Below are 242,417 nucleotides of genomic sequence, written 5' to 3'. Positions count from 1 at the left end.
CATTTGAAGGGGCTTTACCATGGAAAGCCAAACTAAAAGTAAAACAAGCTTCCGTGAAATAGCCTCAGAAGAAAATGAGGAACTCTGGCCTCCCCATCGGCCAGGGCACCCTCATATAAACATTATACTTGGACTTGAGAAAATTAGAAGCTTCCTTACCCTGAAGAAAGACCAAACCCTTTGCCAAATGGAATAAAAGAAAGATCTGTCCTAGCCCACCCCCCACTAACAACAGCAAAAGTGGAATGTGTTAATGTTAAGGAACAATCAGGATTAGAGAAAGCTATAGAATAAGCCTGTGAAAGTGGGGAAGATGTAGAAGGTTGGGGAATTTGCCCAGTCATAGAAACCATGGATCCACAAACGCCTGGTGGGGTATGGAGAGAGAGCATATCCCTATCCTATGGAAACATATTAAAGACCTAAAGGCTGCTATAGCTCAATACGGTCCTACTGCTCCTTTTGTACTAACTCAAATTGAGCAATTGTCCCTGATGTTTATTCTCTGCCCTAATGATTGGAAGACTATCGCTCACGCCTGCTTGACTCCTGGACAAGCTGTTGCATGGCGAGCTGAATTTGCAGAGCAAGCTAAACAGGAAGCAATGAGACATGGGAACGGGACTCCATGAGTATATGCAGCACTGACAGGGGCAGGGCAATATGAAACCACTGGTGCCCAATTGCTGTATTTGCCTGCAGAACAGGGACTGCTAGTTGATGGTGCTAGAAGGGCATGGACTAAAGTGATAGGAGAACAAGGTGATAGGAAAAGTATGGCACAGGTAAAGCAAAATCCAAAAGCCCTTCCCAGATTTTATTGCCCACATGCAGGAAGCTGTGGCCAGATGCGTGGGACCAGTAGAAGGCGTAGAAAAGGTACTCAAGATGATGTTGAAGGAAAATGCCAATCATGAGTGTAAGAAGGTGATGATTGACCTTCCTGCAAATGCGGGGCTAGAGGATATGTTAAACAGATGTGAAAAGGTGGGGTCTGATGTTTATCAAGCTGAGTTACTTGCCAGAGCAATTCATGCTAATAAAAATGAGGATGAGAGATGTTATGAGTGTGGCCAACCAGGGCACATAAAAAGGGATTGTAAGCAAACACGACCTGTGGTCACTTGTTTCAAATGTGGTAAGAATGGACATTATGCCAAACAGTGTAGAACCAGTAGGAAACAAGGAAATGGGGTGAGGGGTTCCTCGTGGGCCCCGTATCTACACAAAACAGGACAAAAGCCTGAGGTTTATCCAGCCCAGACCCTGGAAGGAGAATACAGGCAATTATGGGATTGCAAAACCCCACAGAACCCCTATACAACCTAGGCAAATATCAAGGGCCTCCTCATGCTAGAAGTCCCCATTAACCCTCTTCCTTCCTCTGCATTGATTCTGTGTCAAGCTGATTATGTTCCTGGCATAGTCCACCCTTACATTCTCCCGACGGGGTCGTCCTCCATCATATTCACCAATCCCCATGATGAACCTGCTTATATAGATAACAATTACTTTGTTGTCGCTTTATCCTCGATCCCAGAACAACCTGTTGGGGCACTGAGTCAAGTAATTGAACCAGGAAAGCCCTTTGCTACGATTTTACTGGATGGATGGCCTTTCTGAAGCTTATTAGACACCAGGGCTGATCAAACAGTGATCACTGATTCCTGTTGGCCCCCTGACTGGCTCCTAGAGCCAGTTTCAACCCATATATATATGGCATAGGTGGCACACAAAGTGCCATGCAATCAATAAAATTGGTAGAATGGAAGTTGGATGATAGAATTGGCCGATTGAAACCCCTGGTGGTACCTGGCCTTACAGTAAACTTATGGGACAGATATATAATGAAACATTTAAATTTGAGGCTTACAAATGAGTATTTTTAATGGGGGCCACTGAAAAGCTGAGAAGCACATGCCCTCCTCTGACCTAGAAAACCAATACACTTGTCTGGAGGGAACAGTGGCCCCTGACTCCCGAGAAGCTTCTCGCTTTACATGATCTAGTCCGTGAGCAATTAGCCTGTGGTCACATGGAGCTGACCTTTTCCCCTTGGAACTCCCCTGTGTTTGTCATTAAAAAGAAACTGGGAAAGTGGAGAATGCGAACAGATCTAAGAAGAGTAAATGCTGTCCTTGAGCCTATGTGTGCCTTACAACCTGGCTTCCCATCACCTACTGCTATTCCTCAAGGATATGAAATATGGATAGTAGATAGCCAAGATTGTTTCTTTAGTATTCCCTTGCATGAACAAGATAGGGAGAAATTTGCTTTTTCAGTGCCCCAGGTCAATAATAAAGCCCCCGTGTTAAGATATCAGTGGAGAGTCCTCCCACAAGGCATGGCTAACAGTCCCACATTATGTCAATGGTATGTCTCACAGGCATTAGAGGGCCCAAAAAGTAAATGGCCAGAAACCTACATCTGCCATTACATGGATGACATCTTAGTAGCTCATCCTTCTCAAGTCACTTTGAGAGAAATAAGTAAAGCTGTTGTAACTGAATTACAGCAATTAGGCTTGCATATTGCACCTAGGGTTTACGCTGACTGATATTAAAGTAACCCAACAACTGCTGACAATTCAATGGGATACATACAATAAAGTAGCCACCTTAAATGATTTTCAGAAATTAGTAGGTTCCAGTCAATGGATCAGAGCACGCACCCCTAATTCTGCTACTTTCATGAAACCCCTCTATGAATTACTGAAGGGGGATTCTTCCCTGACCTCCCCTGGAATATGAACACCTGAGACTAAAATAAGGTGTGCCAAGATATATTGTCCTTATGTACCAGCCTGTCAACATACCGGGTAGATCAGAACATTCCCATAGCCCTTACTTTGATGAAAAATGAAACATCGTTTGTTGCCATACATCAAGGACTTAAGAGTCCTTGGGGGGACCAGAACATCTCAAATCATCCTCCTGTATTTGCAGAAAGCAAGCAGTGTATTCCATGAGGCAGCAAAGAGAACAGCCATGGTGTTTGGCCACTTGCTCATTGCTTATGTGGATTTAACAAAAGAAGAAGTAAACAAGTGAGCTCAACAAGACTTCACGTGGGCCACTCTAACTCAATGGGTAAAGGTGGCGCAAGGCACCTCCCCATTATTAACTAAAATTGTGTGGGAAAATTGGGCTGTAACACCCGCTCTCCAAAGATAGTATAACAGCAACCAGTCCGAGGGCCTAACATATTTAAGGACTCAACTAAGGAACATAGAGCAGCCATAGTCCACAGTGAGTCTAAAGAAGTCACCATCTTAGACATCCCCTATGACAGTACAAAAAAAAAAAAAAGAGCTCTATCCTATAGTTCATGCTCTCTTATTATATCCCCAGGCTATTAATATCATCTCTGAAAGCACCTATGCTGTCCAAGCTATGCAAAAATTGGAGAATGCCATCATTCTAGATCAGAAGTCTGCTATAGGCGCCTTACTCTTACGTGCTCAACAGACCCTCTTTGCATGCGGAGAACCAGTTTACTTTTTGCACGTTCACTCTCATACAGATGGACTTGGCTCCGTATTTGATGGTAACAGGTTAGCTAATGCTACTGTCTCCCCTTCTAACACCCTTTCTGCATACCTTTGTTCTCCGGAAGAATAAGCTAAAGCAGCTCCCTCCTCATTACATCTCTCAGCTCACTCCTTACGCTGCCTGTATAGCTACTAAAGAACAAGCTAGACAAATATTCAAACAATGCTTGCATTATATTCCCTTCACACCCTCCCCCAGTTCTGGAGTGAATCCCCGAGGATCCTTGCCCAGTGAAATATGGCAAATGGATGTTACACACCTTAATGGCAGCCGTATTCATATATGTCAATCATTTAAAGTTCTTACTGGCCACTGTACAATGAGGCGAACAAGTCTGCCATGTCAAAAATCATTTATATCGTTGTTTTTCCATAGCTGGGACCCCTTTAGAAATTAAAACTGATAATGGTCCGGCTTATACTTCCTGTACATTACAGGACTGGATGAAAGAGATTGGGATTGTGCATATTACTGCTATCCCCTAAAATCCCACTGGGCAAGCCATTGTGGAATGTGCTAACCACATCTTGAAGGTTATCCTTGCAAAACAAGAAAGGGGAGGGGGGAGATTAACTCAAAGATATCTGGACAGGGCCCTATACACATGTAATTTTCTTCAGTTCTCACCTGTTGATGACTTGTCCCCTGCCATGAGACACTTTGTCTCAGTTAAACACACCTTATGCATGCTGCCAGGCACAAATATAGATGACCCTAACAGACCATGCTGGGTCATGTATAAGAATCCTGAAGGGATTTGGTCAGGTGCATACTTTGTATCTCTACAGAAACTAGAGAACTGCGAGTGCCAACCAGATGCACTTGAAAAGTGGCCAATAACAGGAAAGAGGAGGAAAAGACGCAGTCGGCAGGGACGAGGCCACCCCAAGTTGAAAGGAAACCTGACAACTCTCCTGAGACTGCTGACAAGTCTGACCCTACTCCCCACCATGGGGAGGGACCAGCACTGGGCATTACTCCATAGCCTGAGCTTGTGGACTGGGGTGAAGCCCTCCCATCCCTATACACACAGGGCAATATGTCTGCATGACTAAAAAATGACTTTCTTGTGACACCACCCGGGTGATTTGGAAAAGCATTAGTACAGAATTTTAATTTTTCTGGACTGTCTGCTGGGATTCCTTTTTATGTCACTAAAGCATCACATGGTTTGGGGTACTGTGTGCCTTTGGTTAATAGCACCCTCAGACACTGGTTTAAGTTGGGACATTCTTCTGTTGAAGAAGTTGTTCAGTTATTAAGCCCAAATACTGTGCCATGCACAGATCACATGCCAATCCACTGCCGGTGAATCTCCGTGTCCTGTGCTACATCTAGTTTGGGGACCTATTCCACCTATGGGACATTGTCACCAGGACAATTGGACATGTTTCAGGAGCAATAATAAGACAGCCCACAACATTTTTGAGTATTTTCGTGACAATCCCCTTAGTCTTCAGGTGCAGCATATGCATATATATATATATATATTATTATTATTATTATTTATAGCTTTTTATTGACAGAACATACACATGGGTACTTTTTCAACATTGACCCTTGCAAACACTTCTGTTCCAACTTTTCCCCTCCTTCCCCCATCCCTCCCCTAGATAGTAGGCTAGCACACTGAGCAGATCTGGGCGGGGGCAGTCTCTGCAGGTGGAGAATTTGCAGGAAGGACTCTACCACAGGTTGGCTGCTCTGCTTTGGTTGTGAAGCAGTAGATCAGAAGAGAAGTTACACAAACGCCAAAGGGAGAGTGTGTCCCAAAACGCCAGAGTTTAACAGGACCAGGCCATACCCACCCAGCACCAGAACTGACTCAGCACAAACCACAGCACAGCTGTGCAGCCACATTCTACAGCACGGGGTTTTTGCCCAGGGCAGTCACACTTCTACACAGCCTGGAGGGACGGGGGGAGGGGGAGGCTGCCGGGGCAGCTACACTTCTACACACAGAGGGGAGAGGAAGAGGAGGGGCTCTACCAGGGGCAGTGACACTTCCACTGTGGGGCTCTTCCCAGGACACTTCCACAGCTCAGCTGCTCTTTGCAGCCCATTTGCAGGACAGCTACTGTCCATCTGTCCCTTTGCTGTAGAGGAAGCTGTTAACCTTCTTCTCCTGAAGGCAAACCCTAAGGGCTTTTAAAAAAAAGATGACTAAAAAAGCCAAGCAAAATCTAACTATTGATAGCTTCTACACAGAAAGAGAGCAGGTTTCCAACCCCAAAGAGACTAATAGCAGTCTCCAGACAAAACCCCAAAGGGGGATGTAACCTGATCCCCATAACACAAGGCTCTCCTAGAAGAAATTATAAAAGATCTTAAAAGAGAGCTACAAGAAAAATGGGGAAAGGAAAGAGAAGCTCTGCAAGAAAGTATGGAAAAGGCATATAACATTAAAAGAAAAATTTGATAAAGTAGAAAAAGAAAACAACTTCCTGAAATGTGAATTGGAAAAAGTAAAAAACTCCCAGGGAAACAGAATTTGTGGATTGGAAAAGATTTAAAAACTCTCAGGAAAGTAAGATTTGTGAATTGGAAAAAGAAAATAACTCAGTAAAAAAAAAATTAGTGAAATGGAAAACAATTCCGTAGAGCAGAACAACTCATTTAAAAACTCAATTAGACATATACAAAAAGAAGTTAAACAAAAGCTAATGAAGAAAATAACTCATTAAAAATCAGAACTGAACAAATAGAAATGAATGATTCATTGGGACATCAAGAATCAGTCAAGCAAAACCAAAAAAAAAATGGAAAAATAGAAAAAATTTTTAAATATCTACTTGGAAAAAATAACAAACCTGGAAAATAGATCTAGGAGAGATAATCTGAGGATTATTGGACTTCCTGAAAATTATGATGAATAAAAGAGCCTAGACATTATTTTACAGGAAATCATCAAAGACAACTACGCAGATGTAATAGAATCAGAAGGTAAAACATGCATTTAAAGAGTTCATCAAATACCTTCTGAAAGAGACTCTAAAATAAAAACTCCAAGGAATATTGTGGCTAAATTTCAGAATTATCAGAATAAAGAAAAAATATTACAAGCAGCCAGAAAAACACAATTCAAATACTGAGGAGCCATAATAAGGATTACTCAGGATCTAGCTGCCTCCACATTAAAGAATCAAAGGGCCTGGAATCTGATATTCCGAAAGGCAAAAGAACTTGGAATGCAGCCAAGAATAAACTACCCAGCCAAGCTGAGCATTTTCTTCCAGGGAAGAAGATGGACATTTAATGAAACAGGTGAATTCCATTTATTTATAATGAAAAACAGAGTTAAACAAAAAATTTGACCTTCAACTATAGGATTCAAGAGAAGCAGAAAAAGGTAAGAAGAACTTTTGAGAACAGTATTTCTGTTATTGATATACATAAAGAATACATATATAATTTGATTTTACTGTTATAATATAAAAAAGGGAAGTAGAAGTAGAAAGGGAATATTATCAGAAGAGGGGGAAAGGGGAAAGAGGCAAAGGAAACCTATCATATCTGAGGAAATTTAGGGAGGGGGAGGAACATTGTGTGAATCTTACTCTCATCAGATTTGGCTCAAAGAGAAAATATTAGACATATTTGGTTTACAGAGAAACTTAAAAAGTGGGAGAGGAAAAGGGAAAAGAAAAAGAGTAATAAGGGAAAGGTATAAGAAAGGGGAAGGGACTCAAAGGGTTATAATAGTGGGAGATCTCAACCTTGCACTCTCAGAATTAGATAAATCAAACCACAAAACAAATAAAAAAGAAGTTAAAGAGGTAAATAGAATATTTTTCTTTAAATTCATTTATTAAATGAGAAAGTTTTAAGATGAAAAAAGAACATGTTAACTTTAAAAACAAGTATGAATCTTTGGGTACCAAGTGTAGGCATTTTTGTTAGTGTACAAATGATAACATTCACTTGTAAAAACTTAATTAAAGAGCTTTTTTATTATTATAACTTTTTATTGATGCATGGGTAATTTTTTACAACATTATCCATTGCACTCACTTCTGTTCCGACTTTTCCCTTCTCTGCCTCCACCCCCTTCCTTAGATGGCAGGCATTCTTATACATGTTAAATATGTTATAGTATATCCTAAATACAATATATGTGTGCAGAACCATACAGTTCTCTTGTTGCACAAGAAGAATTGGATTCAGAAGGTAGAAATAACCCAGGAAGAAAAACAAAAATGCAAATAGACCACATTCATTTCCGAGTGTTCTTTCTTTGGGTGTAGCTGCTTCTGACCATCATTGATTAATTGGAATTTAATTAGATCTTCTCTTTGTTGAAGAAATCCACTTCCATCAGAATACATCCTCATACAGTATAACAATACTGTTGTTGAAGTATATAATGATGTCCTGCTTCTGCTCATTTCACTCAGCATCAGTTCATGTAAGTCTCTCCAGGCCTCTCTGTATTCATTCTGCTGGTCATTTCTTACAGAACAATAATATTCTATAACATTCTACCACAATGGTAAATAGAATATTAGAAAAGTTAGGTATGATAGATCTTTGGAGAAAACTGAATGGCGACAGAAAGGAGTACACTTTCTTCTCAGCAGTTCATGGAACCTATACAAAAATTGACTATATATTGGGACATAAAGACCTCAAAATTAAATACAGAAAGGCAGAAAGAGTAAATGTATTCTTTTCAGATCACGATGCAATAAAAACTACATTCAACAAAAAGTTAGGGGTAAATAGACCAAAAAGTAATTGGAAACTAAATAATCTCATCCTAAAGAATGAATGGGTGAAACAACAAATCATAGACACAATTAATAATTTCACCCAAGAGAATGAAAACAATGAGACAACATACCAAAATTTGTGGGATGCAGCCAAAGTGGTAATAAGGGGAAATTTTATATCTTTAGAGGCTTACTTGAATAAAATAAAGAAAGAGAAGATCAATGACTTGGGCTTGCAACTCTAGAAAAAAAAAGCAAGTTAAAAACCCCCAATCAAATACTAAACTTGAAATTCTAAAATTAAAAGGAGAAATTGATAAAATTAAAAGTAGAAAACACTATTGAATTAATAAATAAAATTAAGAGTTGGTTTTATGAAAAAACCAACCAAATAGATAAACCTTTGGTAAATTTAATTAGAAAAAGGAAAGAGCAAAATCAAATTGTTAGTCTTAAAAATGCAAAGGGAGAATTTTCCACCAATGAAGAGGAAATGAGAGCAATAATTAGGAGCTACTTTGCCCAACTTTATGCCAATAAATTTTATAATCTAAGTGAAATGGATGACTACCTTCAAAAAGATAGGCTGCCCAGGAGGAAGTAAATTGCTTAAATAGTCCTATTTTAGAAAAAGAAATAGAACAAGCTATTAATCAACTCCCTAAGAAAAAATCCCCAGGACCAGATGTATTTACATATGAATTCTACCAAACATTTAAAGAACAATTAACTCCAATGCTATATAAATTATTTGAAAAAATGAGGAATGAAGGGCTCCTACCAAATTCCTTTTATGACACAGACATGGTACTGATACCTAAACCAGGTAGGGCAAAATCAGAGAAAGAAAATTATAGATCAATCTCTCTATTGAATATTGATGCAAAAATCTTAAATAAAATATTAGCAAAAAGATTACAGAAAATCATCCCCAGGATAATACACCATGACCAAGTAGGATTTATACCAGGAATGCAGGGCTGGTTCAATATTAAGAAAACTATTAGTATAAGCGACTATATCAATAACCAAATTAACAAAAACCATATGATCATCTCAATAGATGCACAAAAAGCTCACTAAAATCCAACATCCATTCCTATTAAAAACACTTGAGAGTATAGGAATAAAAGGACTTTTCCTTTAAAATAGTCAGTAGCATCTATTTAAAACCATCAGTAAGCATCATATGTAATGGTGATAAACTGGAACCATTCCCATTAAGATCAGGAGTGAAACAAGGTTGCCCACCATCACCATTACTATTTAATATTGTATTAGAAATGTTAGCATCAGCAATAAGAGTTGAGAAAGAGATTAAAGGAATTAGAGTAAGTAAGGAGGACACCAAATTATCACTCTTTGCAGATTATATGATGGAATACTTAGAGAACCCCAGAGATTCTACTAAACATCTATTAGAAATAATCCACACTTTTAGCAAAGTTGCAGGATACAAAATAAACCCATATAAATCATCAGCATTTTTATATATCACTAACAAAATCCAATAGTTAGAGTTACAACGAGAAATTCCATTTAAAGTAACTGCCGATAGTTTAAAATATTTGGGAATCTATCTGCCAAGGGAAAATCAGGAATTATATATATGAGCAAAACTACAACACACTTTCCACTCAAATAAAGTCCAATCTAACCAACTGGAAAAATATTAAGTGCTCTTGGATAAGTCAAGCGAATATCATAAAGATGACAATACTACCTAAACTAATCTATTTATTTAGTGCTATACCAGACTCCCCAAAATCTATTTTAATGACCTAGAAAAAATAACAACAAAATTCATCTGGAAGGTCAAGACTTTCAAGGGAACTAATGAAAAAAATCAAATGAAGATGGTCTAGCTGTACCAGATCTAAAACTACATTATAAAGTAGCAGTCACCAAAACCATTTGGTATTGGCTAAGAAACAGACTAGTCGATCCATGGAATAGGTTAAGTTCACAGGACAAAATAGTCAAAAACTTTAATAATCTAGTGTTTGACAAACCCAAAGACTCCAGCTTTTGGGACAAAAATTGACATTTGACAAAAACTGCTGGGAAAATTGGAAATTAGTATGGCAGAAATTAGGCATTGTCCCATACTTAACACCGGACATCAAGATAAGGTCAAAATGGGTTCATGATCTAGGCATAAAGAATGAGATTATAAATAAATTAGAAAAACATAGGATAGTTTACCTCTCAGCCTTGTGGAGGAGGAAGGAATTTGTGACCAAAGAAGAACTAGAGATCATTATTGATCACAAAATAGAAAATTTTGATTATATCAAATTAAAAAGCTTTTGTACAAACAAAACTAATGCAGACAAGATTAAAAGGGAAACAATAAACTGGGAAAACATCTTTACCATCAAAAGTTTTGATAAAGGCCTTATTTCCAAACTATATAGAGAATTGACTTTTATTTATAAGAAATCAAACCATTCTCCAATTGATAAATGGTCAAAGTATATGAAGAGACAATTTTCAGATGAAGAAATGGAAACAATTTCTAGCCATATGAAAAGATGCTCCAAGTCATTATTAATCAGAGAAATGCAAATTAAGACAACTCTGAGATACCACTACACACCTCTCAGATTGGCTAGAATGACAGAAATGCTGAATGTTGGAGGGGATGTGGGAAAACTGGGACACTCATACAATGCTGATGGAATTGTGAATACATCCACCCATTCTGGAGAGCAATTTGGAACTATGTTCAAAAAGTTCTCAAACTGTGCATACCCTTTGATCCAGCAGTGTTACTACTGGGTTTATATCCCAGAGAGATTTTAAAGAAGGGAAAGGGACCTGTATGTGCCAAAATGTTTGTGGCAGCCCTCTTTGTAGTGTCAAGAAACTGGAAACAGAGTGGATGCCCATCAATTGGAGTATCACTGAATAAATTGTGGTATATGAATGTTATAGAATATTATTGTTGTGTAAGAAATGACCAGCAGTAGGATTTCAGAAAGACCTGGAGAGACTTACATGAACTGATGCTGAATGAAGTGTGCAGGTCCAGGAGATTATTATATACTTCAACAACAATACTATATGATGATCAATTCTGATGGATGTGGCCCTCTTCAACAATGAGATGAACCAAATCAGTTCCATTTGTTCAATAATGAATAGAATCAGCTACACTCAGCGAAAGAACTCTGTGAACCACTACATAGCATTTCCAATCCCTCTGTATTTGTCTGCTTGCATTTTTGATTTCCTTCTCGGGTTAATTTTACCTTATTTCAAAGTCCAGTTCTTCTTGTGCAGCAAAATAACTGTGTGGATATGTACACATATATTATATTTAACATTAACATATTTAACATGTATTGGTCTACCTGCCATCTGGGGGAGGAGGTGGTGGGAAGGAGGGGAAAAGCTGGAACAGAAGGTTTTGCAAGCGTCAATGCTGAAAAATACCCATGCATATATCTTGCAAATAAAAATCTATAATTAAAAAAACCCTATGTATAGAGAGAAAAAAGAAAGAAAGGGGAGATGTTGGGACCCAGAGGTCTGGCACCCCATTCTGAAGTTTGTGCTGACTTGAGTACAGGGAAGTATTACATGCAGTTCCCTTGACAAACATGAGACCCAGAACATGCTGAGGTTGCTATAACCCACGATCGGGTCAAACAGTCACAGTGATGCAAAATATGTATTGTCTCCTTGCTTTCTCCCCATTGTTTGAGAAGGCAAGCAATATGATTCCCAGTATATGTATGAAGTCATGGAAAACATTTTTATATTGACCAATCATGTTGCAAAAAATTATAAGAAAAAGTGAAAAACAATATCCTTCAATATGCCCTCAAGAGTTCATCAGTTCTCTCCCTGGAAGTGCATAACATTGTTCATCATGAGTCCTTTGGGATTGTTTTGGATCATTGTATTGATCAGAATAGGTAAGTCTTTCCCTATTATCATCATTACAATATTGTTATTACCTCATACAATGTTCTCCTAGTTCTATTCATTTCACTTTACAACAGTTCACGTAAATCTTCCCACATTTTTTGAAACCATCTTCTTCATCATTTCTTATAGCATAATAGTATTCTATCACAACTCTATACTTGGCTTGTTTAGCCATTTCCCAATTGATGGGCATTCTCTCAATCTCCAGTTCTTTATCCCCATAAAAAAGAGCTGCCAAAATATTTTTTGTACAAGTTCCTTTCCCTTTTCCTTTGATCTCTTTGGGATACAAACATAGTAGTGGTAGAAAAATATACTTTCTATACAATTTATAGAGAAAAACAACCTGAAAGACTTAAGAACTTTGATCATTATAATGATGAACCATGAGTCCAAAAGGATAAAGGTGAAATATACCACCCACTTCTTCTCAAAGAGGTGACAAATTTAAAATGAAAAAGGAGAGTTACATTTTTGGACACTGTTGAGGTGGGAATTTGTTTTCCGGACTACACAGCTGTGTAGTGAAAGATTTGTTTTGTGAATTTCCTTGTTTTTTATTTGCTCAGTTGGGGGATGTGTATAGTAGAAAAGAGAGCTTATTTTAAAATACTTTTTAATTAAAAATACAAATAAATAACATAAATGCAAATTAAATTTGCAAAAATGCAATTTTTAAAAAAGAAAACCTATGGACAACTACAAGATCTAATATGTGACCATTTTTATATGTGTCTGAGGTAAAATTAAGGTCATAAGACTTAAGAAGGTTGAGGAATTGAGGGGTATGGAGTTTGAGGGAGCATCTATATGGATATTAAAATGCCCAAGTATAAGGACAGGAATTAAAGAGGAGAGAAAGATGGTGACTTGTAAAGAGCTGAGACTCTGAACAGGTACACTGGAATCAGACAATTAGCCTTAAGTGCTCATTTCCTATTGAACAATACACTATTAGCATATGCTTGGAAAATGGCCCTTCTCACTATTCTGTGCTGGCTTGATCTTTTGGTGTATACAGATAATTGAAGGAGGGATTAGGCGGTGGAGTAAGACAAGCCAGAGTCACTTTGGAGGAGGACAAGGAGGAGAGTGGAGGTCAGTGGTGAGCCTCCTGGAGTTTCGTCCATCTCCTTTACTTCTTCCCCTAAAGACCAAAGGCTTTTGCTGATCCTGACTCTGGCTGATTCTGAGCTCAACAGGGAGCTGACCTGGGCTTCACAGTGAGCCAAATACTGACTTCCTTGGAAAAGGTGGGGATGGTATACTACAGCTACTACAGTGATTGGATGGAAAGTTTGAATTGACTGGATTTCAAAAGAAGGAAAGGTACTGAATGAAAGAGACAAGGGGAGATTCTGGAAGCGACAATGTGGGAGCAAGGACTATTCATTGGGATTCTCTCTCTCCAAAATCTGTGTTGTGTGTGGTAGCAGGAGATATGAGTAAAGGTACAGCCAATGCCAGAGAAGATAGCTAAGGATATAGTGTCTTCAGAGGGGAGTTAGATTTAAGTAAGGCTAATTGGGTTTTTTTTAAAAAAAGTGGAAAAAGAAAGAGGTTTAGGATGAAGGGGAGTCTTGTTCACTATGGAACAGGAATTCTAGAGGGCACAGTGGAAAGTAGAGGTAGGATTTTAGGACATAGAGTTGAGAGAACATGAAGAAGGGGTAAGTGTAATGTCTGGACTAGCTTTCTAGTAGATTTCTGGACAAGCTTTGATCTTAGGTGGAGAAGTGATGAAGGCAGAAGAGCCACCATGAGGATGGTCAAGGTTGGAGTCTGGAGTCTTTATTGTCTCCTTCACAGTCTGAGTCTGTGTGTCTGTGTGACCCAGTGTCCGTCTGAGCCAGTCTCCTCCAGCAGTCTGCCAGTCTGCCAGTCTCAACCAATCTCAGTTTGAGTCTGACTTTGTCCCCAGTTCTCTCAGCTCTTAAATACCCTACTACAATTACATCATTTCTGTAATGTAATGACATTACAGTCATTACAGACTAGACCAGGGATTCTCCAAATAAATATACATTATTTATAGTATGAGCCAATCTAGAGTGATTATATCATTGTATCATACTAGATATATGTGAACTAGAGAACCATTATCTCATTAATTCCATTGAATTAACACCTTGTTTCAAGTATACTTCTCCAGAGTTCCAGCCCTCTACAGGTAAGGAATATTTTTCTCCTAACAACAACAAAATAATTTAATTATTAGAGGCACAGGAAGAGAAATAAGAAAAGTCATAATGGTAATTGTGAATGGCAGGTGCAGAGAGAAGCTCAAAGACTTCAAGGGGTGTTGAAGAAAGAACTGGGCCACACCTAAGGGCTTGTTCCTTCACTTGAAAGGCTGACAAAGGGAGGTCAGGCTTGGGGGGAGGCATTAGGTCGTAAAGCATTGGGGAAGGAGGAGGTTGGTGATCCTCCACTGAAAAGGATCTAGTTGGCAACTGAGCCTGGGCCTACAGAGTTGAAATGGCCCTGATTGTCTTCAGGATGTCTATTAGGGGAAGAGGTCATGACAAACTAACATATTAATTGAGAATCATAATCTTATCAGAAAGAGGAAAGTCTGTTCCATCCCCATCCTCTGGTGTTTGCTGCAGTCAAAATGTGACGCACAGTGAAAAGTTATAGACAATTTACCAATTTTGTTTACCGATTTACCAGCAGCAGTTTACCATTTTTATGCTAACTCATGCCATGAAAATTCCAGGTAGAGTTGTGCTTCTCAGTGCTTGCAAGCAGCTAGATAGCACTGCAGTAGATAAAGTGCTGTGCCTGGAGTCAGGAAGACCTGAGTTCAAATCCAGACCTCAGCCTTTTACTAGTTGTATGAACTTTGGGCAAGTCACTTAACCCTGTTTGCTTTAATTTCTTCATCTGTAAAATGGAGAAGGAAATACCAAACCACATAGTATCTTTGCTGAGAAAACCCCAAATGGGATCATGAAGACTCAGAAATAACTGAATAATTATATGCAAACAACGTCAACATCAGCCCCCTCTAAGAACAAACGGTCAATCTGAGTCTTTGAGGTCCCAGGAAGTATCTTTCCTACTGATGCTCACGACAAGGTTCTTTATCTGCTCAGGTAAATACTGTTTGTCTATGGTTCTCTGCATGTCTCTGCCCAATTAGCGCCACCCTCAAGTGAAGAGGGGAAGAGTCTTAAGCACACAATTTAGAAGTCTGTCCCATTCTCAGCTCAGGAGCAGGTTCATGGCTGGGCCCTTTGGTTGATTTCTTGTAGTTTTTAGCCATGGGCATTCATCATTTTTATCACATGATTTGATTGGTACTTATTTCATAAGCTATTAATGAAGCTATTTTTCTTTTTCTTTTTTCTTTTTTTACACAGATGGGATTTATTTTTTTATTATAGCTTTTTATTTACAAGATATATGCATGGGTGATTTTTCAGCATTGACAATTGCAAAACCTTTTGTTCCAATTTTTCCCCTCCTTCCCCCCACCCCCTCCCCTAGATGCCAGGTTGACCAATATATGTTAAATATGTTAAAGTACAAGTTAAATACAATATATGTATACATGTCCCTACAGTTATTTTGCTGTACAAAAAGAATCGGACTTATTTTTCTATTACTGGTCTGTGCTATCCAAGGGACTACAATATTGTTTATAATATACCATACGAGTACTTATCATTATTGAAAAACAACTTACTCATAACAACTTAATTACAAATGGAGGCCTAAAACAAAATGGAATTAGTTACGCTAAACCAACAAATCTATTACTCTGATCTTATTAAGGTGGTCAGTCTATAAACATTCATTAAGCACTTGCCACGTGCCAGGTACAGTGCTAAGTGCTGGGAATACAAAAAGCATCAGAAGATAGTCCCTACCCTTATCCTCAGGAAGCTTACAACTTAATGGGAATGAAAGAAGCAAATGGATATGTCCAACAAACTATATACAAGATAAATAGGAAATCATTTAAAAAGAGAAGACACTGGGGTTTGCAAGGGGTCAGGAAAGATTTCCTATAGAAGATAAAATTTTCCTTAGGATAAAGAAATCCAGGGAAGCCAATAGGCAGATATGAGGAGGGAAGGTATTCCAAGCAAGAGATACGGCCGGAGAAAATGGCCAAACCTGAAAGACGGAATGTTTCGTTCATAGAGCAGCCAGAAGGCCAGTGTCACTGGATTGAGGAGCACGTGGGGAGGAATAAGGATAGAGAAGACTGGAAAGGGAAGAGGGGGTTCAATTATAAGGGACTTTTATAATGTTCAGGCTAGCTTTCTTTCATAGTCTGACCCAGTCTCCTCCAGATTGCCTGCCAGTCTGTCAGTCTCAACCAGTCTCCCCATGAGCCTGACTTTGTCCCCAGTTTAAATACCCTATTACAATTATATCATTACAGTATACTGTAATTACAGTTATATCATTATACAATTATTATATTGTCCCGAGTTTAAATACCCTATTATAATTACATCATTACAGTATACTGAGTATGTGTGAACTAGAGAACTATTGCATCACCATGCTAAGTACTAAGTATATGTAAACTAGAGAACCATCATCTCATCAATTCCACTGAGTTAACACCTTGTTTCAAGTATACTTCTCCAGATTTCCGGCCCTCTACAGGCTTTGAATGCCAAGCAGAGGATTTAGTATTTGATTCTGGGGGTAAGAGGGAGCCACTGAAGTTTATGGAGGAGAGGGGTTGCATGATTTGACCTGTACTTTATAGTTTTCTTTTCCACATTGTGACTTTTTCCATTGTAGCTTTAATATACATGGGTTGGCAGAAGTCATTAAATGGGAATTTGGGGGAGAGTTTTGCACAAGTCACAGATGACATACAAAAAAGCCTGCAGATTACATAGAAAAAGTTTAGAAATGTGTAAGATATATGCATAGCATTGTATATACAACATATTTTGTCTTATACCATAATTGGACTTTTTCTCTGATATGAAGGGAGAGCCAGAATTTTTTATGTGGATTTTCCAGGTCATGGTACTGTGTCTATAACCCTAATAACTGGAGTAGTCAACTGGAGGAAAGATTGGATTGGGGAGAGACTTGAGGCAGGCAGATCCTCTAACAAGCTATTGCACTCTTATATACTTCTTCTTGGGGCATCTAGATGGCACGGCAGTGGATAGAGCACTGAGCCTGAAATCAGGAGAACATGAGTTCAAATCCAGCCTCAGACACTTAACACTGGCTGTGTGACCCTGGGCAACTCACTTAACCCCAAATGCTTTGCAAAAAAATTTTTTTAAATGAAAACTTATTCTTACTACACAAGATTATTGCTATCTTGGTTCAGTTGATAAAAGTCTTCCCACGTTCCTTTGAGGTCCTCAGAGTCATTGTTTCTTGCATCATCATAATATTTTGTTACAATCACAAGGCAGCAGAGCATCATAGATAACAGGTTGGCTTTGGAGTCAGGAAGACCTGGTTTCATGTCTGACATATCAGCTACATGATCCTGGGCAAGGACCATAGGCTCTGCAAGGAGGTTCGAAAAAGATGCTGATTTGCATTGTTGAAGGAGTTTCCTCATTTGGGAGTTCCCCGTACCAGTGAAATACTATATCCAGTCCCTATCCCACCCCTGTATCTATATACCTAAATTGGTTCGGCCATTCCCCAGAGGATGAATATCTATTTTGTTTCCACCTTTTTTTTTTTTTTTTTGCTATCACAGCCATAAGTCTGTGTATTTATGAGAGCCTTTTATCTTTCAAGCAAGTTTTTCCTAAATGCATCATGTAAAGATAAAAGGTTACAAAAACACAAGAAAATGAAAATGAGGTCCCCAATTTGGGACAAGGTTTCTATTGTTCCCTCTTAGAGACGGTAGCTGTCAGAAGAGACTCCAAATGAAAGCAATTTTTTCTTCCATATGGTTGAAATAGCTTATAAAGAAACTCTTTGCTTTTCTTCAGTCCGAACCTGTGTGTCTCCTTTCTGGATATTGAAGGGTAAGTGCCTCAAAGAAGCTGACTTCTCTATAGTCATCCAAGGCCTAGGACCTCACACCCTCTCCTGGGATCATCAGACAAGACCAGGGACTCTCTATCTGTCCTCCTACTCCCACTAAATCCTCCATCTGCACCCTAAATTCGAAAGTCTTTTCTGAGACCACACCCACTTCCCTGCAGCTTCACTATGTACCCTGAGGGAGAAAATATATTCACCATAAAAGTGAGCCCCTGTTGAGGGCTAGAGGTTGAATATTCAATCATACCTCGATCTACTATAATCAGAAAGGTGAGCCCCCACCCATATCCATTTATTGCTCAAGGATTGATATATAAATATAAATATATAAATTGAAATATAAATTGATATATTGATATATAAATATAAATTAACACTGCAATTGTGAAGGGAAGTGTGTGAAAATGCCACCCCATGGTTCCATTGGGTATCCTCTTATAATGAGGCTTATTCCCCATATGTGCCATGGGGTGTCATAGTCTGGGTTAAAAGGAAGTAAAATAGACACCTCTAGCCTCTTCTCCCCACACCCTTCTATAAGGAAGACCTTATTTCTTGCCAAAAAGAAGCAGGAAGTTGGGGCCAGAGGCTGCTGCTTCTGTTCTCTTCAGAGAGCAGGAGTACTGGCCTAGAATTCTATCCATCTGCCTGCTTCTTTAAATATTATGAATCTAGAGGATGTCATTTTTAGGTTCATTCTAAACTATTGATTGCTGTTCTTTATTGGGGAAACAGGACCTCAAGCTTTACATCCAAGGCTTGACTCTTTCTTATCAAATGTCAGTCCACACAAACACATATAGCGCTAGGCAATAAAATCCATTTATCCAAATCAGTAGCAAGACAGGAACCAGACAAAGTACACAAAGAAGAATATATACCAGACGAGAAAGGGTGAAAGAGTTCTCCTATCCAGAGGAAAGTGACTTAGCTCAACCAAGAAAGAGAGTCTCAAATCTCACCAAATGGGAAACTCCTCTAAGTCTTCAGTGTAACAAGCTAGGGATAGGGACATGATGGAGACTGCCAGCTCCTCTCACATCTTCCTGAAGTCTTTTCCGTCAGCATCCTGAAGTGTGGTGGGTCTCGTCCATCTTCTCTCACCACCAGACATGACTGCAGAACCCAAAGAGAAGTGAAGACCTTTCCCAACTCCGCCTCACCCCTCAGGCAGGTAAGGGGAAGGATCTCTATCAATGAGAAAAGAGTCCCATACCAATGGGCTTTGGGACTACACTGACACTCTAATTGTAACATTGGTTGGCCAGGCCCAAACTCCTTTTCTCAGACACACTCTCACCTCCCCATGTCATTTCCCTTCCTCTTTTATCCCTGTCACTCTCTACCCTACTGTTCCTTGTGCCTTTTGAAATTTACCAGTGTTGTTGTTAATAAACTATCATCGATATTAAACTTGTGTCTACTTTTTATTTAAATCCCCCCCATTGAATTTAAACTCCTTTGAGGGCAGGGTCTGTTTCATTTTTGCCTTTAGAATCTTAGCACCTGGTATGAAGTCAGTGTTTAATAAATAATTGTTGAATCAAATTAGGAAGGTACCATTTTTCAGAGACCGAGGCTTTCTTCCAATGGCCAAAACGTTCTTTTCTCCTTGGGAGCAGCATTATATAGAAGCCTATATCTAAGAGCCTAAAGGGACCTGAGAAGTCATATAGTTTAACTCCCTCACTTGACAGAAGAGGAAATCAAGGCAGACAAATGCCAGTGACTTCTCTAAGATCATTAAGGTACTAAGTGGTGTTGCAGCAGATAGAGCACTGAGACTGAATTACAGACCTGTGTTCAAATCCCCAGCCTCAGACACTTACTAGGTCTGTGACTCTGGACACGTCCTTTAACCTCTGTCTGCCTCAGTTTTCTCATCTGTAAAATGGAGGACATTAATAGCACTTCCCTCACAGAGTTGTGACAATGAGATGAAATAATAGTTATAAAATGCTTTTTATGTGGATTTTCCAAATCCTGGTTCTGTGTCTAGAACCTCAGTAATGGAAAGGGGATAACTGGAATAGTCAACTGGAGGAAGGATTGGGGTGGGGGGAGACTTCTTCAAGCATGATATACATGTTAGCTGCTATTGGTAAGTGGCGGAACCAGAATTCAGACCAAGAGCTTCTGAGTCCACATCCAAGCCTATTTTAGTCAGGATAAGAAATATTGAAAATAACCCATCTTCAGAATTCAGAGTATGAAATGTCACTGGGGGAAAATAGAGTCTAACATGGTATAAGGCTCCTGAGTCTTAAAAATTCATTTTTTTGGATCTGCCTTCTGTTATGCCACAGTTCTCTTTTATTGTTTTGACTCAGTTTCCCTAATTATCCTGACTCAGTCCTGCCTCAGTTTCCCTGCTTCTCAGTGCTGCAAAACCTCCCCTCCCTCTTTATCAGAATACTAGATAGAACATCAGAATGCCTCTCCCCATCCCAAGCTATTAGAAAATCAGATACCATCTTATCAAGATGCCTCTCCCCATGTCCAGGGTGCCTCCCCCTGATTATGTCATCCCCTCTCCAGAAGCTCACCCCACCCTGTCAGAGTCCCGTTTCCCCCTATCAGTACCCTGATTCCGCCCCTGCCTCAGTCTACCCCCTGCATCTGAGCCACGTATATATAGGTCATTGAGAACTCTGATTGTTTGCTGGATTCTTGAAGCCAATAGTCTCATTCAGCCCTGGGACCAAACATGGATCCATTGGTCCCAGTAAATCTCTCCATTTAATAAATTATTAAATACTCTCTAATCTCTATCTTGCCTCAGTTTCTCCAGCATTACACTACATCTGTGAGAACTGAAAAAAAACAAAAACTGCTCAACCATCAGAGGTGTGTAAAGGGTTTCAAAAGGGGAGAAATGTCATTAATGCAACTAAAACAAATGTGGACAAACCTAGAAACTTGATGTTTCTCCAGTTTGATTTTATTTTGCAGATGAGCATTCTTCTTTATGTGTAAGTGGATACCACATGGTGTATATATATATATATATATATATATATATATTATATATATATGTATATATATATATAATATATATGTATGTATATATGATATATATGTATGTATCTATATATAATGTATATATAATATATATGTATCTATATATAATATATATGTATGTATATAATATATATGTATGTATATATAATATATATGCATGTATATGTATATAATATATATGTATGTATATGTATATAATATATATGTATGTATATGCATATATATACACACACATATATATGTATATGTATATGTGTATACACACATACACATATCTCTTATCTCTTTAGGGCACTAGCTCCCCCCCAAAAAAAAATTGCAAAAATTCAACATGGAGGAATAATTTCTGCTCCAATCCTGTGATATTGGGCAAATCATTTTACTTCTCAGTTTCCCTCTCTGCAAAATAAAGGGAGTTATCTTCAGAAAGGGCCTCTGAAGTCCCTTTCCAGCTCTATTGTTGCTGTTCAGTTGTTCTCATTCTCCTCATGACCATTAGAGTTTTCCTTGCAAAGATACAGGAGTGGTTTACATTCCCTTCTGTGGTGTCATCCCATTTTGTAGATAAGGAACTTAGGTGACTTGCCCAGGGTCACACAGCTAATAAGTGTCTGAGGCTGAATTTGAACTCAAGTCCTCCTGACTCCAGGCCATTGCCCCGCCTCGCTGCTCTTAATCTGATATTATGTTCCAGTGAGGGAGAGATATATTTGAAATAGTTAACATTTAAAAGAAAAGTGATCTGTTCATTGATTTTCCTAAAATTCAGAGGTAAGGCAACTTATGATTCCTGAACCCTTTGAGAGGTGATTTATGGTGTAAAAAGATGCTTGGTTAAGCTCTAGATTCAAATCTTGGCTCTACTAGTTAACAAGTTGGGTGACTGAACAAGTCACCCGTTCTCAGTTTTCCTGTCTGTAAAATGTGGGAGTTGAATGAACTTCATGGTCTCCAAGGTCCCCCCTTTATCTATGATCTCATGAGTAATGTTGCATTTAAAATCAAACATATTTGGATAAAAGAGCAAAATTATCTCCCTCTTTTAATAGAAGCTATTTTAAGATTTAAAAATTAAATTAATTAAATTTAAATTTAAAATTGGAGTTTGGTCCCTTTGTAATAAAGGGAAGCAATTCTAGCTATTAAATGGCATATTGAAAGGGGAGCCAGGAAACGAGTGTTCTGTTGTTCTTGTGGTCTCTGGAGACCTCACCAGCTATCTTGTCAGAATATCTGAATTCAAATTCTGGCTTTGATGTGTACCATCCGTGTGACTTTGTCAAGTCAGTTTCTCTCCCTGGGCCTCAGTTTCTCACTCTGTAAAATGAAAAAAAAAAGGGCTTAATGGCCTCTGAGTGTCCTTCCAGCTCTAGATCTGGGATTCTATATAGGATCTTGGGCTAGTCACTTCCTTTCTCTGGACCTCAGTTTCCTCATTTGTGAAATAATGAGATTATACTAGATAGCTTCTGGGGTCTCTTTCAACCCTAAATTTATAGTCTTTTTCTGTTTTACAACCTTCCTCACGAAGACAAAGAATATCTTGATTTCAACCTACTTTTCCAGATGTATTATACATTACTCCTGTTCATCAAAGCACAGCACTCTTGCTCTGTCTTTTTACAGACTGCCTCCCTTTCCCAGAAGGTACTACTTCTAACTTTAGAATCTCAAGTTTCTCTATTGGGAAGGCAGAGCCAAGATGGTGGAGTAAAGGCAGAAACTCGCCTAATCCCTCCCCCAAACTGCTCCAAATTCCTCTAAATAATGAATGTATACAAATTTTAGAGTGTCAGAATACCCACATCTTTTGACAGAGTAGAATATTCTCCAGGGGGCAGCTAGGTGGCACAGAGAATAGAGCACTAGCCCTGAAGTCAGGAGGACCTGAGTTCAAATCTGGCCTCAGACATTTAATACTTCCTAGTTGTGTGACTGTGGGCAAGTCACTTAACCCCAATTGCCTCAGGAAAAAAAAAAGAAAGAAAAAAGAAAAGAAAAGAAAGAAAGAAAAAGTAGAATATTCTCCAACCGAAGCCAACTTAGAAAATCAGCAGAAAATCCCAGTGCAATCCATGTCAGTGCAGCCCCAGCCAGGACTCTGTTGCTTTAGCACACTAGAACTTACTGCTTCAGTGGGGCAGGGACACTCCTACCAGCTCCAGGGCAAAAAAAGTGCTTGTAGTCGGGTCCCTAGAAGGATCTCTGAAAACAACTGCACAAAATCCCTGAAGCCTGGGACAGTGTATCTTTCACCCTGGAAATAGCCCTACTTTAACAAGGGAAATAGCCTACCCTTTAACAAAGGGTAAAAAGTCAAAAAATAGGCTGGGAAAATGAGTGTACAATAGAAAAAGATTTGATCATAGAAAGTTATTATGATAACAAGGAAGATCAAAACACACACTCAGAAGATAATACCCAAATCAAAGTTCCTATATCCAAAGCCTCCAAGAAAAATAAGAATTGGTCTCAGGTCACGGAAGAGCTCAAAAGGGATTTTGAAAATCAAGTAACAGAGATAGAAGGAAAATGAGGAAAAGAATTGAGAGTGGTGCAAAAGGAAATACAAAAAGCTGATGGGAGGTGGGGGGAGTCAAGATGGCAGAAAATAGACAGGTTCTTTGAGCTCTTCCTGGCTTTCCTCAGATCAACACCAGCTCAAGCCTCTGAACAGATTTTTAGAATGACAGAACTCACAAATACTTGGAGTATAAAAAATTTCCAGCAGAAGATATTTTGTAAGAACTTCAGGAAAGGTCTGTCTCAACTGGGAGGAGATGGGAGAGGTGACCTGGCACAGTGCAGGAAGACCCAGGGTGGAGAAGCTTCCCTGTGCTGGGGAATTTAGTGGGAGGCTCATAGCCAAAATACACCAGCATTTGCTACTCTGTCCTTGTTCAGAAGCCAATGCATTAGACTAGTTTGTGAGACCTCCATCCAACTAAAGAAGGCAGATAGTGAGCCCCTGAACCTCATAATAATACTTGGCTACACCCACCCAGCATGTAAAGGAAGTCAGAAGCATTGGCCCCAGGGCAGCATGAAGCCATTGTTGCCTGTAAAGGAAGCTTGGGACAATCTACCCCATGCCCTAGGAGCAGACATCAATCTTTAAAAATGAGCAAAAAAGCAAAAAGAGCTCTGACCATAGATAGCCTATATAGAGACAAGGAAGAACAGAACTCAAACCTTAAGAACAATAAAAACAAAACATCTCCGGATGAAGTCTCAAAGGGTGATATAAATTGGTCTCCATCTCACAAAGCTCTCTTGGAAGAATTCAAAAAGTGTCTTACAAGAGAATTAGAAGGAAAATGAGGAAAGGAAATGAGAACTCTGGAAAAGGAAACACAAAAATTGTCTGAAGAAAATCACTCTTTAAAGAATAGTTTTGGCAAAATGGAAAAAGAAAACAACTTCTTGCAAAGCAGAATTTGTGAAATGGGAAAAAATCCAATGAACAAAATAACTAATTTAAAAGTTGAATTGGCCAAATGCAAAAGGAGATAAAAAAATCTAACTGAAGAAAATAATTCACTAAAAATTAGAATTGAACAAATGGAAGTGAATGATTCAATGAGACTTAAAGAATCAATCAAACAAAACCAAAAAAATAAAAAAATAGAAGAAAATGTAAAACACTTCATTGGAAAAACAATTGACCTGGAAAATAGATTCAGTTGAGAAACAATCTAAGAATTATGGACTATCTGAGAGCCATGATGAAAAAAAAAGAGCCTAGAGAACATCTTTTTTTTTCAACTTTTAAAAATTCTATAGCTTTATTATATATTTAAAAGAAATATCAAGTTGAATACAACAGCTCTGTAGTATCATTTACAATCATCATTTTTTGTGTTCAACAATGTTATATAAATGCTTATTTTAATTCTCAAATTTAGACTAAAATAAATAAAATTTTTTAAAATAGCCTTTTATTTACAGGTTATATGCATGGGTAACTTTACAGCATTAACAATTGCCAAACCTCTTGTTCCAATTTTTCACTAGAGAACATCTTTCAAGAAATCATCAAAAAACCTGCCTTGATGTTCTAGAACCAAAGGGTAAAATAGCCATTGAAGGAATCCACTGATCACCTCCTGAAAGAGACCCCAAAATATAACTCCAATGAATATTGTAGCTAAATTCCATAATTATCAGATCAAGGAGAAAATTCTACAAGCAGATGGAAAGAAACAATTCAAATATTGAGGAGCCACAATCAGGATTACTCAGGACCTAGAAGCTTCCACTTTAAAGTATCGAAGAGCGCAGAGGGTGCAGAATATGATATTCGAGAGTTCAAAGGAGCTTGGATTGCAGCCAAGAAGCAACTAGCCAGCAAAATTAAGCATTATCTTTCAGGGGAAAAGATGAATACTCAATGAAGTAGGAGATTTTCATCTATTTTTGATGAAAAGACCAGAGCTGAACGGAAAATTTGATCTTCAAATACAGAACTCAAGAAAAGCATAAAAAAGTAAAAAGGAAAGGAAAAAACCTATGTTTTTTAAAGATTAAAATGTTTACATCCCTATATGGGAAGATGACATGTTTAACGCTTGAGAACTATCTTTGTCAAAGGTATATATACTAAGAAGGTGATTTGACATTACTATGATGATATCAAAAAGAAACTGAGGGTAGAAAAGGGATTGAACTGGAAGAAGAGGAGAGATAAAATGGGGTAAATTACATCACATAAAGAGGCAAATAATGACCTATTACAGTTGAAGGAAAAAAGGGAAGGGGATGAGCATTGTATTAACCTCAATCTCACCAAATTTGGCACAAAGAGAGAATATCATACATGTTTAGTTTAATAAAGAATCTTGTCTCTTCATATAGGGAAGTAGGAGGAGAAAGGGAAAAGAAAAAGGGGTGGTAATAGAAGGGAGAACAGAAGTAGAAGGGAAAAGAGATAAGAAAAGGTGGGCTGGGGGCAGTTAGATGGCGCAGTGGATAGAGCACCAGACCTGAAGTCAGGAGGACTTGAGTTCAAATTTGGTCTCAGATACTTAATACTTCCTAACTGTGTGACCCTGGGCAAGTCACTTAACCCCAGTTGCCTCAGAAAGAAAGAAAAAAGAAAGAAAGAAAAGAAAGAGTTAGTAATTTTAACTGTGGATTTGAATGGGATGAACTCTCCCATAAAACAGAAGCAGATAGCAGACTGGATTAAAAGGCAGAATCCTACAATATGTTGTTTACAAGAAACATTTAAAACAGAATGATACATACAGAGTAAAGGTAAAAGCCTGGAGCAGAATCTGTTATGCTTCAGCTGAAGTTAAAAAAAAAAAAAGGCAGGGATAGCAATCCTGATGTCAAGTCAAGCAAAAGCAAAAATAGATCTAATTAAAAGAGATAAAAAAGGAAACTACATCTTGCTAAAGGGTACCATAGATAATGAAGTAATATCAATACTAAACATATATGCATCAATGGTATAGAATCCAAGTTCTTAGAGAAGTTAAGAGAGCTGCAAGAAAAAATAGAGAGCAAAACTATAGTAGTGAGGGACCTCAACCTTGCTCTATCAGAACTAGATAAATCAAACCACAAAACAAACAAAAAAGGAGTTAAGGAAATAAATAGAATGCTACACCAAAAAATTGACCATGTATTGGGACACAAAAACCTCAAAATCAAATGCAGAAAGGAAGAAACAGTAAATGCATTTTTTACGGGTCATGATGCAATAAAAATTACATATTATAAAGGGCCAAGAAAAAAATGGACCAAAAATTAATTGGAAACTAAAGAACTAGTGGGTGAAACAACAAATCATATAAACAATAAATAATTCTTCCAAGAGAATGACAATAATGAGACAACATACCAAAATTTATGGGATGCAGCCAAAGCAGTTCTTAGGGGAAATTTTATATGTCTAGATGCTTACTTGAATAAAATAGAGAAAGAGAAGATCAATGAATTAGGTTGCAACTAAAAAAACTAAATAAGGAACAAATTAACCCCCCCAATTAAATACCAAATTTGAAATTCTGAAAATAAAAGGAGAGATTAATAAAACTGAAAGTAAGAAAACTATTGAACTAATAAAACTAAGAGTTGATTTTATGAAAAAAACCAACACAATAGATAAACCTTTAGTTAATTTGATTAGAAAAAGGAAAGAAGAAAATCCAATTGCTAGTATCAAAAATGAAATGGGTGAATTTCCATCAATGAAGAGGAAATCAGAGCAATAATTATGAGCTATTTTGCTCAACTATATGCCAAGAAATCTGATAATCTTAGTGAAATGAAGACTTATAAAATATAGCTTGCACAGATTAACAGAGGAGAAAGTGAATTATTTAAATAGTCCCATTTTAGAAAAAGAAATTGAACAAGCTATTAACTCCCTAAGAAAACACATCTCCAGGGCCAGATGGATTTACATGTAAATTCTACCAAACATTTAAAGAACAGTGAATTCCACCACTATGCAACTATTTGGAAATACAGGGAAATAAGGAGTTCTACCAAATTCCTTTTAAGACACAAATATAGTGTTAATCCCTAACCCCGGTAGGGTTGAAACAGAGAAAGAAAATTATATACATATTTCCCTAATGAATATTGATGCAAAGTGATTAAATATAATATTAGCAAAAAGATTACAGCAATGCATTTTTGGTTTTCTTCCCAGGTTATTTTTACCTTCTTTCTAAATCCGATTTTTCTTGTGTTGCAAGACAACTATATAAATATGTATACATATATTGTATTTAACATCTACTTCCCTTAATATCTCTTTGGGATATAAGCCCAGTAGTAACACTGCTGGATCAAAGGGTATGCACAATTTGATAACTTTTTGAGAATAGTTCCAAACTGCTCTACAGAATGGCTGGATCCATTCACAACTCCACCAATAATACATCAGTGTCCCTGTTTTCCCACATCCCCTCCAACATTCATCATTACCTTTTCCTGTCATTTTAGCCAATCTAACAGGTGTGTGGTGGGTATCTAGAACACCTTTTCATATGACTACAAATAGTTTCAATTTCTTCATCTGAAAATTGTCTGTTCATATCCTCTGACCATTTATCAATTGGAGAATGGCTTGAATTCTTATAAATTTAAGTCAATTTGAGGGTTATTTTTTTAGGGTGGGAGATGTATGTTTTCTTTCACAACATGACTTTTATGGAAATGTTTTGCATAACTTCGAAAGGTGGTTTCCTAATGGGGCTGGAGGTGGGGATAAGGGAGAGAATATATAACTCAAAAGTTTTAAAGGTAAATGTAAGAAACTTTTAAATCTAACTGGGGAAAATATTAAATAATTTTTTAAAAAAGACTCTCAAGATTCCCCTCCCCCAAATTATCTTGTTTAACAGTCTCACCAGAATACTTCCCAAACTTGTACAATAGATTGGGTCTTCAGAGATAGTTTCCGATCTAGAGGTTTTATTAACCCTATGGGATTACACTCATAATTCTATAGTTAGATGTGGTGACTCATCAGTGTGCTTCTCTTGTGGCCAACACCCAAAGCCCATTGGTTAGGGGATTCTCTCCTCTTTGGTGGAAATAGATTATTCAATGCCCTGCATTTATGTGAGGGGTAGACCAGAGCTGGGGGAGGGAGAGGAAAAAAAGAATGTTGATTGTCTGATTTTTCTTGTGTGGCATGATATTTGTGGAAATATGCAGGGAAGAATTGCAAATGTTTAACATATGTTGAATTATTTGCCATCTAGGGGAGGGGATGGGGAAAGAGAGGGAAAAAATTTAGAACACAAGATTTTGTAAAAGTTAATGCTGAAAATTATCCATGCATATATTTTGAAAATAAAAAGCTTTAAGTTAAAAAATAAAGAAATGCAAAAAAAGAATATCGATCATATCCTTAATCTTAGCTTGTCACAGTAAAGATTTCAGGGAATTTTTCTCTTTGGGTGAAATTATAGACTCTGTCTCTCTCAGTTGAGGTTACTCCCAAAATGAGAACTCATTCAATCTGTATTGTATGGTGTATATTCATATATGTATATGTATATATATATATATATATATATATATATACACACACACATATATATATGCTTTCTCTGATTTCTGTTTTGTTATTGATCTGCATGAATAAATTTCTTTTTGCTATATGTGTTCATTGTGGAACTTGTTCATTAGTGGAAAAGAAATCAAGCTCAAGCTTTTTATCTTGGATTCCTTGCTTTTTCCCCCCTTATTAATTTAAAAAAAACTGATGTGTTTTAACTTCTTTATTATAGCTTTTTATAAACAAAACATATGCATGGGTAATTTTTCAACATTGACTCTTGCAAAAAGTTCTGTTTCAGCTTTTCCCCTCCTTCCCTCCACCCCCTCCCCTAGATGGCAGGTAGTCCATATATGTTAAATATGTTAAAGTATATGTTAAATACAATATATGTATACATATTTATACAATTATCTTGTTGCACAAGAAAGATCAGATTTAGAAAGAAGGTAAAAATAACCTGAGAAGAAAAAACAAACATGCAAGCAAACAATAACAAAAAGAGTGGAAATGTTGTGTTGTGGTCCACACTCAGTTCCTAGTGTTCTTCCTCTGGCTGTAGCTGGTTCTGTTCATTACAGATCAATTGGAACAGATTTGGATCCTCTCATTGTTGAAGAGAACCACGTCCATCAGAATTAATCATCATGTAGTATTGTTGTTGAAATGTATAATGATCTCCTGGTTCTGCTCATTTCACTTAGCATTAGTTCATGTAAATCTCTCCAGGTCTTTCTGTATTCATCCTGCTGGTCATTTCTTATGGAACAATAATATTCCATAACATTCATATACCACAATTTATTCAGCCATTCTCCAATTTGTGGGCATCCCTTCAATTTCTAGTTTCTAGCCACTACAAAAAGGACTGCCACAAACATTTTTGCACATACGGTTCCCTTTCCCTTCTTTAAGATCTCTTTGGGATATGAGCCCAGTAGTAACACTGCTGGATCAAAGGGTATGCACAGTTTGATAACTTTTTGAGTATAGTTGCAAATTGCTCTCCAGAATGGTTGGATCTGTTCACAACTCCACCAATAATACATCAGTGTCCCAGTTTTCCCACATGCCCTCCAACATTCAGCATTATCTTTTCCTGTCATCCTAGCCAATCTGAGAGGTGTGTAGTGGTATCTCAGAGTTGTCTTAATTTGCCTTTCTCTGATCGACAATAATTTGGAACACCTTTTCATATGACTAGAAATGGTTTCAATTTCTTCATCTGAAAATTGTCTGTTCATATACTTTGACCATTTATCAATTGAAGAATGGCTTGATTTCTTATAAATTAGAGTCAGTTCTCTATATATTTTGGAGATGAGGCCTTTATCAGAACCTTTAGCTGTAAAAATGTTTTCCCAGTTTATTGCTTCCCTTCTAATCTTGTCTGGATTAGTTTTCTTTGTAATTTGTTTTTAATTTGATATAATCAAAATTTTCTATTTTGTGATCAATAATGACCTCTAGTTCTTCTTTGGTCACTAATTCCTCCTTCCTCCACAGGTCTGAGAGGTAAATGATTCTATGTTCTTCTAATTTATTTATAATCTCATTCTTTATGCCTAGACCATGAACCCATTTTGATCTTATCTTGGTGTATGGTATTAAGTGTGGATCAATATCTAGTTTCTGCCATATTAATTTCTAATTTTCCCAGCAATTTTTGTCAGATAATGAATTCTTATGCCAAAAGCTGGGGTCTTTGGGTTTGTCAAACACTGGCTATAATTATTAACTATTTTGTCCTATGAACCTAACCTATTCCACTAGGTTTATTTCTTAGCCAATACCAAATGGTTTTGGTGACTGCTGCTTTATAATATAGTTTTAAATCAGGTACAGCTAATCCACCTTCACTCGATTTTTTTTTTCATTAATTCCCTTGAAATTCTTGACCTTTTGTTCTTCCAGATAAATTTTGTTGTTATTTTTTCTAGGTCATTAAAATAGTTTCTTGGGAGTCTGATTAGTACAGCACTAAAAAAAATAGATTAGGGAGTATTGTCATCTTTATTATATTTGCTCAACTTATCCAAGAGCACTTAATATTTTTCCATTTGTTTAGATCTGACTTTATTTGTGTGGAAAGTGTTTTGTAGTTTTGCTCATATAGTTCCTGATTTTCCCTTGGTAGATAGATTCCCAAATATTTTATACTATCTACAGTTATTTTAAATGGAATTTCTCTTTGTATCTCTTGCTGTTAGATTTTGTTAGTGATATATAAAAATGCTGATGATTTATGTGGATTTATTTTGTGTCCTGCAACTTTGCTAAAGTTGTGGATTATTTCTTTATATACATACACACATATATATATGTATATGTATATATATATATATATATCTTTTTATTCACAAGATATATGCATGGGCAATTTTTCAGTATTGACAATTGCCAAACCTTTTGTTCCAATTTTCCCCTCCTTCCCCCCACCCCATCCCCCAGATGGCAAGTTGGCCAATACATGTTAAATATGTTAAAGTATAAATTAAGTACAATATAAGTATACATGGCCAAACCGTTATTTTGCTGTACAAAAAGAATCAGACTGTGAAACATTGTACAATTAGCTTGTGAAGGAAATCAAAAATGCAGATGGGCATAAATATAGGGATTGGGAATTGAATGTAATGGTTTTTAGTCATCTCCCAGAGTTCTTTCTCTGGGCGTAGCTGGTTCAGTTCATTACTGCTCCATTGGAAATGATTTGGTTGATCTCATTGCTGAGGATGGCCAGGTCCATCAGAACTGGTCATCATATACTAGTGTTGTTGAAGTATATAATGATCTCCTGGTCCTGCTCATTTCACTCAGCATCAGTTCGTGTAAGTCTCTCCAGGACTTTCTGAAATCATCCTGTTGATCATTTTTTACAGAACAATAATATTCCATAATATTCATATAGTATGGATTATTTCTAATAGCTTTTTAGTAGAACCTCTGGGGTTTTCTAAATATACTTGTTTTAACTTTACATTTACAGATTACTTTTACTTCACGAGAGGTCTTTTCGAACAAATTAAAACAACTACGTGAAACAAAACAATAATCATATCTGAAAGTCTATGTAACGTTTCCCACCCATAACATCCCCTTCTCCTCTAAAAGCAAGAACAGATCTTTTTTCTCTTTCTTCCACTCTTCACTCCCCTGAGAAAAAAAGAAAAGAAAAACAAATTTCATATCACAAATATGCCTTATTAAGCAAAACAAATTCCCTCAGTAGCTGTATACAAAAATGTATGTGTCTCATTCTGTAACTAAATCCATTATCTCTCTATAATGGATTGTACATTTCATCATTTGTCCATTAGAATCATGAATGGGCATTGTATTGATTATATTACTTATAGTTTTCAAAGTTGTGCATTACATGTCGCTCTTTTGTAATTTCTCATCTTTTCACAAAGATAAGTTTTTATTAATGTTTTTTTGTTTCCATCACATTAATTTTCAAATTTCCCCCAAATTGAACCTTTATTGTACCACTGGAAAATAGTTAAGTAAAAACAAAACAAAACAAAACAAAAAAACCCCACTGGGTGTATCTGACACTGTACTCTTTTTTCAAACATTTAAAATATTATTTATTTTTAACATTATTTTTTTAAATTTTGCATTCCAAATTCTCACTTTTCTTTTGGCCCCTCCCTCAGCCATTGAGAAAGCAAAAATATGATATCAATTATACATATGAAATCATGCAAAACATATTTCTATATTAGTCATGTTTCCCAAAAAGGCAAGAAAAATAAAGTGCCTTTTCTCTATTATTAGATAATTAGTTTAACCTGAATCTTAAAGTAATTATTTCCTCTAGACTACTTAGGAAAGCAGAATGGCCAAGTCTCTGGCTTCAATGTTCTGCTTCCTCTCCTGGCAGTAATGAAAGTCTCTCTTGGAGAAGGATTGGGGGTGGCGATATCTATTCTTTTCTCTCTGCCTGTCTCACACAGCACTGCTTGTTCCTCGAGTTAATGATCAGCTAAGGACTTCTGACTGTGATGGCTGACTAAACAGACTTGGGCTGTCCAGGTTTCCCACCCCTGTTCTAGCAAAAACCTGAAATTTGCCCCAGACTGAATAATGATCAAGAAATCCAGTGAGAAACTCTAGTGACTTTTTTCACTCCAGAACAACACAAAAAGTCAATTGGAAGCTGAAAGGCAACAAGAAGGGAGCCTTCGGCAAAGACAGACAAAGAAGCCACCAAAAGTCCTGGAATGGATGAATCAGGACTCTGTGTCTGAAGGCGGGAGAGTAGAGGGCTCTCCCCCAAAAGTTTTATAGAGGTTGGAAACTGATTTGTGAAAGCCCCTGTGGGGTGCCAGTGACTAGTGTGGGGCAGCATTACTTAAACCAGAACAACCTAGACACCTAGATGCTCCAGGATGGATCCCAAATGCTCTGAACCCCAAAGATTCAGGGAGAAGTAACCCTGAGAAGTTAAGATCAGTACAGAAATCCAGGTGATTCAGTGTCATGCCAAGAAGGACTGACCCCCACTCCCAAAATGTAACAGGAGGCAGAACCTGACCCGGGCACAAAGTTCCAATTCAGGAACTTAAGCTGTGTAGAGGGTACTGACCAGTATAAAAATTTAATGTAAACCTAGGAATGGCCAAAACTCCAGAACTTTTACAATTTCAAGCAGAGACTCAAAAGAAAAAATGACTTTTCCATCATTAATATCTAATTTTCCATATATTAATGTCCAAAAGAAATGAAATAAGAGCTGAAAATGTTTAATAAAACAGAAGGCAGGGGAGAACTGGCTTTGTTCTGAGATCTTGAGGAGAGGAAGTTGAGGGTAAGATAAAAGGAGGAAGATAAAACTGTAAAAAGGAGGAAGGGAATAGAACTCACTATTTCCCGTATTTGAGGTGGGCAAGAAGGAAGAATATATAAACCTGGAGGAAGGCAGGGGTGGAGTGGAGTGAATGCTAGATAACACTATTTTGTGATGCAGACAAAGGAAGAGTAAGCACACATATGGAGTTTAGTCTGAAAATTGATCAAACTCAACTGAGAAAAGCTGGAAGATAAAGAAGTTAGTAGGGGGGATATTACTAGAGAATAAAGCCAACTTCCTGTTCCTGAAGGATTGGGTTAAAAAGGAGAGAGACAAAATAACAAAAGAACCAGAATCTAAGAGTGTGCCTTAGATAGCTTCTTGGACAATTGGAGAATGGCTAAACAAATTGTAATGTGTGAATGGAATGAAATTTTATTGCATTATGAGAAATGACAAAAGAAATGATTTCAGAGAATTCTGGGCAGCAGAAATTTAATAGAGAATGAAGTGGGCAGAACCAGGACAAAGACAATGCCATTGTAAAAAAAAAAAAATCTGCCTTGAAAGACTTAAAAACTCCCTGCAATAACTAGCCATGTCTGATTTCTCATCAGGGAAGGAAGGTTTTGGGTGGGGACAGGGTTAGCAATAGTGATACTAAAAAAGAAGGCTATTCAAACTTTTTTTTTTAAAAAAAAAGACACAGAAGAGAACAGAAGGAAGCATAGACAAACAGGACGATTTTGACAATGGGTGGATTTCAGTTTTTTAAAAACAAGTTGTGGTGTCTCCCAGAGGAGAGCAACTCAGAGTTTCCCTCCCATTGCCCCCAAAGTTCAAGGGGAAGACTATTTGCATCAGCATGAAGTAAAGATTCGTGGTTTCCTATAACATTTCTTTTTGTATGTGTTCTGCCACGTGTATGGAAATGTCCAGAATCTTTTTAAAAAGGTAATTAATTCTTAGTAAAGTGATGACTCAAATGGGATAGCCAGAGAAGTATTTACAAAATATTTTATCAGTAATCTTGAGGCACATTCTTCCAGAAATCTACCCAAAGGCCATGAGAAGAGAGCACTCAAACTCAAATCAGGACTCACGAGGGGATCCTGGTTCACTAGTGGGACTGGCAGAGAGAGCATGAAGTACTCATTAATAAATTAAATGACTACCTGAGGCAAACAGGTGGCGATCAGCTCAGCTTTACAATTGTACTCCTTGTGGAAGTCTTGTGTAACCCTATGTTACTGTATCCAATTGGAAAGCCAAGTTAGGCCAAACCTCCGAAATTAAATTTCCCCTAGAAATCCGTCCATGGCCCACACCATCTTTGCTCAACCCATGTAGAGTTAGTGGGCTCACAATGTTCTGCCTCGAGGCGACTGTCTCCTCACCCCTCTCCCACATCTTATTGTGTCTTTCTCCTTTTTATAGCTAATTGACTTTCCGTGTGTTTTATGGATCTAGCCTGTCAGCTAAGGGTATATTTCAACCTCATGGGGGGATTCCCTTTGTCCTGGTTCATTGGGAGTTCCAGTAGGGAACTCGTCTTTTTCATTGTTCATTAGCCCCTTTCCTTGCTAAATGTATGCTCTCCCCACTTTATTTCATATTTACTCTTCCTGGTGCCTATGGCATCACTTCCTTCATTTTGTCTGTAATCTCTTCCCTAAATAAACCTGCCTTTTGCCAAAGAGAGTGGCCATTGTGAATGCTTCACATGACAGGAGTCCAACATTTGGTACCAATCGCTCTCCTCCAATCTTAACATGTTATGCTGAACCCCAAACACATCACAAGCCACCTCACAACTCATGGAAGTCATATCTTATGTCTTAGAATCCTCATGCTGGGTTCCCTGCTTTTCCTGAATCTTCTGGGGAGGGGAGGGAGAGAGACAGGGGAGTGTCCCATTCCTTGAGGCTACTTCCTCCCTCCTGAGCCTGTAGCTCTGTATCCTGGTCTCTTTGGGGTGTGTCTCTCTGCTTCACCACATAGCCTGTCTTTCACTGCTTTAAAAGCTATATGGCCAAAGTGGTGGGGGAGGGGGTGGAGAAGAGAAATATCTTCCCTCCCCTTACGGAGATCTCTATACAAGATAGTTTTGACTACTTTGGATTTGTCAGGGAGCAGTTACTTAGAGCCCCTAGAGGCAGGGATCGTTTTTTCTCAGCCAATAGTGTTGCTTCCTTTTTGGATTCAGTTATTCCCAGTTCATTAAGGATCAGAGTGAAGATCGGTCTTTTACAATTAGTTTACACTTAATCAATATCTTGGGATTATATTCTTAGCCTTCCATGACTACATTAACTGTGTGGGAGGGGACGAGAGGAGGTGATGGCGTGGGATGCCGGGCCTGGGATTTCATTGCAAGAAAACTCGGATTAAGCAATGAAAAAAAAAAAAAAAGCACTAAGTTTAGAAGCGGTTGCTGAAGTCTCTCCCCAGCTTTAGGTGTAGAATTTTCTGTGTGACCTTGGCCAAGTTCTTTCCCATTTCTGGGCCTCAGTTTCCCGCTCTGGAAAATGACGGCGTTGGACTAGGTGGCCAACTCTACCCACCTAAGTCTTTTTAACACAGGCGGCCAGAGAGCAAGCGGGCGGAGAAACCACAACTCTCAGGCTGGGACACCAGCCGCTCCGCCTTCCTTGCCATCGCTGGGCCTTATGGGAAGCATAGTCAAGCTCTCCCTTAGTCTCGAGGCCGTGCACGGGGACGCAGACTACAATTCCCAGGAGGCAGTTCGGCAGGGCGGGATCGCCGGCCCCGGTGGGCGGGAGCTGGCAGTGACTCTGTAGACGTGGGAGAGTAGGGCGGGGTGCAAGCAGGTGTGGAGATCCTGAGCCCGAGGGAGCCCGAGCTCTAGGGATCCTGAGTCGGGCTGAGGACGGGCGGGGAAGAGAGGGGAGGATTGTGGGCCGGGCTTAGGGCACCCAGCTCTGCCGAGGAAGGGGTGGCCGGGAGCGGGGAGAAGGAGGGAGCCGGCCGGGATTGTCCACGATGTGGCTCAATCCGGAGGAGGTGCTGCTCAAGAACGCGCTCAAGCTGTGGCTCCTCGAACGGGCCAACGACTACTTCGTGCTGCAGCGGCGCCGGGGATACGGGGAGGAAGGCGGCGGCAGCGGGGGGCTCACAGGTGAGCTGCTCCGGCCCCCACCCCAACCTCAACTCCCTCGACTGTCCGGCTGTCGGGCTGCGCCGGGGAAGCAGGTACCTGCTCGCCCGCCCGGCCGCCCGCGCACCGCTCGCCCGCTCGCGCCCTCGTCCGCGCGCACACCCTCGCCATCCACCCCCCCTTCCCCCACTTTGGCCATGCTCTTTCCAGTTTCTCGTTGGGAGAATCTCACTCTGGAGCCTCCTCTTTTGGGGGGTGGGAGGTCATAGGGTTTCTTACCCTCCTCCCCCCCATACCAACCTCCTTCCCTTCTCGGTAGGAAATCTTTCTTGTCTTTTCTTTTTCTTTTTTTTTTTGGAGGGGGAGGGGAGGGCTTCAGACCTGAAGTGAAATTCTTAGGTAAGTGCACCTTGGCCACCCTCTCATCTGTAAAGAGGGGAATTAGCCTGGATGAGGTCGGAGGTCCCTTCGAACTCCCATAAAAACTAAGGTATCAGTGAGCCAGGTGGGGTAGGTAGCCTCAGAGGCCTCTTCCTGCTCTAAAGCTCAGAATCTCTTTGTGACCTTGGATAAGTCACTTGCCCTCCAAAGGCCTCAGTTTCCTTTATTGTAAAATGAAGGAATTATCTACTAGCTGGCCTCTGAAGTTTCTTCCAGCTCTCGATCAAGGATTCCACATGTGACCTTGGGCAAATCACTTCCCCCTTCTGGGCCTCAGTTTCCTCCTCTGTAAAATGAGAGGTTTGGTAGATGGCCTCCGATTCACCTTCCTGCTCTGGAACTAGGATCTGCCATGTAACTTGGGCAAGACTCTTTTCTTTCCTGGGTTTCTTTTGTCTTTTACAAAATGAGGGGGCTGGCCCTTGAGGTCCATTCCAGTTCTAGATCTGGAATCCTCCATGGGATTTTGGGTAATGGAACTTTCACTGACCATAATTTCCTCATTTGTTGAAAAAGAAGACATTGGATCACATGTCCTCTGAGATCCCTTTGAGTTTATAAGGATCCTATGATCCCTGGAAGCTTTCCTTTGAGCCTTTTAATATTTCATGAATCCTGCACTCAAGCTGTCCGTCTTTCTGCCTTTGCTTTTGCCACTGACCAGCCCAGTGTTTCCTGTATGAGATCTTTTGTCCCATTTTATTTTTGTCCCATTTATCCCAAGGCATTCTGGGTTATATACTTCATTCCAGTCACAGCCACCATGCCCACTGGGTGACACTGATGCCATATAACATCACTTGAACAATGTTACTAATCAAGACGATGAGGGTTTTGCATCAGAGAAGAGTTTGATATCATTGAGAGCATTGCAGGATTCCCCAAATACCATCTGACTCTCTTTCCTTGTCTGTTTGACATCAGAGGCTACCTCCAAAAAACCCCACTCTGTTCAAGGAAGTAACCCTGAGTTATAAAAGGCTCTGCAAATGGGCACAGCACTGATGGGTTCTGTCAATTTGGAAAACCTCCCAAAACAGACTCAGTAGTACTGAGCTGCATCTGCTACCAGAGGCCCAACTTTGCTAAGTACACAAAGGTTCATCACCAACAACTTGGATGCTCACTAATGAATTCTTTTGACTCTGGCAATCCATGAGATGGTTTTCTTCTGGAAAAATCAATGAAAGTCATATTTTTATAAATCAAATCACTGTACATATAACCTCTTCATAGATTAGTTTGGAGTTTCATTTTACATAACTTAAAAATAGTATGCATGTTCAATAAAATTATGCAAATATCGACACTTTGCAGTGCATAATAAATGGAAGCCACCATACTTTGGAGAATGCAAAGGACCATGTTCTTCTTAAGTACTTTTGTTCAGGGAATTAAAAGGAAACCTGTGAATCACAAAACCTTACTTAGTTTTTATGACATTGGAAAATACACATTTGTGATTCCTAAAAATTGTTTTATTCTTTTATAGTGCCCATAGATGAATAAAATGACAGATTAGCATTGGAAGGGACCTCAGACATCATTTAAACCTCTCATTTTTTAAAAAACTTCAGCTCCTCAGGGCCAAGAGATCATTATATATTTCAACAACAATACTATATGATGACCAATTCTGATGGACGTGGCCATCTTCGGCAATGAGATAAACCAAATCAGTTCCAATGGAGCAGTAATGAACTGAACCAGCTACGCCCAGTGAAAGAACTCTGGGAGATGATTATGAACCATTACATTGAATTCCCAATCCCTATATTTTTGCCCACCTGCATTTTGGATTTCCTCACAGGCTAATTGTACAATATTTCAGAGTCTGATTCTTTTTGTACAGAAAAATAACAGTTTGGTCATGTATACTTATTGTGTATTTAATTTATACTTTAATATATTTAACATCTGGTCAAACTGCCATCTAGGGGACGGGGTGGGGGAAAGGAGGGGAAAAATTGGAACAAAAGGTTTGGCAATTGTCAGTGCTGTAAAATTACCCATGCATATAACTTGTAAATAAAAAGCTAGTAAAAAAAAGTTCAGCTCCTACGTAGGTCTTTATTTCAGTAGTTAGCATACTTTCTTGATTGTATTCTTAGGTACTTTGTTTTAAAAATTAAAGCTTTTTATTTTCAAAGCATATGCATGGATAATTTTTCAACATTGACCCTTGCAAAACCTTGTGTTCCAAATTTTCCCCTCTTTCCCCCCAACCCTTCCCCTAGATGGCAAGTAATCCAATGTTAAATCTAATATATGTATACATATATATATATACACACACACACACACACAATTATCTTGCTACACAAGAAAAATCAGATCAAAAAGGAAAAAAAAAAAAGATAAGAAAGAAAACAAAATGAAAGCAAACAACAACAAAAAGTGCTATGTTCTGATCCACATTCAGTTCCCACAATCCTCTCTCTGGGTGTAGATGGCTCTCTTCATCACAAGATCATTGGAACTGGCCTGAAACATATCATTGATGGAAAGCGTCACCTCCATCAGAATTGATCATCATATGATCTTGTTGTTGCTGTGTATAATGATCACCTGTAAACCTCTCATTTTCCAGTTGAAATCCAGAGGTTAGGTGATTTGCTCAGAGTTAAACAGCTAGAAATAGCAGAGCTGCAATAGCATAAATACATGAAAAAGAATTAACTGTTTACAAAATTATTCTTTATCTTCTCTAAAATCCAACTGATATCTTATTAAATGTTTTCTATGTGCAAGCTACTGGCCCGAGAAGTGTGTGAAAACAAGAGGATGATGGGAGACATCATTGGGTAATGGGAAAAGGCTTGAATTTGGAGTCAGAAGACTTGGGTTCAGATACTGGCCTCTGTGTGTGACCTTCGGTAAGTCACTCTTTCCTCTTTTGGGGCCTCAATTTCCTCCTCTGTATTATTAGGGTATTGAGCTATATTGTCTCTGAGGTCCCTTTGAGATTCTACCCCCTCATTTTTACAGAAGTGAAAACTGAGGCCCAGGGAAGTGAAATTGATTTGGTCAGTCACATTAAGTCACATTAAGATGCAGAGCTAAAACCTGAACCCATGTTCTCTGACTCCAAATACTCCACCTCCCACCCCTTAGTTTCCTCTATGATCTCTGAGATTCCATCGAGCTCTATATAAGTTTATAATAATAGAAACTCTTGATCTCTTAGGGTCCCCAATTCTAGCATCTTCGCATAATTCCAGTATGAGCCTCCAAGACATTGGATGCTTCAGTCTTTTAATAAGGTTAAAAACCACATGGTCCCTGCTGTCAGCCCAGAAGCTCCATATATCTCGCTGCCTTTTATTACTTCCCAAATCTCTTGAGTAAGACAAAGAAATGCATTGATCTGGGGAAAATGTACCAAGATTTCCGCTGTACAAGTCAAATTGATATGCTCAATGTGAGTAGGCCCATTGTGAAAATAGTGACCTTTATTTTTCCAATCTGATTGTGTCATCTGTAATGGTTCATATTAATGGTTGAGACAATCACTTAACAAGTATTTAACTTTTAGCTTTTTATTGACAAAACATATGCCTGTGTAATTTTTCAACATTGACCCTTGCAAAACTTTCTGTTCCAAATTTTCCCCTCCTTCCTCCACCCCCTCCCCTAGCTGGCGGGTAGTCTAATATAGGCCAAATATGTTAAAATATATTAACAAGCAAGCATTTATCAAGCATCTGTGTGTCAGACATTGTGCCAGGGCTTCAAAGAAAGGCAAAGGACGGCCCTTTTCTTCTGGGAGCTCAGTCTAGTGGGGGAGACAACGGGCAGACAACCACGTGCAAAGTAGCTGTAGATGGAGAAATTGGAGATGATCCTTGGAGGGAAGGCAGTAGAATTAAGAGGGATCCAAATAGTCACACAGTCATGCCACTGTTTCTAAACAGGTTGGGAATAATAAAATAGATGGCCAGGGGCCCATCTAGAAAAGTCTTCTCATCTTTGGAGAACTGGCTGTGCCATCTGGTGGGTTTTGTTTGTGTTTTGGCCTGGAACAACTCATTAAACTTAGGTAAGAAGTTGCCATCTGCATGGATGGATAGACCCAGCTGTGGGAACATTTCTCCTTAAAGTACTGATTAAGAGTATCAAAGTGACAACTAATACCAAGAGGTCCATGGGAGTCTGAGGGTTAGTCTGAGAATAGTTTAGAAGTTAGCATTTTGAGATCCTTCCCCAGTGTGGACCTTTTCCCAGGCTTATTTTTGTAAACAATCCGTCCTTAGGATATTGTAGAAATCATTTAAAACATTAATGGGTTGTTGTGGACACTTACATTGCTTTTTACTGATGTTCAGGATGCTTTTAACATTGTGATGTGTGTCCTAGAAGATTTTGCCAGTGTTTTTGTTGATTTGTTTTATTGTTGTCTCTTGTTTTTATAGCATAGTTCCTCCATACAGTGACTCTCCCATCTCCCCACCCCCCCTTTTTTTTTTTTAATATAAAAGACAGTTAAATGAAATCAGCCAACACAGATCCAGGAATTATAGTCCAACTGTGTTCTGCATTGTCTCTTTCCCTACCCCCTCATCTGTCTAGTAGAGGGATACCTGTTGAATCATCTCTTCCCTTTTCTTAGATAGCAATGGCAGCTAAGTGGCACTACAATGAACCAATAGTCAGGAAGACTCATTTCATGGTTTCAGATCTGGCCTCAGACACTTCCTATCTGTGTGACCCTGGGCAAGTCACTTTACCCTCTTTATCTCATTTTCCTCAGCTGTAAAATAAGCTGGAGAAGGAAATGGCTAACAACTCCATTGTCTTTGTCAAGGAAACCAGAATTAGGGCATAAAGAGTCGAATGTGACTGGAAAATGTCTGAAAATCTTGGAATCTGGCAGCCTTTTGATATTGTTTTAATTTACCTTGTCGTGGTGAATATTGTTTATAGGATCACAGACTTTTTTAGATTTGGAGCTAGAAGGGCCCTTGCTTGGATGCCATCTAGTCCAGCCTCCCCCCATTTTATAGAGGGAGAAATGGAGATCCAGAGAATTGGGAGAGCCCTCAGAGGCCAGCTAGTCCAAACCATTCCCTTTACAAAAAAAGAAACTGAATCCCTGAAAGGGGGAAAGTACTATATAACATAAAGAGCACTTACTTTGGAGTTAGAATCTGGATCCAAATCCTTCCCCTGACATTTTGTCTGTGTGACCTTGAGTAAGTCACTTCTCCCTGGACTTCAGTTTCCTTTTCTGGAAAATGAGGGGAGTGGAGTGGGAATGAACTAGGAGGAATCAGGAGTCCTTTCCAGATCTGTGTCCAAGATCCTCTAAGTTATTTGCCCCAGATCATAGAGTAAAGATTTAAACTCAGGTCCTCTAATTTCCCATTCAGTTCATTATTTTCCTTATTGTTTTAGGTTAAAGATTTTTGAAATATTGGAAGTGATTTTCCTTAATTTGGTGGAGTAATTAGTACTTGGAAATTTTGCACTTATTTGCTTTTAACCTTTGCTCCTTTAGGCTGATCAGGATAATTTTTCTCTCTCACCTAAATATAGCACTTTCATAGATTGATTGGTTTAGAGCCTAATTTTACATAATTTAAGGATATTATGCATGTTCCTTCAAATTATGCAAATGGCTACAATTTGCAATGCATGGCAGATGGAAGCTACCACACTTGGGGAATGAATAGGACTGTTTTCTCCTGAAAACTTTTGTTCACGGGAATTAAAGGGAAACTTGCCAGGCCCGACAACTTAGTTTGGATGGTGTATCGGACATAGATTTTTATGGCTTTTCAGAATTTGGTTTATGCTTTTCAAATATCTATAGTTGAATAATATCATAGTTTAGAGTTTGGGTTGGATAAAGCAGAACTGGAAATATATATATAATTAAAATGAACTTGAAATCAGAAGACAGAAATTTGAATGTAGGTTCTGCCCCCTCTGAAACCCAGCATCCCCTTTTGTGTATCGATGGAAATGTTGTCTCAGAGGGTCAATTCTTATTCAGTTTTTCATTTCAGAATATGTTTAGTAATCAAAGGCTGGCCTTGGAGACCAGACATCTTGGGTTCGGATTTTTTCTTCTTGATCTGTAGTCCCTCAACTTCTGAATGTGTCTTTCCAAGAGCATTAATATAGCCAACTCAAATGGAGAGGATTCTCTTTACCCGTCTTAATGTGGTTAACTTGGGGACACTGAGAGATAATGACTTTGCTCAGGGTCACATAGTCAAAGGGGATCCAATGTAATTCTTAAACCCAGGTTTTCATGATTCTGAAGCCTGCTTTCTCTCCACTACATGAAAGCTTCTTAAACTGTGAATTGTGATACTTTATGGGGTCTTGTGACTGAATGTGGGAGTTGGGAAATGATCATTTATTATCAGTAAATGCTTGATGTGTAGACGTATTTTATGTACCTATATACCCAGGGTCACATAAAAAGTTCTAGGGTGGAAAGTGGTTGTGAGTCTGATTCATTTTTTTCTCTTTTTTCTCCCTCCTCTGCTCCTCCTTTTATTTTCTGTTTTTCCATTTCTCCCAGAAAGTCAGGGCTTTAGTGTTCCCTGATTGATTCTATCCCAATCATCTCAGCAGCTGTTCCAAACCCTTTTCCCCTCGGACTCCCAATACAATTCTGTCCCCCTCCTTGGCCCTCGGCAGATGTCTTTACCTCCTACTTTAATGACTAAGTCCAAATCATCCATAGGGTATTCCCTCAACACTTCTTCACACTTCAGAAACTGCACTACTTAATCATCTGACTTTCTGACATCCTTTCCACCCTTATTCCGGTCTCCAAGGGGGAGGAGGAGGAGGAGGAGGAGGAGGAGGAGGAGAGAAAACATGCCCTTTCTTAACTTGGGTGGGTCCTTTGGGCCTGCTATCTCCTCCCAAAGTTTGCCCTTTCCTATCATTCTCTCTCCCTTTAATTCCCACCTGTCTTTTGACATGATCAGGCCCACCTCCTCCAAAATGAGCCTTCACTTGACCCTGCCATCCTTTCTGTCCCTAGTAAACTGAAAAGTACAGTCTGCTTGATTATTCAGTTCTCAATACTAACCCCCTTCCAAACTCGAGTGAGGAAAAATTGGAAGTGCTCAAAGTCATGACCTTTTCTCACACTTTTCTTTTTCTTTCTCTTCTTTTTGAAGGCTCCTTTCCTCGGCTTATCTTGTTAGCTACCTCTTCCCTGCCTACTGCTTCATCTTGTGGATACAAGGCATTGGAATGGAGGAGACCCTCAAACAAGCCCTTTGTCCGTTGGTTCTGTATGACCTTGAGTTTGAGAACTTTAGCTTCTCCCCATGCCTTCCAGATCCTCAATTCTTTCCCCAGCAAGCTCGCGGCCTTGCTTCTTCCTTTCAAAACAAAACTGCCAATAGTTAGAACTCTTCCTATTGTAATCAGCCTTTTTCTGAAAAATGTCATGGCAGATTTTTATTTTTACATATTGTTCTCTCCAACAAACCAATCTATTGAAATGTTTGTGCAAATATTTCCTTCCCTGTATAAAATTGTTATCTTCTTCACATCTAAAACAGTTATTTGAGGGTGAGGCACTGAAGGGCTGTCTCGACTTAAAGTCCAAAGATTGCTCCCTTACTGAAAACAACAATGAAAAACCACAGAGAGGTGTATAATGGAAGCATGCACTTTTTTCCTATTTATAAATCAGTAGCAGTGCTCTCTGCCATATGTATGCATGTCTTTGTATATGTTTATAGAGACATGTGTATATATACATATATATATATGTATATATACACACACACATAATATATAGATAGATACACATATGTATGTATGTATTGGCTAAGAATGAATTATTTTCTTTCTTCCCCATCCTTGTTGAGTGTTTATTGTAAGAGCCAACACTACACAATGAGTAATAGAATCCTGAAGGATTGTGCCAAAGGATTTCTTCTATGTTCTACTGCCTGTACAGACCTTACTATTTATATGATTTTAGTTAGGAATCTAGATGTATTAGAATAAGAAAACATGATAGGTGTATCTGTAGAAAGAGAGGAGGTGGAGTGTTGTGTATAAGAACGGCAAGAAGCCCAATTTGTCTGGATTGTTGAGTGATTGAAGGGGAGGGATTATATAATGAGGCTGGAAAGGCAGGTTGAAACCAGGTTATGAAGGACTAAAAGTAACACAGGAAAGAATTTGTTTTGTGTAGAGGTAATAGGGAGCCCCTGGAGATTCTTGAGCAGATGAGTGACATGATTAAAACTGTTCTTTAGAAATCTCACTTTGGGAGCTATGTGGAAGATGAACGTGATAGCCAAGAGGTCAACTAAGTGGTTATTGGAAATTGAATGGAAGAACTGAGAAGTGTCATAGCCTGTGTGGTGAAGTGAGACCCTTTTCTGTATAGAAATGTTGGGGTTCAAGGGACCTTCAAAATGTTGGGGTTACAGATCAGTATCCTGAGATGTCTTAAGTGAATTTGCAGCCTCAGACCCATCTCTAAGTCAAGGGGCAAAGTTTATTATAACTGTAACACCAGTTAGAGCAGGCTAAATTCCAAAAGAAGTTTAGTAAAGAACTAGGAGCAGAAAGATCAATTTATAGGGAAAATTTAAAGAAACCAGGTGCTTCATGTCATTGATAGGCTGATTTTGTGGCTTAGAGATGAAGTTGAGGAGTGGTCTGGTTCTGACTTTGTGCACAGGTACAATACCCATAGTTCTCTGGGTAGAGCTCATGGGGAAGAGGAACCTTCTGGAGGTGCGTTTTTAGAGCTAAAACATCACTAGATCAAGTGGTGGACACCCAATTTTGTTCTGTGCCTGCATCAACTTTAAGCACCTCATTATTGTTGCTCATTAGTCTCAAAAATTCTGTTTTTACTGACCAACAGGCTGTTATCTGACAGCAGTATTTTGGGGCTTAGCATCCTGGTCAGATAGAAGAATATCATTTTTAATTAGACTACTCCCAAGGTCCTGACCTTAGGGTTATTGCTTCAGCCTTCCTAAGGACTGCACCACTTTATTCCCCCTCAAGCATTTGGGATCCATATTCTTTTGGGGGCAAAAGGATGAAAGTCTCATCTTCTGAAGCTGCTTCAGGCTGATAAGGGATGTAGTGAAGACCCTGCCTCGTGAGGTCCAGACTGAGGAGGGGGGATTTGAAGAGGGTAGCGGTGGCATCCGGGGGTTGCTGAGCTCAGAATCAGGTAGAGGAGAGTATCTAGGTGGAGCAAATAGTTGGAGGGACGTGGCTTGGAGCCTAGAAGAGAACAAAGCTCATGAAAAGGTTGAATGACGGTTGGCATAGAAATAGGAGCAACAACACCGTTGCAAGTAGAGGCTCTCTGTTCCTACGGTAAAAGACTTGGGCCATTACTTAAGTATTCAATTCCAGAACAGTCCTTATCAAATAAAAGCATTTATAAGGAAACATGTCTGTACCACAGAACATACAGTCCAAACATCTTATTTCCACACTAGGAACAAACGTGAATAAAATTGACTTTTTCATTGAAATAACACAAAATATCCCAGTAAGTTACATCCCTGTAAGAAAACTGCACTAAAATTCTCTCTAAACCATACTGAAGATATTTCATACTTAATTTCAGTAATCAATAGGATAACAGGGCTCACACAGTTGTATCAATACCCAAGTATCCTTATATCATTTTAAAAGATTTAAAAACCTTATTTCATACAGATATATATATCTAGTATTAGGCAAATGACTGGGCCAAATATTTATTTACTCAATTATGTAGTATATAATGACTACATATTTTCAGATTAAAAATATAGTAGGATCTTGCGTATTTGTATCATGCTTATGGCTTCTACTGACCATTTGCTCTGATTATAGAAATTTGCTATAAGAAGAAAAAGCAAGGACATGATTATAATTGCATCAAAACAGATCCTTCAGGCCTTAGCCTGAGAGCCCATACAAGACAGAATAAAGCATCCTTCCCTCAGTTTGACTTTGGGCAATAGTCACCAATCATGTAGCAACAATTCCACCTCATAACCAGACTCGGGAATAATCAGTGAGAAACATTCCTGTTCAAAAGAACACAAGTGGGAAACTGAGTCAGAAGGATCTGACCTTAAGCAGAGACCAAGGTTGTTTCCCAGCTCTCACCCAGACATAGACCTCCATCTCTGACAGTTCTGGGTGGCATCCCGTTGAATAACTTATGGCATTTCTCTCAAATGGTGGATTACAGACATAATGATCTATCAATCATAACAGGCTCAAGAGATTTTATTTCAGATAGCCAATTCTACTATTCACAGCTTAGTTAGATACGTTATTTTTGCTCTCATGAGGTTGCAATAAACAATAAAAGTTTATCAGGACTTGGACCCATGAAAATTTTAATCTAACATCTTTCAGATGTTTTTTTCTTCTTCTTGAGTTTCAGCTCCTCCTGGGGCAAAGACCAATCATTAGATATCATTTCTATATAGTAAACAAGCTTATAGATTCTTAGTAAACCCATTCCTTGTGTAATGAATGTGGTCAGGGGTCGGAAACCTCCCAAAATGATGAAAAGTCTCCCAAGTGGATGAAGGAGTGTTTATTATGTTCTTGCAGGAAGCGGGCGAGTCCTTATAGTGGAGGAGTGTGCTTTTATTAACCATGTACCACCTAGTCTCCTGCCATGCATTCCCAATTAGTTAATAATGTGCTGACTAACATCACCTTCCTCTCCACCTTCTTCATGCCCTCTTAGACATGTTCCCTTTCCCTTGTCATGCTTTCCATGTTCTAAGATGGCAGAAAATTCCCAGGGAGTGTGTTGGTTAATTTGCAATTAGTCCATTAAGCATATTCATTCCCCATTTGCTGGGTCATTGACCCCGACTAGTTTGAGCCGGATCAGGGTCTGTGGTAAGACAGTAGTTGAAAAGGATGCATGGACCCATTTCTAATTGGCTGAATCCACCCGTTAAAACAACTTTGTGAATTTCTTTCAAAATTCTAGCTCTCTGTGACTTGCTTATTCTGATGGATTCTAGAAAATAGGGACCCAGAGAAGGGGCAGAGCTTGCTGTTCCTATGTGCCCACCCCAAATATCCTCAAGGCTGTTGTGAGCTGGGCTCTTTGATATCTTCTCCCACTCCGTGAAGGGGGAAAGGGTGCTGCACACCCTCATACTTGAAGGCAAAATGATAAAGCTTTTACCTCATCCCTCTTTTTCCACATACAGTAATTACCAAGTTTAGGTTTCAACGTAATGGCGATAACTCCAACAATCTTTAATAGCCAACTAGTCTTAGCTGGAATTACTTCAACTTTCTCACAAAGGTGGAAATGCCTAATTCCCTCAATGACATTTACAAAACATCCTAAAATAGGGTTAGCAAGGCTCATGAAATACATTTTTCACCTTCTTTAAGTTGTTCAATTAATTCTTTCCTCTACCTGTTGCAGCTTTGGAAGTTCTCAGGGATGGTTTGGACTTTCCCTCCTGTCCCTTAAATCAGTGGTTCTCAAAGTATAGTCTAGAGAATCCTGGGGCTCTCTGAAACCCTTTTAGAGGGTCTACAAATTCAAAAATAGTTTTTATTTCCAATATGGTAAATGTCTATAAATATAACCCAGATAAACAAAAACACTTTGGAGAGAGCCTCAATCATTTTTAATAGGATAAAGATACTGAAGACAAAAGTTTGAGAACCACTGCCTTAAATGTTTCCCTATTGTTTTCGGGAGAAAATAAGATAATTCTTAAAATTCAGAAAGAATAGAATCACAAAAATGGATAAGAATCTCTATAATTTACAGTCAAACTTGCAATTTTAACATAGCAATTTTAAAAGATTGATATAACTTTGTGAGAGTCCCTGAATTCTAACTAAGATCTTCCTTCCAGTCAAACTCAACTATCTTTTGATTGTTTTCCCAATTCATATGAACCTTTTCTCTTTTAAGAGCCAGGAAATGGTTAAGTGCCCATTTTTACTAACAGGGCCCCCAGAAGTCTGACTTCAGATAATACAAAAGCAGGCTATTTGCTTGCAGAATTTTTAAAGTAGCAGCAACAGCAAATTGCTTTTCTGTTTTCCTAAAGTTCCCAAACTCTTACATCTTCTGTTAACACTGTCAGTGCAGATAGATTACATCTTATATATTACTTTGGTGGGCTTTAATTAAAGCCTCTTTTAAACTGCTTTTACAATCATGGCCCAAATAACAAGTTTCACTGAACTGAGTATATTTTCTTTCTCTTCCCTCCATCCATCTAGACCTGCTGTAATCAAGGAAGGAGAGAAGGAGAAAAAAAGAGAAAGAGACTCTCTTTCCTCTATGCGTTGTCCTCCTAGTCTTGGGGAATTCAGACATGCTGAGGTTAATTTAGTTGAAAACGCTTCCAAATTACATGCAAAAAATCATTTCTCTCACCATTGGGATTTTATGTTGGTCAGATCTAAAAACTCATATAAAATTATCAAATATGAAGTAATGACATCTAATAAAAGTTAACATTTATAAAGCATTTGCTTTATGCTAAGTAGTTTTATAATTATCTGATCTTCATAACAACAACCATTAATATTTCTCCTCACAAATCAGAAAACTGGGCAACCAGATAAAATAATTTGCCATAAAGCCACATAGCTAATATATTTTTGCTGTGGAAACAGAGAGTGGTACAAAGGCAGAGGCTGACTGGTTCTCCCACCTCCCACTGCCATGCTAGGTGCTCCTAGGGGCACGGTTTCTTCTCAGGCAGTTGCTGTACACAACCTGCTGAAGTTTGGGGTGGTTTGGGCCAGGATCTCCCCTTGGGGGTAGTTTCGGGTGCCAGCTGTGGGACCTAATCCACTTCAACCTTTCTCCCCTAAACTGGGTTGCAGAGCTTCTAGGGCAAGGTATGTGGGGTCCCCACTGCAGTTGTCTCTTCTGCTTTTACCAGGTGGGGCAAAATTTGAGTTTCCCACAGTTCTTTAGCATTTTCTTTTCAGCATCTCTGATCTGAGATAAGAGGGACTACAGAGGGACAGTGAGCTGGAACTATTCACGTTAGCAATCCCCACAACTGAGATAAACTCGAACATGCTGAGTGATGAGGATTGTGGAGAAATTCCATTAGTACCTTCTGGGGCACTTTCCCTTTTCAGCATTTTTCTTTCCCAGTAGAGTAGAAGGACACTCTAGACAAGATAGTAAAGGAAGGGTTAGCAGAAAGTTACTATTTACCAACTAACTTTTCTACCATGTCCAATGAAACTGTTAATCTTGTCATTTGCTCTTAAAACCTTTTAAAATTTTTTTTATAAGATTTGATCCTTATTTCTTTCCTCAAAATAAATTCTATAGAATGTTACCTCAGAACTTTAGATGTTTCAGGATGGGGTGAATTCCTAGAATTACCCCCAGTGTTTCAGGGATTCTTTCCTTCATTCTTAAAATGACTAATTGCCAAACTCCTTAATTATTACTCTCAAAACCTTTGAGAATATGCTTTTTTTTTTTTTAGCAATTTTATAATTTTAATTTTAATTAACTAATTTTATTTCTGTAGCCTCCAACTTGGCCAGAACTGGGTCCATGGGGGGGAAAAAGTCAGGTATTTCCCTTTTTGAGATGGAGTTAGGGATGTTAATTTTTCCCAGTGTTATAACCACAGCATAGATGTGTATTCTTGATGGTTGTATTTTAAATCTTTATAGAACAAAATCTAGCTCACAGCACAAACATGACACAGACAAAATGACATAGAAGAGGACTGTCCCATCTTTATCACCAGCCATAAAATTCCTATTTCTGTAGCATCTCACCTCCTTCGGTATCCCAGGGAGGGGAAAACAGACAAGTGTTCCCCTAGACCAGGTGTCCTTAGTCAAGAGGAAACATGCTGAACATGGAGCTCATTGAGGATCTGCACAAGCCTTCCTAGGTGTTGGAGGGTGTCCCAGATATAGAATAAAGGGAGTAAAGAATGGAGGGCTTACCTTGACAAGAGGGGAGTGAGCCAGGGGAGAGCAGACTGTCCCCATAGGGGCCACCAAGTGTTGGGGTCCCAGGCCAGCATCACGTGTGTCTCAAATGAATTTGCAGGCTGGGACCTATCTCCAAATCAAGGAACAAAGTTTGTTATAATCGTAATGCTAATTAGAGCAGGCTAAATTCCAAAAGAAGTTAGCAAAGAACCAGGAACAGGAAGATAAATTTATAGGGAAAGGTAGGAGAAACCAGGGACTTCATGTCATTGATATGCTGATTTTCTGGCTTAGGGGTGGAGTTGAGGAGTACAGGTGCAGTAACCATAGTTTTCTGGGCAGAGCTCATGCTGGGGATTGGATAGGTGGGGGAATCTTCCAGAGGTATGTTTTAGGCCTAAAACATCACTAGGTTAAGTGGTGGACACCCAATTTTTTTCTTCACCTGCCTCAATTTTAAGCACCTCATTATTGTTGCTCATTAGTCTCAGAAACTCAGTTATCACTGACCAACAGGTTATTATCTAACAGCCAACAATATTTATGGGCTCAGCATCCTGGTCAGATAGAAGAATATTGTTTTTAACTAGATCACTCCCAAGGAGGGTTACCTTAGTGTTATCGCTACATCCTTTTTAGAGGCTACACCACATCAGAAAGAAGGTCCAAAGGCCCTACCATAAGTGCACTGTTTCATTTGTACGCCTGTGTCTTAACTGTTAGCAGTTACACCAGGGGGTTCCATAACAAGCCCAAAGCCAGAGATACTGTAGCCCCTTGTGGAGCATGCCTCAATGAGAAGTGCCTAGGCTCCAAACAATTGCCTTGTTCCCTTATCTCTTGTGACACCAAGAGTTGCATCTCCAGGTTCCATTCCAATAAATTTAGCTTCAGATGTAAGTTTTAGAAATTTTGCCAAAAATTTTTGTTTTTATTTTATTCTAGTGTGACCACTGAGTTAAAGTGCAGTCATTCATCTAAAAAACATTTACTACAAAGTGATGGAGAAAAACGATGACATTCCCCCTTCCCATCTCATCCCTGGTCCCTATTCATTGTTACTTTTTGTTCTAGCTCTGACGTAAGAATTGATTTTTTTTCTCTCAATTTCTCGAGATGATAATTTTATAATGATGCATTATTTCAATGTGGAAAACAATTCTCATGTTTTTATATGTACTAATCTTTAGGAACATAGTGGTATCCACATGATTTATTTGATTAAGAATTCATTTGTTCTTTATTTTTATTTCTTTTCTTTTTTTGTTAAGGTAATCAGGTAAAGTGACTTGCCCAGAGTCATATAGCTAGTAAGTGTCTGAGGCTGGATTCGAATTCACATCCCCCTGACTCCACTGTGACTTGTAGAGGGCTGGAACTCTACAGTGGTATACTTGAAACAAGGTGTTAACTCAGTTGAACTGATGAGATAATGGTTCTCTAGTATGCATATACATAGTACTTTGTATGGTGATGTAATGGTTCTCTAGTTCACACATAATCACTAGGCTGTAATGATGTAATTGTAATAGGGTATTTAAGGGCTGAGAAGGACTGGAAATGGCACATTCCATTTTTGACCAGCCTCCTGGTGGCTCTCCTGCCTTCACCAAGGCCTGGCCCAAGGACTTCCAGAAATCTAGCCCGAACATTACACCTACCTGCTCTTGTTCTTATATATTTTCAATGTGAAAACCTAATCTATTGTTTCTGATATCAATTAGTTTTCTTTTTTTAATTTTATTTTTTATTATAGCTTTTTCTATACAAAGCATATGCATGGATAATTTTTCAACACTGACTTTTGCAAAACCTTCTGTTCCAAATTTTCCCCTCCTTCCCCCCACTTCCCTCCCCCAGATGGCAGATAGTCCAATACATGCTAAATATGTTAAAGTATTTGTTAAATACAATATATGTGTATATATATATATATATATATACATATATATATATATATTCTATGATCTTATGATAATGACTACCACTTATTACTGAAAACCACTTGATTAGCCAAAGATGGAGAATGATAGAATCTAGAGTCAGGAAAAACTTTGGAAACCACTTAATATAATCTCCCTGCCACTGGGATCTCCTATGCAGCACTTACCACCCAAACCAGTAGCTCTTGCCCAAATATGTGTGGGAAAGAGTTCCCTGATTTAGGAGATGCTGTATCCTACCACCCTAGTTCAGGCCTTCAGCACCTCTCCCTTGGGCTAGAATTTCTTCTTTTACCCAGACTTTAATTGGTTTGGGTTGTCATTGGGACTTCCATCTTTAACTATTGTCATTATTTACTTCTCTAGTTTTGTCATATAACAAACTTATATCTGAGTCTACATGGCAGGGATTAGGGGCATGGCGATCTCCTCCACAATCCAGAAAATCTACACACAATTTTTTGGCCCTCCTTTCTGCCAGAGAAGAAATCTTTTGGTTTTGTGGGTGGATATCATTTTCTTTTTTTCTTGTTATTATACAATACTATACATATATTTTATACATTTCTGTATACATTTTATACATTTATTTAATGTATTTAAGTACATTTAAGTAACTTACCAAAAGTCATACAGCTAATGTCTGAGGCTGGATTTGAACTCAGACCTTCCCAATCTGGCTGTCTTAATGTGATGTACATTTATATATATCTGTGGCTTCCACAAAACTCCCCTCATTCCCATTTAATTTCATATGCCGACCCATGATATATAGAAACTACAATGGGGAAAGTCGAAATATAGAAGGGATAATTATTCATACATCATTTTTGCTTTCCTAAAAACAGAGAATCATTACATTTCAGTGTTAGAAGGGCAGGGGGGCATGGCCATGTAAGGAAACACGGAGTGGAACAAGGATCTCCTCTTCCTATTATGTATTGTCTTCCCCCATTAGAATGTAAGCTCTTTGAAAGCAGGGACTGTTATTTTTTTTTTTCCTATTTGTATTTGCATGCCCAGCACTTAGCACAGTGCCTGGCACATAGGAAGTAATGCTTTAAAAGTGCCTATTAACTGACTGATTCTATAGCATACTGTACAAATGATTACCTCATTTTTGCTTTAAAATCTTTGGTGAGGAGAAATCCACTTGCTGGGCAGCCCATTCTACTTTGGGTGGGTCTAATGGTCAGGAAGACTAGGTTTACCCCTCAGTGGCTGAATAGAACATGTTTCTAGTGGACTGGATTTGGAACAAGGGCCTTATCTGATGCTTCCTCTATAACCTGGGGCAAGCCACTTAATGCCTCAGGCCTTGGGCCTTGGGTTTATTTTGAGCTGCTGTCCTTTCTCCTCACTTTGGCCTAAAGTCCTTTCCAGGTCTAAAGCTGATTGCCAGGCTAATCCTTTTTCCACATGACTGTCTTTCAAATATTTGATGAAAGCTATCATGTCCTTCTTCACTTTCTTTTTTTCTAGACCAAACATTTCCAGGTTCTCTAACCAGTCCTCATGAGGCTTCCTAGCTTTACTTCCTGAAATGTGGCACCCAGAGCTGAACCCCAAACTCCACTTGCAGCCTGACTAAAAGTACAGCAATACCCTCTTATTCTTGGATACTCTCAAATACCTAAGTGGCTTTGGGATCTCAGATCTGATTTGCACATTTCCTTCTACAATGTATGGGGAAGGGAAGGGAATAAACATTTATGTGGCCCTTCCTTTTACCCAGTGCTTTAAAATATTACTCATTTGATTCTCACTACAACCCTGGGAGATGAATACTATTATGATCCTCATTTTAGAAGTGAGTAAACTGAGGCAGACAATTTAAGTGACTTACCCAAAGTCACACAGCTAGTGTTTGAGGCTGGATTTGAACTCAGACCTTCCCAACCTGGCTGTCTTAATGTGATGTACATTACAACTCATCCATGCCTACTCCTCTGAGGTGCTTCTTACCTATGACCTTCCATAAGTTCACCACAAAGGGCCCCTCCACTATGCTAGAGACCTTCCTTCCTTCCTTTCTTTTGGTTCCACAAAGATCCCAATGGGGCACTCACCCACATAACCAGCCCATTTTTTTTAGCATACAAATTGCTCAACGACATTTCTTAATCCTCTTCTTTGAAGTTCCTCATTTGTTGTATCCTGTTCATCTCCATGATGAATTGCCCTGTGTGTGACTCTTTTGAAGTGTTTTCTTTTTTGAATTCATTTTTTTCAGTTCCAAATTCTCCCCTCCCACCTTTAAGAAGGTAAAAAATTTTAATTCTTCATAGACTGTTGTGTTCTATGTCTTGTAGCCATACAACAAAAGGGGTAGACTATTGGTATTAAAAAGATAGGGGGCAGCTAGATGCCCTAGAGTGAGGAAGAACTGAGTTCAAATCCAGGCTTAGATACTTAATACTTCCTAGCTGAGTGACCCTGTGCAAGTTACTTAATAACATTTATTATTAATAACTTGATAACATTATTATTTATAAATAGCATTTATTATTAATAACTTGACAACAACATTATTATTATTATTAACTTAACATTTGCTTCAAAAAAGGATAAACCCTTGTTTCTGGAAGAAGTCTCAGGTCATTAAAGGAGTTTTTCAGTTTCCTGAAAGCAATCCAGTCTAATCTCTTCCCTCCCATATTCTCACTCCCATATAAACACACAGATGGACAGACTAAGTTTTCCATCCACCTGCATGGCATAATCTGGATTTTGCATCCACTTGCTCTTTCGTTTGTGGATGATCAAGCCAAATCTTTGAGTGATTCCACATCATTTCCGTGAGACTCTGTAATGTTTTGGGGATCGATGTGACCAGTATGATGTCATCTGCAAACAGTAGCCTCTCAAGACTTCACTAGCCACAAGTGTTTAAAACCCTTTCAATTTAGACTCTGTGCTAGAGCTCCTGTATTACAGTGGTGAACATTTTTGGCAGATAGGCACCTGCCTGTTTTACATATCACCCGTTTGTGATCATAGGTTCATCAGACAAGATTGTTGGTATTATATCTTTCAAGGAATCTCAGATTATTTTTGTTCTAGGGGTGGGGGAACGCTTTATTAGAACAGAGTCTTCAAGGGCAGCTTCTTTCTTTATCAATTCAAGTCATCAAGAAATATTGTAGAACCTTGTATTCTCTCTGTCAGATATGGGCCAAACCTAGCTACCTGTTTCTGAATATGGCCCATAGCCAAGAATAGTTTTTAAATTTTAAAATCAAGTTTTATTGTATTTAAAAATATCAAAACCATTCTTAGTTTGAGGGCCGATTCCTCCTTTTCCATTTTTTTAGAACCAGTTGCTTAATAGCAAAAATATCTCCTGTGGAATATTGTTTGTGAAAGCTTGCCTATTTGTTATCCCTTGTCTAGGATGCCCTTGATATACATGTAAATGATTCTCTCTCTTTTTTTTTCATGTAGATGATTCTCAAAGAAGTTTAATAAAGGTAGAAAAGTAGACACATGGCCTAGTGGTTGTTAATGTTCTCTCACTTGTCTTTATTATAATTTATAAAGTCTGAAATTTTCCCCACACCTTTGCCATCTTCCTTTCTGACATTGTTTCTTAGTTTTGTTCTTTTTGGTACCATTGAGTACCTGTGGACATTGGCACATTTGGAGGCTGTGGTGTTACAGTTCAAATGTAAAGGCTGCTGTTCTCAAAGGTGAAAATAGATTAAATAATAATAAAAAGTTTTGCAGATAATTTACGCTTTTCTTCTGTTGTTCTTTCATTTTCATCTTTAAATGACCTTGGGGTGACTTTGCTTAGTTGGGGCCCTTGCCAAGCTTTCTTTAAGTTGGTTTGCTGTTCACTGCTTCTTTATGAGCTTGATAAGGGTGTACTGTACATAATCTTTCATTATCTTTGTGAAATTTTACAGACAAGTTTATATTCTAAATAGGCTACCATTTCTTGTCTTAGCAAGTAAGCCAAGTGTTTTGTGACTAAGATGTTTCTTAGCCTCTTTTGGGCTCTTGGATAAAACAATTAATTTATATTGATTAAACTTGTAAATAAAATTATGATTGGTTATTATTTCTACTGTCCATTGCCTAGTTTTCATTATCAATAGCTGGTTTAAATATATTAGGATTGAGTTGTTTCAGGTGCATGTCATATCTTTTTTATTGCTACTCTTCTTTCTAATCTTTCACTAATTCTCATCGTTGGTCTAACAAGTTTGTCATCTAACGATACAAGGATTGATTCAGGAATGATGGCATGTCAATACTACTCTTTTCTGGTATGTTAAAATAAGACAGTTCTATTATAACATGATAATGAATGTGTAATCCCCAAAACCACTCAGGCAAATTGGGCAAACTACAACTCTGGAACTCTTGGTTGGAGGGGAGGCCATGCTGATAAGGATGTGGAGGGCATAGACCAACCTTTCTCCAGCCATGTTCCTCTTGAACCAGAAGATATGCAATAAATATGAAATTTTATCTTGACAAAGACCAGAAGTTTGCTTATGGAAGGGATTGTCAGAAGGATTGTGGCTTGTGAGTTATTGTGAAGTGGGGCAGTTTTCCGCATTCAACTGGTTCTTGTGAAAGAAATCTTGAAAAAGCAAACTCGAAATGTGCCTTTTCAAAACTTGTGTTGTGACAGAGTTTTGTTTCATGTGATATTATGTGGTGCTGTTGGTGTCCAACAACTACCAGTTCCTTTTTCAAAGAAAGTATTCATGATGTAAAGGCATGAGACTTCTAGCCTACAAGTTTTTGACCTTTCTCATTACTTGTTGCTTACCCTTGATTTTTGATATTTTTCTCATCATTCTCACTTTTGCAATGAAGTCATCAAGCATCAAAGACTAGGTTGGTTTAATGTCAGCGGTCTTATTGAGTTCTTCCTGGAATTATTCTTCCCGGAATTACTTTATCTCTTCATTCCCTGTCCCCAGTGTGGGGATACAGAAGATGCATTCGTTTCCTTGTTTTTTTTTCCCTCAAATCCTTATCACAAGATATTGCAATGTGTCCTAGCCAAATATCCCATAACAAAGGTACTTCTTGTTACCTTTAGCCCTGCAACAAAACTAGATTTTCCGATTTCTTCCTTTACCTTGTCAGAGAGAACTTGTGTACCATATTCCTGTATACCATTTATCTTTCACTTTCTTCTCTCTGATGCATTATGGTAAGAATGTTGAGATTGCCATGATTTGTTTCTTTCAGTAGCACTTCTGCTTGGTTGTTGGACAAGAATCTCACCTTTGGAGTACTGAAATCCAAAACTTGTAGGTGGTCTAAAAGTTGTGTAAATTCTTAACTTACTCCACCTCCTTTTCTGCAAATGTCAATTTAGAAACAGAAGGGGAGGGTCATTTTACATTTTAAAAATTTTTCCTGAGTTGCTGTGGGCAAAGAATTGATCAGCACGTAGCCAGACTACCATAAGCCTCTATACTGAACTACTCTGGGCCTTGGAAATCAATATTGGTCTGTTGCTGTTACTGTCATTGAAGGCTTTCCAGTATAGGCTTTGGGACGTAATGCTTTTCTCCATGACATTGGTGTTCTTGGCTGACTTATCACACCTGTAGACTCATCTTGGGATTTAAATTCATTAAAATCTTAAGATTATTTGCAGATACACAACTATCTAGCTGTAATTGCTTTGTAGTGGATTGTTTTTCATATGGTATGTTTCTATTGTATGAAATCATTTCATAATTTTCATATTAAGTGAGCACTTAGTAGCTAAGTAGCAGCCATAAATGGGGTTTTGTATTTTTCTTATTCTTGCTACATAGAGTATGCCCCAAAATATGCACCTTCAGTGGGTTCCTACAAATCAACCCATCACTATTCCATGATCTAGCGTGTGGTAGATTTTGCCACATATTCCATATTCATTGCTTTCCCCATTCATTTTTGTCTGCTGGATGTATTCATTATTGTATTTTCATTCTTGTACATCTTTTTGTTGAAGTTTTATTCAGAGTATTAAATCTCCTTCTGTTATTAATTTTCTATCTCTTTCTTACAAGACTTCGAACTCTTCCTTTATAAATTTCACTGCTCCATTATTTGGGTTTTGAGTATTTTAAAATGATTATGTTCTCCTTTTGAATACTACCTTTTAAGCACTATTTTCTTATTTATCCCTGTTAATATTTTCTGGTTTGAATTCCTGGACTACCACACGGCTGTTCTTTGACCTTCTTCATGCCAGTTCCAGGGCAAATACCCTTCCTGTTCTGTCTCCCTTCCCCTAAATTTCTAACTCTGAAACCAGTAATCAAATCAATGCTACCATTCGTTGAAAGGATACTACTGCTTTTCTTGAGGAAGTTCTAGCTTTATACATTTTGGTCTAGCCTTTTGAGCTGCTAGGTGGCACAGTGGATAGAGAGCAGTGGGCCTGAGTTCAAATGGCCTCAGACACTAGCTGTGTGACTGTAAGCAAATCACTTGAGCATATTTACCATGGTTCCTTATCTGTAAATTGAGCTGTAGAAGGAAATGGCAGGCCACTTCAGTATCTTTGCTAAGAAAACCTCAAATAGGGTCAACACAATACAATTAATCTCAGCTGAAATCTGTCAATGTTTTCTGTGTTGAATGGGAGACTATGCCATATGAGGATTGGGTAAGGGATCTGGGGATGCTGGCCAAACAAACATGAAGAGTTAGAGGGAGATATGATAACTGTTTTCAAGCATTTGAAGGGCTAGCATACATAAGAGGAATTTATGTTCTGCTTGACCCCAGTGTGCAGAACTGGGAACAGTAGATATAGAAGTTCCAAAGAGGCAGATGGGAGGAAACACTTTCTGAGAAGTAGAGTTTTCTAAAAGGAAAAGGGCCTGCCCCTGGAGGGTCTCCTTTTTGGCCAGTCCTCTAGTTGATACGGACTTTCTGTGCAGGTTGAATTAGATCGCTTTCAGGTTCTCTTCCAACTCTGAAATGTGCTTCCTCACTCAACTGTAGTTGGATTCTGTTTTTTATTCCATCCCATAACCAGATTTATCCCTTTAAAAAGGGATTTATTGTTGCCTTTTGTTTTTAAATCATAGCATTCTCCTTTAATCTCTTCTTCTGATGTTAAACCTTTGCTCATAACAAAGAAAGACATTTACACAAAGCTGACACCTAGGGTAGGTCTGATATTGTATACTTCCTTTCCACTGAGAGGAAAGGGATATGTATCTTTCCTTCTTAGTTCTCCTGTACCAAGATTGTTCCTTGCAATTTACTAATGTTCTTCCTTATTTGCATTGTTAGTCATCATATTTATTATTTTCTTGGTTTTGCTTTCTTCACTCTGAATCATATATAGAATTGTTTTTATATATTTTTGTGCCTCATTTTTTGTTACTTATGGCCCAGTGATATTCCATTCTATTCATATAACACAAACATGTTTAGTCATTTCCCCAATTAAAGAGTACTCATTTTATTTCCAGGATTGTTTGGTAATCTGTTTGTTTTGCTGCCATAAAGAATGCTGCTATTAATATTTCGTCATATATAGAATTTTCAATCATTGATTACCTTGGAGTATATATATGGAGTTAGAGGGATTACTGGGTTAAAGGGTATGAACAGCTTAATGACTTTTCTTGCATAATTCCAAATCGATTTCCAGAATGGTTGGACTAACTCTGAACTCTACAAACAGTATATTAGTATACCTGTCTTCCTTCCCACAGTCCCTCTAACATTGATCATTTCTGTTTCTCATTGCCATTGCCTCTCTTATATTTGGAGTAAAGTCCATTTGCACTTAGTGTTATTAAGGTTAATTTGGTCTTCAGTTCTTTTCTTGAATTCTTATTTGGTTTGTTAGAATGAAATACCAACTTTTATTACTTGTCATTAAAGCATACAACAATAGTAAATAAGATTCATATATTTTATGCTATTAACAATTTGTTTCTCTAATTCTACTCCTTCCTCTGCCTTGCTACATACACATTCTGTAAAAATAAGAGCTTCACTTTCAGTTCACCTTACACCCCCATGTCCCAACTTCTACATTCTTTTTCTTCTCTATCTATATTAGTTTATTTATCCAATATGATATTTATATTAGATTAAGTTTATCTTAGTTTAAAAATGTATGTATTATCTCTTTTCATTCCTGAGAATTTATTTAGCTATCCTCCAATGGATGAGCACCCATTTTCTTAACTGCTTTGTGATCTTACAAAAAATGCTGCTCTAAATATTTTAATAAATATATTTTGGACCTTTCCTTTTGCCTATGACCTCTTTGGCGTATCATGCCCATGGGTGGCATTGATGGCTCAATGTGAAGTTTAAAGTCAGTGGGATCATAATTTCAAAGTGTTCTCCTGAAAAACTGGACAAATTCATTTCTCCATTAACAGTGTATTAAGTGTCTTTCAGCTTCTTCGTTAAAGACTCCATATTACTGAAGTGTGCTAGAATCACAGTTTGTAGTTTAAAAGAATTCAAAGAGAAGCTCTTTAAGTCACAAAAGAGTTTATTTATGCCATAGTTGATGGACTAGTCCCTAAAGAGAGTCTAGCAATTAGAAATAGTTTGGGGAGTTTTGTGTACTGAAAATTTGAGGTTTCGCTAGTAGGCTAACAGTCTACAAGGTTCTAAAGGATAAAAAAGAAATAAGAAAGGAACCAGGATGTCTTTTCATCCAGTTAAGGAGACAGGATGTCTTTTTTTTTTTTTTTGCTGAGACACTTGCCCAGGATCACAAAAGTAGGAAGTATTAAGTGGCTGCGATAAGATTTGAACTCAGGTCCTCCTGATTGAAGGGCTGGTGTTCTATCCACTGCACCACCTTGCTGCAAAGTAAATTAAGATGGCATTTTTGTAGAGGACAAATAAAGAATAAACAGATAAGAGGTTTTATTGCTCCACATTCCTTAGCTAGTTAAGCAGTTTTGAGTAGACCTTTGGCTAGGACTCCTCATCTTCCCCCTTTCTATGTTTAGGGGAAAGGAAATTCTGGGGATAAGGGCAGGAGGTCTTTGTCTTCTGCTGGAACTGTGGCTGCTTCAAGCTGGGAGAGAGCATAGAGTTAAGTCTGCCTTACAGGAAGGGTCCCACTCAAAAGAGTGATGAGCTCAAAAGCAGAGTCTAGAAGCTGGTTGGAGCAGCATCCAGGAGCAGCCCTATAACATAGGGCTGACCATCATTTGAAGCCTAGAGGAAATAAATCTAATAAGCAGAGAGTCAGGGACTATAGCACTGCAAACAGTAAAGGGATTGCCAAGGGTACATGTGCCAAAGTTTTTAAAAGGAGTTAGGTATTGGTAGAGAAGATGACAGATTGAGTGAGGTCTCCAATTGGAGGCATTTCTCTTGATAGAGACTTCAGAAATATAAAAGTGTATCCCTCTGGGGCATAAATGATGCCTGAAGTCAGGCTTTATCCTGATCTGACCAAAGAATTATCCCCTCCACTGACAGGAACCCACAGGGTGCAGCTGGGAGAGCTGGAGAGAAAATACTTAAGAGTGGAGCTTTCATCCTTGGGATATGTGGTTAAAGGGGCAGGAAAAAATAGCTTAAGAAGTGTAGGAGAAAGCAGTTGACTTGGAGAGAGTGTGATCAGTTTTCTCCGCCTTCTCTTAAGATTGAGGGTGCCAGGCAGAGTAGAGATAATTAATTTTAAATGCTTCTGCCATAGTTTGGCTTATTTCTGATGTGAAGGCTGGGCTATAGCCACTCTGTAAAGAGCTGGGTGGGCCAAAATGAGCTATGTTTTAGTAGAGACTGCTGTTCTTGAACTGGCATGGCTCTTCCTCCTGAGGAATGTCCTCTGTATTAGGGGACTAAAGATTGGCTTAATTGGGGAGTGTCCTATCTCAAAGGGACTAAAGGGTATTCTTTGTAACTTGGTATAGCCCTAAGAGACGTTTTCACGGCTTGTCTCTGGGATTAGAAGCTGGCCTGGGAGGGGGGCGGTGTGAAACCACTCAGAGGAAAAAAAACCACTCAGAGGGAGAAAGAATATAGGATGCAATATAAGAATTGGGGAGCTGGGGGAATAAGAAGGTTAATGTAATAGATTGGTCAGCAGCCTCTTTTTGGTTGCAGTAGCAAGCCAATTTCCTAGAGCTTGGTCTGTGCATATCAAATAAGTTATTTATAAGAAAACATGTTTGTGTCACAGGACACAGAGTACAAACAGATGTTATTCCCACATTAGGAATAGGCTTAAATAAAATTGAATTTCTCATTAGTGTAATATAAAATATGCCATAAGTTACTTCCCTCTAAGAAAACTGATTGCATGAAAATTCTCTTGTCCAAACTAATCAATAAAATAACAGCTGGGTTCCATAAATAGTTGTATCAATTGTTCTTACATCATCTTGAAACCTTTAAGGACCTTATTTCATACAGACATATATGTCTAGGAAGAGAATGAGTACTATGCCAAATACTCACTTACCTAGGGACTATATATTTTCAGACTGAAACTGACCACTTGCTCAGAAGATAGAAATTTATTCTAAAAGGAAAGAAGTGGGATATGATTATGAAAGAAAGCATCTTTAACTCTGACTTCAGGTATGGATAGCAAAAGACAACTAAACATGCATAAACCCCATAGCCAGACTCAGGAATAAGTGAGACAGATTCCTGTCAAATAACAGAATATAATTGCAAAATCAAGTTAGAAGGATTTAACCTTGAGTAGAACTCAAAAGTCCATACTTCAGATTTTCCCAGATGCAAACTTCACCTGCATCTTTTTTTTTATTATAGCTTTTTATTTACAAGACATATGCATGGGTAATTTTTCAGCATTGACCCTTGAAAAACCTTCTGTTCCAACTTTTCCCCTCCTTCCCCCTACCCCCTCCCCCAGATGGCAGGTAGACCAATACATGTTATGTATGTTAAAGTATATGTTAAATACAATTTATATATACATGTCCATACAATTATTTTGCTGCACAAGAAAAATTGGACTTAGAAATAAGGTAAAATTAATCTGAAAAGGAAATAAAAAATGTAAGCAGACAAAAACAGAGGGATTGGAAATGCTATGTAGTGGTTCACACTCATTTCCCAGAGTTCTTTCACTGGGTGTAGCTGGTTCTCTTCATTATTGAACATCCATCAGAATTATTGAATTATTGAACGTCCATCAGAATTGATCATCATATAGTATTGTTGTTGAAGTATATAATGATCTCCTAGTCCTGCTCATTTTACTCAGCGTCAGTTCATGTAAGTCTCTCCAGGCCTTTCTGAAATCGTCCTGCTGATCATTTCTTACAGAACAATAATATTCCATAACATTCATATACCACAACTTATTCAGACCTTCTCCAATTGGTGGGCAGCCATTCAATTTGCAGTTTCTAGCCATTACAAAAAGGGCTGCCACAAACATTTTTGCACATACAGGTTCCTTCCCCTTCTTTAAGATCTCTTTGGGATATAAGCCCAGTAGTAACTGCTGGAGCAAAGAGTATGCACAGTTTGATAACTTTTTGAACATAGTTCCAAATCGCTCTTCAGAATGGATGAATCTATTCTCAGTTCCACCAGCATTGTATGTGTCCCAGTTTTCCCACATCCCTTCCAACATTCAGCCTTATCTTTTCCTGTCATCCTAGCCAATCTGACAGGTGTGGAGTGGTATCTCAGAGTTGTCTTAATTTGCATTTCTCTGATTAAAAATGATTTGGAGCATCTTTTCATATGACAAGAAATAGTTTCAATTTCTTTATCTGAAAATTGTTCATATCCTTTGACCATTTATCAATTGGAGAATGGCTTGATTTCTTATAAATTGGAGTCAATTCTCTATATATTTTAGAAATGAGTCCTTTATCAGAACCTTTGACTGTAAAAATGTTTTCCCAGTTTATTGTTTCCCTTCTAATCTTGCCTGCATTAGTTTTGTTTGTACAAAAACTTTTCAATTTGATATAATCAAAATTTTCAATTTTGTAGTCAATAGTGATCTCTAGTTCTTCTTTGGTCACAAATTCCTTCCTCCTCCACAGGTCTGAGAGGTAAACTATCTTATGTTCTTCTGATTTATTTATAATCTCATTCTTTATGCCTAGATCATGAACCCATTTTGACCTTATCTTGGTATATGGTGTTAAGTGTGGGTCAGTGCCTAGTTTCTGCCATACTAATTTCCAATTTTCCCAGAAGTTTTTGTCAAGTCAATTCTTGTCCCAAAGTTATTGACTATTTTGTCCTATGAACCTAATCTATTCCACTGATCAACTAGTCTATTTCTAAGCCAATACCAAATGGTTTTGATAACTGCTGCTTTATAATATAATTTTAGATCTGGTACAGGTAGGCCACCTTCATTTGATTTTTTTTTTCATTAGTTGCCTTGAAAATCTTGATTTTTTGTTCTTCTGAATGAATTTTGTTGTTATTTTTTTCTACGTCATTAAAAGTTTTTTGGAAGTCTGATTGGTATGGCACTAAATAAACAGATTAGTTTAGGTAGTATTGTCATCATTATTATATTCTCTTGACCTATCTAAGAGCACTTATTCGTCCATTTATTCCTATACTCTCAAGTGTTTTTAATAGGAATGGATGTTGGATTTTATCAAATGCTTTTTCTGCATCTATTGAGATGATCATATGTTTTTTGTTAATTTGGTTATTGATATAGTTGATTATGCTAATAGTTTTCCTAATATTGAACCAGCCCTGCATTCCTGGTATAAATCCTACTTGGTCATGGTGTATTATCCTGGGGATGATTTTCTTTAATCTTTTTGCTAATATTTTATTTAAGATTTTTGCATCAATATTCATTAGGGAGATTGGTCTATAATTTTCCTTTCTCTGTTTTTGCCCTACCTGGTTTAGGTATCAGTACCATGTCTGTGTCATAAAAGGAATTTGGTAGGACTCCTTCAATCCCTATTTTTTCAAATAGTTTATATAGCATTGGAGTTCATTGTTCTTTAAATGTGTGGTAGAATTCACATGTAAATTCATCTGGTCCTGGGAATTTTTTCTTAGGGAGTTGATTAATAGCTTGTTGTATTTCTTTTTCTAAAATGGTACTATTTAAGCAATTTACTTCTTCCTCTGCTAATCTGGGAAGCCTATATTTTTTGAAGATAGTCATCTATTTCACTTAGGTTATCAAATTTATTGGCATAAAGTTGGGCAAAGTGACTCCTAATTATTGCTCTTATTTCCTCTTCCTCGATGGAAAGTTCTCTCTTTTCATTTTTGAGACTAACAATTTGATTTTCCTCTTTCCTTTTTCTAATCAGATTTACCAAAGGTTTATCTATTTTGTTGGTTTTTTCATAAAACCAACTCTTAGTTTTATTTATTAATTCAATAGTTTTTTTTAACTTTTAAAAAGCCCTTAGGTCTGTCTTCAGGGCAAAGAGGGTTACCAGCTTCCTCTACAGAAACAGGGATAGATAGATGGACAGTACCTGTCCTGCAAATGGGCTGCAGAGAGCAGCCCGAGCATGGAAGTGCCCTGGGAAGAGCCCCACAGTGTAAGTGTCACTGCCCCTGGTAGATTACCTCCTCCTCCCTTTTACCACCCCCTGCTGTGCAGAAGTGTGGCTACTCCAGGCAAAAGCCCCTTGCTGTAGAATGGGACTGCACAGCTGTGCTGTGGTCCATGCTGAGTCACTTCCAGTGCTGGGTGGGTGTGGCCTGGTCCTGTTAAACTCTGGCGTTTGGGGGCACACTCTACCTTTGGCATTTGTGTAACCTCTGCTCATTTACTGCTTTGCAACCAAAGTGGAGCAGCCAACCTGCGGTAGAGTCCTCCCTGCAAATTCTCCCCCCTTGGAGACCACACCCGCCCTCCTCCACTCAGCATGCTAGCCTCTGTGTTCTGCCTCCCTGCCTGATCAGGAAAAACCTTTTCTGGTCATCTTCCAGATTATCTTCGGTTGGTAATTTGTTGTACTACCAATATTTGTGGACCAGTCAAGTACTATTTCAGAGGCTGAATTTGGTAATCAGTAGTGAGGGTAGAAGGGAAGCTTAGAATGAAGCGTGTGTCCTCTCCGCCATCTTGATTCCGCCCCCTCCACTTGCTTCTTTTGAGAAGTTCTTGGGATTTTTCCGGGATGGTGGATTTTCTGATTTATTGACTTAGCCATACCTGGATACAAACTCAAAAAAAAATGACATTAATTATGGTCACAAGAAATTTTCTTTCAAATACCCAAGTATCAGAGGCTTCAGATCTAAAAAAATAAATCGTTGTGCATAATTTAAACACTCTCAGAGCATTTCTCCAGTACTGTGCAGAAGGTGAAAGACCTGAAGGACACAGCCAAAACTAGGTACAGGAAAATTAGAGGTTTTGCTATAGATGTAACACCAATACCATCAAGTTAAAATCTTGTTTTAGGGATTTAGAGATCATAAGATTGGTTAAACAGTGAGACTATGATGCACTAAATAAATGTTAAATAAATTTGCTGAGGACACAGAGACTATGACAGAAGTAATCATTTTCAGAAACTTTCAGTTGATCAAAAATAAAAATATCTAACAAACTTCTCTTAAAAGTTCTTTGCATTGTTAAACCTTTGAAACATAGGCTATCCCTTTAAATAACAGAGGCATTTCACTTAATAATTCACTTAATTAATTTCACAATAATAGAAGAAATTTCATTTAAACATCTGGATGCCCAAAAAGGAGTTAAGCATGAGTGAGTGGATTTTTTTTCACCTTCCTCAACTAGTGAAGGGGGGGAAGGGCTAACTGATCCAAAAATAAAATCAATCCAGATAAAGTTTTTTTTCACTGTAACCTTCCTTTCTATCCACTGTAGTTACCAATTTTAGGTTTTAAAATCACCAATTTCACGTAACTCAAGATAATAATTAATTCATTAGTTAATATAATAAGAAGATTCAGCTGACAGCTCTTAGGAGGAATTGAACTTTTCCTCCAGTCCCTTTAAATAAATTTCTTTTTTGTTAAAGGGAAAAAATATTCTAAAATTCAGAACATAGTTGGTAGCTAAACAATTTTGGCTGAAACTTGACAAAACAAAATTTATAGCACATATGTAGCAGAGCTAACAGAATTTTAAAACATAACTCATACAGTTTTAGAAATTGCACAATATACAATTTGGAAAGCAGTATTAGCACAGACCAGTTGATAGCGGTTGTCTCATACATTTGTAATAGTAAGAGATTCATCACAGAAAATTCATAACTCATCTTGATATCTAAGGAAATGTCCAAGTTCAACATTAGACAAATAATTTTTCTTTTAAGATGCTCAATAACCAACAACCAAAGACTTGGGCTGTAGAAATATAATAAATGTTATGAAACATTGTCTATAGTAAAACATGTTCAGTTATTAAGCATATCTTTTTTCTTCTTTTAAATCTTATCCTGGTGTAAAAACCAATAGAAATCATTTCTATGTAACAAACTTATAGATTATCAGGAAACCCATTCCTTGTTTGGGAACTATATAACCCAAACAAGCTCTTTTTCCAGGGTTGATGATGTTCACAAGATAAATTTAAGAAACCTGGCAAGTTTTCAAATTAAGGGGAGTCTACCAGGACTCCAGGGTTGAGCTTGCTATTCCTGCCTGCTCACCCCAGCTATTCTTATGAGCTTTGTTCTTATATATCTCCCCCAATATTCTGTGAAGAGAGGAAGAAAGCAGCACTTCCTCAGATCTCAAGGGGAACTGCTGTGAAATGCAAAACCAATATGAGTTTTCATCTCAACTCCACCTTTTCATACACAGTAATTGGAGTTGTAGCTGGTTTTAAACATTTTCCATTAGCTTTTAGTTACAAACCAAATCTCAGACACAAGTGGTAGGATTTTCTTTTCCAAAGCTTTTCAAGCTCTGGGAGTTCTCATAGGAGATCTTGGGCTTCTGAACCTCCTGTTCCTTCAGATGAATTTCCCTTTTCCATTAGGGAAGAAACAGGCAAATTCTTAAAATTCAGATAGAACATAATCTATCATGAAAATGGGTAGGAGTAACACATAGACCACTTTAAAAAGTTATTTACTTTGTGAGATTCTCTAAATTCTACCTAGATGTTCCAATCCTGATTCACATAAATCTTTTTTTTCTATGAGCCAGGAAGGGGGTAAGTGCCAGTTTTTATTTCAGAGTGCAAGTTTTCACTTTGAAAATTTAACTGACCCTCCAACTGGTCTCTTGAATCATGCAAATGCAGGCTGATTGGCTGCTAGAATTTTTAGTGATAGTAAACTGCTTTTTCTGTTTCCAGTAGTTCCTAGACTCTCAAATCCCCTATTCAACTGTTTCCTTTCTATTTTTCTTTCTTGTTCTGATCCAATAGTTCTGCTTTCTTCTTCTATCTTTACTGAAATATATTTTCTTTTTCCCATTTATCCATCCTTGCAGTCATGGAAGGAGGGGGGTGCTGGGGTATGAAGAGAAGAACTTTCATTCCTTTTCTGTCCTATCAATTGCTCTTACAACCAACCTTGTCACTTGCTTTAAAAAACTTTTTATAAGATTCAATTCTTTTTCCTTAAAATAAATTCCACCTTGGATTGATTGTGAAACAATTTAATTATTCATCTTTTTTTTCTTTTTCTGAGGCAATTGGGGTTAAGTGACTTGCCCAGGGTCCCACAGCTAGGAAGTGTTAAATGTCTGAGATCAAATTTGAACTCAGGTCCTCATGACTTCAAGGCTGGTGCTGTATTCACTGCACCACCGAGCTGCCCCAGTGATTAATCTTAAAACCTCCAGAATTGGAGAATATGAGAGACAGAGACAGAAGGAGACAGGAGGAGGAGGAAGAGAGAAAGGAAGAGGAGGAGGAAAGAGAGAGAGACAAAGAAAGACAAAGAGACAGAGACAGAAAGACACAGAAAAACAGACGGAGAGACAAAGACAAAGAAACAGAGAAAGAGAGCTAGAGAGAGACAAAGAGAAAGAGACAGAGATAAAGACAGAGAGACAGTGAAAGACAGAAACAGCCACACAGAGACAAGACAAAGAGAGATAAAGACGAAGAAATAACAAAGACAGAAACAGACAGAAAGGCAAAGAGAGAAACAGGGAGGAAGGGGGAGAAAGAGAGACAGAGAGAGAGAGAGAGAGAGAGCGAGCGAGAGCGCGCACGCTACAGGAGTGATAGAGAAGAGAGAGAGACAGAGAGAGAGAGAGACAGAGAGAGAGAGAGAAAAAACGAGAGAACGAGAACATGAACATACTATTTGAAAGGCATCCCTTTCAAAAAGGGTCAGATCCTGTCTCACCCAGCTACCCAAAAGCTGAGGGACCTACACCACTGCCAGGAGTCTTAGCCTCCTACAAGACTGGTTGTGGGTAAAAGAAGAGTTCAAAGGAAAGTACCAACTTTGTGTGATTTTAAGAGATTGTAGGTCTGCAAAGGGGGCTTCCTGGCTTTCAGATGCAAAATGAAGTATGTGAGAGTCACATTTCATAGTGTGATAGGAGTCAAAGAGATTCTCTTAAAGTCACAAAAGAGTTTATTTTTATCATGGTTGATGCGCTAGTTTCTAACGGGAGTCTAGCTCTAGTTTGAGGAGAGTTTTATATATTGAAATTTTGAGTTTTACCTTCCAGGCTAACTGCCTACTAGGTTGTAAAATGTAAGAGAGAGAAGGCAATAGATGGAGAAAAAGCATTTGACAAAATACAATACCCATTCCTATTAAAAACACCAGCAAGTATAGGAAGAAATGGAATTTTCCTTAAAATGATAAGTAGTAGCTATCTAAAATCATCAGGAAGCATTATATGTAATGGGGATAAGCTAGAAACATTCCCAGGAAGACCAGGGGTGAAACAAGGTCGCCCATATCATCACCACTATTATTTAGTATAATAGAAATGGTAGCTTTAGTAATAAGAAGTGAAAAATTGAAGAAATTAGAATAATGAGCAAACAAAACTATCACTCTTTGCAGATGATATTTTGGTTTATATGATAAAATAGATTTTTGTTTCTCAAAATATATGCATAGATAGTTTAAACATTCACTCTTACATAATCTTGTATTCCAAATTTTTCTCCCTCTTCCTCCACCCCTCCCCTAGACAGCAAGTAATCCAATATAGGTTAAACGTGTAATTCCTCTAAACATATTTCCACATTAATTATACTGTACTTCTTAGCAATTATGCTAAGAAAAATCAGATCAAAAGGAAAAAATGAGAGAAAAAAACCAAGCAAGCAAACAACAACATAAAAGGTGAAAATACTATGTTGTGATCTACATTTAGTTCCCACAGCCTTCTCGCTGGATGCAGATGACTCTCTTCATCACAAGTCTAGTAGATTTGGCCTGCATCACCTCTTTTTTTTCCACAGAGGAAATCTTTTTTTTTTTTTATTATTGTAGCTTTTTATTTACAAAATATATGCATGGATAATTTTTCAACACTGACCCTTGCAAAACCTTGTGTTCTCAATTTTCCCCTTCTCCCCCCCACCTTCTTCCCTAGATGGCAAGTAATCCAATATATGTTAAACATATTAAAATATATGTTAAATTTAATATATGTATACATATTTATACAGTTATCTTGCTGCACAAGAAAAATCAGATCAAAAAGGGAAAAAAAAATGGAAAGAAAACAAAATGAAAGCAAACAACAACAAAAAGAGTGAAAATTCTATGTTGTGATCCACATTCAGTTCCCACAGTCCTTTCTCTGGGTGTAGATGGCTGTCTTCATCACAAGATCATTGGAATGGGCCTCAATCATCTCATTGTTGGAAAGAGGCTCCTCCATCAGAATTGATCATCATATAGTCTTGCTGTTGCCGTGTATAATGATCTCCTGGTTCTTCCCATTTCACTTAGCATCAGTTCATGTAAGTCTCTCTGAAATCCTCCTGCTGATTGTTTCTTATAGATCAGTAATATTCCATAACATTCATATACCAAAATTTATTCAGCCATTCTCCAATTGATGGGCAATGCCTACAAAGAGGGCTGCCTCAAAACATTTTTGCAGATGTGGGTCCCTTTCCCTTTTTTAAGATCTCTTTGGGATACAGACTCAGTAGAAACACTGCTGGATAAAAGGTATGCTCAGTTTGATAACTTTTTGAGCATAGTTCCAAATTGTTCTGAGAATGGTTGGATCAGTTCACACTTCCACCAGCATTATATGAGTGTCTCAGTTTTCCCACATCCCCTCCAACATTTGTATTATACTTTCCTGTCATCTTAGCCACTTTGATAGTTGTGAAGTGGACCTCACAGTTATCTTAATTTGCATTTCTCTAATTAGTATTGATGTAGAGTATTTTTTCATATGACTAGAAATGGCTTTAATTTCTTCATCTGAAAATTGCCTGCTCATATCCTTTGACCATTTATCAATCAGAGAATGGCTTATTTTATGATGGTATATTTAGATAATGCTTGAAAATCAATTTAAAATAATGGTTTGGTCATGTATACTTATTGTGTATCTAATTTATATTTTAATATATTTAACATCTACTGGCCATCCTGCCATCTGGGGGAGGAGGTGGGGGGTAAGAGGTGAAAAATTGTAACAAGAGGTTTGGCAATTGTTAATGCTGTAAAGTTACCCGTGCATATAACCTGTAAATAAAAGGCTATTAAATAAAAAAAATAAATCCTAAAAAAAATTAAAAAAAGAAAATCAATTTAAAAATTATTAGAAATAATTAACAACTTTAGCAAGGTTGCAGGATATGAAATAAGCTTATTCAAATCATCAGCATTTCTATGTTACCAACAAAACCCAGCAGCAAGATATAGAAAGAAAAATCCTATCTAAAATAACTGCAGATAATATAAAATATTTGGGAGTCCAGCTGCCAACACAAAGCCAGAAATTATATGACTACAATTACAAAATACTTTTCACACAGATAAAATTAGACATAAGCAATTGGAAGAATATCAAGTGCTCATGGGTAGGCTGAGCTAATATAATAAAAATGACAATTCTACTTAAATTAATCTATTCAGTGCCACACAAATTCAACTACTAAGAAATTACAGAGTTAGAAAAAATAACAAAATTCATTTGGAAGAACAAAAGGTAAAGAATTTCCAGGGACTAATGAAAAGAGAGATGAGAAAAGAGCCAGATGTCTTTTAACAAGGTCAATCAGACAGCTTGGGGCTTTTGCAGAGGACAAATAAGGTTTTATTGCTCCACATTCTTTAGCTAGTTAAGCAGTTTTGAGTAGACCCTTGGCTAGGACTCATCATTACCTTTTTTCATTATTTTTCTCATTAAAAAAAAATTCATTCACTTATAGCTTCAGTTCCTCTCCTGGGAATTTTTAATTGTTCCAAATTCTTGAATTATCTTTTATGATCTTCTCAATGTTAATTCTTCCTTGAATTATTGAAGCATGCCATTTATTCATTTGAGAATGTCCTTTGGGATAACTTGCACTGTTACTTTTTCTTTCTGCATTGTTACTACAGCTTTTAGCATTTGCTTCAGTTGATTCTTGAGTTTAAAAAAATCATCAGCTCTTTTTTGGTTTATTAATTTTTTTGAGAGAGTAAATTATTATATAATTTTTAAAAATGTTTCCCTTATTTTTGATATTTCTATTTTTCTTAAATGAGATTATGAAGAGGCTAGTTGTCATTCTGTCCTTTTTCTAAAAGCTTCCTTTTGTCTAGGCTAAACATTAAGTTCTTTTAGCCATTGTGTATATGCCATGGTGGGGGTAGTAGGAGGGAGAGGGAGAATAAGATTCCTTTCCCTACATGCCATTCAATAAACAAGTCTAGTTTGTCACTGTTTCTCTTAAGATGTGATGCCAAAATTCCAATAGACTTGGGATGGAAAATGCCATCCACATCCAAAGAGAGAACTATGGAGACGGAATGTGGATCGAAGCATACTATTTTCACTTTGTTGTTGTTATTTGTTACCTTAATTTTTTTTCTTTTCTCCTTTTGATCTGATTCTTCTTGTACAGCATGACAAATATGGAAATATGTTTAAAAGAACTGCACATATTTAACCCATATCAAATTTCTTGGTGTCTTGGGGAGGAGGGAAGCAAGAGAGGGAGGGAGAAAAATTTGGAATACAAAGTTTTATAAAAATGAATGTTGAAAACTATGTGTATTTTGAAAAATAAAATACTTTAAAGATGTGATACCAAGAATTACATAGGATACTCCAGATGTAGTCAGATTTGGGCAGAGTTAAGATGACTACCTCCAGCTTTCAGTATATTTTTCTTCTTTAACATAGCCCACAATTCCCATTTGCTTTTTTTTAAATGGCCATATCACACTATTGACTATGAAATTCTTTTATACTATCATAATCTTTTAAAATTCTGTCTTTACCTTTGTTTTACAAACCTTAACCCTGCTCTTCCTCTTCACTGCAATCTTTAATCGACTTGCCCATTTATTTTTTTCCAAGACAATCTTCCCTATACTGGCTATACTCACCTCACTTCCCTATACTGACTCCTTGGTGATTTGGTTCTACGCTGTGCTCCATACTCAAATCCTTTACCCTCTTGTCCATTCCCTGATCATTCCTTGCATTACTTCTACCATGTACCACACCCACCATCCATTAAACCCCAATTTTGGATTATTTCCATCATCCACTACATGCTGTTGAACATGGATCCACTTCAGATTTCCTTGATTTTTCAACTGGGTCCTTAATCAAATATCCCATGGCACTGCTCCATTTTCCCACCTCCTCTCCCCCCCCCCAAGCTCTACCCCCCAGCTGAGGACCTTCACTAAAAAATAATGAGCCCATTCACACTGAGAGCTCCTTTTTTTATCACTTACTCATAATATCATTTTCTTCTACTGTCTCTTCTGGCCAACCACTCTACCTGCACCCTTGATAACATTCTTTTGTACTTTTGCAACAGATCAGCCTCTCTGTTATCTTCACGCTTTCTAATCTTCTTCTTTTGTCTACTAACCGTCTTTCTAGCTGCCTTCATTATCCCTCTGTCTTCAAAAATACCCTTCACCTGGTCCTACCATCTCTTCTAGCTTTCACCCTATATTTCTCATTCTTTTTTCAGCTAAACTTCTTAAGACAGCTTCTATACTAGAAACCTGTACTTTTTCTCCTCTCACTCACTACTAAAACCTCTAAGTTTGGCTTTTGATCTCATCATTCAATTAAAACTACTCTCTCCAATGTTACCACCGCTCACTTAATTGCCAAATCTAATGACCTTTTCTCAAATTCCTCATCCTTCTTGATTTCTTTGCAAGCTCTAAAATTCTCAATTACTCTCTTCTGGATTCTGTCTTCTCACCAGATTATCATGACATTGTCTTGCTCATTTCTTCTACCTGTTTGACTACTCCTTATTTTTTGTTGGCTATTCCTCCAGGTGATAGACTCTACCTGTGGATATACCCCAAAGGTCTTTCTTGGATCCTCTTCTCCTTTCCCTCTATATTATTCATCTGGTTTTCTCATTAGTTCCCATTATTTCAGTTATCTCTATTCAAGTGATTCCCAGATCTCCATATGGCATACTCATCTCTCATGAGCTCTTGTCTCATGTTACCAATTTTTACCTTTTTGGACATCTCAACCTAGATGCCCCATAGTCATCTCAAAATCAACATATCAGAAACAATTCATTATTTTTCCCCCTACCCTTCTTCTCTTCCCTTGTAAAATAATTACATTTTTTTCAATTAAGAAAAATTTTTTGTTTCCCTCATTTCCCCCTCCTCTCACTGGGAAAAAATGAAAACAAAATCTTTGTAACAAAAGATACATAGTCAAGAAAAATAAAATGCTGCAATGACTATGTCCAGAAATATATATCAGTCTGTACCTCTTATCATTCAAGAGGGATTTAGTATGTTTCATCATGAGTCCTCTGTTTGGTCATTATTTTTTTATCAGAATTTTTAAGTCTTTCAGATTTGTTTGTTTTCATAATGTTATTGTAATTATTTCAATTGTTCTCTTGTTTTTTTGTTCACTTTGCATCAGTTCATACAGGTCTTCCAGATTTCTTTTAAATCACCCCCTTCATCATTTCTTATAGTAAAATAGTGTTCTGCCATAATTTGTTTAACCATTTCCTAAGTGATAAGCATCTCCTCATTTTCCAGTTCTTTGCCTCTATTTAAAAAAAAGAGCTGTGTGATTTTTTTTTCTTTTTTCCTTCATTAAAGCTTTTTATTTTTCAAAACATGTGTGGACAATGATTCAATATTAGCCCTTGTAAAACATTGTGTTCCACTTCCCCCATCCCCTCCCCTAGAAGGCAAGTAGTTCAATATATGTTAAACATGATAGAAATATATATTAAATCCAATATATGCATACATATTTATACAATTATCTTGCCGCACAAGAAAAATCAAATCAAATCAGGAAAAAAAAAAGAGAAGCAAAATCAAATGCAAGCAAACAACAACAAAAAAGAGTGAAAATGCTATATTGTGAACCAAACTCAGTTCCCACAGTCCTCTCTCTCGGTGCAGATGGCTCTCTTCATCACAAGATCAAGATTATAGTAACGGGGCTCAATCATCTCATTGGTGGAAAGAGCCACTTCAATCAGAATTGATCATTGTGTAATCTTGTTGTTGCCATGTACAATGATCTTCTGGCTCTGCTCATTTCACTCAGCATAAGTTCATGTCAGTCTCTCCAAACCTCTCTGAAATCATCCTGCTGATTGTTTCTTACAGAACAATAATATTTCATAACATTCATATACCATTACATATCTAGCCAGTCTCTAGCCGATGGGCATCCACTCAGCTTCCAGTTCCTTTCCAATACAAAAAGGGCTGCTACAAAGATGCTGTGATTTTTTTTTTAAGTATCAATCCTTTTCTTCTTTCTTTGAAGTTTTTGAGGTAAGGCCTAATAGTAGTGGTAGTAGTAATACTTATTGTTGCTGCTGTTTTTGTTGTTGTTTCTTCACTATCACCACCACTACCATCATCATCACCACCAAATCAAAGGATATGCACAGTTTAGTAACTCTGGGGGTCACTTTTTGTTTTTAAAAAATAACTGTACTCAATCATAGCTCTACCAACAGTGCATTCATGTCCCCGTTTTCCTGCAGCTTCTTCAGCAGTGGTCATTTTCCCTTTTTGTCAGTTTTGCCAGTCTGACAATGAGGTTTGCTTTAATTTGTTGTGGGTATGTTATTCTTAGTTATAAGCCCATAACCTTTGCTTTTTGGAATGTTATATTCCAAACTCTTGTCATCTTTAGGGCAAACTAAGTCATGTGTGATGATTATTGCGGTTCCTCAGTATTTTAATTCTTTATTTACTTCTGCTTGTAATATTTTTTCTTTTACCCAACAGCTCTGGATTTTGTCTGTAGTTTTTCAGAGAGTTTTTATTGGGATTTCTTTCAGCAGTTGACTGACGAATTCTTTCCATTTCTATTTTGCCCTGTTTCTAAGATAGGCAGTTTTCTTTTATAATTTCTTGAAATATGATATCTAGGCCCTTTTTTTGGCCACAGCTTTCAGGTAATCAAATGATCTCTAAATATTCTCTCTTTGATGTGTTTTTCATATCGTTTTGCTTTTATTATGAGATACCTTACATTTTCTCTTTTTATTTTATCTTATTTTTATTTTAAATTCTGTTTTTCTTCAGTCTTTTGATCCTGTTTTAATGTTTTTTGTTGTCTTCTGGAGTCTGGCTTCTATTTGGTCCATTCAATTTTTAGGGATTTGTTGCTTGGGCAAGGTAGTGTATGTCTTATGCCAGTCTGTTGCTTCTTTTTTTAAGTTCTTTCTTCCATAGTTTTAATTTCTTTTCCATTTTTTCCCTTTAGTACCATCATTTCATTTGTAAAAAAAATTTAATTAAAAAAATCTCTTGTTTCATGTTTTTCAGGAATTCTATGAATTTGTGTCCAAGCTGTATTTTTCTTTAAGGATTTCTTGTGGCTATTTTAGAATTTAGAATTATTTTATTCTTCTGTGTTTGTATCTAGAGTATTTCTGTCACCATTATGGAGTTTTATGGTATTATCCTTTTTTTAAACTTAGTATATCTAGGAAATTTTAAAGAGAATGTCTAGGTTGGTGCTGCTGCTGCTGCTTTTGGGGAGTTTTGAGTGTTAGATTATTCCAGACTTTTAAGGACAGCTGAGACTGGGGTGTTCCCAGAGTAGTCTGATCTAGAACAGAGTCTGATGACTGCCCCTTTGGTCTGAGCTCTTCAAGTTTTTGACCTGGATTTGGGTCTGACAGGCAACAGACCTGGGTTTGCCACCTTGGGAGTTTTAGCAGGTTGCCACTGGACTCAGCCCCTATCAGTCAGCTGGAAAGCTCTGCTGATGCAGTTATAGAACTGCAGGCTCCTCTTTGGTCTGGCATTTCTGTCCTGATTATTCCTCTGCAAGCTTCAGACTGTTGGAACTGAATTCTTGTTCTGCTCTGGGAGGTCCAAGGCTGCTGGTTTCTGAACTTGTTCTTACTTCTTACCCACTCAGTACATTGTATAAGGCAGGGGTCCTCAAACTATGGCCCGTGGGCCAGATGGGGCAACTGAGGATGATTATCTCCCTCCCCCAGGGCTATGAAGTTTCTTTATTTAAAGGCCCACAAAACAAAGTTTTTGTTTTTACTCTAGTCTGGCCTTCCAAACAGTCTGAGGGACAGTGAACTGGCCCCCTATTTAAAAAGTTTGAAGACTCCTGGTATAAGGCCATTCCTTACTCTAAATGCCACTCCTATGGGTATGTTCAGCCTTGGTCCTTCCTCTTTTGGTCCTTGAATTTGTACTTCTGGCCAGACCCTGTCCCCAGTGTCCCTTGACCTCTGTCTCCTCATGCCCTCTCTGGGCTGAAAGAATGTGACCTTTTATTCAATTTACTTGATCAGGATTCAGTCTGGTTTGTTTTTTAGATCTATTAAGAAGGTGATTTTTTTTGGAGCTCATTCTATTTCTTCACCATCCTAGTTCTGCTGCTTCTTCATCCATTTTAAACATTTCCAGTGCCTTCAGTTGATCCTCATATGACTTGGACTCAAGGCTCTTCACCATCTCTGTTCTCCTCTTCTGATTGGTTAAGTCCTTCAGCTTACCAATAAAAACTGTGTACCAAACTGTGGTACTCAGAACTGAAGACAGTGATATGTGGTCTGATCAGGGAAAGTATTCCTGGAAGTTTTATCTTCTTCCTATACTTAATACAAGGTACATACCTTACACCTAGTTCTTATTCCTGGAGGCTATGCTTCTTAATGCCACCCAAGTTGCCTTCTGGGCAGCCATATCACACTGCTGATTCATATTAAGTTTTCAGTCCACTAACTCAGATATTTTTCAGAAAAATTGCTGTGTAAATTGCCTTTCTTTGCCTGACTCTTGGCAGTTGGAAGTTTTTGAACCCAAGCATATGGCTTTTTTTATGGGCAGCTAGGTGGCTCAGAGCACTGGGCCTGAAATCAGGAAGACTCCTTCCTGGGTTCAAATTTGGCCTCAGACACTTCCTAGCTGGGTGACCCTGGCCCAGTCACTTCACCCTGTTTGCTTTAATTTCTTCCTCAGTAAAATGATCAGGACAAAGAAATGGTAAACTACTCCAGTGCCTTTGCCAAGAAAATCCCAGATGGGGTCATAAAGAATCAGACACAATTGAAAAGTGACTGAACAACCAAAATAAGACTATATTTATCTCTATTGAATTTCATCTAAATAGATTTAGCCCAGTACTCTAGCCTGTCATGGTCCCTTTTGGATCCTGACCTTGTCATCCAGTGTCTTAGCTGTGTGGCACATTGCCACTATACTACCTGTTGCCTTGGACAGGTAATTTCTCCTCATTGAGCCTCAGTTTTCTTGTTCATAAAAGTAAAAGAACTGGACTTAGGATGTGGACTTCTGAGATCCTTTCCAGTTTGAAATCTATAATCATCGGATCGCCACCATTGATGAGCATGCCATTAATACCTTGATTCAAGTCATTGTTCAAAGTGTTAACTAGTAGCCCAAGGTCAAACATGGCTCCTTTGAGAATTCTTCTAGAGACTTCTGCCAAGTTGTCCAGAGGAACAATATCTTTAATCACTCCCACATTACCAGTGAAAAGAATCCCCAAAGGAAAACTGGCCTGGGAGTAATTGAAAAGCCAATAATGGTCCCAGAGAACAGATAATGAAATCTATTACCTTCCTTTGAGGAGGGAGGCCAGGACTTCAAGGGTAGACTGTTGCATGCGCATAACGTTATCAGATATATTCACTGTCATCAGTTGTCTTAGCTTATCTCTTCTTTGTTGTATGGGAGGATTCAGTCCCCAGGATGGAGGGGGGCAGCATGTACCCCAAAATGACCCTGATGTTAACAATATGAGATATCAGTAAAATGCCTTTTTTTTTTAAAGCAGTGGACAGGTAAATGAGATTGCCACTCACATTTGCCATCAGTCCTCTTGCTCTTTCTTTGTGTCTGTTCCCTACTGTACTTTCTCAGCTGTTGTCTTTATCCTTCTTACAAAGCTTGCTTGAAATATCATTTTTCCTAAGAAATCTCTTTGGTAGGTGAAAACTGAAAACAGGGGAAAAATCTGGTTTTAAATGGATTACTCTTGTAAAATTTGGTCTAGAATGCCTACTCAGATTGAAGAGCTTGGATCCAACAAAGGAAAACACTCAAAAATGCTAGAATAAAAGGATGTGTTTGTCTTGGCTTGTTGGATTTGCAGTGTCTTCATTGGTAGAGTGGAGCTATGTTCAAAGCCTGCTTCTGATGGATGAGATGGCTTGGGCAAGTCACTACTCCTCTGCAAAATGGGGTAGTTGGGTGAGATGGCCTATTGGGTCCCTGTCAGCTCTGGATCTCTGATCTTTAGAATCATGTAAGAATTCAGAGGGAAAGCAGAATTGAGATTTGCAGAGTGTGGGGTCTGCAGAGGAGATTTGAGCTTGATCATTATATGAAAAAAGGAAACCTCTAGGGAAAAAGGCAGGAATAGATTGAGAGTTGTGGCAGGGATCATCAAGGAGACTGGCCTGACTTGCATAGTTTATTTTTGTTGAAGAATGATGCAAGATAAGATTGTATTAATAGAATTGAACCATTCCACTAAGTCTTGGATTCTCAGCTGAGGTATTTGGACTTAACTGTAAAACAGATTCTGCTTCCTCCTTGCCCCCACTTCTGTACCATTGTCCTTAGCCAAGATTTTACTACTTTTAGACAATTACTTATGTGTCTCGGTGGTCACAAAATAGGCTTATGACTGGTATGATATTATGAGATTTGGTTACTCCTGCTGAAAGGTGATTTCCTCAAGAGCTCTACTCCTAATACTCTGGTATTATTATAGTAAAAATGTGGTAGACTCAGTTTCTTTTGATGGGGACTCCCTGGGCTGGAAGCGGAAATACGTGACTTAGAAATGTTTGTTTTATAGACTACACCTATGACTTAATTGGTTTAGGGTGCGGAGATCATCCATCAATTGTTCTGCACCTTCAAGTAGAACAGTTGCCCAGAGTCACATAGCCATTGGATAGTAGAGGTCTGCTCTTTCTGCCTTTGCTGCTGGCTCTCTCATCTACTCTACATGGCCTTTCTTGTGCTTCTCATAGGAAGTGGTTTTTATTTTATCCATTTTTAATAAAAATCCTAATTCTACCCATCTCTCCATTGCCACAGGCCTTCTGGTTGGGACACTTGATTCAGTCTTAGACTCAACTGCTAAAGTGGCTCCATTTCGCATCCTCCATCAGACACCAGGTTCTCAGGTTTATTGGTCCATCGCATGTGGTAAGTGGGACTTTTGAGAATGTATTTTTTTAATTTTAAATGAAAAGAACTAAGAATTTGTTTGGATCCATCATTTCTCTTGTCTAGTTGTTTTGGCTCATGCTATGAAAACCCATCTGTTACCGTAGTGGGATATAATAGTAAAATTTTCTGTTATTGTATTTTTGACAAAAATGGCATAGTACTTTTCTTTTTTTAATCCCTCCCACCCCAAATTCCCATCTGTTGGCCAAAGGGCTGTCCATTAACAGTACAGGTTCTAGTCACACTTTGCTAGTCCCTCTTTCAAACTTAGTCAATAAACATTTATTAAGCACCTATTATGTACTAGGCACTGTATTAAGCTCTGGGGCTACAAAAGGAGGCAAAAGACAGGAGCTCCCAGTCTGATAAGGGAGACATGCAAAACTATAGACAAACAAGCTATGAACAGCATAGATAAGATAAAATTAAGAGGGATTGGAGAAAGCTTGCTGTAAAAGATGGGATTTTAGCTGGGACTTACAGAGAACTAAGAAAATCAGTCCTACTGCCCTTACTATTTCCCCCCTGCTCATCCTTCTGTAGCTTTTTGGATGTAGCCCTAGGGAAGATAAAGGTCCTAACCCAGAAGTTCTTTCTCCTTCCCTGCCTCAATAATCCACACACTGACAATCTGACATCGATTCTATCAGCCAATAAACATTTATTAAGCACATGCTGTATGTCAGGCCTTGTGCCAAGCACTGAGAATACAAAAAATGGCAAAAGACAGTCCCTTTCCTCAAAGAGCTTACAATCTAATGAGAGACAATAAATAAGCAAATTCTATACAGACAAGTGATGTATGGATTGATAGGAAATAATCAGTAAAGGGAAGGTGCTAGAATTGAAGATGACATATGAATCTGCCAGCTGAATCTGTTATATGTGCTCACTTAATGTGTGTGTGTGTGTGAGTGATATGATGCAGTACCTTGGAGATATATGATGAACTGTATAGTAGGGGAAATGTTCACCAGGGTTTTTTGCTAACGATATTCAGATGTTTGCTTTGAAATCCAAACTTATTGCTTAATTTTTTCTTCCATTAAAATATTGATCTAATTAGATTCTGAGATTTCTACCTTCCCTTTTTAAAAACTGAATGTGAGACTCCTTTGTTTCTTTTTGTGAATAGGTGTTCTTTCTCTAGCTGCATATGACCTATGAATTTCTGAAGTTCATATAGGTAGATAAATGTATAAGTCACGTGGAAATAGATGTGCCCCTTCTTTTTGGACTTGCTATTTCATGCTTCAGGAGGACTGGCAGATTGCTTCCTTTCTGCCTTTTTTTTAAACTGAATGCCGTATCTGGCCTTTGTGGTCATGAGCCTGCTGACGTAAAGAGTGTGTGGCATCTCTAGCTTGATGTAGGAATTGGTAACAAAGGTTTAACATCTGTCCATATCGAAATCTATCTTCTTTGGCCAATTTTTTTTTCTGAAAAAGAAATGCGGATATTACCTACTCTTAATAAACTGGAGTCAAAGAGGGATAGGGCCCACTGGCTGAATGGTATTATTCTTCTTTCTAAAGAGCCAGAAATGAGCATATTCAAAAAGCCCCTTCCAGCTTTTGAAATGACAGTCATAACAAACTGTCCTAACAGGTTTGGAGAGAGTCTTTCACGAATCTCTATTATGTGTATGCTTGAACCATTTCAAAAATGCAAGATTCTTTAAAAGAAAAAGTGATACTTGCAGGATTGATTTCCTGATGAGTCAAAATGCTCAAATAACAGGACTAGGACTAGTACCAGGGGCTACAGTGCTATATGCCAGATACTTGTTGCTTAATGGACAACTTTATTTAGGATCCGATTGCAGCACTGGTTCTTCTGTATGTCTGTGTGTATTATGGATCCTTCTGCCATCATTAAGTAAGGCAAACACAAACCCCCTCCATCTGTGAGAAGACAGACCTCTTTCCAGCATAAGAAACAACTATATCATCAAATTGCATGAAGCTATTATTGTTTGCCACATTTTCATTGTTCTTTGAAGAAGCCTTTGTCTCCACAGCTCTGATCTGGAATTGATTAGAGAGGAAGAGGTCTCCCCCCCCCAAATATCACTTCTTATCAGTTGCTACTCAAAATAGAAATGTGAACTGACATTCTCAGGTGATGTAGCTTCATTTAATGCTTTCTTCCATGGTAAGCACGGACTTCTTAGGAAGGGAGTGCTTCATCCCATCCCCCCTTGTTTTGTTCACATCCCCAGCTCTCATTGCTCTCCCTCTTCTGCCTGAGAAACCGTTTCATCCAAAGACACCTACTTAGCAGAGGAAAAAACAAACCCAACCAAACCCTTGCTGTCAAGGAGCCGAGCTATACAAGACTCCAGTAATTGCTTTTTGAAAATATAATAGGGACATCAGAGCTTGGCAGCTGTATTAGGTAGAAACCATGTGTTTGGCTGGGGGTGGCAGTGGGTGGCTGGGTGTGTGGGTGTATGTTAAAGTTGCTGGATGAACATGCCAGATTAACCCCTTCTAGTCAGTTGTTTAGCTTTTAAGAGATAGTGTGTCCCAGAGGTTTACAAAGCGTATGTGTGCTATACATATTGGAGATATGTGCACGCTCAAACACCATGATAAGATACACAGGCAGGCACACTCCATTGCAAATCCATACACATAGGCATATTGTAAATACGTGGGCACACGGAACCATAGGGTAGATTTGCATGCACTTATACATAGACACATTGCATGTGTGTATGTGTAGAGAGACCCATATGTGTATATTGTGAACATGTAGGCACATTTCAGATATATATATATATATATACAGAGAGAGAGAGAGAGAGAGAGAGAGAGAGACAGATAGATATGCCTTTATATCATATTATATATATATATATATATATATATATATATTTTTTTCATACACATGGGGCTATTTTCTCTTTCTTTGATCTCTTTTGAACATAGCCTTAGCATTAGGATGTTTGGGTCAAAGGGCCCACACTTTTTAGAAACTTTTTTACGTATGTACAGGCACACTTTTGCAAGTAAATACACATCTGGGCATATTTGTGCATGTTCAAACATATAAGCACCCTTGTGGATAGTTTAAATATATAGGTGCACATAGGTACATTGTAAATATATACCCATGGGGCAGCCAAGTAGTATAACAGTGGTTAGAGTGCTGGGCCTGGGGCAGGAAGACTTTTATTCCTGAGTTCAAATCTGGCCTCAAGACACTCCCTAGCTATATGATTCTGGGCAAGTCACTCAACCTTGTTTACCTCAGTTTCCTCAACTGTAAATTGAGCTGGAGAAGGAAAGGGCAAATTACTCTAGTATCTTTGCCAAGAAAACATCAAATAAGTTCATAAAGAGTTGGATACAATTGAAAACACCTGAAAAACAACAAATATGTGCCTGCTTGTGCAATCAGTTAACGAGCATTTATTAAGTGGTCATTTACCAAGTGTGTTCTGGGCACTGACAATGCAAAGAAAGGCAAAAACAATCCGTGCCCTCAAGGAGCTTTTGGTCTAATAGAGGAGAGAGCATGTAAACAACTATGTGTAAGGGAGATATGATGAGATATTAATGGGATAATCACTGAAGGAAGCAAATAGCATTAAAGTCAGTGGGTACAGGCTTCCTGCAAAAGATGGGATTTTAGCTGCAACTTGAAGGAAGCCAGGGAAACTAGTCACAGACAAAGAGGGAGAGCATTATGGACATGGGAGATAGCTGTTGAAAATACATGGACTAGGGAGATGGTGTTTTGGGCTATGATCAACGAGGAGATCGGTTTCTTTCTTTTTTTAATCTTTCTTTCCCTCCCTTCCTCCCTCCCTTTCTTCTTCCCTTTTTCTTCTTCCCTTTTTCTTTTTGCAAATACATACAAAGATAGTTTCCAACATTCACCTTTACAAAACCTTGTGTTCCAAGTTTTTCTCATCCCCTCCCATATACAGCAAGTAATCTGATATAGGTTAAACATGTGCCATTCTTCTAAATGTATTTCCATATTCATCATGCTGCACAAGAAAAATCAGATCAAAAGGGAAAAGGGAAAAAAAGTAAACAACAATAAAAATAGTGAAAATACTATGTTGTGGTCCACACTCAGTCCCCACAGGCCTCTCTCTGGGCACAGATGGCTCTCTCCATCTCAAGGCCATTGGAACTGGCTTGAATCACCTCGTGGTTGAAAAGAACCACATCAGAATCGATCATTGTATAATCTTGTTACTGTGTATAATGTTTTCTTGGTGCTACTCACTTCACTTTGCACCAGTTTATGCAGTTCTTAAGATCAGTTTCACTGGATCCTAGGTTCCTGGAGATAATGGGGAGTTAATTAAGTGGGGAAGGAGGTGACATGATCACACCTGTGATTAAGGAAGATTGCTCTGTAGCCGAGTGAAGGATGGACTAAGTGGGAAGAGACTTGAGGAAGCAAGACCAGCCAGCATCTAGGATAGTGGCAGTATCAGAGAAGAAAAGGAAGCACATTCAAGACATGATATGAAGGCGAATTTAATGGACCTTGTCAATAGATTAGATATGGGGGTGGGGGTGAAAGAGAAGGAGTCAAGGATGACAACCTGGGAAATTGAGAGGATGGTGGTTTCCCTGACAGTAATAAGGGACGGATATGAGATCATCCATAGGCTCATGGATTCAGAAACTACAAGACCTTCGGATAATGTGGAGTTCAGGCTCCTCCTGTTATGATGAAGGAAATGGAGGCCAGTGAGCTGATCACACCCAGATTCATTGATGACAGGGCTCTTTGTGCACAATGACTAGGAAAAAAAAAAAAAAACCCGAGGTGTAGAGAGCTGAAGGGGCTTAACCATGGTGACACCTAGCTAATAGCATTTACATAATAATTAAAGGTGCTTAAAGAGTCCTTTACTTATATTTTCTCACTTATACTTACAACAAATGTGGGAGAAAGGTGCCATTATTTAGTTGAGGAAACTCAGATTGAGAAAAGTTAAGTGACTTGCCCAAGGCCACTCAACTCTTCAATGTCTTGCAGCAAGACTTGAACTCGGGTTTTCTTGAATCCCATTGTGTCAACTACCTGCCTGTATTACTGTGGTTTTATCCTTACACATAAGACAATAAGAAGATACTAGGGCTGAAAAGGACCTCAGAGTTCATCAAGTCCAACCTCTTCATTTTATAGGTGAGGAAATTGCAACCCAGAGAAGGGAAAGGACTGACTTAAAGTTAACATCGAAAATCCTTGATTTGGTGCTGGAAGGGCCTCAGAAACAAGCCCCTCCATTGTGTACACATGTAGAAGCTGAGTGAGGTTCAGAGACTTTCAGTGACTTGCCAACAGTTACATAGGTGATGTCCAAAGCAGAATCCAGATGAGCATCCCTTTGTAAAAGGGGGAAAAACAATTAAGCCAACTCCCATGCACAGATCACCATGTCTGAAAGCAAATTCAGCAACATTCCCAACCTGTGGCCTTCTTCTTCCTTCCCTGGAAAGGAGGCAAATGTGTTCATTCCTTCTTCTCTTGGGCCAAGATTTGTCATTCTGATAGCATGGCATTCATTTTTGTTCCTACATTTAGTCATATTCACTGTGTATGTTGTTTTCTTGTTTCTGCAGACATCGCCCTCTGTCATTTCATACTCATAGTAGTAAAGACTTAGAAACAAGAAATGTCCCCATTAAGGGAGAGTTCTTAAATAAATCACGGTGCACGAATACAATGGAATATTATTACTCCAAAAAACTTAAATGCATGGAGTTTGGAGAAGCATGAGAAGGAAGACTCAGAAAGAGCCAAAGTAAATGGCAGTTAATATAATAAAGATGACAACTCTCCCAGATAAATTATTTCATGCTGTTATAAGTCACAATTTATTGGTATTTAGATAAATTATAGCATTAGATAAGATGAAGAAGAGCAAAAGGACAGGACTGTCAAAGGAAATTGAAGGAGAAAAAGGAAATGGAAATGGCACTGTTCTTTCAAATTATTTGCAAATCAGTAATCACAAAAACTATTGTACTTGGGTAGGAATTTTTAAGAAGATCAGTAGAGAACAGAAGGGGTAATCATGATCAAGAATCAAATATACACAGTGGATTACCATTTTATTAAGGTAAGGTCACAAAATACTGGGAAATGAAAAGCTATTTGAGAAAACCTAATGATAACATTGGAAAATAATTTGGCAAAAAGAGAAGTAGACACACATCTCATACTCCATAATAAATTCGAAATAGCTCAATGATTTAAATGTTTAAGAAATCATCTTAAAATGACAGGATAATTGAATGTTATACCTTTTAGCTGTGGAAAAGTTACAAAAAACAGACATTAATGATTTAGAGGGAATTATACAGACAAGATAGATGAATTTAGTTGTATAAAGTTAAGCTTCTATATAAGAAAAAGAAATACATCCAGAGTGAAAAGGAAAGAACTGGGGTAAGAAAAAAAACTCCCAAGAAACTATTTTAATGACCTAGAAAAATAATAACAAAATTCATCTGGAAGAACAAAAGGTCAAGAATTTCAAGGGAACTAATGAAAAAAAATCAAATGAAGGTGGCCTAGCTGTACCTGATCTAAAACTATATTATAAAGAAGCAGACACCAAAACCATTTGGTATTGACTAAGAAATAGACTAGTTGATCAGTGGAATAGATTAGGGTCATAGGACAAAATAGTCAATAACTTTAATAATCTAGTGTTTGACAAATCCTAAGACCCCAGCTTTTGGGATAAGAATTCACTGCTTGACAAAAATTGTTGGAAAAATTGGAAATTAGTATAGCAGAAACTAGGCATTGACCCATACTTAACACCGTATACCAAGATAAGGTCAAAATGGGTTCATGATCTAGGCATAAAGAATGAGATTATAAATAAATTAGAAGAACATAGGATAGTTTACTTCTCAGACCTGTGGAGGAGGAAGAAATTTGTGACCAAAGAAGAACTAGAAATCATTGTTGATCACAAAATAGAAAATTTTGATTATATCAAATTGAAAAGCTTTTGTACAAACAAAACTAAGCAGACAAGATTAGAAGGGATACAATAAACTGGGAAAACATTTTTACAGCTAAAGGTTCTGATAAAGGCCTCATTTCCAAAATATATAGAGAATTGACTCTAATTTATAAGAAATCAAATGGTCAAAGGATATGAACAATTTTCAGATGAAGAAATGGAAACTATTTCTAGCCATATGAAAAGATGCTCCAAGTCATTATTAATCAGAGAAATGCAAATTAAGACAACTCTGAGATACCACTCCACACCTGTCAGATTGGCTAGGATGACAGGAAAAGATAATGCTGAATGTTGGAAGGGATGTGGGAAAACTGGGACACTCATACATTGTTGTGGATTTGTGAATACATCCAGCCATTCCGGAGAGCAATTTGGAACTATGCTCAAAAAGTTATCAAAATGTACATACTCTTTGATCCAGCAGTGTTACCTAGCTGACCCTATGTATTATAGCCTTAAGAAGCTATAAGAAGTTTTTATAGCTATATATATAATATAGAGCAGAATGCTATATGTATAGTAGGTACTTCCTAATGTTAATTGAATTGACATAAGAACCAACCCTTACTTGACCAAGAATACAACCTGTGGTTGTGTGGCCTTTACTTGAAAACTTCAGGTCAAGAGAAAACCACTGAAGCCTATCTACTTTCAAAGAACTCTAACAAGATTTTCCTTATATTAAATTCCTTTGCAACTTTCCCCTATAGTTTAATCCATGTATCTTCCTGTAATTTGGTATACTCCTTATTGCAGTATAATCCCTCTTCTACATGATAGCTTTTCAGATGTTTGAAGACTGTTATTATTCTCCTTCCCTGTTTATCATCTATTCTCTTTTTAAAATTTTTATTTATTTTTTAAAGCTTTTTATTTTCAAAACATATGCATCATTTGCAACATTCAACGTTGCAAAATCTCTGTTCCAAATTTTCCCCTCCCTTCTCTCCACCCCTTCCCCTAGGTGGCAAGTAATCCAATGTGTTAAACATGTGCAATTCTTCTACACATATTTCCACAATTATCTTGCTGTACAAGAAAAATCAGATCTAAAAGGAAGACAATGAGAAAGAAAACAAAATGTAAGCAAACAACAACAAAAAGTGAAAATGCTGTATTGTGATCCATTCTCAGTCCCACAGTCCTCTCTCTGGGTGTAGATGGCTGTCTTCATCACAAGACCATTGGAACTGGTCTGAATCAGTTCTTTGTTGAAAAAAGCCATGTCTATCAGAATTGATCACTGTATAATCTTGTTGTTGCTGTGTATAGTGTTCCCTTTGTTTTACTCACTTCACTTAGCATCAGGTTATGTGAGTCTTTCCAGGCCTCTCTGAAATCATCCTGCTGATCGTTCTTATAGAATAATGTTCACTAACATTCATGCCATAACTTATTCATCCATTCTCCCACTACCCATCAACTCTTCTCTCAGTTAAGTCACTCACAAGCTCATTAAACAGATCATTTTTGTTGATCAAAAGATTGACTAGATCTTTCAACAGATCAAGGCCCCTTAAAATCCTGTTTGGTTTGAAAGATTATTATTCTGTAAATTGAAGGGTTATCCTATCAATTGGGAATGGTGGAACAAGCTGTAATAAATGATTGTAATGAAATACTGTTGTGCCGTAAGAAATGGTGAGCAAGATGATTTCAGAAAAACTTGGAAGGGCTTAAATGAATTGATGCACAATGAAATAAACAGAACCAGGAGAACAATATACACAGTAACAGCAATACAGTATGATGATAAATAGGAATGATTTAGCTGTTCTCAACTATGCAATGATCCAAGACAATTCTGAAGGACTTAGGATGAAAAATGCTACCCACTTCCAATGATAGAACCGATGGAGTCTGAATACAGGTAGAGGCATACTGTTTTTCACTTTCTTTTATCTTTTCAATGTTTCTTTTTTTGGTCTGTGTTTTCTTTCACAACACAACTACCATAGAAATGTTTTACATTATTACACATATATAACCTATGTCGAATTGCTTACCATCTCCAGGAGGGAAGAGGGGAAGAAGAAAGAGAGGGAATTGTGGAACTTGGAATTTTAAAAAGTGAATGCTAAAAATTAATTTTACATGTAATCAGGAAAAAATAAAATATTCTTTAAAAAGACTTTGGGCTTCTGATCATTGTAGTAATGATATCCAGAAAATTAAAGATGAACTACACCCCTCACCTCTTGCCAGAGAGGTGATAAATTTAAAATGCAGAGAGTAATATACGTTTTTGATCATAGTGTGAGAATTTGTTTTGTTGGACTCTGCATGTTCATAATGTGTGCCGGACCATCTGTGCACATTATTCTAGACTGCCAGGGCCATACATACCAGTCTTCAGAAATCCCTGGTTACACACAAAGACTAGCTGATCTTGAGGTGCAAAACGGCCTTTCTTTATTGGTAATTTCAGCAGGGGTTAGCAGGAAGCAGGAGAATGAGAGAGCAAGAGAGTGCAAAAGCAAGAGTGTGTATGTATGCCTACATCTCTCTCTGAGTTTGACTCAAAGCTGGCTATTTATACTTACTCTCCCCGATATTACCCCGTGCCCAGCTCACTCAGCACTGCGTGTAGGTGGATCCACAGAAGGGAGACACCTGGAGTTAGTGCCACATCCTAGGTGGAGATCTAGCAAGAGGATACACCCCTCTCCTTCTCAAGGAACCTTTAACACCTGCAAGACACAACCTCCTGCCTCTGAGGCCTCTTTTTATCTCCTGAGCCCACCCTACCCGCTGACGTGTGCTACATGGCAATTCTCAGAGAGAGAGAAACTTCCCTAACAATAATGAGAGTTTTCTTTTCTTGTTCATTGAGGGGTGGGAGTAGGAGGGACATTATAAATGCATATAAAATGAATGAATCTATTTATTCATTTTTAAAGATCCTGGTTGTTTTCCTTTAGCATCCTTGTTAGCCATCCCTCCTAAAATCTCATGTCTAGAACCGCTTCCCAGTCCTTCAGGTGTCTTCTGATGAAGGATGATTTTCCTTTCCTTAGGCCTGAGCACTATGCCTAGTGCACCCTAAACTTGTGCACTAAAGTTGTATTAGTTTTCTTGGTTTTTTGAGGCAGTTGGGGTTAAGTGACTTGCCCAGGGTCACACAGCTAGGAAATGTTAAGTGTCTGAGGCCAAATTTGAACTCAGGCCCTCCTGACTTAAGGGCTGTTGCTCTATCCACTGCACCAACTAGCTCCCCCAAGTTGTATTAGTTTTCACAGGTACTCTTATCACATCATTGACTCATTCAGCTTACTTAAATAAAGTAAACTTTACTTTACTTTAAACCCCTCTAAAACCCTAAGTAATGGCTACTGCTGCATGATATTTTGGATGTTTTTGCAAATAAAAGAAAATGTATCAATTGTTTAATATTGATATTACTTCTTAGCATGGGCTGCACTGCAGGAAGTATTGGCAAAATAAGCCCAGTTTTCCTGTTACATCAATGCATTAACTTCTAAACATATTAGATCTCTCACTTACAAAGAACTCCACAAAACCAGATACTCTTGGGGAGGCATATGTCTTCTGACTCTTCCTGTGGTGTCACAACGTAAATGTTCACTCCTCATGGCAAAGAAACTTGAAATGTAGGAGCCACCGCCCTGGACTCATGCTGTTCTTTTCTCATATGGTTAAAGTTGACTATTTCTTAACTCAAAGGTAGAACTTTATAGTTAATCTCTATTTGATGGCATCCTATATTTTACCCATCAATTTTCACTTGTTGAAATTTTTGTAGCCTGACTCTCTTCCACCATGTTAGCTATCCCTCCTAGCTTTTGCATCATCTATAAATTGGATACCATTTCATCTGTGTCTCCATCAGAATCATTGATAAAAATGATTTAAAGTCTCTGGGACAAGAAATCTCTTTCTAAGTTGAAGAAGTCATTACTGACTGCTGTTTGCGACTGGCCAATCAATTAATCAGTAAACATTTATTAAGTTCGTACTTTGTGCTAAGACTGCTAAATACTAGGGATACAAAAGAGGCAAAAGGTAGCCCTTGCACTCAAAGAGCTTATAATTTAATGGGGAAGAAAATACACAAGCAAATATGTATAATCAAGCTATGTACAGGATAAATAGGAAATAATTGACAGAGAAGAAAGGGGCAGAAGGCACCTGAATGATAGGAGATGAGGAAGAGAAAAGCAGCAGGAGCTCACAGCTGAAGAGCTTTCATTTTATCAGTAAAATATGAGGCAAGATTCTCAACTGAGGGAATTGGAGAATGGGGAGCCATGGAAAGTTTAAGGAGGAATGAAAAGGTTTGAAAGAACGACTCTAATGGTTGGGAGCATGCGTTGATAAAGGAGGTATAATTGTCTAGTGGCAGTGAAGGCCCAGTTATGGTTGTATAACATAAATTGGTAGTGGACCCAGTCAGAATGATTGTGTGATTTTCTGTATGTTCATTCAGTAGCATATATGTAAGAGTGAAGGTGATGAGAGTGATTCCAAGGCTGAGACTTAGCTGAGCATAAGCAGCACAATAAGAGGTCTGGGGATTTAAGAGAGGAGGACACTATAGAACTGAATTGGTTCACTAAGGGGTCAAGGGAAAGAGGAGAGAGTGGTTAGTGCAGGGGAGATGGCCTTGGAGAGAATTAAGTGGTCAAGCGATTGTAGGTGGGTGTAAGCAAAGAGTAGAGTTATTTAAGGGAGGGCAGAAGGAGAGGTAAAAAGCTGATAGATTTAGATTGGATAAGGGAATTTCAGAATTCGTTTTTTTTATTGAAGTTTTTAATTTTCAAAACATATGCGTGGATAATTCCCCATCATTGACCCCTGTAAAATCCTGAATTCCAAATTTCCCCCTTCCTCCCACCCCCTCTCATCTGGGTGGCAAGCAACCCAATATATGTTAAACATGTTAAAATATATGTTAAATCCAATATATGTGTACATATTTATACAATTATCTTGCTGCACAAGAAAAATCAAATCAAAGAGGGAAAAAAGTTAGAAAGAAAAATGCAAACAACAACAAAGAGTGAAAGTGCTATGTTGTGGGAATTACACAGTCTCCTCTCTGGGTATAGATGTCTCTCTTCATCACTGAACAATTGGAACTGGTTTGAATCATCTCATTGTTGAAGAGAGCCATGTCCATCAGAATTGATCATTGTATAACTTTCTTGTTGCCATGTACAATGATCTTCTGGTCCTACTCATTTCACTCAGCATCAGTTCGTGTAAGTCTCTCCAGGCCTCTTTGAAATCATCCTGTTGGTCATTTCTTATAGTTCTCTATAAGAACATATTCTTATGGAATAGAACATATATTCCATAACAGTCATATACCATATTTATTTAGCCATTCCCCAACTGATGGGCATCTACTCAGTTTCCAGTTTCTTGCCACTACAAAAAGGGCTGCCACAAACATTTTTTATTATAGCTTTTTATATACAAAACATCTGCATGGGTAATTTTTCGACACGGGCCCTTGCACAACCTTCTGTTCCAACTTTTCCCCTCCTTCCCTTCACCCCCTCCTCTAGATGGCAGATAGTCCCATACATGTTATATATGGTAAAGTATATGTTAAATCCAATATATGTGTACATATTTATACAGTTATCTTGTTGTACAAGAAAGATTGGATTTTGAAAGAAGATAAAAATAACCTGAGAAGAAAAAACAAACATGCAAGCAAACAATAACAGAAAGAGTGGAGATGTTATGTTGTGGTCCACACTCATTTCCCAGCATTCTTTCTCTGTGTGTAGCTGGTTCTGTTGATTACAGATCAATTGGAACGGATTTGGATCCTCTCATTGTTGAAGAGAGTCATGTCTATCAGAATTAATCATCATGTAGTATTGTTGTTGAAGTGTATAATGATCTCCTGATTTTGATCATTTTACTTAGCGTCAGTTCGTGTAAATCTCTCCAAGCCTCTTTGTATTCATCCTGCTGGTCATTTCTTTTTTTTTCTTTATAATTTTTTTATTACAGCTTTTTATTTACAAGATATATGCATGGGCAATTTTTCAGCATTGACAATTGCCAAACCTTTTGTTCCCCTTTTTCCCCTCCTTCTCCCCCCTCTCCCCCAGATGGCAGGTTGACCAATACATGTTAAATATGTTAAAAGTATAAATTAAATACAATATACGTATACACGTCCAAGCAGTTGTTTTGCTGCACAAAAAGAATCAGACTTTGAAATAGTGTACAATTACCCTGTAAAGAAAATCAAAAATGCAGGCAGACAAAAATAGAGGGATTGGGAATTCTATGTAATGGTTCATAGTCATCTCCCAGAGTTCTTTCGCTGGGTGTAGCTGGTTCAATTCATTACTGCTCTATTGGTACTGATTTGGTTCATCTCATTGTTGAAGAGGGCCACATCCATCAGAATGATCATCATGTAGTATTGTTGTTGAAGTATATAATCTGCTAGTCATTTCTTACAGAACAATAATATTCCTTAACATTCATATACCACCATTTATTCAGCCATTCTCCAATTGATGGGCATCAACTCAGTTTCCAGTTTCTGGCCACTACAAAAAGGGCTACCACAAACATTTTTGCACATGTGGCTCCCTTTCCCTTTTTTAATATCTCTTTGGGATTATAAGCCTAGTAGTAACACTGCTGGATCAAAAGGTATGCACAGTTTGATAACTTTTTGAATATAGTTCCAAATTGCTCTCCAGAATGGTTGGATACGTTCACAACTCCACCAATAATACATCAGTGTCCCAGTTTTCCCACATGCCCTCCAACATTCGTCATTATCTTTTCCTGTTATCTTAGCCAATCTGACAGGTGTGTAGTGGTATCTCAGAGTTGTCTTAATTTGCATTTCTCTGATCAACAATGATTTGGAACACCCTTTCATATGACTAGAAATAGTTTCAATTTCTTCATCCGAAAATTATCTGTTTATATCCTTTGACCATTTATCAATTGGCGAATGACTTGATTTCTCATAAATTAGAGTCAGTTCTCTATATATTTTGGAAATGAGGCCTTTATCAGAACCTTTAGCTATAAAAATGTTTTCCTAGTTTATTGCTTCCCTTCTAATCTTGTCCGCATTAGTTTTATTTGTACAAAAGCTTTTTAACTTGATATGATCAAAAATTTCTATTTTGTGATCAACGATGATTTCTAGTTCTTTGGTCACAAATTCTTTCCTTCTCCACAGGTCTGAGAGGTAAACTATCCTATGTTCTTCTAATTTATTTATAATCTCATTCTTTATGCCTAGATCATGAACCCATTTTGACCATATCTTGGTGTACGGTGTTAAGTATGGATCAATGCCTAGTTACTGCCATACTAATTTCCAGTTTTTCCAACAATTTTTGTCAAGCAGTGAATTCTTATCCCAAAAGTTGGGGTCTTTGGATTTGAAGACCCCAAACACTAGATTATTAAAGTTATTGACTATTTTGTCCTGTGAACCTAACCTATTCCACTGATCAACTAGTCTATTTCTTAGCCAATACCAAATGGTTTTGGTGTCTGCTTCTTTATAATATAGTTTTAGATCAGGGACAGCTAGGTCACCTTCATTTGATTTTTTTTCATTAGTTCCCTTGAAATTCTTGACCTTTTGTTCTTCCAGATGAATTTTGTTATTATTTTTCTAGGTCATTAAAATAGTTTCTTGGGAGTCTGGTATAACACTAAATAAATAGATCAGTTTAGGGAGTATTGTCATCTTTATTATATTCACTCGACCTATCCAAGAGCACTTAATATTTTTCCAATTGTTTAGATCTGACTTTATTTGTGTGGAAAGTGTTTTGTAGTTTTGCTCATATAGTTCTTGACCTTCCCTTGCCACAAACATTTTTGTATGTGTGGGTCCTTTCCCCTCCTTTAAGATCTCTTTGGGATATAAGCCCAGTAGAAACACTGCTGGATCAAAGCATATGCATGGTTTTATGGCCCTTTGGCCATAGTTCCAAATTGCTCTCCAGAATGGTTGTATCAGTTCACAATTCCAGCAACGATGTGTCAGTATCCCAGTTTTCCCACATCCCCTTCAACATTCATCATGATCTCTTCCTGTCATTTTAGCCAGTCTGAGAGGTGTGTAGTGGTACCTCAGAGTTGTCTTAATTTGCATTTCTCTGATCAATAGTGATTTAGAGCCCTTTTTCATATAGAGTAGAAATTGCTTCAATTTCTTTTTCTGAAAATTATCTATTCATATTCTTTTCCATTGGAGAATGGCTTAAATTCTTTTTTTTCCAATTCAATTCATCAGTGATTTATTAAATACCAATTATGTTCTTAGTGTTAGGATCAAAAATGAAACCATTTCTCTTTCAAGAAATTTAATAAGTATATAGATAATTTTTAAACATGTTAAAATATGTTAAATCCAATATATGTAAACATATTTATATAATTCTCTTGCTGCACAAAAAAAATCAGATCAAAAAAAGAAAGCAAATGAGTAAGAAAATAAAATGCAAATGAACAACAACAAAAAGAGTGAGAATGCTATGTTATGATCCACATTCAGTTCCTACAATCCTCTCTCTGGGTATATGTAGATGGCTTTCTCCATCACAAGATCATTGAAACTGGCATCAATTTTATTGTTGGAAAGAGTCACATTCATCAGAATTGATCATCGTATAATATTGATGTTATGTACAATGATCTCCTGGTTCTGCTCATTTCATTTAGCATCAGTTCATGTAAATATCTCCAGGCGTCTCTAAAATCATCTTCCTGATCATTTGTTATAGAATTCATATACCACAACTTATTCAGCCATTCTCCAATTGATGGGTATCCACTTAGTTTCCAGTTTCTTGCCACTATGAAAAGGGCTGCCACAAACATTTTTGCACACGTGGGTCCCTTTCCTTCCTTTAAAATCTCTTTGGGATATAGGCGCAATAGAAACACTGCTGGATCAAAGGGTATGCATAGTTTGATACCTTTTTGAACATAGTTCCAAATTGCTCTCCATTATGGCTGTAATCCATTCACAATTCCACCAACAATATATTAGTGTTCCAGTTTTCCCACATCCCCTCCAACATTCGTCATTATCTTTTCCTGTCATGTTAGCCAATCTGAGAGGTGTGTAGTGGTATCTCAGAGTTGTCTTAATTTGCATTTCTCTGATTAGAAATAATTTTAATTTCTCCATCTGAAAATTGTCCATATTCTTTGGCCATTTATCAGTTGGAAAATGACTTGAATTTTTATAAATTTTGAGTCAATTCTCTATATATTTTAGAAATGAGTCCTTTATCAGAATTCTTAAATGTAAAAATGATTTCCTAATTTATTGCTTCCCTTCTGATCTTGTCCGCGTTAGTTTTGCTTGTACAAAATTTTTTTTAACTTAATATAATTAAAATTATCTGCCTAGTGTTCAATTATGAGTTCCCATTCTTCTTTGGACACAAATTCCTTCCTTCTCTATAGATCTGAGAGATAAACTATCCTATGTTCCTGTAATTTGCTTATAACATCACTCTTTATGTCTAAATCATGAACCCATTTAGATCTTATCTTGGTATGTGGTGTTAGGTGTGGGTCGAACCCTAATTTCTTCCATACTAGTTTCCAATTTTCCAAGAAGTTTTTGTCAAATAATGAGTTCTTATCCCAAAAGCTGGGATTTTGGGGTTTGTCAAACACTAGATTGCTATAGTTATTGCCTATTTTCCTGTGAACCTAAGGAGAGGAAAATTGTGATCCAGATACTAAATTCCTTGAGGAAGAAAGGGGAATGACCTAGGATTCTGTAGACAATAACTACCAAGATTTTGATTGGGTAATAGATATGAATGGCCTGAACCTCAAAGAAAGAGGGGTTGGGGGGAAATCTGGAAGTGGCAATGGGGAACAAAGAGTATTCCAACTCCCCCACCTCAACCAGTGAGCAGAGGGGAATAAATCAAAGTGCAGCCAGTACTAGAGAGTATATTGCCTTGTTAGCAATGGAGAGCCAGGTTTCAGTAAGAGTTAACAGATGGAAGAAGAGGGGGAGGAAAAAGATTGAGACAAAGGGAAATTTATGGCTTATGGAACAGGCATTCCAGAGGGTCCAGTAGAAGGGCTAACTTTGGAATATAAGGGTTGAGGAGAGGAAGGAAGAATTGGCAATGGAGAGGGTAGAAAATGGATTTTGATTGATGGTCTAGAGAAGTTCAGAGTCACTGAATGTAAAGATGTGATCAGGCGTGAGAATGTTTATCACCAGTGGAAGGAGATACTCCTCTCCCCAAGAAAGGACTAGAGGCAATTGCCCAATGAAATGGGCAACCCCACTTGACAACTTTTATTCCTTCCAAAGGTTGGCAATTCTGAATGCACTTAAATTATCCAGTCAATATCTCTCCTTACCTACAAGGATAGCATGAAAAAAACTATTGGCTCCTCCATTGGAATATATGCTCCTTGCAGGGAGGAACTATTTCAATTTTGCCTCGGAACCCCAAATGCTTTTCTCAGTGCCTGGCAACTAGTCAGTACTTGTTAACTGCTTATTGATCGAGCAATCGGCAATACATTGCTCAAGTCTATAGCTACTGTATTCCCCAGACTTACCAGTCTCAAAAAAGGAATCTCTTTTCCTTGTTGAAACCATGCCGTAGATTATATTGTCAAATATGGGATTTGAGCCCAGGACTTCATGTGAAAATCAAAACATCCATTTTAGGAAAGATTTCGTACTCCTTTAAGTTTGGCAACCTTAGAATACTCAGCCATCATGTCACAAATATCACCACCTCATCAAAAATGCCTTCTCCATGGGTGGGGGAGTACAAATAGAGCATAGTTTCACTATATTGTGAGAATCATTTATAAATAAAGAAGGATTTTAGGTGCACGGATTTGGGAGAGGTGGCCAGGCCTGTGATTTCATGGTAGGGAAGCACCCAGCAAGGAAACCTTTCCAAGGGCAGATCAGCAGCTGACTGTGGTTTATAATCATAGAGTCAAATAGAGCAGGGCTTTTAAAACTTCCCACTCGCAACCCTTTTTTGCTGGAGAAATTTTTACATGACCCCGGGTATATAGGTATAGAAAACAGGTATATAAATCGTTTACTGATAATAAATAAATAATTTTGAGCCCCCGCAGTCAGTTATGTGATCCCATATGGAGTCATGACCCACAGTTTAAGAAGTTGGAATATGGAACACTGAGAAATTAAGCAGCTTGTGCAGGTTCACCTGGCCAGTGTATTGGACAGCAATGGGATTCAGACCCAGGTCTTCCTGACTACAGTTTTCCTCTCTCCCTCCTTTTTTTCTTCCTTTTTTCTTCTCTTTGTTTCCTTCTTTATTGTCTTAATTTTCATTCTTTTGTCATCTCTTCTTTCTTTCCTTCCTTCTATTTCTTCTTTTTTCAGTCTTCTTTCTTTCCTTCCTTATTCTTTTCATTTTTTCTCTTCTTTTCCTTTCTTTCTTCTATTTCTTCTTTCCTTCTGTTGTCTTCTCTTTCTTTTTTCTTCTCTTCTTTCTTCTCCTTGTTTCCTTCTTTATTGTCCTTCTTTTCATTCTTTTTTCTTCTCTTCTTTCTTTCCTTCCTTCTGTTTCTTCTTTCTTTCCTTCCTTCTGTTTCTTCTTTTTTCAGTCTTCTTTCTTTCCTTCTTTATTCTTTTCATTTTTTCTTTTTTTCTCTTCTTTTCCTTTCTTCTATTTCTTCTTTCCTTCTGTTGTCTTCTCTTTCTTTTTCTTCTCTTCTTTCTTTTCTTCTCTTTCTTTCTTCCTTCATTCCTTTTCTTCCTTCCTTCCTTCCTTCCTTCCTTCTTTCTTTTTTCTCTCTCTTTTTTTAAATTCAGGAATTTGTTCAGTGCCTGTATTAGGCACCAGGTATACTGCAGGACAGATCCAAGACAGTCTGTGTTTACATTCTCCTGTGGGTTAGGAGGTTGAGAGGAAAGGGGGGAGGGGATGCAGACAACATGAACACAGAAAAGTCAGCACATGGGGTATACAAGGTAATGGTTAGGGACCCTAGCACCCGGAAAACTAGGGGAGATGGTCAGAAGGAGGGGGTCTTCCATGGGGCCTTGAAGCTGAGCCAAGACCAGTTTGGTAGCCTGTGCTCCTCTATAAAAGCTTTTCTAATAATCTGGAACTTTCTTTTTTGTAAAGTTTTTTTTTTTATTTGTTTTCTCTTGCTCTCAATTTCATATAAAAATGCCTTTACTTGTCAGCAGAAAATGAAATAGTTTTTTTTTAATTTTTAAAAAAATGAAACAGCTTCAGCCAAGGGTACTGAAAACCATCTTCCAGGACTGTTTCCCTTTTCCACTTCACCCTATGCTTTTCCACATTGTCTGATAGGGGAAGGGGTGACTGTGAGCGGAGGCAGATTTCTAACCTGATGACAGTTCCTCACTCTGGGTGATCCATATGGGAACAAATGTTCGAGTGAGAAGGAGCCTCAAAAGCACTGCAAAGGTTTACAGCGTGCTGGGCACTAAATTGAAGACCATAGGGAACAGAGAGTGTTTTCATTCCTACTGCTGATTGAAGGGAGAGGAGTCAGAAGGGAGAAGCAGATTTGGAAAGTGAAGGTGTTTGAGAATCCGATTAGAGTTTCTGGACCACGACTTAAAATAAAGGTATGATGGGCTTTTGGCCAGGCGGATAGAGTACACTCTGCAAAGGTTTATTAAAAGCTTATTTGCCTGGAGTCTTATGAATCCAAATGAGAGGGTTTTCAACTGAAAGGGAAAGAGGAGGAAGAAAGCTGCCCCCATATACTGGTAATAAAACCTATTTCTACATCTACATATAGATATGTAGAATATGGAAAGTAACCAGGGACAAGTAGAGTTCAAGGTAGGGAAGCACTTTTGACTTGATTTGTCATGGAGACTTGGTGGGACTTATGATTGGGAAATAGGGCTTCCGGAGGGAAGAGGAAGGAGGACTGGACCCATGATTTCATTGGCCTAGGGAAACTCCTGGGTGAGAAAATTCTCTACCAAAGCAATTTGGCACCTTCCCTGTAGCTTGGAGCATGATGAGATGGAATGGCTTGGCCAGGGTCACTTCGTCAGGATGTTTAGGACAGGGGATGTGACTGGCTCTGTCTCTGAAGCTAACTCTGTGTCCATTGGGCCAGGCCAGGCCTCTACAAGGGTATGATTCATTCAAAAGGAGCAGAATGATTAAGGAGAAGAGGACGTGTTAGAAAGAGATAGATTCGTGTGAAGAATCCAGGAAGCCAAGTTGAGGGAGAACAAGATAGAGAGGATTTGGGTGGGCTCCGGAGCAAGGAGGAGAATAGAAGCAAGATCTTTATGGTAGGATTCTATGGACCACTTGAAAAGAAGGCATAATTACACAAGGCATTTAAACTCTGGTATGAAGGCATGATGCACAGTAATGGGGACATATGCTGGAACTCTCTTTCTGTCCAGAGTACAACAGCTGCTCAATTCATGATTTAATGACGGATGCTTTTGTCCTTGAAAGGTAAAAGTGGTGACAAGGAGGAGTGCTCTTTTGGGCTCGACTCAGACCAATATGGAGGGAATGTTTGTTGACGTAGATTTCTACGTAACAGTAACATTAGGGGGCAAAATTTCATGGTAGAAAAGAAAAGGAAAACTAGACATAATTTGTTATGCACCCCAGGTTTTAGCAGAGCAGCTCTTTGGGAAGGATAGAACAAAAATGCTTAAGATGGAGTTGAAACAGGAGTTAAGTGGAAATTATCTTCCTAGGTCCATTGAGGACCTAGTTGCCCTCAATGAGATCAAGTTGCCTGGCTCATTATGTACTGAACCTATACCAGTGCTCCAGGGCAGGAACTCTGGTTTGACTATCTCAGCCCTACAGTGAGTGTCTCTGTAGCCCCCAGCCTCGGTGAAGCTGGAGGTGATCCATGAGGAGTAGTTGGGATGTGAATGTTGGACTGATCCTATCCCACCGAGTCATCCCTTGATCTTTTCCTTCCTCCCTATTCTCTCCTTACTTCAATTTCCCATCTGAATCTGAAGTTACCAGGGAGGCTATTCTGGAGAGCATCACCTCATCCTTGGGGACTTTCAGGACTATCTTTCAGGAGGGAGGAGAATTTCTTCAGGCTCAGAGGGACAGCCATGTCTAACAATTTCCCCTTTTGTGAGTAGATAGCACTTCCTAGGTATGTTATGCCTGTGAAAACTTAGTATGGTTCTATCAGCCAAAAACAAACCAAAAGCAACCCCAGTTCTAAACTGCAAACATCAGAAAACCAATTATAACTAAAGCCCCATTGAAGTTAGAGGTGCCTGCCTCTTATAGAGCTGGCTTGTAGAAGCCATCATATTTCAAGAGGATTCCATCTGTCTCCCATGTACTCAAAGTATCATGCCCTCCCAGCTCTTTCCTCCCACCAGAGATACACTGAGGCAGTCTGGATGCTGGGACTGATAATGACTCTTGCCTGTGCTTTGCACTGCATTAAATCTCTCTCTCTGTCTGGAGGGATTACATTGATTCCTGTAACAGTTACCACCCCTGGTTTTAGAAGTGATGACGGCCATACCTCCTCTCTCCCAATCCCCCTTAAAGAAGTGAGATGAGGGGTTGGAGGAAGAACACTTTCTAAAAAAGATAAAGAAAAGAGACTTCATTCAGTTGGAGCTAGGAAGATTCTTGAGAACCACGAGACGGAATACTTTGCCTTCGTTTCTTCCCCCAACACCTTCACTTCTCCCAATCCTATCACCCTTTCTATTAGGCCTGACTTTGGACCCACTGCTGCTTACCTTTCAGAGCCAGTAGAAAAACTTGGTTCTGCTTGCCTTCTGTGTCATTGATCCCATCGTTTTAATCTCCAGTAATATTATGATTGAGAATGTGTAGTCCCTGATGTAAAAATCCTCTGATACTTAAAGAACTGACATGTGATTGCTGTTACCCTTATTGATCTTTATTTTTTTTAATGTTATGGCTCTTTATTTTTTCTTTTTAAAAAATTAATCTATTTTATTCTGAACTTCAGCATCAAAAGAGTCATTTCCATATTGTGCAGTAGAATACAGATGACTGTGTATGAAACCATAAATTTCCATCTGATTATTCTTACTTTCCTTGTTTTTTGTTCTTACTTTCCTAAATTAACTAGTTAATTTTTATTTTTAAATTTTCAATAATATTTTATTTTCCAAATACATGTAAAGATAGTTTTCAACATTCATTTTTGTAAGACTTTGTGTTCCAAATTTTTCTCCCTCCCTCCCTTACCTCTCCCCTCCCCAAGACAGTAAACAATCTGATATAGGTTAAATATGTGTGATTCTTTTAAACATATTTCCATATTTGTCATGTTGTATGAGAAAAATCAGATCAAAAGGGAAAAAACATGAAAAAGAAAAAAACAAACCAAAAGTGAAAATACTATGTTTCAATCCTTATTCTCTTACTGATCTTTAAAAGATGGAGAGATAGAAGAGAAATGCCATAGAATTAGAGATACATAACTGTCTTTAACTTTCAGAAAAGGGGCCTATAAGCTATGGGTTAGGGAACGTCAGTTTTTGGCAAGATTCCGGAATATCCTATTAATGAGTGGTTGGTGAGCATTTAGAAAAGGAAACTGTGATTGCTAAAAGCCTTCCTAGGTTCATCAAGAGCAGATCATGGCAGACTAAATATCATTTATTTTTTGAGCTGATAGTTCAGGGGAATACTCTAGATAGAGCATTCCTAAATGGTTTCTGGATTTTGGCAAAATGTTTCACAACCTCTTGTTCAGTCCTTATGGATGAGATGGAAAGATGGGAGCCAAGCCATAGTGCAAGCAGGTGTATTCAGAACTGGTTGGATGGCCAGACTCAAGTAATAATCACTGGTCGATGGCTTCTTGGAAGGCAGTCTTTTTTTTTCCCTGAGGCAATTGGGTGCCACAGCTAGGAAGTGTTAAGTGTCTGAGACCAGATTATTTGAACTCAGGTCGTCCTGACTTCAGGGCTGGTGCTCTTTCCACTGTACCACCTGGCTGCTCTGGAAGGCAGTCTTTGATTGAAAACTCAAGTAGTCCATCTTTGGCCATAGATGCTAATGCTCTCCTGGTCTATGTTAAGAATAGCATAATGCCCCCAAATGAGATGTAGTGCTTTCATTATGTTTTCCCTTGGCTAGACTCTATTGGGAGCTACTCTGTTCACGTCTAGATTGTACATTTTAGGAAAGGAATAGAAAAAGTGGAGCATGCTCAGAAAATGGCAGCCAGGACAATATGAGGACTAAAGGCCTCTGAGAAGGGATTTGAGAGGGTTGGAGTAGAGAGAAGAGCTGCTTTGTCTCCAGCAGCTCCCTTCTAGTACTGGAAGGATTGTTGTGTGGGGATAGCTCTAGAGTACAGACTAATAGGAACAATTAGCATCCACTGTAGAGAGGCAAATGGCCACTCAACATCAGGAAAAACTTGCTACCCGTGACAGCTCTCCAGAAGTGGAATGGGCCATCTCTAAAGTCCCTTCTAGTTCTGAGATTCTGGTGGTTGCAGATATTGGTAAGTTCTTAAAATTTGCAAACCACCACTGCAGTTTTTAAGTGCCCAAGTGTCCATTGGTGATTATATTATTCTTTTTTCCACCTTAGCACACATACTTCTTATCCATTATCAATCAACAAGCATTTATTATCTATTATGTTCAAGGCACTAGGTAAGGCTCTGAGGTTACCAAGGGAGAATTGAAACAGGGGTTTCTTTTTCACTTATTTAGTGTTTATTTTCCCCCCCATTAAATTTGAAAACAATTTTAAAAATTTGCTTTTAAAACTTTGATTTCCAGATTCTCTCCCATTCTTCCTCTTCACACACACTCCCATTGAGAAGGCAAGCAATTCGATATAGATTATATGTGTGTAGTCATGCAAGATATTTCCATAAATAATCATGTGAAAGAAAACATAGACCAAAAAAAGGAAGAAAAAGAAAGAATTTTTTAAAAAGCATGCTTCAATCTCTTCAGATATCATCAGTTCTTTCTCTGGGTATAGATAACATTTTTCACATTAAGTCCTTCATAGTTACCTTGGATCTTTGTATTGGGGAGAATAGCTAAGTCTTTCACAGCTGATCATTTTACAATATTACTGTTACACAGTAAGTTTCACTTTGTATCAGCTCACGGAAGTCTTTCCAAGTTTTTCTGAGAACATCCTAATCATCATTTCTTATAGCATAATAATATTCCATTATAATCACAAACCACAATTTCTTCAACCATTCTCCAGTTGATGGGCATCCCCTCAATTTTCTAATTCCTTGACTCCAGAAAAGAGCAGATACACATATTTTTATACATGTAGATCCCTTTCCTTTATATTTTATACCTCTTTGGGTACCATTTGGCCTATTAGTGGTATTGTTAGTTCAAAGGATATGTATGGTTTTTATAACCCTTTGGGCATAGTTCCAAAGTACTCTGTGGAATAGTCGAATCAGTTCACAACTCCACAAACAGTGAATTAATGTCTCAGTTTTCCTATATCCTCTTCAACATTTATTATTCTCCTCTTCTGTCCCATTAATCAATTTAATAGGTATGAGGCAGCACTTCAGAATTGTCTTAATTTACATTTCTCCAATTAATAGTGAGAGCATTTTTCATATGACTGTAGATAACCTCCACTGCTTCATCTAAAAATTGTTCATATCTGTTTATCATTTATCATTTGATAAAAAGTTCTTCTTGTTATAAATTTGACTCAGTTTTCTATCTGTCCTTTATCAGAGAAACTTGCTTCAGAATTTTTTTCACAATTACTATTGCCAACTGTATTGTATTTTACTCTTATTTTTTATTCTCTATCTCCCCTTTCAACCTGTTTCTCATTAATAGTGACTTGCTTCTGATTACCCTCTCCTCCAATCTGTCCTCCTTTCTATCACACACACACACACACACACACACACACCCTTACACACCCTTCTCTTACCACCTTCCCTTCCTACTTTCCTGTAGATAGATTTCTGTACCCAGTTGTGTTTGTTATTTCCTCCAGTTCTGATGAGAGTAAGGTTCACTCACTCTCCCTTACCTTCCCCCTCTTCCCCTCCATTATAAAAGCCTGTGCTTGCCTCTTTTATATGAGATAATTTATCCCATTCTGTACCTCATACCTCTCTCTTTCCCTTTCTTTGAGAACATTCCTTATTCACTCCTTAATTTCTTTTTGTAGATATTATCCCTTCACATTCAACTCACACCTGTGCTCTCTGTTTTATACATACTTCTTCTAACTGCCTTAGTAATGAGAAAGTTCTTAGGAGTTACAAGTATCAATTTCCCACATGGAATGTCAACAGTTTAACCTTTTAAGTCCCTTATAATTTCCCTTTCCTTTTTAAACCCTTTTTATGCTTCTCTTGAGTCTTGTATTTAAAATCATATTTTTCTGGTCAGCTCTGGTCTTTTCATCAGGAATGCTTGAAAGTCTTCGATTTCATTGAATATCTTTTTTTTAACCTGAAGAATTATACTCAATTTTTCTGGGTAAGTGATTCTTGGTTGAAATACTGGCTTCTTTGCCTTTCAGAATGTCATATTCCAAGCCCTCTGATCCTTTCATGTAGAAGCTGCTAAATCTTGTGTTATCCTGACTTTGGCTCCATGATACTTGAATTGTTTGTTTCTGGCTGCATGTGATATTTTCTTCTTGATCTGGGAGCTTTGGGATTTGTCTCTTGATTTTCCTAGGAGTTTTCATTGTAGAATCTGTTTCAGAAGGTGACCAGTGGATTATTTCAGTTTCTCTTTTACCCTCTACTTCTAAAATATTAGGGCAGTTTTCCTTGATAAATTTTTGAAAGATGATATATAGGTTCTTTTTTTTTTTTTTTGATTATGGCTTTCAAGTAGTCTAATAATTTTAAAATTAGCTCTTTTGGATTTATTTTATAGGTAAGTTGTTTTTCCATTGAGATTTCATATTGTCCTTCTCCCCCCCCCCCCATTCTTTTGGTTTTGTTTCATTGTATCTTGATTATAAAGTCATTATCTTCCATTTGGCCAGTTCTAATTTTTAAGGTTTTTTGTACTTCCTTTACTATGTGGCCTAATCTGTTTTTAAGGTGTTACTTTCTTCAGTATTTTTTGTGTCTCCTTTACCACTCTGTTGACTTGTTTTTCATAATTTCCTTGCACCACTTTCATTTCTCTTCTCAGTTTTTTCCTCTACCTCTCTTACTTTATTTTCAAAATCCTCTCTGAGCTCTTCCATGGCCTGAGACCAATTCATATTTTTCTTGGAGGCTTTGGGAATAGCTTTGACTTTGTCATCTTCTTCTGAGTTTGTTTTGATCTTCCTTGTCACCCTAGTAACTTTCTAGGGTCAGATTTTTTCCTGTTGTTTGCTTATTTTCCCAGCCTATTACTTGAATTTTAACCGTTTGTTAAAGTAGGGCTCTGCTTCCAGGGTAGAGGGTTCACTGTCCCAAGTTTCAGGGGGTTTGTGCAGCTGGTTTTAGGATTACTTATAGAAACCTGTAAGTTTTCAGTTCTTCTAAAGTGATATGATCTAAGGAGAGGTGTTTACTGTTCTCCTGGCCCTTGTTCTGGTCTGTGAGTGACCACAAGCATTATTTTCTGCCTCAATACTGTGAGGAAAGTCCCCTTTCAACTGTGGCTTCAATCTCCCATGTGCTAGTGCTCCTCCTCATCCTGGGACTGCTACTCAGGACCGTGACCCCAGATCAGAGTATGGGCAAAGCAACAGACACTCTTGTAACCTCTTTCTTACCAATTGTTTGACCCCCCCCCTTTCCATCTGTGGGTTGAGAATTCCAGAAACTGCTGCCACCACTGCTGATTCAGTGGCTCCCAAGGCCTGCTCCTTGGTTTGCTGGGGTTGGAGCTGTGCTGGCATGGACTTCATTGGCCTGCATTCCACCCGCCACCCCAATGTGACAGACCTTTCCTGCTAACCTTGTAAATTGTCTTTGACTTCTGTGGGCTGGGAAGTCTGGAATCTATCACTGCTGCCACTTACTCAGTCACCCCAAGGCCTGCTCCTGGTTTTCTGGGGCCTGATCTGCTCTAGGACAACCTGTACCTAATTGTGATCCCCTTTCACCGTGGTGCAACAACCTCTTCTTCCTGACCTTGGACTGGAATATTGTTTCACTACATCTTTTTGTGGGTTCTGCCACTCTAGAATGTGTTTAGAATCATTATTTATAGGTATTTGGAGGGATTTGGGGGAGAGCTCAAACAAGTCCCTGCCTTTACTCTGCCATCTTGATTCCACATCCAGGGGTTTATTTTCTAATGAGGCATTAAGATAGATTATTAGCAATGTTAGCTTTGTTTTAAATATTTTACTTTTTCCAACTGCATAGAAAAACAATCTTTAACATTCGTTTTTTAAAAATTTTGAATTCCAAATTCTCTCCCTCCCCCCAAATTAAGAAGGCAAGCAATTTGCTATAGGTTAGACATGTGTAGTCTTGTAAAACATATTTCCACATTAGTCATATTGTGAAAGAAAACACTGACAAAAAGAACCATGAAAAAATATACAGAAAATATGTTCTTCATTCAGATTCATCAATTCTTTCTCTGGAGGTGGGTAAGATTTTTCATTATACGTCCATTGAAATAGTCTTGGATCATTGAATTGCCAAGAATAGCTAAGTCCTTCATCAATGATCACTGTACGATATTTCTGTTATTGTGTTCCATGTTCTCCTGGTTATATTTACATCACTTTGCATCGGTTCAAGTAAGGTTATTTTCGAAAACATAGGACAATACATATTTATGTCCCAATCTCTTTTTTACTCCCTAAAATATACTAATGATGGTAAGTTCTGAATACCAAATTTCTTAGTGGTACAGTGGACTTGATAGGCTTGAAATCCAGAAATTCTGAATTTTATTGTAACTTCAGAATGCTTATTAGCTGTGTGACCCTGGCTAAACTGTTTGCCTCAGTTTCCTCAACTTGTAAAATGGGAACGATAATAGCATCTTGCTCCCAGGTTGATGCGAAGATGAAATGAGATAAAATTGCATAGCAAACCTTAAGATGCTATATAAATGCTAGCTCTCATTAGTATCACTACTGGTATTATGATTCACAGATTTTTATAAGAGCCTTGCTTTATGAACTGTTGCATTTTTTTTGCTTTTTCACATTGTAGTGCTTTCCATTTTACTAGAAAAATATTGATGATGGTAAAACTACCTGCATATGTACTTAGATGAAATGGTTGCTAAGTCTGGTACTCTTAATCTTCCATGCTTAGTGTCACTGTCACCTTTTGAAGGTGAGGTAATCAGAATTCAGATGGATGGAAAAGAATGATATACAACAAAAGTGTAAAGGAATAATGCTGTGGAGTTTGACATCTTTGTCACTTTCTTATATTTTTTAATCAGGAGCCAGCAGAGAAGAAATATATGAACACTGGGAGTGGTTGGAACAGAATATCATGAAGACCTTATCTGTGTTTGACTCAAATGAAGATATTACTAGTTTTGTGCATGGAAAGATAAGAGTAAGTGTCATGGGGTCCTCTTACAAGCAGAAAGGTTCCAATTCTAGTGCTGAATGAAGTTAGCAGCCTCTGTATGGGGTTCCCAGGTAGCCTTGACTATGAGTTTTCTTTTTTTCTTTTTAAGTAGTATTTTGTTTTTTTCCTAGTTACATGTCAAAAAATTTTAATATTAATTTTTATAGGATTTTGAGTTCCAAATTTTTCTCCAATCCTCCCTACTCTCCTCCTTTCTTTTCATTTTTATTATAAAAAAGCTATTATAGCTTTTTATTTTTCAAAATATATGCAAAGATAGTTTTCAACATTCACCCTTGCAGAACCTTGTGTTCCAAATTTTTCTCCATCACTTCCCCCCAGTCCTTTCCCCTAGACAGCATATAATTAATTCAATATAGGTTAAACATGTGCAATTCTTCTAAGCATATTTCCACATTTATCATGGTGCACAAGAAAAATGAGATCAAAAAGGGAAAAAATGAGAAAAAATAGGCAAGCAAATAACAACAAAAAGGTAAAAATACTATGCTGTGATCCATATTCAGTCCCCATAGTCCCCTCTCTGGATGCAATTGACTCTCTATCACAATTAACTATGTCTTGAAACTTCAAGACACCTCCTTCACCTGAGACATCTAATCAGTGACTAAGTTCTGCTCATTCTGCTTTCATGACTCTATCTCTGCCTCTCTCTGTCTGTTTCTCTCTCACATACACACATCCAGACCTTTACTCTCTATTTTTTTCCCATCCAGACCTTTGTCACTGTTTTGTCCCAGCTTTGCAAGCATCCTTCTCAACACAGCCCAACCCACAGTCCCAGGCAGGTCATTCCTCTGCTCACACACCCATTTCCCCCTGGATAAAGTCTTCATTCCCTGCTGCCTCAGGCAACTCCCAGGCTTGTTCCAGTTTCATCTTCACACACCTAATGCTATAGCCAAACAAACTTGCCTTCTGTCCTCCACTCCCCTCTCCAACAACATGCGCATGCATGTGTACAGACACACACACACATACACCCTATATATTAACGTGATCATCCCTTCTCCCGCTTCAGATATCTTGTAGCACCTTACCTGGTTATCTCTTATGTACCTATGTCACTCTCTCTTGTATTCTACTTCTTTGCATATATTTTCTCCCACTATCAAACTGTCATCTTCAGAATAAGAACTGTGTTACATCTTTGAGTAGATTCCTAGTGCCTGGAATAATTTATTTCACACAGTAGGTGCTTAATGTTAATGGGATGATAAATAATGGACCAGCTCCTTAGGGTTGAAAAGAGACACCAGAACCAAGCCTTCACAAAGCTTATGAAGTTGGTATCGTTTGTTTTTTGCTAGTCCATTGATCCTTCCTAGGGGTATTGTTATTTTAAAAGGGGACTCTTGTTAGTTCTTATTCATGTTTTCCAATTAATCATCCATGAAATATCCACTCAATGTTCTAGGGATCTTCCACTCTTCTCATGACATTTTGTGGACAACCTCTGTGGTGTCCATCTCTCATTTGTACACACAATCAACTACCCCCTTTTCTAATCATGTGTGTCCTGAATGAGATCCTTTGCAAGCTTCTTACACAAAAGCCATTGTTGCGTGGTACTGTCTCCTTGCTGCATGGAATAAGACTATATGGACCATTTTTGATCTGGTCTAGTAAAAATAGTGGTGAGATAATTAAATTATGCAGACTCTCCATTATTGATGACATGGCGCACCACTTTGGTAAGACGACCAACCACTTATCCTGTCCCTGCCTTTAGAAAATATATGCAAAGAAGTAGAGTACAAGAGAAAGGGAGATTGGTTCATAAAAGAGAACCAGGCAAGGTAGAAGGCTCTAACACACACATAAAACACCCCACTTTAATGCACAAGTATATATAAGGAGGTATAAACTAATTATTGAATGAAGTCATGAGGAGGGAACATAATACCTTATAGACTGGAGGGGATTGGGGAAAACTTCTTGAACAAGTGTGAGGGTAGGAATTCAGCAGAGGAGGGAGGGCATATCAGGCCTACCTAATAGCACAAGCTAATGAGCACAGGCAGTACGTAAATCATATTCATGGCACAAATAACTCAGTAATAGAGTATGATGAGGAAACAAATATGACGTAAAGCTAAAGGAAGGAAGTATCATATTGTAGGGATCCTTCAACTCCAGACAAAGGACTTAAAATTGGTCAAGTGGGGAATAGGAAGCCCCTGAACATTTTTATGCAGAGAGATGACATAACCAGAGGTTATGATTCATAGGACAAATTAGCCAGGCATTTGTACGAAGGATGGATTGGAGCCGAGGACCGGTTAGGAAGCTCTTGCCACAGCCCAGGTGGGTGGTAAGGAGGGTCTGTTCTCTGGGAATAAAGAGGTAAAAATGGATATGAGAGATAAAACAGAGTTGGAACACTCTTATGATTTGCTGATTGATCATATCCAAGAAGTCAGCCCTGACAAGCACCAATGTTTTGAACATGGGAAATTGAATGGATTAAATTACCACTGATGGAAATAAGGAAGGTGGAAGGAGGAGCAGTTTTAAGAGGGAAAACTGAGACACTTAGTTTCGTTGTCCATGATTCTTTGGAGGTGCCAGGTGCGCCTGCTGCTCCACTGTGAGGCATCCTCTGAATTTGGAACTCAGAAGAGAAGTCAGGGCTGGAAATACTGATATACACTTGCCAGGGGAGAAAATGCAGTAAAACTGTAGCTTTGTTTATTACATTCCAGGAAGCAATTAGATTAAATACATTTTCAGAAGCTCTTCTTCTCTCCTTTAGGGACTGATTGCCGAAGAGGGAAAAGATTCTCTTGTAAAGGGTGACGATCCTGAGAAATTTCGAGAAGCTCTCATGAAATTTGAGAAATGCTTTGGTTTAGCTAAACAAGAGAAGTTGGTGACTTATTATTCATGCAGTTATTGGAGAGGACGAGTTCCTTGCCAGGGTTGGCTCTATCTTAGCTCCAACTTTTTGAGTTTCTATTCTTTTCTGTTGGGATCTGAAAGTAAGTGGTTTTGTTGTTGTTGTTGTTGTTTTGTTATATACCATGACTAAGAAAACATGTCTCATTTCAGTTTCATATTTTCTTCACCACTTTGAAATAAGGCTCAATATATGAAGGGAAGGGAAGGAGGGAGTGAGCATTTATTAAGCACCTTCTTTGTGCCAGGCACAATACGAAATGCTTTTTATAGACATTTGATCCTCACAACAATCCTGGAAGTAGGGGCTATTAATGCCCATTTATATGAGGCTAAGTGACTTGCTTAGAATGAAACAGCCAGTAAGTGTCTGTGGTCAGATTTGAACTCACTTCTGCCTGACTTTAGGTTCAGTGCTTTATCCATTCATTATACCACCTAGCTGTCTAGGTGTATATGTATATGATATGCTTAAAGACTTTGAGAATGGAAAAAAGAACCTTTCAGATCTCTCATTTAGGGAGAACTCAATCTGGGGATTGAGATAAAAGATCAAATTAGCAATTTTAATTGCATCTAATCCAAAAGGCATTTATTAAGCACCTGCTTTATCTGTAACACCTGCTGGCCTCTAGGTACACAAAGCCAAAAGGAGATAACTATTCCTGCTTTTCAGGTTCTTACCTTCTTCTGGGGGATACAACATATCTACAGATAAGGAAAAACTTGATGACTTGAGATGAGAGAAAGCTAATAGCTGGGAGGAGCTGGAGGCAAGATATGATATGGTGGAGGAACTACATCCTCGGGCATTGGAGTGAAATAGTCTATAGACAAAGTGGAAGAAAAATCTGTTGAGTGCTTAATAAATGCTGATTGGCTACTTGATTGGTTGGTTGGCTAACAATGGGGTAGCCAGGAAGTAGCAAGGGGAAAGACAAGTGAAGAAGTACAAAGATGGAGTTTGGCCAGGGCCCAGCCTAAAATAGTAGCCTACCACTCAAGGTGCTCCTGGCAGTTGATTTCTGGGTATAAGGCTCAGAGAATGGCCTGAACCTCAAAGGGAATTTGGTAACTATTACTATTGCTTGAGGCTACATAGAGCACTGTGGAGAGACTTTAAATTTACAAGTTGGCTCTGCCTATTTTCCAAAGATGATGTAACCAGCCTACTTGGTCCAACAGCTTGGTCTTTGTAGCCTCAAAGAAACAAGACAAGAAGTGCTGCAGAATAGGATTTTTTTTTTGTCCCAGACCAATAGTTTATTGATATTGGGAACTCCTGGTGAAAAAACTCCCTTTGCCAACAATAATGATGATGATGTTAATGGCTACCATTTCTATAGTGTTTTCAGATTTGCCAAGTCCTTGGTATATATGGTCTCTTTTGATCTTCACACTTAACTTCATGAAGCATGTGCTATTATTTTTCCCATTTGAGAAGTGAGAGGTTAAGTGACTCCTTCAGGGTCACACAATTAAGAAATGACTGAGGAGATGAGATTCAAGGTCATGTCTTTCTGCCTCTTGAGTCCAGTTCTTTCCCTACTATGCCAAAGAGCCATTGCAGATCAATCATTTGTCCTTGTTCTCCAAGAGGATCAGTGACATCAGGAGGCTGATGTCTTGACTTGCAAGTGAATTGGATTTAAGTGAGGCAGAGCTGTGCAAGGCCATCAGCCTCCTCTCTCCTCCAGAGACATCTGGATCCTGTAGCAAGACCTAGGTCAGGATGACTGGAGATGATGCCAGATGCAGTGGGAGGCCTTGGCCTTTCTAAGCTAAGATTTTTTCCAGGTCTCTGTTTGTCTGAGTCAGCACCCTCAGGGACTTAAGCTTGATAAGAAATGAAGCAAAGGATGGCCTAGTTTGCCTTTACAAAAGAACCAGGTTTTTTTTTTGGGGGGAGACCCCCACGGTTTTGGACCAGAGCAGAAATAATTGCTATTTACACTTTCTTTGAGCCTTCTGTACCCCAACTGTGAGTAAGTGAGATTTGGACCAGGACCTATTTTTGACCAGTCTGGGAGAGCCCGAGTAAAATGCGGGTGGATCGCAGAGTTGTATCTACTCCCATACTTCTGGTCTCAGAGCATTGCCCTGGGACGTTGTCAGAAATCGGGCTTGAGCCAAATCTTCCAGTCTGAGACTCTTAACTCCAAGGCTGCTTCCCATTGCTCAACTTCATGTTGCCTCATAGCAGCAGGTGCTACTTCTAAATAAGATAAAAACTAATGAGAAAAAATTCTGGTAGAAAGAGGCAATTAAGTTCAATAACAAAATAGATGAGTCTACATGTGTATGTTTTTAAAGTTCCTTTTAAAATTTTTCTCTGATTACCCTGATTAGATTCTAGAATGTAACATTAGTTAAAATGTTATAAACACATAAACAGCATTTTCTCCACACAGCTAATGGCTAGTCTAAAAAATCTGATTAACTAATAAATGTAAGTGAATTGTGAGAAATTAATCACAGCTTTGCTTAATTCATCTTTGCAGTCAAACTGGTTATCTCCTGGGATGCCATCTCCAAACTTGAAAAAACCTCCAATGTCCTTCTCACTGAGAATATCCATGTGTGTTCTCGAGGGGAGGATTACTACTTCTCAATGTTTTTGCACATTAATGAAACATTCCTTCTCATGGAGCAGCTGGCCAACTATGCAGTAAGAAGACTTTTTGACAAGGAGACCTTCGAAAATGACCCAGTCCTTAGCGATCCTCTTAAAATCACCAAAAGGTAGTAACAGTCCAGTTGTCTTTGTTGCCTTTTTGTCTGGACCTTCTGAAGTAAGTTCAGGTCTCTCCTCCATGGGATCTGTCTGTCTCTCCCTCCCCCCTTCCCCGGCACATGGCTTATTCTCTCTAGGACTCGGTTTGCTCATTTTTGATCTGAGTGGGTTGGGGTAAGTGGTCCCTAAGATCCCGTCCAACTCCAGTAATAGCTGATGTGATATGGTTTTTCCAGCCACTCTGTGTGGTAAATGGCTCAGACACTCATTATCCTGAAGCTTGTTCTCATTAAATGACTGGCTCATGAGGATAGAGTACGTGTCCCTGATGAAATTCAAAGCCAGGTCATTTTGCCCTTCCAATCGCCACTCTCACCACTGTGTCCCGTTGCCTTTTCTGGCGCTGCCTGACACGAGTAATTAACTGATTTGTGCCCTAATGGTACAGGTGTTCACTGTTGGCTTCGTTTCACCAGATGCATTTATAAGCTTATTCATGTGTACTTCCCTTGGAATTGCATATTATTCTTGGATAATTTTTCTCTTGAGATGGCACTGTGGTGAGATCAGATTTCTGAAACACCATGGTAGGGAAGGATCTCTCCATAGGTTGAGGCAGGCTCTACCCTCCAAGACCTTCTGGGCATTTTGGACTATTGCTGGTCAAGTTATAACTGCTTTGCTTTAAATAAAAGCAGTCTCTCGCTGGTCAAGTTATAACTGCTTTGCTTTAAATAAAAGCAGTCTCGAAGGAGTTTTGCCGGGTGGGAGTGCTGCATGTTTAACTTGGCTAAATCTGCAATTCCTTCTTTGATGAATGTGTGTTATGCCTTTTCAAATGGATTCTAACTGATCTGTCCATTTCTGTCCCCTCACTTTGCCTTATTCCAAGGCTTAATCTCAGAAGTAGCTGTCGGAAAAGTGTAAAAAGAAGGGGAAAAGTGAAGGCTGTATGTATGAAAGGAGGAGGAGGGACCCATAAGGCACATTCCCCAGGGGGAGCGACCTGTGCAAGCTTTGACTATATGGTCTCCCTCCCTGGGCCTAAGTTTTCCTCCTTAGCAAGATGAGCCTGACAAGGTTCTTTCTACTAGAGTCACAAAAGTTTTAAAAGTAGGAGAGACCCTAGAGGCCAGATGGTCAAATCTCATTTTTCAGAGGAGAAAACAGACCGAGGAAGGGGGAAGGAACCTGACCAACGCTGTTCTTGCTCTTATCGGTCTAGAGCTGGAAGGGCCCTCAGAGACCACGTAGTCAAAGCCTCTCATTTTACAGGGTCGGAAACTGAGGCCAAGGGAAGAGGACTAGTTTGTCCCAAGTTAGACTGGCAGTAAGTAGCCTGCTGCTAAGCAATACCAGCCAGACCGGAAGAAATGATGTCAGGGTTCTCTGGCTCACAACATAGATTGGGCTTGGGGCTCTTGTCCCTTTTCTCTCCCCCGCTAAAATAGGCCTGAAATCCGGAAAGAGAATTTAATTGAGAACCTATCTGTGCTAATTTTCTATGTACCTTTAAAGAATTAGTCATAGGAATGAGACATTTTGTACAGTACACAAACATCAGTGAGGCGAGCTTTTTAATAAGAAGAGGTAAGTGTCGTACCCCAATTGGGGGACTAAAATCTCTATTTGTGTTTGCTTTCCATTTGATTGTTGTTGTCTTTACTCCTGATATCTTGTTTAGTTGTTAAAAGGTACTCTTCAAGGTCTTCTACACCTTTTTCATATTCCTTTTTTTCCATTTCAAAAGGGATCTGTCAAAAATTTACTTAGCTCCTTAGTCTTTGTTTAAAAGGAATGTAGCAAATGAATTTTTTGCTCTGCATAATTTCTCATGAGCGTCTTTTCAAAATTACATGCTTTTAAGTTCATTTATGAGAATGCTAACTTATTGAAAAGGCATACTCAAATGACATTTCAAATGAATGTAAAAATTAATATAATTTGCTCTTAATGTGCATCAGTATAATTTGGAAGCATCTTATCAAATACTCCCTCTCCCTATGCCGGGAAGATGAGAAAGGAAAAGGGACTTTGGCCTTTACTTCTCCAAATGTGTGTTTTGTTTTATTTGTCAGCTAGATCCTATGATTCCACTGGTACAGCTACTGACTGGCATCGACTTTGAGAATTGCCTGGGGGAAATGGGGGATGAAGTGCAGAGCCTAAGCACTTCCAGACAGAATGGTTCTGAGGCAGGCCTCCAACCCTGGTCTTTATAACTGACCCCAAAGCCGGTCTTTTTGCTGTTCTGCCACAGCTCCCTTTTGCAAGTATTAGTTATTGCTTAATATGCGTAGCACCCCATCCAAATGGCATTGTGGTTTGCCAGATTTCAAGGGGCACCGAAACAACCATTTATTTTTCATGTTCTTCATAGATATCTTGATAAATTAATTAAATAACGGTGTCTATTGAACACCTGTTCCTCCTTTTGCATCTACTTGTATATTTTTGTATATATTGGATTTTAACCTGCAACTTTTGATAAGCAAGATGTGAACGATTTTGGATAGCCTGATATGAAAAATGCTGATCAGAGAGTCAGTTGGAACTGTACTCATTAATTAGGAGGATTGATTTTTAATAATTCACTCCCTAACGGAAGGTTTCAAAGCCAACAACACATAAATGAAGACTTTTGAAATGTTTCATCCACGAGCCACAACTGGGCGAGATTTTGTTGGAAGGAAGCATGGGAAAGATCAGCCTAGTATGAAACTGCTTGTCTTCCCTTGGGCTGTCTGAGAAGGAATAGGCTTATTAAGCTTTTTAATATGTTTTCTTCTTAGTGTACTAGTTGTTCCCTGACCCTTCCCCTGCCTGGTCTGCCAGAGGCAGAAGTAATGCCAGAGAAACCAGCTTCAAATCTAAGGCCTCCCAACTCCGGCATGAGCGTCCTATGTAGCCTGTCCTCGGGACAGTGCTACTTCTGGCTAGTCACTTAATGAATAGAGGGATAAGACAAATCTTATCCCTATTAAGACTTCCTTTCTGAAAGAAGTATTTCTTTATTGACAGATAGGGGGTGCCAGAAGGCACAGAGGGCTGGACCTGGAATCACAAAGACCTGAGTTCAAACACTTACAAGCCATGTGATCTTAGAAAACAGCAAACCGTGCCAGTATCTGGGCCAAGAAAAACTGGATGTGACCGAAAACGACTATAACAACAACAATGCTAGCTATTCTTTATTTTTTGTTCCCAAGCCATCATTTCCTCCTATCACTAAATGTTAATAAACTGAGGTTTATCAGAGCTGAGTTCTAGTTCTGACCGACATTCATATGGATTCATGCCCTTAGTCAAGTTTTCAATGCCCTAGCTGGGCCTCGGTTTTCCCTTCTCTTGAATGAAGGGTTGGATTCTAAAGAACTTTCTACCCCTAGAGTTCTGTGATCCTAACTCTTATAATGTATAATAATCTTTGCGATCTCATTGTTTTATGAGAGTGCTATCTCTGGCACTGTTCTGGAAGATCCCAGAAGGCAAAGACTGTGTCTTTTAGTATGGCATTCAGAGGTCCAAGTAGAGTGAGACTGGATAAGTCCTTTTTGAATAAAGACCTTATGAACAGAGCATCAGACACCCTACACCTGAGGTCCTCAAACTTTTTAACTAGGGGGCCAGTTCACTGTCCCTCAGACTGTTGGAGGGCCAGACTATAGTAAAAACAAAACCTTTGTTTTGTGGGCTTTTAAATAAAGAAACTTCATAGCCCTGGGTGAGGGGGATAAACGTCCTCAGCTGCTGCATCTGGCTCACGGGCTGTAGTTTGAGGACCCCTGCCCTACACAAACCATTCCTATCAACCAGGATGGAAAACCTTTTGAGATTAGCATGCTTCACCACCTTCCCAAATTCTTTAGCCATTCCGTGTTTTTCACACCTCCATTCACTCTGTTCCCTGTTTTGTTAAGTAATAATAATAATTGCCAGCCTTTATTAAGCACCTCCTATGTCACAGGCATTGTGCTCAGAGTTTTACTTATCATCTCATTTAATCTTCACAACAACTCTGGGAAGTAGGTACTGCTTTTATCCCCATTTCACAGATGAGGAAACTGACACAGACAAGAAGTGACCCAGCTAGGAAGCATGTGAGACTGTATTTGAACTCAAGACTCCTGACTTCAGGCCCAGTACTTTCTACTGTACTACTGAGCTGCATTTAAGTCCATTCTCATCCATCTCCATCTGCTGAATCCCTACCCATCTTTTATTCTTTTTCCACAGAGCATTGGAGAACCTGGCACGCAGTGAGCACTTCAGTTCATTTTTTAGACTCCCCAAAGAGGAGAACCTGAAAGAAATCCATGAATGTTTCTTACGGATACCATTCAGCCATTTGAGTACTCCTGGGAAAATGTGTATCTTTGATAACTACATCTGCTTTGCCAGTCAGGACATCCGTACCTGCAGTGTGATCCTTCCACTAAAAGAGGTAGGATAGTTGAGGCCTTTCACAGACCAAAGACCGTTTTTCTTTCTCTTCAAAACTGGGTGAGAGCTTCCTCTTTAAACTTAATTTCTGTATTCATTTCATTGTTGTGTTGTGGAATAACTACTTACTAGTTAGAAACTTGTTTAGGCACTCTGGATGACAAGAGGCCAGTCCCAGTGCCCACCAGCTAAGAGCCATTATCCCACAAAGTACATGCAATTCAAAAAGGAAGAGACTAGACCAGAGCTTGGTGAGCCTTGCCAAAATTAGTCCCCAAACATTTCTGAAGTCCCAGCCCCTATGCTGGCAATGGGGACACAATTATCAAAAAAGGCAGAAATTTCTGTTTTCTTTTTTTTATTATAGCTTTTTATTTACATGTTATATATATATATGGGTAATTTTTCAGCATTGACAATTGCAAGACCTTTTGTTCCAACTTTTCTCCTCCTCCTTCCCCCCACCCGCTCCCCCATATGGCAGGTTGACCAATATATGTTAAATATGTTAATGTATAAATTAAATACACAATAAGTACACATGTCCATACAGTTATTTTGCTGCACAAGAAGAATCGGACTTTGAAACAGTGCACAATTAGCCTGTGAAGGAAATCAAAAATGCAGGCAGACAAAAATAGAGGGATTGGGAATTCCATATAGTGGTTCATTTCCCAGAGTTCTTTCATTGGGTGTAGCTGGTGCAATTCAAGAAATTTCTGTTTTCTAGAAGCTTGCATTTTTTTCCAGAGGGAGACATGTCTACATTAAAGTGTATATAGAAGAGACAGTTGGGGAGGGAAACTTCCAGCAGTGAAAGGGGAGTGCAGGCATAGGGGGATCTTGCCAAATGATATCTTTTGTCACCATATTTTATAGGCTAGAACTTCTTCCTCAAGAAATAAAATGGCTTGGCCCAAGGTTACGTGAGTCAATGTTGAGGTTTCAAATGCCTGTTCTTGTACCACAGAATCAGGAGATGACTCTCTGAGGCTTTGTGTGAAAAATAAGGGAGGGCAAAAATGACTCATGTTTGTTCTTTTCTCTTCAGGTCCTTGCTGTAGACAAGATGGGGGACTCTAGCCATTCAGTCATCATTAGCATTAAAGGAAAGAAAGCCTTTCGATTTGCTGACGTCAGAGACTTTGAGCAGCTTGTGGCAAGACTGAAACTTGTCTGTGGAGCAGCGTCCATTCCACAGCAGGATGTTAGCACAGAGGTAATTATGTAGCAACTCTTCTTCTCAAGGCTCTGTTGGATGGTGCTTCATCCTTCCAAAAGTAATAATGATGGTGGTGCTGGTGGTGGTATTAAGTGACACGTATAGAGGGCTCTGGGGTAGCTAGGTGGCTTTGCAGTGGATAGCCCTCCGGACCTAGAGGCAAGAAAACTCATCTTCCTGAGTTCAAATCTGGTCTCAGACACTTATTGGCTGTGTGATCCTGGACAAGTCACTTAACCCTGTTGGCCTGAATGTCCTCATCTGTAAAATGAGCTGCAGATGGAAATGGCAAAAGCACTCCAGTATCTTTGCCAGGAAAACTCCAAATAGGGTCACAGAGAGTCAGATGTGACTGAAAAACCAATACCATGTTCTAAGACTTGCGTATTCTTTATGAGTATCATTTCACTAATTCCTAACAACAAGCTGAGAGGTATGTGCTATTGTCATTTCCATTTTATAGATAAGAAAACTGACCCAGGAAGGTTTAGTGACAACTAGTGTCTGAGACAAGACCTGAATCGAGTTGCTCAGATTCCAAGTCTAGCAGTCCATCTACCATTCCATGCTGCCTCTTGGTAAACAGCACCTTTTATCTTCAAAGCTTCACCTACACAGTTGTTAATAATTGGATTAATTTGTGATCCACCAATATGAGTACATCCATGCCTTCAATTAGTCAATCAACAAAGCATTTATTAAGCATCTACTATGTGCTTAGGAGGAGTGCTAGATCCTTTTGAAGGTTCTGGAGATATAAAGACAGTTAAAAACAGTCTTGTAAGGTCTTCACATCACAGGCTGCTCTTCCAGGTTCCTTCTTTCCCCAGGGAATCCACACATAGTCCTAGAGCCTGTCTGTCCACTTGTCATCCCTTGCTCTTGCGTGACAACCCCTCCTCTTTCTTCCCGGGTCCTATAGTTAGCTCCCAAACCTTCTGTCCCCCAGTTCTGTCAAGGAATTGGAAAGTCCAGGAGTCTGAAGTTTGGGGGAAAGTACAGGGAAGGAGCAGAGATAATGAATTCTGGTTTGCACATCCTAAGTTTGTGATGTCTAGAGAATGTTTGGCTTTCTTAGAGAAAATACAAGTCTTTCTCAGCAGAGATATATGGATCTCTATGTAAATCTCATATAATCTTCATAGAGATGAGAATGGAACCTCTGGGAGTGATGAGATCACTAAAGGAGATAATACAGAGCAATGATTTTTCATCGGGGGTCTATGAAGTATTGTTGGGTTTCTTTTAATCAGTTGATAACTGTGTTTTGCTATAATTGCTTTTCTTTTGTAACCTAAGGTATTTTATTTGATTTATTTAAAAGTATCATTCTGAGACTAGTCCTCACCAGGCTGCCCAAGGGTCTCACCACCCCCAAAAATCAAGAGCTCCTGGTAAAAGAGAAGAGGGTCAAGGACAGAACCTTGGGGACAGCCACAGTTACAGGGCTTGACCTGGATGAGGAAGTAGCAAATGGGACTGAGAAGGAGCAGCCAGGAGAGAACAGAATTCCCCCAAACCTAGAAGAGAGTGGTATTTGGAAGAAAGAAATCAGGACTGAGAAAAGGCCCGATTTGGCGCTGGTCATTTTTGGAGAGAGCAGTTTGAGTGGGGTGATGAGATTGGAAGCCAAACTGGGCAGGGTTTAGAAGAGAATGAGAGGAGAAGAAGTTGAGGCTCCAATTTGAAACTCAAGATATTTATCCAGGAAGGGAGGAAAGAAGTAGGGTTGATGTTCAGATCAAATGAGGATTTTTTCAAGGTTGAGAGAAAAACATTTTCCTCCAGGATGGATGGTTCATTCACCTGCACAGAATGTTCTCTACCTTGCCATGGAAACCTTTGCACCATGGAAACTCACAAACTCCCCCCCAGTCTCACACTGGAAATAGCCTCCAGCCCTGTAGCCTCTCCCAGTTTGGTTGGTTCCTCCCCAATCCAATTTAAGGAGGGGGCCTAGGCCAGTCACGGATTGGTCCCTCTCTCAACTGGCCTGCTCACTGTTTGCCTCCTTTTTATGTTTCCCTCCACTGAAATGTAGCCTCAAAAAATAAAAATTAAAAAAAAAAGAATTGCCTTAGGGACAGCTAGGTGGTGCAGTGTTTAGGGCACCAGCCTTGAAGTCAAGAGGTCCTGAGTTTAAATCCAGCCTAAGACACTTAACACTTCCTAGCTGTGTTACCTCAGGGTAACAAGTCAACCTGAATTGCCTCACCAAAATTTTTTTTAAATATAGCCTCTTTGAGGACAGGAATTAGCTTTGTTTCTGCTTGTATTTGGATCCCCAGTGCCTGGTACATTGTGAGCAATATTACTTAAATGTTCATTTTCATTATTATAATTTTAGTAGGCACTTAATAAGTACTGGTTGACTTGACTTTGGCAGGCTTGAAGGGTCAATAGATTAGGAGAGGCTAAAGTTAAGGAAAGAATGGTGATGAAAGGAGGGGCAATTTGCTGGAGAAGCTGGGAGTGGATGGGATTCAGGAAGCATACAGAGGGGCTTTTCTTGGGAAGGAAGAGCTTCCTCTTCATCTGAGACTGGAATGGAGCACATAGTGGAGGAAGACATCAGATTTAATGTGAAGTGAAGAAGAGGGGAGACCAGAGACCTCTCGGTGAAATAGGAAATGAAGTCTTTCGGTGAAAAGACCAGAGACTTGCAGGGAGACGTGGGTTGGAATGGCTATGGGATAGCAAACTCAATTAGGGAGAATAGGAAATTTGTGTTGTTATAGCAAGGATGCTATACTTGATGTAACATAAATGTGTAATGGATCCAGTCAACCCAGTGTCATGATTTTTCTCCATCTCTGTTCAGCAACACAGGAATAGGGGCCGAGGTAGCAGCTGGTGCTAGTAGTTCGGGGTTGGAGCTTGGCAAGACATGGTCAGTGATAGGACAAAGGAGTTAAGGGTGGAGGATAGTACAGGGGTGAGTGGGTTCACCTTGGGGAGGGCTGTCAAGATAGGGAAAGAAGGAGAGAATAGCCAGTCCCAGGAGTAATGTGGCCTGCTAAAGAATTGAGGGCTGGAGGAATAGAGGTCATTGTGAGATTGAAGAACAGGGTTAAAGGTTATATGGTCTAACAAAAGATGGAATAGTAAAGGATTAAGAAACTTCGGAGTTGATAAACATGGAAATGGACCACTAGTTGAGGGCAAGGTGCAGGTTGTGATCTACTCTGAGAGCAGCTGACAAGTAGTCCAGAGGAAATATGAATAGCGAGAAAACCGGAAGTTGGACCATCTGAAGGGGCATCCATCTGAGTACTGAAGTCCCTTAGTTGGAAGACAAGAAATGAGGAAGAGGGGAAAACTGAGTCAGGCACTGAAGCCTTTGTTGAAATGTTTGAGTTCAGTTTAATTTAGGTTGGCAATTGTAAGACTTGAGAAACCTGCTGGCGCCCCACCATCATTTCTCCATTTAGGAAACACTGCCACCAAGTGGGCCAAATGCTAAATAAGACCTGCGTTTTACCTGAAAGCTTTATGACGACTTTGAATTTTCTGCTCCTTTTTACAAAGTATTGCACGTTAAAATATCTAGACTAATGACATTTCCCACTTAAATCTATAATTATTACTGAGTAATGTTTTTAAAGAAATAATTCAGGTCTTAATAGCAGTTTAGAATCATGCAAGAAATAAGATTAAATTGCTTATACATATTTATATATTATATATTAATATATATATATATATATATTTTACGCAGCAATCCTACTGCTTGGCTTATGCTGGTGGGAATTCAGAGGCAAAAGCAGAGGGCAGCTCTTTGTTGGTAGCAAAGAAACGCATGTCCATTGAGAAATAACAACCAAATCCCCCCAGCCTACCTGAATGAATGGAACAAATAGGATTTTGTCGTAAGAAATTATGAATTTGAAGAGCTCAGAGAGACATGGAAAATTCTGTACAAACTGACACAGAGCCCAAAGAATAATAATACACCCAGTGATTACAGCAATGTAATCGAAAAGATGTCTACAGGAAGTGAAATTCTGAATAAGTAAAAAAGCAGTGAATCCAGGAGGAGAGACCCTGAAATCTATGACTGAGAGATGGGGAGCTCCCAAGGCAGGATGGGGTGCCCAGCATATATTTGTGCTTGAGTGGTTTTCTCCATCTGGGGTGAGAAGGGTCCCCTACCCCTGAAATGACCATGACGTGAAGACAAAAGACATTGATGAAACTTCAGAATCAACTGACTTAGCTCTTCCTTCCTGACCATTATTAGAGTATCACAAGCCTAGTGGCATAGCCAGCTTTTGGTTAGAATTTTCCTTTCTGCCTCATCCTGCATTCTGCATTGTCCCAGTAGGTCCCCCACCTGCCGCTAGGAAATGTCACACTTCAGAATACCGAAGTGACTTTTGTTTGGGTCTTAGGCTCTCAGCTGGTAAAAAGCCTGTTTGCTAATTAAATTTCACTGTGCCCTGAAATTAATTAGAGAGATACCATCATGGCCTGATAGCCCAGAGGCAGAGAAGACAATCTCTGGTTATAGCTTATTTATTGTTAGGGAGATATTTTCTATATTGTGCCTTACAATCCACATTAGAATTCTGAAAAGGGTTTCTCTCTTGGAGACTGGAAAGCACCCGGGTCATCCTGGTAACATTCTGACTCTCCTTTGTAGCCCGTCCCCAGTCCTGACCCCGGGACCTCCTCCAAGGGGCCCTCTCTGATGGGACAGAGAGATTGTGGCAAGACCGTGAACACACAAGCTTTAATGACAGAATTCCACCCTCAAGATTTGGAGAATCTGGATTCCAAAATGGTAAGAAAACAGACCTTGCAGATCTCCCAGCCGAGATGTAGATCTGAAAATGAAGGGAAAGCTGATGCACAATGGGAAAACATCTTCCTTTTGAGAGTTAAAATTCCCTCCCGGCTGATGAATGTAATTCTGTCTTGTGCTAAGGAATAACAATGAAAGCCAGCTGTGGAATAATAACTGTGCTCATCCACAGAATTGGATAGTTATCTGCCTAGTGGTTGAGATGATAAAGGGGAACCAAAGGATTCAGGATGTGTTTTGCCTAAATCAAATAATAATAATAATTGCATTTTTATAGAATTTCACAGCGTACTCTCCCCATTCATTTGTTTCTTTGTTTCTTAATGATCTATCCAAGGAACAAAGAATGCATCAGGGAGGCATGATCAGACCCCATGAATTCTTTTTTTTTCCAGTGAGCCTTCAAATGCTTCCTAAGAGGAGGGCGCATATTGACCTTGCTCAATCCAAGGTTTTGATTACAGTTTAATGTTGGGAAGCACAGTAAAGGTGCTTGGGCTGTCTCTTTCCTGTCACGATGAGTCGCTTTGAGTTTTCTCTTATAGTTGAAAGAAAAGATGAAGGAACAATCCTGGAATATACTCTTTGTGGAATATGGCCGTGGCGTTACCATGTTTCGGACAAAAAAGACGCGAGACTTGGTTGTAAGGGGTATTCCTGAGACTTTAAGAGGAGAACTGTGGTTGCTTTTTTCAGGTATTTTAACACACACACACACACACACACACGTTGCCAATTACTGATCAAGTGAATATTGTAGGTAGAATATGTAGCAACTAAATAAAAATCCAGCTCATGAAAACATCATTTTCTTGGGTGAGGCTCATGCCCCTCAAATAAAATAAAACGCGGCTTGTTTTTGGTGGTTGTTGCTCTGTTGCTCATATATTACTCTAATAATTGAACACCTAAGAGGCAAGGGGTTGTCTTGAAGAGCTTAACATCCTAAGGGGAGGATACCGTTTTTTTGAGGGAGGAACCGTTGCCTCTGCTCTTGGGTTTGTGAGCCTTTTTGGGCCACTTGATGTTCAGAGCCCCAGGCAACTCTGAGTCCCAATACTGCAGGCCTGTTGCCTGTCTGAATGGGTGGAGGGAATTACTTGGAAACACCTTGCAGAAGTCCAGTTCCTTCTCCCCATCCCATCAAAAGAAAAATTACTTGAGTACAAAGGAGAAACTTAAATTGTTGAAATTCAATTCATTGTGTTTAACTTACAAAAAAAAAAGCTTTATCATCATCTTCTGCATGCTAATATCATTTTTTCAGGTGCTATTAATGATATGACTACCAACCCTGGCTATTATGCTGACCTGGTGGAGCGGTCTTTAGGGACATATATGGTAGCGACTGATGAAATTGAACGGGACCTGCGTCGCTCCCTACCTGAGCACCCTGCCTTTCAAAGTGACACTGGCATATCTGCATTGAGGCGGGTACTCACGGCCTATGCGTACCGGAACCCAAAAATTGGCTATTGCCAGGTATGGCGGCCAAGAGAGCGCAACTCTGTTAATAATCCAAAAGATAAAATCTCATTATATCCAACTCTGTTAATCATAATTGGCAGATGTGAGCCCGGTAGGAGTCAGTAGCACATGTTGTTATTATATGTTATATTATATGTATATATGCTATTATATAGCTATTCTAAGTGCCATACTTCAGAGAGCTAAGTATACTTAAGCATAAGACAAGACATGTTAGCTCTCTGGTCTTCAGCTTCCTTTTCTATGAAATTAATTTGTCCTAGAGAGGTCTCTTAAAATGGAATTTGAGTGCATATGTCTACAACTGTTTATTGGGCTCTGGCAATACTTTTTCTACTGGGTTATTGAATTGTTTTCCCTCCCTCCCTGGCCCACCCCCGGGAATTTTCATTTACTATTGCTATGTAAATGACTTCCATATCTATAGATATCCTTTATCTTTTCCCTCTCCTCCAGTCAGTTCCCCATCAGCTACTTGCATCTCTCCCTGCCTGGGCTGCAACATGTCCAGAGGATTGGAACAATATACTGAAGAGGAAACCCAAATAGATTGAATTTTTTAATGCAAAAATTACTTAGGTTTTTTCTTCCCTTCCAGATTTACCTGGCTTTGTTTTCTACCTTTAAATTTTTGTTTTCATGATCGAAGCACAAATTATAAAAAACAAACACGAAAAAATCTTTGAGAAAATGTCCAACTTCACGATAATAATCTTCTCATGTTTCTCTAAACTTCTTCCATAAATTAAAACAACTCTGAGGTGCTACTTTGCACTTACCAAATTGGCCCAGTTCTTTAAACTCAGTGCTGGTGGGGTTGTGGAAAAACAAGATTCACTCATTCATTGCTAATGGAATTGCAAACTAATTGAATCTTTTTGGAAAGCAGTTTAGCAATGTAAAGTCAAAGATACAAAAACAATCAGGGATTCCCCCCCCCTCCAGATCCAGTAATTACTTTGTTGGTGATGAGGTGGGAGAATTGAGGGTAAGAGATCCCCTAATAACAATGGGATCCCCCTTGGCCCATAGCAAGTTTTGGAAAGAATTTGCAAACCCCCATGAATACAGGCACGAGATTTGTGGCAGAGAATGGGTTTATTTACGCTAAGAAAACAGCTTTCTTAGCGGGCAAACACCTGTGAGGAATTAGCAAAGATGGGTTGACAAACCCTCGGTTATATCAGGTTAGTTGGCCTGGAGCTGGGGAGCAGTCTGAGCAACTCAGTAGAAATAGAGGATGTTGACTATGTCCCAGGCCAAGATTTCCAGTTGAATGAGATTACTTATCTGGGAGTTATCTGGGAAGGTTGTGCTCCTCCCAGAAGCCAGGAGAGTTTGAGAGTCTGGAGCACCCTTCCCCCAAAGATTCCTTTCCAACCCCTCCCCCAAAAAGGAGGTACAATTTACATCAGGACTCCCCAAAGATTAAAAGGGACACGATTTACATCATTGGGAATATAACTTGAAACTCTTTCCTTTCATATGGAGGTTAAAATTGTCCCGCCTACACATAATGTATTTTTTCTTCAATTTTAGGCAATGAACATTTTGACATCAGTGTTACTTCTGTATGCAAAAGAAGAAGCAGCTTTTTGGCTTCTAGTTGCTGTGTGTGAACGTATGCTGCCCGATTATTTTAATCAGCGGATTATTGGTAAAGCATGTTTAGAGTAAATGCTTGCCTCTTCTGAAACAATAAACCAAATGACCAGGGAAATAAAATTGTTGGCTTAAGTTACAGAAGATGAAACAGTTTTAAAATAATTTTCTGGAGACTTTTAGTGTTCATTTTATCTGTTCTTTAATATATTGCCTTAATTTTTAAAAGTGCTAACCTGCTCTGATTCTTAACAAAATAGAAGTCCTAAGGCCATTCTCAAACTTCTAATGCAGAATCAACATGAAATTTTCAGAGCTTTGGGGAATTTTTTTTGAGGGGATATAGGGAGTGCTTATAGTCAGGGAGCTTAGTTTCCCATGTTTATGTGGAAACATAGATATATCCATAAGTGCCTTTTGAGAACGATCATTGTTTGGTGGTACCTTTTCTCAAAAGATGGCCAGCCTCTAGTAGTCAAATAAGACCTGTTTCTTTGCTGAAGTTATTCATGGATGATCCGGCTTTATTATATGCTTCTAAGTGTGTGACCAATGTCACTTAATAAGTATAATTACTTATTAGCTCCTGTGGGGGTTTTACTGAATCTTGACTTCAAAAAGCTTAAAATCCAAGAGGGAGAGAGAGGAGAGTCCCATATCTAGTAATGGATCCCAAGAAGCTGAGAGGGTCTTGAGGTCATACTGTGGCATTCAATAATCGCTTATGTCAAATCAAAGTAAAGAAGGTCTTTTGGATACCAAGTCTGAAATTGTTTTGGTTCCTCCACAGGTGCCTTGGTGGATCAGGCAGTCTTTGAGGAACTGATCAAAGAGCATCTTCCTCAGCTGATGGGTCACATGACTGACATGACCTTCTTTTCCTCACTCTCCCTCTCCTGGTTCCTCACCCTCTTTATCAGTGTGCTTCCTATTGAAAGTGCCGTGAATGTTGTGGACTGTTTCTTCTATGATGGCATAAAAGCCATCTTACAGCTGGGATTGGCAGTGCTTGACTATAACATGGAACAATTGCTGACGTGTAAAGATGATGCCGAAGCTGTCACGGTGTTAAACAGGTACCGGTAGAATTGTCAAGTCACTCTAGGAATCTGAGAAGTCATCTAACCCAATTCCTTTGTTTTAAATGACAAATAAGAAGAGCTATCATTTCTGGAGTGTTTAAAGGTTTTTGGAGCACTTAACAAATGGTTTCTTCTTTTTTTTAATAATGGCTTTTTATTTTTCAAAATACATGCAGAGATAATTTTCAAAACCTTGTGTTCCATATTTTTCTCCCTCCCTCTCCCCCTCTCTCCTCCCTAGACAGCAAGTAAAGCAATACAGGTTAAACATGTGCAATTCTTCTAAACATATTAACACATTTATCATGTTGTGCAAGAAAAATCAGATCAAAAGGGGGGAAATTACAAAGGAAAACACCCAAGGAAACAAAACAAAACAAAAAAAGATGAAAATATTATGCTTTGATCCATGTTCAGTCTCCATAGTTCTCTCCAATGAACTATCTTACATCTTCTATTTTTTTTTCATTTTTTTGGTTTGTTTGACTGATTCTTGATATTTCTTTGAGTCTTTCACTTCCATTTATCCAATTCTAATTTTTAGTGAATTATTTTCTTCAGTTAGTTTTATATCTCTTTATATCTCTGGCATTTGGCCAATTGTACTTTTTTATTATAGCTTTTTATTTACAAGATAAATACATGGGTGATTTTTCAGCATTGACAATTGCAAAACCTTTTGTTCCAACTTTTCCCCTCCTTCCTCCACCCCCTCCCCCAGATTGGCCAATTGTACTTTTAAAGAAGTTATTTTGTTCCTTGGAATTTTTCCCCCATTTCACCTATTCTATTTTTAAGGAGGTTTTTCCTCATTTTGCCAAATCTGTTCTCCCTCCGAAGGTTTCTTTTTAAAAAATTTTTTCTTCCTTATTAAAGCTTTTTATTTTTCAAAACATGCGTGGACAATTATTCAACATTAGCCTTTGCAAAACCTCATGTTCTGGTTTCCTCTCCTCTTTCCCCCACCCCCTCCCTTAGATGGCAAGTAGTCTAACCATAGGTTAAACATGATAGAAATATATGTTAAATCCAATACATGCATACATACAAATCTATTTTTTAAGAAATAGTTTTCTTCAGTATATTTTTTTTCCATTTCACCAAATGTATTTTTAAGGAGTTGCTTTCTTCAGTTAATTTTTATTTCCTTTTCCAAATTCTCTTGCAAAGCTCTCATTTCCTTTCTCCATGTTTCTTCTCTCTTTTAAGATCCTTTTGAATTCTTCCACCAGAGCCTTTTGAGTTAGATACCAGTTTATATCCCACTTTGAAACTTCAGCTGGAAGCATTTTGCTTTTAGCATCCTCAGGGTTTGGGTTCTGTCCCTGTCAGAGCTATTTTTTGCTTATTTTTAAAGGTTGAGGTTTGCTCCTATGGCACAGGGGAGATTGTACTGAGCTTCCTCTACAGAGTGACAGTGACTTCTCACTACCCTGGAGCCAGTGCTGCAGGTTTTCTCACCGTGCTGGGTGGGTCTGGCTAGGTCCCACCTGTTATGCTGGAGTTCAGGGGCTCACTACTTGCCTTCTGTGGTTGCCTTGGAGATCTCACAGCTAGTCTGCTTATCCACTGGCTTTTGAACTAGGATTGAGCCAATGCTGCTGTATTTTGGCTATGAGCTTCCCACTAGATTCCCCACAAGGGTCCTTTCCTCCCCGGCCTCCCTGGTATGTGCCTCTGCTGGGTTATATTTCCCCTGCCCCTCCCTCCCCCTACCTAGTTGAGACAGACCTTTCCTGAAATCCTTCCAAGATATCTTCTGCTGCAAATTTGTTACCCTCCAAATATTTGTGGGTTGTCACTCCAAAATCTGTTCAGTGGCTTGATCTGGTGGTGATTCTGAGGGACACCAGGAGGAGCTCAGGCAAAGTCCTGTCTCCTCTCTATCATCTTGACTACACTCCCTTTCTCCCTCTTCCTCCAGTCTCCTTTCTGGGTGCTCTCTCCATCACAAATCTATTGGAACTGGCCTCAATCATGTCATTGTTGGAAAGAGCCACGTCCATCAGAATTGATCATCATATAGTCTTGTTGCCGTGTACAATGTTCTCCTGGTCCTGCTCACTTCATTCAGCATCAGTTCATGTCAGTCTCTCCAGGCCTTTCTGAAATCCTCCTGCTGGTCATTTCTTATAGAACAATAATATTCCATAACATTCATATACCATAACTTATTCTGCCATTCTCCAAGTGCTATTATTATCCCCATTTTGTAGTTGAAGAAACAACCAAAGAAAGAGTAAGTAACTTGCCCAGGGTCACACAGCTAATAAATATCAGAGGCTGAATTTGAACTCAGGTCTTCCTGGCTCCAGTTTTACATTCTCCCACTTGCCTTCAAAGTCATTGGGATCATCTTAAGTATTGATGGCATACTTGCTATAATTTACTCACCACTTTCCTGGACAATAATGGGAGAAGATACACATCCTGTGCTCTGGAAGCTTATAGTGGAGAAAATAGTTGTTGTTGCAGCTAGGTGGTACCAAAGTAGTCTGACTTCTCTTCCTGAGTTTCAAAGGGGTGTTCAGACACTAACTTGCTGTGTGACCCCGGGCAAGTCACTTCACCTCATTTGTCTCATTTTCTTCATTTGTAAAATGAGCTGGAGAAGGAGAAATAGTTTCAGTATCTCTGTCAAGAAAGTCCCAAATAGGGTCATGAAGAGTTGGACAGGACTTAAAAATGTCTCAAGGACAACAACAAATTGCTACTTTTAAAACTCTTCTTCATCATCTGCCTTCCCCGTCCGTAAGCCTCCTGGATCTTCCAGTCTTATACCTCATTTCCATCAGTATATTCTGAAATCCAGTGTTCTTCCTACAAGACACTCCATCTCTAGACTCTAGATGTTTTTATTGGCGATCCCTCATGTTTGGGACCATCTCCTTCCAGAGCTCTGCCTTCTGGCTTCCCTACTTTCTTTTAGAAGCCTTTAATGGTTCTCCTAATTCTCACGCTTTCTCTCTGAGATTGTTTCCAGTTTATGCTATCTATAGCTTGTTGGGGCAGAGTTGTTTGTATGTGGAATCCCCCATTAAAGACTAGAAGCAAAATACGAACTCCAAGAAGAGGAAGAACAGTATGGGTTGCAGTGGCCAGGGAAGATGTCCTGCACGAGATAGGCCTTAAACATCTCAGGCAAGACAATCAGCCCAAGAAAAGTCCTTTAGGCAGGAAAGAGGACATGTTCTCCACGAAGGTCGACTGTGATTGGGCCAAAGCTATTGGCCTAAAAGAGGGCAACGATCAGGTGTCGTTTTCTTTGTTCTAATTATCTGTGGTCCCATGAACTTTGACACTAATATTCCTTTTGACAGGTTCTTTGACAATGTCACTAATAAGGACAGCCCACTGCCTTCAACTGTTCAACAGGGTTCAACTACAAGTGATGCCAAAAGCCAACAAACTAAAGTCGATATTACAGATTTGATTAGAGAAGCAAATGAGGTGAGTTTTTGAATAGTGACAGCATTTATACAGCTTCTTGACAGTTTATTCCCATTTTGTTAACTGAATAGTGCCTGGGAAACATGGTGGCTAGCGCCAAGGGCCAGGTAAAGAAAATCACAAACTAACTATCAATAACATTTAAAACCCAACTTTATTTTGAAAAATGATCTTTACAAGCTGTTAGCAGGTCACATAACCCCGCCGGCTGTGTTCCTCTTTCTTTAAAGTGAACTTATTTGTCTATTTCTTTTTGTATAAAGTCAATTAAGCTAATGCATTTAAACCATATGAAGTTACTGTAAAAGAAGGTAATAAATTATACCTTTTTTCTAAGAGACTCCATGCATTTCATAAATATCCTTGCACTTAATTTTAGATGAGGAATAAATGGACTTCTCATCAATAATTATGTGAAGCAGAGCAGGAAGTAGTAATGAGAAGCCAGAGATGGGTCCCCACGTGGGAGTATCTCAGAAGCACGCTTTACACATGCCTCCCCCTTCCCAGCACTACCTGCCTTACAGGTCTGTTTGCCAGGCTTCTCCCCACCCTCCCCTCACTAAACGCCAACATCCACAGTGCTCTCTCCTGGGAAGAACGCCCATGTAACGGAGTATATACATCCCTTTCACTTGGTCATAAGCCCTGGGCATATATCATATGCCTGGGATCAATTGTACAGACTCCCATATAAGTGATAAAGCTTTAGCCCTTCCCTCTATTTCTGCAGCATAAAGGGTTCTTAACCTACAGTCCATTAAGTCATGTTTTTAAAAAAGTTTTAATAACTTTCCCAATAGAATTATTTTGCTTTATAATCCTATGCAGTTTATTTTATGCTTTTAAAAACATTGTTCTGAGGGAAAGTCCATCTGTAAGTTTCATCAACTACTGCCAAAGGGGGCCAGGACACATCAAAAAGAGGAGAAGCCCTACTCAAGTATGTCCTTCCCCTTCACTGAGGCAGCAGAACCTAGTGTAAACCATGGCTCTGTCACTTAGCACCTGTGTAACATCGAGCTGTCCATTTGACCTCTTATAAAATGAGGGGATCTGAGGGGGTACCCTATAAGGGGCCCTTTCAGCTCTGAATCTCTCACCAGATCTAGTTTGGACTCGGGAAAAGATGAACTAATTCCCACTTCTTAGCTTCAGTGATCTTATCAGTAAAATGAGGCCTTGGACTTGAAAATCTACCTCGGAGGTTCCTTCCAGCTGCAAATCTGTGATCCTAAATCAGTTCTTCTCAGATTCCTGTCATCTATTGGTACTCATCAAAGCCTGGCTTTTTCCCAGTATTATCAAATTTCTTGGCACTATTCTCAAAGCTGGCTGCTCTTTCTCTCCCACCCGGACACATGGGACCAGGAAGAAGCATTAATTAGCATGTCCTTTGCTCCCCACCGCCTCTTCCAGATCCATCACTCTCTAGCCACCTCATCTTTAAAGCTCATTCTAGTCTCCCCAGATCCATCTTGCTGCCATCTATGGCCTTCAGGTCATTTTTCCTCCTTTCCAATATGTTTAATAAATGGCTCCTTTAGATACTTTGATCTTCCACCTCCTTAACTTCTCCAACCCCCTTGACTTCTTTCTCCAATCCACCTCGACCCTAAACAAGAGAGCTTTAACTTTAACTTTAATTTTAACTTTAACTCCAGCTTTAACTCCTTTTTCCCTGTCACTTGCTCTGGGTATCAGAATTCCTAGTTAGGCCATACTCTGGAGTGAACACTGGAACCTGGGGAGGTTGGAACTTGGGCAGGATTTGACCAAAGGATTTTTCAAAGCCATTTATCTCGATATTGAGTCCTTTGTAAAAAAGCTGCCCATAGAAATGCCGTCATTCTTCTTATAGAAATACGGTGATATTCACTACGAGGATGTGTATAGCATGCGGAGGAGAAGTCGGCTGTATGTGATTCAGGTGCTGGAGGAAACCACAAAGCAGAATGTGGTAAGTGGGTGGAGGAAATGAAGCCATACAATGTAGTTCTTTCTCTTTGGGCATCTTTTGAAGACAGTCATTCCGTGGGAGGAGAAATGAAAAGGAGCCCAGAGACTTCTCGGGCTTCAGGGACTGTCTTAAGAAACTCTTTTAGAGGAAATGATCTATTTGTCCCCTTCTGGCTATAGTGCAAGTCATTAGCAACCCTTTGTGCGTGATCTGGCCAGCGCAGCTATAACTCGGGAATAATGTCAGCATTCAGGATTGGCATTTGTATAGCGGGCTCTTCAGCGAGACCCCGACTTAGTCATGCTGACAGAGAAATGCTATTGTCCCAGAACTGAATGTTGAGAGCTGGGCAAGGTGGAACATGCAAGGCTGAAGTGGATAATTCAATCAATTGTCTGGTCTGGCAACAATATAGTGAGTCCCGGGATGCAGGACCAGGTTGCCTAGGTAGAGGTAAGCCATGGCGCCTTGGAAATGGCCTAAGTCAAACTTCTTTTGCCAATCAGTAGTAAGATGGGGCCCATGAGCATCCATTACACTTTCAGCCTGGACCGGCTAGGGAGACCTATTCTTTTAAAAAACAACCATAGAACAAGTACCCAAAAAATCTCTAAATGCTTTGACATTATAATGACCAAGCTTGTTTCCAAAGAAGAACTGTGGAAAGTGGGGGGGGAGTGAGGGCATGGCGATGGTGGTTCCGCTTTTGTTTTCAGAGGATCAGTAAATATCGCATATAATGTCAGACTTCAGGATGTTGGTTAGTTTTGCTGAACTCCTTCTTTTCCTCTTTTTTATTCTTATAAGTAGAGAGGAGTTGGGAGGAGAGAGACATTGAAATTATAGATGATATAAAAACAAAAGATAGTAATCAGATTTTTTTTTTAAAAAATCGCTAGTTAATAAATCCATACCAAAAATATTGTCTTCTTAATGGTGCAGCTACTACCACTAACTGAACTATATATAGTGCTTTAAAGTTAATAAAATACTTTCCATCTATGATTGCCTTTGGACCTCAAATCAAATCTTGAGATAGTGCTACCGGCATTGTCATATCCCCATTTTTTACCAATGGGAAAACTAAGGCACAGAGAGGTTGACTTGGCCAGGGAAGAATCTGAAAGCCGGATGTTCCTAACTTCTAGTCTGGGTCTCTGTTCATTCTGCCATACCGATGAGAAGGGGCTTTATTGTCAAGTATTTTTGAATGTACCCTTCATTCTCCATTTAATACTTTATAACCAAGGAGAAATGTTCCAAAGATAGGGTCAATTTATAATATTGCAAGATTTACTTGTTTTGAGACCGAGTCCCTCGAGATATTGGGCCACATTTTCCTAGGTCCCAGGCTCAACATGCAGATAAATAATTCAGGGACTCTATTAGCTTTGTGGTCCTTTGGTTATGCTCTCGTTCGGCCTAGCCGTCATGATGTAGAATACAATTATATCATTTCTAAACTGTTTGCTGGAAGGTTCTGTTTTCCAGCCCATATCTCCCGTGGCTTTTGAAGTGTTTGATGACAGGCCTCCTTGATAACTTTGCAGTCCCTGTTTGTAAGAGAGAAGTACATGTTGCTAGTAATCAGCACCGCTGGTTTCTGAGCCGGTGGTCTCTTTTGTCACTAATCCGCCTCTGTCTCTTTTAAGGTCCGGGTTGTGTCACAGGATGTCAGATTCGGCCTTCATGAATTAGAAGAACTTTATGACATCTTTAAGGTAATGTTAGCTCTCTAATTGAAAAATAATGTTCTCTTAGGTGAATTTGATTAGTATCGCAAGCTGCTTCTGTTTTAATGAAATATTTTCACAATCTGATCATCATTTTAATAAGCTGGAGTTCATTTGGAATGTTTTCTACTTTGATACCTTTCATTGTCTTGACAGAGGGAGCACTTTTTATCTTGTTACTGGAATTTGACCAGCACTGCCCTGAGGCACCACAACCCCAGCTTGCCATACTTGGAGCAGTATCAGATCGACTGCCAGCAGTTCCGAATGCTATATCATCTCCTGAGCCCTTGGGCTCATTCTGCCAGTCGGGACTGCTTGGCACTCTGGACCTTCAGATTGCTGGATGAAAACTCTGACTGCCTTATCAACTTCAAAGAATTCTCCTGTGCATTTGGTAGGAGAAAATCAGAGTTGTCCTTTCAAGGAAAAGATGAAAGAAATCCTAGACTTGTAGGATAGCCTGGATACAAGTGATGATGATGATGATGATGATGGTAACAAGAACCATAGTCATCATAGTTAGCATGTCTCTAGCACTCTAAGGTTTGCTAAGTGCTTTACACATATCATCTCATTTTATCTGGACACTTGAGCTATATTCCTTCCCTTTTTAGTGTCTCTTGACTATTTTTTTCTGGATTCCCAGAGCCACATTTAGAGGCCATAGAATCCCAGGGTTGGAAGAGTCACCATCTAGAATTTGAAGGTGCTGCCTCAGATGGTAATAACATAGTCCAACTCCTGCCCAAAGCATAAATCCCAATAAGTGGTTATGCAGCCTCTACTTGAAGACTTCCTGATGGGCAACCTCTTGACTTCCTCTTGAGGCAACCCATTGTATTTTGAGGGTAACTAGTTATAAGGAAGTTTTTCCTTAAATTGAGCTGAAATCTGCCTCCGTCTAACATTCATCCATTACTGGTTCTTCATTCTAGGGCCAAACAGGAAAAAAAAATCTAATCTGTCTTTCACATGACAACATTTCACATACTTAAAGACAGCTCTTTATGTCTTTTCCGAATCTCTTCTTCCCCATGTTAAATTGCATCCTTCCTTAACTGAAGACCTCTGGGCCCAGAAACTCTGCCTCATACCACTTACTCACATTGAGCTTGCTGTTACTACAACCCCCAGATCTTTTTCAGCCAAACTTTTATATGGATATTTCTGCCTTACTTTATCTGTACTTGGAAGGTGTTCCTATGGAATTTTATCATTTTCTCTTTTATGACTATCAATTTGATGGGTGTGAGGTGAAATCTCAAGAGTTGTTTTCATTTATTTCATATTATTAGCGATTTTAAGCATTTTTTCATATGGTGATTGATCATTTTAATTTCTTCTTCTGAAAACTCTTTGACCTTTTGATGGCTCTTGTGTGTGTGTATAACATGTGCATATGTGCCGCACACACACACACATATATATTTGTGCTAGATGTTTATCTTTTGAAGCAAAGATTTTACACACACACACACACACACACACACACACACACACACACAGCTTTTCTTCTTAATATAGCTGCAATCCACTAAACCATGAGGTTTTTTTTTAAATGAACTTCTTTTTTAAAATATATATTTGATTTATTTTGATCCAGCAAGATTCACATTCTTTCTCCCTCTCTTCCATGGAGAGCATAAGAAAAACAAAACCTATTACCCTGAATAGTTGATTGAAATGACTTTTTATGTTGACTATGTCCCCAAATATTTTGTCTCATTCTGCCCTCCTGAGTCCTTTACCTCTCTATCAGGAGGCAGACAGGAAATTTCATCTCGAGTCCTCTGGCATTGATTGGTCATTATGCTGATATGAGTTAAGCACAGTAGTATTCTATCTTGTTTACGTACCATAACTTGTATGGTTATGGGAGGAAGAGGCTCTTGGCCATGTTTCCATAGTGAGATGCACTGTTGCACTTCAGTGACCTGTTTAGAAACTATATAAACCAGACAAATAGGGAGAGAAGCAGAAAGTGCTTCCACTGGCAACTGACTCATATTTCATTGCGCCGGGACCTATCGTGCTGCCCTGCTGTGGTAGCTCTCTGCCAGGAACCAGGCAGGCTCCCAAAAGGCAGTTCTCCTTTTTAACCAGGTATAAGGCCTTGCTTGAACAAAAAGAAGTTTGGGAGGGAAGCTAAGAGCATCCAAGAAGACTCGAAGTTTGTCTTTTAGCTTAAGTGACAGGAGGCTTCTAAATTATGGCTACTGGCTAATATATTTGAATCCTAATTAACTTTCTGGGCTACTAGCATTGGTGAATTGTTTTCTGGAAGTACGTGCCATTGAACTGAATAGGTCAGGCCTTTTTAATTACTCTCCTTTTGAATTTTAAAAAATTTGACAGATATCCTGTATCATGGAAGTTTTACTGAGAAGCTTAAACTGCTCTTCAAGCTGCATATTCCACCAGGTAAGACTTGGATGACATCATGTGCTGTAAAAGTTGGATTGATTCCATTTTCACAATTTGGGCAGTAGGGATCACTCTTCAATGGAAATGCATGCTTTATGTCATCCAGTGACTTGGAATCTTGGAGAGGGTTGCCTGGGACACTGAGATAATAGGACCTTAGATGCAGAGCCAGGAGAATATTTGAGATCTTCTCATCCAAACCCCTTATTTCGGGGGGGGGGGGGAAGAAACAGAGGCAAAGGAAGTATTTGCCCAAGGGAAAGCCTGAGGTCAGACAGCTGAGATGTCACATGGTGGATTTGGACCCCTGCCTCTAAGGCTACATTATCTCTTGATCCTTACAGGAAAAATTCAATTTGAACAGGAATTGTTAGAATGGATAGACAAAGGCTATTTCCATTTCCTATCTTAAAGTTGATATTAATACTATTTTGCTGATATTGTCAATATTGTGAATTCTGCTGAGTAGCAATAGCTGGTATTTATATAGCCATATCTATATATATATCAAAATTGATATAATCATTGTTTTGCTGATATTGTCAATTTTGTAAATTTTGCTGATTTCACAACAGCGGTGGGAGGAAGGTTTGGTTGTTGTCGCCATTTTAGAGATGAGCAAACTGAGTGTTGGAAAAGTTAAATGATGCAGTTCAAGGTCACACAAGCAGCAAGCAGTAGAGCCAGGATATGAATTTGGGTCTAATGCCTTTTCTACTCTGCTACCCAAACCAACATTCAAAAACAAAAACAAAACCAAGCCATTTTAGTCTTTTTAGTTCCAATGCCGAATTGCATTGAAATTCAACTGGAATAGAAGATGGCATCCATTTGGCACGCTGGATTTCTGACCAGCATTGTGTGAAGCATTCAGTAGCGTGTTATGTGCTTTTTGAAAGCACCTGAATAAATCCCAGAGAAGAAAGCTTCCCTACATGCCATGGGGCTTTAGCAAGCAGCAGTGATGTGGTCTTTCAGGGGAATGATGGAAAACCGTGTTCCCTAGAAACTCCAGCCTCCTGACAAAGCACTTCTGAAAAGCTTTGACCTGTATAATTAGTTTTCTCAGCTCTAGCATCAGTGCTATGATTATCCTTCCCAATCTTTTCTTTTTAAATAAAAAGGCCTGCTGCGTAAACACACTGTCTGAATACCCTCGTTCAGCATTCATTGTCACTTCCCGAGGCCTGTTTTACTCAGCTTTATTTCAGAAGAGTCATTGATGGAGAGCAGGAAGGGATCTTGGAGGCCATCTAATGGAACCGATGCATTTTACAGACAAGGGAAAACCAAAAGGCGGCAAGGGGATGGGACTCGGCCAAGATCACCCAGAGGATCCTGGATCTAGAGCTAGAAGTGATCCCAGAGGCCATCTAGGGAAACCTCACTTTACAAGGAAGGAAACTGAGGCCCAGGGAGGGGAAGGTACTTAATCAAGGTCACCTAGGTCCTCTGACTCTGGGCAGTGGCGCTGTGGTGGATGGAGCTCACCAGGCCTAGAGTCAGGAAGATTCACCTTTCTTAGTTCAAATGAGGCCTCAGATACTTCCTAGCTGCTGGGCAAGTCACTTCACCCTGTTTGCCTCGGTTTCCTCATCTGTAAAATGAGCTGGAGAAGGAAATGACCAATCATTTCAGTCGCTCTGCCAACAAAACCCCAAATGGAGTCACAAGAGTCAAATATGACTGAACAGCAACCACCTCTCACTCTAGAGATAATTCTCTTTCTACCATGCGAGCTGATAATTTTTTCTCCAACATTAGACCCAATGTTGTGTTCATCAATTTGGTTATTGAGGGAGATTTTGTGAGTGTCTCAGTCTAGGATGGTGTTTTCAGAGACTTCCATTGAAACATGGCATTTGTCATGTTTCATGGACACCTGCAAAGACAGTCCCTGCTTTGCTTTGGGCTTCAGTAGGACTGAATGTAGCCTGGTTCCTACTGGTTTGGGGGTATTTCCACATTTCCCCACAGTATCTCTTTTCCTTTTAACACGAACTAGCTCTGCTGCTCCCTTGACAGAAATGGTAGTGCTAGTGACTTTAGGCAAGTGATCTGATCTTCTCTGAGCTTCAGTTACTTCACCTGTAAAGAGGAAGGCTGAACCATCTGACTTCACAAAGTCCCTCCTAGCTCTAGATCAGAGATTCTGTGAGTAAACACAGACAAATAATTTCACATCTCTGAACCTCAGAATTCTCCTATGTAAGAGGGAGGGGATTAAACTACATCCCTTCTAGCTATAGATTTATCTAGGATCTTATGGGTGATTTCCTCTCAGTCGGCCCTATTTTCCTCCTCTGTAAAAGGAGGGTGTTGAATTGGTCAGCCTATGAGGACATTTTCAGTTCTAGATCAACAAAGAATCTTCTGTGATTTCCCCTCCCTAAACCTGTTTCCTCCTCGATTAAAGACAAAGGTTGGGCCAACTGACCTCAGAGGTCCTTTCTTACAGCTCTAGAACTGGGAACCTTTATTTGCCCAGAGGTATAGAACACTAGCTATCTCATCCCATCCTCCCGACCTTCTGAGTCAACTTTTCACCACGAATCCCATATGACTTGGGTTGTTTCTTTCCAGCTTTTACTGAAGTGGAGTCTGTGAGCCCTTCAAAAGGAGATCACCTTTCCGAGGACGAACTTCTTCGTTTCAGCCAGTTACATGGTAAATAGGCATTCTGAAGTTTAGTCTCACTAATGGAGATCCATCAGGCTTGGGGGGGCCTTCTCAACTTGATTGTTGGGGGCCTTCCCTTCATATACAACTCACGGTTTAGGCATCTGGGTATTCACTAAATCTTTGACTGATTCCTGAAATACAAAGTTTAGTCTAATAAACTGTCTTATCTGGTTAATTAGGCAGAAAATCCTTTTTGTTTTAGGCTTCATTGATAATGAAAGTTTGTAAAAAATGTATTTATCATTTTTTTGCCTGACTAAACATATTTATTGCAAGGGTTTAGTTCTTTCTTTTTCAGTGACCAAGAATTTGGGGTGGGGTATGGGGGGGCAGAGAGAAGACAAATTTTTGTTCATTGAAAACAATGATTTTAAAAATGTATCCATTGCTTTTTTCAACTTTAGAATACTATAACTAGTACATGAGATCATCACGGATCAGTTAGTGAACAAAGTGCCTACTGTGTACCAGGCACTGTACTTAAAGCTTAGGGATAGAATGAAAAGTCAAAAACGGTCTCCCTGCCCTCAAGAAGCTCATCATCTCATCTTTGTGTGTCTGAGACAAGTCATTGTGAATCTGGATTTTTATTTTATTGGTTGAAAAGGCTGCATGGTGGAGTGGATGAGAAGCCTGGAAGACCCAGGTTCTGGTCCCTTCTCAGCCACATCCTGGCTCTGTAACCCTGGGAAATTCACCTCATCTCTCAGCTCCCCAGGAAACTCTAAGAGCAGGTGTCCATCTGCATTGACAGAGGGAATTTCCTTCCCAGTAGTTCCTACACCAATGAGATCACAAGTCTGGTCGGAAAAAAATGGTAGATGAGTTTGGATTAGATATGTAGTAGCCCCTTTAAAGTCTTGACCTTTTGGTTTGCTTTTTAATTAACCCCATGATATAGGACCTTTTTGTTTTTTCCCCAAACTCAGTAAGATAGGGCAGTAGGCTCAATTAGCCAGTGACATTAAGACACCAGAGCTCTTGTGTGGTTCTTCTATCACAACATCAAGTTATTGCAACCAAAATTGGATATTGCTTTGCATATGACAAAGCTGCGGGTTTATTTTCCAAAAAGATTTGTTTAAACCAAGGAGTTTGAAGGATGTCATGTGTTCTCTTCCTCCAGTTTCCTTATCTGCCCATGGACAGGAAGTAGGATCAGCGAAAGGCAGACCAGAGAAAGGTAACAAACGAGCCATTGGGAGGTCTTCATTTCCATGCTATGTCCAAAAGTCACAGCAACAAGTTACCAGTGCCACCTATTCTGACGCAGCCGTTACTTGTCAACGTGGGGACTGTGGTCCCGCTTTGTTATCTTCTGCAAGAATTGTCTGATACAGTGGAAAGAGATTGATCAGGGAGGGGACTGATCAGCCACTTGAGTGCTTTATGTTCAGAATTCAGATGAAACTAAGTTAACAAAAAAAGGTTTATGTAACCATGACATGAAAAAAACTGAAGGATACATCATTGAATCAGCTGCACAGAGCTTCCTTGCCTCTGCATTAGGCAGGCATGCTGGTCTAGTGGGCAAAACCCTGAGGGAGGATTGATTCCTCATGGGCTGGCTCTTATACTTGGGCCAGTGGGAAACAGCATCAATGGGTGGCCGTGCTTGAGGCTGCTGAACCAAGTGCCTTTTAAAAAATAACAAGTCTCTCCTCTATGGCAAATACTGTTGCTGTCACACTTAGATTTTTTTTTGGTGTGGCATTTGGGATTAAGTGACTTGCCTAAAGTCACACAGCTAGTAAGTTTTAAGTGTAGGCTAGATTTGAACTCAGGTCCTCTAGACCTGGTGCTCTATCCACTGTGCCATGTAGCTGCCCCACTCTTAGATACTTTTGTCTTCCTACCTGTGTGCACCTCATAGTCCTCTTTGCTGCCTTATCATCACTTCCTGCCCTCCTCAGGCTTTGTCTAGAGTTCTTTTGATTTTTGGTCTCCACTCTCCCTTGGTAATCCGAGCAGCTCATATAGATTCAAAATTTTCCAATCCTCTCTTCCAAATTCTTAGCTTTTAAGCTTTAGTCTTCTAAACTCCAGCTTCATCTAATCAATTCTTTTTTGTGTATTTCCTCTGGAGCATCTTAAGCTCAGTATAAGCAAAATGGAACTTAAGAGCTTCCTGCACTAAACCTGCTCCTTTCACTGACTGCCTTATTTCCACTGGAGACGCTACCACTTCCTAATTACCAAGTTTGGGCCCCAGCATTGTCCATCCCTCTTATGTAGCCAGGTGCAAGCAATATTTCCCTTTGGCTCTCATGTCACCAGAACCATTATAATAGTCTCCCAACTGATCTCCCCATTTCTAGCCTCTCTGATCTCCCACCCATCCCATCTAGTTTCCAAAAGAACCTTCCTTAGATGTAGCTCTCTACATGTCATCCCCTGATCAAATGATTATTCTCCATTGCTTCTAGATAAAATACAAGCTTCTTATGCTCAGGCCCTCTTCTGTCAGGTTCCCACCCAGAACCATACCTAGGTTAGGGTAAATGGAACTTGATCAAGACATGGCCAAAATTAGACTTAAATTGATGTCAAACGTAACTAGAGCAGAATGACTGAGGCTGGAGGGGATGAAATGGGAAGGAAGAATAGGACAGCCAACACTTTGGGCTCTTCTGTTTCACGTGATGTGTCCAAAAGTGCCTTTTCCCTGGGTACAGGCCCTTTCTCTTATGGGACAGATCTCCCTAAGGACAGCAAGAAGAGATAGGTCCTGGGGCTGTACAGATACTGGTATTGGGAAGAATCTATATTTGGCCTCACAGAGTATGCACACATGGAGAAGTAAGACTACTTATGCTCCTTCTGGATCAGGTTTCCCACTTTAACTTCCTTCAAGCCTTGGGGGTGTTAGGCCTTTGCTGATCCAAGTCTAGAGAAGAGCCTCATGAAGTGGAAAAATGGGTACCCAGGGTCACAAGAGCATGCTGATATGGAGAGTGGTGATAGAGGAAAGAATCAGGTGGGTAGAAAAGGATGCCAATTCTTCCATCCCACCCTATTCCCAAAATACCTTTCTAAGTAGCCATGTTTGCTTAGCTAGTATCTATCTAGGAAAAGTAGTTAAATAATGTTTCTCCTATGATGTTCTTCCCTTTCACAACCAAACTTCTAGTAAAATCTCTTAACACTCCTTGTCTTCACTTTTTCTCTTCCTACTCATTTCTCAATCCCTTGCAGTCTGATTACTGTTTGTTTTTACACCACAGACATTTGTGAGAATGCCCCCCCTCGGATTGAACCTTCCCTTGTAAAGAAGAAAAATATTTAGGGAAAACACCCAATATAGTGAACTCGTCTGATGCTCTAGCTCAGGGATGTTCTATTCAAATAGAAATCACGGCTCTTAATTCATACAGAATGATCCCTACAAATGGCATGTTGACTCGGTAGCACTATTTATGCTTTATTATCTTTTTGTTTATTTTGTTCAATATTTCCAATTATATCAGTAACACATACAGAGTTGGGACCTGTGGACTGCATGTTTGATGCTTCAGTAGCGTATGACACTCTGCTCTAGCACTCCTCCACCTCTGCTGAGAGGAAGAAGATATATTTCATTATCTGTTTTTTAGTATCAGGATTGGTTTTTTAGTTACTCAGGTGACTTATCTTTTCATTACTGTTGTTGTCATCTTTGTTTTGTTTCTCTGGTTCTGCTCCCTTTACTCCTTTTACTTCAAATGAGTTCTCCTTTGTTTCTCTACAATAGTCATACTTGTCATTTTGTATTGTGTGGTGATCTTCCATTGCATTCATGTACCATGGTCCCATCATATGCTTGTTTCTGAATATCTCATCTTACAGGAGAATATAAGCTCCTCGAGGGCAGGCTATTTTTGTCTTGATATCTATGTCACCTACCAGAATTCCTTGCACACTGTAGATGCTTAGTAATTGTTTATCAACTTTAACAAAATGAGCAAAATCTAAGAACTTAGTAGCTAAGAATAAGGAGATTATTTTAAAACTCGGAGAAAAGATTCCCCAAGATCCTATTGGACAGAATCTGCCAGGGAAGAGGCCCAGAGGGATAGAGGCTCAACAAAAGAAAACTGGCTGTCCACACCTGAAAGCTATGATATGAAAAACATGATTCTTGACTGAAGTCGCATCACAGGGACTTCTCTTAAAACCTTAGATTCAAAAGGCACAGATGAACAATGGAAGAAGCTATGACTAAAAAAGAATACAGAAGAATGGCTACACCTGTTAGGAAGAGGAGAGCCCAGAATAAGCTAAAGTTTCTAAACCATGTTAGGGTTGGCCAAAATAGACCTTCTATTTCCTGGGGGTTTAGGCTTCATTATATTCTGGGAGAGATGAATAGTTTTTAAAAGCTCTAGAGGACCTTATCACAACTCTCATTCCCACTTATGTCGGTTCCATCAGAGCAAGATCCCTGGCTACCTCTTCCTCAGGTTTCTAAGGAAACCCTCTTAAGATTAGTGGGGTTCTTCCAGTGCTATTATCTTGAACCCCCATTCCAGTGTATTTTCCCTAATATCAATGATCACTTACATTTGCTTGATCCCAGTGATTAGTGACCCGTATCATTTAAGCAATTAACAGAAATTGGCTTTTGCAAAGAGAGATTTAACGAGAAGATAGGGCAAAAAACAGAAGTATAAAACATCTTCCTCCCTAAGTAGGGGAACTCCCCTCTTACCTATATTGTCCCCAGCTAGAATAGGCCCAAACTTAAAATGTTTGCTACAAAGCATTTGCCTCACCAAGTTTATTTCCAAATGTGACATAATCAACAAAATCTATCTAGAAAACAAAACCCTAGCTGCTGCATTCAAGTCTAACTGACTCTTGTAAGCTGCTTGGAGCTTTGCTTACTAAGTTTGACTATCTGAAAACTCTAGAATGGATTTTTGTTGCTGTCCTTCCCATAGGTACCTCTTCTGACCCTTTGAAGTTCACAGGGTTGTATCTAGTCCATGTGGCCTTCAATATTCTTTCCACCTAAGGCAGGAAAGAAGATAAATATTGGGAACAGAAGCAGGTTATGTGCCCATGACTTCATGTCAACCTGAGTGGGGAGATTAAGACATTGCTGTCCTGTCTCCTCTCCTTCCTCTCCTCTTTTTCTCCTTCCCTCTGCTTCCCTTCTCCTCTCCTCTCTCTTTTTCTTCTTTTCTCTCCCTCCATACTACCTGGAGGTTTACAACAATCCTTGCCTCCTCACTAGAAGGAAGCTAGACCGGAAAAGGAAGAGAGACTTTTTTTGACTGGTTAATGAATACCTTTTTAATGCATGCTTGATTCTGTCTCAGAAGCCAGTCAAATGACATTTATCTACTAAATGGGTAGTAAACGGGAATCGGCCACAGTTGAACCACATATGTTCTCAACTGAAACACTGGGCCCTTCCATTCCACTTGATCAGGAGCATCCTGAAGTCAGCTTACCAAATGTGCGTTTTCCCAAGACTCGTCATGGGCAAGTCTCCCCTCACAGAAGGAAAAACAAGGAAGAAAGAGGTCCATTCCTTGAAGTGGAGGAGATGATGGACACTGGAGAAAAAACAGAGCTATTCAACTGCTCTTCTGCCTCCAGCTCCTCTTGTCAAGCAGAGTGATCTGCAAGGTGGAAAGGGTTGAGGGAATCAGAGCTATTAAGAGAGTACCTACCAACTGTCATTGAGTCAAACCCCTTGGCCTAGAAAAATTATCCCCTTAAGTGCTAAAGGACCACGTAGATAGGATTACCAAACTATTATTGGTCATCTTTGTGGTTTCCACAAAGATGGGGCTCTCATCCCAGTTCTTAAGGGAAATTCTGCAACTATCCATGAACTTGACTTCAAACCCAGGTCAAGCTCTGTAACTGAATATTAGGAAACTTTGCCAGCTCTCTGAAATCAAAGTAGTATTTCCTCTGAGCTGGGATTGAGCTCACCAAGAATAAAATTTTTTTCTTTGATAAAATTTCTAGCCGGGCAGATTGAGAGAATGCTGTAGATATAATGTCTCTTAATTTCAGCACACTCTTTGATCATTTGGGCAATTTTACTCAGGTCCCAGTAGATAAGATGGAGAAATATAGTCTAAATATTTGTTGACTTTAGAACTAGTTGAACAGATACAAAGTGAGTTACTTAGTAAACCGGTATTGACTTGAAGCAAGGTCTCTAGTAAAGTGTCACAGATCTTTAGCCTTATTTTGGTTTTTTTTATATTAGAGCTTTTTATTTTCAAAACATATGCATAGATAGTTTTCAAACATTCAACCTTGCCAAACCTTGTGTTCCAATTTTTTTTCCTCCTTTCCTTCCCCCCACCCCCTCCCCTAGACAGCAAGTAACCCAATAGTTAAACATGTGCAAATCTTGTATACATACATCCACAATGATCACGCTACACACAAAAAAATCAGATCAAAAAGAGAAAGAAAACAAAATGCAAGTAAATAACAAAAAAGTGAAAATACTGTGTTGTGGTCCGCACTCAGTCTCCACCGTCCTCTCTCTGGTAGCAGATGGCACTCTTCATCACAAGACCATTGGAACTTTTGACCCTATTTTGATCAAGCTTTTTATTAATGACTTTGTTGAAGATAATGATGGGACACTTTTCAAATTCCAACATTAAAGAAAAGTAAAAACGACCCAGTCTGAACTGGGTCAGCCGATTTCAAATTGTTGTTGTAGCAACAGCAGTTCATCTTCTTACTTGGATATATGTATAGTGATAGATTGTTCATAACGAAGTTGTTTCTGTTCTCATTCAGGCAAGGGCAAAGTCGATGTTCAGGAGTATCTAAAGCAATGGCAAGATGAGCTTCTCAAAAAAGAAGAAAACATTAAGGATTTACCCAGAATGAATCAGGTAGGTTCAAAAGCCTTATTTTCTTATGAGTGTGAATGTGTGTTAGCCTGAGTTATGTATACTTATGTAACATGCTGTGTGTTATGTTTCCACAAGCACCAAATGAGGCTGGAGGAGTGGGCACTGATGAGTTCGGCCAATGACTTTGTCTCTAGACACTCAACTATGTCTAGAAATGGAGTTTTCTTGAAGATGATTGGTCAAGCAAATTTGAACTGTTGATAAGACAAATTCACCTTTGGTGTATCTCTAGGATACCATTCATAACATAACAGGTTTGGTTGCCTCCTTTCTGAGTATTAGACTCAATTACAGGTTGGTCATATTAACTTTCAGAAGGCCTTTTTCCGTGATTTGTCATGGCCACAAAATGGTAAAATAGTGGTAATGTGTTAGCTCTTAGGATAACCTATACTCAGATGTCCCTCTGCCTTCTGCTTTCAGCTGTGTCGGGCTCATGTATTTTATTCTGGTTTTATTATGATGACTGTCAAGCTGTATATAATTCTGAGCCCTCCACTCCCCTTCACATATACATGAGTCGTATTCCCATTTTCTCCAAACTAAACTAAAATCTGACAGCCCTACATTGGTATAGATTGACTTTCACCAAAATAAGCAGGGTCTTCAAATTTTGAGTCCTTTCCTGCAGATCGGATGATTTGAAGCCTCCACTGTGTTTTGAGAAGAATCAAGCTCCATGAGTCTGATGGCCCAGAATCACACAATGTCAGAATTGGAGGTCTTCAGCGGCCATCCACTCCTGAAAGGCAATTCCCTCTATGACAAACATGGCGAGCTTTTGCAAGAAGCCCCCCAGTGAGGGGAAATCTCCCGCTTCCCAATACAGTCATTTTTTGAGTGGTGCTAATTGTTAAGGTTTTCTTTTTGCATCTTTGCACCCTCCATCCCTCCTCCCAGGGCAGGAGATATATCAGGAAATGATTAATGTTAAAATAAAAAGCATCAGTAAAACTTAATATTTTAAGTATGTGTGTGTGTGTGTGTATAGTTAATTGCATTCATCTCTTCCATTAGGATATGAGCTCTTTGAAATCAGAGATTGTTTTTGCCTTCCTTTTTATTCCCAGCACTTAGCACAGCGCCTGGCGCATAGTAGGCACTTAATAAATGTATAAAATGTATAAAAGACAATGTGGTGTAGGAGATGGGATTTAAACCGGGTCCTCCTGGCTGGATTCCTAGCTCTGACCTTCTTGACAGTATGGCCCTGGTCAAATCACCTAACTTCTCAGTGCCCTACAAAGGTCTCTAAGTTGCAGAAAAGGTACTGACCAATTTCATATGAGTATTTAGTACCCACAATTCTACCGACCTTTTCCCAACTCTGTAATTTTTGTATCAGGCATACCTTCCCCGAGCTATGGTCTGGTCCTGGTTTTTAATCTCACCAAGTCTCAGCGATACCTCTGAGTCACATTTGCCTCTTTGGTTTAGGTCCCTTGAGTTCCTCTTGTTTGTTGCCTGTATTTTAGGCCTTTGTCTAATTTTAATTACTTGCTCCTTTCTTGGATTTTTCTCCTCTAAACTTCTGGATGTCTCACCAACTTTCCTTCGTTCTACCTTGCATAAATGAACCAATGAAAAAAAGCAGTGATTTCAGTGCCAAGCACTGAGGCCACAAATAGAAATGCAAAACAGTCTCTGATCCCAAGGAGCTCACAGCTTAATTGGAGGAGCCATCATACAAGGGAGGTAGCAGCTGGGGTGCAGGTGGCAAGACCCAAGGCCCCTTAATGTGCAGCAGTGAAGCAGATGGCAATACATCTTCTATTGTGCCATTTCCATTGATCACAACTTCCATGTGACATCATCCAGGACTTGATTTCTGGGGTCCTTAGGAGCTGTGGCTCTTGAGGACGCAAGGATTGCATACTCTTTGGTATTTTTGGCTTAGTGGGCGGATGCAAACAGTCTTCTTCCTCCTCCTCTCTTTGTAGTTTAAATCCCATTTGAGTAGATTTGCAAGACTCTAGACATATGCATTCTTTTAAAAAAATTTTTTTTTAAAGTTCTGAATTTAATAAACATGAAAAAGCCCACGAATTTTCCATATACAAAGTGGAACGGAAGAAGAGGATTATACATGAAGCCATGAATTTATCACGTAAAAACTTGCTTTTTTGTTTGTTTCCCCCCAAACTTTCTTCTCTTTTCTGTTCATTTTTAAGATGCCTTGGTGATCTTCTTTTTCGGCAATAATATTATTACTAGCACCTCCTTCATCCCAACCTTGCCCTCAAATCAAAAGAGAAAAACCCAATCCTTATGACAAATATGCCTAATCGGCACTGACATGGCCCAAAAGTGGGTCTCATTCTCTACCCTAAGTCCATTATCTTTTTATCTCGGAAAGTGCTAGCCTGCCTCCTCATTGGATCTCCCAGAATCATAATTGGTCATTTCCTTGATCGAAGTTCTTAAGTCTTTTGATTTTTTTTTTAGTGGTATTATTTTTGTATAACTTGTTCTCCTGGTTCTGCTCACTCAATTCTGCCTCAGTTCATACAAGCCTTCTCAGGGCAGACAAGTATAATTCTTACCAACCCAATCTTTCTAACCAGGAACCTGTCATGCTTTCATGTTGTTGTCATGGTTCCAATCTCGAGACGTTATCTTCCAAACCAACTGTTCCCTTTCAAACTCTGTATTCCCCCCCTTCTTGCCTATGCCTTCAGTACCTCTGTTGCCTTCTGTAATCATTGCCACTTTCAGAATGGGAACCACGAGAATGAGATGAGTGGGAACTCTTTTTTTTTTTTTAAACGCAGAGTTAGGGTGTTTTTATGAGCTGCCTTTTGACAAATAAAGTTCGGCAGGAATTCTCTGTCACTGAAATCATTAGTTAACATTCACAAATGATATAAAAATCACAAACGATATAAAAATGCCTATAGCTCATCTCCTTTCTTAGTGCCTCCTAATGTCTCCGCTTTATGTCTCCACCCACAATCTTCATAAAAAGGATGCTTATTTGTGCAAAGGTATTTATAGCTGTATGGAATAGGGAGAAACTGGAAGGAAGCCCAATGCCCCGCCGCTGGGGAAAGGCCAAGCCAATTCTGGCATGTCACTGTTATGGAGACTATATCACCATGAACAATAACAAATGCACAGAGGATAGAGACATCTGGAAACGTCTGTACAAAAATATTGTGGCCTGAAAAGAGCAGAACACACCCAGTGAAACTATGCATAGTTGTATACATCTATTCAAATTTATATTCAGAAGGCTCAGGAAAAAGTTGAAGCTAGTAGCTGAGAAGTTACTGTTGTATTTCGAGGGAAATTTTTTTTATTGCTCAGTTGATTAAGTACAACCTTTTAAAAAAAAGTTATCATTCCCTCTACTAGACAAATTCATTGTCATTTTTTCTTCCAAACGTGCTGGTTAATCACAGCATGTTTGTGCTGGGCATTTGGGGAAGTTAGAGAAAGACTTTCATCCTGTTGCTAAGGCCATGATTTCCATGGAGTTTCACAAAGTACCTGGGATGTAGTAGTGGATTTCATTGATGCATATTGATTGGACTAATGTGATTCTCCCCTTCCCTCCTCCCCCCCCCCCCCCACTCCTACTCTGGAATATTCACTTCTTGTGGGTGGAGCCTGTTTCATTTTTGTCTTTGTAGCCTTAGTGCCTATTCCTAAATGTGAAGCACCAGCTGACAACCATCCATGGAGTAGTAAGAGGAAAATATATGGGAGACATCAATTTCTACCTTTAGACAGACTCCTCTGCAATTTTCCGATTTGTGACTCAGATTTTATTGACAACTGGTTTTTGACACCATAATTATTTCTCCTCCACCCAATTCCCTTTATAATAAAGAAAAGCAGTTAAAACTGACCAACTAAATAAGTGTATCTGACAGTGGATGCCACAGTCCACTTTTGTGTTCTTTTACCTTCCGACTGAGAGTAGAGAAACAGGTTTCGTCACCAGTTCTCCCAAACCAGGATTGATTGTTGCAAGTAATCCAAGACTGCCTGCCTGTAAACAGTATTCATGTTACTGTTATTTTCCCCGTCTTCGCTGTGATGGTGAGAGAGCTCTGATCAGTGATTCTATTTGGGTAGAACTCCATGTTCTACAAAGTTCATGTCTCATAAATGCACTTCTCCAAATAAGGGTGGGATATTCTGTTGACATGTCTATTTTGTGTATCCTAGGTACAATTTATTCAGCTCTCGAAGACCTTTTATAACTTGTTCCATGGGCATCCCGAAGAAGAAGAGTTATACCAGGCCATTGCGGTTGTGACCAACCTCTTGCTCAGGATGGAAGAAGTGGGGAGAAAGCTGCACGGCACAGCGTCCCCTGCCAAAGAGAAGACCAGTGACTCCACCACCACAGAGGACCCTGGCAGCACCTCTCAGACCGCCGGGACCGCAAAGGAACCCCCGGCACAAGAAGAATACCAGTGGTCTTTTGCTTTCGAGCAGATCCTTGCATCATTATTAAATGAGCCTGTCATAGTTAGGTTTTTTGAAAAACCAGTAGATGTCCAAGCCAAGTTAGCAGATACAAAAGCCTTCCAGATGAGTTCCAGAACCAGGGTATAATTTACCAGCATGGAATCCGTTTTTACCAAGGATTGCCCAAAGTTTACCAGGGGCCATCCACCTCATTCCCTGTGATCCCTGGGAGCAAACCTCAGGGATTTAGCTTTATGTGGCACAGATGCGTTTGAAGGAAACTAAGGTACCCCAAAGTACAATTGCATTCTTCTTTATAATAGTCTTAACTTTTCAAATTCATGATCACAAGCACTTTTTATATAACATTTTACTTCATCTGCACTATCTTAAGAAATTTGTTCGTATCACCCCTAGAGGGCACCACCAAACCACTCAGTTTAAAAAAAAAAAAAGACTAGTAGTTACCTATGAAATAGTGTTGGAATGTTCATGTTTACTGTTGTGTTTGGATACTAGTGTTGCTGCTTTGTCAAATTGACAGGCCCTTGTTTTGAGTCCGTATATGTGCCTCAGTCTCGTGTAGATGTTAAAGTGATTTAAGAGAATAGAGCCCTTTGAGCCTTAATTGTCCGAGGAATATTGCCATTTGGAGGCTTTGTGTCCAAGTCTTAACTCCGTGACTATTATGAATTATTTTTTTTAGTTCTCCGATATTCTGATGGCTCTGGAGGGACTTCCAACATCAGTCGAGGTACAGAAGCCATCTCTCTTCCTTCCTGCATCCTCCTCCTCCTCTATGGCAGTGTGGCACAATGGACAAAGAGTTGACCTACGAGCCAGAAGTCTTCCTCTGACTCATACTAGCTATGTGACCCTGGGCAAGTCACTTAATCCTTAATATTGGTGAAGGGACTTTCCTTGCTTGGGAGTTCCCTAGACCAGTAAAATAACAGGTACCTATCCTATGCCCCTTCCCTCACAATCTGTTTCAGGTCTTGAAGCCCAGCATCGATTTCCCATGAGCATGGAATGGAGAGGAGGAAGACACTAGTTTTTTTTTTTTTGTTGTTGTTGTTTTTATGTAAGGGCTAAAGAGGCTGTCTCAGGAAACATCTGGGAGTCCAGCCTCTTAGAGGAGTTTGCACTTTGCTGATTACAAAGGGGAGCTCGTAAGAGTTATTCTCCTGCTTTTGTGTATATAAGCTAACAGAAATTATCGCCAGATGTATCTGAGGGGACATGGAATATTCAACATCTGTATATTCTACATCTGTTCTCTAGGCGAAGACCCATCACATTCGTTATGTGACATCTCCTTTTTTCTTCCATACAATAAAGGAATTGGACCAAATGATCTCTATATGGGGCCCTTTGAGCTCTGAGATTCTAGGATTGCTGCTAATAAAGATGAAGAATTTCCTTCTCCCCCACACCAACTGTGTTTTCTACCTTTTGTTTTTACATCCCTTACATTTCTTGATGAATCCCCTCTCCCCTCACTTGGAACCATCCCTTATAATGAAGAAAAAAGCTCCACAAAATGAATCCATATAAAATCGCCAGTCTGTATTAAAAAAAAAAATTACCAGCATCCACTTCAAACATTGGACTCTTACCAGATGAACTTAGACAGTCTCAGATTATGCAGCTTTGAGTCTGGAGAAAGAAAACCCTTTGAAATCTGAAAGATCAAAGCTGTGCTCATCCTATCTTCCCTGCTTCCCAGCTCTGAACAGACTCATTCTTTTGTAATTAATCATTAGAATGATATCTCTTCGAAGACCATCGCTCTTAGCTATTTCACACATTTGAAGGGCAAAAAGAAACACACTACTATTAATAACTTTCTATAATGTTTTAAGGTATGCCAAATGCTTTGTGTAGATTTTTCAATTAGGCCTCAGAAAAAAAATCCGTAGGAGGTTCGTGCTGCAGATATCTCCATTTTTTACACGACAAGATTGAGACTCGGAGATGTGCCCCCATAGCAACAGACACTCAGATTCCAGGTCTTCCTGACTCCCATCCCAGTGCTCTGTCCACTATGCCATGTGGCATTTAATTAGGGTACTGGTGTGGCTCAAGTCAACCCTTGGTACACGGGGCCATAAATCTAGAATGTTTTAATAGTAAAATATCTCCTGTTGAGGAAGGTTCGATTTTTGTATAAGTAGCATTCAGATCTATTTGTTCTTGATTAGACTCTAGAATAAGTAGCTAGCCTATGGAAAATCCCCTTAGTTTGATTTGGAAAAACACTCCCTGGGGTAACCACCTTTCAAACATGATCTGCAGCACTGGCTTCCCGAAGCAGTTGCAGCTTAGAGACGAACGATGGGAGTAAGTCGGCTCTACCTTCCTGCACAAGTACGGTTTGTGAAAACATCCTCAGCCTTGGGAATCCATCCCCATGATTGCAACAATGAGTGTTAAATTGACCTTGTCGGATGCACACGGTGTTGTAGATATCTGTGATGTAGCAGGCCTTACTGTATATATCTTCACTGAATTTTTTTGTCAATTGTCTTTGCAAAAATAAAACAAAAGATCCAATGTTAAAAAGAGCATCTATTGAGACTTGTTATAATGATGAGCCTTATGAAAAATTGCTGTGGATTATCTTTTAGTCGAGATTCTTTCGGAATTGAATACTTGAAGACATTCCAGGAGGGAAGAGATTATAAATGCAAGTTTAAAGGGCACGTAGCATATTTTTGGAGTTTGTGTGAGAAATATGTTGAACAAAGTACAATAGGGGGAGCTTAGAACGTTACAGCTAAACTTATGCAGAAAATCTTATTAAATCTGTTATTTAAAATGTCATTAGCTGTCTTTATTACACTTCCCGTGCATTGACTCTGATGATTTAAAAGCAGAAAAATTGGGGTTCTCTGTGGTTATTGGGTATGTATACACATAATATATAATCTATGCACATAATATATTATCTTTAGTTTTGGTGAAAAGAGCTTTAGGTCTGGACTTAAGAGGACCTGAGTTCGAATCTCCCCTCTGATGTTTATTACATGTGTAATATTAAGTGAGTCACTTCCCCTACCTGCATCTCAGTTTCCTCCTCTAAATGAGTGACTTGAACTAGATGGCCTTCAAGGCTCCTTCCAGCTCATAATCCATGAAAATAGGATCAGCATTCATGTTGTTTGGGGGGCGGAGGTTAACATCATTTTTATCAGGGCCTCATCTGGAGAAGGAGAAAGAAAGAAAGGTGAATCGGTCACTTTCTTCAAAAGAATATATAGAAGACTCAATTATTGGAAAAGCCCAGTGCTAAACAAAGAAAGATAAAAACAAGATCCCTGCCCTCAAGGATTCACTTTTTTTTTAAGTATAATATTAATTCTTCAGGTTATTTTCAGAACTATCCCGCTGAATTTCCTTCCATTCATTTTAAATGTTTCAATGACCCTCTTTTTTTTCCTGTCAGTTTTGCTAACTCCCCTTGGAATCTCTCCCAATTAAAATCTAGAGAAAGAAAAACCTAACAAATTAGTAGAATCAAACAAAACAGTCCAAAAACATAAATTTTAGCACCTCTCATCCTCTCATGACTTTTTTTTTTTAACCCAAATGCAGAACTTTAACCTGAGTCCCAAAGCTCCATGGAGTATGGAACTCTTTCTTCACTCAGAGTATTTACGTTGTTTCTTCCTCAAATAATCCTTCTATTCCTTGAACATTGAGGGGTTTGTGAAATATTTCTCTAGTCCTACCTCTGGGGTGGCAAGTTCAGACATCCTAGAGGTGCCATGTTACTATGCTTTTCTGTGCTCTCTACCAGCATTTTCCTCTATCTTTCTGCAAACTTTGGAAACAGGAGGCATGGATAAATTAAAGTATTCAAGTGTTGATCCTCAACTCCCATCCTCCTTCCCACATATATATATGATGGATTTAAAATGCAGAATGATATCATTCTGCATTTTAAATCCATCATTTTGGAGTCTCATTTTTGGTCCTCTGAAATCATGATTTGTCATTTCATTGGTTGGAGTTCTAAAGTCTTTTAAAGTTATGTTTCTTCATAATGTTGCTTTCATCATGTAAATTGTCTTCCTGTTTCTGCTTCATCTTCATAGAAGTTCACTCTGAACTGAACTTTAGTTCATATTACACAGGATTCTCTGAAATTGTCTCCTTCATCTTTATAATAACATTCTGTTATCTCTGTGTGCTACACAATTTGATCAGCTGTTTTGCAATTATCTAAGAGGCAATCTAAGGTACCCTGTTAGATTTCCAGTTGCTTTCTTTTCTTTTTCCCTGCTCTTTCCATCCTCATTGCCATTCTTCCATAGAGTTCTTTAAAAAAAAGAAAAGAAAAGAAAAATACACCATTTATTTCTTTGTAAAATTTGAACTCAAACATCAAAAACAACATTTTGATGCAAGAGCAGACTGTAAAGAGAATTCTATGTGAAATCATAAATCTTTATTTTATGCTGATTTGTTTTTTTTAAGTTTGGTTGACCTTTGGGCATCATTCCAAATTGTTTGTAGAATGGTTGAATCAGTTCACAACTCTGCAGGCAGAGCATTAGTGTCTCAATTTTCCCACATCTTTACCCTTTCTATCATTAGCCAATCTGAAAGGTGTGGGGTATTTGCTCAGAGTTGTTTTAATTTGCGTTTCTCTCATCAGTGGTCAGAGTGGGTTTTTTGTTTTGTTTTGTTTTTTTGTTTTTTTGTATAATTACAGATAGCTTTGATTACTTCAAAGCTGAAGTAAGAGGCTAAAACTGAAATTTGCCTGTTCATCTCCTTTTACTTTTGTCACCTGGGAAATGACTCTTATTTTTGTCAATTTGACTCAGTTCTCTATATATTTGAGAAACAAGGCTTTTATCAGAAAAAATTGCTGTAAAATTTTTTTCACGGTTATGATTAACAATTCCCTCCATCCTGTTTCATGTATATTCCTTTTAACTGCCCTAATAATGAGAAAGTTCTTAGGAGTTACAAATATCATTTTCCTGTTAAGAATATAAACAGTTTCACCTTATGGAATCCCTTATGGTTTCTCTTTCCTGTTTACCTTTTTATGTTTGTGTCTTGTATTTGAAAGTCATATTTTCTATTCAGCTCTGGTCTTTTGATCAGGAATGCTCGAAAGTCTTCTATCTTATTATATATCCATTTTTTCTCATGAAGAATTATACTCACTTTTGCTGGGTAGATAATTCTTGTTATCCCAGATCCTCTGCCCTATGACCCTGACTTTGGCTTCATGATTTTTAAATTAATTCTTTCTGGCTGCCTGCAATATTTTCTCTTTGACCTGAAAGCCCTCTCTGAGTCTTTAATGTCAAAGCTGCTAAATCTTGGGTTGTCCTGACTGTGGTTCCATGATATTTGAATTGTTTCTTTTTGGTTGCTTGTAATATTCTCTGGAACTCTGGAATTTGGTTATCATATTCCTGAGAGCTTTCATTTTGGAATCTCTTACAAGAGGTGATTGGTAGATTCTTTGAATTTCTATTTTACTTTCAGGTTCTAGAAAATCAGAGCAGTTTTCCTTGACAACTTCTTGAAAGATGATGTCTAAACTCTTTTTATCAGTTAGTCTTATCTTTCCTGGTTCTCTTTTCCATGTCACTTGTTTTGTTATGAGATAGTTCATATTTCTATTTTTTCATTCTTTTCATTTTGTTTGATTGTTTCTTGATTTCTCAAGAATCATTAACTTCCACTGGCCCAATTCTAATGTTTAAGGAATTATTTTCTTCAGTGAGCTTTGGATCTCCTTTTTTATTTGGTCAGTTCTGCTTTTTTAAGGAGTTCTTTTCAGTGGATTTTTCTGCCTCTTTTACCGTTTGGCTATTTTGTTTTTTTAAGATGTTATTTTCTTTGGTATTTTTTGTACCTTCTTTACCAAGCTGTTGACTCTCTTTTCATGATTCTCTTGTATCATACTCATTTCTTTTCCCAGTTTTTGTCTCTGCTTCTCTTATCTGGTTTTTAAAATTCTTTTTGAATTTTTTCAGAAATTCTTGTTGGACTTCACATTTTTTTTTCTTTGAATCTTTGCTTGTGACTGTTTTCACATTGTTGTCTTCTGAGTTCTGTATCTTGATCTTCCTCGTCACCATAGTTACTTGTTACGGTCAGTTTCTTTTGTTGTTTGCTCATTTTTCTAGCATATTTCTTGAAGTCTAACTTTGTTAAAGTTGGACTCTGTTCTCAGGGAGGATGGGGCACTGTTCCGGACTTCAGGCTTTTGTGCAGCTGTTTTCTGAACTAATTGGAGTTTGTTAAGTTTTAAGTTCCAAGGCAGTGGTGTGGTCACAGTTCTGGTCCGTGAGTGACTACACACACTCTTTTCCACTTTGGAACTGCAGCTAGGGTTCCCACTCCCCTGTGGCCACAGGTTCTGGTGTGCCAGTGCTCTTCTCTGTATATCCTATGTGCCCTGGGACCATAATTCAGGATGCAATTGGATCCACATATGGACCGTGCAACCCAGTGCCAGCAAAGGGATCCCTATAATTTCTTTCCACCCGGTTGTCTTAAAGGGGTACCCTTACCATCTGTGGCTGAGATCTCTGGAAACTGCTGCCACCACTGATTCACTCATGCCCAATACTTGCTACAACACAGCTTGCACTATGCTGTACTCTGCTTTTGCCCCAGTGTGACAGACCTTTCCTACCAATCTTCTGAGTTATCTTGTTCTGGAAAATTGTTTCACCCCATCCTATTATGGGTTCTGCTGCTCCAGGATGTGTTTTGAAGCATTACTTAAAAGTTGTTTGAAGGGTAATCTGGGAGAGCTCAGGTAAGTACTCACCTTGTCTCTGTCATTTTGGCTCCACCCCATTAAGGACTCATATTCTAAATGAGGGAGAGACCAAAGACAAATAATTGTGTACACAGAAAATATAGAGGGTGTCTCAAGGAGTCTTAGTGTCGTTTTAGGCTTTAGTAGACATCCTATATAAGAGTAGATGGTAGGTAATCTCAGAAAAAAAACAGGGCATCTAGATAGCTGTAGTAGATAAAGCTCCAAGTCTGGAGTCAGGAAGACCTGAGTTCAAATGTGATTTCAGATACTAGCCATATGCCTCTGAGCAAGTGCCTCAGTTTCCTCATCTGTGAAATGAGCTGGAGAAGGAAATGGCAAACCGCTCTAGTATTTGCCAAGAAAACTCCAGATGGGGGTCAGAAAGAGTCAGATATGATTGACCAACAACAAGAATCTCAGAGAAAAGGCATTTTGGAGGGGAAGGGAAGAGAAAGGAGAGGAACCAGGAAAGTATGTGGGATTTGAATGACATCATGAAAGCCAAGAGATAAAGATGAAGACAAAGCATTAGAAGAGTTGAGAATTAGAGTGTCATGTATGAATGACAGGGATCAGTGAGGCACTGGATCATGGAATTATCTGGAGGAGAGAAAGAGCAGGAAGTCTAGAAATCCGGATCAGGATGTGAAGGCTCCTCTAAAATGAGAGGGTTGAAGTGGGAGGCTTTAGAGGCCTCTTCCAGTTCTCAATCCATGACCCTATAATCAAGTTTCAAGTTGTTTTTGTTTCATTTTGTTTTGTTTTAACATCAGTTTTCGGAATCACAGACCCTTAGGTTTTGAAGAGACCTCAAAGGCCAACTAGTCCAACTTGTGCCAAAAGAACTGGCCATTTGATTGAAGACTTCTAGAGGACCTGAGAATGAGGAAGAGTTTATTACTTTACATTTCAACTTAGGATAGTTTCTTGCAGGAATTTTTTTCCTGATATCAAGCTTAAATCTGTCTCTGCAATTTCCGATCATTCATTCTGCCCTCTGGGGCAAAACAGAACATGTCTAATTTCTCTTCCAAATGAGAATCTTTGAAATACTTGCTGTCTTGACAAGGCAGGTATGAAAACCATTGCAACATATTACCAACTTTAGAAATGCCTGGGAGATGTTATACAAGCCCAGAAAAGGAGGCGGGCCAGTCATACAGCTTTTGCAGATCATTTTGGACTCCTGGGATTTTAGCAACTACTTCCCCTCTAGGTTAAAAGCTTAACGGAGTTCTAAATTTCCCAACTTCATTAGGATGACACATTTCCCCTCCCATTCCCACAGAAATGGAAGGACTCTCCCAATAATATTTGACAGTGAATCACTGCTTTCTTTTGTGCTCATAATAATAACTGGAGGCTATGTCATCTCTGTTTCTCTCTGGATTTGGCTGATGTTGAAGGTTGGATCATAGACTAGCAATGGAGAGGAGGAAGTGAAGTCCCCTACTCTCAATCTCTTCCTTCCCGTTCCCCTACTCATTATTTAGTCAACCCTTTCATTAGTGTAGATCAAAATAGAACTATTGGAAACTTGTTTTCTACTTTTACTGTATAAATGTGTTTATATTTCATTTCCACCATTTCATTGGTTTAAGCTATTTTACAACCTTCTCAGTCTAGGTAATCCCAGTCCTTCAATCTATGCTGTATTCTGTGTCCAGTTCTCAAATTATGCTGCTTGTAATCTGAACATAATTTTATTGATTCTTTTTAAGGTTGAAGAACGTTGTCAAACAAACTGCCCACCATTGGATTTATGTGGGGTATTTGTTAGGAATATTCATCACATATGTCTACCAGGGACATCTTAGGTCCTTTGAGGATCTAATGTAAAAGATTTACACTTTGAGGCTGGTACTTTTATTTCCAATTATGACTATTAATTCAGCACAGATTCTTGTGCCTCGGATGCTATTCTGCCCACAGCATTTCTCCTCTTAATCCTCAATACCCACTAGTTCGTATTTCCATTTGATGGAGGAGATGATTTCTGATAGGATCCTCACTCGATTAAAGTTATGGGCCAGATACTCACAGGGGTTCCTTTGGGACAGAAACCAGATCCTAACTGAGCTAGGTCCTACTTGGAAACAACTGTAGCAATCTATGTATGCCCTTGGTAGTGTGACAAAGTAGCCAAGTCTTCTGGAATCAAAATCTTGTGTAGGAGAGATAATAGTGGGAACTACACAAAAAAAGAAGAGGAGAGATAAAATAGAGGGAAACTAAAGATATATCCCTGCCTAAGCCATAGCTAAAAAGAGAAGAGATAATAATTTAATTTCTCAACAAAGAGAGGGTGGGGAACAGTGCTGTGGGAAGACTAGAATAAAAGCAATGGAGGGGAGAAAGTAGGATGAGGGGGAGTGGAGAGGGAAAGAAAAGGATGCCACTAAAGAACATTCCCATAGTGAAGGAGGAGAAGAATTTCTTAGCTATGGTACAGTTCGGGATTGTTATGGCTTTTGTCAGGAAAGAATTTGGATAATGGAACACTACCTTCCTCTAGGAAAGTCTTATCTTTCAAGACTACAGCCCATCCTAGGAGAGAGAATCCATGAGTTTCTAAGGGCAACCAGCAGGTGGAATCAGAGATATGATAAACTGGCTATACCAGTGGTAAATGATCATAATAAAGGTAGAAAATTGGATTAACAGAATGGTTTATTTAGAAAACCCTAACAAATCAGCAAAGAGACAGAGATAGCTACTAACGTCAGTAAACTAGCACAGTATAAAACTGACCAAAAAGATCAGTACTTATATGTCAATATAAGGAAGGAAATGATAGAAAAGGAAACCACTTTCAAAATAACTACAAAAATATAATAAAATATGTGGGAACTGATTTAACAAGATACTTGAGAATGATATAATTTCAATTGCGAAATAGGCTTCAATAATTGGGCAGTCACAACTCCCTAGTTGAGTTTAGCCTGTGAAATAAATGTTACTTACAGTAAATTAATTTGTGCATTACCAATTACCAAGCTTGTCCTAGTAGGGGTCAGCAAACTCCAGTTCTTGAACCAAATCTGGCCTCCACCCTTTTTTGTTGTTGTTCAGCCCACAAGCTAAGCATGGTTGTTATATTTTAAAATAGAGTTTTTTTTATACTTAAAATGTAAAAACCTTCTTAGCTCTGGCCATATGAAAACCAGCAGTGGGCCTGATTTTACCCTAAGGCCATAGTTTGCCAATCCCTGTTTTATAGAGCCAGGCAAAATAATAACAAAATTCATTTGGAAGAAAGAAAGATCTAGAATATCAAGGGAAATTAATGAAAAAAGCAGGAATGAAAGGGGAATAGCACTTTCAAATCTCAAATTGTAATATAAAGCAGTAATTAATTACCCAAATTATTCCCCCAAGGATAAGAAATCAAAGGATGTATACTCATAGTTTCAAAAGTGTTGCAAAGTATTAAAAACCACATGAAAGTGTTCCAGATCATTAATAATAAGAGCCAGATAAATCAAAACAACTCACAGGTTTCACCTCATACTCAGCAAATTGGCAAAGATAATACAAGATAAGAATAGTCAATGTTGAAGGAGCTGTGGAAAGACAAGCACATTTAATATGCCGTTTGATGGAGCTGAGCTGGTCCAACCCTTTTAGAAAGCAATTTGGAATTATGCTATTTTAAAAAGTGTTTTAAAGGTCTAGTCCTTCGATCCAACTGCTACCCCAAAGACCCAAAAGGAAGGAAAATCTCATACACACTGTAGTGGGCTGAAACTTGGAGAAGTATATACCTGAAACAAGGTGTTAACTCAGGTGAATTAATGAGATGATGATTCTCTAGTTCCCACATATACTTAGTACTCAGTGTGGTCATGGTTTTCTAGTTCCCATATATACTTAGTACTTAGCACGGTGATGTCATGGTTTTCTAGTTCCCATATATACTTAGTACTTAGCACGGTGATGTCATGGTTTTCTAGTTCCCATATATACTTAGTACTTAGCACGGTGATGTCATGGTTTTCTAGTTCCCATATATACTTAGTACTTAGCACGGTGATGTCATGGTTTTCTAGTTCCCATATATACTTAGTACTTAGCACGGTGATGTCATGGTTTTCTAGTTCCCATATATACTTAGTACTTAGCACGGTGATGTCATGGTTTTCTAGTTCCCATATATACTTAGTACTTAGCACGGTGATGTCATGGTTTTCTAGTTCCCATATATACTTAGTACTTAGCACGGTGATGTCATGGTTTTCCAGTTCCCATATATACTTAGTACTCAGCATGGTGATGTCATGGTTTTCCAGTTCCCATATAGACTTAGTACTTAGCATGGGGATGTCATGGTTCTCCAGTTCCCATATATGCTTAGTACTCAGCATGGTGATGTCATGGCTCTCTACTTCCCATATATACTTAGTACTTAGCATGGGGATGTCATGGCTCTCTAGTTCCCATATATACTTAGTACTTAGCACGGTGATGTCATGGTTTTCTAGTTCCCATATATACTTAGTACTTAGCATGGGGATGTCATGGCTCTTTAGTTCCCATATATACTTAGTACTTAGCATGGGGATGTCATGGTTTTCTAGTTCCCATATATACTTAGTACTTAGTATGGTGATGTAATGGTTCTCTAGTTCACACATACTCAGTATATTGTAATGATGTAATTATAATAGGGTATTTAAACTGGGGATAGAATCAGACTCGGAGGGAGACTGGTTGAGACTGGCAGACGGCTGGAGGAGTCTGGGTTGGACTGAGACTGGGTCAGACTATGACAGACACAGACTGGGAAGGAGACAATAAAGACTCTGGACTCTATTCTTGTCCATCCTTGTGGTGTCTGTCCTGCTGAGACCAAGGCCCTTCCGTAGGACCTCCAGAAAGCCAGCCTGGATGTTACAATACACCAAAACATTCATTGTGAAAACAAAGAAGAATAAAAGCAAAATCAGGAACTCATTGTTTGGGGACTGGTAAAACAAACTGCAGCACAGGTGCCTGGAACAGGGCATCGAAGAAGACAGAAAGGTAAGAAGGCCCAAGTCGTGAAGGGCTTCAGATGCCAGAGGACTTCATGTTTGATCCTAGAGGTAACAGGGAACTCTTGAAGGTTATTTGGTAGGAAAGTAGAGAGGCAAGAGTACATGAGCAGACCTATGCTTTCACTTTGGGTTGGAATGGGGAGAGATTTGAGGGACAGACACGGACCAGGAGGCTATTACATTATTCCAAGCAAAAAGAGAGGAGGGCCTGTACTAGGCTGGGGTTCTAGGAGTAGAGGAGAAATATATGGAACAAATACGGAGAAAGACTTGGCAACAAATTAGGAATGGTGAGGGTGAGAGATAATGAAGAACCCAGGAAAACACCAAGGGTGCAAGCAGTCTGAGTGACTGAGAGGGCAGTGATGTCCTCAGCAGAAATGCACAAGTTAGGAAGAGAGGAAGGTTTTAGGGGAAAGATAATGAATTCTGTTTTGCACTTGCCGAATTTGAGCTCCCCACAGGCCAACTGGCTTAAGATGGCCAGAAAGCGGTTGGTGGTGTGGGCCTGGAGTGCAGGGAGACAAGTGGTACCCACTTAAATCACTTTGAAGGTCTTCCCGATCTTTACTGGGATTTGTGCCTTGGCTTAAGGCTTAATATTAATGTCACGCTTACCCTCAGATTGCCATGGTGGCCCCGAGAGGGAGAAATGTAGCCCGGTCCTGATGCTGGAGTTGAGAATTTGCCATTCCAAGTAATCCTATGAAGATTTCCCTTCTCAGCAGAACCGACTGAGCAGACTGACAAAAAAGGACCATTGAGATAATTATTGAACCCTTGGGAAATTAGTATAATAAAGGCAAAAGGGAAGAGGGCCCACATCAGACCTTGGAGAACAACCCAATAGCTGGTAAGGCAGGACTCCCACCACCAATTCAGGCCAAAACTTGTTCTGCAATTTATCATTTTAGTTACCGGAGGCTCTGAAAAACTGAGTGACTAGCCCAGTGTGATACAGCCAGTATTTGTCAAAAGTGGGACATGAACCCACGTTTTCCCGATGCTCAGACATTAGCTGGCCTCTGAAAATCCTACCAGCTCTAGATCAAGGACACTGTGCATGGCCTTGGAAAAGTCTCTTCTCCCAAGACCTCAGTTTTCTCCTCTGTAAAATAAGTGGGGTTGATTAGATGTTTTCTAAGGTCCCTTCCAGGTGTAGATCTCAGATCCTTTGTTGGAAACTTAATAGGGATGGAAAGATTAGTACTCCCAGCTCCATCTTATAATCCTGGTGGTCCTGTAAGACTCGGGCAAAGTGTATGCTTAGCTTACTAAAGCATATGAGGTAATGTGGTCTATGAGCTGGCCTCGGAGTCAAAGGTGGCCTCTGACACATCCCAGACTTACACTGGGCACGTGATTCCACTCTCGGTACCCTAGGCAACTCTCCAAGACCATAAGGCAATCTGAAAAGAGGAGTCTGTGTGTCAGTGAAAAAACAAAGGTGGAAATAAAATTCTGGTCATAAAATTTAGCACTCATTTTACAGTTTCAGAGAAACTGAGGCCATAAGAAGTGGTGTGACTTGACCAAAGTCACACCAGGACAAGGAAGTAGAAGTAGGATTGAGACTGAGGTCTTTGGACTCCAAATACAGTGCTTCTGCTGCCCCACATCACTGTGGTGCTGGGAGGCCGTGGAAGCTCATTGTTTGGGAATGGGGCTAGTGCACATTTATACTACCTTGGAGGCCCTGTCATTTGCCAACTGGATGTATAACTTGCGTTGGAGCTCAATATTAATACTCATCCTTGTGTTGAGGGTCTGACTGAAGTGGTAACTGATGTTTCCCTCTGGTGACTGTTATATGATGGATTGGGAGAGAGGAAAATCCGAGTTCAGATTCTGTTCCTGACACTAGTTTTGGTTTTCTTATCAATAAAATCAGAGATTCAAATGAGATAATATATGTACAATACTTGGCAAATTTCAAAGCCCATAGTAATTCCACGAAACTTAATTGCTTAATTAAACGCTGTGTAATTCTAATGACCAAAGAGCGTGGAAAAAATCGAGCAGATATACCTCCGTACGTCTTTTGCAAAGGTGGGGAACTTGCATACACTGTCCCTTGGTAGATATATTAGTTTTTCTAAACTGCTCTTGCCCCTCTCTGTCCCTTGGTAGATGTATTAGTTTTTCTAAACTGCTCTTGCCCCCTCTCTTTTTGTTCTTTGTTACATCCTTTTGGCCTAGCTTAGATGACAGAGGAAAGGAAGGGATCCATTTGGAAATGAAGGTGATGCAAAAACAAGAGATATTGTTGGAAATTAGTTACCAAAAAGAAATTTCCATTCCAATTATTATGCTTTGAACTTTGTACCTTAACAAGTTCCATGTTTTCAGGCATGATTATCTTAGGGATCCCACCCTGGTATCTCTGGAATCTCTGTATCTGTTTCTTCAATGAGATCTCAGTCATCTCAGCAAAGGGAAGGACATTGAGCTTGGAAGAGGATCCATGGATCAGTCAGTATTCCCCTCGGGGAAGACCCTTGGGAGGGCCAGAACTGGGGGGCTCTTTTTTTCAATAATTGAAAGTCAATGTTTTATTCAAAGAATTCTAATTCATCTGTTTACCATATGGACAATTACACGATTTAAGTTGGAAACGCTTGTTCTTGTTATAAATCACATAGATTGGTTTAAACCATTGTTTTTTTTTAAGTAATAGTTTATTTTCAAAATATATGCAAAGATAGTTTTCAAAATTCATCCTTGGCAAAATTTGTGTTCCAAATTTTTCTCCCTCCCTTCTCCCCACCCCCTGCCCTTGACAGCAAGTAATCCAATATAGCTTAAACATGCGATTCTTCTAAACATATTTCCATAATTATCATTCTACACAAGAAAAATCAGATCGAAAAGGAAAAAATGAGAAAGAAAAAACCAAGCAGGCAAACCACACAAAAGGTGAAAATACTATATTGTGATCCACTTTCAGTCTCCACAGTCCTCTCTCTGGATGGCTCTCTCCATCACAAGACCATTAGAAGTGGCCTGAATCACCTCATTGTTGAAAAGAGCCACAAGATCATCATATAATCTTGTTGTTGCCGTGTACAACGGTCTCTTGGCTCTGCTCATTTCATTTAGCATCAGTTCCTGTAGGTCTCTCCAGGCCTCTCTGAAATCATCCTGCTGGTCCTTTCTTATAGAAAAATAATATTCCATAATGTTCGTATACCATAACTTATTCAGCCATTCTCCAACTGATGAGCATTCATTGAACTGGGGGCACTTAATAAAAATTATGACCTGGGGCAGCTAGGCAGTGCAGTGGATAGAGCAGCAGCCCTGAAGTCAGGAGGACCTGAGTTCAAATTTGACCTCAGACACTTAACACTTCCTAGATGTCTGACCGTGGACAAGTCATGTAACCCCAATTGCCTCAGGAAAAGCAAAAAAATAATAACTTGCAACTAATTTATTGTGTGACTTTGGACAATTTACTTTCTTTTTCTGACCTCAGTTTCTTCATCCTGCCTAAACCCCTGCCTAAACTATTTCCCAGAGTCATTTGGAGGTGCCAGTGAGACTGTAGTTGTGAAGATGTTTCAAAGGGTAAAAAGGAGGCAGCAGAGGCAGAGCAGATGATTCTCAGTGCTCACAGGGGTGCGACAGGAAAAAAGTGGTCAAATTTAAGCATCCCCAAAATATCCATGGGACAGCTAGGTGGTGTTGCAGTGTATAGAGCGCCAGGCCTGGAGTCAGGAGGATCTGAATTGAAATTTGACCTCAGATGCTTCCTACCTCTGTGACTTTGGGCAAATCACTTCACCCTGTCTGCCTCAGTTTCCTAATCTGTGAAATGAATCGGAGAAGGAAATGGCAAACCACTCCAGTACATCTGCTCAAGAAAACTCCAAATGGGGTCACAAAGGGTCAAACAAAATTGAAATGACTGAACAACAAATATATCCATAAGAAAAAATGGAAACATTGTGAGAAGAAATACCTTGGCCCAGATTACTGGGGAATAAAGCCAGGTTGTTAGGGATAGACCGACTTCAGGGCTCACTTTCAAGTCTGTTCCAGTGGACAGAATCGGGCCAATGTGAGTGAGTGTGGGTAGCTGTGCTTTAAGGAATGACTAATCCAGGTTCTTAGGGTGAGATGAAATGCAGGGCTTTGGGCCTTTGGCTACAATAACCGAACCCCTGCGGGGATCGGCCTCCTGCTTCCTTGGCCCGAGAAGGCGATGGTAGGCAGCTTCTAGAAGGTGGCAAATGGCTTTAGGAAGCTGGGGCCCACACCTTCAAAAAGATTAACTGGGGCCCCAAGTTACAGATCTGGGTCCAGGACACGGGTACCTGCCTGGGGGGAAAGGAAGAGGGGCTTTCAAAGTCCCAGCTTTAGAGCTGGAAGGGAACTTTAAGATTTTCATTTTACAGTGAAAGCCCCAGGCTGAGAAAACTGAAACAACTTAACCCAAAGAGTTAATGAAGGAAGATCCTCAGACTCCGTTCTTTATCCATCTCTCCTTGGGCCCTGGATTTTGTTTTAGCTCCAGGCCTTTAAATCAGAGGCCTGGCACAGATCACAAAACCTCCCGCTCTGGGCAGTCCTGGAGGAACTAGGTATTTGTGAGTCAGCCCTCTTTAGGAACTTGGACTCTGGGTATAATCTTCCTAACCCAGGAGGACTCTGGGAGACATAGCTGATCAGCCCAGCCAGGACAAATCTAGGGAGCCGACCAGTGGAGCTTGACAGCAGTGGAGCTGAATCGAATCCTGTCTCTCTCCCAGTGGGATGGTGCTTTTCTGGCTTTGTCTCCACTCTTTGGGCCATGGGACTATTTGTTCCGACCTTCCTCTCGGCCTTGGAAAAGGCATGGGCGGCGGTTTGTCTGGAAAAGATCAGGAGGGAGTGTGGGGCTTAGCGGACTGCTGGCTCAGTATTGTACGGAATGTCCATCAGAAGAGTTCATGTGATTCGGGATCATAATGAGAGAGGTTCAGGGGTCCTAAAGTCTCTCTGTCCTGGTCAGACTTCCTCTGCATATAATATGCAGTACTAAGAGCTACAGGATAGGAAGGGCATTGGAGAATATCCAACAAAGAAGAACTATGGCTCTAAAGCTGAAAGGGTCCTTCCCTCCTCTCTTTTTACAGAGGTGGAAACTGAGGCCCATCAAGGTGAAGTGATTTACTCAAGGTCACACAGCTGATAGATATCTCAGGTAGTTTTCTTCCCCCCCCCTCCTACAACATTCTTTTTCTTTTTTTTCTCAATAGTAGTTTATTTTTCCAAATTTGTGTAAAGATATTTTTCATCATCCATTTTTGTTAGACTTTGTGTTCCAATTTTTCTCCCTCCCAAAGACAGTGCACAATCCTTTAAATATGTGTAATCCTTTTAATCATATTTCCATATTTGTCATGTTATACAAGAAAAATCAGACCAAAGGGGGGAAAACATAAAAAAGCAAACACACACAAAGAAAAGATGAAATGCTGTGTTGTGATCCAGACTCAGTCTCTCTGGATGCAGATGGCTCTCTCCATCAAAAGTCCATTGGAATCACCTCATTGTTGAAGACAGCCACGTCCATTGTTGTTGCCGTGTACAATGATCTCCTGGTTCTGCTCATTTCACTCGGCATCAGTTCCCGTCAGTCTCTCCAGACCTCTCTGAACTCTTCCTGCTGATCATTTCTTACCAAACAATAATATTCCAGAACATTCTTATAGAAGGTAGGTTTCAAACTGAGGTCTTGCCTCCAAAGAACGATGCGGTATCATTTGTGTTAGGTTGCCTCTCATAAAAGGCCTCAAGTCATATAAGCATTAGTCGAAGGAACTGGCAGAAGAAGACTAAGAGGGATGGATGTGTCAGCTGTCTTCAAGCTGTCATGTGGAGAAGGAATCACACTTGTCCTGTTTGGACCCAGAGGGCAGAACCAGCTCAAGGGGTGAGAGGAACAGGGAAATAAATGGAGGCTAGAGGGGAGGTCAGGAACAACTGCCTAATGAGAAGGAGCTATCCAAAAGTAGATAGGGTCACCTGGAGAGGTTGCGGGATTTCCCCCTTAAGACCTTCTCTCCTGTGGAAGTCTTCAAATAGGGGCAGCTTAGGTGGTATTGCAATGGATAGAGCACCAACCTTAGAGCTAGAAGGACCCGAGTTCAAATCCAACCTCAGATACTAGCTGTGTGACCCTGAGCAAGTCACTTACTCCCAACTGTCCCATGAAACCAAACAAAGCAAAAAACAAACAAAAAAACAAAAAACAAAAAGATGTCTTCAAATAGTAGGTGTAGGACTGCAATGGACACTGCTGAGCACCTCCTGAACACTCTCTGACCTTGGGGTTTTCCTGACAATGATCTCCCTGGAGTCTTTTCCTACTCATTGATTTTTCTACTTTAATGGAGTCTCAACTATAGTGTACTCCTTCACTGTGGGTGTCCCCAGAGCTTCTGTCTCTTCTGTTTCTGTATATGTTCCATGACCTCATCAGCTCCCGTGAGTTTAATGACCTTTTTTTCACACGTGGCTCCCAAATCTATATATCTAACCTTCTCCTGGAGTCCAGTCCCTCATCAGCTTCCTAGATATCCCATAAGTACCTCAAACTCAACATATCCAAAACAGAACTCATTATCTCTCCCCTACCACTACCCCACTCCCACTCATCTTCACCCAACTTTGCCACCTTGGAGTCATCGACTCCTCACCTCCACCTCCAATCAGTTTCTAGACCTCATCAATTCTACCTTCCTATCATCTTTCCCATTTGTCCCCTCCTCTCCCCTTCCAGGGCTACCACCCTAGCTCATCTGCTCTTGTCTGGACTAAGGGCATAGCCTCCTAATTGGTCTTCCTTCCTCCCAACCTCTTCCTTCTCCAGTCCATCTTCTATGCATAAAGCTGCCAAAGGCCTGTCTACATTCCTACCCTACTCTATAAACTCCTCTGGCTCCCTATTATTTCTAAGAACAAAAGCCAACTTTTCTACTTAGCATTAAAAGCCACAATCTGACTCTGATCTATCTTTCCAGCCTTATTTTACACCATTCCCCTTCCTGTACACTCCAGGCCAAACAGAATTGTTCTCCTTGCTTTTTAAAAAATATGCCATTCCACCTCCATCTTCTGTTTCCCATGCCTGGAATGCTCTCCCTCCTCATCTCTCTCTCTCTCAGAATATCAACTTTCCTCCAAGGTTCCTTTCAGGCACCATCTTCCACATTTAAACTCTTCCCACTCTCAACTCCTTTTCACCAAGAGGCATTCTCTTAGAGGACATATTTTCTCAATGGAGAGAGATCTGCAAAGAATAATTTCCAGAAGGCTTATTTTATTGGTAAGTTTGGGGAAGTTTGATAATTCTCAATTGAATGTGAAATCCTGAGATTGCGACTTGCCGAAGGATCACTAGGAGTCTGATTTGCCCTTGAATGTTTACAGCTTATCCCACTCTGAGAGGATGTGAGACCATTTGGAATCTATAGATCAAAAGGGGACGTGATTTTTGTGACTTTACATAATTTTACAGAGTTCACTCACGGTAACCCCAAGTATATCGGCTTATAAAATAAGTATACAAATCAAACATTTACTGATAAGAAATCATAATTTTGTGAAAAATCTGGCAATGGTAAAAGATATCAAATATTCTGCCAAAATTTAATTCTTTATGTAAAAATAAACAAGCACATCCATTTTCTTAGTATGCAAATTTGCTTTTGTCTTTAATAAATGGTCAAATTACATCACACCAAAGAATTGTTTTATTTTATTATTTATTTTGAAGCTTTTTTTTATTATTATTATGAAGCTTTCCAGGTCCTTCTGTATTTATTCTGTACATATCTCTTCCCTTGCCTGATAAAAGGCAGCAGAAAGTATTTCAATTTTGTTCTTTTTGTATCCCCAGGCCTAATAGTGCTTGGTACCTCGTAAGTGCTTAATAATTACTTGTTGATCAGAGAACTGTTCGGTTCTGCACACACACACACACACACACACACACACACAAATTACTTATTGATTTATTGATTCTCTGATTGTAAGGTTTTTTTTTTCAGATATGGATTTTGATAGATGGCTAAGTGAGGCTCCCCCAACTCTGACATTCTGTAAATCCATGAATGAGACTAAGATTCTTAAATCCCTCTACTCAGATGGTAGTAGACAAGCTCATTCCACATAATCTAAAAGGTGACTCCGTTAATCTGCCTCCTGCTAGGCCAATGAGAATGTCCCTTTCCTGTGCCATTCCATGACTACTTGGCCCTCCACTCCTCCTCTAATCCCCACTCCCCCAACTGTTGATCTCTGTGGAATTGAGCATGGTGAAATGGAGCTTGTCCCCTGGGGGGTGTTCTCAAGGCAAACCCATTATTTGGTGATTTAGGAATATAAGGAAGAGTCATGGCAGCCAAGCCACAGAGGTCTACTGACATGAGGGAGGTTGCCTACTAACCCAGACTTTTGTAGGCCCAGCTGTTCAAGGTTTCTGGGAAAGATTCCCTCTTCCCTGCCCCCATCCCACATATAGACATTGATCCTCAGAAACTGGGGAGTATCAGATGCCTCTGAGGAGATAAAAACAATGACAAGTGTCTTGAGTATCCAGAGGAAGGCAATCATAGAGTCCTAGATAAGGAACTAGGAGGGATCTCAGATACCATCTTGTCTAAACTCCTCTTACATTGAAGGAAACTGAGGCCCAGGGTGATGAAGTAACTTTCTCAACATCACCGTAGGATCTCAAATCTAGAGTTTGAAAGGACCTCAGAGACCACTGGGTCCAAACTCCTCATTCTGCACAGAAGATCCAGATAAGGTAGATGACTTGCTCAAGATACATGGGTAGTAAGTACGTGAGAAGACAGCTAAATGGCGCTGTAGTGGATAGAGTGTCAGGCCTGAAGTCAGGAAGATGCCTCTTTGTGAGTTCAAATCTAGCCTCAGATACTTCCTAATTGTGTGACTGTGGGCAAGTCATTACACCCTATTTACCTCAGTCTCTTCCTCTGTAAAATGAGCTAGAGAAGGAAATGGCAAACAACTCCAGTATCTCTACCAAGAAAAGCCCAAATGGAGTCACAAAGAGAAGGGTACAATTGAAAACAACTAAACAAAATATTTTTGTCAGGTTTTACCTTTTTCTTTATTGTTGTTGTTACTGTTTGTCCAGTGTTATGTAAATGGCATTTTTAAAAAGTGATTTTCTTGTTCTGTATTCTTTCCTTGGGAAATTTTTGTCTATAATTTCATAGGCTTATAACTGTGTTTCGTGGTGAATCAAACATAGTATTCCATTTTGCTGACATCTTCCATAGTTTCACTCCTTTCTGAACACTGTCTGTGCCTGTCTGCTCTGGAAACTTTTCTCTGATTAAGTCCTTGAATACAATGTCAAGCCTTTCTGTTCTTTTTTTTAGTGTCTTCTGGGATCCTAATTAACCTACCATTTAAGACTTTTTGCTTTGTCTTCCAAATTTGGTACTCTGTTCTATATATCCATTAGTTGCTTTTTCATTTTTTCATTTTTCATTTCTGCTTTATGGCCTAGACTAATTTTTCAATTTTATTTATTATTACTTGTTCTGGGAAAAGAATATTATTATCATTTATTTAGTCTATGATTTGCCACTTCCCTTGATGTTTTTAATCCTTGGATGCTATTTAATAGTTTTCTTAATTGTTATTTTTTTTGTATTTGTCTCTGTGTTATTGTTGTTGTCATCATTTTACTGATTTGTTACCTTCATTAAATTCCTTTAATATATTTATTATCTGATTTAATTTACCATTTAGAATTCCTTCCCTCCCACTCATTGACATTTCACCTCGTATTTCTAAAGGGTTTTTTATCTTTTAAGTCTTTCACAATTCAAAATTTCTTTATTGTATTACAATAAAAAAATGTATTGTATAACTCTTTGCTTCCCAGTTTGCCAGTGAGTAAGAGATGCCACAGAGAGGACTAAAGATGTCATGATGGCAATTAGACTTTAACTCTAATGTCAAAGTGACATTTTAAATTGGAAATGAGAACTCTAGAAAAGACAAGGTAAGAGAATCCATTTTGGCAAGCCATGAAGAAGAGACAGGAGAGTGAAGTTGTTCAATCTGCCTAACTCCCAGCAACCCTCTCTCCTGCCTCTCTTTGGAACTATCACAGGTTATTGCTATGAATGATGAACTGGAAGCTGAGGAGTGACCTCCCTTCTGACAACCAACATTTATATGGTGCTTACACTGTGCCAAGTGCTTTACAAATATTATCTCAACAAAAATGACATTTTACAGGTGGGGAACAAAAGGCAGATAGCAATTAAGTGACTTGCCCAGGATCACACAGTATTTGAGACCATATTTGAGTACAGGTCTTCCTGATTCTAAGACCAGTGTTCTTCACACAATGATGCCCCCTAGCTACCTCACACAGGGATCCTTAGGTTTTAGATTAATGACTGCTTCTATTTGAATTTGACTAGTCTAGACTAGTCCTGAAAGTATGATCAAACCAAAGGAACTGGCTCTCGAAGATTTTCATAAGAGCATTTTGAAAAGGCAAGGAATATGATATTCATTATTATATGTGAAATCAACATTTCCATTAACTTTCTAATCGGCCTTTTTTAAAAGAAGCTCCTTGGTCCTTAACAAAGACGATAGATATTCCAGCTCCAGGTCCTCACTTTCTTTTGCCCCCATTCTGCCCCCATTCATTGGATGAGCCAGTCCAGTTTCCAGACACCCAATACTTGGTCAGGTCATGATAGGGCCCTCATCAATTTGCTGTCCTTATCAAGGTATATACCCTAAGCTGTTCTAGCTTTACTATCCTCCTGAGCAACAAAAGGCTTGGTAGTGCCCATCCCCTGACTACCTGAACCCCCATAAACCACTGGGCAGGGAGAAGGGTTCTGTGAGGTTCCTTGATTGTAACTATAAGCCAATCAAACCTTTTTTCCCTCACAATATAGTATTATTCATGCCACAAGGAATCAAAGTACATCGAATGCTTAAGATAGCATCACTATGGGAGAGTTGGACAACTTGTGCTTATAACTACACATCTAAGTCCCCTACAATTTGTGGCACAACAGGCAAAACTGGACCTTGACATTTTGAAAACAACTATCTTTAAAAGATTTTTTAAGAGTCAGAAGGCTACTCAAAGGGCTGGAGGGTGGGCTTGGTCCAAGGCTCCTCAGGGAATAGACTAGAATGAGCCAGATGCCAAAGTAGCCCCTAATCCCACCTGGCCTCTCAGGCAGGGGAGTATACTGCCTGAACATCAATTGACCTGGGATTAGATCATCTGGTGTTGAGAGCAGGTCCATTTTGCTTTGACCTTACAAGTGGCCACCAGCTTCTGAAGATGATACTCTCTGCCCAGGCCAGAGCTAACTTAGAGTCAGTGTGAGTGGGCAAATCTTAGCCCCACCCTGCTTGTGTTTGGGCTGTTATGCCACAGTCTCCTTGAACTGTCCTACCTCAGTTTCCCTGCATTAGTTTTCCTGAATTATATCTCCATCTCCCTGAGTTAATATGTAACCCTCACCTTTTTCCTGTCCATTAGGGCTGTACTACCCCCTCTGAACATTCCAAAAGATAAAACTATCTCAGATACTTAACTGACATATTTACTTCTGTTTGTTCAGACATCCTGTCTCTAGCCAGACACTTTCTCACCTCCCAGTTAGTAAGAATTTATAGTTCTCGCCCCCATCCTGCCAGAAGTGAATTTATGGTCCATCCCTGAAAATTCCCTCTCTATGCTTCCTGCCTTTGTTTCCCTTCTTACTAGAGTCCTATTAAAAAAAAAACCTGGGAGTCTCACATTCATCACTGGATAATTTAAGACAAGAGTCCTGTGCAGTCAATCAATTAAGCTCTCCAATAAATAAAATATTAAAATTCTCTAATCTCTCTCTTGCCTCAGTTTCTCCGGCATTACAGGGAAATGACTGAACTAGGAAATCAAGGGAATATCCAAGGAAGTGGTCAGCCACTAGAGACTGCCTGAGGCTAGCATAATCAATCCTTAATTTCATATTCATTATCAACGGGTAGCAAAAGAATAATGGCGAGAAGTGCTATGCCTCAGAATGCACCCAAACTAATTAGGAAAGCTAAGGACAACTTAAAAAAAAAGTTTATTTTGTTTTCTTGTAAAATTATGTTGGAGGAACGAAGATCAAAGTGGGAACAGGATGGCCCTTAGGAAAAGAACTGACAAGTGAGAGAAGGCAAAGTTGCTTTTGTTTTCTGCCAAGGAGAATGAAAGGACAGAACTGAAATAACTTACTGGGAGTTGATCCCCAAGATAAATAAAAAGACGAATAAAAGAGCACTTAACTTCTATTGATGAATCGAGTCACCAGATGGACAACATCCTTGGGACTTGAAAAACTTGGTAGACATGAGCATGTGATATTTCAGAACTGAGAAAGAACAACCATTGTTCCAGTTTACAGAGAAGCGTGGTCTGCAGACCCCCTAGCAGTCAATGAGGGAGACTTTGGTTACAGGGGAAATTTAGAATGGATCTTTATAATGAGATGGCTAGTGGACATCTGGAAAAGGTAGCCAAGCTCACAAAGAACCAACGTGGCTTCATTAAAAACAACTTGGAAGAAAAAAAACAATCACAAAGTGATAATTAGGAACTATTTTGCCCAACTGTATAGCAGCAAATCCAGCAATTTCACCAAAATGGATGAGTATTTACCAAAATATAAACTGCCCAGATTAACAGAAGAGGAAATAAATTACTGAAATAGTCCCATTTTAGAAAAAGAAAATAAACAAGCTATTAATGAACTCCCTAAGAAAAAAATCTCCAGGGCCAGATGGATTCATAAGTGAATTCTATCCAACACTTAAAGAACAATTAACTCCAATACTATGTAAACTATTTGGGGAAATAGGTAAAGAAGGAAACTGCCAAATTCCTTCTATGATACAAATATGGTTCTGATACCTAAACCAGGAAGAGCCAAAACAGAGAAAGAAAATTACAGACCAATCTCCCTAATGAATATTGATGCAAACATTTTAAATAAAATAGAGATTGAATGTAAATCAACACATGCTATGTTCACTTCTTTTTTCTGCTTTTTTTTTTCCTCTCTCAAGGTTTTCTCATTTTGTTCTGATTTTTCTTTCCCAACATGATTCATAAAGCAATGTGTATTAAAAACTAATAAATTAAAAAAAAAGGACAGCTTGGGTCAGATGTACCTCATTTCCCTTTTTGCAGCATAAGGAAGCTGGTAGAATAGAGTACCAGCTTCTTTAGGCTATATATATGATTTGCCCAGATTTTAATGATGTTGGAGAAAGCCACTCTTGTAAAAGATGGAGAGAAGTGTGTTAGTTGCCGGTATAATTAAATGGATTAAAAACTGGATGGATGGCCCAAACCAAAGAGCTGACAAATAATATTGATTCTCTGTCCTCAGAAGAAAGATGAAAGGAATTTGGAGAACCTCTTTACCAGCACCCAAGTTTTCAAGAAGTATGAAGTATTCCTTTAGAGCAGGGGTGGGGAAGCTTTTTCTGCCAAGAGCCATTTGTATGTTTATGACATCATTCACAGGCATTATCAGCTTAAAAACTAAACCGTTGAAGGTTGTTATCCTGGCTTTCAGTTCATCATTGCCTGGGGTGGCTTAGGCAGGGCCAGACTAAATGATTTCACAGGCCTTTATATGGTCCATGAGCAGGATGCTCCCCACCCCTGTTTTAGAGGGGGATTGGGGAGAGAGGAGCTTCGTTATGAAAATTAAGGAAAAAAGATCTCAAGAGAGGCAGGGGAATCCCGACCTGTAAAAGGAAGTTGGAAGGTCAGAGAATATGAGACATAGAAGAGGGGGAAGAGGAGTGATCACTGAGAGCTTGGAGCAAAGGAACAGATAGGAATCTCCAAAGTAGAAGGAGCTGAACCCTCCAAGAGAGCTACTTATTCTCCAAAGAATGGTGATGTGAATCTACAGATGAGAGATCAGCTAGGAAGGGCAATTATTGACCCTATAATAGTGACAGAAAGATCATTTTTCTGGGACATGTCTCCAAGATATGGTGAATCAGATGACCAAGCAGATGACTTCTATCCGTAGCTGGAGATTCATGTGGGCACGAATAGTCCTGCTGGAAAAAAATCTGGAAAGCATTGCTCAAGACTGTGTAATCTCAAACAAGAAAAAGACCTAAAGAGCAGATGGTATTTTCATTACCATTGCCCTTTGAAGGCAAGGTATTTAGGAAATGGAGACAGTCAGACACATAGATAGAGACAGAGACAGATATTTGGTTAAGAAGATGATGTCTGAAAACAAAACTTGGATTCCTGGAACATTATTTAAAACATAAGCCCCTTCCAAGGGGGGAGTCCTCCAAATAAGGGTTAAGAAGGAATGTATTTGCCCATATTCTTGCTTTAAACTGAAAAGGAAAGAAGACCGATTATATAAATCCATCAAACGAGGTACCAGAGAGAGTACCTACAATGTAGGAAGAAGAAAAACAGAATCTAAGAAAGAAGAAAATAGTGAAATTCCAGTCCTTGAGTGCATAAGGCAGCCTTCTTTATGTCCAGATCACCCAAGATGGAGGCACCCACGTAGAAGTCTCTAGGGACCTGCTTCAAAGACATTCTATGTACCCCAATCACATGGTGAGAGCATTGCCCCCCTTGGTGGGGACTGTGTCTTTAAAACTACCAGTAATTTAAGGACTGAAGATCCTATTCACACAAACCATACATTAAGCTAGGTAGGAAAAGGCTTCCCCTTCTCTCTATAGAGTCCCCAAGAAATGAACTCCTTTTCAGTTCTGGTTCAGGCAGGGGAGGAGTCCCTAGACATGGGAGCTTGTGTTATGATAACTTGAAAGATGGTCCTACCCCCTATCCTGTCATTGTGCTTCTTTATCCCAATTTACCCAAATGTCCAATGCTTCCCTCCACCCTGTCAGAACCAGATTGATAGCCTGTTCCCAGCTCTCCAGACCAGGCCAGATGATGCTACCAACCTAGCGGGAAATCCCTGAGAAGCTGTAATGCCCGAGAAACTGAGGCAAGATAGAGATTAGAGAGTTTTTAATATTTTATTTGAAAGGGAGAGATTGTGCTGGGAGCATGCTGCTCCCAGGGCTGATGTCTGAAGCATCTAGCAAACGATGTGAGTTCTCAATGACATGTATATACACACATGGCTCGGCTACAGGAGTAGACCGAGGCAGGGGCGCAGTCAGAGCACTGAGAGCTGGGAACAGGCTATCAATCTGGTTCTGACAGGGTGGAGGGAAGCATTGGACATTTGGGTAAATTGGGATAAAGAAGCACAATGACAGGATAGGGGGTAGGACCATAAATTCTAACATACTGGGAGCTGAGGATGTGTCCTGCTTAGAGCCAGGAAGTCTGGACTCCCCCTTATCTTAGGTTTACACCTTGACAATGTATAACCTTAGAGTTAGTAGCCCTGAGTTCTATCAGTCTTAATGAACCGGAGAAGGGTTTGCAACTAAGGGGATTGAGGCAGAACAATTAAGGAAACTGAGACAGAACAATTTAGGGAAACTGAGGCAGAACAATTGAGGGAAACTGAGGCAGGACAATTAGGGAAACTGAGTCACGACAAAAAAAGGAACTGTGGCACAACAAAGCCAGGAATTCTAGATCAAGGTGGGTTTTGGATTTTGCTACTTGGTGAGACCTCAATAGGAAGTGAGTTAAAAGCTGATCTTAATCCCCTACCCTACAGATTGAGGTGGTATTGGGGAGATTAGGCTCTCCACATTTGAGATGGAATCTTCTTGCTATATTTGAAGTAAATGAAACTGGGATGTGGGGTAATATAATCAGTGAGGCTTGAGTCAATGACAGAGACGCAACATTCTTCTCTTCCCCTGGCCTCTTAAGAGTACTATAGAACCCTGGAGGAAGGATGAAATATATAATATACTTGGCTCTCAGGCTGTGGAGGGGCAAGAGAAAGCAGTTTTCCAAATGTTTTTACCATATGCTCAAAGTGCAAACGCCACCCAGTAAGGAGAGGGCCTAACCCAAAGATGCCAATTTAACCTCGAAGCATGACTGAGACTTTTGTTGAGAAGTGATTTTCAGATCAAAAAAAAAAAAAAAGACAGGTTGGTGGGAATGATGGAAACTCAGACAGAAAGTGACCACACCATCTGGAAAATTGGTGCTAAATGAGAAGTCAAAATCTGCTATGTAGCTGAAGTTTCCAAAGAGGAGTTTTCAGAGTTCAGAGAAAGGATTGGTGCAATAAGCTCCAGATCTACAAGAAAAGTCAACCTAGGAAAGATGTAAAGTTCTCAGGAAGGAACTTCTAAGGTTACAGAGAAAACCAATTTCAATGAGGAGGGAGGTTTATAGAGAACTATGAGGATTTACAAGAAACTCATTAACCAACTCAGATTTTCTTTTTTATTTCTTTGAAACTTTTTTATTTCACTGAATATACAGTTTAGAAAAACTGTAGTAAATTGACTTAGGAAAATGTTTTTAGCCTTGTTGATATGAGAGACCAACTAACTGATATAACAATAATCTTCCACAGTTCCAACTGCTCCCTACATTCATAAAAAGGAAGAAGAGAAAAGTAACTTTAATTGACTCCGAAATAAGCTTCATTTTGCCATCTTTGAGTTTCTCTAGATCATTTAGGGAAAATAAAATATGATTTTTAAGATTTGCATGAGATGTTCAAATGTCTAAATGTGAAGTTTAGACTTTTCTCTGTTGATAAGTAGATTGTACAAGCATTTGTCAAATTAGGAGTAATTCTGTAGTGTTTTAAATAAAGCATCTGTGAGGTTATCATAAAAAAAATTAGCTTCCAGCATCTAAATTCTTAAAAAGAGAAATTAAGAGAGCTGCAAGAAGAAACAGACAGCAAAACTATAATAGTGGGAAATCTCAACCTTGCACTCTCAGAATTAGATAAATCAAACCATAAAATAAATAAGAAAGAAGTCAAAGAAGTAAATAGAATACTAGAAAAGTTAGATATGATAGATCTCTGGAGAAAATGAAATGGAGACAGAAAGGAGTACACTTTCTTCTCAGCAGTTCATGGAACCTATACCATAAAAACCTCAAATTCAAATGCAGTAAGGCAGAAATAGTAAATGCATCCTTTTCAGACCACGATGCAATGAAAATTACATTCAATTAAAAGCCAGGGGAAAATAGACCAAAAAATAATTGGAAACTAAATAATTTCATCCTAAAGAATGATTGGGTAAAACAGCAAATCATAGATGTAATTAATAACTTCACCCAAGAAAATGACAATAATGAGATGTCATACCAAAATGTGTGGGATGCAGCCAAAGTGGTAATAAGGGGAAATTTCATATCTCTAGAGGCTTACTTGCATAAAACAGAGGAAGAGAAGGTCAATGAATTGGGCTTGCAACTAAAAATGCTAGAAATCAGGAACAAATTAAAAACCCCCAGTCAAACAATAAACTTGAAATTATAAAAATAAAAGGAGAGAGGAATAAAATTGAAAGTAAAAAAATCTATTGAATTAATTAATAAAACTAAGAGTTGGTTTGATGAAAAAAACCAACAAAATAAACAAACCCTTAGTAAATCTGATTTAAAAAAGGAAAGAGGAAAATCACATTGTTAGTCTTAAAAATGAAAAGGGAGAACTCGCTACTAACGAAGAATAAATTAGAGCAATAATTAGGAGTTACTTTGCCCAATTTTATGCCAATAAATTCAACAACTTAAATGAAATGGAAGAATACCTTCAAAAACATGGCTTCCCCAGATTAACAGAGGAAGAAATAAATAGACTCAACAGTCCCATTTTAGAAAAAGAAATAGAACAAGCTATTAACCAACTCCCTAAGAAAAAATCCCTGGGATCAGATGGATTTATATGTGAATTCTACCAAACATTTAAAGAACAATGAACTCCAATGCTATATAAACTATTTGAAAAAATAGGGATTGAAGGAGTCCTACCAAACTCCTTTTATGACACAGACATGGTACTGATACCTAAACCAGGTAGGGCAAAAACAGAGAAAGAAAATTATACACCAATCTCCCTAATGAATATTGATGCTAAAATCTTAAATAAAATATTAGCAAAATGATTACAGAAAATCATCCCCAGGATAATACACTATGACCAGGTAGGATTTATACCAGGCATGCAGGGCTGGTCAATTTTAGGAAAACTATTAGCATAATTGACTATATGAATAACCAAATTAACAAAAACCATATGATCATCTCAATAGATGCAGAAAAAGCATTTGATAAAATCCAACATCCATTCCTAATAAAAACACTTGAGAGTATAGGAATAAATGGACTTTTCCTTAAAATAGTCAGGAGCATCTATTTAAAACCATCAGTAAGCATCATATGTAATGGGGAAAAACTGGAACCTTTCCCAGTAAAATCTGGAGTGAAGCAAGGTTGCCCACTGTCACCATTATTATTCAATATTGTATTAGAAATGCTAACTTTGGAAATAAGAGTTGAGAAAGAGATTAAAGGAATTAGAGTAGGTAATGAGGAAACCAAACTATCACTCTTTGCAGATGATATGATGATATACTTAGAGAACCCCAGAGACTCTACTAAAAAGCTATTAGAAATAATTCATAACTTTAGCAAAGTTGTGGGATACAAAATAAATCCACATAAGTCCTCGGCATTTTTATACATCACTAACAAAATCCAAAAGCAAGTGATACAAAGAGAAATTCCATTCAAAATAGCTGTTGATAGCATAAAATATTGGGGAATCTATCTACCAAAGGAATGTCAGGAATTATATGAGCAAAATTACAAAACACTTTCCACACAAATAAAGCCAGATTTAAATAATTGGAAAAATATTAAGTGCTCTTGGATGGGCCAAGCAAATATCATAAAGATGACAGTACTCCCTAAACTAATCTACTTATTTAGTGCTATACCAATCAGACTCCCAAGAAACTGTTTTAATGATCTAGAAAAAAATAACAACAAAATTCATATGGAAGAACAAAAGGTCGAGAATCTCAAAGGAATTAATGGAAAAAAAATCAAATGAAGGGGGCCTAGCTGTACCTGATCTAAAACTATATTATAAAGCAGCAGTCACCAAAACCATTTGGTATTAGCTAAGAAATAGATTAGTTGATCAGTGGAATAGGTTAGGTTCACAAGACAAAATAGTCAATATTTATAACAATCTAGTGTTTGACAAACACAAAGATCCTAACTTTTGGGATAAGAATTCATTATTTGACAAAAACTGCTGGGATAACTGGAAATTAGTGTGGTAGAAATTAGGCATGGACCCCTACTTAACACCGTATACCAAGATAAGATCAAAATGGGGCCATGATTTAGGCATAAAGAACGAGATCATAAATAAATTAGAGGCACATAGGATAGTTTACCTCTCAGACTTGTGGAGGAGGAAGAAATTTGTGACCAAAGATGAACTAGAGATCCTATTGATCACAACATAGAACATTTCAATTATATCAAATTAAAAAAGCCTTTGTACAAACAAAATTAATGCAAACAAGATTAGAAGGAAATCAACAAACTGGGAAAACAGTTTCATAGTTAAAGGTTCTGATAAAGGCCTCATTTCCAAAATATATAGAGAACTGACTCTAATTTAAAGAAACCAAGCCATTCTCCAATTGACAAATGGTCAAAGGATATGAACAGACAATTTTCAGACGATGAAATTGAAACTATTACCACTCATATGAAAGTGTTCCAAATCACTATTGATCAGAGAAATGCAAATTAAGACAGCTCTGAGATACCACCACACATCCATGAGATTGGCTAAGATGACAGGAAAAAATAATGATGAATGTTGGAGGGGATGCGAGAAAACTGGGACACTAATACATCGTTTGTGGAGTTGTGAACGAATCCAACCATTCTGGAGAACAATCTGGAATTATGCCCAAATGCATACCCTTTGATCCAGCAGTGTTTCTACTGGGCTTATACCCCAAAGAGATACTAAAGAAGGGAAAGGGACCTGTCTGTGCCAAAATGTTTATGGAAGCCCTGTTTGTAGTGGCTAGAAACTGGAAAATGAATGGATGCCCATCAATTGGAGAATGGTTGGGTAAATTGTGGTATATGAATGTTATGGAATATTATTGTTCTGTAAGAAATGACCAACAGGATGAATACAGAGAGGCTTGGAGAGACTTACGTGAACTGATGCTGAGTGAAATGAGCAGAACCAGGAGATCATTATATATACATCAACAAAAATACTGTATGAGGATGTATTCTGATGGAAGTAGATTTCTTCAACAAAGAGATCTAACTCAGTTTCAATTGATCAAGGATGGACAGAAGCAGCTACACCCAAAGAAAGAACACTGGGAAATGAATGTAAACGGTTTGCATTTTTGTTTTTCTTCCCGGGTTATTTTTACCTTCTGAATCCAATTCTCCCTGTGCAACAAGAGAACTATTCGGTTCTGCACACACATATATTGTATCTAGGATATACTGTGGCATATCTAACGTGTATAGGACTGCTTGCCATCTGGGGGAGAGGGTGGAAGGAGGGAGGGGAAAAGTTGGAACAGAAGTGAGTGCAAGGGATAATGTTGTAAAAAAATTACCCAGGCAGGGGTTCTGTCAGTAAAGTTATAATTATTTTTAAAAAATCAGCTTCCAATTTGATAGTAGTATGAGCATAGAAATCAGAAATTTCTTCTTCAGACTGGCTCACTAAACAAGGAACATATGGAAGACAGAAACAAGAGGGCAAGTGAGGATGAATATGGGCATGGCACAATCAGTACTAAAGATGAGCTGGGGCAGGCCAGAAAGCTAAAGACAAAAAGAAAGATGAGCCTTTTGGTTTTGCTTTTAGCTACATTGGAGAAGAGAAGAATGAAAAAAAGAATTGGTCATTGCCTTGAGCTGATGAGATAATGGTCCTAGCACTAGAGCATGGAGGGGTCTCAGAAGTCATTCAGAACAACCCCCTCATTTTACAGAAAGGAAAACTGAGGCCCCAAAAGGTGAAGAGGCAAGTAGTAGAGTGTCAGAACCAGAATTCAAAGAGGGCTTCAAATCTAATATTTTCTCCCCTGTATCAATCTGTATATCACAATTTGCCAAGAGACAGCAAGTAGAACAGCCCATATCATTTTCCTTCTGGTTTCTCTGCCAAGAAGAATGACTTTTGGACCAAAACAGAGAGAACAGAAATGGCTAATAAGAACAACATAATCAAGATAAGGAGAGAAAATGTGTCTGACTTCCTTGCCAAATTCAAGTCCTGGAGCCAAATAAATTACCTACACCTCAGCAGGCTGAAAAAAATAGGCAGATGTCCTTTGCTGAGCCATTAGGTATGGGTTTTGAAGAATTTGGGGCAAGAGCTGGAGAAAGACAGATATTCCTGTTTTCCCCAAAAGAGGGACGAATAGAGTCTTCTATCTTTAATCTATCTTTAATTAATTTATTTTTAATACACATTGCTTTAAGAATCATGTTGGAAAAGAAAAATCAGAGCAAAAGGGAAAAGTCATGGGAGAGATTAAAAAACAAACCAGAAAAAAGAAGTGATCTAGGCCAGCCAGCTTGTTTTCTCTTGGCAAAAATTCTAGCATTTATTATGAAAAGAATGACTAGGAAAAAATCTAGAAAGGGAAGCAGTGATAACAAAAAGCCAGCCTGGCTTCATCAAGAAGTCATGCCAGACTAAGCCCATTTTCCTTTTCTAAGAAGGTAACTAGATTTGTGGAGGAAGCCAATCTTTGGAGATATAGTTTATCTCAATTTTAGTTTATTTTCAAAGAACAGGTTTTATTGACATAATAGAGTACTAAAAAGAACTTATATCTGAACCCATGAAAACTAAAGAGGTTTCTTTTATCCTTGTATTCCAGGGTTGGCAAAAGTAGATTTAGAGCTAGATCAGAGAATGACCACAATATTTAGGACAACTAGGTGGCCCTGCTAGACTCAGGACGATTCATGTTCCTGAGCTCAACACTTCCTAGCTATGTGACCTTGAATTACTCATTTAATCCTGTTTATCTTAGTTTCCTCACCTGCAAAATGAACTAGAAAAGGAAATGGCAAACCACTCCAGTATCTTTGCCAAGAAAATCCCAAATGAAATCAAGGGGAGTAGGATATGCCTGAAATGTCTGAATAACAGGCTTTTTGTTTTACAGCTGGAGAAACTAAGGCTCAGAGAGGTTAAAGAAAGGGGTGTGCTGCAGCCAATTAAATTGGTCGGTGGTGAGCCAATTGATTATTAAATTAACAGAGTGAGCATTTACACCAGGGAAATTGATAAACACTATAAATCAGAGTTTAATTTATTCGGTTGATCTCTAGACTTAAAAAAAAGTGAGGGAGAGAGGCAGCTGTATGGTGTAGTGAATAGAGCACCAGTCCTAGAATCAGTTCAAACCTGAGTTCAAATTTGGCCTCAGACACTTAACACTAAGTCACTTAACCCCAATTGCCTCACAAAAAGAAAGAAAACAGGGAGAAAATGTGAACAATTAGAGTAAGCTTAAAAGTGTCTAGAGTGCATCCCTTCCCCATAGCTGGTTCTAATGTTTTAATAGCATGCAGCTGATTAAAAGACTTGCCCATGTTGGTGGAACTGTGAATACATCCAGCCATTCTGGAGAGCAATTTGGAACTATGCTCAAAAAGCTATCAAATTGTGCCTACCCTTTGACCCAGCAGTGTCTCTACTAGATCTGCATCTCAAGGAAATTATAAAGGAGGGAAAGGACCCACATGTGGAAAAATGTTTGTAGTAGCCCTTTTTGTGGTGGTAAAGAATTGGAAAAGGAGTAGATGGTCATCAATTTGGAAATGGCTGAACAAATTGTGTATATGAAGTTAGTGGAATATTATTACTCTATAAAAACTGATGAACAAACTGATTTTAGAAAGGCCTGGAAAGATTTACACAAACTTATACCGAGTGAAACAAGCAGAACCAGGAATACATTGTACACAATAACAGCAAAACTGTGTGATGATCAATTATGAAAGACTTGGTTCTTCTCAGTAGTTCAGTGATCCAAAGCAATCCTAATAGACTTTGGACAGAAAATGCCATCTACATCCAGAAAAAGAATTAAAGAGACTGAATGTAAATCTACACATACTATGTTCACTTCTTTTTTCTGGATTTTTAAAATCTCTCCCATGGTTTTTCCCTTTTGCTCTGATTTTTCTCTTCCAACATGATTCTTAAAGCAATGTGTATTAAAAATAAATTAATTGCAGATTGATTGGTCAAAAAAATTTTTTAAAGACTTGCCCATAGTCATACAGCTTATATGTCTAAGGTAGACTTTGCATACAGTCCTTTCTGACACAAGGTCCACTACTCTGTTCACGATGTTACCCTGAGTTCCTTGAAATATATTTAATGTGAATCCCATGCATTCTATTAATGGAGTGCCTGTAACGTTGCTTCTAATATTCAAACATTTGACTTCATCAATAGGGAAGTTCTATCTGGGCATTCCCCTTTCTCTCCTACCACTGGGCCTCACCCCCACTTATTGGCTAGGGTCCCACTCCAGGAGCTCACTCAGCTGGCTGATTAGCATTGAGCAGATAAGAATATTCACAGGAAGAGCTGTATCAACAAATGGACCAAGCACATTATTTGTAGAGATCAAGCAGGTGTTACTCTGGCCCTCAGGAGATCTAGAAAAATTCAGCTCTCCTCTGATCCCAGAAAATCATTCAGCCACTGAGCACTGGCCTGGGTGATACTAGATCTTGAATCAGGCCTGCTTCAAAGTTAAATGTTGCCTCAGAGATGGGCAAGCTGGACTCCAGATTGGATTCTTCATCAAGAGAGGCCTTCTCTAGTCAAGGACTATCAGAGAGTGAGTTCATCTGTTTAAAGATAAGACCTCACAACTCAATTCTAGCCAAGTTTCTAAAAAGCCTTTCATGTTATTCAGGTGAATGAGACGCAAAGGTGTGGCCTAGATCATAAGTGTCTGAGGGCAGCGTGTGGTTCACATCATTCCCAAATGAAACTAATATCATTGGGAAATATTTGATAAATTACATAAAAATGTAATAGAATATAAATAATGTTAATATGTGGTTTTTTGAGTCAATATGCAGTTCATAGGGACCCTTATTCCAGAAATAGGGCCCTATTTCTACTTGAGTTTGGTACTCTTGGGCTAGACAAATGTACATTTAGGGGAATTTGGAACTGGTTGAATGCTAGGACCTAAAGAGTAATCATTAAAGATGACATGTCAGCTTGAAAGTTGGTCACTAGTACAATGGTTAACATTTTTAACCACACTTTGTGGTTAAAACATCATCCTAAATTCTTGGCTTACACCCACTATTTCAATCTTGGGGGCTGCTCCCCAAATCATATTTCTTTGGCATTTTTGCTCCCACCCAGAGATTCTTCTAAGAATGTCAAAATATATTCATGCTGCCTAAGAAGCTGCTCAGAGTGTCCCCAGTTCCAATATAAACACTTGAGTAAGAATTCACTTCACATGTAGAACAGCCTTTATTTTTTCCCCTAAAGAAAATGCAAAAACAACACAAGAGACTCATGAAAACTCATTAGCAATTAATATAATTCTTCTGCCTCTTTTTGGTAATTCCCTACTTCCTACTCCAGAAACCTATATAGATCTCCAGCCTTATACCTACTCTACAGATTTGGACTCCTCTTGGAAAAAAGTTAAATTGAGGTAGGTAGAAAATCAATATCCTTTCCCCCTTGTACAAGCATTGTCTTATGCCATATGGTACCAGTGGAGCAAAAGTCTGTATCATAGCTCAGTCTCTTTCTGCTCCTCCAGCTGTGGAATCATATATTTTTGCTCCTTTACTTTCTTTTTCTTCTCTTATTGCTAAAGCTAGCATTTCTAATACAATATTGAATAGTAATGGTGATAGTGGGCAACCTTGTTTCACCTCGATCTTATTTGGAATGGTTCTAATTTATCCCCATTACATATGATGCTTACTGATGATTTTAGATAGATGCTATTAATCATTTTAAGGAAAACTCCATTGATTCCTATGCTCTCTAGTATTTTTTAATAAGAATGTGTGTTGGATTTTGTCAAGTGTTTTTTCTGCATCTATTGAGATAATCATATGATTTCTCTCAGTTAGGTTATTGATATAGTCAATTATGCTAATAGTTTTCCTAATACTGAACCAGCCCTGCATTCCTGGTCCTACTTCGTCATAGTGTATTATTCTGGTGATAACTGGTGGTAATCTTTTTATTAATGTTTTATTTAAGATTTTTGCATCAATATTCACTAGGGAAACTTATCTCCAATTTTATGGTTCTGTTTTGACCCTATCTGGGTTAGGTATCAGCACTATATCTGTGTCATAACAAGAATTTGGTAGGACTTCTTTCCCTAAATAGTTTGCACAGTATTAGAATAAATTGTCTTAAAATGTTTGGTAGAATTCACTTGTAAATTCATCTGGCCCTGCAGATTTTTTCTTAGTGTAATGATTAATAGCTTGTTCAATTTCTTTTTCTAAAATGGGACTACTGAAGTAATTTATTCCCTCCTCTGTTAATCTGGGCAATCTATATGTTTGTAAGTCTTCATCCATTTCACTTAGATTATCGAATTTATTGGCATACCATTGGGAAAAAATAGCTCCTAATTATTGCTCTAATTTCCTTTTCTTTGGTGGAAAGTTCACCCTTTTCATTTTTGATGCTAGGAATTTGATTTTCTTCTTTCTTTTTTTAAATCAAATTAACTAAAGGTTTATCTACTTTGTTGGTTTTTTCATAAAACTAACTCTTAGTTTTGTTTATTAGTTCAGTAGTTTTTTTTTTTTTACTTTCAATTTCATTAATCTCCCCTTTTATTTTCAGAATTTCAAATTTGGTATTTAATTGGAGGGTTTTAATTTGTTCTTTTTTCTAGCTTTTTTAGCTGCATTCCCAATTCACTGATCTTCTCTTTATCTACTTTATTCAAGTGAGCACCTAGAGATATAAAATTTCCCCCTAAGAACTGCTTTGGTTTCCCCCTTCCCCTCCTCACCAGTGTTTTACTTCTGACCACCACCTCCCTCAATTTGTCCTCCCCTTTTATAGCCCTTCCCCCTTTTCTTATCCCTTTCCCCTTCTACTTCTGTTCTCCCTGCTATTACCTTCCCTTTTCTTTTCCCCTTTCCTTCCTACTTCCCTATAAGGCAAGACAAGTTTCTTTTTCTTTTTTTTAATAATTATAACTTTTTATTGACAGAACCATGCCTGGGTAATGTTTTACAACATTATCCCTTGCACTCACTTCTGTTCCGACTTTTCCCCTCCCTCCCTCCATCCCCTCCTCCAGATGGCAAGCAGTCCTATACATGCTAAATATGAGGGCAAGACAAGTTTCAATATCAAACTAAACATGTCTGATATTCTTTTTGAGCCAAATCCAATGAGATTAAGGTTCAAACACTGCTCACCCCCTCCCTTCTTTCCCTCATCTATAATAGATCTTTTTTGCCTCTTCATGTGATGTAATTTACCCCATTTTACCTCTATTTTTCTCTTCTTCCAGTACAATCCCTTTCCACCCCTAGTTTCTTTTTTACACCATCACAATAAAGTCAAATTATACCTATACCCTCTAAGTGTACTCCTAACAAAGATACAGTTCTCAAGAGTTACACATATCATATTCTCATATAGGTATGTAAACATTTTAACCTTTAAAAATAGTTTTTTTCTTCCCTTTTTACATTTTTATGCTTCTCTTGAGTTCTGTAATTGAAGATCAAATGTTCTGTTCAGCTCTGGTCTTTTCATAAAAATAATTGAAAATCCCTTTTCCCTAAAATATAATGCTTAGTTTTGCTGATAGTTGATTCTTAGTTTCAGTCAAAGCTCTTTTGCCCCCTGGAATATCATATTCTGGGCCTTTTGATCCTTTAAAGTGGAAGCTGCTAGGTCCTGGGTAATCCTGATTGTGGCTGTTGTTTGTTTCTGACTGCTTGCAGTATTTTGTCCTTGAGCTGATAATTTTGGAATTTAGCTACTATATTCCTTGGAATTTTCATTTTGGGGTCTCTTTCAGGAGGTGATTGGTAGATTCTTATAATGACTATTTTATCCACTGATTCTTGGACATCAGGACAGTTGTCCTTGATGATTTCTTAAAAGATGTTAATATAGGCTCTTTTTTTCATCATGGTTATTTCATCACAATAATTTTTGGATTGTTTCTCCTAGATCTGTTTTACAGGCCAGTTGTTTTTCTGATGAAGTATTTTACATTTTCTTATATTTTTTCATTTTTTGGTTTTGTTTGATTCTTGATGTCTTACTGAGTCATTCACTTCCATTTATTCAATTCTAAATTTTAGTGAATTATTTTCTTCAGTTAGCTTTTTTACCTCCTTTTGTATTTGGCCAATTTGAACTTTTAAATGAGTTGGGTTTTTTTTTTTTGCTCATTGGATTTTTTTTCCATTTCACCAATTCTACTAGAAATGGTGTAAAGGAAGGAATTTGTGGGTCACACCAACTGATGGGAGAGAAAAAGAATATGGGGGTGCGGAGCCAAAATGGCAGAAAGTAGACAAATCTTTGCTTGAGCTTTTCTTGGCTTCCTTCAGATAACACCAGATCAAGCCTTGGGTTTTGGAGTAACAGAACTCGCAAATATTTGAAGTCTTGTAAATTTCCAGCAGAAGATACTTTGGAAGAATTGCAGGAGAAGTCTGTCTTCATCAGGCAGGGGGAGACATAGCCCAGAACAGGCACAGCTCAGGAAGGCCTTCACCACCAGAGTACTCTAGTAGGAGATTCATAGCCCAAATACAGCAGTGTTGGCTACTCTGTCCTGGTTCAGAAGCCAGTGGACCAGCAGACTAGCTGACTAGGCTAATATATTGTATGATAGAGTCAGGATCCAAAAGGATCTCAACAGAAGATTAGGTTAAGTGGAAGAAAATTAAGTTCAATAGATATAACTGTGAAATTTTACATTTAGCTTCAAAAAATCACTTTCATGAGTGCAAGATAGGAGAAATCTGGCCAGGTAGCAATGTATCTGGATGATGGCACAGTCCAAAAAGTTGGAATACATGTAGAGAAGCACATTATTCAGAATGAAGGAGGCAATTATCCCTCTATACTCTGCCCTGGTCACAATCCATTTGGAGCATTGGGGGTCATTCTACACAATGTTACCGCTGGAGTTCTCACCTCATGGGATTTTTCTGATTTTACAAAAGAGATTTTACAAATCTTAACATGCTGCAGAAATCAGAAATTGTTGTTCTTAGTTTTATTATTATTATTATTTACTCGTATTTTTGCAAAATAATTGAATGATCAGCTAGAAAACATCCATAATGGTGAAAGCAGCCAGAGGAAAGAGCCTTGAAACTATGCTATATTGGAGAGGTTGATGGGGATGTGTAACTTGGAGAAGAAAAGATGTGATATGATTGCTATTCTCAAGTATTTGAAGAACTGTCCAGTGGTCAAAGTCAAGAAGAGGTAACTTTTGGTCTAATGTCCAGAAAAATCTTCCTAAAAGAAATAATGTTAAGAACATTAAAATTTAATCAAATGACCCATTTCCCTGTTATAGGGAAATCCTGTTGAAAAAACTCCTTCCCTCCACTGATCATCACCTTGATCTAGGTCTTCCTGGTTCTGAGGTGAGCTTTGGCAGCTGTCATCTGCTGGTGCCTCAACTAAATCATAAGATCCCTGAGTACAGACTTGCCAAAATGTAATGGGCTACATGAGGAAGTGGTCTGTTTCCTCTTACTGGAAGTCTTCTAGCAAAGGCTTGAAGAATGACCTCTTCTTGGGTACCTTGTAGAAGAAATTCTATTGGACTTATCTAAAATTCTGTAGTTCTCCTGTGAATTCTATCTTTTGTTTGTATTTTGCTCATTGATTAAGGTGTTTATTGCATTATGGTCAATAAAGGATATACTTTATATTTCTGTCTTTCTGTAAGTTATTTGTAATTCTTTAGTACATGATCACTTTTTGCAAAAGTACCCAAAAGGCTGAAAAGTGAATATGCTTCTTTACAGCACATATGGACCCTTAGAAAACTACTGTAGGAGGGGCAGCCAGGTGGCACAGTGGATAGAGTACTAGCTCTGAAATCAGGAGGACCTGAGTTCAAATCTGGTCTCGGACACTTAACATTTCCTAGCTGTGTGACCCTGGGCAAGTCACTTTGCCTCAGCAAAAATAAAGAAAAGAAAAAGAAAACTACTGTAGGTTTGGGGTACTCTATGGGTTGAAATGATGGAAGACCATGACTCATAAACCACTATTAGTGTGTTTATTTTAATCAAGCCAACCAAAAAACGTTTATCACTACAAAGCAAAAGACATTGAAACAAAAAGATTAACAAGTGAAAAAAAGTTCCCACTATAGTCTTCCACAGGTTATCACATCATGAGTATGAGAAGTACGTGCATTCAGAAAATACATATGAAGAGGTACACCTCTAGGTATATGTTATATGTGGCTGAGATAACTTATACTTCTAATGCTACAGAATCACCAGTATCCTCTAGCAATGTCATGCTATTCTGATGGATATCACATCTCATAGACCATAAAGTAAGAGAGGGAAGAGACTTTAAAGGTCATTTATTCCAATGTCCTCATTTTACAAATAAAGAAACTGAGTTCCAGAGGGATTAGCTGATTTGTCCTAGGTCTCAAAGGTAGTAGGCAAAGGCAGGATTTGAACCCGGGTCCTTTAACTTCAAAACCAGTTTTCTTCGCACCATACCAATTTCTTCCTTTCTGCTGCATATACAATTTCCAGAATGTTTTTTCATGTTATGTTACATTTGCTGAGCTGCTCTCTGTTACCCTCTATGATCTTCAGCTATTCAACTTCTTTGGGCTCATTTCTTTTCTTTTTTTATTATAGCTTTTTATTTACAAGTTCTATGCATGGGTAATTTTTCAGCATTGACAATTGCAAAACCTTTTGTTCCAATTTTTCCCCTCTTTTCCCCCACCCCCTCCCCCAGATGGCACGTTGACCAATACATGTTAAAGATGTTAAAGTATAAATTAAATACAATAGAAATATACATGTCCTAGTAGTTATTTTGCTGTACAAAAAGAATCGGACTTTGAAATAGTGTACAATTAACCTGTGAAGGAAATCCAAAATGGAGGTGGACAAAAATAGAGGGATTGGGAATGCTATGTAGTGGCTCACATTCATTTCTTTGGGCCCATTTCTACTATACTCTGAGATGCTGTGTTTCATAAGCCTCTCTCATGTATAAAAACAAACCAAAAAAAGGAATAATGCTTTTTTAGCTTTCACAACCTAAGTCCATAGCTTCACTCATAAAAATTCTGCAGGCTCTTTGCATCCATCCTTTTGACTCACCTGCTTTATCTTTTGTTCCTTGAAAAATTGTATTCCACACTCTTTGCTCGTTTAAAATTGTGGCTGATGAACGTAGTGTGATTCTGCCTGTGGCTCCTTAGTACTTGCATTCTTTTTTTTCTATCCGTTTACAGATATTCTTTTTTGACTAAAAACTCTGGATTTTGGTTATGATGGTTCTAGGAGCTTTCATTTTAGGATTTCTTCGAAGAAGTGATTGGCAAATGCAATTTTCACTTTCTCCTCTGGTTCCTGTAGATTTGGATAATGTTCTTTTGTGATTTCTTGATATATGATATCCAGAATCCTTTTATTGGTCATAGTTTTCAGGTAATCTATTGATGCTTAAATTCTGTCTCCTTGATCTGTTTTACTGGTCAGTTGTTTTTGATTTGAGATATGTTACATATTCTTCTATTTTTCAGTCTTTTGACTTTGTATTAATATTGATAGTTGGCTTTTGGTCCATTCTGATTTTCAAGGAGTCTTTTACATGGGTAAAGTTCTCATTAGTTCTCATAAAGTTCTCCAAAGTTCTCATTCATTGTCCAATTCGTTGCTCCAGCATTCTCGTTTAATTTATGATATCTTTTTTTCAACTCTTGCTTCATTTCTTCTAGGAATTCTAGTTTTTCTTGTTCCCAAGTGTTCCCAAGTGACCATGCCTAGGTGAAGGGGCAGGTCAATTCTCCAAGAGCCTCCACAGCTGTGAATCATAACACTATAAAGCAGCCTTTACTAACGCAGATGTTCCTTGTGGATCGGGAATGAAATAAATTGGAGGCAAGAGGGAAGAGCAGGGAGGTCAGAGAACAGCAATTGCCTCTCAGTCTCCTAGTGTCATCATCATCCTCTCACATGAAGAGATTCATTCTACAGGTCTGAGTTAGACCTCCAGCAGCCACTGGTATCACAACACCCAAGCTGTGCTTTCCTTTGAGGATTTGCTTATAGATATTTGGGAGTTAATTTTCTTCTGGTTTTGTGTCTTAAGCATCCCTGGCACCGAAATAACTTTTTATTGTGAATCTCTTTCTATATTCATTGTGGCAGCTTCATTTTCCAAATTAAGACTTTATGTTAAGGGCAGGCTCTGAACACTTCTGGAAAGAATGTCTGGGATTTGATTGGTACTGACTTGTATTCCCTGGAGTTCTTTTGCTGCTTTCTCTAAGCACTGTGTTGTGTTTCTCAAGGATCTCAGGGGCAGGCTGGTGACCTACAAACTTTCAGTGTATCCTAACCAGTCTGATTTAAGGAAAAGTATGATCACCGACTTCCTGGTCTGAGCTTTGTAAGTTTCTGATCCAGGTTTGGATCTGGGCAACATAACTGCAGTCTTTTCCTGGCTGAAATTCAACAGACTGTGACTGGCCTCAATCCCTATTTGCAAGCTGAAGAATTCATCCTGTTCATGTTTAGTTTTTTTCCCCTCGGTCAAATTCTGATTTTTTTTAAATTTAGAAAACAATTTTTAAATGCCTTTTAAAAAAGGAATAATTAGAAGAAACTCCTAAAATGATACAATCACAAATCCATTTGCATATTTAAGTTTTTAAAAGGTAGAAATCAGCACTAGGCTTCTGTAGTTGCTTGGAAAAATTCATCCCATGCTCTTACTTTCCTCCTAAACTCTTGCTAAATCTCAAAGGACCTTTTCCTGATGGCCACTTCTCTCTTTTCTTGTCTTCACACGCTACAGACTACAACAGTGTTTTTTTTTTTAAAGATTGAATTAACAAAGAAAAAGAAATCTACAAATTCAGAACTATCATACTCAAGAAAAGAAATATATTTAATCCAATCTAAAAGTCTTAAGCTTTCCTAAAGAGTCCCCCAGCCTAGACTGCCATCTAAATTTTCCCTGGGTCAGAATGGTAGTCAATCCCATCAAGAATGAAGTCTCTCTACATGAACTGATGCTAAGTGAAATGAGAGAACCAGGAGATCATTGTTGTAGGGGTGGCAGACAATGGGGGAACTCTGGGTAAGGTATAAGACCATTCAGCCCAGAGGGAACCTGCTGACAATGTCTGGTTTGGCTCCCCATCTCCCCTTAGGTTCTCACCCTTCCTGAGAAATTGAGAAGGGCGTGACCACCCGGCTTCTACTTGAAGCAAGGGATACTTACAATAAATAGAGGCATTTACATATCAATAGCAGGGTGCTTATAGTTAGCACTTGCTCAGTGTGATGTGATGTAGAATGGTTTTCTAATTGGCACATGCTTAATGTTCTGTAATGATGTAATCATACTGAGGTATTTAAGGGCTGAGGGGACTGGAAATAGAGACACTCCATCTTTGACCATCCTCATGAGTCTCCTGCCTCCTTCACTCCTCCACTAAGGCCAAGACTGGTCCCTACATCCTCCAGAGGGCTAGTATGGACAGTATATTTTGGCACCCCAATTTGGGGGCTCTAGAAAGCACATTACACATTGTACCACGGCAACATCAATACTATACGACAATGAATTATGATGAACGTGACTCTTTCCAACAATGAGATGACTGAGGCCAGTTCCAGTGATCTTGTGATGAAAAGAGCCGTCTACACCCAGAGAGAAGACTGTGGGAACTGAATGTTGGATCACAACATAGCATTCTCACTCTTTTTGTTGTTGTTCACTTGCATTTTGTTTTCTTACTCATTTTTTTTCCTTTTTGATCTGATTTTTCTTGTGCAGCAAGAGAATTGTATAAATGTTTATAATATAAATAAATATTATATTTATATATAGAAATATATAAAAATTATATATAAATATAAATAACATAAATAAATAAATAAATAAAAAAGATAAATATTGGATTTAACATAGACTTTAACATATATTGGATTGCTTGCCATCTAGGGGAGGGGGTGGGGGGAAGGAGGGGAAAATCTGAAACACAAGGCTATGCAAGGGTGAATGTTGAAAAATTATCTGTGAAAATGGGTTCATGACCTAGGCATAAAGAATGAGATTATAAATAAATTAGAAGAGCATGGGATAGTTTACCTTTCAGACATGTGAAAGAGGAAGGACTTTATGACCAAAGAAAAACTAGAGATCATTATTGATTACAAAATAGAAAATTTTGATTATATCAAATTGAAAAGTTTTTGTACAAACAAAACTAATGCAGACAAGATTAGAAGGGAAGCCATAAACTGGGAAAACATTTTTACAGTCAAAGGGTCTGATAAAGGCCTCATTTCCAAAATACACAGAGAATTGACTCTAATTTATAAGAAATCAAGCCATTCTCCAATTGATAAATGGTCAAAGGATATGAAGACAATTCTCAGACAAAGAAATTGAAGCTATTTCTATCCATATGAAAAGATGCTCCAAGTCATTATTAATCAGAGAAATGCATACCACTACACATCTCTCAGATTGGCTAGAATGACAGGGAAAGATAATGCAGAATGCTGGAGGAGATGTAGGAAAACTGGGACACTGATACATTGTTGGTGGAATTGCAAATACATCCAACCATTCTGGAGAGCAATTTGGAACTATGCTCAAAAAGTTATCAAACTGTGCATACCCTTTGATCCAGCAGTGTTACTTATATCCCAAAGAGACCTTAAAGAAGGGAAAGGGACCTGTATGTGCAAGAATGTTTGTGGCAGCCCTCTTTGTAGTGGCCAGAAACTGGAAACTGAGTAGATGCCCATCAATTGGAGAATGGCTGAATAAATTGTGGTATATTATGGAATATTATTGTTCTGTAATAAATGACCAGCAGGATGATTTCAGAGAGGCCTGGAGAGACTTACAGGAACTGATACTGAGTGAAATGAGCAGGACCAGAAGATCATCATATACTTTTTTTTTTTTTGGAGGTGGTGGAATTTTATTTATTTATTTATTTTATTTAATAGCCTTTTATTTATAGGTTATATGCATGGGTAACTTTACAGCATTAACAATTGCCAAACCTCTTGTTCCAATTTTTCACCTCTTACTCCCCACCCCCTCCCCCAGATGGCAGGATGACCAGTAGATGTTAAATATATTAAAATATAAATTTTAGATACACAATAAGTATACACATCATATATTTTAAGAACAATATTATATGATGATCAATTCTGATGGACGTGGCCCTCTTCAACAATAAGATGAACCAAATCAGTTCCAATAGAGCAGTAATGAACCGAACCAGCTACGCCCAGTGAAAGAACTCTGGGAGATGATTATGAACCACTACATAGAATTCCCAATCCCTCTATTTTTGTCTGCCTGCATTTTTTATTTCCTTCCCAGGCTAATTGTACACTATTTCAAAGTCCAACTCTTTTTATACAGCAAAATAACTTTTTGGACATGTATACATATATTGTATTTAATGTATACTTTAACATATTTAACATGTATTGGTCAACCTGCCATCTGGGGGAAGGGGGTGGGGGGGAAGGAGGGAAAAAGTTGGAACAAAAGGATTTGCAACTGTCAATGCTGAAAAATTACCTATGCCTATATCTTGTAAATAAAAAGCTATATTAATAAAAAAAAAGAAAATGAAAAGCTTTAAAAATAAAGTAAAATTTAAAAAACCACACACACACACACACACACACACACACACACACACACACAAAAGAATGAAGTCCCAATACATACAAATTTCTTTTGAAGTTCATCCACCTGACTCTTTGAACCAAGTTCATTGGTTAATTTTTGCAGTCAGCCAATCAGGAATTTCTTAGATGACCATCTCATAATTCTAAGGAATTAGTCAAGCAGACTAGTGGTGTCACTGGACTTGGAGTCAAGAAGATCCATTTTTCTGAGTTCTAATCTGACCTTTTTGTTGTTATCTATTTGCATTTTGGTCTTTTTCTTATTTTTTTCCTTTTTGATCCGATTCTTCTTGTGCAGCAAGATAATTGTATAAATATGTATGTTTATATTGAATTTACATATATTTTTACCATGTTTAACATAAAAAATATAATGAACAGGATGCTCTCAGAAAAACCTATAAAGTCCTTCACAAGCTCAAGAAAAGTGAAATGTACTGTGTACATAGTAATAGCAAAGTTGTGGGATGATCAGTTGTGAATGACTCCTATTCTTAGCAATGTGTGATCCTATTTGCTTCAATTCCTCATCAAATGATCTTGAGAAAGAAATGGCAAACCACTTTAGTATCTCTGCCAAGAAAACCCCAAATAGGGTCATGAAGGGTCAAACATTACTGAAATGACTGAATAACAACAAAATTAATCAGAAGTCTGAACTTCCTCCTCCCCATGGGATAAACCCAGGAATACAAAAAAAGAAATAGATGGGTTCCATTCCCTCAAAATTGGAGTAATTTGAGCCAAACCACAAGTCCCCTAAAATTCAATCATCTCCATTCTTTATCTGAATGTTCATACCCTAATAGATCTTTGATCTGTGATCTCATCAATGTGGATGTTCTTTCCAATGATACAGATCTTAACTTATTCATCTCTTCTCATTCTGTACTGCTCCCAGCTCCAGTCCAGGTACTCCCATAAGTTTACCCCCAGGGAGTTCATGCAGCATAATGGAAATCTTCCTCATTCCATAATAACTACATTGAATTATTGGAGATTTTTTGTTTTGTCTTTTAAATATTTTTATTTCCCCCCAGTTATGTATGAAACAATTTTTAACATTGTTTTTAAAATTTTGAGTTCTAAATTCTCTTCCTTCCTCCTCATATTATTCCTCCCCCCATTGAGAAGGCCCATGTGAAGTTGTTTGAAACATTTCTACAAAAGTCATATTGCAAAAGAAAACATAAATCCCCCCCCAAAAAACTCTCAAGGAAAAAAAGAAAGTAAAAAAGAGTAGGCTTCCATCTGTAGTCAAAAACAATCAGTTCTTTCTCTGAGTATGGATAGCATTTTTCATCATAAGTTCTTGTATCATTGCATTGCTAAGAATAGGAGTCATTCACAGCTGATCATCCCACAACTTTGCTATTACTATGTACACAGTACATTTCACTTTTCTTGAGCTCATGAAGGACTTTATAGGTTTTTCTGAGAGCATCCTGTTCATTATTTTTTTATGTTAAACAGGGTAAAAAATATATGTAAATTCAATATAAGCATACATATTTATACAATTATCTTGCTGCACAAGAAGAATCGGATCAAAAAGGAAAAAAATAAGAAAGAAACCAAAATGCAAATAGATAACAACAAAAAGAGTGAAAATAATATGTTGTCATCCACACTCAGTTCCCACAGTCCTCTCTCTGGATGTAGATGGTTCTCATCATCAGAAGATCATTGGAACTGGCCTGAATCATCTCATTGTTGAGAAGAGCCACATCCATCAGAAATGATCATTGTATAATCTTGCTGTTGCTGTGTACAATGAAATACTGGTTCTGCTCACTTCACTTAGCATCAGTTCATGTCAGTCTCTCCTGGCCTCTCTGAAATCATCCTGCTGATCATTTCTTACAGAATAATACTATTCCATAATATTCATATATCACAATTTATTCAGCCATTCTCCAATTGATGGGCATCCACTGTTTCTAGTTTCTTGCCACTACAAGAAGAGCTGCCACAAACATTTTTGCACATGTGGGTGGGTCCCTTTCCCTCCTTTAAGATCTCTTTGGAATATAAGCCCAGTAGTTACACTGCTGGATCAAAGGGTGTGCTCATTTTGAAAGCCTTTTGGACATAGTTCCAAATTGCTCTCCAGAATGGTTGGATCACTTCACAATTTCAACCAACCATGTAGCCATGTCCCAGTTTTCCCATATCCTCTCCTACATTTGTCCTTGTCTTTTCCTGTCATCTTAGCCAATCTGAGAGGTGTGTAGTGTTATCTCAGAGTTGTCTTAATTTGCATTTCTCTGAACAAAAGTGATTTGGAGCTCCTTTTCATATGACTAGAAATGCTTTCAATTTCTTCATCTGAAAATTGTCTGTTCATATTCTTTGACCATTTATCAATTGAATAATGGCTTGAATTCTTATAAATTTGAGTCAATTCTCTCTATATTTTAGAATCAGAACCCTTAAATGTAAATAAGTTTTCCCCATTTGTTGCTTCCCTTTTTAACTTTGTCTGCATTAGTTTTGTTTGTATAAAAACTTTTTAACTTTAATATAATCACAGTTATCTATTTGGTGTTCAATAATGAATTCCTATCCTTCTTTGGTCACAGATTCTTTCCTCCTCCACAGATCTGAGAGGTAAACTATCCTATGTTCTTCTAATTTGCTTATAATATCACTCTTTATGTCTAAATCATGAACCCATTTCGACCTTATCTTGGTATAGGGTATTAGGTATGGACCAATGCCTAGTTTCTGCCATACTAATTTCCAATTTTCCCAGCAGTTTTTGTCAAAATGAGTTCTTATCCCCCAAATTGGGGTCTTTGGGTTTGTCAAACACTAGATTGCTATAGTTATTGACTATTTTGTTCTGTGAACCTAACTCTTCCACTGATCAACTACTTTATTTCTTAGACCGCTGATTTATAATATAGTTTTGGGTCTGGCATAGCTAGGCTACTTTCATTGGCTTTTTTTTCATTAATTCCCTTGAAATTCTTGACCTTTTGTTCTTCCAGATGAACTTTGTTATTATTTTTTCTAGGTCTGTAAAATAATTTCTTGGGAGTTTAGTATGGCATTAAATAAGTAGATTAATTTAGGTAGTATTGTCAGTTTTATTATATTCACTTGGCCTACCCACGAGCATTTTTCCAACTGATTAGATCTGACTTTATTTGTGTGGAAAGTGTTTTGTAATTGTGTACATATAAGCTGTTCATTACTTTTCCCAGAACAATAACACTCCTTCATAATCCCATACCACAATTTATTCAGCTATTCCCCAATTTATGGGCATTTCCTTGACTTCCAATCTTTTGCCCTGAGAAAAAAACTGCTATAAATGTGTTAATACATATGTGTTCTTTTCCTTCTAACAAAAAATATCTCTGGGGATTCATGTCTAGTATTGCTAGGTCAAAGGATATGCATAATTTTGTAACCCTTTGGGCATATGTCAAATCTTTTGATCATTTATCAATTGGTGAATGGGTCTTTTTTTTTTTTTTTACAAAATTGACTCAGTTCTCTATGTATTTGATAAATGAGGCCTTCATTAGAGAAATTTGCTTCAAAATTCTTTTTATACTTACTACTGCTAACTAATTTCTCCCCCCCCCTATTTATTCTATTCTCTCTTTTTTTCCCCACCCTGTGTTCTCCTCAAAAGTGTTTCAATTCTACAGAGAGGCTTGGCGAGACTTACATGAACTGATGCTGAGTGAAATGAGCAGAACCAGGAGATCATTATACACTTCAACAACAATATTGTATGAGGATGTATTCTGATGGAAGTGGATTTCTTCAACAAAGAGAAGATCTAATTCAGTTCCAATCAATCAATGATGGACAGAATCAGCTACACCCAGAGAAGCAACACTGGGAAATGATTGTGGACTACTTGCATTTTTGTCTTTCTTCCCAGGTTATTTCTACCTTCTGAATCCAATTCTTCTTGTGCAACAAGAGAACTATATGGTTCGGCACACATATATCGTATCTAGGATATACTATAACATATTTAACATGTATAAGACTGCCTGTCATCTGGGGGAGGGGGTGGAGGGAGGGAAGGGAAAAGTCAGAACAGAAGTGAGTGCAAGGGATAATGTTGTAAAAAAAAATTACCCATGCATATGTTCTATCAATAAAAAGTTATAATAAATTTTTTTAAATTAAAAAAAAATGTTTCAATTCTGACCAGCCCCTCCCTCAATGTGCCCTTTCTTCTATCACTTTCCCCTCTTCTTGTATCCCTTTCCCCTCCTTAAAATTTTTATATCCATACTGAGTGTGTAAGTTATTTCCTCTTTGAGCCAATTCTGATGAGTAAGGTTCACTCACTCCCCCTCTCCTCCCTCGCTTCCCCTCCGGTATAAAAGCTTTTTCTTGCCTCTTTTATGACAGATAATTTACACCATTCCATCTATCCCTTCCCCTTTCTCCCAGTACATTCCTCTCTCATCCCTTGATTTGATTTGATTTTTTAGATATTATTCCTTTATATTCAACTTACACCTGTGCCCTCTGTCTATATGTATTCTGTCTGCCATAATAATGAGGAAGTTCTTATGAGTTACAAGTATCATTTTCCCATGTAGGAATGTAAACAGCTAAATCTCGTTAAGTTTCTTATGATTTCACTTTACTGATTACCCCCTTACGCTTCCCCTGAGTCCTGTATTTGAAAATCAAATCTATTCAGCTCTGGTCTTTTCATCATGAATGCTTGAAGATCCATTATTTCATGGAATTTCCACTTTTTCCCCTGAAGGATGATAGTGTTTTGCTGGACAGGTGATTCATGATTGTAATCCTAGAGGCACTGAATATCATATTCCATATCCTCTCATCCTTTAATGTAAAAACTGCTAAGTCTTTATACTTCAATGTTTCTTTCTGGATGCTTGAATTTTTCTGGATTTTCTCCTTGACCTGGGAATTCCTGAATTTGAGTATAATATTCCTGGGAGTTTCCATTTTGGAATCTCTTTCAGGAGGTGATCGGTGGATTCTTTCCATTTCTATTTTTCTCTCTGGTTCTAGAATATCAGGATAGTTTTCCTTGATAATATCATTAAAAGATGATGTCTAAGCTCTTTTTTTCCATCACAGCTTTCAGGTAGACCAATAATTTTTATTTTTTTATTTTTTAAGGCAATCAAGGTTATGTGACTTGCCCAGTGTCACACAGCTAGGAAGTAGTAAGTATCTGAGGTTGGCTTTGAACTCAGGTCCTTCTGAATTCAGGGCCAGTACTTTATCCTCTGCACCAGTTAGATGCTCCCTAGACTAATGATTTTTAAATTATCTCTCCCAGATCTATTTTCCAGATCAGTTGTTTTTACGATAAGATATTTCATATTTTTTTCATTTTTTTGATTTTGCTTTATTGTATCTTGATTTCTCATAAAGCCATTATCTTCCATTTGCTCAATTCTAATTTCTAAGGAATTATTTTCCTCAGTGAACTATTGTACCTCCTTTCCCAGTTGGCCAGTTTTGCTTTTTAAGGCATTCTCCTCATAAGCCTTTTGTATTTCCTTTTATATCACTCTCATTTCTCTTTCCGATATTTCCTCTACCTTTCTTACTTGATTTGCAAAATCCCTTTTGAGCTCTTCCATAGCCTGAAACCAATTTTTTGGAGGTTTTGGATACAGGAGCTTTGACTTGGTTATCATCTGAGTGTGTATATCTTCTTTGTCACTGTAGTAACTTTCTATGGTCAGAATTTTTTTTCTGTTATTTACTCATTGTTCAAGCCTATTACTTGGCTTTTAATTCTTTGTTAAAGTAGGACTCTGTTTTCAGGGTGGAGGGTGCGATGTCCCAAGCTTCAGGGGTTTTACACGGAGCATTCTAGAGACCTGTACTGTGAGCCAGCATTGCTAGCCAGATCTGAGTATAGACAAAGTAACAGAGTCCTGCCACAGTGCCAGCAGAGAGGAACCTGCAGTTTTCCTTCATCTGTCTATACCTTACTATACCAAACTTTTCTTGCTGAGTTGTCCTTGAATTCTATGGGCCGAGAGGCCTGGAGATTGCCGCCACCGCCACAGTTCCAAAGGCCCCTCCATCTATTCCTGGTTTCATGGGGCCCGGACTATGCTGGCCCCACCTGCGCTGAAATTGTGCTCCAGACCTACCCCAATACAACAGATTCTTCCTGCCAACCTTCCAAGCTGCCTTAGGCCAGAAAATTGTTCCACTTTGTCTTTTGTTCATTTCCAATACCCTAAAATTTATTTTGAGTCATTATTTAAAGATATTTGGAGAGATCTGGGGGAGAACGTGGGTGAGTCCCTACTTTCACTTCACATTTCACACAAGTTGGAGAAGGTTCAATTGGGAGGTTCTGAGGATGAACCAACCATCCAGGTGCGAAGCTGGGAAGCCTTGGCCTTCTACCACCAGGATCTGATGGTGCCGACCCGCAGAATAAAGTCCAATCCTTGAATAATTGCCAAACTTTGGTAACCACATCCTGCCAACTCAATGCCCTCATCTGTGCTGGCACTTCTTGCTAGGATTTTGCTTTTTCCTAGTCTAAAGTGCACGGGGTCAATGAGGGGTGATGGTCCATTGTGGCAATCTGGAAGCTGCTACTAATGCTAACACCTCTCATTTCTTCCTACTTGTCAAAGCTGTTTTCAGGTCCCTTATCTTATTTGAGCCTCTCAATAGCTCAGCAAGTAGTTAGGCAGGGCTGATAAATAAACTGAGGCTTGGGGAGGGAGGGGAAATGACTTCCAGGAGGTCACCTAGTTCAGTAGGAGCTGGCAGTAGGCCCAGATTCTCCTATTTCCTTTAATCCTATACAACTGCAAGCCCAAAGGTTCCTCTCAGCTGATTGTGTTAGCCTGGGCAGCCCTTCTGATTCCTTATCACCTGCCAATGGACTGTGCTTTCTAGAAGAGGCTACTCCAGAGTGTTGGCCCTTCAGGCCCCAGGAGATGGCCTGAACACACTCTGGGGCCATTAACTAAAAAAATGGCTTGACTTGAGCTTAGACTTGAGAGTCAAATCCCACCTCAGATGCTTACTAGCTATTTGATCCTGGACAAGTCAATTCATCTCTCTGTGCCTCATTTTCCTCTTGTGTAAAATGAGGGGCCTGGTCTTGATGACCTTTAAGATGCCTTTTGGCTCTCAATCTATGCTCCTGCCTATGATTTATTTTGAAGAGATAAGGATCTTGGCAACCATCTATCCCAATCACCTCCTCTTTCCTTTGACAGAGTAAGAAATAGGAACAGGAAGGAAATGGAAAAGAAGCCCTGGACTGGGAAAGCTCTTCTCCAAGGATGCCAGATGCCAGAGTAGTGCCTTATAAGGAGGATGCTATCTACCTTCAGAGGAAGAACTGATAAATGGAAGTATGAATAATATGGTTTTAGCAAATGGTGGCCTTCTTTAGTACAGAGTTCAGAACTTCAAATGTAATCCTCTCAAAAATTAAGTTAAATTAAAAATGAATAAATACTTATTTTATTTAATAAATTTAATAACTTGTTTGTTAAAAATAAATACATCTTTCTTCATAGGCCTTTTGTATTCAATTTGAATATTTCTAATATTCAAAATAGCTTAGTTGTTTACCATTATTCTTTTTTTTTTTTTTTTGCTGTAGCAATTGGGGTTAAGTGACTTGCCCAGGGTCACACAGCTAGGAAGTGTTAAGTGTCTGAGATCAGATTTCAACTCAGGTCCTCCTGACTTCAGGGCTGGTGCTCTATCCACTGTGCCACCCAGCTGCCCCATTCCCTATTATTCTTTAAACAATATTGCTGTTACTATGTATGACATTTTCTTGGTTCTTCTCATTTCACTCTTCGTGGTTTCATACAAATCTATCCATGTTTTTCTAAAATCAAGCCGCTCATCCTCTCTCGTAACACAATAGCACTCCATCGTAATCACATACCCCAATTTGTTTAACCATTCCCAATTGATGGGTATCCCCTCAACTTCCAGTTCTTTGCCACCACAAAGAGAGATGCTATAAATATTTAGAACAGATAAGTTATATTCCTTTTCCCCTGATCACCTAAGCCAAAGGGTATTACACAATTTTATAACTCTTTGGCCGTAATTCCAGATTGCACTTCCAAGTGATTGGATCAGTTCAGTTCCAGCAGCAGTGAATTAGTGTCGCAATTTTTCCACATCCCTTCAACATTTGTCATTTTCCCCTTCTATCATTTTAGCCAGTCTGCTAGGTTTGAGACTGACAAGGGGAGCCCCCAAACTCTTTCTCTCTCTCTGACTTTGGGGGGAATGCTAAGCTCTCCCCTGAGAGACCCACCCCAGGGAATCAAAATAAAGTGCTTTCATTCTGTTATCTGGGTGGGACTAGTCGAGTCCAGGACCACTACTAACCTTATTGAGTTGGAAATTAGCCCAAAGACATTCATTCAATTCCAAGATTTTCCATTCTGATTCCAGCTCAAACTGCTCCCAGCCCCCGTCAAGAGCTGCCCCCAGCTTCTAGCCAAGGTTTCAGTTATTAAAAGAGGTAACTTGGGCCTCCTCTCTTGCAGAGGACCTGACATGCCATGCCAAGGAACCTCTTTCTCCCCTTGGCATAAGCTGCAACCCTCTGCCCGCTGAAATGATATTCTCCTTCAGTGTTACTCCCTCTTTATCTATCTTTCTCCTATTTCCCTAACAAGACCTTATTCACTTTCTCTGCTAAAATAGTATTTTTCTGCTAAAAACTTTATATCCCTCTGTCGGGACCTTGCCACTAAGGAATTCAGCCTTTCTAGTAAAGGCTGACTTCCCAATGCCAATAATAAATTTCTTTTGCCAGTCTAGCTTTTTGGGTTCATAAATTTCTTTACAAAGGGCCTCTGCATCGACCAAAGGGGTTCCCACAACTCCCTGCCCTGCGCCGAACCTCTTCAAGATGATGTCTCAAAGTTTCTTAATTTGCTTTTCTCTAATCAGTAGTGATTTAGAGCAGTTTTTTTCATATGACTATAGATAGCTTTGAATTCTTCATCTAAAAATTGCCTCTTTATATCCTTTGATCATTTATCAATTGGAGAATGACTCATATGTTTATAAATTTGAAGTTATAAAGTTATCTATATCTACCTTTATCTACATCTATCTCTCTATCTCTACCTCTATCTTCTATCTCTACCTCTAGCTGCCTCTCTCTATGTCTATCTGTCCATCCATCTATCTATCTATCTCTCGATCTGAGATATAAACCTTTCTCCAAGAAACTATCTAAAATCCCCCCCTCCAAATTTCTGCTTTCCTTCTAATCTTGGCTACATTAGTTTTAGGCAATATGTATTAATTAAGCACCTACCATGTGACGGGTATTGTGCTAAGTGCTTTAGACATACCTTAGTAATCCTCACAACAACCCTGGGAGATAGTTGCTATTATCCCCATTTTACAGTTGAGGAAACTGAGGCAGAGAGAGGTTAAGTGACTTGCTTAAAATCACATTCTGTCTGCCACAGGATTTGAACTCAGACTTTCCTGGCCCACAGCTCTATTCCTTCTGTAACTGTTGAGTTCCTTGAGGGGAGGGGCTCCATTTTGGAGATGAGCCTAGGTCACTCATACCTCACTTTCCCCTTGCCCCCCTTTTTATGTGTTGTCTTCCTCCATTAAGATGTAAGCTTCTTCTTGGCTCTTCTCAACAATGAGGTGATCCTTAGAATTCCAATTCCAGGAGATTTGTGATGGAGAGAACCATCTGCACCCAGAGGGAGGGCTGTGGGGACTGAGTATCGATCACAAACGTAGTATTTTCACCTTTTTGTTGTTGTTTGCTTGTTTTTTTTTCCTTTCTCATGTTTTTTTCTCCTTTGCTCTGATTTTTCTTGTTCAGCATGATGAATATGAAAATATGTTTAGAGAAATCATGCATGTTTAACCTATATTATATTATTTGGTGTCTTGGAGAGGGGGGAGAGAAGAAGGAGAAAAATTTAGAACACCAGGTTTTGCCAAGATGAATGGTGAAAACTATCTTTGCATGTATTTGGAAAAATAAAATACTATTAAAATGAAATTTCAAAAAAGAATGTAAACTCTGAGATACCAATATACACCTTTCAGATTGGCCAAGATGACAAGAAAAGATAGGGACGAGTGTTGGAGGAGATATGGGGAAAACTGGGACACTGATACATTGTTGGTGGAACTGTGAATAGATCCAACCATTCTGGAGAGCAATTTGGAACTGTGCTCAAAAAGTTATCAAGCTGTGCATACTCTTTGATCCAGCAGTGTTACTACTGGGCTTATATTCCAAAGAGATCTTAAAGGAGGGAAAGGGACCTGTATGTGCAAGAATGTTTGTGGCAGCCCTTTTTTGTAATGGCAAGAAACTGGAAACTAAGTGGATGCTCATTGCTTGGGGAATGGCTGAATAAGTTCTGGTATATGAATGTTATAGAATATTATTGCTCTGTAAGAAACAATCAGCAGGATGATTTCAGAAAGGCCTGGAGAGACTTACAGGAACTGATGCTGAGTGAAATGAGCAGAACCAGGAGATCATTGTGACAAGAGTGAACTCTGTATGACCTGAGTCAGCCCTATAAAATTATGTAAAATCACCAAAAATCATGTCCTCTTTGATCTACAAACCCAAATGGTGTCCATCCTCTCAGAGCAAGCTAAACTTTCTTGGGGGAAATCACAATTCCAGGCAAGATTTCACATTTAGACTGTACATAAAATGGTTCTTCAAAAATGACTTTTTGTTGAGCACTTCTCCCTTGGGAATGATATGCCCGCCAAGAGAATCCCTCCTGGTGTTTCTTTAACAATGAAGCCTTTTTACCACAGCCTCTGGGTTTAGTGAATTCCTTCACTCAGAACTGATGTCTTGGAGAGAAGGAACCCCACCCATTCCTCCCAACCTCTTCATCGTACCCTCACCAATTGTACATAGTGAAGCGGTTTGAGTGGTCTCAATTCCTGGTGGTCAAGAGGTCAGTGGCAATAAGAGAGTTGTTAAAGATCCCCTTTAGACCGGCTGCAGGTTTAGAATGAAAGAATTCACTCATTCCCGAATTATTAAGTTGCAGAATGAAAGTTTATTGTTGGCTAGAAATTAGTCCTAGTGGGAAATGGAGTCTTGGCACTAAGAATACTTTCTCAGCGGGCAGAAGGGTCCTGGCCATCTGCATTTGTATGCCCAATACTTAGCCCAATGCCTGGCATACAGTAGGCACTTAATAAATGCCTGTTTCCTGGAGCCCGTGCTCTTTCCATTGTATGCACTGTCCCCATGGATGGAAGGCTAAGAGACGGGAGGGGGAGCCCTGGACTCATGCTCCCTTCATGAGCACCAGAGCAATCACTCCACCCTAAACTGTGATTTGGACCCTCTTTGGTCTCCCAACACTTTTCTCCCCCCTCCTACTTTGGTCCCTTTGATCCCCCTTCTCCTCCATCTCTGCCCACAGAAGGGACCTTCCTCTGGAACTTTCCTAACTAACCCCCCCCCCCAACCTCATTGTTTGGGGAAGCTGGCTAAATGCTCCAATCTGGCCGGCCTCCTGGATTTTAATTCGGAGGTGGAACAAGTCTCTGACCCAAGGTGAAGATTAGCAGATGGATTTGCAAAGCTGTGACTAACATTTGGAAATCTCACATCCCAACTCTGGCCCCCTTTTCTGAGCAGCAGAAAACCCAAGAAACAAGAGTGAGCACCTATCCTGGGACCCCAGGAGCTCGACCCAGCCAGCCGGACCGCACAACTACCCAGGCCCTGCTCAGTAAGTATTCTCCCCTCGCTGAGCTGGCCACAGTCTCGGTTTCCCTCCTTCTCCTCAGCAAATTTTTGTCGGGATTCTCATCTCTCTTTCTCCCTCCTTTTATTCATCTCTTTTCCTTCCTCCTTTCCCTCTTTCTCTTACCCTTCCTTCTCTCCCTTACAACTAAACTTCATACATCTTTGACTTTACAATTCTTCCCCTTTCCTTTCTTTCCTTCTTTTTCTTTCCTCCCTCCCTTCCTCCCTCCCTCCCTTCCTTTCTCCCTCCTTTTCTTCCTTTCTTTTTTCTTTTCTTCCTTCCTTCCTTTCCCTTTCTTCCTTCTCCCCTTTCTTCCTTCTTTCCCATTCCCTTTCAGAGTAAGCTTTACTTTTCTTATCTTTCTTCCTTTCCATCCTCCCTTTTCCTTCCCTCTTCCTCCCTCCCTTCATTATTTTCTTTTTTTATTCCTCTCTTCTTCCCTCCCCACCCCTCATTATCTCCTTCCTTCCTTCTATCTTCTCCTCCCTTCATCTCTATTCCCAGCCCCACTTAGCCCTCCTCCCCCTTCCCTCTCTCTCCTCATCTTCCTCCCCATCCCCCTCTCAGTCTCTTCCCTTTCCCCATCCTTCTCCCCTTTCTCCCCTGTCTTCATCCCCTTCCCCCCTCCTTTCTAATCCCTCTCTCCTATCTCCTCCTCTTTCCTCTCTCCCATCCCCCTTCTCTTCCCCTCTTTTCTCCCCATCCTCATGCCCCTTCCCCTTCCCTTCTTTCTGCCTTTCCTTCCCCATTGAAGTGTGACTAAAAGCTGTCTGGGAGTATGGGGGACATCTGGTAATTCAGTTCTAAGAATATTGACTTTGCGGGGAGACCCAGAGAGGAGACCCCAAGTCTTTGGGGTCTTAAATGCCCTTTGGGAGTCAATTTAATGCCTGGGATTTGGAATCCCTGCAGCTGGGCTACCATCCTGGCTTTGCTGTTTATTGGCCCCGTTACCTTGGGCAACCGTCTTAGAGTTTGTTCTAGAAGCTCTAGACTGAGGTCATTCCTGGGCAAAAGGGTTTAGGGAGGTAATCCCAGGAGGCGGCTGGTGCCAGAATGCCTTAGGTGCTATGTTTGTGCCCGGGAAATGGAATGGCCCCCAGAGATTCCTAGGTTCCTCCCAGCTCCGCCATTAACTTGCTCTGGGACCTGATCCTCTCTAGGATTTAATTTCTTCTTCTGTCAATGAATCAACAAGTATTTATTAAACGCTTCCTATGCAGACTTCCGGAGCTGGTCGTGATTGGCATTGGTGGAGGGAGTTCCCTCACTGGGACTTCCCCACAGCAATAAAATGGAATCAGTAGATTAGAGAATTAGGACTAAGAGGAACCTTAGAAGGATCAAGTCCAACCCCTCATTTTACAGTTGAGGAAACAGAGGAGGAGAGATTTTTTTCTCCAAGGAGACTTGTTCAAGGTCATACAAATAGAAAGTGTACTAAGTGGGATTTGAATCCTGATGATCAAAACTCCAAGTACTCCCCATCTGTCTAGTATGTCTTTCCAAGAACCACAAGTCATAGGCCAAATTTTCATGCATAGGCCTCCCCCGCAATGACTAGGGAATGTGTGTGTGTGTGTGTGTGTGTGTGTGTGTGTGTGTGTATGTGTGTGTATGGGTGTGTGTGTGAGTGTGAGTGTGTGTGTCTGTGTGAGTGTGTGAGTGTTGTGAGTGTGAGAGTGAGTGTTGTAAGTGTGTGTGTGTATGGGTGTGTGTGTGAGTGTGAGTGTGTGTGTCTGTGTGAGTGTGTGAGTGTTGTGAGTGTGTGTGTGTGTATGGGTGTGAGTGTGTGAGTGTGAGTGTGTGTCTGTATGAGTGTGTGAGTGTTGTGAGTGTGTGAGTGTTGTGAGTGTGTGTGTCTGTGTATGTGTGTGTCTGTGTCTGTGTGTGGGGTAGGGAGGAACCAGGAAAAGCCTCATATTTTCAGCTGTTTCATGATGCTAGAGCTGAACGTTGAAGGAAACCAGAGGTCCTAAAACAGAGGAGGGAATATGAGCTACAGCCTGGGCAAAGGCCCAGAGATGGGGGATAACCCGTTGTGTGTGAGGAGCAACAAGAAAGTTAGACTATGGGAGGGAAATAACTGCAATGAGTCTGGAAAGGCAGGTTGGGGCCAGGCTTTAAGTGGCCAATGCTGGCGTTTATATTAGATCCTGGATGGAATAGGGAGCCATTGTATGTCATTGAGAACAGGGAGTGACCTGATCAGAACTGCACTCCACTGATTGGAGAATGGACCCGGATGGCTAGAGAGATCCATTAGGAAGCTAGAGCACAGATTGTATGAGGATCAACTGTGGTTGATCTAGCTCTTCTCAGCAATACAGTGATCCAAGACAATTCCAAAGGATCCATGATGAAAAATACTCTCCATCTCCAGAGAAATAACTAATAGAATCTGAATGTAGATCAAAGCAGAGAGTTTGGGGAGGATTTTTTTAAATTTTAAACTTAAATACATAAGAAAAAGCAAAATAGAAGCAGCTAGGTGCTTCAGTAGGGAGCACCGGTCCTGGAGTCAGGAGGACCTGAGTTCAAATGTGATCTCAGTCACTAGTGACCCTGAGCAAGTCACTTAACCCTGAATGCCCTCCAAAAAAAGAAAGAAAAAGGAAAAAAAATCATCATGTGTCCATCAGGGAAATATTGTAACAATTCAAAATATGTGATAATAAATTCCATTTCAAAAAATCATATATAATAATAGAAGAAATTCTATTCATAAGTGTCCATCTTTTGTTTCCTTGTGGGTTGTTCTTTTGTTCTCTACTGTGCACTTTTTCCTTTTTCCTTTTTTTCCCCTTTCCTTCCCCCCGAAGCAGGCGACAGTGAAGCACAGATATATTAATGTAAAGATATATATATAGACACACACAAACACACATATATCTATACATACATATACCTACCTACCTATACATATACACATTCATAGAAAGTATACCATTTTTACTATATTTTTTTGTTTTTTTTTCAATCTGGAAATATGTTTTACACGATCACACATCTAGAACCCATATAAAATTGCTCATTGTCTCAGGGAGGGGGGAGATGAGGGAGGGAGAGAAATTGTAACTCAAAATTTAAAAAAAAAACGAATGTTTGAAATCATTTATATGTAATTGAAGAGGGAAAATCATTCAAAAAGCCAAAAAAAGAAGCTACTGCAATATTCAGGTCAAGAGTGATGAGGGCCTAGACTAGGAGGGGGAGCTATCACATCCAATCCATTTGGGGAGAGGAGGAAATTGAAAGCATAGAGAAGGTCATACAGGTGCTAAGTATCTGAAGCCGGATTTGAATCCGGATCTCCCGACTCCAAGTCTAAGGACTCCTATCTACCGGTCCAAGAAAACTTTTGGAGGAGACATGGTGAGGACGGATAGGAGGAAATCGGGAGGATTTAGCAGATGATTGGCTGTGTGGCTTGGAGGAAAGTCAAAGATGGCCAACAGAGCAGTTGGGACCTCTGGAGATCCTTCCGCCTTTGGGCAATCTATGGTCTATGGAAATTTCCTGAAGAGCTGCTTGGGATCCATGTGATTTAGGGTGGGGCAGAGTTGGGGTAAGGTCCAATCTCATTTCCCAACTGGGCAGACCCCCCCCCCATTCCTTTTTTCTACCTTCTCTTGCTTAGTCATTAAAGGATTCCATCTCCTCCAGCAGTTGTTAATACCCTTAATTAGTTCTTCTCCAAAGGAGAGGCCCTTGGGAGCTAGGAAAGAACTGTTAAAGATTCAGGGATTTAGGGACTACCACTCACCATTCCCCAAACCATTTTTCTACTTCCGTGCATTTTTCGGCCATCTCTGAGGCTCCCATCCACAGCTGCCTCTTCCAGGCCCAGCTCAAATGTTTCCTCCCCCATTGGCCCCCCAGGCACGATCAGTATGGTCTCTCTTTCCCTGGAATAACTCACTTCCTGAGGCTGAAAGTGCTTTCCTTGTCATGGTTCTAGAAGAGAGAACAAATGTCTTTCCTGTTTTCTGGGAAAGAAAACTGAGATTAAAGAGAGGGGAGGTTACTTGATCAATATGGTTTACTAAGGGAGGCCGGGGAAGAGTGGGCACCCTCCTGGCCCTTTCTCATGCATGGGCCACCTGATTATTTCTACTGTTTTCTGATCTCCCCTACTAGAACATCAGCTTGTCCAGGGTCCTTTTTGTAGCCTCCAAAAGGCCATTTACAGGGAATTAAGAAGGTACAGCTGAACTTGGAGTTCAGAGGACCTGAGTTCAAATCCAGCTCTTCTACTTACTACTTATGTGGCCTGGGCCAAGACACTTTAGTGACTGGTCTAAGTTCATACAGGGGCACTTGGATTTTAAGCTAAAAGGGATTTTAGGCCCACTTGCTGGGCCTCAATTTCTCCTCAGATATTATTTCATTTGTAACAATGGAAAAAGGACTGGATCAAATGAGGGAACTTTTGGTTCAAGCTCTGACTCACTAGCTGTGTGATCTTGAAAAAGTCACTATTTCTCTGGGTCTCAGTTTCCTTCTTTGTAAAAATGATATGGATGGCCTTTGAAGTCCATTCCAACTTTAGTTCTGTGCTCTTATGTGTGACCTTGAAAAAGTCACAACTTCCTGAGCCTCAGTTTCCCCATCTTTAAAAGGAAAAAGGTTGGACTCTATGGCCTCTAAAGTTCCTTCTAGGAACTTTAAACTCTACATGCCCATAAACAAGCCCCTTCCCTCCCTGGGTCTTAGTTTCCCCCTCTGTAAAATGAGAAGAGTGGACTTAGATTGCCCCTTCCAGCTCTAGATGTATTTGCCCATGAGACTGTGGGTGGCCTTGTTAGTGGTTGTGGCTATAGCTCAAGGCTTCCTTGGAAACCAGAAAGCCCTGGAAGAGAAGAGACAGGGAGGGGAGAGGCTAAAAACCAGCAAGGAGCCTTCTGGGAGCCAGGAGTCCCGTCATTTCCAAGCCTTGAAGTCTTTCCTTGGGTCCAGGTTCAGTGGCTGCCTCTGGGCTGACAAGCCAGCCCCTGCAAAAAGGAGCCAGACTCTGTTCCTGCAACCCAAGGCTTGACGAGAGCTGGGCTATCCTGCGTAGGAGCTAATTCGATAGAAAGTTGGAAGCCCCTTGCTCTGGAACCCCTCCCTTAAAGGAGATTGGGAGAGAAGCTACTGCTCTCGCCTGGCCCTGCTCCCCTCCTCTGATGGTGTGGCCGATGTGGGAAACACCAGGAAGCTGGAGTGAGAGGTGGGGAAACTGCAGGAGAGATCAGCATCTTCAAAGCAGACCCACTGTCTCTGGCCTGGGGCCTCCCTGTCCACAAGAAAAAAACAATAGTTATCTCCAAATATATTCCTCCCCTACTCAGCAACGAATTCTCCATAAGGAAAAAAAGAAAGTGACCAGAGAGACTGCTGGGAGCCAAGAGATGGGACATTGTGTTCCCCAGGATAGCCAGGAGGCTCGTGGGACTGAACTGAAGAGCACGTGGCAGGGAGTATGGTATGAGAAGATTGGAAAGATAGGAGTGGGGGACTAGATTACAAAGAGCTCGGAATGCCAAACAGAAGATTTTGTCCTTGATTCTGGAGATAAGGAGCCACCGAGTTGATTGAGTAGTGGGGAAGGGGGACTTGCACTCTAGGAAAATCGTTTTCACTTTGGTGACTGGATGGAGAGTAGGTGACTGGGGAGAGAACTGAGACAGGTGGGCACACCAGCAGCTATTGCAATAGGCCAGAAGTGAGATAATGAGGGTCTGCACTAGGGTGGAGGAAGTGTTAGAGTAGAGAAGGGAGAGTATTTGAGAGATGTTGAAGAGGTGACATCGACAGGCCCTGACAATAGATTAGATGTGGGAGGTGAGAGAGAGTGAGGAGTCCAAGATGGCGGCTAGACTGGGAGCCTGAGGGACTGAGAGGATGGAGGTGCCCTTTACAGTAACAGACAAGCTTAGAGATGAAGGGGGTTTAGAGGGAAAGATGAGTTCAGTTTTGAATATGTTGAGTTGAAAGACACCTTTTGGACATCCAGCTTGAGATGTCTGACAGGCCATTGGACACGGGAGCCCGGAGGCCAACTGAAATATCAGGGCAGGAAATATAGATTGGAGAATCATTAGCATAAAAATAGCCATTAAATCCATGGGAGCTGATGAGATCACCAAGTGAGAAGAGGGTCCAAGACAGAGCCTTGTGAGACACCTAGGGTTAGAGGGTGTGATCTGGAGGCAGATCTAGCAAAGGAGTCAGAGAAGGAGTGGTCCAATGGATAGGAGAAGAAGCACAAGAGAATGGTGTCCTAAAAACTTAAGAAGAAGAGAGTAGAAAGGAAAAGGGTAGCAAGGATGTCAAAGGTTCCAGAGAGGTCAAGAAGAACGAGGGCTGAGAAAAGGACATTAGATTTGGTCATAGTATGGTTGGAAACTAGATCATTGTTCTCATCTGCCTATTCCTGGGCTTGGGGAAGGTGAGTCACATGCTATGGGTAGATACCCCCAAACTCACCGCTGGGTTTGAGACCCCTCAGTTACCCTCAGCCTCATTTAGCCCGTCTGCCAGAATGGTTTTACTAAATAGAGTGTGATGACTGTGCGCTCTACAGCTTCTTGGAGCCCCGGGTGAGACACCAAAAGTGGATGGGAAGTCCTTACACCAGAGCTCTTAGTCTTCCCTACACACACCCTACACCCCACAACGTAAAGGGTTAAGAAGAGAGAAGAGAGAGAGCAGAACCTATTGTCGACAGTTTGCTGTTTTCCTCAATATTTTCTTTTCCCAAATATGTGTGAAGTTAGTTTTCACCATTCATTTTGGTAAGACTGTGCTCCAGATTTTTCTCCCTCACCTTCCTCCTCCCCAAGACAGCAAGCAATCTGATATAGGTTAAATATGTGCAATCCTTTTAAAAATATTTCCATATTTGCCATGTTATATAAGAAAAATCAGATCAAAAGGGGGAAAAACAGGAAAAAAGAAACAAACCAACCAAGGTGAAAATACTATGTTTTGATCTCCATCCAGGCTTCGAAGTTCTCCATCCATCCAGAGGATGCAGATGGCATTTTCCATCCCAAGTCTAATGGAATTGTATAGAAAGTTTTCTTAAGGAGATTAGCCACAAAGGAGAGTAACGATATAGGATGATGGGGGGACCAAGAGAAGGTTTTTGGGGGGAGGTAGGGGGCCTAGGTACGTTTGTAGGCAATGAGGAATTAGTAGACAGGGGGAAATTGAAGATAACTGAGGGTGAGAGTAAGAGAGGGGCCAGTCTGTTGGAGGAGAGAGGATGGAATAGGATCCAGTGTGCAGGGAGAAAGAAGTGTTTGCTTTGGTAAGGACTATGGCTTCCTCCTTGTGTGAGATGGAGGCAAGAAGGAGAAAGAGACAGAAGGCATCTGAGTGATAGAAGCGATAGGAGGAGGAGGAGACAAGAAGAGGAAGCTCTTCCCAAACCTCTTCTGTTCTGCCACAAACCTGCCGGGTCCTGCCTTTTCCCCACTTCTCAAAGGATTGTGAGCTTGAAAGGCACCTTAAGGAGTCATCTCATCCAGGCTTCTTAAACTTTTGCCACCAATGACACCTTTTCACCTGAGAAATTTTTACATGACCTTGGATATCCAGGTATATAAAATAGGTAGACAAATAAATAATAATTTCATGATCCCACAGTCAGTTATGTGATCCCATATGGTCCATGATCCACAGTTTAAGAAGCTTTGATCTAGTCTGATTTTACAGAGGTTAGAGGAAATGACAGAATCTGAGAGTTGGCAAGGAACTCAGGGGCTATCTAAAAGGAATCCTCACTATCACATACTTGACAGGTGCTCAGCCACCCTATACTTGAAGACTTCCAAACCCACCTCTTCCCAGAGCAGCCCATTGTACTCTGGCCAGCCTAAGGTCACTCACAGCAAAGCTACTGCTTGACCCCAGGCTCTCTGATTCCAAATCCACTGCTTTCTTCATCATGCCGTCCTCTCTCAGCCTTGTCTCTTCCTAAAGGCATCCCTAACCAGTGGTCAACCAGCCTTTGCTTTCAGACCTCCAATTGGGTGCTTGCATCGGCAGCACATATACTAAAATGAGAATGATACAGGGAAAATTTAGCATGGCTCCTGCACAAGGATGACAAGCAAATTTGTGAAGCGTTCTGTATTATTTTAGGAGGACGAGGGATAGTCTACCTCTCAGGTCTGTGGTGAAGGAAGGAATTTATGGCCAAAGAAGAACTAGAGAACATTGCAAAATATGAAATAGATGATTTTGATTATATTGAATTAAAAAGGTTTGTACAAACAAAACCAATGCAGCCAAGATTAGAAAGGAAGCAGAAAACTGGGGGGAAATTTTATATCCAAGGGTTCTTATAAAGGTCTCATTTCTAAAAGATATAGAGAATTGATTCAAATTTATAAGAATAGCAGCTATTCTCCAATTGATAAATGGTCACAGGATATGAACAGACAATTTTCAGACAAAGAAATTAAAGCCACCTCTGGTCATATGAAAAAATGCTCTAAAATCACTATTGATTAGAAAAATACAAATTAAGACAACTCTAAGGCAGCATTACACACCTCTCAGATTGGTTAAAATGAGAGGAAAAAATAATTATGAATATTGGAGGGGATGTGGGAAAACTGGGACATTAATACATTGTTGGTGAAGTTGTGAATTGATCCAACCATTCTGGAGAGCAGTTTGGAACTGTGCCCAGAGGGCTATCAAACTGTGTATACCCTTTGATCCAGCAGTGTTACTACTGGGCTTATATCCCAAAGAGATCTTAAAGGAGGGAAAGTGACCCCCATGTGCAAAAATGTTTGTGGCAGCCCTTTTTGTAGTGGCAAGGAACTGGAAACTTAGCGGATACCCATCAGTTGGAGAATAGCTGAATAAGTTATAGTCTATGAATGTTATGGAATATTATTGTTGTATAAGAAATGATGTTCTATCAGGAAAAAAAAGATTTCAGAAAAGACTTACATGAGCTGATGCAAAGTGAAATGAGCAGAATCAAGAGAACATTGTACACAGCAACAGCAAGACTCTGATGATAGACTGTGACTCTTTTCAACAATGAGGTGATTCAGGCCAATTCCAATAGACTTGTGATGGAGAGAGCCATCTGCATTTAGAGAGAGGACTGTGGGGACTGAATGTGGATAGTATTTTCACCTTTTTTACTGTTGTTTTCTTGCTTTTTCTCATTTTTTTCTCTTTTTGATCTGAAAAGATCAAAAAAGATCAAAAAGATCTTTTTCTTGTGCAGTATGATAATCGTGCTTGTTGTCTAGGGGAAAGGGGATGGGGGAAAGGGAGGGAGAAAAATTTGGAACACAGGGTTTTGCAAGAATGAATGTTGAAAACTATCTTTGCGTGTATTTTTTTGGCAAGGTAATCAGGGTTAAGTGACTTGCCCAGAGTCACACAGCTAGAAAGTGTTAAGTGTCTGAGACTATATTTGAACTCAGGTTCTCCTGATTTCAGGGGTGGAACACTATCCACTTTGCCATCTAGCTGCCCCACCTTTGCATGTATTTTGAAAATAAAAAGCTATTATTAAAAAAATTGGTAGAGGGGAATTGATCATAAACATTATATGTATGTATATAGTGTTTATGATTAACTCCTATATATATACGTATGTGAAATATTAATTATTTTAAACTTAAATACAAGAGAACATTTCCATATATACAGCAGAACATAAGAGAGAATTCAATATAAAACCAAAAATTCCATTTCATGAAAACTTATATAATAAATCCCAAATGTTGTTTTCAAATTCTCCCCCCCCCAAAAAAGGACCTCCAATCCCATGGAAGTCACTCCCTTCCTGGCTGCCCATCCCACCTCTAATTGCTTCAATTACATTTCCTTCCAACAAGCCTAAATCAGCCTCTTTGAGCCTTCCTCCATGGCTCCTTGTTTCTGCCCTCTGGGGTCAAACAGAACAAGCCACATGACAGCCCTTCCAAATTATATATATATATATATATATATATATATATATATATAAAATTTTATTTTTTTCCTTAATTATATGTCAAAACAATTTTTAAGATTCATTTTTGAAATTTTGGGGTTCCAAATTCTCTTTCTCCCTTTTTAGAGAAGGCAAGAAATATGATATACATGTGCAGTCATGCAAAACAGATTTCTATATTAGTCATATTGTGAAAGAAAACACAGACCAAAAATAAAACCCGTGAAAAAAAAATAAAGTTAAAAGCAGTATGGCTCACTCTGCATTTAGACTCGCTCAGTTCTTTCTCTGGAGGTGGGCAGCATTTTTCATCATGAGTCCCTTGGGGTTGTCTTGGATCGTTATTGACTTGCTGAGAAAAGAATCAAAATTGATCAGTGCACAAAGTTGCTGTTACTGTGCATGACGTTCTGGTTTTGCTGATTTCACTTTGCATCAGTTAACGGAAGTCTTTTCAGGTTTTTCTGACTACTCAAGTGGCCTTTCTAATTCTTGAACGCAGCTTGTACACCCTTCCATCCCCCAGTTTCTCTTTTCCAGAATGGACACCCTCACTTCCTCTGATGTATCTTTGTGGAGTTTTAGTTATCCTGATTTCTTCTGTATGCTTTGTAGTTTGAACTGTGACCCCCCCCCCCAGATGTGAAGTCAGCATGTGGTCTGAGCAGGGCAGCATATGGGACTGACCCCTCCATCTTTCCGGATGCTTCCAGAAGATCCTGCTGGGATCTGCTTCCCTAGCACGTGCTTTGCTCTGTATTAGAGTTAGGGAGACCTTCCACTCCAGCAGAAAGCTTAACTAGGGTGCACCAGATGGGGGGGGGGTTCCAACAAACCCTTCTCCCCTATGATCCTCCACCATCATCCTTGTCATTTTCCAAGATGGGGAAAACCTTTTCCTTTCTGTCCCTCCCCACCCCCAACTTGTTCTGATCCCACTTGGACCCTCCTCCCACCCCTTTGTTTCTGGTTTTTGGTCTGAGGGCAGCATGGATGTGCCCAGGGCTCGCTGAGTGGGAGTGGGGAACGACACTTCTGCTGTCAGAGAGCTTTTGGCCTAATTGGAGGAATGCAATGGGGCTGGCTATGTCTTCCTTTCACTTGTAATTTTCTCCCCCATCTCGGGCCAAAGGATCCTAGAACTTAAACTGCTTGCGAGGTTGTTTGGCTCAAATGGCCCTCTCATTTTACAGAGGAGGAAACTGAGGCCTGGGGAAAAGGGGGGGGGGGGTTTGACTTGCTCAAAGCCACCCAGGTAATAAGTGGAAGGGTTGGGATTGAACTCAAGGTTTCAGGTCCAAATCTATCGTTCTCTCCACCGCAGTGGACTGCCTCTTACCTCCTCCTTATTCTCCTTCCCTCCAAGGCCAATGTATGGATTAGTGGGAAGAATACTCAGTGGCTTTAGCATCAGAGAACCGGAGTTCCTAATCTAACCCTTCTACTTCAAGCCTGGGGAACCTTGGGCAAAATCTTCCCCTTCCTGAGCTCTAGTTTTCTCATTTGTAGAATGAAGGCTTTGAACCAGATGGCCCCGGAAATGGTCAAGGTACCCATGCCAGACCAGTGGCCCAGGCCTATGGCACCTGCCCGTTATTAACTGAGCTGGGAACCTTCCCCCACAGCGCCCCTTCATCCTGCTGAATTATGAGCTGGCTCAAGCACAGGAGTTGGTGGGGATTTGAACTCCCAAGTTCCAAGCCAAGCACGGCAGGGCTATTATCCCTGTCTGGCAATGGCAGGGCCTGGTCCAAGTTGTGCCCTGAGGCACTTGGGAAATCTAAGGGGAAAAGCAACTGTTCATACACCTGGACGTGCCAGGAACCCGAACAGGGAATACGGATAACCACGACCCCTCAGCTATTTCCCCTTGGCTATACCCAGACTAAACCCTCTGACCCCAAAGGGACCGACTCAGGTGCCAACTTGTGCCACCTACCAGGCCCCCCCCTTCTCTGGGCACCCTCAGGCCTGACAGTTGACCTAAGTCAGCTTCCGCGGACAGGTGGGGTCAGACCGATAGCTAGGGAAGCGGAGAAAATTAGGACGGTATTTGCCACAGGGGACATGTGTCTTTCCACCCCCCCCCCCAGTGTGCCCCGCCCCTTCCTTTGTCTGCCTGCCACCCTGGGGCTTGGGCCTACGCAGGAGGTGATGACATTTTGGCTCAATTTTCAAAGTTAGTCGGGAAGTTTTTGCGTGTGTTATTTCTAAAGATAACAAAGGTCAAAAGGCACCCAGCATTTTCTGGTTTCTCATAAGCTTCTGGTCAATATTTAATCTGGTTTATGTGGTTTTTTTTTTTTTTTTTTTTTTTTTTTTTTTTGTTTTCTAGGTGGCTTCTCCAGCCAGCTCGTAGCCACCCTCAAACACTCCTGAGGAAGGAACAGAGACAGTCCTGCCTGCCAGAGGAGCTCGGCGATGAGGAGCTAGGAGCCAGAGGCCCAGGGAAGCAGAGCCAACACTAGGGCACTCGAGGGGCTCCGAGCATCATGGTGTCTCTTGGCCTCCAGCTGCTGGGGTACATCCTGGGCCTCGTGGGGCTAGTGGGCACCCTGGTAGCCATGCTGCTCCCGAGCTGGAGAACGGGCTCCTACGTGGGGGCCAGCATCGTCACGGCCGTCGGCTTCTCCAAGGGTCTCTGGATGGAGTGTGCCACCCAGAGCACCGGCATCACTCAGTGCGACATCTACAGCACCCTGCTGGGGCTGCCGGCAGACATCCAGGCTGCCCAGGGCATGATGGTGGCTTCGAGCACCATCTCGTCCCTGGCCTGCATCATCTCGGTGGTGGGCATGAGGTGCACTGTCTTCTGCAAGGACTCCCCGGCCAAAGACAGGGTGGCGGTGGTAGGCGGAGTCTTCTTCCTCCTAGGAGGCCTCCTGGGTTTCATCCCCGTCGTCTGGAACCTGCACGGGATCCTGCGGGACTTCCACTCGCCGCTGGTGCCCGACAGCATGAAGTTCGAGATTGGAGAGGCCCTCTATCTCGGCATCATCTCCTCCCTCTTCTCTATGGTGGCCGGCACCATCCTCTGCTTCTCTTGCCCAGCCCGGGGGGGAGACCAGTCCCCCTACTATGGCGCTTACCAAGCTCAGCCCTTAGCCACCAGGGCCTCCCCTCGGCCGGGGCAGACCATAAAGGGCAAGAGCGAATTCAACTCCTACAGTCTGACAGGGTACGTGTGAGGAGGGCGCTGGGGGTTGGGGGGCAGAGTGGGGGGGCCGGCCCACGGCTCTCGTTTCCATCCGATCGAGTCGGGAGGCGATGCCGAAGATAGGACGGACCTCGGGGGTTCCCTGGAGTCTGACTGGAGGAGCTGGCGCCGAGGCCTTCCCACAGACCTCCCCCCCACCCGGCAGCCCCCCTCCCCACTGTCACCCTGCCCCTTTCTTTCCCCCAGCCCATGGGCCCCTCCCTGCCTTATATGTCTGGGAAGCCACCCCGTCCCCTCGCCTGCTCTGCCCCCTCCCCTGGGCCTTCTCGGCTCCAGAACTTCAGAGTCTCCCTACTTGAACCCTTCCCACCCCCGGCTCCTTCCAAGGCCCGGACCAGACGGACCCTTCTTCACTCCCATTGTTAGAGGCAGAGGAAGAGGAAGAGCCAGCTCCCACGGGGCTTCTGAGCCGGGCGTGGGAGGGGGAAGGCCCGGATCCCATCAAGCGTGCTTCCTCTGCCAGGAGGGTTCACAGAGGAGCCAGGAGCTTGGGCACTCTGGAGGGCACCCGCTCCAGGCCGCTGCCCTGGCGACGGGGAAGCTGCGGGAGCCCGAGATGAGAGGGGGGGAAGCCAGTTTTCCTAGAGATTTCCTAGAGATGCTCTCCGGCTTGGGGTGGAACAGCATGTGGGGCCCAGGAATATCCTGAGTCCTCCTACATTTCCTGAGAAATAGTCAAAATGGAAAAATAAAAATACTGAGCTAAAAGGTGTGTGTGTGCACGTGTGTGTTTTGTGTGTCCATGTGTGCATGAGCATGCACATGTGTGTGTTCTGTGTGTGTATGTGTGTGTGAAAGTCTCCAAGGATTTCCACCTAGTTTCTGAGTCCAGAAAGAAGGAGCTGTTCTGGAGCAGGCTTCCATTTGTCTTCTCAGCCCAGCCCCCTGAGCGGTGTAGCCCTGAGGGGAGCTCCCAGTGCTTCCGGGGGGCTGGAGGGGGCAACAAAAGCCTAGATGAACCTCGAACAAAGAACTAGGGAAACTGTCAGACTCAGTAGGCCCTCATGAGGGGCACCACAGACCAGGAGGGAGGACTGTCCTCAGTCCCTCTCCCCCTGCCTCCTGCCCCCATCCTACCCCTCTAAGCCTGTGGGCACCTTCCCCATCCTGAGTGTATCCGGACTCCAACAAGTCCTTCAGGCAACAAGTCCCGGCTCCGGCCGCCCAGCTTTGCTCACACAGCCCCCCTGCCTCAGCCCCATGACTCTTGTCTATCCTGTAAGACCTTGGCCTCCATCACTACAACTCGTGGCTCCCTCGCCCCCAACAATGCCTCCGTCTCACCCACCAGGTCCCCCGGCCCAGACCCCTCACAATATTAACTCCCCGTCCCTGGGTGGGAGCCGTCTCCCAGCTGTCCCGGAAGCTCCCTCTGGGCAGGCCTTAGACTGCGCCATCTTCCCCACTGTACCAAGACCAGTAGTGGTTGTTAGCGAGCACTCAATAAAGACTTTTGATTGGATTAAACTGTTGCTTGATTGGTTATTGAACGGCTACCGAGCAGGCTGGGCTATCTGCCTTTAGGTTCCCGGCTGCCCTCCCTGGGGAGAAGAGGCAGGCCCTGCGGCCCAGCTCCTCATGGTGTAAGGAACCAAGAAAGTGGCTCTGATCAACCCACTGAGGCCTGGAAGGTCTCAGAGGTCCTCGCTCTTTGGGAGCAAGTCCAGCTCAAAACTCCGGCTTGGGAATGAATGAGCCGTGTGTCCTTGTGACATACATGAAGGGGAGGGGACCGTGGGGAAGCAAACGGAGGACAGGCAGGGCCGAGAACTGTGGGACTGTGGGGGTCCCACTGAGTCACCTACAGGTCTCAGGAAGACAAGAAGTACCCACCTCCCTTTCCCCGTGAGAGACCAGGACCTATACACAGCCGGCCTGTTCTTTCAGGCTGTTGGGGAAACACCTTCTCGGGCCCAGTGATTGTAACAGCGCCAGCTGACATGGACAGGAATGGGCAGTGAAAAACCCAAACAAAACTCCCTCCACCCATGTAGCTTATGGTCTTAGAGACCGCCTCGGGCGGGAAGGACAAATGACTTATTCGGAGTCATATGGCCAGTATGGGTCCAAAGGGAAACCCGAATTCAAGTCTGAGCAACACTGGCCCTGAGAGGGGTATGCGTGGGTGAGACGGGAAGAGAGACAGAGAGTGGGGTGAGGAGACAGAGACAGACTGAAAGAGAGAGACAAAGTGAGAAAGAAAGACAGGGGGGAGAGAAGGGGGAAAAAGAGAGAGAAACAAAGAGAGACAGACACAGAGATAGAGACAAAGAAAAACTGAGACAGAAAGAGAGATAGAGACACAGAGACAAAGAGATGAAGACGCAGAGAGACAGGCAGAGACAAAGAAAGACAGAAAATCAGAGAGACAGACACAAAGAGACAAAGACAGAGACAGACAGAGACAGAGACAGACAGAGAAGGAGGGAGGGAGAGAAAGGAGGGAGACAAAGAGAGAAAGAAAGGAGGAGAAAAGGAAGAGGAGGAGAGAGAAACAAAGACAGATGCAGAGAGACAAAGAGACAAAGAAAAACAGACTGAGACAGAGAGAGACAAAAAGAGAAAGACAGAGACAAAGACAGAGAAACACACACACACAGAAACAGAGACAGGAATAGAGAGACAGAAAGAGAGATAGTGACATGCAGAGACTCAGAAAGAAATACAGACATAGAGCAGAGCAAGAGAGAGAGCAGGCTTTCTCCTTGGGGCCATCATCCCCCCACTTGGGTAAGCAGGACAGAAATTGTACCATTTCTCAAGGCCTCCACTTGGAAGCCCCGGAGCCCGGACAGGCCGGGGCAGAGCCTAAGAAGCACAGTTTTCCTTCTCCCTGGTCATTGAGCAAGAGTCCTCCAGTTTCCTAGAAAAGCCTCCTGGGTCTGGGTCCAAGTTGAATAGCTCTCAGTTCCCCAATTCACCCTGGGCCATAAAGTAATTTAGATTAGCACAGGGCCAAGTGAGAGGCTTGGGGGATAGTGGGGCCTTTGTGTCCAGAGCCTTAGCCCAGTCTCGCTGCTCTGACCCTTGTACAAGGCAGGCCTATTTGTCTAGCTCGCTCTGCCTGCAGAGGGTGTGACTGCTCCCCCTTTCTGGGCCCTCCGACTGGAAAGAAGCCCCACTGACTCAGGGACTCCTGCCAAAGGAGGGAGGATGTGCAAAGGGAAAGGGTATTTCTTCGGGATTCAGAAGGTCTGGGTTCTAATTTCACCTCTGACCTTGTTACCTGGGTGCCCTCAATCGAATCCCTTCCCCTCCCTGGGCCTCAGTGTCCCTCTCTGGAAAATGAGGGGGCGAAGCATTCTGCCCCCCTTGCCCCAGATTTCACTTTCCAACCTCAGTTAGCTGGGCCGCTCTCCCTAGGGCTGCTGGACGCAGCCTCCCCCTACCCCTCCGAGTCCTTTTTCTCCCCCCACTTGCTCAGTCCAAGCCAGCTTCTGGCTCTGGTTGCTGCTTTTGATGAACACATTTTGAGAGGGGAAAAAAACCACTTGAGCAGGAAGTGAGCTGGTTATCTCCTTTGGTCCCAGTTGGGGGCCAGAGTGGGCCGTGCTCTGCCCACTGATAAAATGGTGGCTCTTACAATAAGGAAACAATCATTGTGCCAGTCCCCTTGCCACTGGTAGCACGTGCCAAGCCCCTGCTTCCTTTGGGACCATCAGCCCCACTCTGTCCTTGGAGGCAGGAAACCTCATTCCCCAGTCTTCAGTTATGGAACATTTAGCCAGTCCCTTTCCCTTTCTGGGCTTCAGTCTTTCCAGCTATGAAATGGGAGTAAATAACTCTCCCTGAACCAGAAATGGGAGGTGGTACTATTAGCCAAGGCCCTCTTGGGTCCCTCCAGGAGAGCCCAGATTCTCCTTCCCCCTAGGATTGTACCATTTCTCAAGGCCCCACCCCCAAAAGCTGAGGGAAAGGTTCTGGTCTTCTCTCACAATAAATACTGAAAAATGCCACAAGATGGCGGTCCCAGGGGCAGGGGCCTGTCAGAGGACTCACAGAATCTCCGATTCAAAGGGATCTCGGGGACCACTGAGTCTAAATCACACCTGGAAAAAGGCCCCTCTACAATAGACCTGACAAATGGCCAGCCAGTCTCAACTTGAAGATCATCAGTGGAGCCTACAGACAAAGGACATCCATTAAGCTCTTGGAAAAGTCTGTTCAGAACTTGTTTTCCTTGGCGTCCAGATGAAATCGGACCCTGGTGTTCCTGTTTCTGTCCTCTGGGGCTAAGTAGAATGAAGCTCATATTAGCCCTTCCAGCCCCCGAGGACGGGTCTCATCCCCTCAGCTAAACATCACAGTCCCTTCCACTGATCCTCTTATTGACTCAAGGCCCTCCATTATCCTGCTTCTCTTTTGGATGCTCTAATCTTTAGCCACCTTAGCCACATCCTTTCTAAAAAGTGCGCCCCAAACTGCAAGTGAGATTCCTGGTAGAATTTGAGCAGAGTAGAATAATATCCCAAGTCTCTAATCTTGGACATCATGCTTCTCTTGCCGCCTGAGTTTGCACGAACTTTCTTGGCTCACCCCATTGACGCCTAGTTTGTCTCCCAGATCTTTGCTGGGTGATTGATAGCCTCTGACCTTTAAAAGATTCTCTTCAACTCACAGATAAGTTCAGGAGAAAGCCATTTATTCTATGCAAAAGGAACCCAGATAATACCAGCCTGCCCCTCCCAAATCAGCTACCCGGGGTTTGGGAGGGCAACTCTGAGCCTTCTGTATCCTCCCGAGAAGGTCATTTGCTTCTGGCAGCCACATAGGGAGAAAAAGCCTGAAAGGCTGCCTAAGAAAGCCTCCATGTAGTTGCAGAATTAGTCAAATAGATAAGGACTCCATGAAACATTTAGAAATAGTAAAACAAAGTCAAAAAACTGGAAAAACAGACGAAGATATAAGATAGCCCACTGCAAAAAACAACTGACAGATCAAGGAGAGACAATTTAAGAATCGTTGGAATCTGAAAGTCATTACTCAAAGAGAGAGCCTAGGAATTATATTGCAAAAAATCATAAAAGAAAACTTTGCAGATCTCTTAAACCAGAGGGCAAAGGCAGTAGTTAAAAGAATTCACTGTTAAATGTTGGAAGGGATATAGAAAAACTGGGACATTCATACATGGTTGGTGGAGTTGTGAATTTATCCAGCCATTCTGGAGAGCAATTTGGAACTATGCCCAAAGGGCTTTAAGGCTGTGCATACCCTTTGATCCAGCAGAGTCTCTACTGGGCTTGTATCCCCAAGAGATCATAGAGAAGGGAAAGGGACCTGTATGTGCACGAATGTTTGTGGCAGCCCTCTTGGTAGTGGCCAGAAACTGGAAACTGAGTGGATGCCCATCAATTGGAGAATGGCTGAATAAATTGTGGTATATGAACGTTATGGAATATTATTGTTCTGTAAGAAATGACCAGCCAGGATGATTTCAGAGAGGCCTGGAGAGACTTACATGAATTGATGCTAAGTGAAATGAGCAGAACCAGGAGATCATTGTCCATGGCAACAACAAGATTATACGATGATCAATTCTGATGGCCATGGCTCTTCTCAACAATGAGATGATTCAGGCCAGTTCCAATGAGCTTGTGATGGAGAGAGCCATCTGCACCCAGAGAGAGGCCTGTGGGGACTGAGTGTAGACCACAGCATAGCATTTTCACTCTTTTTGTCGTTGTTTGCTTTTTAATTTTTTTCCATTTTGATCTGATTTTTTTGAGCAGCAAGATAATTGTGGAAATATATAATTATTGCACAAATATATAATTATATAATTTATATAATAGTAAATATATATGATATAATAATACATTGGATAGCTTGCTGTCTGGGTTAGGGGTGGGAGGAAAGGAGGGAGAGAAATTGGAACAGGGTTTTGCAGGGGTGAATGTCAAAAACTGTATTTGCATATATTTTGAAAATAAAAAGCTATTATTGATTTAAAAAAAAGAATCCCTTCATCATCTCCTGAAAGAAACTTCAAAATGAAAATTCAGAGGAATCGTATAGTCAGAACCTAGAGCTCACAGGTAAAAATGAAAAAAAAAAAATATTCAAAAAGCCAGAAAGACAGAATTTGAACACCAAGGAACCATTGAGTACTTCGGGGTGACATTCCATAAGGCAAAAGTTCTAGGCTGACAACTGGGGATAAGTGACCCAGAAAAACTCTGTTAATCCCACAGGGGAAAAAATGGATTTTTAATGAAAGAGGACTTGATGAAAAGACCAAAGCTGAGGAGAAAATCTGACACCCAAATACAGGAGTCAAGAGAAGCATTAGAAAGGTAAACACGAATGAGCAATCAAAACTTAACAGAGTTAAAGTAAACACTTTATTTTATATAATAATAAATATATATAATATAATAATATATTATAATATAATAATAAATAAATATTATTATATGGGGAGATAATACATGTAGCCCTCAGAACTGATATCATCAGAGAGGGAGCCTAATTAGACTGAGGGCTTGATTCTGTTATGGAAAAGAGAAAGGGGAAAAAAAGGAAAGATGGAAAGAGAGAGGAAGAGGAACATCTCTCATGGGGGGTGAGAAAGAATAGGGAAAATTATCTCACATAAATTGGGGAGAGCGGGTGCCTCTGTAGAAGTCTCTAAAAAAAAGGAGGAGGGAATGATGGGGAACAGATGATTCATGGGAAATATTTGTTCAGAAACCTCGTGTGGTCCTGACACACTGTTGAAATCTTCCTGAATGATAGTACAATCATCACTCCAGGACCTCAGAGGCCATCTAGTCTAAACTCTTCACTCTACAGAGGGAGAAAACGAGGCCCAATGGAAGGAAGCGATTTGTCTTGGGTTAAATAGCTAGTAAATGTCAGCTAGTAAACAGTACTAGTAAAAACAGCTAGTAAATAGTAAATGTCAAAACCTGACTCTTTTCTGATTCTCACTAGGCCTCATTGCCTCCCTCCGTACTTTGATTAAATTATTAAAAAGTCTTTTTTAATAGTTTTTTTCTGGTAGCATATGTATATTAATTTTTAATACACTTTCTTTATGAATCATGTTGAGAGAGAAAAATCAGAACAAAAGGGAAAAAACTACAGGAGAGGGAAAAAAGCAGAAAAAGTGAACATAGAATATGTTACATTCAGTCTCCATAGTTCTCTTTCTGGATGCAGCTTCGGATAAAAGCAGTCTTTTTATCCACAAGGTACACTAAGCAATTTTGTGTTGCAATTGGTGCAGAGATTGGGACCCAGATTTTCTGGTCGAGGACAGTGAAAGGAACTGATTTTCTCAAGACCACACAGCATGTAGGTGGGAGAGCCAGGCTTAAGCCTCAGTTCTCCTCATCCCCATATCCTGGTGATTTCCCCAACTCCCAAATTTCTCCTTGTGCTGTTTTGGAGATCTCTCACCAAAGGGAGACAGCTCTGGCATAGCACTGACTGGTTGGAGCAAGGAAGGTACAAAGGAAACCTTGGAGAGTCTGTCAACTGTGAGAAGAAGAGGGAGGAGAAGAAGAAGGAGGAGGAGGAGGAGGAGGAGGAGGAGGAGGAGGAGGAGAAGAAGAAGAAGTAGTAGTAGTAGTAGTAGTAGTAGTAGAAGAAGAAGAAGAAGAAGAAGAAGAAGAAGAAGAAGGAGGAAGAGGAGGAGGAGGAGGAGGAGGAGGAGAAGAAGAAGAAGAAGGAGAAGAAGTAGTAGTAGAAGAAGAAGGAGGAGGAAAAGTAGCAGTAGTAGTAGTAGTAGTAGTAGAAGAAGAAGAAGAAGAAGAAGAAGAAGAAGAAGAAGAAGAAGAAGAAGAAGAAGGAGAAGAAGAAGGAGAATAAGTAGTAGTAGAAGAAGAAGGAGAAGGAAAAGTAGCAGTAGTAGTAGTAGTAGTAGTAGTAGTAGTAGAAGAAGAAGGAGGAGGAGAAGTAGTAGCAGTAGTAGTAGTAGTAGAAGAAGAAGAAGGAGGAGGAGGAGGAGGAGGAGGAGAAGGAGGAGGAGGAGGAGGAGGAGAAGAGAAGGAGGAGGAAGAGAAGGCAGAGGAGCCCACAGTTGGCCTGTGGGACAGGAAGGCAGCAGTGCTGGGTCCAGGGGGTCCAGGGGTGTCACACTTGCCTTGGGATTTCAAGAGGCCCTTGGTGTTTCACAGCTCTCGTGGTTAATGTTACTCTTCTGTCTGTAATGATAAACCAACATGTTTTTAGGTGTTGCCTTGCCAGTGCCCATGAAAGCTACCCGAGTCAGCAATTTGCAGGTGGGAGGCGGTGTCCAGGAGAACCCAGGCAGACAGAGGTCAGAGAGTCCGAGACTCCTGGAGTGTGAGAATGGGGTCTTGGGAGCTATAGTGACGGTGGGAAAGCTGCCAGGAGATACCCCTGAGGGCGGCCAAGAGGAAATGGCTCCCACTGGAACTGTAAGTTTAGGATTATATAAGTGATGAGAAGAATGTTCTGGCTGTGAGAGCGGTTAAACATTGGACTAGATTGTGGAACCTCCTTGGCCACCAGAAAGAGCACTGGCTCTAGAGGCAAACCCCGCCTTTGTCAGTTACTAGCCATGTGACCTTGGGAAATCATCTCACTTCCTTGGACCTCAGTTTTCCATTCTGGACAATGTTAGAGTTGGACATGATGGCCCCTGGGAGTCCGTCTAGCTCTACCTGAGGTCCCAAGTGTGACTTTACATTACTGTGCCTCAATTTCCCCCTCTGGAAAAGGAGGGGGTTGGCCCTGGCTTCTGAGGGCCCCTCCAGCTTGAGAGCTCAGATCCCTTCTTCTTATCACTTTGATCAGGGACATGACCAGAGCCGGAGGCCACTGTCCAGAAGGTACCCCAACAGAAGGTACCCCGAATCATTTTTATGTACATTTGGGGAGGTTGAAATCTATGTCTGAAAATGAGGGAGTTCACTCAAGCAAAAATCCTCCAAGGTTTCATTTGCAGAATCACACGCCGGAGCCTCAGGCTGCTGCTGGAGAACTCTCAGAGGCCATCGAGTCCAGCCCTCACATTTTACAAAGGGGGAAACTGAGGTTAAAGAGAAAAGTGACTTGTGTAAGCTCACACATAGGATTCAAGATCTAGAGCTGCAAGGGACCTCAAAGGCTATGGAGTTTTACCATCTCATTTTATAGAGGGGGAAACTGGGGCCCAGGGGGAGGAGGGAAGGGACTCGTCTAAAATCTCCCAGGTAGTAAAAGGGAGAATTTGACCCTGGTCTTCTGACTCCCAAGCCTCACAGGGCCATGGAGGAGAAGATCACTGGACTTGGAGTAAGAGGTCTGGGTTCAAGTCTTGCCTCTTGCTACCCTTCTTCCTCTTTCCTAGATCTGTTTCCTTCTCTGTAAAATTGAGAGGGTTATAGTGGATGATGTCCAAGGTCCCTTCCAGTTCTAGAACTGGATCCTCTGATCGTGGAGTGTTCTGCAAATTATGGTGGTCATTTCTTGGATACTTTCGCAAGGACCCTCCCCTCTAGGACCCCCCCCCTCCAAGACTAAGTGGCCACATTAGGGGCTAGTTGAAAAGTAGGAGTTTTAAGAAAAAAAAGTAGTGATTAATTGGGATTGGCACATGAATGTAACAGAATATGGTATATATATATATAAACACAGTGGTTAAAGTGCTGGACATGTCAGGAAGACAAGCTTGGATCCGGCTTCAGACACTTCCTAGCTGTGTGACCCTGGACAAGTCACTTCATCCCATTTGCCTCAATTTCCTCATCTGTAAAATGATCTGGGGAAGGAAATGGCCGACCACTCCAGTATCTTTGCCAAGAAAACCCCAGATGAGAGTCAGGAAAAGTCAGATAGGAATGAAAAACAATGGAAAGGAAGGGAGAGAAAATAAATATTTAATTGAAAAGAATAATTTTTCAAAGAATACTATAGGCTATTTTAATATATTTAACATCTACTGGTAATCCTGCCATCTGGGGGAGGGGGTGGGGGGAAGGAGGGGAAAAATTGGAACAAGAGGTTTGGCAATTTTCAATGCTGTAAAGTTACTCATACATATAACCTGTAAATAAAAGGCTATTAAATTAAAAAAAAAAGAATACGATATGCATCCCCTGTGATAGCATCGATAAAAAGGCAGTAGATTTCAGATCAGCAATGACCAAAAGGTGGGGTGAACAGAGATTTAAGGAAGAGAAAATAACTGATTGTTAATCAGAACAAAATGAAAAAGAAAAAATGATGCATCTTGGTCCTGGAATAGGTGATAAAAACCTTTATCTATTCTCTTGGTAAAGATATAGGGGGCTATGGATGGACAATATACAATACTCTATTAGTCATTTTGTTGGTGAGTTTTGCTTAATTCTTTTTCTTTGATACAGGGGGAATCGAATAATAGCCAATAATAATAATGGTTAACATTTCTATCACCGAGCACTGTGCTTATTATTGAGCCTCACGACCACCCTAGGAGGTAGGTACTGTGATTTATGGGGGTAAGTTGAGGAGTTCAACTAGGATTCAAATTTCTCTGTCGAAAATCTCGATGAGACTTTAAAAAAAAATAACAAAATGGGGATAGATGCCCTCCAACTTGCATGCAAGAACTGCCCCTAAAGACGGGTTCCAAGGGACAGAGAGACAGCCACCGAACCAAACAATAATGCTTTGCAAAAGAAGATGGGGCGTCGACAATCTCCTCCCAAATGGGTCACAAAGCAATCAAAGAATGTAAACAGCTATGGCCTTCGTTTTCTTGCTCGTAAGAAAAAAGTAAAAGGAAGAAGAAAGGAGAATTTCAGCCAGGCCCAAGGAGGACTTTGCCTTCTCAACCAGAGCCAGCAGGGCTGGGGATAAAGTGCCTATTGCTCTCCATGGTTCAGCCCCACATATCCTAGTCTCACACCATACAAGCAAGGCTTCCCTCCAGGATAGGCCTGGAGAATCCTACGCTGCTTGCCCATCAGGATTCAACTTACTTCTTCTTGCAGAAGCCTACGTGTGACTCTGGATAAGTCACTTGTCTTCTGGAGGCCTCCTCTTTCTCCTTGGTGTGATGAGGCGCTCGGTGCTTTTGTTGTTTGTTATTTGTCCTTCCTTTTGGAAGAGGACCGATTTAACATCTTGACTTCTGTGTGAGTTGGATTTAATTCAGGCAGAGTTCCCCAGATGATAGCCTCACACTATCCTCTGGAGCTATTAAAGTCCAGTGATAAGACAGGAGTCAAGATGGTGTAACTTGTGTCTGAGGTCACATGCTTACAATCCCTTCCCCTTGCCTGTCAACATCCTTCACCTCGGAGCTTCCATGCCAGCTTCTTTCCGACTCTCCCCAGAGTAGTTATCTTCCCATCTCTCTCCCTCTTGTACTTCTCTTTATTTAGCGTGTGCCATTTTTGGACCGCAGCTGGAATTCTTTCAACTAACATGCACTGAGTCGCCACTTCGGGCGATCAATTGTCCCTGTCCTCAAGGGCTGTGGGTTATATAATACCCCATAGACCATAGGGATTATACTCATGACCCATGTCCTGCTCAGAGCTTCAGAAACCCCAGAGTGCAGCCAAAGCAAACTAAAATGTAATTGGGGGAAAATGTTTGATGAAATAAATAAAAAATACAATACAACATAGATAATGTTAAGGTGACATTTTCTGAGTCAACATGTGACGCAGGGATCCTTTCTATTTGAGTCTGACGCCAAGGCTGTGGAGTGTAAGGCACTTTGAGAAATGCTTATTGAGGATGCCCATCAGTTGGAGAATGGCTGAATAAATTGTGGCATATGAATGCTATGGAATATTATTGTTCTGTAAGAAATGACCAGCAAGATGATTTCAGAAAGGCCTGGAGAGACTGACAGGAACTGATGCTGAGCGAAATGAGCAGAACCAGAACATTGTACAGGGCAACAGCAATGATCAATTCTGATGGATGTGACTTATTTTTTTAATGATAGCTTTTTATTTTCAAAACACGTGCATAGTTTTCAATATTCACCCTTGCAAAACCTGGTGTTCCAATTTTTTCCCTCCCTTCCCCCACACCCTAGACAGCAAATAATCCAGTATATGTTAAACACGTGCAATTCTTCTATACATAATTCCACAATTATCACCCTGCATAAGAAAAATCTGATCAAAAAAGGGAAAAAAAGAGAGGAAAAAAAAGCAAACACCAACAAAAAGAGTGAAAATGCTATGTTGTGAACCACATTCAGTTTCCACAGTCCTCTCTCTGGGTGCAGATGGCTGTCTTCATCACAAGACCATTGGAACTGGCCTGAATCATCTCATTGTTGAAGATGGCCATGTCCATCAGAATTGATCTTCGTATCGTCTTGCTGTTGCCATGTCCAATGATCTCCTGGTCCTGCTCATTTCACTCAGCATCAGTTCAAGTAAGTCTCTCCAGGCCTTTCTGAAATCCTCCTGCTGGTCGTTTCTTATACAACAATAACATTCCATAATATTCATATACCACAATTTATTCAGCCATTCTCCAACTGATGGGCATCCACTCAGTTTCCAGTTTCTGGCCACTACAAACAGGGCTGCCACAAACATTCTTGCACATGTGGGTCCCTTTCCCTCCTTTATGATCTCTTTGGGATACAAGCCCAGAAGAAACACTGCTGGATCAAAGGGTATGCACAGCCTTAAAGCCCTTTGGGCATAATTCCAGATTGCTCTCCAGAATGGTTGGTTCAGTTCACAACTCTACCAACAATGTATTAGTGTCCCAGTTTTCCCACATCCCGTCCATTCAGCATTATTTTTTCCTGTCCTCTTAGCCAATTTGACAGGTGTGTAGTGGTATCTCAGAGTTGTCTTAATTTGCATTTCTCTAATTAATAGTGATATAGAGCATTTTTTCATATAACTAGAAATGGTTTTAATTTTTTCATCTGAAAATTGTTCATATCCTTTGCCTGTTTATCAATTGGAGAATGGCTTGCATTCTTATAAATTTGAGTCAGTTCTCTATAGATTTCAGAAATAAGATTTGGCTCTTTTCAACAATGTGGCGATTCAAGGCAATTTCGACAGCCTTGTGATGGAAAGTGCCATCCGCATCCAGAGAGAGAACCAGGGAGACTGAATGTGGATCACAACGTAGTGTTTTCCCCTCTTTTGTTGTTTGATTTTCCCCTTTCTTGTGTTTTTTTTCCTTTGGATCTGATTTTCCTTGTGCAGCATGACAAGTGTGGAAATATGTTTAGAAGAATTGTACACATTTAACCTATATCCGATTGCTTGATGTCTTGGGCTGGGGGAGAGAGAGAGAAAGGTTCAGAACACAAGGTTTTGCAAAGACGAATGTTGAAAACTATCTTTGCAGGTATTTGGAAAAATAAAATACTAGGAAAAACATTTAAAATGCTTGTTGAATGAATAAATGATCATCACATGTAGGTATGCAGGAATTGGGACTGGCACAAAGTAAGTCCTTCAAGAGTTTAGAGGAAGGTGGTAAATGTGTTTGCAGAGGATTTGGGGTGGGCAGACAAAGCTTCATGGAGAAGGCAACATTTGAGCTCTGTTTAAAAGGAAATAACACCGATAAAATCTCAGCATTAAGGAAACTCAGAGATAATTTATGTGAGCTTCAAAGAGGCAGAGATGGGCAGAGGGCATTTCAAGCTCAGTGTAAAAGGGGAGGGCACTGTTTCGGAAGAATGACATTGCCATGCATGGATGGCTGTTATGTGAAAACAGCCGCCAACAGGGAAGAGCATAAGTGTGGGGCCTCTGTTGCCTTCAGTTCTGTGGGCAGGCAGATGATTTAGATGGGAAGTGAGATGCGACTCCCATTCAAAGCCTCTCTAAAGCTCTTTGGGTTCGAATTTCTATTGTGTTTTAGAGAACTGAAGTGGCGTTAACAGGTGATAGTAATCACCACTAAACCAACACAATCGGGGAGAGGGAGTGGGGACCCCCAAAGTCAAGGTAGCCTCTAAATTACTTAGTAAGGAATGAGAAATGAGGAATCTTAATCTAGATATGCCCAGGCAAGCAAGAGACTTGAAAGGGGGGGGGGGCAATGCCTTGTTAATTAGGGCTTAACATATGTGCTTGGCTCTGGGCTTGGAGCTGGCGCCATAGCAAGCAGTCCAGTTTTCATTGGCTCATACCACATGGACTGAGCTACCCTCAGATAGTAGACACACCAAAAATATGTGCAAAGGTGGGAAGAGTAGGGCTTGGAAACCAAGGAGTCTAGTCTGGCTAAAGCAGAGACTTTGGTGGGGGAATCCTGGGTGATCAGTTGGAAAAGTTCGTTAGAGCCGGTCTATGAAGAGGCCTGAATGCCAACTTAAGAAGTCTGGGCTTTATTCAGCACATAATTGGGAACGGTTACAGGGTTGGAGCTGGGAGGTTATGTGGCGGCTGCTGTGCATTAGGAAGAGTCACCCGGGAGGGAGGAGTGGGATAGCACCAGAAGTGGGGAGACTAAGTCCCGGGCAGTGAGAGCCCACTCTAGAAGGGCAGCAGCACGGTGGAAGAGAGATGGGAGACAATGCTGTATCATTGCCAAAGTCTTGACAATTGATTAACCATAAGAAGTGAGAAAGAAGGAATAGAAACGACTGGGGGGGGGGGAGAGCTTGTAGGTACATTAAAAAGACATAATTTGATTATGGTCCCATTGCCAAACTTGAGAAGGCAGGCGCCATGTCTTTTGTATTCTTCCCAGCAGCCCATAATAGGCACCCAGTGAGGGATTGCTTATTATAGAAGGCAAACACAATGACTTGCCCTGGGGAAATCAAGCAAGTTCAGCAGAGACTTCTTCCAGAGGTTCTGGGCAAGCCAGAGAGTCTCTCTCTGCTTTTGCTGGGTTATTCACAAAGGAACAGAGCCGGAGAAGTCCAGATGTGAATGGGTAGGGCTGAGAGGAAGGAGGGTAGCCATTCCCAACGATACCTCTGCTTCCCATAGTGCTTAGCTTTGCTGTAGGTCTGGACACCTCGGTAAGACTTCCAAAGGACTGGCCACGATTTGTTGAAACCGCCCCTGACCCATAGGTCCTCACCAACTTACTCTGCCCTTAAACTGGACTGCTCTCCTTCCTCCTCTCCCTCCCCCCATCCCCAACATGCTCGGTCCATTCCTATCTTCTTTGTACATGCCTACCCCCTGTCCCCCAACCCGGAATAGCCTTCCCCAGGCCCATCTTGGAGGCCATGCAGTGGAACGGGAAAAACACTGGAGTCAGATCCTGGCTCTGGCCACTTCCTGCTTGCTGGACCTTGAATAAGTCCTTCCCCCTCCCTGGAGCTATTATTTCCTTATCTGTAAAATGAAGGGGTTGGACCAGATGGCTTCTGGAGTCCTTTCCAGCTAGACAATTGCCAATCCTTACCTGTTGGGCAAGGCCAAGTTGAAATTCTTCAATGACGCTTTCCTTGGCCACCCCAACCTCCTATAGCACCCGGTACTCGTCTACTTTACTGCACATAAAGGGACTTGTCTTATACTTCTTGGCAACTCTTACAGCACAGTCTAGGGCCTCCGATGATGCTTTGCACATAGTAGGTGCTCAACTCAGATTTATCGGATGATTAAACCAAGACAAACAGATCTATTTGGAAAGAACCGGCAGAGCTCTTGGGACCGACCCAGAGCCAGCTTGTGGCTCCGATTCCATTTCAAGCACTAGAGAAGGTGGGTAGACATAAGACCGGCAAATAGAAGGGTCCAGTTTGGATGGCCGGCCACATAGGGGAGCCGCGAGTGGTCTTCGACACGTTTTAATCAACAACTTGGATCAAGGCCTAGTTGGCGTTCTTATTTATTAAGTATGCATAAATCTGGGAGGGAGTCGGGCTGCAATCACAGCTGAACATGCCGGAATACCAAAACAAATCTAATAAACTGGCATGTACTGAAGGACGAATGTAAAGTTTTATGCTTGAGTTCAAAGAATAAACCACATGAGTCCACACTGGGAAAAGCATGTTTAAACAGCAGTGCTATTGTTATCTTCATTTTTACCGAAAAAGAAACTGAGGCAAAGACGTTAAGTGACTTGTCCCGAGTCACACAACTAGTAAGTGTCTGAGGGTGGATTTGAATTCAGGCTTTCCTGATTCCAATGCAGCACCACCCATGGCCCAAGAACAGAGAAGTGTTCCCACTATTCTGGTTAGAACTGGAGTCAGTTCTGGGTGCATCTCGGGGAGG

General features: G+C 39.7%; 2 protein-coding genes and 1 non-coding gene across 6 annotated transcripts; all 3 read left to right on the top strand.

Annotated features, from left to right (window-relative positions):
- Positions 1 to 36,862: 36,862 nt before the first annotated feature.
- Positions 36,863 to 156,140, top strand: TBC1D8B (TBC1 domain family member 8B). Of its 4 annotated transcripts, none has more exons than XM_031945132.1 (21): positions 36,863 to 37,174; positions 82,068 to 82,178; positions 110,582 to 110,700; positions 113,492 to 113,717; positions 116,136 to 116,376; positions 120,605 to 120,812; positions 121,863 to 122,030; positions 126,676 to 126,816; positions 127,383 to 127,533; positions 128,105 to 128,319; positions 129,865 to 129,982; positions 130,718 to 131,003; positions 134,330 to 134,459; positions 136,321 to 136,419; positions 138,072 to 138,140; positions 138,309 to 138,549; positions 140,511 to 140,576; positions 143,163 to 143,246; positions 144,388 to 144,444; positions 150,018 to 150,115; positions 150,768 to 151,092. In XM_031945132.1, exons 1-21 carry the CDS (start codon positions 37,039 to 37,041, stop codon positions 150,774 to 150,776), a joined length of 2,973 nt encoding a protein of 990 aa, XP_031800992.1. In that variant the 5' UTR covers positions 36,863 to 37,038; the 3' UTR covers positions 150,777 to 151,092. The 4 variants fall into 4 exon arrangements, with proteins under 4 accessions (XP_031800992.1, XP_031800991.1, XP_031800989.1 ...); XM_031945131.1 differs by lacking the exon at positions 150,768 to 151,092 and adding an exon at positions 150,212 to 150,754; XM_031945129.1 differs by lacking the exon at positions 150,768 to 151,092 and adding an exon at positions 154,310 to 156,140 and having other exon boundaries at positions 36,864 to 37,174.
- A 65,002-nt stretch (positions 156,141 to 221,142) lies between these two features.
- LOC111721575 lies at positions 221,143 to 221,250 on the top strand. The gene has a single exon (XR_002770691.1). It is a non-coding gene; the product is annotated as a U6 spliceosomal RNA (small nuclear RNA).
- A 4,170-nt stretch (positions 221,251 to 225,420) lies between these two features.
- On the top strand, positions 225,421 to 227,763 carry CLDN2 (claudin 2). Its single transcript, XM_023506871.2, has one exon. It carries the CDS (start codon positions 225,572 to 225,574, stop codon positions 226,265 to 226,267), a length of 696 nt encoding a protein of 231 aa, XP_023362639.2. The 5' UTR covers positions 225,421 to 225,571; the 3' UTR covers positions 226,268 to 227,763.
- Positions 227,764 to 242,417: the final 14,654 nt, after the last annotated feature.

This window comes from Sarcophilus harrisii, chromosome X, assembly GCF_902635505.1.
Source record: "Sarcophilus harrisii chromosome X, mSarHar1.11, whole genome shotgun sequence".
In the NCBI taxonomy this organism is placed as follows: Eukaryota; Metazoa; Chordata; class Mammalia; order Dasyuromorphia; family Dasyuridae; genus Sarcophilus; species Sarcophilus harrisii.
Note: the sequence above shows the minus strand (reverse complement) of the source record. Positions and strands in the feature narration are given on the sequence as shown.

What these genes read in the sequence shown, in the direction of transcription:
- CLDN2 (XM_023506871.2), top strand. Translation starts at nt 225,572, where the DNA reads ATGGTGTCTCTTGGCCTCCAGCTGCTGGGGTACATCCTGGGCCTCGTG.
- TBC1D8B (XM_031945129.1), top strand. Translation starts at nt 37,039, where the DNA reads ATGTGGCTCAATCCGGAGGAGGTGCTGCTCAAGAACGCGCTCAAGCTG. An exon ending in TTATTGGTCCATCGCATGTG is followed by an intron (nt 82,179 to 110,581) that starts GTAAGTGGGACT and finishes TTTTTTAATCAG; the next exon opens with GAGCCAGCAGAGAAGAAATA. An exon ending in AGAATCTGGATTCCAAAATG is followed by an intron (nt 126,817 to 127,382) that starts GTAAGAAAACAG and finishes TTTCTCTTATAG; the next exon opens with TTGAAAGAAAAGATGAAGGA.